Source organism: Chiloscyllium punctatum, chromosome 41 (assembly GCF_047496795.1).
Source record: "Chiloscyllium punctatum isolate Juve2018m chromosome 41, sChiPun1.3, whole genome shotgun sequence".
In the NCBI taxonomy this organism is placed as follows: domain Eukaryota; kingdom Metazoa; phylum Chordata; class Chondrichthyes; order Orectolobiformes; family Hemiscylliidae; genus Chiloscyllium; species Chiloscyllium punctatum.
This window is the reverse complement of record NC_092779.1, coordinates 24,475,010-24,703,646: the sequence shown is the minus strand read 5'-3', so window position 1 is coordinate 24,703,646 and position 228,637 is coordinate 24,475,010. Positions and strand designations below refer to the sequence as shown.

The 228,637-nt window shown below is 41.8% G+C and overlaps 1 protein-coding gene across 5 annotated transcripts; it reads left to right on the top strand.

Moving 5' to 3' along the window:
* Nucleotides 1-42,002: 42,002 nt before the first annotated feature.
* Nucleotides 42,003-220,843, top strand: plekhg4b (pleckstrin homology domain containing, family G (with RhoGef domain) member 4B). 5 transcript variants are annotated; one of them, XM_072560559.1, is made up of 24 exons: nt 42,004-42,290; nt 116,018-116,215; nt 141,855-143,193; nt 151,968-152,183; nt 156,278-156,401; nt 163,895-163,988; nt 172,801-172,887; nt 174,475-174,591; nt 182,346-182,444; nt 184,714-184,856; nt 187,356-187,494; nt 188,764-188,886; nt 190,851-191,042; nt 192,157-193,097; nt 195,015-195,264; nt 197,635-197,724; nt 199,563-199,787; nt 204,439-204,609; nt 205,215-205,392; nt 208,279-208,395; nt 211,566-211,835; nt 213,173-213,381; nt 215,870-215,941; nt 219,711-220,843. In XM_072560559.1, exons 1-23 carry the CDS (start codon nt 42,234-42,236, stop codon nt 215,912-215,914), a joined length of 5,424 nt encoding a protein of 1,807 aa, XP_072416660.1. In that variant the 5' UTR covers nt 42,004-42,233; the 3' UTR covers nt 215,915-215,941; nt 219,711-220,843. The 5 variants fall into 5 exon arrangements, with proteins under 5 accessions (XP_072416664.1, XP_072416660.1, XP_072416662.1 ...); XM_072560561.1 differs by having other exon boundaries at nt 151,965-152,183; nt 208,279-208,389; XM_072560558.1 differs by having other exon boundaries at nt 151,965-152,183.
* Nucleotides 220,844-228,637: the final 7,794 nt, after the last annotated feature.

The following is a 228,637-nucleotide window of genomic DNA, read 5'->3' as shown; positions in this document are numbered from 1 at the left end:
GTCTCGAACCCCTTCAGGGAGCAGGGTGTTTCGGAGTCAACCATATTGCTGTGGATGTGGACCAGACCAGGTAAGGATGGCTAATCTCCTTCCCAAAGGGAGGTGAACCAGATGGGTTTTTACAACAAGCAATGGAGGTTCCACAGTCACTATTACCTAGCCTAGCTTTCAATTCCCGATTCTATTAAATTAACTTAAATTCCACAAGCTGCTGCATTGGGATTTAAATCGATGTCTCAGAGCACTGGCCCGAGACTTTGTGGATCTCCCATCCAGTGACACCACTGCCAACCCCTCAATAAACCTTCACCCTCCATCATCTAAAGGTGATTATTTGGAGGTGAAACAATCTGGGCTTGTAGTTTTTAAATATATTTTCACGCTGTTTTTCCCCTCTTCGGGTGATAATGGGAAGTGAATGGAAGGATTCCCAGGATAAAGTAAAAACAGAAAATGTAGGACAAGCTCAGGAGGTCTGCCAGTATCTGTTTCTTGTTCAGAATGACTCTTCTTTAGAATCAGAGCCAATCCCAAGAAGGTGTAATACCGGACTTGAAATGTTAACTCCATTTCTCTTTCCACAGACTTGCCAAGGTTCCTCTGCCGCTTCTGATTTTTATTTCATATTTCTGGCGTCCACCGTGTTTTGCTTCTGTTTTATTATCAATCTATTGAACTACTTTATGAATGTGGCTTCGGTTGCTGACAAATCTTAGCAATTAGAGTTGAACCTGGATCTTTTGGTACCAGATGTGGAGGTGTTATCACGGTATGGCAAGGCCTGCTTCAAGGCTGTGAGTGATCTAGTTTGGGTTTGTGTGCCAATCCAGCAGCTTTTACACGTTCAGGTTTGGATACACATTTCCTACATTATTTCTTGAACTGCTGTATGAGAAGCACTGGGCTTGGCCTACACGTCGCAAATTGTGATTCTAATTGGCAGTCTAGTGGCGGCACTCCTCCCTCAGAATCAGAAGGATCAGGGCTTAATTCCTGCTCCAGGTTACACCAATGAATGGAGGTTGATGCTGTGGTTCTAGATTGAGATTTGGTGACATGGTGTCCTCTGATTGTTGATGGTGGTTAAGCCTCATCTGTTGCCTGGGTTATGCATGCCCATAAAACCTTCCTGTTTTGAGGGACTGAGCATCGGATAGGGTGGTCAGAAGATGGCTGTGGCTATGCATGAAGTGTTTATTCAATAAACCGGTCCACAAAACCTTCCATTACGTTACACTGGTCTCTAAGGGAAGATGCAAAAAGAATAGCACTGCCGCTATATCGGATTTTTATTCAGCCCATCAATTTCTTCCACTAGGGAAGAGAATGTAGAAACCAAAACAACAATCAAGCTGAAGGAGGCAAGAACAGAACCTATGTAGTCTGGATTGATTGGTAGCCAGAGTGTTGTCCCCCCCTGTATAAAGCTGGATAAGCACGGTTGGAGAAGCAACATGCTCACTGCTCCGATTCAAATACATCATCACAGGAATGTACTGGGACAGAAAAGCAGACAGACAGACCATTCTGGAAATGCCAAGTTGTTTCTGTTTTTCAAATCAGATTCTTCTACACAGACCAACATTCCCACTCTTTCTCTGTACAGCTGTGCATTTTGATAAGGGAAGTAAATCATCATATAATTCTTAATTCTCCCTAACTGGGAACAGCTAATGAGATGGATATGAATTTAAATGATAGTCTGTCTGGGACAGAGAGCTGTTATGTGCATTCTTTTGGGTTCAAGTGAAGTCTGTTTGCTCTCCTTTTCCCTTGAAGTTTCTCACTTCATTCCCTGATAAAACACGCTACAAGAGTCAGTATCTTGTCCTGATATGAGCAGTTTGATTGTAGCAGCCAACATAGGCATGGCTGCCCTATTTCAACAACAAATTGCATTTATATAGCACCTTTCATCGCAGTAAAATTTGGCTGGGGCCTTGGGCACATGGGAAGCCTGTGGGTCTGGTGGAATGGCTGACGATGAAGGCAGACATTTGAGGGCTCACTGACACAGTCAGACTGAGGCTGGAAGCTACTGGAAGAGGAGCACTCACTGTTGCTTGCCATTGGGCTGGAACCAGCTAGTGCACATTGAGAGATTAAATGGCTGCTAGCACACTCTGAGTGGGCAGGGAAGTGACCTGAGGGAGGGGGCTCCAGCACACACCATTCAGAAAGGGCTTTTAAAGGAGAATAACATTGGCCCCAGAATTGTGTGAAAGGTAGAGCACAGAGGCAAGCAGGCCAGCTACTCCCTGTCTGCATGTTGCACCTCCCTGGCCGAGCTACTATGGGGCAGCTCTTGGACAGCTATATGTTTGTGCACAGACAGAGTCAAACATGAGTGATGTTAAATGAAGAGATAGGCAAAGGCTTCACCAAGCCTCAGTGCTGTATGCCTTAGCATCCCTGCAGTTGTCCTCCCAGCTTTTCTAGCGAGGGCCAGGATTTGCCCTCCTCTAGGGGGTGAGGACGTGGTTGTCCAGCCTCACCTTTCACCCATATGAACTCTGTCTGCCCTGTTGTGAGCTATGTTCTCCAGTAATGATAAGAAAGAGGCAAAATAAATGAGATGACAGTGGGTGACTGTAGTCCTGATGTATGTAGGGGATAGGTGTAAGGTGTTCCGAGCAATTGAGGAGGCAACATTGAGGGAATGCAAGGTAAGTAGTCTGAGGGGAAAAAGAGGGTGAAGTAGTTGTTTTTCAGGCAACAGTGAGACTGGTGGGGCATGAGCCTTGGTGGAAGGTGGGTGCACTGTCAAACTGAGGGTGTGATGGCATAAAGAAGAGTGCGGTACTTATCCTGGCAGAGCACAGGAGAACATAAGAACTAGGAGCAGGAGTAGGCCATCAGGCCCTTTCAGCCTGCTCTACCATTCAATAAGATCATGGCTGGTCTTTTCGTGGACTCAACTCCACTTACCTGCCCTCTCACTGTAATCCTTCATTCCTTTATTGTTCAAAAAAGTAACTACCTTAGCTTTAAGAACTTTAGTGAAGTAGTGTTAATTACTTCTCTGGGCAGGGGATTCCATAGATTAACAACTGTCTGGGTGAAGAAGTTCCTTCTAAATTCAGTCCAAATCTGCTCCCCCTAATTTTGAGGCCTCTTGTCCTACTTTCACCTGCCATTGGAAACATCTTCTCTACATCTATCTTGACTGTTCCCTCCATAATTGTCTATGCTTCTGTAAGATTCCACCCCCCCCATTCTTCTGAGTTCCAATGAATGTAATCCCACTGACTCAGTCTCTCCTCATAAGCCAACCCACGCAACTCATCAACCTAGTGAACCTTATTGCACCCCCTCCAGTGCCAGTATATCCTTTCTCAAGTAAGGAGACCAAAACTGCACTCCAGGTGTGGCCTCATCAGCACCCTATACAGCTGCAATGTGACCTCCCTGCTTTTAAACTCAATCCCTTTAGCAATGAAGCACAAAACTCTATTTGCCTTCCTAATTCCTTGTTGTACCTCCAGACCAACATTCTGTGATTCATGCACAAGGACATCCAAGTCCCTCTGCATAGCAACATGCTGCAACATTTTTACCATTCAAGTAGTAGTTCTTTTTACTATTACTCCTACCAAAATGGATGACTTCACATTTATTAACATTGTATTCCATCTGCCAGACGTTTGCCCACTCACTCACAATATCTATGTACCTCTGCAAAGTTTCACAATCCTCTGCACACTTGGCTCCGCCACTCATCTTAGTGTCATTTGCAAACCTTGACACACTACAGTGGTCCGCAACTCCAAACTCATCTATATAAATTGTGAATAATTCTGGTCCCAACACTGATCTCTGAGGCACACCACTGGTTAATGATTGCCAACCAGAATAGCACTCATTTATCACTCATTGTGCTTCTTACAACACTGCTAGTCATTCCTGTGCACCCTGGAGATGGCACTTGCCCAGGCAGTGACCTCCAATCAGGCAGGCAGGGTCCAGTAGCATAGTCTTCTTGAATCCACCTTATGTAAGACAACCTCTCCTTTGTTCCTCTTCTCGAGAACCGCCAGGTCTCTGTCGATGAAACATGGGTGCCACCTTTCCCTTTTGTTCTAATTCTGACTGTCAATGAGCAGGGCAACTTCAGAATGCCAGTGATCATCAGTGGCATTTCAAAGGTGGCACAGGCAGAAGACATACCAGTCTTTGGGAGGATATCCGCAGAGAACTGAATTTTTCTGGGAATGCTGCTTGGTAAAATAGGTCAGAAATTGTACCAGGGACATCCTGGTCTTGACAGTACTTCCTGTCATCTCCTGCCCACTAAAGGATGCTCTTTCTTGTGTGAACAATGCTTGCCTTCCCCTGTAGCTGATCCCTGTTCTTGGTATCATGAAATGATGAAGGCTAAGCTCTGAGAAACCAATGCTGTTCAAGAGGAAAGCCTCTGTGAAGGTACGCTATGTAAGCTGACGCAGGATTGCGTACTCTGCATGATTTTCTTTGTTTTGCAATCACATTCCAAGTCTGGCAAACACTTAAAAAAAAACTTGCCATTACTGGAAAAATGAAATCTGTAAACAGCAATTAACATCACCACCTGAGATTTGTAATGCCATTTAGAGGTTTTGAAATTCTGGAAAAGAACGTGGTTTTCCGTGTGTTTATTCATATATAATGACTTTCTAAACATAGGAACTGCACTAATTGTATTTTATTCCCGCTCAGAAGGAACTACTGGGATTAACTTATTTTTGGTGGTTAGAATTTGTTGGTCACTGGTGGCAAGGTTACATGTAACCCAAATAAACTTTGTATTATCAGTTGCGACCCTGATATCAAACTAAATTCATCATGTCTGTACTTCTGAATCATCTCAAAGACACTTATAAAGTTTTGGATCGCTATTAATTGTGTTCTACTCCTCCGACTTGGTAATCACAATTGCAAGTGTAATTGTGTGGTACATTTGACAAATTTGCAACAACAACTTGCATTAAGCTAGCAGCTGTATTGTAGACAGATGGCCCAAGGCAGGCCACAAAGATGTAAGAGAATAAAATGAATGCTGAGCCGAAGGTGGCGCTGTGAGGAGGAATGTCCAAACGTTTGGCCAATGAGTTATGCTTTTAGGGAAAAGAGGGAAGTGTGAAGTTGAGTGGGTTTATGGAGGAAATCCAGAATCCGGGGGTTAAACAGAAGACGTTAGGCTGAAAATGAAGCATAAATAATAGGTGGAGGATGTGGGAGAATGCTGCAGATAATTGGAGAGTTTGGGATTGGGTTACATGGTGTAGAAAGTTGGGCTACCTTCAGGAATGGGGGTGGTCTTGTCGCTGGCTTAGTCAGCTGGAGACCACGGTTTTGTAGATCTGAATTTGAATCTCATTTGGGCAGATGGTGGAATTTGAATTCAATAAAAGGTCTGGAATGAGAAATCTGATAATCAGCGTAAAACCATTGCCAATTGTCGTAAAAATGCATCGGATTCACTAATGCCATCCAGGAAGGAAATTTGCTGTCCTTACCAGGTCAGGCCTACAGGTGGCTCCAGACCCAGTGCAATGTAATTAGTTGACTGTCAGCTCAACTGACTAGAAACTTTTAAAAAGAGATTTAAACCTGATGGATCAGCTGGCAATGATAAATGCACTCAAACTAGTAAATACAACCCTGTCGACCTGCAAAATCCCTCTTACAAATATTTGGAGATGAAAGCCAAACTTGAGAGAGCAGTCTCATGGACTAGTCAAGTCTGATATAGTCATACTAAGTGAACCAGACAACAACATCACGAAAGGTGGCAGCACCTCCTGCCAACTAGTCTGAGCCACTTGTGTATGCATGTGTAATGAGCTCAGAACCATGTGATTATGTGAGGCCCACCCACCTCTAAGCAGATGTGACACTGACCTTCATGGCCAGTGCTGAACATGGACTGATACTGGAGGATTCCATCCATTGATAGGATGGATGAGCCTGTGCAAGATAAAATATGCAAGGGAAAGAATGGTCAATTTGGGGCACGAGGGGCCAATGTAGAGCACAGGATGTTTGGCATCTGGGACTGCAGTGTGGTGTAATTGTTTATGAGCTATAGCTGCGCTGTTTGAAACCACAGAAAATGAATGCTTATTGATATTACTCTGTAGCTTTATGCCTTACTTCTTGTTAAACAGTCATGAAGTCGAGTTTCGGCTGTCTGTGATTTTGCAGCTCTTTGATTTAAGAGAATGATCTGGTTTTGGGTTGAAGTTGCACTACACAATATTAATAACAAATTGTACACTTTAAAGTGGTTAATGGTTTCACTAAAACAGCCACTAGATGAATCCTATAAACATGATAATGATTTTAGTGCATTCTTTTCAGTACTCATATAATATTCTGTGACATTGTGCATCTGTGATCAGTGTTTAAGACTCTTCGAAAGTCTGGATTTCTACACTTGTATGAAAATGTTCTACTTTTAGGCCTAAATGGCTTAGGTCTCATTTTAAGGTTTTACCACCTTGACTAGAATCAACCCACAAAAGGAAGTTGTTTGTTCACCTATAGAACACCTTCATGGACCAAGTATTGGAGGTACTGAAAAACCTCACCCCAGCAACAACACTGTTTTGGGAAATAACTGTTTGATCATTTGATTTATTTATTGTTTTATGGAATGGAATACAGTAAATATTCCAAGTGGTGGTGGAACAAATGTTTATGTTACTTAAAAGATTGTAATCATCCAGAGAATGCACCTTACACCTCGTAACTCTACCTCGTTAAACCTAAGTTCTTGAGATACTGTTCTCCTCAAAGAAGCAGGTTTTTTTCTTAAATGAACCAAAACAATACGAAATCACTGAGATGGCCAAGTTAATTTTGAGCATATAGACTGGAAGCAGGCACATTAATACTTGGTCATTGAGGACTGGAAACTCATGGACATACTGATTTCCATTTCCCATCCATTCAGAAATTTGTGGGCGGCATGGTGGCACAGTGGTTAGCACTGCTGCCTCACAGCGCCAGAGATCCGGGTTCAATTCCCGCCTCAGGCGACTAACTGGAGTTTGCACGTTCTCCCCGTGTCTGCGTGGGTTTCCTCCGGGTGCTCCGGTTTCCTCCCACAGTCCAAAGATGTGCAGGTCAGATTGAATTGGCCATGCTAAATTGTCCGTAGTGTTAGGTAAGGGATAAATGTAGGGGTATGGGTGGGGTTGCACTTCGGCGGGGCGGTGTGGACTTGTTAGGCACTTAAGTAATCTAATTCAAAAGATTTACAAGGATGTTGCCAGGGTTGGAGGGCTTGAGCTATAGGGAGAGGCTGAATGGGCTGGTGTATTTTCCCTGGAGCATTGGAGGTTGAGGGAAAGGGTGAATAGACAAGATCTTTTCCCCAGGGTAAGGGAGTCTAAAACTAGACAGCCAAGTTTAAAGGTGAGAGGGGGGAGGTTTAAAAAGGACCTAAAGAGCAACGTTTTCATGCAGAGGGTGGTGCATGTGTGGAATGAACTGCCAGAGGAAGTGGTGGAGGCTGGTACAGTTACAACATTTAGAGGCATCTGGATGGCCATATGAATAGAGAGGGTTGAGAAGGATATGGGAATAAATTAATTTAGGATATCTGGTCAGCATGGACGAGTCGGACTGAATGCTCTGTTTCCGTGACGTACACCTCTATGACTCTAAATCACTTACTTTTAGTAGTGGAGGCAGGGTCATTGAATATTTTGAAGGCTGAGTTAGATAGATTTTTGATTGACAAAGGAGTCAGTGAGTATAGGGACTATGCAGAAAGGCAGAGTTGAGGCTGCATTAGTTAAGCCATGATCTTATCAAATGGCAAAACAGTCTTTTGAATCTACAGCACAAATAGAGGCCATTCAGTCCAGCATGGCTGTATTATTTATTTCAAAGGAGTTTCCCAATTCATCCTACCATGCTGCTTTTCCCGCATAACCTAATAAATTTTGCATCAAATTTTCATTTAAAAGCCTCAGTCCAATACAACCCTGGGAATGTCTGATAGGATTGGAACAAGTGAAGCTCATCTCCTCATGCAGGATGTCTAGTGGCTTCTTAACCAGTTCAAAGCCGGAGACTCCCATGCATCTCATAGATCACTTATTTGCTAATTCAGTGAGGATGCAAGCAAGACTTCCTAAACTGAGAGAATCCACTGAGAAAGCAGCATAATAAATTACCTATGGAAACAAAAATTGTTCTTTTTAATTCATACTTTGAATCTGAGCTCCTCTCACAGTGACAGCATTTACTTTTCATCCTGTATTCCCTGAGAAATTGATGCTGGCTGATTTAATGCTTAGATACAAGTGAGTAGTCTGCTAGGGCACTTAAAAGGGCAGCTAAGAGTCAGCCAATTTGGTGTGGCAAGGGAGTCACAAAGTCCAGTTCAGACACGGATGACAGGCTTCCTTCCATAACAATGAAGCAGTTTGGTTTTTATGACAATCTGGTAGTTTTATGGACACTTATTTTTATTGATGCCATTCTTTAATATCCATGTTTATGTTCACAACTTTACTTCAGATTCTACAAGTAACCAGGTAGGAACTGAATTTACATGGGTTTTGTCTAATAATGTAAGTATTGCACTTTAATCACATGCTAAATTTTAGCTGAAATAAATAATTTTCTATTTATTTCACCCACTTCTTTCTGCTCATTCTCTGATGTTGCTGCTCCTAATGTGTTTGTTTCACTAGATACTCTCTGGTGTTACCTGGGTTGCACTCTGAAGTTATTTGAGCTTGGACACTGAGTGCTGGCCATGAGGTTATTACAGCCAAGTTTCTTCCAAAGCAATGCTGTCTGTTAGGCCTTTCAAGCCCAGAGTGCTGTTTTACTTTCTTTTTGTCTGTCTCTCTTTTTCTTTCAGTCATTTTCTTTCCTCCTCTTTCTCTCCTTGTGGTATTACTTACTTTGAAGCCCACTACTGGTCCTCTGTTGTTTTTCTTGTCATTGCATGAACCTCAAAGGCTTGTGCACAGCAGCAGCTTCCAGAAGTATAGGCAATGGCTTGGCATGTCGATTTGTGTGTGCAGCTTCCCAGTTGCACAGCCGAGAGGGAACATTGCTGGCACCTTGTGATATCTGCCACCTCTGTCAGTGTGTGGTTTGGAGTAAAGGTTAGAACATAGAACAGTACAGCACAGGAACAGGCCCTTTGATTGTGCTGAACATGAAACCAAAATAAATGAATCCCTTCAGCCTACCATTGGTCCATATCCCTACATTCCTTTTCTATTCACGTGCTTATCTACGATTCCCTTAAATGCCCATAATATATCTGCCTCCACCACTAACTCTGGCAGCGCATTCCAGACTCCTACCACTCTCTGTATGAAAAAAATCTTGCCCCTCACATCACCTTTGACCAGTGAACTTGTTTACTGCCATTAGTCCTCTGATACTTGTCCATTGATCAATGGTAGAGGATGTAGTGTCATAGAGTTTTTAACAGAACAAGTATTGTTCTTACTTCACAAGATGGTTCGTTGCACGATGGAAATAAGTAAAACCACATTACATGTCAGCATAACTACTAGGATTCTTGGGAATACAAATACTCCGTATGAGGACTTGAACTCACTATCTCCATGTACAGACTGTGTGTGACATTAACAGAGTAGGTAGAGCTCAGTGTAATATGAACAGCAGCTCTCTCTGAGCCGTAATCTTATGTAACATTGAAAAAGACACTTGGAGTGGGTTATGGTTCCAAAGCACAGAAAGTCCTGCTTTGTCTACCATATGTAGCCATTTATTCATATGTGACATCAGACAGAGAATATTGGCAGTGTGTTCAACTTTGGAGGATATGGCAACATAGCTGGTTTTCTTCTTATTCAATAACTATCCATACGAATTTTCCAGCACAAATTTCTATGAAGGAGAAGGAACAGGAGCATTGAAATTGGAGATAACAACAAGTGACTTAAGTTCTAGGGTCGTGTATGACACCAGAATGGCTGTTCAGAGGCTCCACACACTCACGCAAAATTGACCTGCAATAATCTAGTTTACTACCTGGCACAGTGAGCCTGCAAACCTGAATTTATATCAAACCTTAAATGTATCAAAGCAGGCCAAGGCATTTCCCAAATGAAACCAAAAACATTTTCAATCACTGAAGCACAGAAGGGGTAATCACGACAAGTGAACAAAATCTTAGACAAAGAGATAGGTCTCAAAAGGCATCATGAAGGAGGAGAGAGACACACAAAGGTTTATGGAAGGAATTCCAAAGCTTCGGATCTAGATAGTTGAAATTCAAGCATCAAGATGGCACGATGGCACTGCTGCCTCACAGCGCCATTGATCTGGGTTCAATTCCCGCCTCGGGAATTGCACATTCTCCCTTTGTCTGCATGGGTTTCCTCCAGGTGCTCCAGTTTCCTCCGACAGTCCAAAGATGTGCTGGTTAGGTGAATTGGCCATGCTAAATTGCCCGTGGTGTCAGGTGTAGGGGAATGGGTCTGGGTGGGTTGCTTTTCGGAGGGTCGGTGTGGACTTGTTGGGCTGAAGGGCCTGTTTACACACTGTAGGTAATCTAATCTAATTGTGCAGTAATTGTGCAAGAAGTCAGAGTTGGTGGAGTAAGAGGTCACGGAGGCTTGTAGGATTATAGAGATTAAAAAAGGTTAACGTGGCTTTATGGATATCAGGAAATCCATCGTGCTCTGTAGTCACTGCAGTATTTTTGAAATGTGGTTGCTGATATTGAATAGACAACCACAGTGGGCAATATGCACAAACCAGGATTCCACACAAAAACCAACATCCCACAAACAACAATGAGATAAACAGCGAGATAACCTGGTTTGATAATGGCAATTGAAAATTAAATGTTCGCCTGGGTCGAAAGCTGAACACTGTTGTTTTCATCAGTGTTGGGATTGCACTCACTCTGTGGGCTGGCTTTTAAGAGACCTGATCCTCTGAGCACCTAAATTGGAAGCGGACTAATATACTGGCAGGGAAATTTGTAGAACTGCTCAGGAGGATTTAATCTAGTAAGGTGGGTGGGGGGGGGGGGTGCGGGAAGGTGGGACTTAGGGACATAGTGAGGAAAGAGATCAATCTGAGACTGGTACAGTTGAGAACAGAAGCGAGTCAAACGGTCAGAGACAAGGTAGGACTAATAAATTAAATTGCATTTATTTCAATGCAAGGGGTCTAACAGGGAAGGCAGATGAACCCAGGGCATGGTTAGGAACATGGGACTGGGATATCACAGCAATTACAGAAACATGGCTCAGCAATGGGCAGGACTGGCAGCTTAATGTTCCAGGATACAAATGCTACAGGAAGGATAGAAAGGGAGGCAAGAGAGGAGGGGGAGTGGCATTTTTGATAAAGGATAGCATTACAGCTGTGCTGAGGGAGGATATTAATGGAATTACATCCAGGCAAGTTATTTGGGTGGAACTGAGAAATAAGAAAGGGATGATCATCTCACTGGGATTGTATTATAGACCCCCTAATAGTCAGAGGAAAATTGAGAAACAAACTTGTAAGGAGATCTCAGCTATCTGTAAGAAAAATAGGGTGGTTTTATGATAGGGGATTTTAACTTTCCAAACATAGACTGGGACTGCCATAGTGTTAAAGGTTTAGATAGAGAGGAATTTGTTAAGTATGTACAAGACAATTTTCTGATTCAGTATGTGGATGTACCTTCTAGAGAAGGTGCAAAACTTGATCTACTCTTAGGAAATAAGACAGGGCAGGTGACTGAGGTGTCAGTGGGGGAGCACTTTGTGGCCAGCGACCATAATTCTATTAGATTTAAAATAGTGATGGAAAAGGATAGACCAGATCTAAAAATTGAAGTTCTAAATTGGAGAAAGGCCAATTAGTATTAGGCAAGAACTTTCGAAAGCTGACTGGGGGGAGATGTTCGCAGGTAAAGGGACGATTGGAAAATGGGAAGCCTTCAGAAATTAGATATCAAGAATCCAGAGAAAGTATATTCCTGTCAGGGTGAAAGGAAAGGCTGGTAGGTATAAGGAATGCTGGATGACTAAAGAAATTGAGGGCTTGGTTAAGAAAAAGGAAGCATATGTCAGGTATAGACAGGATAGATCGAGTGAATCCTTAAAGGAAGTAGGCAAGAATCCTTAAAGGAAGTAGGAGTATACCTAAGAAGGAAATCAGGAGGGATAAAAGGGGACATGAGATAGCTTTAGCAAATAGAATCCAAAAAGTTTTTACAAATACATTAAGGACAAAAGGGTAACCAGGGAGAGACTAGGCCCCTTCAAAGATCAGCAAGGCGGCCTTTGTGTGGAGCCGCAGAAAATGGGGGAGATACTAAATGAGTATTTTGCATCAGTATTTACTGTGGAAAAAGATTTGGAAGATATAGACTGTAGGGAAATAGATGGTGACATCTTGCAAAATGTCCAAATTATAGAGGAGGAAGTGCTGGATGTCTTGAAATGCATAAAGGTGGATAAATCCCCAGGACCTAATCAGGTATACCCGAGAACTCTGTGGGAAGTTAGAGAAGTGATTTCTGGGCCTCTTGCTGAGATATTTGTATCATCGATAGTCACAGGTGAGGTTCCAGAAGACTGGAGGTTGGCAAACATGGTGCCACTGTTTAAGAAGGGTGGTAAGGACAAGCCAGGGAACTATAGACCAGTGAGCCTGACCTCGGTGATGGGCAAGTTGTTGGAAGGAATCCTGAGGGACAGGATGCACATGTATTTGGAAAGGCAAGGACTGATTAGGGATAGTCAATATGGCTTTGTGTGTGGGAAATCATGTCTCACAAACTTGATTGAGGCTTTTGAGGAAGTAACAAAGAGGATTGATGAGGGCAGAGCGGTACATGTGATCTGTATGGACTTCAGTAAGACGCTCGTCAAGGTTCCTCATGGGAGACTGACTAGCAAGGTTAGATCTCATGGGATAAAGGGAGAACTAGCCATTTGGATGCAGAACTGGCTCAAAGGGAGAAGACAGAGGGTTGTTTTGCAGACTGGAGGCCTGTGACCAGTGGAGTGCCACAGGATCGGTGCTGGGCCCTCTACTTTTTGTCATTTACATAAACGATTTGGATGCGAGCCTAAGAGGGTACAGTTAGTAAGTTTGCAGATGTCACCAAAATTGGAGGTGCAGTGGACAGCGAAGAGACCAGATGGGCCAATGGGCTGAGAAGTGGCAGATGGAGTTTAATTTCGATAAATGCGAGGTGCTGCATTTTGGGAAAGCAAATCTTAGCAGGACTTATACACTTAATGGTAAGGTCCTTGGGAGTGTTGCTGATCAAAGAGACCTTGGAGTGCAGGTTCATAGCTCCTTGAAAGTGGAGTCTCAGGTAATTAGGATAGTGAAGAAGACGTTTGGTTTGCTTTCCTTTATTGGTCAGAGTATTGAGTACAGGAGTTGGGAGGCCATGTTGTGGCTTTGCAGGACATTGATTAGGCCACTGTTGGAAAATTGCGTGCAATTCTGGTCTCCTTCCTATCAGAAAGATGTTGTGCAACTTGAAAGGGTTCAAAAAGGATTTACAAGAATGTTGCCAGGGTTGGAGGATTTGAGCTATAGGGAGAGGCTGAACAGGCTGGGGCTGTTTTCCCTGGAGTGTTGGAGGCTGAGGGGTGACCTTATAGAGGTTTACAAAATTATGAGGGGCATGGATAGGGTAAGTAGGCAAAGTCTTTCCCCTGGTGTCGGGGAGTCCAGAACTAGAGGGCATAGGTTTAGGGTGAAAGGGGAAAGATATAAAAGAGACCTATGGGGCAAATTTTTCAGACAGAGGGTGGTACGTGTATGGAATGAGCTGCCAGAGGAAGTGGTGGAGGCTGGTACAATTGCAACACTTAAGAGGCATTTGGAGGTATATGGGTCGGGTGCTGGCAGGTGGGACTAGATTGGGTTGGGATACCTGGTCTGCATGGACGCGTTGGACCGAAGGGTCTGTTTCCATGCTGTACATCTCTGTGACTCTATGGCTCCAGTAGATTCTCCTGAATCCCGATGCTAATCTCCCGCCAAATAGAAGATGGAGTTTTAACTGTGTGTGATGCCTAGTTGACAGGCATGGCTTCAGATCAGGCTAGGAATACACCAGAGGAGGCTGCAGGGATATTCCCAGTTGTGGGAAGTCGGCTGCTGGTCCTAGAGCGATTCTGATAAGGAAAATGGCTTAGAAATTGGGTTTTTTCAGTGGGATGGGCATAATTCCTTGAGAATTTACAATTTTAAGATCTCAGGATTAGGGCCCCTACTGTCAGATGAGGGATTGGAGAACTTGATAGTGGGAGTTACTTAGAGACGTGATGGGGATTGGTACAATGGGTACAGAGACCTACGAGGTGGTGAAGGCAGAATCCTGGGGGAGGCAGAAGTCCCGTGGGGAAAGTCAAAGGGGAGGACAGGAGGGTGGGATGTCTGAGGTGCTGGTAAACCTATTACACCTTTTTGAGCCATTCCATGGCCGTGTTTAGCTTGAATGCCTCTGTTTTCTGCATCTCCCTCATTGCTAGAAGAAGCATTTAATTTATTTTGGCCATTACTACCCAAATCTCCTGAGACTATAAAAACCATCTATGTGAGACTCTGTCACACCTTATAAGCATTAAGGAGATCTGTTTGATCATCAGTGCATTTAAAAATGATATTATGCACAAGAACGTTACTGGGGGAACCTACTGGGGGTGAAGCAAGATAATACAATAAGCAGGAAGGTAACAAGGTTGTCAGAAAATAATTGAGGAGCCAAATAACCAGCTTTTATTGTCAATAATAAATTGATTCTATTAATCCTGTTTTTCCTCATGTTAAAGTGAAAGTGTATCCATATTTGAATATCCACATGATGGTGACATTTCTTTTATATTTACCGAAATATAACTGCTTGTGTTTTTTTCCAGTTTCTCGGCAAGTTACCACTGAGGAAGTAGATCTTGGAAGTGGCTGGAGGGGGCAATTGCCCTGAAAACTCAACAGGTAAGGAGAGGGGTCACCTTTAACCCAAGTCAGTAGAATACTGAAATCAAGCCAGTCCGAGAGGCCTTAGAGTCAAGTGGATTAGTTCTGTTTCTTTTTCGTATGATGCAAAAGTTGTGAAATGGTTGTGCCTACAATGGTTGAGTTGTCAATCCTACCTTCTTTTGCTTGACGTAGATGATTCCTTTTGGCTTTGAGCTGCACAGGCAACTGCTACCCTGTGTGTGATTCTCCAATCCCCCAGGGTTACTGAATGGATATGGATTGAAACTGTGTGGGGTGACATTGAAACTGACCTCAATGCCAAAGATCTCGGCTGGCAAGGTTTTAAATACATTCTGGGGCTCAATTTTGTTGTCATGTAAAGCCATTCAAATGCCTGGATCTTATAGTACCTGTCCTGCACATCCAAAGGGACGTATGCATTTCAAAATTTCGACCTCCACAGATATAAGAAAAAGCAACAAGAAAGGCATGTGGTTCCTTCTCCTCATTATTGTTTGACATATAAATGCAATATAACCATCATCTTCAGAGCATAACAAGAGAGGAATGTGGATAGATGCCTTCAGAAATTAATGCAGCATTTGTATTATAGCAGAAAGAACTGGTGAAACTCAATGTCATCCATGGACAGAGAAACAAATGCATCGAGAAACAAATACTTCTTTGAAAACTCAGCAGGTCTGGCAGCATCTGTAGAGAGCAAGCAGATTTAATGTTTTAGATCCAGTGACCGTTCTTCAGAATGTAAGAAATTCTAAATTCTGTAGCACATGAAAGACTTCAGATATCCAAAAGAGTCTGTCAGCCAATGAAGCATTCTTTGTGGAGTGCAGTGAATGTTATCACGTAGGAAATTAGGCAAGGCAATGGCCTAGTGGTATTATCACTGGACTGTTCATTCAGAGACCCAGGTAATGTTCTGGGGACTTTAGTTCAAATCCTGCCACAGCAGATGCTGGAATTTGAATTCACCGTGGGTGGCACAGTGGCATAGTGTTAGCACTGCTGCCTCACAGCGCCAGAGACCCGGGTTCAATTTCCACCTCAGGCGACTGTCTGTGTGGAGTTTGCACATTTACCCATGTCTGCGTGGGTTTCCTCCAGGTGCTCCGGTTTCCTCCCACAGTCCAAAAATGTGCAGGTTAAGTGAATTGGCCATGCGAAATTGCCCGTAGTGTTAGGCGAAGGGATAAATATAGGGGAATGGGTCTGGCTGGGTTGCGCTTCGGTGGGTTGGTGTGGACTTGTTGGGCTGAAGGGCTTGTTTCCACACTGTAAGTAATCTAATCTGGAATTGAGCGTCTAATGATGACCATGAATCCAGTGTTGATTTGTCAGGTAAAACCCATCTTGTCCACGAATGTCCTTCAGAGAAGAAAACTGCCATCCTTACCTGTTCGGGCCTAAGTGTGACTCCAAACCCACAGCAATGTGGTTGACTCTTAAGTGCCCTTTGGGCAATTAGGAATGGGCAATAAATCCTGGCTTAGCTAGCGACATCCACATCCTGTGAATGAATTTTTTTAAAAAAGCAGCCTGTTTGGGTCCAACACAGCCCCCAGTTGGTGAGTGCAACATGTACCTGACCCAAGAAGTCCAGGTGGATCCAAAGTTGAATTTGTCACTGAGTTAATTGATTTCAGCCAGAGCAGGATTAAGAAGCACACTAAAGCAAATTAATGGAGCAGAGGTAAAGGAGATGAGGTCACGGTGGATTGAATGCTGTGATCTGATCCACTAGTGGGCATTTTTGTTGAGCTGAAAGTATGCTTTATTTTAGTTTCCACTCAGGTTTCCTTCAGAATGCTTTCTATTGTTACAGAAATTTGAACCTGAAGTCACTGGAGCAAAAGCGTTGGCATCGAGTCAAGTCATAATTTGCATTGCAAATTCTCATTTTGGTTTCAGTGAATGGAACTAGATGTAAATTTGATGAGCTCTGGATCTGATGACAATGAACCATTTTGAACTCATTGACTGGCATAAACCCTTCTCTATACTGACTCCCAGTCCAGCAAATTCTTAATTATCAATCTCGTTTTCAAAGCTCTCTATGGCCTCAGTACAACTATTGCTGTTAACCTTCCAATCTGTAGATCTTGCACTCTCCTAATTCTGTTATTGCTGATTACCTTTGGTCCACTACTGGTGGCTTCACAATTTGTACATTGAATCTCCTAGCCTCTCATCCTTTCAGGCCTCCTTTAGGATGCAACTTAAAACTTACAGTTGACCAAGCTCTTGGCCATCTCCCCTTATAGCTCAGTATCAAATTTGGTCAAGATGAGTGTAAAGTGCCTTTCAGGGATCTTTTGCAGTGGCCTCACCTTCATCCCCCTATGCTCCTGGATCAATGAGTTCGACACGCGGCTAGACACTGAGCATTTCTTCCGCCGCCTTCGCCTCCGCGCCTACTTCTTCAACCACCAACTCCGCCACCATGACCAACTCCGCCCCCACGACCAACTCCACCCCCACAACTAACTCCGCCCCCAAGACTAACTCCGCCCCGACTCCCAGCTCCATCCCTGCTGTATGTTCACCATCCCTCCAGATCTCCCCCTCTCTGAGGATGAACGATCAGTCCTCAGCAGAGGCCTCACCTTCATCCCCCTACACTCCCGGATCAATGAGTTTGACACACGGCTAGACATTGAGCATTTCTTCTGCTGCCTCGCCTCCGGGCCTACTTCTTCAACCACGGGATGAATGTAGATTTCTCCAGCTTCCTCATTTCCCCTCCCCCCACCTTATCTCAGTCCCAACCCCCGGATTCAGCACCGCCCTCTTGACCTGCAATCTTCTTCCTGACCTCTCCGCCCCCACCCCCTCTCCAGCCTATCACTCTCACCCTTACCTCTTTCCACCTATCGTATTCCCAGTGCCCCTCCCCCAAATTCCCTCCCCCCTACCTTTTATCTCAGCCCGCTTGGCACACCAGCCTCATTCCTAAAGAAGGCCTTATGCCCTAAACGCCGATCCTCCTGCTCCTCGGGTGCTGCCTGGCCTGCTATGTTTTTCCAGCACCACACTTTTCAACTTTCAGGGATCTTACTGACATTAAAGTTGCTATATAAATGTAACCATGACTGTACTTCAGATTTCCTCCTCTTCTTTCTTTAAACTGCTAATGCAGACTTCCCAAGTCTTTGTAAACTGACGTGGCTTGCAAGCTGCAAATGAGCATTGGAAATCCACTGGCATTTGGATAATTTTCAACCAGACCTATTTAGTCTGCAAATCCTTTGATAATCTATTGGCTCCTACAGGAGAAATGTTACCAGTGCAGCCCTGTATTGTTCCAAACTGTCCATTCTTCATTCTTGACGTACAATGGTAAGGTCAGTAGGCAGTCTGATCGTGTAAATCAGCATGGCTGAGCCAAGTTCTGTCCTTATCCAGTAAGTGTTTTTGGTGAGTGATCAGGAGGGAGAACCTCGGCTGACTTTCCAATTTGAATAAACTCATCTATTCTGTCAGAAATAGCTACCAAAGCAAAGAATGAATCTGGGGCTCATTTAGCTCATTCTGGGTCAGCAGTATGTTGAGATTTATTTGGACTCGTGGATGACCAAGGGAGTTAGATTCCACTTCTGTCTTATCTAAAGATAAAAATTTATAATAACGTTTTATTTTACCTCAATGATAGTATCTCCTAACTCTAAATCTCTTCCAGTTCAAAAAGGCTCTGAGATTTCTGCATTCCTCCAAAATCTGGCCTCTTATGCATCCCCAATTTCCTTTATTCCACCATTCGGTTACTCTGGGCCATAAAGTCTGCATATCCATCATTCACCTCGCACTCTCAATAAGACACTCCTTAAAACCAATTGCTTTAAACTGAGATTCCAGACAGTTGACGTAACATCTCTTTATGTGGCTTTTTTTTTTGTTTGATATCGTTCCTGTGAAGTACCTTGAGATGTTTGATTGCTTTAATGTGCTTTGTGAATACAAATGTTTGTTTCTGTCTTAGTTGGAATTGAAAAGGAAATGATATCAATTTCATAAACATTCACGATTAAAGTGCTATAGCTGTAATTACCCACAACCGGATGTTGTTGCTTGTTTAATGAAAGTTTGTGAACAGTGACTGGTCCAAAGGTTACCAAGGAATTTGGATCTTGTTCAGAGCTACCAGTGTCAGGAATATTTCCTTTCACAAAATATTCCAGAATGGTGGCTTAAGTTTTGCCTTTTCTTTGGTCAGATAACCGTTCATATTTCAGTTGATTCCAAGGGTAGAGCCAGTCTCTTTGGATTGCAGGTAAGTAGAGGGTCTAGTTCAGCTCATTAAACTCTGCGTAAATTGTGTCAGCACAAAGACTGATTTAGCGGCGCTGTGAAAAGTCTTTTGTATTTGTAGTACACTTCATGGAATAATTGTCTCAGACAGAAAAAAACATAAGATGCTGCGTCAATCTGTGCTTCATTACCCCGTGGGAAATATTCATTTACAATTTGTTAGCTGTACGACTCTTGTATTAACCTGCTCAGTGTAGGGTGCAATAATTGACATTGAGAAACATTTCAAAGATTGAGAAGTTGAAGTAAAAATGATTGTTTAGTAGGAAGCAAATGTCAAAATCAATTGCAGAAAACAAATAGCGTAAACCAAGTTTATCAGCAGAGGTAAATACATTATTTGTATTTTTTTAAAATAAAAATGAAAAGTTGCATATTTGTAATGAGTTTAATATAGGAAATTTGTGCTTTTGGTGAAAGTACTTCTTGGCTCATTGCTGATGCTTCATCCTGAACTGTGTTTCTTGGAACCTTTTATTCCCATTACCTTTCATTCCCAAGGACAGGTTTAGGAATAAGTCCTATGTCTACCTCAGCTGGTAGCACAACGAAACTCATGCTGTTGGATGTCATTTTGGAGCACATTTTTGCTGGTTCGGAATGCTAATGCATAATGAGAGAAAATTCTCATTAATGCATCAATGCTCAGAAGCAATAACTGTGTGGAATTATCCCTCCCAGTAAACATTAGAGAATGTTAGTCAGTGGCATTGATATATCTGAGTTTGAATATTTAAGTTTGTGTTGAATTTGGCGTGTGGAGAGATATGGGTAGGAGACCTGTGATTGGGGAGAATGTGGGTGCACGGAGTCTATGAGGATAGGGAGTTAAGACAAAAGATAAATGGGAGAAAGATAAATCAGTACACTGCTTAACATGGAGAAACTATAGGTTAGTGAGCACTGGACAATGTAGTCACTAATTTCCTAGTGTTGTGCAGAGTCTGTTTATTGGAATATGTAGTTCCTTTAAGGCTTCTACGTAACCCCACATGCTCATGTGCTAAAGCCATCATTTTTGCATGCAATCCATTTGTCTGGTGCACAGAAAGTTCTGAACTAGTGCACGGCCACACTAGATGCATTTTAGAGGGAATGGTGATAGTGGATGAATGACACAAAACTGGGAAGCATTGTAATATGTAAGGAAGGTAGTTAGATCTTCAAAAGGATAATGTCGAATGTCACAAGGACAGCACCTTGAAAACTTGACAATTGCACCACCTCAAAGGACAAAGGCAACAAATGCATGGGAGCACCAATACTCTCAGGTTTCCCTACAGCCACACACCATCCTGGCTTTGAACTATATTACCTTTGCTTATCAAAATCCAGGAACTACCTTCCTAATAGCACTGTAGTTAAACAGAGAAGGCAAGTGGGTAAAGGCAGAAGGATGTCAGTAAATGGGTGAAATGTGGCATGTATGAGTGGGTAGGTGGATGCTGGATGGGTGGGTGGGTGATGGTTAGGGGGACAGGTGGTTGAGAGTTGTCGGAAGGCCAGTGGGTAAATAAGTAGAGTGATAGGTAGATGAGGCAGTGGCCTGGTTAGTGAGTCAGGTGGATAGGGAAATAGGGTGGCAAATGTGTGAGGGAGTAGGGTAGTAAATGGATGGGCATTGATAGGCAGAGGATGAGTGAGAGAGTTAAGTTGGATCATGGGAGGGGGTTTGGATGTTTGGGAGGTGTTGGAGGTTTGGGTTCCTAGTCTAGTGGTGGAGTGTATTGTCGGTTTGCTTTAGTGAATAGTTTGGTAGTGGGCTGGGATCTTGGATCAGGTTGGGTTGGTTGAGTCAAATTAGGTCAGAGGATGTAGTCATGTGGTGAGGTGTAGTCATCAGTTCAGGGATAGTTATGTAAAGGTGCAGGAGACTAGTTATGTGTTAGGTGTTTAAGTGAGGCAAATTGGGAGGTAGTAATGTTGGGTTGATGGGAGTGACCTAGTCATGTGGGTAGTTAGTCAGGTGATGTGGAAACAGTTGTTCCAGTTTGTAGTGTAGTTGGGTAAAGTTGGCAGGCAAGTGGTAGTTGGGGTGAATTGGTGGGGGTTGGGTGGTCCCAGTTGAATAGTTATTCAGGAGTTAGAAGTGGTTTTCATCTAGGTAGCCTCCAAAGTCTACACTTCTAAGCCAGAGTTAGAATCATTCTCAAAAGAGTTCCAGACATCGGGTACTTGCTCATTAAACATTTAAACTTCCTGGGGAAGTTCTCTCACAGTCAGTGCTTTGAGACGTCCCAGGAATTCCCCATGTACATTATTCAGGATACATTCAGTCTCTGACTATCTGGACACTGGAATATCTGAAGGTGACAAGAGAGATTGACAGCATGATTAAAAAGGAGAAAGTGAGGACTGCAGATGCTGGAGACCAGAGTTAAAAAATGTGGTGCTGGAAAAACACAGCAGGCCAGGCAGCATCCGAGGAGCAGGAGAATCGACGTTTCGGGCATAAGCCCTTCTTCAGGAATGAGGCTGGTGTGCTAGGTGGGCTGAGATAAAAGGTAGGGGGGAGGGAATTTGGGGGAGGGGCGCTGGGAATACGATAGGTGGAAGGACGTGAGGGTGAGGGGGGAGGGGAAATGAGGAAGCTGGAGAAATCTATATTCATCCCGTCTGGTTGGAGGGTTCCCAGGTGGAAGATGAGGCGCTCTTCCTCCAGGCGTCGTGTGGTCAGGGTCTGGCGATGGAGAAGGCCAACGACCTGCATGTCCTTGGTGGAGTGGGAGGGGGAGTTAAAGTGTTCAGCCATGGGACGGTTGAGTTGGTTGGTGCGGGTGTCCCAGAGGTGTTCCCTGAAATGTTCCGCAAGTAGGTGACCTGTCTCCCCAATGTAGAGGAGACCACATCGGGTGCAACGGATACAGTAAATGATGTGTGTGGAGGTGCAGGTGGATTTGTGATGGATATGGAAGGATCCACTGGGGCCTTGGAGGGAGGTGAGGGGGGAGGTGTGGGCGCAAGTTTTGCACTTCTTGCGGTTGCAGGGGAAGGTGCCAGGAGTGGAGGTTGGGTTGGTGGGGGGTGTGGACCTGACGAGGGAGTCGCGGAGGGTGTGGTCTCTCCGGAACGCTGATAGGGGTGGGGATGCTGCCTGGCCTGCTTTGTTTTTCCAGCACCACATTTTTGAAGCATGATTAAAAAGGCTCACAGCATTCTGAGCTTTATAAATTGGGACCTAGGTATCAATATGTACAAAATCAAGATACAGGTATACGTAAAACAGTGTAAGAAACATTGATTCAGAGACAAATGGGATTCTCAGGGAGAAACACATGGAGAGGATAGTCTAACAGTAAGGTATAACTCACCTTAATGTGTATAGTTGTATTTATGTTAATACGCATAAACAGAGTTCTGAAGAAGCCTAAGCCTGAAAAGAATTCTTTTTCTTCCTATTTCAACAGCAAGATTAGAACCTGGTGTGGCACAGTTTATTGTGTATACGTAGTTGTATTGCTCTATAATAAACAGAGTTCTAAAGAAGCCAAATCCTGAACAGAATTCTTGGCCTTGCCTTCTCCTTGAGCATTCGGTCTCCAACCCAAACTCTTATGTCTGGACATGAAACCACATGACAAGTCACTAGGATCTGGAATGCAGTGCCTGAGAGTGTTTTGGAGGCAAATTCAATCAAGACTGAATTAGATTATTACCTGAAAGGGAAGAATGTACAGGGCTATGAGGAGGAAACAGGGAAGTGGCACAAAGGCAAATTTCTCCATCAAAGACCCAGTAATGACATCGTGGAGTAAGTGGCCTCCTTCTGTGCTGTGGCCATTATTCCATAATTCATTCAAGGAGACTTGATCCAAGTGCTGATGATACAGGCAGCAAATGTCAAGTCTCTCAGGATCTTCCTTCACCACATGGGTTCTACTAATTTTCAACTGAGTTCTCTGTATATTCTTGGAGAGAAATGCAATATTCTGTGAACATTTAAATACATCCATCTTTCTTCGAAGTTGAGAAACATTAATGTGATAATCAGCTGCCCAAATTTGTGTACAGTGAGAGTAGGGTCAATGCTTGTAACTCTGTGAGCTCCAAGTGGATTGCCATCTGTTGTGTGCTATCAGTTTCAAACGAGTGTGGTAGCATATGATAATAGAGCTGTAAACCTGTGCAGGGTTCAAGGGCTGTTTGATGCATGGAGATTTATTACCTGTGTCCTGAATGACTATGTAGATTCCAGCTGTTTAGTTACTTCACAAAACATTGCTGTTGTCATTGATACAGGCTGTCTTATTATTGGAGGCATTAAGTGTCAAGCTCCTTTATTTAGATTGTAGAATCACAAAGTGCTGAAGGAGACAGTTTGGCCCAAAGCTCCTATACTATCAGTTTTGAAACAGCTATCTACTTGTTTGCCATTAGCCCTGTAATTTTCTATCCTTCATTTGAAAATTACTTTTGAATCTGCTAATATTACCTTTGCAAGCAGAGAATTCTGCACCTCAATAACACAGTACTGGAAAAAATTGTCATTGCCTTCCCCCTTGCCTTTTTGCTAATGTTCGCTGGGTTTGATCCATACTGTAATCCAAACTATTTATTCCAGTAAAATTCTACATTATTTTGAATACCCATTAAACCTCCTCTGATGTTCTAAGGAAGATAATCCCAATTTCTTCAGTCTTTTCACATAACTGATATCCCACATTGCCAGTACCATCTGGGTAAACCTCTTCTGAAACCTTTCGAAGGTCTTGATATCATTCCCAAAAGTGGTGCTGAGAAGGCCCACAGTCCTCCAGCTGAAGTCGCACCAGTATTTTATAAATGTTTAGTTGCACTGAGAAATAGTGTTGCATTCAATGGCTGAAATTGGACTCTTTCACATCCTTGGGTTAGAGAGAAGAAAAATCAATCAGGATTTCTTCTTGATGCTATTTTGTGATGAAATGGGAAAATGTGAATCTGCTAGTGAGCTGATATCAAAATTAGATTTGTGCTCCTGGGTAAACACATGTACTGGTTTGTTAATAAGCAACTGAATTCACTTTCAGGCGTTTTGATAAATTACAATGGAAGGAAATACTTTTAACGCAAGAGGATGTAATGAAATGTAATTGCTGCAAACTGCTTACTTCCATCAGGGGCCATCTAGTGGTCAGTTGATAATATTTTCTAATCGACTTGTTCAGAGATGCTATTACACACTTAAGGAATAGGTGGGACTTGAAGCCAAGTCTTCTGGCCCATAGGTAGGGACACTGCCACTGTACCACAACAGTCTTCCAACATGAAAGTAGGCATTTTCTAATCAATCCCTTCAGAAACATTGTTACGCATCTCTGGAGTGAGTGGGACTTGAACTAGAGAATTATTAGCCCAGCAGCAGGGCCACTATTACTGCACCTCTACAGACCTTCCCCCGCTTGCCAATACTAGAGTACCATACATACCAACACTCAAATGGATGATAAGCCATGTGTGATGTACTTCAGGTCAATTGATACATTTCGAACTAACCCCAAAATGATCTCTGAATCTGCCAGTCATATAAAAAGGGAATAATCTTCTCATCCACAAAGCGCTACCATTGTTCAAATCACCATTTAAAAAGACAAGGGAACTGATTTTGTCCTGTGCAATAAAGCTGTATCCCTACCTCTTGTGAGCTAAGGTGAAGGTTTTTGTGTGTTCCCATTTACAGAGATGGGACCATGTTTCAACCATAATACCCAGCTTGCTCCTGGAAGTGAATGCATCTAATGGAGGTTGACTCTTCATTTACAGAGGGTCTGTTGAGGTTAAAGCTGTGTTCAAAAGCAATCAAAAGGTTCTATTCTTGTTGCAGGAGTCTTTATATGAAAATATGCAGTTCAGCTCACCTACTGTCCTGCTCAAAGGTATTCATCACATTATGACACAGCTCTGAAAAGGGGAGCAAGATTCACATCTTGATAAAGAATGCTTATCCTGAAATATGAACAAAATGATTAATTTCTGCAAAACAGTGAAATCCTTCCCCAACTGAGGAATGCGGCACATATGTAGTTTTACAGGAATTGGCTGCAACTGTTTCTTGAGTATTGTAAATTATATAGCATTCCAGGTCTTTGGGAGCTGGACACTTTTTAATGATGACTGGTAATTAAGTTGATACAAACTTTTGGTTTTATATTTAAAGGTGAAATGGACAAGCACAAGAACAGATGAAAACAATTACACAATTGCCCAAAATCGGTACAAATTTATTTGCCAAAGTTGGTCAGTTTTTAGCTGCAGTACATGGCTGAAAATTGGTTTTGTAATATGTTGTAATATGTTAAAGTGTTTAAAATACAAACTCCCTTCAGATTTGTGTTCTTGACCTCGCTCCTGTTAAAAAAAAGTGGAGTAGCCTGAGGCACCTGATATTTATCAGTAAATCAGTATGTTTAATTTTAACTATTGTGTTAGATTAATTTTGTATATTGTACTTTTTTGGGGGGTTATGATCTGGAATGTATTGCCTGAAAGGTGACTGCAGCAAATTCAATAGTAACTTGCAAGAGGGACTTGGGTAAATAAAATGAGACTAAAAATGCGTAATGCATCTTTGTTCTTTTGAAGCATAAAATTGTATCTAATGAGCGTTAAAGTTCCAAAAAAAAATTAAGTCGTTGGTTCTAAATTAACCACCAATTAGGAAAATTCCCAAATCCCATAAACTAATCAGTGCAAGATTACTATCGTTCAGCATGATTTCAAAACATATTTTTATCAGGTTTCTGAGCCTAACTTGATGTTTGATGCCTTCAGATTCTTGTCAGAATGACAATGCTAATCAAAAAGCAGAAGTAATAGAGTAAACTATGTGGAACTAAGGGGAGGAATTTCTGAATCTGTGCAGCTTGTCTGAATGTCTTTCCCAAAAGACTAAGTGAACAAAACGGCAGATCAAAGAGTACAATCGAAGCCTTTATTTCAGAACCAAAAGGACTTTTATGTCTCCCAGCTTTGGGCCTGCTCCAAGATTCTGTACAGAGCAGTCAGCTGACATATCGAATAGATCTGTACATTATTTACACACTAATTCACTCTACTTGTCCTTTCCTTCTCCAAAATAGAAACTTAACAAAATTGCTTCAATGATCCCAGAGGAATATTTCCCTTGCCTGTTTTTTTTTCCATAATGTTTTATTTTGCACAGACAGAAATGTAAACGTAACATTCCTTTAACTTGTTAAATACCCAAGTGGGTTGATCAGACAGATACAACTTGCTGTGAAACCTGAGTTAAACCAGATAGCAATAAATGGTCTTATAGCCCTTCTGAGTCAGAAGGCCAAAAAAGCTTCAGGTTCCACCTGCTCCAGAGGTATGTCTGAACAGGTTAGTTATAAAGATCTAAATACTGTATACAGTATAAGTCCTGACCCCACACCAATTTAACTCAGATTATTCAAAATGGTAAGTGGTTCAGAGCCGTTGTTGGTTTACAAATTTGTCCATTAATATTGGATGGAGGGATGTAAAATGGGACCTGAAGTAAGTAGTTGATTCCTAGGAGTAGGAAAAAGGAGAATTTTCAACCCGTCCCTTAAATGGCTTGCTTACCATTGTAAGGCAGTCCGTGAAAACATGAACAGTTTGCTCCAGTTAAGAGTGTGCGAATTTCTATCATTATAATTTCTTTCAAAGTGCATGATAAACAAAAACAGGGCTTTTGCTTTTTCCTTCATACATGAGATATGGACAGTGTTGCCAAGACTGGCAGTAACTCAAATTAGTCATGCATTGCCTTCTTCAACTGTTCCTTCAATAACTTTAGGTAGGAAGTTCCAGGATTTTGAACTACTGATGAAAACAGTATACACTGTATATGCCCAAACCAGGATGGTGTGTGACTGGAGGACAGCCTGGAATGATGGTTTTCCAATATATCCTACTGCTTTTCTATTTCAAGTTGGTGGAGATCACTTATTTGGAAAATGCTACTGAGGAAATCCTGGGGATATGCTCCAACACAAAGAGCCATGCAGCACAGAAACAGACCCTTCAATCCAACTCGTCCATGCCAACTAAATTTCCCAAACCAAAACTAGTCCCGTTTGCCTGTGTTTGGTCCAAGTCCCTCTGAACCTTTCCTATTCAAGTTGCCCCTCAAGTCTCTTTTAAATCTTTCTCCTCTCACAATAAAAATATGCCCTCTAGTTTTGAACTCCCCCACCCTAGGGAAAATACCTTTTCTATTCAACTTAACTCTACCCCTCATGACTTTATAAATCTCTATAAGGTCACTCCTCAATCTCCTATGCTCTAGTGAAAGAAGTCACTGCCTATCAAGCCTCCACTTACAATTCAAACCCTCCAGTCCAAGTAACATCCTAGTGAATCTTTTTTAACCCTCGCCAATTTAATAATATCTTTCCTATAATAGGATGACCAGACACAGTGCTCCAGAATTGTCCTCATCAGTGTCCTGTACAACTGCAACATGATGTCCAACTCCCAAACAAAATGGTCTGAGTGAAGATAAACATGCCAAATGCCTTTTTAACCACTCTGCCTATGATGCAACCTACAAAGAACTATGTACCTGAACCTCTTGGTCTCTCTGTTTGGCAACACTCCCCATGAGCCCCTACCATTAGCTATATAGGTTCTGCCCTGCTTTGTTTTACCAAAATGCAGTACCTTGCATTTATCCAAATTAAACTTCATCTGCGATTCCTCCTCCATCTGCGACTCCTTGCTCCATTGGACCAATGTCTCAACTGTAATCTTAGGTAACCATCTTTACTGTCCACTATATCACCAACTTTGGTATCATCCACAACTTACTAATCATGCCTCCTAAATTCTTATCCAAATTATTTCTATAAATGACAAATAACAATAGACCCAGCAATGATCCCTGTGGAACACTGCTGGTTACAGGCCTCCTGCCTGAAAAGCAATCCTCCACCACCACCGTCTGTCTCCTGCTGTCATGCCAATTTTGTAATCAATTGGCAAGCTCTCCCTGAATCCCAAGTGATCTAACTTTACTAAAGAGTCGACCATACAGAACCTTATGAAAGGCTTTACAAATGTCCAACGTCTACCGCTCTTCCCTCATCTACCTTCTTGGTCATGTCCTCAAAAAACTCAAACCAAGTTTGTGAAATACGATTTTCCACGCATTAAGCCATGTTGACTATCCCTAATCAATGCTCACATCTTCAAATGTAAATCCTATCTCTCAGAATCCCCTTCAACAAGTTACCCACCACTGATGTCAGACTCACCAGTCTATAGTTCCAAGGCTTCTGCTTGCACCCTTTCTTAAATAACATTAGCCATCCTGCAGTCCTCTGACACCTCACCCATGACTGGGGATGATACTAATATCTCTACTAGGGCCCCTGCAATTTCTTACCTAGCTTCCCACAGCATCATGTTTTATACCTGATCAGGTATTGGAGATTTATCCACTTTTATGTTTTTTAAGACCTTCAGCACTTTCTCCTCTGAAATGTGGACTGTTTTCAAGACATTAATATTTATTTCCCTGAGTTGCTTAGCCTCCATGTCTTTCTCCACAGTAAACACTGATGCAAAATATTTGTTTAGTATCTCTCCCATCTCCTATGGTTCCACGCATAGATTACCTTATAGATCTATAATGGACCCTACTCTCTCCCAAGTTACTCTTTTGCTCTTAATGTACTTAATCTTTTTGGATTATCCTTAACTCATCTGCCAAGACTATCACATATCCCCAGTTTTCCTTCCTGATTTCTCTCTTAAGAATGCCTGTATTTCCCTTATACTCTTAAAGAGATTCAATTTATCCCAGTTGTCTATACTTATGCCTCCTCCTCATTCTTGACGAGAGCTTCAGTATCTTTATTCATCCATTGCTCCCTATTCCTACCAGCCTTACCCTTCACTCTAACAGGAGTGTGCTACTTCTGAACTCTCATTGTCTCACTTTAGAAAGGGTCCCACTTTTCATTTGTCCCTTTACCTGCAATAAGTCTATACTAATCAACTTCTGAAAGTTCCTGTCTCATATCGAAATTGGTTTTTCTCCAGTTTAGAACTTTAATTTTTATATAAGGCCTACCTTATCAAAGTTTTCCTTCTTATTTGGTCGATACATCTAACTATTGATAAAGAACATTTTCTTGAACACATTTAACAAATTCCTCCCCATCCAATCCTGTAATACTATGGCATTCCCAATCTATGTTCAGAAAGTTAAAATTCCCTACTTTACAACCCTACTATTCTTATAGATGTCTCTACATATGTGCTCCTCTGTTTCCCACTGACCATTAGGGTCCCATAGTATAATCCTATTAATAATCCCATTGATCTTCCCCATATTATTTCTGAGTTCTAACCATAAAGCTTCATTGGATGATCACCCAATAATATCCTCTCTAAGTACAGCAGTAATGTTTTCCCGAACCAAAAACACCACTCCTGATCCTCTCTTGCCTCCTTTTCTATCCTTCCGATAGCATCTAAATCCTCAGCATTGAGCTGACAGTCTTAACCCTCCCTTAGCCACTTTTCTGTAATAGTTTTGATATCCAAGTCCCATGTTACCAACCATGCCCTGAGTTCACCTGCCTTATCTATAAGACACATACATTGAAATAAATGCAGTTTAATTCTTCAGGGTTACCTTGTTCTCTGACTTGGTCTTTTCTAATTAACTTGCTATCTTTAACTTCCAAATCATCCAATCTGTCTTTCTATTCTCAGTACAGCTTAGGATTCCCCCACTCACTCCCCATACAAGTTTATAGGCTCCTGAGTAGCACTAGTAATCTCCCTGGCAGGATATTGGTCCCCCACCAGTTCAGGAGAAACCTGTCTCTTTTGAACAGATCTCTTCTGCCCCTTTCCCAAAGATTCAAATTGTAAAGGTGGTATCAAATTTAGCTCAATGGTAGCATGCTCATAGACTTTTTCACTTCCAACAGTACAATGCAGAAGGAACGCTGCACATGCTGAAGGTATTGTCTTTCAGAGAAGAGTTAGTCCCACCTGCCTGTTCCTGGCCCATGACCCTCCAAACTTTTCCTATTCATGTGCTTGTCCAAGTATCTTTTCAACATTGTAAATGTGCCCTCGTACACATTACCTTCTAGAGCTTGTGGAAATCCAGATGTGACTAACGTCGACAAGAGTCACGAGGCACTGAGACCCTCCCCACCCAGTTTTGTAGGTCCCAAATGATTAGCTTACTAAACCGGTTTCAGTTGACTCCTGAATCTGTCCCCAAAAATAACTTCTCAGAGGAGAGATAAGAAATGTTCCCAGAATAAAGCACTGATTGGCAGCTCCTAGCCTTAGATTTGTCTATTCCCCAAATCCTACACTGGAAACTGGGAAGCTTCCTTGGGCTTGTTCCTCTGCTTCCCGGTGTTCTGGGTGATTCTTTCCGTGAGTTTACAGTTTCCCATTGCTTTCGTCATAGCAACATCATAGCCAATCAGAGTCTACTGGCCAACCATTCAAGACCTTTCTTTTCTCCTGTAGTATAAATTGTTGTGATTGTTTGAAATTTAGTGTACCTGTGTTTGTCTTTCTGTATGCAAGATAAAAAGTTTTAGCTAGGGCGGCACAGTGGTTAGCACTGCAGCCTCACAGCACCAGGGATCTGGGTTCAATACCAGCCTTGAGCAACTGTCTGTATGGAGTTTGCACATTCTACCTGTGTCTGCATGGGTTTCCTCCGGGTGCTCTGATTTCATCCCACAAAAGATGTGCAGGTTATGAGAATTGGCCATGCTAAATTGCCCGTGGTAGTCAGGGATGTGTAGGTTAGGTGCATTAGTCAGGGATAAATATAGAATAGTAGGGGAATGGGGCTGGGTGGGTTCTCTTTGGTGAGCAGGAACGTGTCTATTAAGTGAAAGCCTTAAGAGGAAAATCAACATCAGACTGCTCTTGGGGCAAGGAGTCTTATTGAGGAAAGCTAGCAACTCTGTCTTCTCAGAGGGGTGGCACGGTGGCTCAGTGGTTAGCACTGCTGCCTCACGGTGCCAAGGACCTGGGTTTGATTCCAGCTTCGGGTGACTGTCTGTGTAGAGTGTGCACGTTCTCCCTGTGTCTGCATGGGCTCCTCTGGGTACTTTTGTTTCCTCCCAAAGTCCAAAGATGCACAGGTTAGGTGGATTGTCCATGCTAATTTGCCCATAGTGTGCAGACATGTGCAGGCTAGCTGGATTAGCCATGGGACCTACAGGATTATAGATTAGCAGGGTGGGTCTGGGTGGTTTGCTCTTCAGAGGGTCATTGCCAACTCGGGCTGAATGGTCTGCTTCCGCACTGCAGGGATTTTATGGTCATGACTGGGAAAGTAATAAAAGTGCACATACAATTCACCTTAGTGTTGGCCTCTGATAGGTTTTCATTCACATATTGGAATTTAAAAAGAGTTACCACAGCATGTGGACATCACTTGCTAGGCCAGCATTTAATGTTTATTCCTAATTGCCTTTAATGAGGCCACGTCATAAATATTGATTTTCAACATCAGTCGTCTGATTTTAATATATGAGTCCCTTGTGCATTAAAATAGGTTTAAGTCAGAAAAATAGTGACTTAAAATGGCCACAGCAATCAGCTGACCACAGATTAACCCATCTTTGTGAAATTAATGTGAGATAACAAAGGCAATTTAAACCAAGTTTTGCTTTTACACAAATTATTTCAAGTCAGATTTCTATCTTCCATCTGATTTACACCATTATGGATAGGTTTCACATTTTGGAGGTGAGACTGTAACTTGCACATTATCTAGCTCACAAAACAATAAGCCCAGACATGGGAATACACGAATGAGCTGTTTTATTTACCAGCTGTTGCTTTGGCAGAGCAGCAGAAAGATTTGTAACTGAACAAGAGAGAGCTTGGTCTCAATCTAATTGTTTTCTCTTAGTCTCTCTGAAAGGGCACAACTCAATGATAAAGCAAATCAGAGAAACATTCTTACACCTAGGATTCAAAGATATCTACAATATTTGCTGCTGCTGGAGGATACAAGACATCAATTAAAAAACTGTGGTTCCAGGTTACAATCTAGCACTTCAAGGGCATCCTAGGAATCTTTAAATTGTAATTTTAGAAAATTTACATTTTATAGTAGGCACTCTTCCTTTTTTAAAACTTTATACCTGTGTTTGTGGACGTGTATTTGATGTTCAGTCTTTATTTTTTTTCAGGGTTAGCAAAAAACTAAATTTCAATTTCTTTCATGCAAGAAAACACTGTATTTGTATCTTTTTTTATTTCTGGTAAACTAAGAAAATGCACTTTTATTGGAGTCAGAATTTGAAATCTTTGCTGTGGCCAATTGAGGGGGTCAAAAAGAGGAAACTAGCCTGCCCCCTCCTTATCTTAACAGTGGGGGATATGTTCTTGAAACATTGTGTCATGTTGTGCAGGAACACCCATAGTGCACTAACAAACTGAGTTCCAGGAGTTTGACCCAGTGACAAAAAGGAATGGCATTATAATTTAAATCAGGATGCTGTGAGGCTTGAGGGGGAACTTAAAGGTGGTGATGTTCCATGCATCCTTTACCTTGTACCCGCAGGTGGAAGAGGCCATGCCTTTGGAAGGTTCTCATGAAGGAGCCTTGATGAATTGTTACAATGCATCTTGTACATAGTGTACACTGCTGCCACTATACACCAGTAGTGGAAGGTGTGACTGGTGAAGCTGGAGAATGAAGTTTCAATTAAGTAGGCTGCTTTGTCCGGGATAGTATTGAGCTTCTTAAGTGTTGTTCAAAGAGAATGGGACAAAAGGAGGAACAGGGTAGAATGGATGATGAGCCATGATCATATTGAAGGGTGGAGCCAGGCTTGAAGGGTTGAATAGCTGACAACTGTTCCTATTTTCGATGTTCTATGTTTCTATGTTGTGCTTATCTAGCGAAGTGGAGTATATTCCATCACAGACTGGACTTTTACCCTATAGATTGTGGACAGGCATTGGGATAGACAGGAGGTGAGGTCTCACCTTTAGAACTTCTGGTGTCTGATCTGCTCTTGTCACCACATTGTTAATTTGGCTGGTCCATTTAACATTCTGGTCAATGGTAAGCTCCTGGATGCTGATAGTGTGGAATTCAGTGATGGTAGTTCTATTGAATGTCAAGCTAAGGTAGGTTCTCTTTTGCTGGAGGTGCACAATGCCTGGCACGTGTGTGGTGTGACTGATACTTGTCAGTTATCATCCCAAACCTGAAGGTTATCCAGATTTTATTGCATCTGGAGACATACTGTCAGTGTCTGAGGAGTGGTGAGGGGTGCTGAACATTGTGCAATCACTAGCCAACATCCCCACTATTGACCTTATGATGAAGGGAAGACCATTATTGTAGCAGTTGAAAATGGTCGAGCATAGGACACTACCTTGAGGAACTGCAGCAGTGGTATACTGGGACTGAAATGATCGATCTCCAATAAGACCAACCATCCTTCCTCGTTGCTAGGTATGACTGCAACCAGTGGAGAAATTTCCCTTGATTCTGATTAACTTCAATTTGACAAGGGCTTCTTGAAGTCACACTGTCTCAATATCAAGGGCAATCATATTCACCTCATTGTTGGGTTTAGCTCTTTTGTCTGTATTTGGACTGAGGCCATAATGAAGTCAGGAGACGGCAGAAGTTGAATTGAGCACCAGTGATCAGATTATTGCTGAGGAAGTGACACTTGCTATCACTATTGATTCCATCAGAATGACCCTCACTTCATTGTAGAGCATACAGAATGCAGCACCTCAACAGTGTAGCAAAATATTGAGGCTGCCCTGTCAGAACTATGTGCTGAGATTTTTTTTGTGATTAGATTCCCTATAGTATGGAAACAGGCCCTTCGGCCCAACAAGTCCATACCGACCCTCCGAAGAGTAACCCACCCAGCCCCATTCCCCTACCCTATATTTAGGTTAGAGCGGTGCATGGAAATGCAAAGCAGTTCAGGCAGCATCCGAAGAGCAGGAAAATCATTGTTTCGGGCAAAAGCCTTTCATCAGGAATAGAGGCAGAGTGCCTGCAGGGTGGAGAGATATAAGTTAAGGTGCATGTTAGGGGAGGGATTGTTTGGGAAAGGTTGACAGATGTGTTATGCAGGGGCTGGGTCTGCAGAGTTTAACAGGTGTGTAGGGATGGGGTTGGTATGCCTGGTATGTCGATTTGGAGAGATAAATGGAAGTGCTGGAAATATTAATTGATATCTAATCTGCACTATAAAGGTCCATTCTAACACTGGCAACTTATTCCTTCGCTCCAGTCAGATGGTGCACAGTCTGAATCAATGGCCACTTGGCTATATGATTTAACCTTGACGCTGTTTTCACTGTGAATGGAATGGTGCTTTTCTTTGCACAGTGTGTGGGAAACAAGAGATTAATACGTGCAGCTTGATCTGAGAAGGGTAGAAACTGTTCACAAACAGTCTGATAAAAGATGCAGGTTTAGTGTGTGACGATTGGATCAGAGTGGAGGAGTTCACACTGCTTCATGACAGACTGTGTTCTGTTTTGTTTTGATTATAAAAGAATATTGAACATTTAGAATAAATTGCAACAAGTAAACAGTGTGCTGTGATCTGACAGAGACACAGTAAGAGCATTGTATTTTTCGTTAAAGGAATATTGTCTTCATGAAAGTGTTTTTGAAGGATCCTGTTTCTTTCTTGATGAGCTCATGATCAATAATGTTCTAATTAAATGCTTCACACTTGTTCTTCTCCAAATGAAAGGTAATCACTTTTCGTTCAATTACAGTTTTGCTATTTTGTTTAAACGGGCTTTGCTTTCTCCATTCTGCTCCTAGTGTTTCCTGTTCAGCTCATACCCGAAGGTTCTGAAGAGATAATAGTTTGGAGTTGTTTTATATTACATTACATTACATTACAGTGTGGAAACAGGCCCTTCGGCCCAATAAGTCCACACCGACCCGCCGAAGCGCAACCCACCCATACCCCTACATTTACCCCTTACCTAACACTACAGGCAATTTAGCATGGCCAATTCACCTGACCTGCACATCTTTGGACTGTGGGAGGAAACCGGAGCACCCGGAGGAAACCCACGCAGACACGGGGAGAATGTGCAAACTCCTGAGGCAGGAATTGAATCCGGGTCTCTGGCGCTGTGAGGCAGCAGTGCTAACCACTGTGCCGCCCACAAAGCCACGGCGAACCCTGACACAGTCCTGCTAACCACACAAGTGCTTCACATGGTCAGTGTGGGGATTGAACCCACGACCTTGGCGTTATTAGCTCTAATCAGCTGAGCGAACCGACCAACGCCATGTCTAGCACCAAGGGCCTTCATGAGGAAAAATAAAGGAAAACGGATTCAGAAGTTGTAGGAAGTGACTTTGAGGGCAGCTTGGAAAGATAGGCTTTGGAAAGATTGCGAAAGGAAAGATTTCTGAAGCACAAGAGAAGGTGTCCCAGGAAAGCCAAAATGTTTCTGCTATTGAAAAATGGAATGCACAAAGTTAGTGGCTGTAAAGGTTTTGAAAGTTTTGCTATGGGAGCTGTTCACCATCATCATTAGACATGCAAAAAAAAAGTGGGATTTGATGTCAAAGATTTAACTTAGATATTTTTGGGGCAGGCCAGTCAGTACAGATGGACAAAGTTTGCGTAATATTTGAGCAAGGAATCTGTGAGAAAATGTAGACAACTGAAATCTGGACAAAATGGAGTTTTTGGAGGATGGACAATGCAAGAGCATTGGATCATGGAGTTTGTAGGGGTGATAAAAGGATTTTAGTAGCTCTGAGAGAGAGGTGATGGAGATGGCAATGTTATGGAAAGAGAAACAAGCAGATTTGATCATGTGAATTAGGAATCAGAGTTTGGAGGTAAGCATAATATCACAGTGGCTATTCCACTGTGAATGGCAGAACTGTCATGCTGCTGATGTGATGCACTTGAACATGTATAAGAGTACTGGACAATGACTCACACTGGTACCTGTTGATTTATGGTCCCTACTTAGCCCCATGCCCTTGAGACTAATTCTCACAATCCTTCAAGGCCACACAGGCTGGGATCAGTTTACAGACTCCAACCAAAGAACAGCAGAAAGTTTTGGAGAATGTGCCTGATTGGGCTGTTCTATTTTTATCTCACTTTCTAAACTTCTCTGCCTCTTCAGTGCTGATTCTGATTGTTGTTGGCCTCATTGGAAGACCAAACTATGATAAGCTGTGTTAATGTGTTAGTGAGAATGAAACCTGAAGGCCACATTTCTTTACCACACAAATGGCTTCCGTGTATCAACATCATCAGCTGAGGCAATATGTTTACATTATGTGTTCAAGGCCAGTGCATATGCTAATGTATTACAATAATTTAATTTATTTTAAGAGACTTTTTTTTGCCTTTTTGTTTCAAAGCAGAAATGAGCTCATTTTCTATCAACAATTACAAATGACATGAAATAGTGTAGAGTTGTTCTAAACTGACAAGCATTTTTATTATCAAATTAGGGTTGTTCTAAACAAATGATGCCAGCACCAAAATGGGTGTCAATCAAGGTTAGATGGTTAGCAGACTTGGTTTAGTTTGGAAAGGCTATACACCCAAAGCTTACTCCAGAGGCCTAAGCACCTGACAACTCAATACATGACTGTGGGAACACTGTGCTGTCGGAATTTGCACCATTCAGATAAATGGTTAAACTGAGAAGCTGTCACCCACCAAGATGCCCATAAGATATCCTGAAAAAATCTAAAATGAGAGGTTCCCTCACTGTCCTGACTAATATTTACATTGGCTAATAGACATAAAAGTTTGTATATACGTACAAATAGATTCAAGTACAGTGTTCACTATAGAAAATGAAAATGTTGGCGAGGAAGATACCGGGATACTTGCATCTAGACTAGAAGAGATTGAGGTTCACAAGGAAGAGGTATTAGAAATATTGCAGAGTGTGAAAATAGACAAGTCCTCTGGGCTAGATGGGATCTATCCTAGGATCCTCTGGGAAGCAAGGGAAGAGACTGCCGAGCCTTTGGCATTGATCTTCAAATCATCATCATCTACAGGAATAGTGTCTGAGGACAGAAGGATAGCAAATGTGGTTCCCTTGTTCAAAAAGGGTAGTAGAGACAACCCTGGTAATTACAGACCAGTAAGTCTCACTTTAGTTATTGGTAAAGTGTTGGAAAAGGTTATAAGAGATAGGATTTATAACTATCTAGAAAAGAATAATCTGATCAGGGACAGTCAGCATGGCTTTGTGAAGGGTAGGTCGTGCCTAACGAATCTTATTGAGTTTTTTGACAAAGTGACCAAACCGGTTGATGTAGTGTATATGGATTTCAGCAAGGCATTCGATAAGGTTCCCTACAGGAGGCTATTGTACAAAATGCAGAGGAATGGGACTGTGGGAGACATAGCAGTTTGGATCAGGAATTGGCTTGCTGAAAGAAAACAGAGGGTTGTAGTTGATGGAACATGTTCATCTTGGTGTCCAGTTACTAGCGGCGTACCGCAAGGGTCGGTGTTGGGTCCACTGCTGTTCATCATTTTTATAAAAGACCTGGATGAGGGCTTAGTAAATTTGCGGACGACACTAACATTGGTGGAGTTGTGGATAGTGATGAAGGATGTAGTAGGTTGCAGAGAGACATAGATAGGATGCAGAACTGGGCTGAGAGGTGGCAAATGGAGTTTAATGTGGACAAGTGTGAGGTTATACACTTTGGCCAGAGTAATCGGAATGCAAAGTACTGGGCTAATGGTAGGATTCTTGGGAGTGCAGATGAGCAGAGAGATCTTGGTGTCCATGTACACAGGTCCTTGAAAGTTGCCACCCACATTGACAGGGTTGTTAAGAAGGCATACAGTGTTTTGGCCTTTATTAATAGAGGGATTGAGTTCCGGAACCAGGAGGTTATGCTGCAGCTGTACAAAGCTCTGGTATGGCCACACTTGGAGTATTGTGTACAGTTCTGGTCACTGCATTATAAGAAGGATGTGGAAGCTTTCGAAAGGGTGCAGAGGAGATTTACTAGGATGTTGCCTGGTATGGAAGGAATGTCTTATGAGGAAAGGCTGAGGGCCTTAAGGCTGTTCCCGTTAGAGAGAAGAAGGTTGAGAGGTTACTTAATAGAGACATACAAGATAATCAGACGGTTCGATAGGGTGGACAGGGAGAGCCTTTTTCCAAGTATGGGGACGGCAAACATGAGGGGACACAACTTTAAAGTGAGGGGAGATAGGTATAAGACAGATGTCAGAGGTAGTTTCTTTACTCAGAGAATAGTAAGGGTATGGAATGCTTTACCTGCATCGGTAGTAGATTCGCCAAGTTTAAGTGCATTTAAGTCGTCATTGGACAGGCATATGGACATACATGGAATAGTGTAGGTGGGATGGGCTTCAGATTAGTATGACAGGGCGGCGCAACATCGAGGGCCAAAGGGCCTGTACTGCACTGTAATGTTCTATGTTCTATGGTCTATGTACAGCTTCTTCCCTACTGCTGTTAGACTTCTGATTGGACCTCTCAAATTTTAAATTTAATGTTGATCTCAATCTCTGTGCACCTTCTCTCTGCAGCTGTAACATTGTATTCTTCATTCGGTTCTATTACCCTAAAGCATTTTGTATGGTATGACCTGTCTGTATTGCATGCAAAACAAAACTTTCCACTGCACCCAGGTACATGTGACAATAATAAATCAAATCAAATATTTATGTCTTACTTAACAACCCGAAAAACAGAGGGATCAACTTTTCCCTCCTTGGAGATAACGAGAAGGAAAAGTAATGAGATGAGTTAGCCCTGGGGAAAAATTAACCATTTCACTAATTAGGTTTAAGCAAGGCAATCCATTGGGTTCTCAACCCACTACCGCTTAAGCTCCTTAAGTGGTCACTTAATGACCACTTACGGGCTTCTATTTTTTACCTTCCAGAGCTCCTGCAGGTGAGAAAGTTGGTGTGTTATCATCTGTGAAAGCAGGACAACTTGCCAGCTGGACTTGGGTCACTTTCCAATTGGCCTAAGTAGGTAAAAGTATTTATCTTCTTGCTGCTGGATCAACTGAGGGACTGAAGTGAACTTCAGGACCCAGTAGCTGTAACACATTAGTTGCCACACTTAACTAAAAATAAAGTGACTACACTTTTTCAATAATTCATTTTCTACTTTGAGTTAGCTTGGAAAAGGTGCTATGTAAAGATCGATTATGTCTTTAAGTAAATCCTATTAACATATCATCATACCTCTGTAATAAACTTTTTCTTTGAGTTCTGATTCCTTTTCTATTTTCATTAAACTGAGAATTTAAGCACTGATTAAAATTAAGCTTTCAAATGCACCAATTCACTGGTATTCACTGTATACGTGGTTCTTCCTCTTAACTCATTATTCATTCTGTTTCTTAATGTCCGTCGGTCAATAGTATCTACCACTTAGGCATTAGAATCATAGAATCAGGCCATTTGGCCCATCAGGTTTACACTGACTGTCTGAAGAGTATCCCACCCAGACTCACCCCACAACCCTATTCCTATTATTCTACATTTCCCATGGCTGACCCACCTAGCCTACATATCCCTGGATATTATGGGCAATTTAGCATAGCCAATCTACCTAAAATGCACATCTTTGAACTGTGAGAGGAAACCAGAGCACCCAGAGGAAATCCATGCAGACAAGGGGAGATTGTGTGGAATTTGCACAATCTCCTGAGGATAGAATTGAACCTGGGATTCTGGCTCTGTGAGGCAGCAGTGCTAACCACTGATGTGTCACCCCTATTGGCACTAAAATCTTTGAAGACCTCCCAGGAGTAAACAGTGGTTTTCTTGGCACATGCTACAGGTTAAAAAAAAACATTAATCATAGAGATGTACAGCCTGGAAACAGACCCTTCAGTTCAACTCATCTGTGCAAACCAGATATGCCAACCCAATCTAGTCCCATTTGTCAACACTCGGCCCATATTCCTCTAAACCCTTCCTGTTCATATACCCATCCAGATGCCTTTTATATACTGCAACTGTATCAGCCTCCACTACGTCCTTTGGCAGCTTGTTCGAAAAAAGCACCACCCTCTGCATGAAAAAGTTGGCCCTTAAGTCCCTTTTATATCTTTCCCCTCTCACCCTAAACCTATGCCCTCTTGTTCTGGACTCCCCCACCCCAGCGAAAAGACATTGTCTATTTACCCTATCCATGCCCCTCATGATTCTATAAACTTCTATAAGGTCACCCCTCAGCCTCCAACGCTCTAGGAAAAACAGTCCCACGTATTTAGCCTTCCCCCATAGCTCAAATCCTCCAACCCTGGCAATATCCTTGTAAAGCTTTTCTGAGCCTTTTCAAGTTTCACAATTGTCAAAACTTTGGATGGGTGGAGTTCATGATGCCTTGCTTCATGCTTAGTTTGAGACAAACCATGCAGCTTTAGGAGATTTCCTTCATTTCATTTACAGAAACGTCTATCTCTCATTTTCAGCTTTAAGCTTTAGCCTGCTAATCTGTGCGAGTTGACTACACAATTTGGCATCTCTGACTATTCCAGCTTTGGCCCTTGCTTCCAAATTCCCACCAGAATCTTCATTTTCTTGTCACTCAACCCCTCCCTCCTTCCTTGCCGTTTTTGAAGTCAGAGCAGAACTGTTCAACCTTGGGATCCTGTTTTTTATTGAGATGTAATCCTAACCACTCAACCACCACGACAGTCTGCTTTCACCTGTTGCTGAGTCTGCCTCAACTCATCTGGCTGTTCTAATGCTCCCCATATACTTGAATTCAGCTGAAACCTTGCTGTCTAACTCAGTCCAGATCTAATCCAGCAGTCATTCCTGTGCTCGTTGACTTATTGGCTCCAGATCCAGCAACACCTGCATTTAAAATTCTCTCTATTATGTTAATATCCATCCAGGGCCACACCTCTCCCTTGTCTTTATTCCACTCCATTCCCCAGAAATCTCTATGTTCTTCCTATTCTGGCCTCTGGCAAATCTCTGATTTTAAGCGTGCTATCATTCCTGGCCAGCTTTCAGCTATCTTGGGCTTGTCTCTAAGCTTTGGAATTCCCTTGCTAGACATATAGGGATAGCATTGTGGCTCAGTGGTGCCTCACAACACCAGGGAACTGGGTTTGATTCCAGCCTCGGTCAACTGTCTGTACAAAGTTTGTATGTTCTCTCTGTGTCTGTGTGGGTTTCCTCCCACAGGCCAGAGATGTGCAGGTTAGGTGGATTAGCTATGCTAAATTGCCCATAGTGGATTAGTCATGGGCAATGCAGGGTCACAGGGATGGGGTCTGGGTGGGATGCTCTTTGGAGGGGCAGTGTGGACTCAATGGGCTGAATAGTCCACTTCCACACTATAAGGATTCTATGATCTCTATCTCTTGCCCTACTTTAACATAGTTCCTTAACCCACATGTTCTGTTTTGATTTGGCCACCTGTCTTATAAGATCAGCTTTCATTCGTAAAATTATGCTGCTGTGGACTGCTTTAGAACACCTTATGCAAATCTTTCTCCGCAGAGAACTTGTCTCCCAGTCATGTATTGCAGTAAGGATGCATTACAAATGTAAATAGCTGTTGTCATCTTTTTAAAACGTAACAGAATCCAAATCACACTGCAAGCATGGATGAAAGAAGCTGCAATCCCTTTTGTATGGCAGGGATGAGCTTTGGCTTCCTGCTGTGCAAGGTTGCATTGAAAGTTTGAAATGTTGGAGAATAAGGAGAGGAAGTTGCATCAGTATACATAATGAGAGAAGCCAGGAGTGCCGGAGCTGGTTCATCCAACTCCCTGCCTTGCAGTTTCCTCCCAATACAGTTCAATTCCAGACCTTGAGAATTATTTGCTGTTCTCTTTCCTGAGGGGGTGTTCATGTTCTTAGAGATGGAAAGTTTGACAGAAAAGGGAACAATTAGAAAAATAACAGGGGATGTACACCAGTGGAAGGATACTGGAAGAGAACAATGCATTGGATTTTGTGTTGTTTTGTGGTAATAGGTGCTGAAACCAGTTTAACATGACTCACAGATCACAAGCGCCAAAGAGCAGAACTGATCACCATTTGAGCATAAAGGTATGTGGAATAATAATACGATAAAGGGTGTAAAAGTAAACTCGAAAGTAAAACTGCAAGTCTCCAATGTTCTGAACAATAGAAGATAAATAGGTTAAGTTGTTAATTTTCTTTTGTGTGGTCTTTCTTTTGTGGTGAAAGCGAGCACAGAGCTGCTATGTAATGTTGGGTCAGCCTTTATCGAAAGGAACAATGACTATTTGAGATAATGTAGTTAGCCACATCTCCTCCTTGCTTATTTAAGTGTGGCTGGCCTCACAATTGTACCTCCTGGTTCACTGTATAAACGAAACCTCCAGTACAACCCTCGTGAGTAGAATGGCTAAGAGAAGTGTTAACTTGTTGAGTCGGTGAAGTTGTTTCAGAATAATGTCACTGCTTGAACTTTGTTTTGAAATGGAATACCTTTCAATGACTTTGATTGATGTTCTTATTGCTAATTTCCTGGCTGTACAATCGAGACATGCAATGAGACAAGGGTTAAAGGGAGCTGTGAGGTTGCTCGCGTTCAGACAGTTTAGGAGAGAGGACTGTTTCTGCTTGTTGAACGGCGAGGTGTTGATCCACAGTGGATTGCTGATCGCGGAACTGAACTGACAATTCCCGGAGTGTCCGCCAGTAACTCCTCCCCAGGTTCATCCACTCGAGGTAACTTAAAGTAAGCCAAGCCAAAGTTCAGCCATCCGGAAGAGAATCGTGCAGCAACAAAACTATGTTTAGTCGCATTTGCTATAAAGCGGGAATTGATGGAAGGACCGATTCTTAATGGGTTATTGACTTAATAATTATTGACTTGCCTTATTGATATTACATGTTTAATGCTGTCACTGCAGAATGTGAACTCTGATGTTGGCAGTCATTGAAACTATGTTTCACACATGTCTCTGAGAGACCGCTCACCCCCTCTTTTTCTAAAGCTACAACAACTTACAATTACGTAGCGCCTTCAAAGCCGCAGAACATCCCACAGAACTATTATCAGTTAATAGTCGACACAGAACTTATGTTAAAGAGATATTATGATACGTCCAGTTAGGGTTTAATGAGAGTCTTAATGGGGTATGGTGGGACAAAGAACAAGTGATGCACAAGAGACCACTGGCATAATGAGTTTAGAGAATCCTAAGTTGCAGAGAACGCAAAATGCGAGGCTCTGTCGGAACTTTAACATGGAATTTAATATGGAAACATTGCAGGACTGGGAGCCAATGTACATCAGCAAGAATTGGGTGATGAGTGAATAGAGGTGGCACAAGTTAGTAAATGAGTAACAGGAAATTACTGAAGTTCAGGCTTGTTTCTTGGCCAGTAGGCCTTTGGAAATAGGCACCTGTACAGCACAATGCATCCTCCATCATAGAGGTGGATTTTCATGGGTGTGTGAAGTTTGTCTTTGTGATAAAGGAACCGGATATTGACATACAAACAGCTGAAGTGGGCATAGGGATATTTTTTAAAATTAGTTCACGGGATGTCAATGTTATATTAGCTAAGTGAGCATTTAGAATTACCCAGAGGGCAGTCAAGAGTCAACCACATAGTTGTAGGTCAGGAGTCACGTGTAGGCCAGACCAGGTAAGGATGACCGCTTCCTTTCCTAAAGGACATTAGTGAACCAGATGGGCTTTTCTGACGGTCAACAACGGATTCATTGTTATCGTTAGACTCTTAATTCACGATGTTTATTGAATGCAAATTCTACCATGTGCCATGAATGTGAACTTCAGTCCCCAGAACCATACCTGGGTCTCTAGATTAACAATTTGGTAATAATGCCTCAAGGCCATCAACATTCCTTATGCTTGTTCACATCAATATTAGTGAAGACCATTCGGTCCCTAGAGATTATTATGTAGATAAAGGATGAGATAACATGGCCACTTGAGCCTGTATGGGTACAGGAGGAGAATGTTCATTCCCTTTTGTCTCTACCAAAGGTTCAAAATGATGCTATTCAGCTCCTTGAATCAATTAATTAGGACCAATAAAGTCACCATAGTCCTGTTCTCTCAATAGAGAGAGACAGCTGGTGGTGGTTGAACCACACCTCAGGTAAGGGGAGAGGTTGAGAAGGAGAGGTTAACACTGTTGATGTCACTGTATATCACAAGCCAGCTGTCCTGCCAACTGAGCTAAGGTCACCCAACTGCTCAAGCTTGCTGTACCATTTTATTTAGATCCTGGCTGGTCTGAGCATTAATAATGGAGAAAGTGAGGACTGCAGATGCTGGAGATCAGATTCGAGGATGCCTGATGAAGGGCACTTGTTTGAAATGTCGATTCTCCTGCTCCTCGGATGCTGCCTGACCTGTTGTGCTTTTCCAGTGCCACGCTATCAACACTGAGCATTAATAATGTTTCACCACCTTCTTAATGCCTACTAGAAATAGACACTATTTGCTAGCATTGTCAGTGCTGGAGCATGTTTCTTGTCCTTTCCATATGATTTCTTTTCACACAAGATATTATAATTTTGCAGTCTTTTTGGGGATTGTCCTTGCATCAAATCGATGAGTCGTCTTGCAACCCACACAATATGCCCATATGTTTACCAGCTGTGCTAGCTAACTCATTTGTTTTACCTATTACAAATAAAATTTGACCTGAACATGCAAACAAACATTGTTGTGGTAAACCTTTTAATTTTTCTGGCCACTGGGAGTTAATTGGACAATATTTGTGGCAGTGTGTGTTGCTATTCCCTCAGGGAGTCTGGGTTGCTGTGCCAACATGCACTCATTGTCTGCGTGTCACAGCGTGCACCTATGGATGTTGATGGATACTCTGATGTCCCATCACATGACTGGTTTCTTCCCCTGCCAATTCCATCTGTTGGAAGGATTTACCTGTTTGGCTGGCACCTTGCCTGACTGTCCAATCCTGGTGTGGGTCTCAAATCTAGTGGCAGGGACACCGCCAACTATGCCACAAGAACACGGTGGCTCATTGGCCAGCACTGCTGCCTCATGACACCAGGGACCTGGGTTTGATTCCAGCCTCTGGTAACTGTCTGCGTGGAGTTTGCATATTCTCCCTGTGTCTGTGTGCGTTTCCTCCAGGTGCTCTGGTTTCCTCCCACAGGCCAAAGATGTGCAGGTTAGGTGGATTGGCCATGCCAAACTGTGTCCAGGGATGTTCAGGTTAGTGGAGTAGACATAGAAAAAGCAGGGTTACAGGGATAGAACAGCAGGTAGGTCTGGGTGGAATGCTCTTCGGATGGTTGGTGTGCATTCAGTGGGCTGAATGGCCTGTTTCCACACTGTAAGGAATCTGTGATGACCTGCATGACAAGATCTGTAGAGGAGAGCAATGCATCATCCACTGGGCTGCAAAATGCCCTTCACATTTACTTGTTAATGCTGGGCACAAGGTATAGAATCTGTTGACTCATTTCTTTATTGATGTTAGCCATGAAGCTATGGTGAATTCAGGTTGAAACATTAAGTGTTCCTTGGTGAAACCAGCTCTTTTTACCAAAACCATGGGCTCCAATAAATCCTGAAATCTTGTGTGGAAGTTCAGATACTGCAAATTCTTCAACATTTACATGCTCAGACTTCAATTTGCATACACATTTCTCAGAATTGCTTTTCGTACAGTGTTAAATGTGTAGAATCCAATGTATTGTGACAAGCTCCAATTCATCTGAAAAGCGATAGCACACTTGATTTGATTTAAATGATTGCTTTGAAGCCTTTCTTTCCTCCTGTTCGGATTCATCAACATAGGAATGCTGCTTTGGTGTTCTGCTTTCTGCAGATCCATGGGTTGGAGTTACTCTCGGGTTATGATTCAATAAAGAATGCGTTTACACTGACACTTGCTTAGTTTGCATTGAAGAAAATTACATCGAACAAAAGAGGTTTCTGTCTACACATTGTTATATAATTCTGTCGTTGGGATCAGAGAGCTATATTAAACAATGGAAATGTGGGAAACAATCTCTTGGTGACTGAACTAAACAAACAGCAATGTAAAACTGTTTTTAGAAATTACTGATAGTAACCAGGGTACCATTGAAAAGAGAGATTAAGAGAGATGATTTTAATATGGAGCCCAGATTATAGATGTTTCAGGCAAAGCTTCCAATTACACAAACTTATGTGTAAAACTGATATGTGGCTAAGTTTGATTTGCCTATCTGAGAAGATTTTATGATAAATAGAAATAACATACAGCCTAACGGAATGGTAAATCAGGATAAGAAGACTATAGAATTTATAAAATACCCAACATTGTCAAAGTTAGAGAGAGAGGCCGAATTGGCTTCAGAAGGACAATGACAAAGTAATTACGGTTTCTGTCAGTTTTGCAATGGACTACACACACAACAAAAGACAGTACCTGTTTGAATGTGTGAATACATATGCTTTCTCACATCCTGAAGCCTTGAATTATCACTTTCTGGAGCTTTTTCCTCCTCAGTCCATTGAGTTACAAGTTTGTCACTTACTGTAATAATAATACTCACTCAACTTTAGAGTGCTTACTCTTGCTTGAGACAACAGGTAACTGACCGTCAGAGGAAATTCTTTCAGGAACCTTGAGTGGACATCTACTTGTCTGAATTAGTTTAATGGTGGACCTTTAGATAGGGGGAAACAGAATTCCTACCTCAAGACAGGCAGGAGGTATTTCAAATATAGAAGTAGGGGGTGTTGGTCCATTGTAAAATCCCAGTTGAATCTTTTAAGGAAGAACAGGTGAGTTAGGCACAGTATGAACCAATTACAATTCTAAGAGCACTGAAGTACCTCAAAAGCAATTCCTCCACACTTGTTCAAAGACAATATGAATCGGTTAATGACTGAAATGTTTAGTGTCCAAACAAGCAGACTGTAGCCTGAACAACTGCTTTTCAATTTCTTACATGATTGTAGTGAATACACTTCAAAAGGATGTAATTGGCTGTAAACTCTTTGGAATGTCCTAAGGTCCTTATGTTATAGAAATACAAACGTGTATTGTCAAACATGGTGGAAGAAAGCTAATGGCACCTTGATCAATATCATGATCACAAAAATGTAGTCACTTAGGTTATATTGAAGTGGATTTATAATTTTAAAAATGGTCTTCAAAAATGTTTTACTGACTTTAAATTCAATGGATATCAAATTAATGTAGACCAGCTCTGGCCATAATATAAATTGGGTAATTAATTATACTTGTAATCCTTTCCATGTTATTTGATCAGACAGATAGAGGCAAACTATTTTGTCTGGGGATGGGAGTTTCAGAACAAGGCAATGTGATCTTACCATTAGAGTTGCACTCTTAAGAAATGGGAGTGGGTGGGGGGCTGATGTCCTGAAAACATATCTTCCAATTAAGAGTAAATGACATCTGAAAATCCTTTGCTCAAACTGTTTCAAATGAGGCCTGGACCTTCATTTGCATGTATTATTCAGCGACTTGCTCCTAATGTAATAAAAGTACTGAACAGGTGCAATCAAGACAATTTGACACCAACCCGTTTAAGAAGACGTTAGTGTGGGTAGCCAGATTTAGAAATCTTTTAAAGAGCAACTAAGCCAGAGACAAATGAGGCAAAGAGGTTTAGGGAGGGAACTCCAACATTCTTATGTCTTAGACAGCATAGCCAGCCACCAATGTTTGGGCCTCTATGCAGGTAAATATAATATTGTTTGTTTAAGAGATGCCTTTGGTTTGATGGAATAGAGTCGAACTCAAATATTTTTGTTTACTTGATTAGCCACTGTACAGATCAAACTGCATTTGTGACAATGTATATATACAAAGATGTTTAATATGAATAAGGTATATTTGTGAAATTAAAAAAAAATGTTGGTGGAATGCAGAGTTCTCAGAAGGTTGGAAAGGAGTTTAGAGATAGGGATGGTTGAGGTCAGAATTTAAGTCATGATGCTATCACGGTATTAGTGCCAAATAGCCTCCTCTGCTCCTAATTGTTGTGTTCTTGCCAGGCACTGGACATATTTAAGCATGAGGATGAGGTACAGCTTGGTGCAAAATACATTGGTTAGGTTTGCCGTCCATGATATTTCCTTCATCACACTCCATATGCTCTCATGTATAAGACAGCCCTACAGTATCAGATGGTCTCTAAATAAAATAGGGATGAGCAATATTACATTTAAACAATATTAACTTTTGGTTCTGTCGTGTGGCTGACTTTTTCATATTTCATAACTGGATATAAATGTGTATAATTCATAAAAGATGGCAGAAAGGGTGAAGGAAGCAATTAATAAAGCATCCAATATCCTAGGCTTTATTAATATTGTAATAGAGTAGAGGAGCAAGGAGCTTGTGCTGATTTTGTGTTAGACACGGTTCTGGGCACCACATTTCAGTAAACGCTTTGGAGACAATGCAGAAGAGGTTTGTGGGAGTGGCTCCAGGGATGAGAAACTTCAGTTAAGAAGAGAGTTTAGAGAAATTGGGACCATTTTTCTTGGAGAGGGAAAAAATAAGAAGAGATTTGGTAGATGTTTTCAAAATCATGAGGGTGCTGGATAGAGCAGACAGAAGGCAACATTCCCATTTTGTAAAAAGGATTAAGAGCAAGTGGCGCAGAAATTTGGTATTTTGCAAACAAAGCAAATGTGAGGTGAGAAAAAAAGTCCCTTAATTCTTGGGATGTCTGTGTTTCTGGTAAGGCTGATGTTTTGTTTTTGCCAATCCTCAAGTATAGCCCGATTGATTGGAAGTCTGTTTTTGAACTACTACAGATGGTGTGGTGAACATTCTGCCACAATGCTGTTATAAAGGTCAATCCAGGAGTCAGTGATAAAGAAGGATCAGTGGTTTATTTAAAGTCCGGATGATGCGTGACTTGGAGGTAAAATTGTTGCCATTTACCAGTGGATCACAGATGCTAAATTGACAAACTGTAAATGCAGCCTAGTCAAGTTGTAGCTCATCCAGTGGAAAGCTGACAGTACGTCCACATTGAGCTGGTGAGAGGGGAAGTGGATGTCAAGAGGAGGTGGGTCAGCTGCTAATCTAGTTGACTGGGTGATAAGAAGCATCTTGCGTGTATTTAGAGCTGTCTTCATCCAGCTAAGTGAAGAATTTTCCACTTCATTGGTGGTGAAGAATCTTGCGTATGTCAGGAGTTGACGGTTTTTGTAATCAACACTGCTCACATTTGAGCGAGAATACATCTTTGGACCTCCATTTCCTTAAGAAGTCCCACTAGTGCCAAGAGGACAACTTGTCCAGAAACCAGCATTTGCTGAAAACACAGCTCCAGTAACAAAACATAGTTGACCAACCAGACGAGCAGAAACCAGTAGAAGACTTAATTGAGCCCCTTAGACCCCAGGTAGAACTGAAAAAGAATCTACTGAGTTTGCATACGATGGTACAAATGAAATATTTCAAAAGATTGGGAAGATATCATGATCTGCCAGCCAAGAGTGACCCAACCAAATGACAAGAGCACAAGGTTATCAATATATTGTGCTGTTGTTCACAAGATTGTTTTGAAAGGAAACCAGATCAGGTGTCCAATGAGTTGCCTTGAATTGCTTGGAGTGCCAACAGCATTTAGGACTCACCAGTGTATGACAGAATGCTATCATAGAATGGAATAGAATCCCTACAGTATGGCCCAACAAGTCCACACCAGCCCTTCATAGGGTATCGCACCCAGACCTATTCTCCTATCCAATTACTCTACATTTACTCCTTCCTAATGCATCTAGCCTACACATCCCTGAACACAATGGATAAATTTAGCATGGCCAATTTACTAATCTGCATATCTTTGGATTGTGGGAGGAAACTGGAGCACCTGGAGGAAACTCACGCAGACACAGGGAGAATGTGAAAACTCCACACAGACAGTTGCTCGAGGCTGGAATCGAACCCAGGTCCCTGGTGCTGTGAGGCAGCATTGCTAACTGAGCCACTGTAAACGTCTTTGTTATTTAATTAGGGTGCCTCCATTGATATTCAGGCTGACATGTCCTCCACTGTTCATCACTAGAAAACCTTGAAAAATAGCAAAAAGACAAAACAGTCACTAGTGCAGAGAATTTCTTTGAACAATTCTTGCCCAGTACCACAAATTGGTAGATGTTTAGAAGGTTGTGGGGAGATCTATGAGAAACTTACAAGATAATGCATGGCTTAGAAAGGATAGACGCTGGGAAATTGTTTCTGTTAGGTGGGGAAACTAGGTCCCGTAGACACCGCCTTAGAATTAGAGGGGCTCAATTTAGAACAGAAATGAGATATTTCTTCAGCCAGAGAGTGGAGGGCCTGTGGAATTCATTGCCGTGGAGCGCAGTTGAGGCCGGGACATTAAATGTCTTCAAGGCAGAGATTGATAAATTCTTGGTCTCGCAAGGAATTGAGGGCTATGGGGAGAATGCAGGTAAGTGGAGTTGAAATGCCCATCAGCCATGATTGAACAGTGCAGTAGACTCGATGGGCCAAATGGCCTTTCTTCAACTCCTGTGTCTTATGGTCTTACGGTCTTATGTGGCAAATACCACTAGATGTCAGGAGTGGTTCTCTGGGAAAATGACACAAATCTGGGACAGACTTTATTTCCAGAGGGAGCAGGGGGTAAACAGTATCTCCACCCTCCCCCACCCCTTCTACTGTCACCCACACCACTTGCTTCTCCCACAAGATCCAGTTTCTTGGAGGTCCTCCTCACACAAACAGGGTACCCTTCCTACCTCTTCAACAAAGTTTTAATACAAACGACGTTTTCACTCTCTGTCACTGCCTACTGTTTTGTAGTAGTGGAGGTGGAATGGGGGCCTTTAGAGGACAATGATTGCCCATTTCAAGTGTTTCATTGGCTTAAGGGCATATGGGTTTGCTGGTGCCTCACCCACTGCCCATAGTATAGGGAATAGGTAGCTGGTGGGCTGGCCTTCCAATATTTCTTCTCTGTACTCACTCAAAAAAACTGGCTGGTGGGATAGATATAAAGTCATTTTCTTTATCCAATTGTGGCTGTCAGTGAAGCTTCTCTTTCTGTATCACATGGTGTCAATTTATTTTTTTAAATCACTTTGTTCAGGCATATCTCTGGACTACCACTTGAGACCCACTTAATATTCTGGGGAACAGTGTTTGTATCCTTGTTTTGGTATATGGTATAATTTGCTTTCAATGTCAAAACAAAATTGGAATTAAGAGTCTAATGATGACCATGAAATCATTGTCTATTGCCAGGAAAAACACATCTGGTTCATTAGGGAAGGGAATCTGTCATCCTTACCAGGTCCGGCTGACATGGGACTCCAAATCCTCAGCAATATGGTTGACTCATAGCTACCATCTGAGCAATTAGGAATGGGCAATAAAAGTTGGCTTTGTCTGTGATGCCTATATCCCATGAATGAATAAAAAAAAGTGACCCATCTCCAGAGCAATTGGGATTTAAACACAGATCTTCTGTTCCAAAGGTAATGACACTGCTAAGGCACAAAGTCTTTTGCAAGAGTTTGTATAATCCCAGGCTCTGTACATTTTTGCTGGCCAGGAGATCAGCTTAATACAAATACTTTCAATGAACCTGTCATCAAGTCCCAGTAATTTTTAATTTTGCACAGTTTCAGTTGAACATAGTTAGTGGAATATGACCTCTCTCAGTCAGATGTTATTGTTTTGTTTTGTCTTTTAAGGAGGATCCTGTACATTCAGCTATTGATACCAGACTGTGTTCTGAAAGAAAACTGTCATTAACTGTCAGAATTTAATCTGGAAACAAGCCATTTCAGTTTTGCCTGTAGGATATTAGGGTCTCTCAGCCAGAGATAAGAACAACGCATCACCCAGTGAAGTTTTCCAATGGGTTTTGAATTACTTAAGCGTTTTGATAGATTGCTTGTTTACTGTTGAAGCTGTACAGCACCTTAATAACTCTAAAGATGCGATGTGAGCCACAAGTGTGTTCTAAGGCTAGCTAGTTCACCTTCCTGTGTATAACAACTACTTGCATTTACCTTTTTAATGTCATTCAATATCCTAAGGTGCATTCAATTGGTGCCAGAAGACAGCATTTGTTATTGAGCCACATAAGGAGATATTAGGAGAGATGATTAAAATCTTGAGGTTCTAATACGTGTGTTAACAGAACAGTGGAAATCAGGTATGTGCAAGAGGTCAGAATTGGAGGAGTGCAGAAGTCTGGAAAGCTTGTAGTTTTTGGTCTGTCGACACGCAGCTTTCAAACTTCTCCCTGACACAGACACTACTTTCTCGAGAGTCTATTGGTGAAATATTGTTTGCCTCACATTCCCAGCTCTGTGGAACCTGCTCCCTGTACATATTTCAGAGAGAGCAGCCCTGCTCAGTGCAGTTGGTGCGAGTCACTCTTTCAGCTGTTGTTCATTTGTCCAGTGACCGGTGAAAGACCAGGCTTCAGCAGTCGGCACGGGAGCACCGAAGGGCCCAAATCACCTCTGGCTAAGAAATAGTCAAGTGCCCTCCGTAGTCACCTCCGGAGACAGCAATTTCAAATGATTTGCTGCAGTGCGTCTCTGCCAAGGTAGGGAAGATGGGAAGTAAATGTTTTCAAACACTGGTGGCTTTGCACACTTGTAAATTTATTAAAAGCCATTGTTGTCGTAACTCTATCATGTGTTCTATATTGTAACAGTTAATAGTAGTTGAACTGCAGCAATAAAAGGGCTGAGTATCAGATATACTTACCTGACCTTACCTAATCTGCTGTTAATAGAACTTGTCCAGACGCATATTATCAAAGAGGAAAGACAGAATAGCCTCTTGTAGGGACTCACATAGCCACAAATACAACTAATGGAGTAATGTTGAAAGGCCTAGTCTAACGTTGGAAAACTGGCAGCAAATTTCCACAAATAGCAACAAAAAAATGACCAGATAAGCTGTTTTAATAATGTTTTTGAAGGATAAATATTGGCCAGGACACCAGAGAAAGCTTCTCTGCTCCTTGAATAGTGGGATGTTTTACATTCAGCTGAGAGGTAGTCATCTCATGAGGTTAACATCTCATTTGAAAGACAGCTCCTTTGACAGTGCAACATTTGTTCGGTATTGCACTGGAGTATCAGCCTAGATTTTGCACTCAAATGTATGGAGCAAATCTTGACCCCTGTGACCTCTGACTCTGAGGAGAGAGTGCTACAATTCAGCCATGGCTAATCAAAAACAGGCTCAACTACCCTTAAGCAAATGTAGTTATGTGTTCAATGACATTTGCAGACCTGGTTCAGAAGTGGGTTCTTATGAAAGGCCATCAACTTAAAACCTTGACCCTATTTTCCTCTCATCGCAAATGCAACCTGACCTGCTGTTGTTTCCAGCGTGTTGCTGTTTCTGTTTTAGATTTCTAGCTTTGCATTGTGTTCAAACAGAACCTGCAGTGAGAATCTCTTCAAAATCTGTGCCTGTAGAAAAAATGCTTCATTTACTAGCTAATAGTCAAACTTTTTTTTCCATTGTATTGGTGAATTGGAGATAGGATTAGACAGTGGGCATTGGAACCCTGACAACATTTGTATTTGTCAGTCGTGCAGTTGGCTCAGTAATTTAACTGGCGCTGACCTCTGGGCTCACCCAACCTATTAAGGACAGTGGGCAGGCTTCTGAAACTGCTTGCCCATTCTGAACGCTAAAAACCAGAGGCCATTGCTATTCCTACCAAGAGTGGTGGGCACTGTTCAACCAGCTGAGGGATTGAGGTGGTCTTTGGCCATGCCAGCTCATTACACAGGAGGTGCTTCTGCTCATGAAGACATTTGCTACCACCAAACTCTTCAAGTGCAGGATCCTTGCAGAGACTGCTCTATTCAGTGTGCCAGTGGAACACTTCCTGGTCTAACTAGAAGAGTCTCTCGTCATTAACAAGGTATAGGTTGTTGCATATTAGCAACCATTTACATTAATAAGATAGATTTTTTTACAGAAGTTCTGAGGAGCATTGGATGTTAGGTCTCACTCCTTTGTGATGCTAAGCTATCCTGCACACCAGCTCATGTGAAATAGCGTGTAGCACTCCTCAGTATTAGTCCTTTAAATATCCTTTCAGATCCATAAATGACAAGAGGGTACAAAGAAAAAAAATAAAAAAGGAAAGCTATTCAGGGGATAATTAGGCAGATCCCTCTGACTTGCCACTTGGACCAGAGGGCTGGCCTCCATTACCTAGGGCCCACTCTTTGAGTGATGAGCCTGCGGTTCAATTGGCTCCCCAGATGGACCATCCTGAAACAGTGACATTGGCTGTTCAACAAACAGCTGCTCCCTATACAGTTGTACCCAGCAGCACAATGGCAATGGGAACCATTCCAGTCTTACTCTCTGCCATTTTTCCATTGCCTTCCTCTTCCTTTCTTCCCATCTATCATCTTGGCATTGGGAAAATCCGACCTGGAGGAGTCTCATTGTGAAACAGTTGCCCAACAAACCAGGCATTCCGAAAACCGAATGGACAGGTTGAAAAACCAGAAAAGTCAGCAGGTAGAGAGCAGCATTTAGGTTCAGTGAAGCTAGAATGATTGTAAGCCCTTCATGAATCTTAGTAGCAACTGTGTGTTGAAATGTGACTGTCTTCATGCAGTCTCTTCACCTGAGAAATCTATCAGTTTACACGTAATCTTGAAACCACACACTCGGGGGATTGCTATCCTGTTTATGTCTGAGTGAAGAGAAAATTCCACACTCTATAAATCACTGTATAAAACATTTAAAACTGAAAAAAAAGGTTTAAAATGCCTTCATAAGTTAACAGCTCGAGAACTTTGAAGAATAAGACTGTGCTATTTTAAACTTTTTGGTGATACACTAGCCACTCAAATTAAAGCCAAACATTGAGGTCTTGAGGTGCAGTTATAGTGTTTTTATCTCTGAGTCAGAAGGCCTTGGTTCAAGACACAGAGGAGTGTGATAACATCTTTGAACAGGTTGTTTGGGAAATACCTGCAGTGGTAATAGCTGCACAATCTGGGTTCAAGTCCCACCTACACTGGAGATGTGTCATAACATGACAGAACTGGTTGATTAAACTAGAAGTGGTTTGTGAATCTCACAAGCTTCCTTTTTTCATTATTAGTAGGAAAACAAAAAAAAAATTGGAGAAACTCAGCAGATCTAACAGCCTTTATGGAGAGAGAAACAGAGTTAACAGTTGGATTTTAAATATGACTCTTGCAGTTCTGAAGGGAAATTCTGTTGAACTTGAAACATTAACTCATGTTGCCAGACCTGCTAAGTTTCTGCAGCATTTTCTGCTTTTATTTCCAACATCAGCAATATTTAACTTTCATTTGGGTCTTTCATTATTGTTCAAAGTCCACCAGAGTAGTTTGTCCTCTCTCTGCAAGTCAGGCCTTGAGGTGAAAATTGTGCCCAGTTTAATGCAGTTGGCACCTGCTGTCATCTTTCCTGAGTGGTTGACTGGAAATGAAAAGTGCCAAATTCTGTCAGGTGTTGAAACTTGTGACTGTAAGAAAAGACAGTGCTGCATCTATGACAGGTGAACTCCAAGGATGAAATGTAAGCAGATCATTAATTCTAATCACTCCACCATTGGTGGCTGTGCCCAATTGCCTCTAGACAGGACATAGAGGTAAGTTGATATGCAAATGAAGAAAAGATAAATAACACTTTCATACAGTGAGTAGTCCCAAGTATGGGATGCATTGCTGGAAATGTGCTGAATGCTGGTTCAATTGGGGCATTTGTTATTGACAGACCAAACACCCTTGAAATATTTTAAGAAGATAACCTAGACCCTAACTTATCTTTTTTTTAAAAAGGCAAATGTAAGGCATTGAATTCCAGATGCAATTTGATTGGTCAGATTACCATGCCTGAAGCAAAACACACTTTATTCTTACCCTGTCATTAAAATGCAAACAAAAGAAACAACAATTGGAATAACAAGTCTATTGGAAAACTTAACAGAATAATAGATTATTTATCTACTAAACAGCAACTGTTCCTGCATAGTAACATTCCTTGAAAATACACTTCGCAAAATCAACTTCAGTAAAATTGATTGTCCCACGTGATTCTAGCAGCAGGAAGTGAACCCAAACTTTGAGCTATAACCGAGGAATAACAGCTTCCACATCCAGCTACAGTCCCCAGCAACTAGTGAAAGCTAAACTAAAATCCTGGTTCTGTGGGAGCTTGACCCACCCATTCATGCTACTTCTATTCCAAGATCTTTTTTAAAAAAAGCAAGGCCTCACAGGCTGTTTAATTTATTGGCTTGGAACAGACCATTCGATACTTCTGTCTCAGCCTCTCTTGGCAAAAAGAAAAACCAGGACAAAATACATCTCTTAAAGCCATAGTATCATCACACGTTCAACTGGTCATTGGATAGTGATTTGGATAGAAATGATGTGCAGGGTTACAGGGAAAAGGCAGGAGATTGGCACTAGGGAATAAAAGTGTTTCAGGTATGATGGGGTGGATGGGTTCCTCTTCGGCATTAAGGATTCTGTGATCGAGCCAAAGCTTTAGAACAATCTTCCTTATTTCCTCCTTTTCAGGCACTCCTTAAAACCTGCTTCCTTGACCAAACTCTTTGTGATTTGGCTGATAGTCCGTAGGGCGGCTCATTTTAGTATTTGTAATAAGATGGGCTTCACATGCTTATGAATGAATATGACAGGCTTTATTGAGCAGAATTATTTGCAAGGAATGCACATCTTTCTGGAACCCTCTAGGCTTGGGATCCAAATCTGTGTGAGTTGACGTCACATCAACATAACTCCTTTGCAAATGCTCTATAGCTATTCATAGCAACAGTGTAATTAACCCACGATTGGCAGTTAGAACTTCAGCACATGAGGCCCTGCTTTTTTGGAGTTCCGCTTCACATTGAATGAAGTTAAATTCTTGAATCTTTGCTGTTCATGACTGAAGATGATGTAGCTCAGTGTGCACACATGCTGAGGGTGACTGCTGCCTCCTTAATTAGTTGTGGTACTTTGAGGTAAGTTGAAGGATTGCTTGCCTCAGTATGTGCTTTTCCGCTCTGCTTACACTTTGCTTAAATGCCTTCAACATTACATGGTTCACTCAGCGAGCATTCTCCTAGTGCTGATAGAGATGTTGGAGAGCTGCAGGGTCAGGTATATGATAGCTGCTGTTGTTTTATGGTGTCTGGCACCATTTGCTCAAGCTGATAACAGTTCTTTTGAGAAACTGCACTCGTTATGCGATGCAGGTAACAGGAAATAATTTGTGTGTGCTGTATAGACTGGGCACCCAAACCTTGTACTGGAGTCACAAGCGTTTAAAATGCTCAGCTAGCAAAGCAAACTAATTTTGGCATTAAGAGCAGCATTTTGTGCACAGGTTGCATATTGGCCTCCTTCAATTCAATTTCAAAATAGTGCGGTGCTGGAAAAGCACAGCCGATCAGGCAGCATCCAAGGAGCAGGAGAGTTGGAGCTTCAAGCATGAGCTCTTCATCAGGAATGTTGCTGTTGGTGGTAGTTGACCTGATCAGGTCCAACTTGTGATTAGTCTAAATGCAGTCTGGAGTCAGGTCACGCCCGAAACGTTGGCTTTCCTGCTCGTCGGATGCTGCCTGACCGGCTGTGCTTTTCCAGCACCACACTTTTTGACTCTGATCTCCAGCATCTGCAGTTGAATGCCTAATATCTGCACCACTTTCACTATCGTGGCAGACAACAGCGTTGTTTCCTTGACAAAGACCATTCATTTGTGGCTATTCTCTCCCTGCTGGATGGAATGAGGAGATGTGAAGTAAAGATATAAGCTATCTCCTTTCAAAGTGCGAGAACTAAATGTACAGGGATTCTGACATCGCATCCTCAATTGTTGCTATGGTAAACTGTGCTTCCCATAATTTTAACAGATCAAATAAAGTCAATGGCTTAAATCGCTTAGTAACTTGAGATCAACTTTATTCTTGTTAATAATCAAACATTTTACAGTGTGCCAAAGTCCATTAATCAGAGGACGAAACAATAGTGCACATTCTCTTAAAAAAAAATCCCAGAACTCAGGCTGGCACATGCTGTTCTCAGAAGCATTTGATTTCAACTCATAAGTCAGTGGCACTACGTTGGAAAATGTGAGATTCTGAATTAGTGGTGCTGGAAGAGCACAGCAGTTCAGGCAGCATCCAGTGAGCAGCGAAATTGACGTTTCGGGCAAAAGCCCTTCATCGGGAATAAAGGCAGTGAGCCTGAAGCGTGGAGAGATAAGCTAGAGGAGGGTGGGGGTGGGGAGAGAGTAGCATAGAGTACAATAGGTGAGCGGGGGAGGGGATGAAGGTGATAGGTCAAGGAGGAGAGGGTGGAGTGGATAGGTGGAAAAGGAGATAGGCAGGTAGGACAAGTCCGGACAAGTCATGGGGACAGTGCTGAGCTGGAAGTTTAGAACTAGGGTGAGGTGGGGGAAGGGGAAATGAGGAAACTGTTGAAGTCCACATTGATGCCCTGGGGTTGAAATGTTCCGAGGCGGAAGATGAGGCGTTCTTCCTCCAGGCGTCTGGTGGTGAGGGAGCGGCGGTGAAGGAGGCCCAGGACATCCATGTCCTCGGCAGAGTGGGAGGGGGAGTTGAAATGTTGGGCCACTGGGCGGTGTGGTTGATTGGTGCGGGTGTCCTGGAGATGTTCCCTAAAGCGCTCTGCTAGGAGGCGCTCAGACTCCCCAATGTAGAGGAGACCGCATCGGGAGCAACGGATACAATAAATGATATTAGTGGATGTGCAGGTAAAACTTTGGATGTGGAAGGCTCCTTTAGGGCCTTGGATAGACGTGAGGGAGGAGGTGTGGGCATAGGTTTTACAGTTCCTGTGGTGGCAGGGGAAGGTGCCAGGATGGGAGGGTGGGTTGTAGGGGGGCGCAGACCTGACCAGGTAGTCACGGAGGGAACGGTTTTTGCGGAAGGCGGAAAGGGGTGGGGAGGGAAATATATCCCTGGTGGTGGGGTCTTTTTGGAGATGGCGGAAATGTCGGCGGATGATTTGGTTTATGCGAAGGTTGGTAGGGTGGAAGGTGAGCACCAGGGGTGTTCTGTCCTTGTTACGGTTGGAGGGGTGGGGTCTGAGGGCGGAGGTGCGGGACGTGGACGAGATGCATTGGAGGACATCTTTAACCAAGTGGGAAAGGAAATTGCGGTCTCTAAAGAAGGAGGCCATCTAGTGTGTTCTGTGGTGGGACTGGTCCTCTTGGGAGCAGATACGGCGGAGGCGGAGGAATTGGGAATACAGGGTGGCATTTTTGCAAGAGGTAGGGTGGGAAGAGGTGTAATCCAGGTAGCTGTGGGAATCGGTGAGTTTGTAAAAAATGTCAGTGTCAAGTCGGTCGTCATTAATGGAGATGGAGAGGTCCAGGAAGGGGAGGGAGGTGTCAGAGATGGTCCAGGTAAATTTAAGGTCAGGGTGGAATGTGTTGGTGAAGTTGATGAATTGCTCAACCTCCTCGCGGGAGAGCACGAGGTGGTGCCAATGCAGTCATCAGTGTAGCGGAGGAAAAGGTGGGGAGTGGTGCTGGTATAATTATGGAAGATCGACTGTTCTATGTAGTCAACAAGGAGACAGGCATAGCTGGGGCCCATACGTGTGCCCATGGCTACCCCTTTGGTCTGGAGGAAGTAGAAGGATTCGAAGGAGAAATTGTTAAGGTTGAGGACCAGTTCGGCCAAACAAATGAGAATGTTGGTGGAAGGGTACGGGGTGGGGAGGGAAATATGTCCCTGGTGGTGGGGTCTTTTTGGAGGTGACGGAAATGTCAGCGGATGATTTGGTTTATGTGAAGGTTGGTAGGGTGGAAGGTGAGCACCAGGGGCGTTCTGTCCTTATTACCGTTGGAAGAGTGGGGTCTGAGGGCGGAGGTGCAGGATGTGGACCTCACGTCTATCCAAGGCCCTAAAGGAGCCTTCCACATCCATCAAAGTTTTACCTGCACATCCACGAATATCATTTATTGTATCCGTTGCTCCCGATGCGGTCTCCTCAATTTTGGGAGACTGGGCGCCTCCTCGCAGAGCGCTTTAGGGAACATCTCTGGGACACCCGCACCAACCAACCACACTGCCCCGTGGCCCAACATTTCAACTCCCCCTCCCACTCTGCAGAGGACATGGATGTCCTGGACCTCCTTCACTGCCACTCCCTCACCACCAGACGCCTGGAGGAAGAACGCCTCATCTTCCACCTCGGAACATTTCAACCCCAGGGCATCAATGTGGACTTCAACAGTTTCCTCATTTCCCCTTCCCCCACCTCACCCTAGTTTCAAACTTCCAGCTCAGCACTGTCCCCATGACTTGTCCGGACTTGTCCTATCTGCCTATCTCCTTTTCCACCTATCCACTCCACCCTCTCCTCCCTGACCTATCACCTTCATCCCCTCCCCCACTCACCCTATTGTACTCTATGCTACTTTCTCCCCACCCCTAACCTCCTCTCGCTTATCTGTCCACGCTTCAAGCTCTCTGCCTTTATTCCTGATGAAGGGCTTTTACCCGAAATGTCGATTTCGCTGCTCCTTGGATGCTGCCTGAACTGTTGTGCTCTTCCACCACCACTGACCCTAAATCTGGTTTCCAGCATCTGCAGTCATTGTTTTTAACTGGATAATGTGAGAGATTGGGGCTGAGATAGGACAGTCTTAACACATGCTTCACCAGCTGGAAATGTTTGTGCAGTTGGTGTATCCCAGTCTCTTCTAATCTTCCTCATTGAGGGTAATGTGAAAAATGGTTTACAACAGTATACGTTTCAATTTAAATCAGCAAAGGGAATCAGATCATTGAAAGAACCTGAGAGGCGATAAGGAGAAATGTTTCTGTACATTGTGGTGTTCTGATCAGGAATGTACATTGGAAGATTGATGGAATCCAAATCAATAGTAACTTGTAAGTTGAAACTGGATATAGACTTGAACAAGAAATACTTGCAGGGCTAAGGGGAATGAGAATGGAAAGCTATTGTCGAAAGCTGGCGATGGGTCAGATGGTCTTCAGAGGTATTTTGAATTCATGTAAGCCTCCAGCTGTGTGTTCTCTGATTATCAGTTAGAACTGTTTTTAGAGTGCACACGGGTGAACCGGCCACAGGGGAAGAAACTGAGAACCAAACTCAATTCAGTGTCCTAATTGGGCCATTTGAAGTCAAGTGGTAAAGATTCAAAGCCTCAGATTGAGTCAGGTCACCCTCCCATTACGGTTTACAAAACAGCTGAACTATTTACATACAGTTGGTGAATAGTACAGCTTTTATTAAAGTGTGTCTTTATTTTGTTGCAGAGTTGTGCAACTTAAGTTTCAAACAGGTGACATTCTGTGGCAATTCATTTAATCTCTTGCCACGCTGGAGCCAAGTATGGAATGCAAGACCAAGCGATGACACTTAATTGAAGTAATGCCAATATACAGGTAGTCCTTCTTTAACTCATTGGTTGCATTTGTGTGCAACCTCGCATGAGAGAAAAATTGTGCTTTAGAAACAGAGCTTAGTGTTGGTGGTGTAATTGCATTTCAGCCAACACGCATTTTAAAAGCTTGCGCTTTAGAAACAATGTCCCGAATTTGTCAATCGCGTTACAGCAAATTCATGTTAACAAAGCACACACAATAGCAGAACGACCTGTAATTTTATTTAATGATGCTGGTTAAGGGATAAATGTTGACCAAGACTCCGGGAAAGAACTTCCTTGCTGATACCATGATCTGTGTGCAATCTCTAGAGTGGAGCTTCAGGTCATAACTTTTTGACTCCGGGAATGTTACATATTGAGCCAAACCCATCAATGTTCTATTGTACTCATTTTTTTTTATCATGAGAAGTAAGTTCTTTTAAGGTTAGTTTTGCTGACTTCATAATTGATAGCAAAGAGTCTATGGACTTGGGCTGTCAGCCATGTAGAAAGTTGCACAAACAGAACTGGCACAGTGATACTGTTTGCCCCAATGTAACATGGCTCAAACTTCAGAATAAGTAATGTCTGACATGGTGGCACCAGTTCAAAGCAAAAGTCATGAACCTGAAACGTCAACTCTGTTTCTGTCTTCACAGATGCTGCCAGAGCTTCTAGCAGTTTCTGTTTATATTTTAGCTTTGTGGATTTGATGTCTGCCCAACTCAAAGGAGCCATATTCATCTGAATTATCCATTTCTGCGAAAAAGTGATCTGACAACTATGTCTGCAGACGATTTTTCAGTGTATAATATTTTGTAGCGTATTTACCATGCTGTCAGTATAGATGTTACAAACGAAATTATGGTTCCCAGTGTTTCGTTGCAAAAAATGAAACTGAGAGAACAGCATTTAAGAAACATCAATTGATAATCATGCAGGTATCAGCCTCTTAAGTAGGTTATTAGAACAGTCTCATCTTTTTCTGGCTTCCCACAATGAGTTTTGTACAATAGTCCCATTATATAAAATAGGAATTATTCCAAAAGATTGGATTACAAAGATTATGAGAATAGGTGAAACTGCTTAAATTCCTGTAAAAGTCCATTGTTTTGGTGCAGTACAACAATATAGCCTCTTCACAATGACACATATGGGATATTATCCTATATAATATATAGATAATAGGTGCAGACATAGGCCATTCGGTCATTCGAGCCAGCATCACCATTCATTATGATTATGACTTATCATCCATAATCCTGTTCCTGCCTTATCCCCATAACCCTTGATTCCACTATCTTTAAGAGCTCTATCCATCTCTTTCTTGAAAGTATCCAGAGACATGGCCTCCACTGCCTCCTGGGGCAGAGCATTCCATATATCCACCACTCTCTGGGTGAAGAAGTTTCTCCTCAATTCTGTTCTAAATGGCCTACCCCTTATTTTTAAACTATGTCCTCTGATTCTGGACTCACCCATCAGCGGAAACATGCTTCCTGCCTCCAGGGTGTCCAATCCTTTAATAATCTTATACGTCTCAATCTGATCCCCTCTCATCCTTCTAAATGTAGGTGTATACAAGCCCAGTCGCTCCAATCTTTCAACATATGATAGTCCCATCACTCCGGGAATTGACCTCGTGAACCTATGTTGCACTCCCACAATAGCCAGAATGTCCTTCCTCAAATTTGGAGACCACACCTGCACACAATACTCCTGGTGCAGTCTCATCAGGGCCCTGTACAGCTGCAGAAGGACCTCTTTGCTCCTATACTCAATTCCTCTTATTATGAAGGCCAGCATGCTATTAGCTTTCTTCACTGCCTGCTGTACATGCATGCTTGCTTTCATTGACTGATGTACAAGAACACCTAGATCCCCTTTACCTAACTTGATTCCATTTAGATAGTAATCTGCCTTCCCTGTTCCTGCCACCAGAGTGGATAACCACACATTTATCCACATTAAACTGCATCTACCATGCATCCGTCCACTCACCTAGCCTGTCCATGTCACCCGATATTCTCATAACATCCTCCTCACATTTCACCCTGACACCCAGCTTTGTGTCATAAGCAAATTTGCTAATATTACTTTTAATACCTTCATCTATATAATTGTATATTGTAAACAGCTGCGGTCCCAGCACCGAACCTTGTGGTACCCCACTGGTCACTGCCTGCCATTCCGAAAGGAACCCGTTTATTACTAGTCTTTGCTTCCTGTCAGCCAGCCAATTTTCAATCCAAGTCAGTATTTTGCCCCTAATACCATGTTCCCTAATTTTGCTCACTAATCTCCTATGTGGGACTTTATCAAAGGCTTTCTGAAATTCCAGGTACACTACATCTACTGGCTCTCTCTTGTCCATCTTCCTAGTTACATCCTCCACACACACGCGCACACACACGCACACACATGCACACACACACATATATATATTAGCATATGCTAAATGACATGCTGTGTAATAGTCACAATGCTATGCACTGATAAATCATTAGTGTAATTAAATAGACGATCTGTTGTAGTCACCAACCACAAGACGTGTTCATGTCAGTGATAGATAGTTTGCAATAGTTTTGCTGAGTGTTGTTGCAGATATTATTACTTTAAACATACAACAGTTCCCTTTTTTGTTTTATGACTATCTATCCAATTGATTTTGTGAATGACCTGATGAAATATTGCAACAGAACCACAAAATCCACTAACCTTAGTTTAAGGTTTAGTTGATGCCACAATCCAAAATCTCCCTGGCTGCATACAGATGCAATGATTCTCTCTTGTATTGTTACCATGGAAGGTTTATTGCATAAAGTCATGAGTGATGCGTGATAAAATGAACATGACAGCAGACCTTTCTCCAAAAGATCACTATCAAGTTTATCATCATTTATCATCTGTTCACTATCCAAACAGCTTCAATGCATTTTAAAAAAAAACAAAACTCCCAAAATTAATTGGCAGAGGGCAGAAGCACAAAAAATCATGGACACTCAGATGTCTACGAACATGATTACTTCATTGTAAAAAGCAAATGGTAGAAGATTATACATCCAAAAACTTCTGACATATGACTGGCAGAAATGAAAAAGCTACTTATGTGTGCAGGAATATTTGTGTGTCGTGTATGTGGATATATGAGCACCTACTTAATTCGATTGATTTATTAGCTGAATTTCTGGTCAAAGAATGGCGGACTGAAACTCTCAAGCCTGTTCCTCAACTTATGATCTAAACTACTACTGTACACGGTACAAATTCTTGTTGGGAGCGTGAGATTAGAATATTACTTCTGATGTGTCAGAATCTAGTTTCAGGGCAGAGCAGTACAGAATTTTGCCAATTATTTGGAGTCCTTCATTCTAGCACTAGTCTGAAAATAATATCAAGCAATTACCTAAGGTGAATTTTCATGTTTGCTTCTCTGACATCCTATATTATATGAGCAGGAATTTCCACCATTGGGTGATTGGCACCCTGTCAATCACCTTCAATATTCATTCCCTCACTACCCATGCACAATGGCAAAGTGTGTACCATCTACAAGATGCAATGCACTAGCACACCAAGGCTACTCTGACAGCACCTTGCAAATCCACGAACACTACCACCTAGAAGAACAAGGGCAGCAGATGCACAGGAACACCACCTGCAAGTTCGCGTGTGAGCCACTCACCATCCTGACTTGGAAATATGCCACTATTCCTTTTAGTGTCACAAACCCCCTTCTTAATAGCACTGTGGATGTGTCTATACCCAAGAAGTGAAGTGGTCCAAGAAGGCAGCTCACCAATACCACCATCTCCAGGGCAACTAAGTATGGGCAATAAAATAATGCAATTCCCACATCCCATAAACACCTTTTTAAAAAGTAAATTAAAAACATTCTCTCCTGCCCTTCAGAAATTATCAGGGGGTGGGGATTGATATAATAAGGTGCAAATGCACTGGGGGTGAGGGTGGTGTGAGTCCATCATCATCATCTTAGAACAGAGAACATTACAGCACGATACAGGCTCTTTGACCCTTGCTGTTGTGCTGACCTGTGGAACCAATTTGAAGCCTATCTATCCTACACTATTCCATTTTCATCTGTATGTTTATCCAATGACCGTTTAAGTGCCCTTAACGTTGGCGAGTTTACGACTGTTGCGGGCAGTGCGTTCCATGCCCCTACTACTCTGAGTAAAGAAACTACCTCTGACATCTGACAACATTTGCCATATCCTCCAGTCTTCCGGCACTATGCCTGTAGGCAATGACAACATAAAGATCAAAGCCAAAGGCTCTGAAATCTGCTCCCTGGCTTCCCAGAGATTCCTAGGATAAATCCCATCCAGCCCAGGAGATTTATCTATTTTCACACTTTCCAGAATTGCTAACAACTCCTCTTTGTGAACCACAATCCCATCTAGTCTAGTAGCCTGTATGTGAAGAAGGTAAAAACAATGACTGCAGATGCTGGAAACCAGATTCTGGATTAGTGGTGCTGGAAGAGCACAGCAGTTCAGGCAGCATCCAAGTAGCTTCAAAATCGACGTTTCGAGCAAAAGCCCTTCATCGGCCCTGTATCTGAAGAACGGCTTATGCCCAAAATGTCAATTTTCCTGCTCCTTGGATGCTGCCTGACCTGCTGTGCTTTTCCAGCAACACATTTTTTAGCCTGTATCTCAGTATTCTCCTTGACCATGTTGTCTTTTTCCAGTGTGAATACGGGAATCTTGATATTATTAGTGACTAAACCTCAAAAAATAGTTCACTGGGTATAAAGCTTTTTGGGACAACCTGAAGACATGAATACTGCTACCTCAAGCACATTTTTAAAAAATTGATCCGAGTCACTGTACTTGAAATGGTTTGCTTCGTAATCTTTCATCTACAAGGGTTCCAATAGAATACACTGGGGCATCAATCAATAAATGCCCTTTCTGACTATCTACGAATAGTAATACTATAAACCTAAATTTTCTCAGAATCCAGAATCATTTCCATAAATGAGATTTTGGAATCCCAGAAGAAATATTAGAGAATGAATATGTCTCCCTGTCTAGCCACAATAACTCGGCAAAGAGCTGTAGGCAGAATCCACAAGGTTAAAAAATGTACAAAGGTTTTGAAGACCTTGGGTGAATTCATTTTGGTGTATTCCTTTCTGTATAATAATTATGTATTAATTCACTCAGAATTCTATCAATATAAAATATAGAATTGACACAGTCCACCCGTTGTCTGTTTGATAGCTCCAACATGTCTGATTCATCTGTTCTTTTGAAGTGTGCGTTTTCCTGTCAAATTTTTATCTAATTCCCTATTAAAAGAATATTCTATCACTGTCTTTTAGTTCCCTCCAGATAACTGCAAGTTGCAACATGGAAAGAATTTTCTTTATTTCTTTGTTTGGCAATTACCTTTTTAAATTTGCATCCATCTGTCACTGGAAACAGTTTCTCCTTATTTATTTTTGAACACATCTCCCTTAAACTGAGTACTTTGTAATAAGGAAAGGGAAGTTTGTGTCCAAGTAGCATATTGGGACCGTGTTTTTAAGATTCTCTTAAAATCGTGATTCCTGTCCACTTGCAATGACTCATTAGCAGAAACGTTTGTGATTAACCCTTTTACTGCAGTAGCAGTAAAACAGTGAAGTTGATGACTATTGTAGGTACCTTGTAAATCTTTGGTTTAATGATTAAAGGGATGTCAGTGTTTGACCACATTGAGAAGCAAAGGACTTCTAGTGAACTAACCAGTTGACCAAGTTTTTGAAGGGGGTCTGTCAGACTTTGCAGCACATCAAGAAGCCATTGTGCCTATAACATCTGTCTTAGCTCCCTGAGAAAAGTAGCCTCTTCATTCCATTTCACTGTTCTTTCTATTTAACTCTGTCTTTTAAAGTTGCTTCCGGAATCTCTTTCATCCACATTTCAGTACGAAAGGTACTCAGTAGCATCAAGGTCAGAACTCTGGTCAGTCCATAGGTTAATTTATTTCCTAACATATGCTAGGATTATCCTCCTCTGGCACCACAAGGATAGGATATGACACAAACAGGACAAGAACGGGAAATGGGTGTGGAATTCTTTGTTCTGTAATTGTACACTGTAAGGTAATGTTACAGAAAGTTGAATCAGATAATGATTAAAGCTTCTTGTTCTGAAACAGTGGCTAGCTGGTTAGTTTCATACATCCTAATGTAGTAACTCATAATGGGGTATGGTTACATTAATTATTCTCTTTTTTACAATGCAATCATCAATATTATGGTCTGAAACTGGAAGTGTTTTAAACTTGTCCTTGGGGTGTCGATAAGGCATTATTTATTGTACATCCTAAGGACATTAAGAGTCAAAAACTAAAGTTCCTTTTAAATTGTACAGCTGCACAGTAATGTGGAATGTACCACACAACAGACAGGCTGTGCACAGCCTATGTTGCACTTCAGGTATGCATGTGTGTGGTCGTGATCCAATAGACTAGGCCACTCTCCAATGAGGCAGGGTTGGAGGTGAAAACATGAGAAAAATTTGAAGTTAGCGCATCGGATCTGTCAAAGCATAGGAAGATTCCATCCTTGCCCTGATTTTAATGCAAAAATGAATATCTTATGCCAAGAGTTTTAAAGGACCCGTAAGTGATTCTTTATGATACACCATATGAGCACTGGAGCTTGCCAAGTATTTGGGAAAGCTCGAAAGAGAAAGAGGGATGAAAGAATTTTCAGTTAACCTGCAAAATCGAGAATCTCAATCAACCACTTAACTATCAATGTTGTAATATCTACTGTTTATGAATGACCTAGAGACTGATCTGTAAATCTTTTAACTTCTAACCTATTTTGGACTCCCTTCTCATCTCTAGTCTGTGTGCATGTACATTAGTAACTAATGTGTAGCAACTAATAAACTCATTGTTTAATTAACTTTAACAATACCTGGTCAAATCAACTCCTTTCAAAATAAAAATTAATTTGGTTTTTGTGAAAGGTATGTACAAAGGCGGGATCCTCTTTAAATAACCTTTTATTATAACCAACTGAGAGGGCAGGTACCTAAAGAAAGGGATTCAGTCCATTTGTCCTCACCCAGATGCTTGACGATTTGCAGTATCTTGTCTGAACAAATTGTAATGAATTGGGGACCCTCACCTTGGTGACTGGTCCTAACAATTTTCTCTATAGTTCAACAGTGCTGTAAATATACTGTGTCTGATACCGTCCTTCTTCCTCTAAGAGTTGCAATGATGGTGAGTTAGTCCTTGCTTTGTACAGGTACCTCTGTTGAAATGTCAGAAGATTGTCATCCATGTTGGGATGTTGTGAGGGAAAGTTTGTGTGTGTAACAAAGGGAGTGATACGTTGCACTTATTGCCAGTTCTGGGTTGTTTATGGACTTGTCATGTGTAGGTTTCTTTTATTTGTGTCAGGCTAGAGAGCGACATACCAGGATCGGAAGATAAGGGTAGCTTTGCACAAGTTCAGGTAAAATTCTTGAAGTCCTATGTACACTTCCTACAAGAGCCTCTGCAAGGCCCAGTCTATCAGTAAAAGCACCAATAGGGTGAATAGTCAAAGTCTTTTCCCCAGGGTAGGGGAGTGCAAAACTAGAGGCCATAGGTTTAAGGTGAGCGATTTAAAAGGGTACTAAGGGGCAACCTTTTCACGCAGAGGGTGGTGCATGTATGGAGTGAGCTGCCAGAGGAAGTGGTGGAGGCTGGTACAATTACAGCATTTAAAAGGCATGAGAATGGGTATATGAATAGGAAAGGTTTGGAGGGATATGTGCCTAATGCTGGCAAACGGGACTAGATTAATGTAGAATATCCGGTTGGCATGTACAAGTTGGACCGAAGAGTCTCTTTTTCCTTACTGTACAATTCTATTTGAATTGCTCCAAGCATTTCTCTCAACTAATTTTCCAAAGTGATTTCATAAACTGTCTTTATGTCAGTTGCTTGAGTTGCTGGCTTTTTGGATGATCTACTTACAGTGGAGCATAGTTGACTTTAATAGATTATGAGATCAAATTCAGTTCTGATCAATGCCATTAAATTGAATTACATCTGTGCTGTACTTTTGGGATATGTTTAAGTTCATGATTCCAACAACTTGAGAGACATTTTGAGAACATATGCGTCAAGCTTCGTACCAGTGAGAGCACTGAGTGGTCACAAGATTACTTTACAGACGTGTGTTGTCAGCAAGGAAGGGCAGAGAGTTTGTGTGGCATAATTACACCCTTTGGTATGTTTGAAATTAAAACTGCTCTAGTTTTGGTTCATTGAGCAGATTCTTGCTGATATGAATGAAACTTTTGTCTTACTCATTACTTGATCAAAAATATGAAATCTTTTTCATCAACCTGTTCCAGGCAATTTCTAAGTTATTCATGCGCCCAGCTAGGCTTATGCCAGTTTGCTAAAGAGACAGTACTGCTTTGTCTTTCTACAGACTGGGTTTTGGAGAATAAGGTCATACCATCAGAGAGCCTGTTGTCTCACATTAATTTCAGCAGTGGCATCCTGCTGAAAAGACTCTCTTCTGAAGAGTATAGCTGAGAACACCTCAAATCTTAGAGAGGCACTTGCTTATTCAGAAGACATGATCATACTGTATTTGAACCTCCGACACGATGCAGAATTTTGGCATTTTTCACATGCCTGCAGGAACCTGTGAAACAGCATTGATTATATGTGTTGTTGATGTTATCTCAGTTTTCCCAAATACAGTTTTGTTTCAAAAATCCTGTGATGTGGTAATTTTTTATTCTTTGTCAAGACCATCAGTGTAACAGGACTCTTATAACTGCCTGGTACCCTCAAACGTCTCCCATTTTGGAGCAAGTCTATTTCAGCCAATGTACCATGAGAGTCAATATTGTGATGACATCGAGGACTGCTTACTAGCTCATTTTCAATGTGGGTGCACCTAAGGATAAGACAGAATCAGGTTCAATGTGATGCCTATGTGCTGCCAGTGAAATTCTCAACAATTACCTCTCAGTTACTCAACAGAAAAACAGATCACAGAATATGGTTCTCAGCCCAAAAGGACTGAGGTCAAATATAAATTGGAAGTGCTGGTGTTGGACTGGGGTAGACAAGGTCAGAAGTCACACGACACCAGGTTATAGTTCAACAGGTTTATTTGAAATTGCAAGCTTTCAAAGCACTGCTCCTTAGTCAGGTGAAGTCCGACTGATGAAGGAGCAGTGCTCTGAAAGCTTGCATTTCAAATAAACCTGTTGGACTATAACCTGGTGCTGTGTGACGTCTCACCATAAGTCGGCTAATTGAGCTCAGTTCAGATACAGAGCATAAAAATGTTTTTTTACTTAGCAACATGAAGTTTTACCCTGTCTGTCCAGTCATAGTTTTGATAGAAGGTTTCTGATTTGTGACCAACTGTTCGTGGGCAGACTGCTGTGTGCCATCTCTGGTTAAGTTTGAATTCCTAAAAATTCAATGAATTGTAAATTTGAGACAATTCCATAGAATATTTAGTCTCCTGGACTGCTTTTCCATGGGTTATGACCTGTCAGCTGTTGAATCCTTTGTTTCCTCTGGATGTATTTATTATAATGCATTTATTAAAATTATTCATTCTTGGAATTCAGGCGTCATTAGCTAGGCCAGCATTTGTTGTTTGATTCTGATTGCTCAGAGGGAAGTTCAGAGTCAAAGAGGCTTTAACTGTGGCCAAGCTGTCTTTCTATGGACCTTTATCTGAACCCAATGCATGAGGAGAATTGCTGCAAGGTTCAATAAAGGAGATTACTTTAGAAATAGTTTCTTCACCTTCCCCAGATATAATCCATTCAATGGGTTCAGTGCTCAGCTGTGATAGTGTTAAGTGTTTAGTCCAAACAACTGTGGACATTTATTTTCATGTGACAGATTAAACACTTTTTCGTTGGCACATGGCATGAAGTTCAACAGCAAAGAATTAGCAGATATTTTATAATCATTAATCATTGCTTCAGATCCTGATATTACTGTGCGTTTAGAGTCACATGTAGTTCAGACTGTGTGTGAGGAGGCAGATTCCATTCTGAAATATTGAACAATTATTAGGCTTTTATGACAATTACTGATTTGCCTGTGGAATAAACTTCCTGAGGAGGATATGGGCACAATTGCAACATCTAAAAGACATTTGGATGAGTACATGAAAAGGAAAGGTTTGAATGGATTAGAGAGTGTTGAGAAGATTTGTAGCTCAAGTTGAGGTTTTGGATGTAGGTTTGCTTGCTGAACTGGAAGGTTCATTTCCAGACGTTTCATTACCCTACTAGGTAACATCTTCAGTGGGCCTCAGGCGAAGCAATGCTAAAAATTCCTGCTTTCTATTTATATGTGTGTGTTTCTTTGGGTTGGTGATGTCATTTACTGTGGTGATGTTATTTCCTGTGGTGAAATCACTTCCTGTTCCTTTTCTCAGGGGGTGGTAGATGGGGCCTAACTCGATGTGTTCATTGATAGAGTTCCAGTTGGAAGGCCATGCACCCAAACATATAAATAGAAAGCAGGAGTTTTCAGCATTGCTTCACCTGAGGCCCATTGAAGATGTTACCCAGTAGGGTAACAAAACATTTGGAAATGAACCTTCCAGCTCAGCGAGCAAACCTACATCCAGGTTTGAAGGGATATGGGTCAGGAGAAGGCAAGTGGGACTGGTTTAGTTTGGAATTATGTTAGGCTTAGACTGTTTGGACTAAAGGGTCTGTTTCTATGCCGAATTACTCTATGACAATGATTTTGTGGTCATCATTAGGCTAATCTTTTATTTCCAGAATTTTATTGAACTCAAATTTGACATCTGCCATGACGGGATTTGAATCCATGTCCCCAGAACATTAGCTCAGGATTCTGCCTTAGTAGTCTAAATTTCTTATCTTTCACCCTCTATAAAACTAGACTCAACCAAAACTCTCCTGCTCAATTGCTCAGTACCAATCCTAACTAAATCCCAGACATGAATTGCCTGTATACCCTGTAATTGTATTTTGTATGGTTGAATTACACTTGTTGTGCTTGGCCATTCCCACCCTGTAGTTTAAAGGGACTGTTTTTGTACATGACTCTTGCAGGGTGTTTCATTTTGTTGTGTGACTGTGCAGTTTTGAGAAAACGTTGCCAGTTACCCCTGTGCTGGCTGATCTACATTCGCTCCTGATCAAGCAATGTTCATTTGAAAATCTGCCGCCTTATTTTCAAACTCCTTTTACAATTTCATTTCCATCTATTTCAGTAACCTCCTGCAGCCTTACAACCTTGGAGATACCTGTGTTCCTCAAATTATGTTTAATATTGCGCATCTTCGATTTCCGTCGCTCTGTTTGTAACCGTACATTCACCTGCCCAGGCCCTCTAAATTGTCTCTCTGTTTTGATATTGTTACATTAAGGCACTATATAAATGTAAGTTATAATTACAAAAAATGATTGTTGGACTGTTCCTCTTAATTTTTATTTATCACCTCTGCTATTAGGACTGTCAAAGTTGGATCTTCAGAAGGGTGAAAACATCAGGGACAGGTTTCGTTGTTCTGTGATATAAAATTTGTTGGACCAAATGTAAGCTTGGATCTGTTAGTTATCCAGTAACATTCTATAGAGCAGAGAATAATTGGAAGCCCTTGACAGACCAATCAGATCTTTTGAAATTGCATTCTGTCTGTCTGTCTGATTTTCCAATAAGTCACGTATAACAGCCAATTTTACTCTGGCAAAATGTGGCTGCACTTAAACTCTGCAGTTATGAAGGCCAGTAAATAAAACTATCTATATAAAAACCAGGTGGCAGTTCTTGTGGCTAGCTCCTGTCAGAACAGGTGTGAACACAGACAGGAATCTGGGCAGACAGCGAGGAGCAGGGGTGGATGAACGTTTAACCAGACACACAATAGTCAATCTGATTTATCTTTTGAAATGGAGTGAGCCATCTTCTCTAGAATGTCAGGATTTTGTTTTGGCTGGGTTTAAAAGTGAAGCTGATGGTTGATGTGTGTTGCTATCTTAAATTTCAATAGCTTGGAGCTGAGTCTGAATTTACAGTCCAATTCCATCTGTTGTGCACCTTTTCAGGTGCTTCCTGAGATGGCACATTAACAAGACTCAAAGACAAGCTATTGATGTGTTTCTCACGATAAACATCTCTGTTTTTAAACCATGCTTTGGACATTTAAAGATGTCAGAGGGGTATTATTTAAGTGTGCGTGTCTGACAGTATACAACAATACATATTAAATATTAATATAAACATAGGAAGTGGTTGACTCTCTGTATGCCTGGCTTGAGGTGGTGATGGGGGAGGGGAAAGAGAACATATTTCTGGGGATAGGAAGACTCTGTCCACACCAGCTGAAGGGTCAGTTTCCTCCTTCTGTCTTTCCCTCTTTTACTCTCTTCCCTCCCTCCCTCCCTCAGCAGTACCTGGGGTTGAGTAGAATGAAATATATTAGTCAATCTAAACTCAATGGGATTGCAAAAACAAATGGCTTTAACTGCGGCAGAGCCATCTTTCTCAGGACCCCCCCGCATGAGGCGAATTGCTGCAAATTCAATAAAGGAGATTACTTTAAGAAGAGTTTCTTCACCTCCACATATGTAATCCATTCAGTGGGTTCAGTGCTCAGCTGTGATAGTGTTGTGTTTAGTCCAAACAACTGTGGACATTTCTTTTCATGTGACAGATTAAACACTTGTTCATTGGCACATGGCATAAAGTTCAACAGCAAAGAAATAGCAGGTATTTTATTATCATTAATTATTTTTGGAACTACAGTCGGAGACTGTTTAATATTTATTCATGGGATATTGGCATTGCTGACGACACCAACATTTGTCACCCCTTTGGAATGATGCCGCCTTGTACTGCTGATGTCTCTGTGGTGTAGCTACTGATGGCTGAGGCATAGGGGGAATGTAGTCAAGCTACTGGACCAGTAATCCAGAAATCCAGAGGCCTGATAGAATGAGAGTGGCACCCCTAGCCACCCCAGTTTCAGACCCTGTCTTTACATTTTAAAACATCAGGAATTAAGAAGTGGTGTTAGTGAAAAGGGCCAAGAGGCTGACAGATTGTCACAAAAAACTCAACTGATTCACCTTTTGAGTAAGAGGTTTTGCCATCCCTATTCAATCCAGATGGTATGCAACTCCTATCCCATACCAACCTTGCTGCCTCTTAACTCTCCCCTAACATGGCCTAGCACTCTCCTCAGTTGTCTGAAATCACAATAAGAATATTGGTTCAAAAAGGCAGTGCACTAATAGATGAGCAATAGATGCAGCCTTTCCAAATGGCAGTCACATCCCGAGGAACGATAAAATCTTGACTGCAGATAGCCTCACCTGCTGCCCTTGGAATTTTCAGGTTTTACTGCCATACACTATTTTTTATCCTACCTTTTAATATTATTTTTCATTATCCTTTACCCTTTACTTGCTTATACCTCCCGATTTTATCTCTCAGCACCCCCACCCCCGGCCCACGGGCATCATTCCTGATGAAGGGCTTATACCCTAAACGTCGCTGCTCCTGCTCCTTGGATGCTGCCTGACCTGCTGTGCTTTTCCCGACCACACTCTCAACTCTAATCTCCAGCATCTGCAGTCCTCCCTTTCTCCTGGTTGATTTATACCTCCTCATCCCCATGAAACTCCAACTTCCCCCATTTGTGATCTGGCAGGCAGCCCTTTCACTGGTCCAAGACTGAGAAATCTTATGCACAGGCAGAGCACTACCCTGTCCATATCTCTGCAAAAAAAACAACTGGTCCCAGTCTGGCATCTCTCCATGCCAACACAATTTCAGACTCCAGGTATGCAGTGTGGGGAATCGTGTTCCCCTTTTCATCGGTCTACCTTTCTCCTTGGGGTAAGTGCATTTTGTGTTTTTACACTTTGCACAATCTCATTTCATACCAAATATTGATGTTGCTTTGCAGAGGGTTTTGGAAAAATTATGTGAGTGGATCCCCATCGGTGCTATCTGGAATCCTTCACAATCGCTGTGACCCATAGTTTCTACTTTCATCCTTGACTGATTTCAATTATTGTACAAAATGTGCCTCTGATTGAAAGGAAATGTTTCTTTGCTTGGAGTTGCACTGGAGGGATGTGTTTCACCATACATTGCCGCCTAAATGACCCTAAATATGTGCTGAAATTAGGCATTTCATTAAATTCCAGACAAGAAGAAATCCACCTCCGTGGAGTCTTTAATAACTATTTTCCTGCTGCTGTCCTGACAGCTGACTGACTCAATACCTCTCCCTAGTGCCTGTTGTTCAAGTGAAGAATCTGGTAAGGTAGCCCCCACTTTGCAAACCTTCGCTTTACGCAATTTCGCTTTTATGCTATATTACTACCTGTTTTTGCGAAACCAAAGAGGATTTTCGTTTTTATGAAAAATGGTGATACTTTCTCCCCATATAAATCGTGCGCCTTTGTTTTATGCCATTACCACCTTACGAAAGGTTTCCTGGGAACATTCTAGTTTCAGATAGTGGGATCTACCTGTACCAGATTTGAACTTGATCCTCTGTTCATCCAAATTTTAATTTATGATGCACTTCCTTGCAGCACTGTTTAATAAAAAAAAACCTTGCATTTATATCATACTATTGTCCATCCGTGGGACGTTCTGAAGTGTTCCTGGAGGTCTGGTGCAGGATGTGGCTGTGGGCCTGGGCCTAATTCCTGAAGAAGGGCTTATGCCCGAAACGTCGATTGTCCTGTTCCTTGGATGCTGCCTGACCTGCTGTGCTTTTCCAGCAACACATTTTTCAGCCCTAATGTAATCAGAACAAGCCTGAAGTGTCAGTCCCCTGGTACTATGGTGTTGAGGTCAGGAAGCACAAAGTTTCCGAGAATGTGGGTCAAAGTGGAGGAGACTGAGCCCTTGCAGTGAGTGTACTTATGAAAGTCTTTTGAACTTTTACCTTTTTATTCCTTACTTTTCCATTTCGTAAAAGGAAGGACTGTAATGTTAACTTTCAACTTTATTCCTTTTCTGCTTATGCTAAGAACAAAGTTAAAAATCACAGACCACGAGATTATTGTGGAACAGGTTTATTTGGAAGTACAGGTACACCTTTATCCGGCACCAGCTGGTTTTCGGAATTCGGAATTTTTTGAATTTCGGAATAAGTGACAGTTTGATGGTGAAATTTTAAAAAAATCTGACTGAACAGCAGACTCACTGAGTACTATGAGCCCTGAGACAGAATTGAAGCCTGCCAGTGCTGGGCCACGCCCCCACCACGTCACATCTGAGTGACACGTATCGAATGGGTGTGGAGTTGGATTAACTGTTTGCACGTTAAACTACCTTGTTTTTGAGAAAAAAACTTCATGAAAAAATCTTTGGATTTTGGAGCCATTTGGATTTCAGGATTTTGGATAAAGGGTTGTCTACCTGCACTAGCTTTCAGAGCACGGCTCCTTCATCAGATAGCTGTGGAGCAGGATCATAAGAGAGAGAATTTATAGCAACTGATGCAACATATTGAACAAATTTAGATTGCTGTTAAGTCTTTCATCTTTTAGAATGGGTTGCAGATTTCGGTTCATTAATATGTCAATCCTAGAAATTCTTTCGAGTCACATTCTCAAGATAACTTAATTTGGAGATACTGGTATTGGACTGGGGTGTACAAAGTTAAAAATCATACTGCTCTTTCATCAGCGCTCCGAAAGCTAGTGCTTCCAAATAAACCTATTGGACTATAACCTGGTGTTGCAAGATAACTTAAGGTTTTATTTAAAAAAAAAGTGACATCTCAGCTCAGACAACACATTAAAAGTGTGAGGTTAGAGTCTGCCGATATCCCAGTCTTGATGATGTTGTGTAATTTTTTAACTTTGTCCACCCCAGTCCAACATCAGCACCTCCACATTATGCTAAGAATAACAGCAATGCTTTACTTTTAACTTTGTTTCTCTATATTACTACTTGTACATACGTTTTGCACCTAGGTACTTTCTGCCTAATATGGTGCCATATGTGGTGACATTGTACACGTTTCACTGTACTCCTGTATTTCTTTTTGACTCTAATCTCCAGTATCTGCAGTCCTGACTTTCTCCTGTATTTCTGTACCTGAGTACATGTGACAACGAAGCTTAAACCAATAAATAAATGAAAAAAGTGTTTGTGTTACTGTCCCAGCTGATGGTAATTATGGGCAAGTCAAATCGCAGAGTGAAACTTGTCTTGATTGTATCTAAGTTCAATTTTTTTTGCAGTTTGGTTACTGTAATGGTTAGTCACTGAACATGTTCCCATAAGGCGAACAATACTCTCAATAGAATTCAAATATTTTCTTTTAGATTTGCTGCACGTTCACCAGACGTGACTTTTTCTCTTACGTTTTCTCCCTGAGACACAAAACAATAGACTAGCTCGCTGACTCTTCCACTGAGTTTGAAGAAAAACTCTCAGGTTCTTTTTCAATCCTTTTTCCTTGGACTGTTGAAGTAACTAAAAGCTTCTTTGCAAACGGAATACTCCCTCCTGCTGAAACAAAACTTCTTCTGAAGTAAAACTTGATTCTGGCCTCCGACCGTTTGCTTCTATGTAAGTCATAAAACTCCGCATTGTAACATTCTGCAATGACCGTTCCCAGGTATTTGATCAAGGCATCTGACTTAAATGACATGTTTTCTTGGAATCAATGTCTTTAGTTCACTGTTCCAATTGACTTGCTGAAAAAAAATGTAAGTCATCTTTTATGGAACTGAAACCAAAATCTATTTTACCTCTATGTTGAAATCCAAATTTTCAAATGACAATAATTCTTTGGCAAACTTTTATCATAACAGCCAAGGAAGTGCTTTTGAAGTGTACTCATTTCATTGTCTCATTGTCAATGTAGGAAGTGCATAATGAATTAAGACAGCCAACTTGCATGCAGCAAGATCTCCTGAACAGTGATGTGATAAATGATGTAAGCGGCTATTTTAGCAATTTTGTTTAAAGATAACATTTGGTCAGGATACAGACAGAATTTCCCTTTTCCTCTCAAATTGTACCATGGGTTCTACCCAAGAGGGCAGCTAGGACCTTAGTTAGCATCTTATCTGAAAGACATGATGTGGCGGTGCTGGTGTTGGACTGAGGTGGGCAAAGTTAAAAATCACACAACACCAGGTTATAGTCCAACAGGTTTATTTGAAAGCACTAGCTTTTGGAGCGCTGCTCCTTCATCAGGTGGTTGTCAATTGGGCACCATGCAAGGAATTCCTGCCCCCTCACAACCCCTGTGCCCGCTTTTTTGCCTCAGTTCAGAAAGAGCATGGATAAAAGTATTGAGTGATGTTCAGCATTATCTTAGGTGATGAAGTTGTCTAGTTACGGAACTGTGAATTCTCGAAATAACTTATAATATCTGCAATCGCCTAGCCCCTCTATTTCTTCTATAACTATAAAATAGGAATCATTATTGTGAGCTAAAAGAAAGGAATAATATGGAGAAGTGGTAATTCTCCCGGATTTTAGAAGGAAAAAGTCTGTTGGGTTCTTTCCTGCGAGCATAATGGAAAGAATTCCTATCTCCATTAAATCATATAAATGTGTCTAAATGTAAGAGCAACCTGAAGAAATATCATTCACTTCTGAGGTGGTTCAGATAGTTATAACAGATAGTCAGACCCTAATAACAAGTGCCAAGGGCTGCAGAGCACAGGATCCTCTCATGAGGCATACACAGGGGCCCTCCTTTTGCATTTTCCTTTCCCACCCGATTTGTAATGAGATGGCTTTCAGTGGGCGAGCAGAAAGCTGTCTGTTTACTCTCACACACAGAACAGCTGCATTTCCTATTCCACTCATTTCACCCAGTGTCATTTTCAAATGGAGTAAATTGCTCCATCATTACTTCAGCTGCAGTTGTGGGACTTCATACAGATTAACACCGGGATGTTTGAACAGCTGTGACTCTGGTTGAAGGACTTCATTAATGTTCTGGCCATCCTCATTTGAAGTATTTTCTGTAAATATTTTCTTTGCTCTAAGTGGACATTGGCACCACATTGGAGAGGAGGCCATGCTTGTGGGAACAAACTTGAGTGAACACATCAGCTGATTTATAGTCAGAACCTCTGGTTTGTGTGACTTTTCAAATGTTTTGTTCACTCATTTTCACTCATCTTGGGTTTTAGCAGTAGACAAGGGTGAAAATGAAATGAATTCAGGCATCTCCATGATTGCATGAATAAACATTGCCAATTTCTGATCTCAAACCTGTGCCTACCTTCTTTGACCTTCATCTCTGGTCTGTGGGATTATGTCCACCGCAAGAATTGCAGCAGTTAGGGAAGATGACCTGTTCAAGACACAAGGATGAGCAAGAAATGTTGATCTTGCCAGTAATCCAAGAAAGAATTTTTTTAAAAATGGCATATGGAAACAATTCAGGACCAAGCTAGCTACAGTTCTTAGCTCTGTTGAAGTTGTGCTATTTAACTTATAAAGGTTTATTCAAGCCCTGATTACAGACAGAATCATTAATAAATAAGAACAGCAATTAAAGAGATTACCTTCACCAAAAATGTTAAAAACAAATTGTACGTAAGTATATTTTCCACAGTCTGAGGATATCACAAAGTGGTGTACAGTGAGAAAGGTCCTTCTACAGTGCATCCCCTTTATAGGAAACAAGGCAGCCCAGTTGCACTCAGCAGAGTCCCAGATTGTTTGTTTTCGGCTGAGGGATAAATATTGGTCACTATGGAGAACACACCTTGCTCTTTTCCCAAGGGATCTTACATCTTTGTGAGTGGGAAGGCAGACCTTGCATTTAAAAGTTTAGTTGAAAGTTGGCATCTCTGATAGTGCAGCACTCCCTCTGAACTGCAGTGGGATTGTCAGTCTACAGTATGTGCTTGAATCTCTGATGGGGAGTTTGAGGCTGCAATTGTCAAGACTCTGATGGAAGAGTGCTACCACTGTGCCAGACTTAACACCTTGGAACATCATTGCAAGCCAGTAGGATCACAAACCCTTGGAACCCAGAATACAGTGGGTTTCACCCAACCATCGCAGTTGCTTGTTTGAAGTGGTGCCATAATCACATCTGTGCTGCCTCAATTCCTTTTCTGCCTCATTCCAGGCAGCTGGAGATGAGGACTTTGGCTCGTGTTTCTATTCTCGATCACTATTGACTTACCCATGCTCAAATAGATGGATACCTGTCGAGTTTTGACTAAATATGGAGTTGCATAGCGCAAGCAGCGTTATGTAAGTTCGTACTCAAACACTGGATACTTGAGGGAAGTGCTGAAAGTGTTGGGACCTTCAAAACAATGACTTGCATTTGTGTAGGGACTTTTGACTTGGTAAAATATGGCACTTCAAGGGAGTTCTAGCAATCATAAGCTGATATGAAATCACATAAAATATATAGGGGGAACTGGATAAAAGCATGGACAAAGACAGGGGTTGGAAGAAGCATCATAAAGAAGGAAAAAGCACTGGAGAAATTTAGTGGGAAGTGCAAAATTCAGGGCATAGACAGACAGCTGACATCTTGACCGTTGATGATAGAGGCCTAAAAATCGGGGATGTGTATGGAGACTAAATTAATGCAGCCCAGAGATCATAGAGGTTACAGGAAACTGTATAATTGTTGAAGTGAGAAGGGATGGAAATTAGAGGAAAAATTATTAAATAAGGCAGTGCTTCCATCATCTCACACCTTCTCTGACTCCTTGGTCATACATTGTACAATAATCTAGGCTTTTCATTGTGCAGTATAATGCAGCCAGTAACAGTCTCACATTGTACATAAACAATTCTCCTCAAACTTTAACAGAATTACTGCATTCCATTGTAAAATTGCAAGAAGAAATCAATTGAAATTAGCTTTTTCTTTAATTCAGTGGCAATAAATAAATGACAATGGCAGATCAAGCAATGATAGATTAGCACCTATTTTCTTGCTAGTCTAAACTTTGCGATTTGAGTTCATGTTCCAACTGTGTTTTAAGAGTATGGAATATTGCAGCTGAAAATTGGTTAACATTGTACACTAAAAGCAACACAGGAGACAGTATAAGGAAACAGATGTCTGTTTGTGTCGGTTATCGAGTGATTTTTTATTATGTTTGCTTGGCAAACAAGTGGCTGGAAAAAATAACATTTTGATTTTTCAGATAGCCTTAAAAGTTTAAGGCTCTTGGAAATGATGATTGTTGCATAAAACAAAAGGTTGACCTGTTTTTTTTTCCCCCTTTACCCTCCGAAATGTTACTCCTCCTCTCATTGGAACTTAGGAAAGGAACTGAGCCATTTAGCCCTTGTGTTTGCTCCTAACTATTCAGCATTTTTAAATACTAATTCCTAGCAAAGAAAATGTGTTTAAAAAACTATTAAGAACTGTGGATGCTGGAAATCAGAAATAAAAACAGAAGTTGCTGGGAAAAGCTCAGGAGGTCTGGCAGCATCTGCGGAGAGAAATCTGAGTTAAATTTTCAGGTCCGGTGACCCTTCCTCAGAATTGAGAAACTGGTCCCGAAACGTTTACTCTGATTTCTTTCCACAGATGCTGTCAGACCGGTGAGCTTTTTCCAGTAACTTAAGTATTTGTTAAAGAAAATGTGTTAATTTTCTTCTTCTCTTGCTGACATTCTCTCATTTAAGAACGTTGGGTGTATTTTTTTTCCCCCTCCTGTTGGACGTGAAACTCCAATCTTGGCCACCTACCTCACCAGAATCGATTCGATAAAATAGCAATCTCTCTCACTTTTTTCCTTCTTCACTCGTCACATTTCACACACAACAGCTAAACCAAAACCTCACAGTTCCCTTCACTTGTCTTTACAAAGTTGTATTCCTGATGTAACATTGACTTCGTGGTCTTTGGTCTTCATGCTGAAAGGTTAGCTGCACTATTTCTCAGCCCCTATCTCCTGGCATTAGATTAATGTTAGTTTTCTGCTCCCACAGATCAGTTATGAGAGTTGGCCAACCTATCAACCATGGTTGGAATTTGGTGTAGGTAATGAAAATTCAGGTCACCAATCAGAAACACAAGTCACCTCACAGTTGATAGGTTGGCCAACTCTCATAACTGATCTGTGGGAGCAGAAAACTAACATTAATCTAATGCCAGAAGCATTCAAGTGCAGTCAGGCACTGAAATGTGCACTTTGGGTCTCCCACAGAACGAAACCCCCAATGTAATGGAACTCCGCTCATGAGAGCTGTTGGTCAAACAGAGACAGACAATGGGCAGCACGGTGGCTCAGTGGTTAGCAGTGCTGCCTCACAGTGCCAGGGGCCCAGGTTCAATTCCAGCCTTGGGCACATTCTCCTCATGTCTGCGTGGGTTCCCTCTGGGTGCTCCGGCTTCCTCCCATAGTCCAAAGCTGTGTAGTGAGATGGATTGGACGTGCTAAGTTGCTTGTCTGTGGATGCACAGGCTTGGTGTGTTAGCTATGGGAAAGGCAAGCTTACAAGGATAGGGTGAGTCTGGATGTGATGCTTTTCGGAGGGTAGTGTGGACTCAATTGGCCTAGTGGCCTGCTTTCACACTTGTAGGGATTCTAATTCTAGGAGGCCCAGCTTCAAGTCGAGCTGCTCCAGAGTTGTCTAAAAAAGGTCCATGAACAGGTTGATTAAAAAATATCTGCATTACAGACAGCATTGCTCAGAGTAGTGGCTGCTGCTGGTAAGACAGCAAGTCCTTCAGGATCATTGCTGGATTCCTAGAAACAGGGGAATCTGGTCTGACTGGTGTCTACAAGGAGAGGGGTCTTTCAGATGTAAGGATAAGGGGATGGTACCAAATTGGACACCTTGCTTCCCTTTTGTCTTTTGGACATTAAATGGCACTGAATGAGAAACCCTCTTGGGAAGCCATTAGCAAACCCAACAGTGTTATGTGGCAGTCTTTGAGAGAATCCCTGAGCCACCATTGAATCCCATTAGCAGTGGATGAGTTCCCTGTGCTGCCCATTCCTACTGCTGAATAGATAATTTCCCTGCTGACAGCTCTTGACTGTTGTCCTTGCTGTCTTTCCATAATAAATAATTGAGGCAGTGGCTCATTGGACTCATACTGAGTAAGTAGCTTATGGACCAAGTCTCTACTCCAGTAACCTGAACAAAAAACGTAGGCTGGCCCTTCAATGCACCTCTCCCTCAGTCTTAAACTAAGGCCCAAGCTGTCCATCTCTGCTGAACTCTGTTGGTCTTCCAGAACAAGGAGTTGACCCTGACTGAGTGTTGCAGATCGGGACATTCCAAGAGCCACCAAGGCATGGTGGGGGAAAGAGCACCATCTGAGGCCTTTCTGCAAAAGGTAAATGGGAGTCCATTGGACCAAATGGGAGTCCTTGGACCCTCCCACTGCCTTAAACATAAGTATTAGTATTATATGTGTAAGGGAGGTTTTTGGGATAGTCAAAGTTCAACGTTTTGTTTGCTTGATATGTAATTGTGCAGAACCGAACTGCTTTTGTCTCTCTCTCTCTCTCTCTCTCTCTCCCCCCACCCCCCCCCCCTCTCTCTCTCTCTCTCTTATATATATTATATATAAGATTTTAATGAATAAAGTATACTTTTGAAACATAAAAAACAGATGTAAAAGGACTTGTAACATTATCTTTGAAAAAGAGCAGGGGAGTGACGCCACTGGACTCCACTCTAACTTTTTGTTTTATCAGCACAGATACTATCAGATCTGCTGAGTTCCTCCAGCACTTTCTGTTTCTATTTGAGTTCTCACTGGAGTCTGGGACCAACATTAATCTCTCAATCAATTTTACTAAAACACATTTTCTGGACGTCATGGCATTGAAGCTAGTGGGAACTTGGTTGTTCGCAAAGTGGCTGTTGCATTTCCAACTTTGCAAAGTGCCTGCAGTTCAAAATGGTTAATTGGCTGTAAAGTGTTTTGAGACGTTGTAAAAGGCGCCATAAAAATGCAAGATTTATTCTTCCCCTTTACAGCGTATGTCAAAATATGTGTCCAATATTTTTCATTGTTTTTTGATGTAGAACACAGTCTCTGTTTATTGCAAACTTCCTACAGCTTTTCAGCAGCCCTGCGGGGATTCGGGGCTACTGGAGAAAGCTGTCTACAGCTGTTGTTTGGGGTCAGGTTACCACCGTGTTATCCAGCTGTGGTACTCTGAGTGGGAGAGAAGAATTCAGATGAGGTAGCAGAAGGTGCTGTGGGAACTCTGCTCCAGTACGATCTCTCACCATCAAGAGAGCAAGCATAAGGACTGGGAACAGGCGGCATATAAAACTTTCAAAATACTGTGATAACTGATCCAGAAAGTTTGATGCTTCCACTCGATCTGCTAAACTTGTGCCTAATTTTTTTAAAAAACAGAACCGTTTAGTGAATGAATCGTGTGCTGGTTTCAAATGCGGACTGTTAAATTTGGTTGGAGACTGGGGAGTAGTTAAGATTCACAGATCTAGGCAGCCATTTCAATTTAAATGGAATATTAAACAGAACATAGATTTGCTTACAATCATCACAACCTTGGTTTCAGTCTGATCTCAGGGGAAAAGCATGTAAACAGCTCCACCCTCCTGCATTAGAGACAAGAAAAGCTCAGCTCTAAATTGCTGTCTCCCTGGTCATAAGGCGCTTTTGTGAGAGAGAGGTAGCAGAATCATGTTGTTCCCTGATGCATTTGCAATGTCTAGTTCAACAACTGCTGTCAATGCTCTAACAGCAATATTGGCAGTTGGTCTGTGGAATCTGGTTGGGTTAATATTTCAAAGCTTTCAGGGCGGAATGGATGCAAATTTGAAAGGAAAAATGAACATTTCCACACAGTTGTTTAGATACATATTTTCTTGGCTGCACCCCGATCCAATTTTCTCGCTTCCTGAAGGCTCTGCCCCATTCTGATGCACAGGCTATTGGCTCTTCCCCCACCTAACCATTCCTCACAGCCGTTGCTAAAAAATGAGTTGCCGGCAGATTATTTAGTCAAGAGTTATGAAGCCAGCCAATATTGCACAGTACTTCTCATCTAATATTTCGTGTAAAAAGAATGCAGTTAGAGCCCATTAATTTGCTTCCAAATTCTACACATAGATTTTCACCAGGCTTATTCAGGGCATACCGAGCATAATGTAATAAGTGATAATTCCCTGCATAATAGAAGGGGTTTCATTAATCCAACCTCAATGTCTTTGTCTTTGCAAAACAGTTTGCTTGCATGACAAGTTTCAATTATCTCTGTATCAACTGGAGCACAGTGAACAAACCCAAAATTAGGTATGTTGTAGCCTATCCCTTGAAGGAACCTGTCTGACTTCCCTCATTCCTGTACTAAATAAACTAAAATCTGAGTTTGGACCTAACCAGATATAAGCTGGAAATCCACATAATCTGGAGATGAAAGCCTCCTTATGTTTCACTCTGGACTCATATTGGGTTTTGACAGCAGTACACAATGCATGAGCTTAAAGTAGTTGTAAACCACCTGTACTAGTGCTATACTTCAATATGAACACAGTAATGGTCAGTTCAGTATGATGCAAAGATTTATTGCTCCTGATTCTATGAGGCTGATATGATTTCAAATAGGAAGAAACAATTTAATTGCTTTGATTTGATTTGTTATTGTCACATGTATCAAGACACAGTGAAAAGTATTGTTTTGCATGCTATACACACAAATCATGCCTTACCTAAATACATCAGAGTATTAGAACAGAATGCAGAATATAGTGTGACAGTTACAGAGAAAGTGCAGAGAAAGACCAAGTCTAATATATGATAGGTCCATTCATAAGTCTGATAACAGCAGGAAAAAGCTGCTCTTGAATAAGGCAAGAGCACATTGAAAAGCTGCCTCTGCAGGGCAGGTCTGATATTCGTTGATTTCCTGAGTGGAGGGTATCTCTTGTTCAGTGAAGGTGGAGCAAGGAAGGCTGTGGAGATGGTGATGAGGGGAAGAGATTCACAATGAAAATTGATGTCTTTCCATTTCCTGATCCCCATTGTAATCCTCTTGAAGTTGCATTTCCATTAGCTGAATGGCTGCAGTTGGATTTATTGGCATTAACATTGTCCATTTGCTTCATCCCACCATTGGTGGTTATAGCTTCAGCTACTAGGCTCTACGCTCTAGAATTCCCTCTGCTGATCTGGTCGCGGCTTCAACTCCACTTTCCCCTCTATCCAGTTGTAAAAGTCTTTGCTACTTTTATATTCCATTCTCCTTGCAATAAATATCAACATTTCATTTGCTTTCTAATCATTTCCCTTATCAATGAGAAATCTATTCAACTCAGCCTTGAATAAATTCAACAGTCTTGATTGTTTACTGGGAAAGAGAATTCCACAGACTAATGACCAGCTGAGGGGAAAAAAACTCCTCGTCACTGTCTTAAAAAGGAGACGTCTATATTCTTAAACTACATCAACTAGTTCAATTCTGCCGCACAAGAGGAAACATGTTCCTAGTATCCATCCTGTCAAGTCCCCTTCTTTGAGAACTTCTACACTTAAATAAGACCAAATCTCATTTTTCTAATCTCCAATGGATACAACCCAACCTTTCTTAATAAAATAAGCACCCCTCCTCAGGAATGGATGGCATAATGGCACAGTGGTTAGCACTACTGCCTCACAGCATCAGGAACCCTGGTTCAGTTCTAGCGTCTGGTGACTAACCATGTGGAATTTGCGTGTTTTTGCTGTGTCTGCGTGGGTTTCTGCGAGGTGGTCTGGTTTCCTTCCACAGTCGAAAGAGGTGCGGATTAGGTGGGTTCGCCATGCTGACTTGTCCTGTAGTGTCCAGGGTTGTGTAGGGTAGGTGGATTAGCAGGGTTACAGGGATAGGTGGGGGGAGTGGGTCTTGGGGTATGTTCTTCAATTATGAGTTGCCTGAACATTTGCTGAACAGCTTCTAGCAAGTAATATTTTTATTCAAATAAGGAGACTAAAACAGTGCACAGAACCCTAGGTGTGGTCTCACTATGGCCCTGTACAGCTCTATGACAACTTTGCTACTTTTATATTCCATCCTCCTTGCAATAAAAATCAACATTTCATTTGCCTTCCTAATCATTTACTGTGCCTTTGTACTAACATTTTGTATCAGCGCACACAGATTCCTCTCTACCATTGAGTTCTGCAAACTATCTCCATTTAAATTGTGTACTGCTTTTCTGTTCTTTCTGCTATAATAAAGTTCACATTTTATGACATTATACTCCATTTTTACTCACCCACTCAACCTATCTTTATTCCTTTGCAAACTCCTGGGATACAAAATTGGCTTGAAGGTAGAAGACAGAGGATAGTGGTAGAGGATTGTTTTTCAGACTGGAGGCCTGTGACCAGCAGTGTGCTACAATCACCGGGTGCTGGGTCCACTGCTTTTTATCATTTATGTAAATTATTTGGATGTGAATATATAGGAGGTATGGTTCGTAAATTTGCAGATGACACCAAAATTGATGCTGTAGTGAAGGAGATTATCTCAGTACAATGGGACCTTGGGCAAATAGACTGAGGAGTGGCAGATGGAGTTTAAGTTAGACAAATGTGACATGTTGCATTTTGCTAAGGCAAATCAGGGGAGGACTTATACACTTAATTGTAGGGTTCTGGGGAGTGTTGCCAAACAAAGAGACCTTGTAGCGCAGGTTCATAGTTCCTTGAAAGTGGAGTCGCAGGTAGACAGGGTGGTGAAGAAGGCATTCGGCATGCTTGCCTTCATTGGTCAGTGCGTTGAGCTTAGGAGTTGGGATGTCATCTTGTGGCCACTTTTAGAATATTGTGTCCAATTCTGATTTGGAGGAGCTGGTATTGGACTGGGGTGAAAAAAAGTTAAAAATCACACAACACTAGGTTGTAGTCCAACGGGTTTATTTGGAAACGCTAGCTTTCAGAGTGCTGCTCCTCCAGGTAGTTGTCAGGAGGTTGACCTGGGCATTCAATCCTGATCACCTTGCTGTAGGAAAGATCGTTCAGAAAAGATTTGCAAAGATGTTCTGAGACTGGAGGGTTTAAGCTATAAGGAGAGGTTGAATAGGCTGGGGCATTTTTGTCTTGAGCATCGGAGGCTGAAGGGTGACCTTATAGAGATTTATAAAATTGTGAGGGGCATGGATATGCTGAATAGCCAAGGTCTTTTTCCCAAGGTAGGGGAGTTAAAAATGAAAGGCATAAGTTTTTAAGGTGAGAGGGGAGAAACATAAAAGGACCTGAGGACCAACTTTTTTCAGAGGGTGGTGCATGTAAGGAACGAGCTGCCGGAGGAAGTAGTGGAAGTGGGTACAATTACAACATTCAAAAGACATCTGCTTATGTACATGAATAGGAAGGGTTTAATGCTAGCCAATGGGATTAGACTAATTTAGGATATCTGGTCGCCATGGACAAATTGGGAGAAAGGGTCTTGTTTCCATGTTGTATAACTTTGACTCTAACTCACTTTTCTGCCTGTCTTGATGACATGACAAATTTTGCTATCATATAGAACATAGAAAAGTACAGCACAGAACAGGCCCTTTGGCCCACGATGTTGTGCCAAGATTTACTTCTAATGTAAAATATAGTAACTTAATCTACGCACCCCTCAACAATCACTGTATGTGTACCAGGGGTTAGGTGGATTGGCCATGCTAAATTACCCTGTAGTGTCCAGAGATGTGTAGGCTAGGTGGGTTAGCCATAGGGGTTACAGGGAGAATGTGGATCTGGATGGGATGCTCTTTGGAGGGTTTGTGTGGTCATGATGGGCCAAATGACCTGTTTCTGCACTAGGGATTCTATTCTATGATGCTATAATATTCGGTCCTCTTATCTTTGCTTGAGGTGAGTTTGGCCTTGACTTTGCAGCTAGTGTATTGGTCTATCACATTAGTGCAAAATTCAGCCCAGGATTGTCCTGATATTGCTAAGAATTCAATATGCATCTGAATCTCACAAGTTTCAACAGCCTAGGTGGAACAAAAATCATGAGGACATTAAAAAAAAGCTGCTTCTGTTTTTATTTAAATATTTTTATTGATTCCACTACCCCATACTTTCTCCATAGCACTGCAAATAATTTTTAATTTATCTAGTTCTCTTTTGAATACTGTAACTTAGTCTGCATCCATTATACACTCCCTCTAGCTGTGAATTACAGATATAGGATTTCAGAATCTTGGCTGTGCAAAAATTCTTTATATCAGCTTTGCTTCTTTTGGCATTTGCCCCTCATTATTGACCCTTCCACCACTAGGTACAGTTGTTTTCCTACTGCCCCTGTCCACACCCCTCTAGACATTGAATCGCTCCATCAAATCTCATCTTAATCTTCTCTTCTGCGAGTCAAACTATTCTAGATTCTCCAAATTATCCAACTGATGGAAGTTCTTCATTCTTCACAGCATTCTTGTGCATTGTCTCTAACACCTTCACATCCTTGATCAGCATTCTGCAAACTTGCTTGAATTATCTTGAGCGAATTGGCAATTAATGTTTATGAAACCTTCCTTCAAAAGATTAAATGAGTTTCATGGAGTTCTTGGCCAAGCAACTTGATTTTCAAACTGGCTTATTTAGCTTGATACATTTAAGATGAGAGAGAGAGAGAGAGAGAATATTTAGGTGAGTAAGTTTTCTTTAAATGTTGCAGACCTGGCCTTAACGTTGACTGGCATTCAATGCGTACATTTGCTTATAATTTCTTAATGAGAAGCAGATAAAAGGGAGACCTGTCTTTAATAAAGCTTTTGAAAAAAAAATGAAAGTTGTGAGGCAACTGAAGAGAGGTTAGATCAACTTATGTATTTTTTTAAAAACTGGCACATTAATAGCTGCATTACTTGGAAATTGAGTAGATATCTACATTTGGAATTTAGTTCTGCAATTAAGCCCTCAGTCTGTCCAAGTACTGTTCATCCAATCAGTGCAATTCCCAGGCAAGCAGGGCCCACTAGGATTGCTATCCCTTCAGGATTTGCCCCAAAGAATAAAAGTCTTATTTCCAGAGTATTATAGTGTGAATAAGAGGGGCAAATGAAAAAAAAATTAAGAAAGAACATTTAAACACTGCTACTTAATTGTTACAAAAATCCTGGGCTTGCTGAAGGGGAAAGCAGCTGACTGATAATGAAGAATCCATTTCGATGATGAAGAGACACTTCTGATTAGCTTAAGAAAGTGGTGCCTCAGGAGAATATTTTTGTGAGGTGACCAATGGCAGCTGTGTGGGTAAGAGACAGAGATCATGTGATGAAAAACCTTGGAATACATCAAATTCGATTACACTATGGACTCCATCCATGGTGGAAGTGATGGAATGAAAATGGATATCTGCAAAGGCACTGCTGCCTCCCCACTTGCTAATTTTATTATCCATTCAGAAGATGCACTCAGGCAGAGTCTTCTCCCTTCAGGAGAATTTAAAATTATACTTTGTAGATTTGCAGCTCCAAGCTTCTTTCTTATCTATCTGAGTTGGCCCCTAAGTAAGCCCAGGAGTTACAAAAGTCCAGTCCATGCATCACACATATCCTGGGTTAGACCTGGACATTGCTATATTGCATGTTTTTGAGTTAATTTTGATATTAAAAACGACACAGCTCCTTTTTTGTTTTTTTTTCAAAGTCTTTTTTTTGGGTTAAATGATGGAGTAGACTAAAAGGGCTGAATTGCCCACCTCTGCTCCTTGTTTTTATGCAGATCTAATCTACTACCTGAACTATCGTAGTAAATGTTCACGTTTTGGTCTGAAAGGGTACACCAGACGATATAACTACAGAGTAAACATACCTCGGATGAAACTAGAAAGTGAAAGAGATTATACACAAGAGTTTCGAATTTGAGTCATCTGGGTGGATCCCAGTCACCTGTGATGACTCTCAGTTCCTTCTCTTGCTCATTACAAGATATTTGAATAGGTGGAGTAGAATCCATGAAGGATAGTTTGCACATGACCTGCAAGAGCTGTGGATGGATTGAATAGCCAATTGATTGCTCATTTCAATCTATTCCATAAGCACTTTTCTTTGAAGGCATGTCTCCTTTAATGTTGATTCAATTGTGCTTTTTGGAGTGGTGCATGAATTCAGCAGTGTTTTATAAATGTCATCATCATCAGCCAAAGCATGTTGAATGCACATTTTCAGCATATGGGAACAATACAGAGTAGGTGTACACAAATCATTAGGAAAAATATTAAGTATTTATAAGGAGCCAGAATTTCATCCATCCATAAGATCGGCTCAGTGTAAACATCATACACAGATACAAAAGGCAAAGCTTTTGACAGATACAAGCCAAAAAAAAACACAGTAATTTTCTTCCAACCAGGTGCATTTGGTAGCAGAACAAGGCACAAACCTGTCCAACAAAAATAAACTGCACAACAGCTCTTCAGCAACGAAGGAGGAATTGGTGGAAATTCTCTCAGATGTAGACACATTGGTTATTTACTTTAATTAGTAAGATAATCTTGCAGTATACATTTCATTTCCAAAAAAAATCAGGAGATGACTGGTACTTGACAATACAATTCTTAATAAAGCAAAATGTAATTGTGAAGGATTTATTGAGCAGTAGGAATTTCTGACTTGGCAATTTGTAAAGATAAAAAGTCACAGCCTTTCATTTTGTGAAAAAAGTTTGTTTTGATTTAAATACACCAAGAGCTATGTTTTTTCAGGATGAGAATCCCAGACACTCAACCCTCTGGGGGGAAATATTTCACCTAATCTCTGTTTTAAATGGGTGACCTATGATGCCTCATTCTAGATCCTATTCTGTCGAGATGTCTCAGAATTTTATATTTCTATCAATTCGCCTCTGACTTTTCTACACTCCAATGGATACAAGCCCAGACTATCCAACCTTTCCTCATAAAACAATCCACTCATCCCAGGAGTTCATGTTCTATATACTATCACATGCATTTCTAGACTGGCCATTCAACTAATTTTGTACCGTGTTGTATAAGGACGCAATGTTTTGTAGAGGTTAATGCTGAGGAGTGCATGAAGCACTGCCTAATATGATGATATCATATATTTGTAGGCCAGAAAACAGCTTTGGCCCTCAAATTGGTAAGTCCAGGCTTTCAGGTCTCCCTCCTATCTTAGTAACAATGACACAGGTATTTTTATTACCACTAGTACGGATTCACTTGATGATTATCTTCTTTAAAATTACCCCTTTACCATTGACAATTAGTACACCCAAGGTGCTGAGTTTCCTCTGTTCCAAATTGGAGATTGCACATTGGATTTCTCCCTGGTTGTCCCCCAGTCAGCTCGGGTGTGATGTTCAAGACATACCTGCCTTTTTCTTACAGCACTGACTGCAATATTTCATTAAAGCCCCAAAGCCATTTTGACAGTGACTAAGATAAGCATGTCATGTGAGTTAGGAGTTAGGATGTTCGGTGTGGGTGGAGTGCCAGGTGAGTGAGGGAGGCTGGTGCCAGGCTGTTGAGGTATGTAAAGTGCCAGATAAGTGGGTGAGTACTTAGAATATTTTAATAGGGTTATGGTCAGGTCATGTTGGGAGTGGGGCTGGTGTCATTTCCAATGCCAGTGCTTCATTGAGGTAAGGGTACCAGGACACAAACTACTAGATGTAAAACTATTCACTACCTGACAGTTGTCACATCAGCTAAACCTGGATTCTCTGGTAGGTTTCACAATAGACCCTCACCACAGTTCAACTTGAATTAAGATCCAGCTGGTATCACCATCTTACCACCATTCTCTTTCCCAGTAAAGAACAATCAGGCTCTATATGTGCAGTGGAAGAAATTACTTGCTGGGATAACAAGAAGATCGAGATAAACTTACACTGAAATAATAGACAGTGGCCCAGATATTCTGGCGGCCTGGAGGCACCGGAGCAATATAGATTGAAATTAGACCATGTAGAGTCTCCAAAACTGCTGACTCCATGGGAACTGTCTGGAAGATTGAATTTTCCGATGAGAAATTCTCTTGCATCAGGAATTCTCCAAAACAGTCCATTAAGTTTGGGGGATTTCAACTTCGTTAACTAAATAGAAACCCAAGAAAAGTTAGAGGATTCAAAACCTATCCTAACTCCTGGATTATTGTTAAGTTGAAATCCCGACTCACCAGTGAACCCTTCTAATCACTGACACACTGACCTGACAATCCCTGCTGGAACCAATTAGCCCTTTTCCTCCCCCCCCACCTCTCAGACCCCCAAGCTGGCCATGCCTGAACCATGACCTGCAGCAACTGACTCAGCACATCTGCTGGAACCAACACACACCTGACCCAATTCTTCTGCAGCTGACCACCACCCCCCCGCCCACCTGCAAGCCCAGCCCAGCCTCAACCTGACCTTTATCTGACATTGACTGACCCAAAACTCCCATCACCACCCAATCCAATTCATCAGAGATCCTTCGACAGCACTTTCCAAATCCATGACGCTTCCATCTAGAAGGACAAGAGCAGCACAAAAATGGGAACACCACTACCAGCAAGTTCCCCTCCAAGCCATTCACCATCATGATTTGGAAATATACCACTGTTGCTGGATCAAACTCCGGGCGTTATGGGCCCACCATGTGGACTGCAGGTGCTGAAGAAGGCAGCTAACCACCACCTTATGGGCAACAAGGGACTGGTAATAAATGCTGGCCAGTCAATGACACCCATATCCTGTGAGTGAATAAAAAGAAACCATTGGAAACTTTAGATTTAAAAGCTACTCTGGCAATGAGACACTGACTCGCTGGTTGTTGGCTGCAGTTGGTAAAATGATTTTTTTGATTTATTTGGAGGGACAGTCAGGATTCTTGATCTTATAGGTCTCAAGCACCACTGCAGTCAATGGCATTACTACTCAGAAGTCTTTAGTTTAAGAGATGGTAAAACACTAAATCAGTGAAACCACAGTCAAGTTACTAGAGTTGATATGCCTTTAATGCCTTTTTGGTAAAGGGGAAGGTATTGAGCTGTTGTTCCCAATTGAAAGAAGACTGTGAGTCATCCAAAACCCCCTAAGCCAGCTGGTTGTGACTTCCCCCAGATTCCCTTGTAACAGATGTGTTGGTCAGTTTATTGGGCTTCCTTGCAGTCATAAAAAAGGACTATCTGGGGAAAGGGGTTCTGATTATGGATTGAGGAGAGTGGAGCAATGTGCAGCTGTGCTCAGGCCAGCCCACCCAGATTCAAAGATACTGATGTTGGATTGGTTGGAGTGTGGCTTCAATTAGGAATCAAAACTTCAGTTAGGTTTTCCCTTTTCGATGTTGCCTACTTCAGCACTTCTACTGTGACTTTGTGGGTGAATGTGATGTGAATATCAGCAGCACAGATTAGGATGGCTCCACGGTTTAGATGCTAGTAAACTGACACGAGTAGTTATTGTGTGACTGGACCCAAGCCAATCTTCTGTAGGTTAAAGATTAGGAAGAAAGAAATGGCCAGGATGTAAATTGACCCTTGACCTGTGCTAACACGGTGAATATTGAGTGAAGATATTGTCTGTCTCTATTGTTTAAGGTCCAAATGGATGATTGATTCTGATTGTGAGGAATTGAATAACATGACACATGCTGTGGATCAAAAATTAAAACAGGAAATATTTAAAGTATTCTCACAGGTCTCAGCATCTGTGAGAAAGAAGCAAAATCAATGTTATATGTTGTTGACATTTCATTAAAACTGTAAAGAAGTAATAAAGTAAACAGATTTTAAGGAACTGGGGAGAGGATTTTTAAATTCATTCAGAGAATATAGCTGTTGCTGGCTGGACCAGGACTTATTGCCCACCCCCAGTCACTCTTCAGAAGGTGGTGGTGAGCTGCCTTCTTGAACATCTGTAGTCTATTAGACTTAGGTGGATCCACAATGCTGTTGGGGAAGGTGTTCCAGGACATTGACTCAATGACAATGAAGGAGCAATGATATATTTTCAAGTCAGGATGATGACTGGCTTGGAGGGGGACTTGCAGCTAGTAGTTCCCCAGACATCTGCTTCCCTTGTCATGGGTTTAGGTAGTGCTGAGGAACTTGGTGAATTTGTGCAGTGCAACTTGGAGATGATGCTACCATGCATTTGTGATGGTGGGACTGAATGTTTGTGGATGTGGTGTCAACTTGTCCTGAAGCCAAGCGTCTTGAACGTTGTTGGGACTGCTCTCCTCTAGGCAAACAGGGAATATCCCATCACATTCCTGACTTACATCTCTGTCATTTTTCTTGCTGTTATGAGGACTTCCACGGATCTAGAAATGGAAACGATTCATCTCATGCTGATTGACGTGCAGGAACTTTCAGGAGGTGGGAGCATTGCTCCTGACTTATGCATTGTAAAGGGTAGACAATTCGTTGGGAGGTGAGTTTTTTTTTGCAGGATTCCTAGCTTTTGACCTACTCTTGCAGCCACAGTATTTATGTGGCTAGTCCAGTTCAGTTTCTGGTCAATGTTAACCTCTAGATTGTTGATAAGAGCGAAGATGATCAATTGAAATGAATTTGATAGGGCAGAAGGAGGTAAGATAAAATGACAAAAGAATTCAGTTCAGGACTTTACAATCTTCTGGACTCAACATTTATTTCAAAAATAGCTGCCACCATTTTGTTCCTTTTTCTTTGCTGCTTCTGGTTTTTCTCTCCTTTTTTTGTGTTTTTGGACACCAGCTCTTCAGAAATCTATCATTCACACCTTCTCAAAACACACTACTTCTTACCAGTGTCTTTGCTTTGAACAATCAATTAGATTAGATTAGATTAGATTACTTACAGTGTGGAAACAGGCCCTTCGGCCCAACAAGTCCACACTGCCCTGCCGAAGCGCAACCCACCCATACCCCTACATCTACCCCTTACCTAACACTACGGGCAATTTAGCATGGCCAATTCACCTGACCTGCACATCTTTGGACTGTGGGAGGAAACCGGAGCACCCGGAGGAAATCCCCGTGTCTGCGTGGGTTTCCTCCGGGTGCTCCGGTTTCCTCCCACAGTCCAAAGATGTGCAGGTCAGGTGAATTGGCCATGCTAAATTGCCCGTAGTGTTAGGTAAGGGGTAGATGTAGGGGTATGGGTGGGTTGCGCTTCGGCAGGGCAGTGTGGACTTGTTGGGCCGAAGGGCCTGTTTCCACACTGTAAGTAATCTAATCTAATCTAATCTAATTGATTGTTCAAAGCAAAGACACTGGTAAGAAGTAGTGTGTTTTGAGAAGGTGTGAATGATAGATTTCTGAAGAGCTGGTGTCCAAAAACACAAAAAAAGGAGAGAAAAACCAGAAGCAGCAAAGAAAAAGGAACAAAATGGTGGCAGCTATTTTTGAAATAAATGTTGAGTCCAGAAGATTGTAAAGTCCTGAACTGAAAGACGGGAGGTCAGAATAGGAGTAAGGTGGAGAATTAGATGTCAGGTGACTAGACATGGAAGGTCATACATGCGGACTGGAAGCAGCTATTCTGCAATTCACACAGTCTACATTTGCTCTCCCTGATGTACAGCAGACTGTGTCACAAACGTCAGACACAGGCAGACAGAATTGTCAGAACTACATGTAATTTATCATTTCAGCTGAGCGGATTGTTTGGTGCCTTAGACAATGCAGAGAAAGTAAAAGGGCAATTATTACATCTCCTCCTACATGGAAAAGTGATGTGGCAAATGGAGAGGGTGCTGAGGCCATTTAAAGAATGAGCAAGCCCTTCAACTGCTGAAGGGGGAGGTGAGGAGGGGAAGATGGCATCACAGTGGAAATGAGAAATGTTGCTGACCACATGATCTGCTCAGAATGATGGGGTAAAAGTGAGGACAGACTGCTGCCCATTATGGTTCTAGAAGGGGGCGGGTCAAGGGATGAAAGCAAATGTGCAAATATGGAAAAGACACTGCCTTGGGCTCTGTCAATTATGGGTGTGGAGGTAAGATGGGATCTGCAGTTGAGAATATAGAAAGTATGAGTACTAAATGAAGGAACAAAAATGTTGTCTGAACAGGGTAAATACGGAAAAGATGTCACTTTTTGTGTAAGAATTGAGAAACATGAGTCACTGTTTCAACATAATGGGTCACCCATCCAAGTAGACATGAGACATTGTGACTCTGTTTCTCAAAAGGTGGTGGATATAGAGTCCTTGAATATTTTTAAGATAGGTTTCCTGTTTAAACTGATAAAATAACAACAATTTAGTTCACTCTTACACTGGTAAGCTCCTCATTTTAAGGACACATTGAGGTGGGCAGTAAATGCTGGCCTTGCCAGGGTCACCTACATCCCTGAAAAAAAGACAAAATGAAGCACTGCCCTTGACAGCTGTTTTATGACCATGTTGCTATTGATTTGGTGCTTAGCATGAGAGAAATTAGACTGAGTGAGAGTAGGAGAGCAGTTCATGTGGGCCAGGACCTCAATGAAGAGATCAAGAGAAGAAAGTAAACTGGCAGAGGGAGGGGTCCAGGTGGAAGGAAGAGTTCTGAAACTCGTATAAATCTTTTCGGTGCAGGGTGGAGATGAAAGTGATGGAAAGACAACTGTAAAGGTTTTGCCCATCTGTCTGTACTTAAGTTAGAGAAAACTGGAGGATTTATGGGTGTTACAGTCTCAACAATACTGTTATTGGCAGCAATCATAGAATCAATTTGAACAATCTCTGGAAATGAGATTCTGCCCTATTGATTATGTTATGTATGTCATTCTGTAATTCACCAGTGACAATTTGAGCAGAGAATCTGTCTAAGCTGATTGGTTGGATAACCTGCTGTCATTCGTAAGCCACTTGCTCAGGATCTGAATTATTGTTTGGTTCGAGGTCTGGAAATGTGTTGCCTGATGCAGAGTTTTGCTGGAAATGTTTTGGAGTCACAACAATTTCACATGCCAAGACCATCTGAAGAGAGTAAGAAGGAATTTAATATTACTTAATAGAATGTAGAGAAAGTATTGGCTGTTAAATTAATTTTTACATCTGAAGTACATTAAGATGTGCCGGATTGAGTGTGTGTGTTCGTTCGGCTTTGGATATTTGTGTGTCCTCCTTGTGTTTTGTAGTTTGTTGCTAATCATTGCGATTTACCCCAGTGGCATGTACTTTGAGCAGTAGAAGATTTTCATCAATGCTTTAGAGACACTCTAAACAGCTGGGAAAATAACAACAGAAGCTGTATAACCTCTTTTAATCTCGTAAAGCATCCCAAGTTGTTTCACAAAGACAGACAGTAACAATTAAACTGAACCACAGAAGTCAATATTAGAAAAGATAACCAAAGGTTTGGTTGAAAAAAGGTTGGCTTTCAGGAGGAAAGCAAGGTGGGAGGGCAGAAATATTTGTGATGTGAATTCCAGACCTTAGGGAACAGACCTCTGAATACACATTGAGAAGGGTTGGAGGGATTTGTAATTGGGGGGATTGCATGTGCACAGATGTCTCATCGGGTTATGCGTTTGGGTGAGTTTGCAGAGATGGGGAGAAGTTAGGCCATGGAGGAATTTGAAAATACGAATGAGAGTTCCTGTGTTGATTACACTTCCTGGATTTTCAATGAAATAAGTGAAGAAGCCAAGTTGGTGCATGGACTGCAGAGAGTCACAAAGCTCTGAACAGGCAACCAGAAATGGAAAACTAATACAACCTCCCCAGCATCATCCACATCCCAAAAACAATTCCTTTTTATTTAAAAAGTGAACATTTTAATGTGACATTACCTGACATGAAGCTACATAAGGGGTCAGAGAAGAATTTTTAAAACATAGAATCCCTACAGTGTGGAAACAGGTCCTTCGGCCCAATAAGTGCACAGCGACCCTCTGAAGAGTAACCCACACAGACCTATTCCCCTACTCTAATATCCTATATTTACCCCTGACCAATGCACTTAACATGAACACTGTGGGCAATTTGGCTTGACCAATTCACCTAATCTGTATATCTTTGGATTGTGGGAAGAAACTGGAGGACCCAGAGGAAACTTATGCAGACACTGGGAGAATGTGCAACTCCACACAGATAGTTGCCTGAGTTTGGAATCGAACCCAGGTTTCTGGTGCTGTGAGGTAACAGTGCTAACCACTGAACCACCGTGCTACTGAGTGAAAGTATCTGAAGGCAGGACGTGTCCAATCAAAATCCATGAATGTGAACTCATTTCACTGTCCATTAGCCCTGGAAAATAAAGGAATAAAATGCCTTTTATCCAATGTGGGTTGCAATTCATTAATCTCCATATTTTTAAGTGAATCCTACTTTGAGGCTATAAGCAGTTAACAGAAGGAGATAATGGTGGAAGGGCTGAGAAGATAATTCTTGATTTCAAAACTGTACGGGTTGAATAATGCTCAACTAAATACAGAATAGAGGGTGTTCTGTCCAGAAAACAAATTGATGAAGAATAAACTGGATGGATTGGTGCCAATCTTAAGACATTTTGCTTCTCATTACAGGTGCTGCTACAACCATGTACAGAGATCTCCTAACCCAACGATCATGACTTTACTCTGTGTCTGTTTAAGGGAGGAGCACATCAATGCCCACATCGTGCAAACAATTAAACACTAATATTAATATAAAATTAGCAAGTTTTAAACAAAACTGAGAGATCCACAGCTGTGCACTGCCCACTGGGCTGGGGTTGTTGCCCTGAGTGGCTTGATGTACAGGAAATTTCAATCTGTCTAAATTACCAGAGAATTATGAGTATCATTCTTCACCTCATACCTATCAGACCTTTCGTTGAATCATGTATATTGAGCCGGGCTACTTGTTTTAGTTGATATGTTTAGTTTGTGCGAGCTTTTACAAAGATTTCTTGGCTGGATAGCCATTCATTCATATACAGTAAGAGAACATAGAAAGGTACAGCACAGAACAAGCCCTTTGGCTCATGAAGTTGTGCCAAGGTTTAATCCTAATATAAAATATAAAAACAACCTATGCATCCCTCAACTCACTACTATCCATGTGCAACATTCCGACAAACCTAACCAAACAGAGATTTGGGTTCAATTGAGGCTGTTGTTTAATTGGGGCTGTTGCTGGCAAGGTTATGTTTCATTTTTATTGTAGTTTATACAAGGTGTTTTCACAGGGTGACAGTCCATTTTTAACAGTGCTCAGGATGAATGCACCTTTGCTAAAACTGGGTAATGGATTGCTGATTTTCTTTCCTTTTAAATGTGTTTTGTTTACACTGTGTGAGTTCAGTATGTAACAGACTGCAGATCCAACAAATGAAAGAATGTTTAAAATCCACCCCTGTAGATTGACTTGCCCGAAGCATTTATACTTAACAATCCATCCAGTCTGTGGAGTTCAGATCAAAGTAGGTTTTAGCTGAATGTGCCATTGTCACGTTTGGACAGATTCAGGTAACCGCTAACATCCAATGATCAATTAGAAATCTTTTTGCACAGTGTATTTACAAAGGCAGAAGGTGTGTTTGCTCCCAACCACACCTGGTGGACGCTTGTTAACCACAGACAGGTATTTCAATTGAACGTGGACTGTTTTGACTAACCGTTCTGACAAATATAAATAAGATGTGAAGATAAGTTTCTTGTTTTCAGTTACAAAACCAGCTGTTTATCTCTTACAAGTTGTCACACTGAATAATGAAGGTTACATGCACCAAACTGAATTTTACAGCTATCCTGTATACTTCTTGTTTGAGCTATTTTATTCACATTTGTTCAAGAAAATAGCAAAGTGTTGTGTGATAGGGCACATTCTATCTAGTTTGCCTTCTACCATTCTGAGAGTGATGTGATTCAATAATAATGATATTGACTACTCATGGCTATCAATCTCTATCAATTAGTTACAACAGACACCGAGTTGAGGTAGGAAAATTCCAGTGTGAAGGACATTGTGAACATTAGATCCAAAGGCAGCTGCACCTCCCAAGCAAACCACACATCAAACTCCAATCATTAGTCAGATCACAAAGTACTCACCGAGGTTATCCAAAAGAAATTATTTTCTGAAATAAATTTATTTGTATTTGAATGAGGATAGAGGAGATGAATGCATGGCTGAGGGACTGGTGTATGGGGGAAGGATTCACATTTTTGGATCATTGGAATCTCTTTTGGGGTAGAAGTGACTTGTACAAGAAGGATGGATGGCACCTAAATTGGAAGGGGACTAATACACTGGCAGGGAGATTTGCTAGAGCTGCTTGGGAGGATTTAAACTAGTAAGGTAGGGGGGTGGGACCCAGGGAGATGGTGAGGAAAGAAATCAATCTGAGACTGGTACAGTTGAGAACAGAAGCGAGTCAAACAGTCAGGGACAAGGTAGGACTAATAAATTAAACTGCATTTATTTCAATGCAAGGAGCCTAATGGGGAAGGCAGATGAACTCAGGGCATGGTTAGGAACATGGGACTGGGATATCATAGCAATTACAAAAAAACATGGCTCAGGGATGGACAGATACAAATGCTACAGGAAGGATAGAAAGGGAGGCAAGAGAGTAGAGGGAGTGGCATTTTTGATAAGGGATAGCATTACAGCTGTACTTAGGGAGGATATTCCTGGAAATACATCCAGGGAAGTTATTTGGGTGGAACTGAGAAATAAGAAACGAATGATTATCTTATTGAGATTGTATTATAGACCCCCTAAGAGTCAGACGGAAATTGAGAAACAAACTTGTCAGGAGATCTCAGCTATCTGTAAGAATAATAGTGTGGTTATGGTAGGGGATTTTAACTTTCCAAACATAGACTGGAACTGCCATAGTGTTAAGAGTTTAGATGGAGATTAATTTCTTAAGTGTGTACAAGAAAATTTTCTGATTCAGTATGTGGATTTACCTACTAGAAAAGGTGCAAAAGGTGCAAACCTACTCTTGGGAAATAAGGCGGGGCAGGTGACTGAGGGATCAGTGGGGGAGCACTTTGTGGCTAGCGACCATAATTCTATTAGATTTAAAATAGTGATGGAAAAGGATAGACCAGATCTAAAAGTTGAAGTTCTAAATTGGAGAAAGGCTAATTTTGATGGTATTAGGCAAGAACTTTCGAAAGCTGACTGGGCGGAGATGTTCACAGGTAAAGGGGCGTCTGGAAAATGGGAAGGCTTCAGAAATGAGATCACGTGAATCCAGAGAAAGTGTATTCCTGTCTAGGTGAAAGGAAAGGCTGGTCGGTATAGGGAATGCTGGATGACTAAAGAAATTGAGGGTTTGGTTCAGAAAAATAAGGAAGCATATGTCAGGTATAGACAGGATAGATCGAGTGAATCCTTAGAGTATAAATTCAGTAAGAGTATCCTTAAGAGAGAAATCGGGAGGGCAAAAAGGGGACATAGCTTTGGCAAATAGAATTAAAGAGAATCAAAAGGGTTTTTACAAATACATTAAGGACAAAAGGGTATCAAGGGAGAGAATAGGGCCCCTCAAAGATCAGCAAGGCAGCCTTTGTGTGGAGCCACAGAAAATGGCGGAGATACTAAATGAGTATTTTGCATCAGTATTTACTGTGGAAAACGACATGAAAGATATAGACTGTAGGGAAATAGATGGTGATACTTTGCAAAATGTCCAAATTACAGAGGAGGAAGTGCTGGATGTCTTGAAATGGCTAAAGGTGGATAAATCCCCAGGACCTGATCAGGTGTATCCTAGAACTCTGTAGGAAGCTAGAGAAGTGATTGCTGGGCCTCTTGCTGAGGTGCTGGAAGACTGGAGGTTGGTTAACGTGGTGCCACTGTTTAAGAAGAGTGGTAAGGACAAGCCAGGGAACTATAGACCTGTGAGCCTGATGTTGGTGGTGGGCAAGTTGTTGGAGGGAATCCTGAGAGACAGGATGTACGTGTATTTGGAAAGGCAAGGACTGATTAAGGATAGTCAACATGGCTTTGTACATGGGAAATCATGTCTCACAAATTTGATTGAGTTTTTTGAAGAAGTAACAAAGAGGATTGATGAGGGCAGAGTGGTAGGTGTGACATATATGGACTTCAGTAAGGTGTTCAACAAGGTTCCCCATGGGAGACTGATTAGCAAGGTTAGACCTCACTGAATACAGGGAGTACTAGCCGTTTGGACACAGAACTGGCTCAAAGGTAGAAGACAGAGGATGGTGGTGGAGGGTTGTTTTTCAGACTGGAGGCCTGTGACCATTGGAGTGCCACAAGGATCGGTGCTGGGTCCTCTACTTTTTGTCATTTATACAAATGATTTGGATGCGAGCAAAGGAGGTACAGTTAGTAAGTTTGCAGATGACACCAAAATTGGAGGTGTAGTGGACAGCGAAGAGGGTTACCTCAGGTTACAACAGGGTCTGGACCAGATGGGCCAATGGGCTGAGAAGTGGCAGATGGAGTTTAATTCAGATAAATATGAGGTGCTGCACTTTGGGAAAGCAAATCTTAGCAGGACTTATACACTCAATAGTAAGGTCCTGTGTTGCTGAACAAAGAGACCTTGGAGTACAGGTTCATAGCTCCTTGAAAGTGGAGTCGCAGGTAGATAGGATAGTGAAGAAGGCGTTTGGTATGCATTCCTTTATTGGTCACAGTATTGAGTACAGGAGTTGGGAGGCCATGTTGCGGCTGTACAGGACATTGGTTAGGCCACTGTTGGAATATTGTGTGCAATTTTGGTCTCCCTTTTATTGGAAAGATGTTGTGAAACTTGAAAGGGCTCAAAAAAGATTTACAGGGATGTTGTTAGGGTTGGAGGATTTGAGCTATAGGGAGAGGCTGAACAGGCTGGAACTTTGGAGGCTGAGGGGTGACCTTATAGAGGTTTACAAAATAATGAGGGGCACGGAAAGGGTAAATAGGCAAAGTCTTTTCCCTGGAGTGGGAAGTCCAGAACTAGAGGGCATAGGTTTAGGGTGAAAGAGGAAAGATATAAAAGACACCTAAGAGGCGTCTTTTTCCACACAGAGGGTGGTACGTGTATGGAATGAGCTGCCAGAGGATGTGGTGGAGGCTGGTACAGTTGCAATACTTAAAAGACATTTGGATGGGTATATGAATAGGAAGGGTTTGGAAGGATATGGGTCGGGTGCTGGCAGGTGGGACTAGATTGGGTTGGGATATCTGGTCGGCATGGATGGGTTGGACCAAAGGGTCAGTTTCCATGCTGTACATCTCTATGACTCTATGAGTCAACACCTGCTTCCTTCTGAGTCTGCACAGTTTCAAATTCATACACCACTGGGGATTAAGGAGCTAAATGATTATTGTCCGGTAAAGGAAATTAGTATAAATACATCATTCAGCAAAACGTTTGAAGGTGTAATTTAAAAAAATAAGATGCTTCACATCCTGTAGATGAAGCAGAGTTCTAATTTTCACTTTCTGCTTTGAACTTGAATTTGGAAAGCTACCACAATTATTTTTAATTAATGGGTGGTGATTCTGCGACATGAATACCAAGAGCAAGGAGACTGGCATAAAAATAAAATCAAAATCACTAATGTTGATCTTTATCACAAGTAGGCTGAATTACAAAGGAATGGAACTGATGCTTCAGTTGCATAAATACTTGTTCAATACCCACCCCCAACCTCATTCTGTCTGGAGTTTTGCATTCAGTGCATAGGCCTTGGAGATGGTGGAGCGCAAATTAGCAGAATATACTGGGAGTTAAAAGAATTCAAATATGAGAATGGGAGTATACATTTTGCCATGTATTCCCTTGTTTAGCGAAGGGGGTGGACTGGCCAAATCCAGATATTTAAAACATTTGAAGGTTTCAAAGTGGTAGATAGAGAGAAGTGGACTCACTTGTCCTGCCCCCATGGAGACAGGATTAAAGGCAAGGTTGGTGGACTGGAGGGGTTTGGAAAGTAAAGAGCAACCTCATTGTGATTTCTCTCTCATGCGAAGTTGCTTCTGAGGGGACCTTCTCAGGGGTCAGGCTGGTGAAAAGATTGGGCACCCATTCCACGGAGGCGAGTAGCAAATTACTGATCTAGGTCTCAGTCTGGCACCTATTTGTAAAATGCCTGAACTGCCCTGTTGCTGAATGTGGGGGCCACTAGCTCACTGGGAGTGGTGAACCCTGAAGACGTCTGAGAGCAGGATTGTCACTGGGTTGGAGGGTCCGTGTCATATTATCAGGGCTGCTTGTCTGCCAAGTTGGAATCACAACCAGGTCCGATGCTAAAGCGAGTCTTATTTATAGCTCTGTGAACATTGTAATTCCTTGGTTCCAATATCAGTACAGCTCAGTCAGGACACCTCTATGTTTCCATGTTGACAATAGCGTTATGGTTCCAGTCTGCCTCAGTGGTGCTCACCTTTCCTGATGGCTACATCGACCCCAGAGCTGTGGTCTCTCTGTTTGGGGCACCCGTATCAGGAGCCCATCTGCCATCCTGACTGGAATGGTGAGCATGGCAGAGACCAGTTTAGAGAACATGCCCCAGAAGAATGCGATGCCAGTTATGCTGCGGAATGTTTGGGTTCAGAACTTCCTATCGGCTCAGTGACAGGATTCCGACTCCAAAGACAGATTCCTGCTTCTTATTTCCTCTGAATAAAGGAACACAGGAACGTAATGTTAAAATGAGAGCTGGGCTGTTCAGAGGTGAGACGTGGAAGCATTCCTTCACTCCAAAGGAGGTGGGAATTGTTTTGCCTCTTAAAAAGCTGTGGATGATGGATGGTAGCTTATAAGACTGAGATGGCTGGACTGTGCTGAGTTACAGGTGCTAAGGGGTCTGGAGCAATGGTGGGTCAATGCTTTAAAAGGTGCCCATCAGTCACTTCAACTGAATAACCTCCTCCTGCTCCTTTCTTCATTTTCTAATTATTTAAGCAAAATAAATAAATGATTAATGTTCAATTTTTAATATTATGAAGATGTATAGTGCATAACTATTCTCAGAAATGCCCCACAGTACTTCCTAATAAGCCACTAATGAAGCATAGTGAAGCAGATTGTCATTACTATATTGTCTGTGGAGAGGCCCGTGAACAATGAGGTGATGACCTAGTTTCTTTTGGAACTGATGGGTAAAGTAAGAATGCAGATCTGGGCACCAAAACAGCTCCCCCATCTTCTCAAAATAGAATGTGAGACTCTTCGTACCTTCTCAGTCTATACATAAAAAACAGGCAGAGCTTTTATTTAACAATATGGTATTTCAAAAGATGCTGAACAGTTGCTTTACCTTTTTATAAGCAAGATTAGGGAGTAATCTCTATCCCCATAAGACAAGCACAAAGCAGCATTGTTATTTTAGCTATGTAACCAACTTTAATTTAGAACGAGAAAGAGTTAGTGTTGGGATTATTGCAAAGAGCACATTTGACTTGTTTACAAATGTTCAGGAACATTGTGTTGAATTATCAGAAATAGCATGTCACTATAATTAATTATAGCGATTAAAAGTAATTTGTATGTGTAAAGTTAGTTTATGAGAACAAATATGCTCTGCTGCCTGGTCTCTGGAAATAGCACCTGCATATTGCAGTTAGTCAGGGCTGAATAATGTCTGTTGTACAGTTAGATAGATGTCCTGGAGTTTTGATAGATTGTCATGTGGAGTGGGGAATTCTTGTTTGTCTCTTGGATGAATATGAAATTTATTACCACGTAGAGCAATTGAGGCAAACAGCACAAATGCATTTAAGGGGAAGATAAACATCAGATGTAAATAAACAATGAAAAGTAGGAATGATAGGGTGAGATGAAGTGGATTGGAAGAGAGCTCATGTTGAACATAAGCATTGTCATTGATCCTTGGGCCAAATGGTCTGTTTCTGTCCTCCATATTCTACGCAGTTTTATAGAAAGTGTAATGGATGCAATCAAAGGGAAAAGGAACAGGGAGCTTTATGGTTTCCTGTTTATTATCCCATTGTAAATCCTGTTTCTGTTTCAAATTCAAAGCAAGCAGACTGAATGACTGCAGACAGTTTGCTGACTGGACAGTCCCATACTGTCTTGGCAAGAATGAACAGTTTACTGATGTCATAATGTCTTCTGGGAATGTACACCTGAAGACAGGATATTCCATGGTTAAAAAGTGTCATATCCTTGGAATCTTTCAATTTACAGTGTACTTGCTTGCATTAAGCCTATATTGTACATGCAAGGACAAGACTTGACTGGGCCAAATACCTATGACTTCATGGATATCCCCTCAACATCCTCCCTATCCTTTGCAATCTCCTGGATGCAAAAATACAAATGAGGTTACAGTTTCTTGGGGGACAAGATATTTGCCAAATCTCATTCAACAGATTCTGTTTCAGTTGTGAGTCCAGATATTTTGCCAACTTGATTTTGAACTCCCCAGTGTCCAACTTCCAATGGGATCATCTCTAGCATGGGAATACAGAGACCAGTTAAAGCAGACACCAGCATTTACCCAACTGAGATCTCAGCACAGAGCAGAATTGAAACTGTCACTATATACTTCAGCATTCAACCAATTTATGGAACCACTCATCGAACCATCAGGACTGACTGTTCCATTTTTTTTCTTATGTTTTACTTGTGTTCACCTCTGCAAGTTTACCACATTTTTAATATCTCTAGACTAAAACTGGCTTCAAGGCCAATCCTGCTAGATGCCTCATCCTCCACTTTCCATAAACTTGAAGCCATTCAAACTTCTGTTGCCCATATTCTAACTTACATCAGTCACATTAACCCATAAGTGGAGAGTATGGTGCTGGAAAAGCACAGCCAGTCAGGCAGCATCCAAGGAGCAGGAGAATCAAAGTTTCAAGCATAAGCTCTTCTTCAGTGGTCACTTTCTCCCACATTAACCCATAACGCTATGCTTGCTGGCCAACAGTATCTCTTGGAATGGCACTACGCTGATAGTAAAAAGTTTATTCCCTTGTTCACGCTCTGTGACATCACTCTTTTCTATGTTTGTCATTCTTCCAATCCAGGGCATTGGTGAAACTGCATCTCAAATACTTTGTACAGGTTTTTAGTTCTTACTTAGAGAAAGATGTAAATGCACTGGAGTTGGTTCAGAAGAAATTTAATAGACTGTTACCTGAGTAATCCTAAGAAGATCGTTGGACAGGCTGGGCTTGTTTCCACTGGAGTTTAGAAGTATAAGGGGTGACTTGATTGAGTGGTTAAAATGTTAAGAGGCCATGACAAGGTGGAGTTGAAAGGGAGGTTTCCTCTTATGGTTGAGTGCAGAACTAATTTCGACTTTAAGGGTTTCCCTTTTCAGAGATGTATTTTCTCTGAGTTGTGCAAATGTTGAACTCTCTGTCTCAGAAGGTGCTGAAGGCAAAGTAATTAAATGTTTTTCAGACAGAGGTAGATTAGACAAAGGAAGTAATGAGGATCTAGTGTTATGTGGTGGGATTGTGTGCAGGCCTTTATTGAATGGCAGGCTTGAGGGACTGAGTTGTCTGTTTTTGCTCCTGTTTTGTATGTTTGTTTGTTCAACAACTCTTTGATAAGTTGGAGCTCCTCTAACTCTTACACATCTCTTCTAGTCATGCTTTCGGCTGTACAGTCATAGAGTCATACAGCACAGAAACAGACGTTTTAGTCCAACTTGTCAATGCCAACCGAGTTTTCCAAACTAAACTAGTCTCACTTGTCTGTATTTGGCCCAAATTCCTCTAAACCTTTCCCATTCCCATTCATCTATCTAAATATCTTTTAAATGTTGTAACTGTACCTGTATCTACCACTTCCGCTGGCAGTTCATTCTACAAATGAACCATTCTCTGTGTGAAAACATTGTCCCTCAGGTCCTTTTTAAATCTTTCTCCTCTCACTTACATCTTCTGATTTTGAACTCCCCCACCCCATGGAAAAGAGCTTTGCTATTCACCTTATCCATGCCCCTCATGATGTTATAAAACTCTATAAGGTCACCCTTCAAACTCCTATGCACCTTTTGAATAAACTCTCAGTTTATTCTTCTGATTAATACCCTGTGGTCTTGGCAACATTCTGGTAAATCTTTTCTGAACTCTCTCCAATTTTCAGCTCTAGAATTTCGTCCATAAACCTCTCTGCCTGCCTTTCCTCTTTTATGACTCATCTTAAAACTTAGCTCTTCTTTCTACATTAGGAGGGCAAGTTGTTGTTGACCACCTTTTTAAATGAAGATTTTTGCATGTGATATTATATGGCAGGAACTGAGAATTAGGAGAAAGTGAGGAGATGCTGGGGATCAGAGTCGAGAGTGTGGAGCTGGAAAAGCACAGCAGGTCAGGCAGCATCTGAGGAGCAGGAGAGTCAACGTTTCGGGCATAAGCATCAGGAATCAGGACTTATACCTGAAACATTGATTCTGCTGCTTCTTGGATGTTGCCTGACTTGCTGTGCTTTTCTAGGAATTGAGATTTGTAGAGTGTCCTTCTTGATCAGGCAGTGCTCCGAAAGCTAGTGCTTCCAAATAAACCTGTTGGACTATAACCTGGTGTTGTGTGATTTTTTTTTTAACTTGTCCACCCCAGTCCAACACCGGCACCTCCACATTTTTGTTCATGACATTCCAAAGTGGATTAGAGCGTGTGAAGTCCTACTGAAACATAATGGCTGTTGGCATGTTGAAAAAGCACTGGCCTATTTTTGATGGTCACTGAAGCTTAGATATTTTTTCGGAGACCAGGGATAATTCCCCTCCTTGTCTTCAAAGTAGTGCAGTATAGGATCATGTTTGCCTACCTGACAGGGCCTTGGGTTAGCATCTCAACACTAAAAGGCACAGTCCATGACAAATGTGGAACTCTGTCAGTGCTGTGTAGGATTGACAGCCCAAACTTTGTTCAAGTCTCTAGGGCGGGGCTTGAACTTCCACCTTTCAGGGGAGTTAATGTAAAAATACAAAATGCTAGGGGAGAAAAGCACTGGTCTTTAAAATATAATTACGTGAGAGTATAAAGTTCCTGGGAGTGATGATCACCAACCATCATTTTGATTCACCCACGTTGACACTGCGATCAAGAAAGGGCATTGAAGAAAGACCTGTCCTAGGTGGCCCCCAGCGATGCCATAAAAATGGTTATTTGGCGGGACTTTTTCAAATGTGGATCTCATCCACTTTACACTCACTGGAGGTCGCCTTTGTCCTTTTACAACCCATTTACTTCCTGTCATATTGGAGAGTACAGAGACAACATTCAAGGAAAAGGTCATGAGGCAACAACATTTATTGAGAGTGAGGCACTTTATTCTAGAAAAGGAAGGCTAAATACGATCTTTAAAATTGTGAAGGGATTCAAAAGGGCAGACAAAGGCAAAATATTTTGATTTGCAGGATAGGCCAAAACCAAGAACTCTAAATGTAAAATAGCCATTAATGAGTCCAATAAGAAAGCTTTAATAAACATTTTTAAAAACACAGTATGTCAAGAAAGTGGACCCACTACTACAAGTGGTAATTGAGACAAGTCATAAAGGGGCGCTTTAGGAAGAACGAAGGAAGAATATATGGATATAAGAAGATAAAATAGATGCATAAATACCAGTATATACTAAATAAAAATCAAATTAACTGCAGATGCTGTAAATCAGAAATAAAAACAGAAGTTGCTGGAAAAGCTCGGCAGGTCTGGCAGCATCTGTGCAGAGAAATCAGAGTTAACGTTTCAGTTCTGGTGATCCTTCAGGTCAAACAGCCTGCTTCAGTGCAGCAGATACAATGCAGTTTTGGATAATTCAGCAAATAGTAAACAAAAGAAGTACAACAAATAAAGCAGCCTTTCAGGGAAAGCACTAAGTACTATCGTTATGGCAACTAACTGTGAATTCACAAAGCTTTTTTTTAAAGTGAAAAGAAAATTATTCAGAAAGAAGCAACTCTGGAGTATAATAGCAAATTAAACAAATAGCAGAAACCAATTCAAGTAATTTCCTTAGCACTTGCAGCAGAAATTGATCAGGAGCAATCATACCTCATTAAAATACAACATCATTAACAACCCATACCTCTTACATAAAGAGATTCTGCACTACAAGGTTATAAATGATGGATTTTAATGTTGAAGACAATTGCGTGTAACAAGCAACGTATTTACATATCAGGTATCTGACTTAATAGCTCTCTTGCTGTTCTCTGTTATATGAGTGAATGTAAATTTAGTGTTTACTTATGAAGTTCCAAAGCTTACAAAATTGCATTAAAATATTACCAGAAAAAGAGAAAGAATAACCTTAATGTAATGCCTATCATGACCACATCAGGCTTCAAAGTAGTGTACTTTCAAGCAAATTAAGCACTTTAACATATGCGTACTGCTGTAATATAGGAAATGTGGTGACCAATTGGAACACATATCGCTCCCACAATACAATGTAATAACAGATGGATAGTCTTTAGATAGATATTGATTGAGGGATAAATATTGGCCAGGACAGAAGTTCTTCAAAAATGTGCCAAATGATCTGCAAGCCACCTGACGGGGTTGGCAGATTTTTGGTTTAATGCATCATTGAAAGGAGACGAGAGAAGGAGAAAAGAAAAGTCAGATTTCTATGCAGTTTCTGAAAGTGGTTGAAACAGGATGGGCACAGAGTTAGAACGATATGCTTGTGTGGTGGATAATGACCAACAAGAGCTGGTTGAACAGACTGGTCCATCTCTAGATTGCAATTTTGATGCTGTTCTCTGTAGCATACAGGTGAGCCTCTTTGGCAGAGGTGCTAATTTGATTAGAACATTAAACTGGGAAGCTGAAGATCCTACAGTGGCATTGGGAAAGAAACAGAGAAGACTGTTTCAGGTAACAAGGTTGGACAACTGGGAAGTGAGCAGTCATTCAGACAGGATGAGTTTGAGTGGTGAATGGAGGAGATTGAAGCTAGATCTTCAAAAAAGAAGAGCTCACATCATTTGTGAGGAAGGTAAAGGTACTTCTGTAATTGGTGGTATTCTGAGTGAATTGCTGAGAAATTTGAGGTGTATCTTGGTCACATCTCCCATATGATGTGTATTGTGATTCAGTTGACCACAGTTTTCATGTTGATGCATGTTTATCTAATGTTTACCTCAATCTGGATGACAGTGTTCAAAGCAAATATTGTAGACTGTTAACTGGAGTAAGGAAAATTTCCATTTGTTTGCTTAAAATCATAGAATGCTGTGATTTTATTCTCTTAGAAGGTAACTGAAATTTCAAACTTCATCCACTTTGAACAAAAAGTTAGCAATGGTTAGCTGATTGTCACCAAACTTAGGGGTTCTGTTCTGGGATGGTCACAAGTCAAACATACCAGTAAATCATAAAATGCACACAGCAAATATGCTGGAAAGAATAGACAGATGCATGGTCCTTTTATTTTGTATGAATTTCTCATTTACAAACTTCAAGTGACTGTGACGGCCACTTCAGGTCTTTGAGAGTTTTGATCAATGAGACGATTATACCTCAAACACAGATTGAGCAATAGGTTTTACCACATGATTTGAACATTTGTTGCAGTGTGAATTACCTCAATTTTAAATAGAATAATGGCTTCTACCTGCAAGCTATTCCTCATGGACACAGGATATGAATGTGTTGAACTTTAGACCCATAAACCCTTGGCATGGCAAATGTGAGCCTGTGCCAACACAGTGCCACTCTGAAAAATAATCCTGCAGCCTGCCTTCTGTTCTTCCTGATAAAAACTGGTGGGAGAGGTACATCACTCATAGCAGGAAAGGAATTGAGTTAATTCATATTATGAACAGATAATATAAAAGGTGTTTTCATTCCATTTCCTTCTAGGAGCATTTTCAGTTGCCATCAGTAAATCATCCAGTTATCGACAGATTAGTGCTCATGAACCTATCCTTTATTTCAAAAGTTCTGTCGTGCAATTCAGAGAAGTATCATACAGTAATATATTCTACACGGTACATAGGTTACTAAAATGGTATTATGTTTTGCTGTGTTTTAGTTGAATTTAATTTGATTTATTATTGTCACATGTACTGGGGTACAGTGAAAAGCATTGCCTTAGCATTTTAGTGAATCCCCACTGCACCCCCTCCAGTGCCATTACATCCTTCCTGTAGGCTGTTTGGGTTTGAGTAAATAGACTTGAGAGAGAAAAACTAATAGATTCAGATCAATGCATAATGCACTGGAGCCTGGGTTCAAGGCCCACCATAGCAGATGGGGAAATTTGAATTCAATAAAAATCTCCAATAAACAACTGCCCTAATGGTGTCCACTGAGAGATATCTTAAATAAAAAGAGGCTTTTTTTTTACACAGAGGGTGGTTCGCATGTGGAGTGAACAACCTGAGGAAGTGGTGGATGTGGGCACAATTACACATTTAAAAGACATTTGGATGGATGCATTAAACAGGAAAGGATTTGGAGCGATATGGGTCCAGAGCAGGCAGATGGGACTAATTAGTTTGGGATTATGTTCAGCATAGACTGGTTGGACCAAAGGGTCTGCTTCAGTGTTGTATGACTCGATGACTATAACATGCTTTACAGACAAATCATAATGGACAAGTATGTCACGGTAACAGTACAGCGTGCAGAATACAATGTTACAGCTGCCGAAGATGCAGTGAAAGATCAACATTAACATTAAAGAGGTCCAATCAAAAGTCTGATAAAGGCAGGGAAGAAGCTGTTCAATAAATCTCTTGGTAGAAACTTTCATAGCTTTTGCCTGACAGAAGAGGGTGGAATAGAGTGTAACCAATGTGGGAACGGTCTTTGATTAAGTTGATTGCTTTCCTGAGTCAATGGGAAGTATAGATGAAGTCAGTGGATGGGATGTTGGTTTGCACGATGGACTGGGCTGTGTTCACATCTCTGTCGTTTCTTACAGTCTTGGGTAGAGCAGTTGCCCTCCCACACTGCTGTCTCCAGAAAGGGTGCTTTCTATGGTTCATCTATAAAAACTTGCAAAAGTCATTGTGGACATGCCAAATTTCCATAGCCTCTTGAGGACTTAAGGGCATTGCGATCAGTTGGCAGCTGAGTGCATGGAGAAGCAGGTCACAGCATCCTTGGCAAACATTGAGAGTATTAGCAAACTGATTTCTTAAAAGCATGAAAAAGGACAATATAAATTATATTTATAGATGAAGTGACCTTAACAGCAATTTGTAACAAATGCCCTGTCCAATTATTGAGCAATCCTGACTCATATGGTCAGGTGCAGGGAGTGCAGACTTTGGGCAAGAATTGAGAAACTGGCCATCCTGGACTCTTGGGAAGCTTTGTACCTTCCAGTTGGATGCATTATTGTTAAAATTCTAGACTACTGCTTTACAATGAAGCTACCAGAACAGTCAATTGATGTTGCCACAGGACAGTGCCAACCATGGCTCAGTGGGCATCACTCTTGCCTCCTGAGTAGGGAGTACACTGGTTTGAAGCTCATTCCTGTGGCTTAAATGCATAATCAAGGTGGATGCTCCGGCTACCAACCCTGAGGAGTGTGTAATGTTTGAGCATGTTGTCATTTGGGTGCAATATTAAATTGGTGCCACGTCTGTTCTCTCAAGCGTATATAGAATCATACAGCACAGAAACAGACCCTTTGGTCCAACCAGTTCATGCTGATCATAATCCCAAGTTAAACTAGTCCCACCTGCCTGCTCCTGACCCGTATCCTCCAAATCTTTCCTATTCATGTACTTAGCCAAGTGTTTTTTAAACGTTGTAACTGTGCCCACATCTTCCACTTTTTCAGAAAGTTCATTCCACATTTACCCTAGTGTCTTTTTTTAAACTCTCTCCTCTCACCTTAAAAATATGTTCCCTAGTCTTGAAGTCCTCCATCCTATGGAAAAGACACCTACAGTTCACCCTATCTAGCCTATTCACCCTCCTGATTTGATAAATCGCTGTAAGGTCCCCTCTCAACTTCCTTTGCTCCAGTGAAAAAGGTCCCGGTCTATCTCTCCTTTTCTTAATAACTCAAACCTACTGTACCCTGTAACATCCTGATAAATCTCTTCTGAACCCTTGCCAGTTGAATAATATCCTTCCTATAATGGGGCGACCAAAACTGGACACAGTACTTCAGAAGAGGCCTCACCAATGTCCAGTACAACCTCAACATGACTTCCCATCTTTTATACTCTGAGCAAGGAAGGCAAGCATACTGTATGCTTTTTTAACTATCTTGTCTACATGAGATGCAAACTTCAAAGAACCCCTACATCCTTCAGTTCTACAACATGTGAGATTTCCATGGTTTTGTAGAAAAGTAGTGGATTGCTCCCTGATATTATGGCCAATATTTAGCCCTCCACCATCACAACTAAAACAGATGATCTTGTGATTAACACACTGATGTTGCTGGGAGCTTGCTGTTCAGAAATCCGTTGGCGCATTGCTTTAACAACAATGTTCTTTATGTGCTTTTGGATGTCCTGAGCTTGTTAAATGTCCTATTTAAATGCAAATCTTTCTTTCTATTGATTTACCTTCAAATTAGAACATTTTTGAAACGGTCTCCACACTTTTTCAGCTCAGAACATGCTCTGAAACTATTGACAGATGATTCACTCCTGTTTGTGTTTCCCTTGTAGGACTCGGAGTCCCTTGACACCTACATTCAGAACACTCTTTCGGCTCTCTACCCACCATTCGAAGCTACTGCGGCCACTGTCCTGTGGCAGCTGTTCCACTTGGTGGAGAGGTCATATCGAGGGGACGGGCTCCGCTGTCTGATTGATTTCCTCGTTCCCGCCAAGAGAATCCTGCAGTGCATTCAACAGGAAACATGTGTAAGTAAAGGGTCACCCCACGAAACAAGACCTTTCATTGTTGATGGCTTAGGGAACACAATAATACAACAGGAATCTTGAATACAGCAATTTTAGTCTGGCTAGAATAAAGTGGATTTAGTTAGTAGAGTCCTGTTAAATCCTGAACCAGTCATGCATGATAGTGAGAAGTAATGTTTAAGCAGGTCTCCGATTTCATGGAGTTACTTTCAGAGTTCAGGTCTCCAGGCAAATTGCATTCTTCCTAATGGAGAAACTTGAGGATTAAATATTTTTGAGAGATTTACTGAACAGAGTAATGATTCTGTTGCGGTGCAGGCTGGAATTTAGAGGCAAAAGGTAGAACGGATTTTCTTCCTTATTTTGCCCCATATTCATCCTTGAGGAGTCACCAAGGTTGGAGACCCACGCCAGAGCATAAAATCTTGGTTGAGAATTCTTTGCAGTGCAGAGGGAATGCTAAATTGTTCAAGGTGCTGTCTTTTAAGTGTGACATTAAACTGTCGCTCCAAATACTCTAAAGCCTCCTCAGTATTCTGGCTAATGTTTAGCCCAAAGCTAGCGTCACTAATTGGCTGAGTGGGTGATACTCGAGAGGTGTTTTTGTATCGAGTCCCCTGCTGTTTATAGGATATATAATTAATCTAGATTTGAACGTGAGAGGGTTGATCAGTAAATTTGTGGATGGTTGGAAAATTGATAAGGTGTTAAATAATGAGACAGCTAGCTTTAGACTAAATTAGACAATATGGAAACAGGCCCTTCAGCCCAACAAGTCCACACGCAACCTCTCAAGAGTAACCCACCCAGAACCATTCCCCTACCCTACATTTATGAATTCAACTAACATTATGGGCAATTTAGCATGGCCAATTCACCTGATCTGCACATCTTTGGACTCTGGGAGGAAACTGGAGCACCCGGAGGAAACCCACATAGACACAGGGAGAATGTGCAAACTCCACACAGATAGGGAGGGATCCCCAAGGCAGGGATCAAACCCAGGTCCCTGGCGCTGTGAGGCTGTAGTGCTAACCACTGAGCCACCATGCCACCCTGATTACATGGGGATATAGATGGATTGGTCAGATGACCAAATAAAATTCACTCTGGATTAATGTGAGGTGATGAAACTGGCCAGGGGAAACAAAACAAGGGAATACGTGATGAATGGTAGGGCCCTGGGAGGCACTGAGGATCAGGGGGAACCTTGGTGTGCCGATGCAACACTTTCTTAAAGTAGCAGGACAGATAGATAGTGGTAAATGCGTCATATGATAGTGTTGTCCTTATTGGCCGAGACATAGAATTTAACAGCGTGGAGGTTGTGTTGGAGCTGTGTAAAGTGTTAGTTAGGCCACAGATGGAGTATTGTTTTCAATTCTGGAATTTCACATGAGGAGCGATATGATGCACTGGAGAGGATGCAGGGTAGATATATCAAAATGTTGCCTGGGCAGGAGAGTTTCAGTTATAAAGAGAGATTAGACAGATTGGGGTTGTTTTGCATGGAGCAGAGTTGAGACTATTTGAAACGTATAAAATTATGAGGGGCATGGATGGGGTGGACAGGAAGAAACATTTCACTGTGGTGGAAGGATCAATGACCAGGGGATATAGATTTAAGGTAATGGGCAGAAGGTTTAGAGGGGATGTGAGGAAACTGTCTTCACCCAGAGGGTGGTGGGAATCTGGAACTCATTGCCTGTAAAGATGGCAGAGGCAAAAACCCTCATAAAATTTAAGAAGTGCACATTTAGATGTGCACTTGCAGTATCTAGGCATACAAGGCTATGGGTTATGTGCTGCAAAATGGCATTTGAATATTTAGGTGCTTGATTTTGACTGTCTTGGACTTGATGGACTGAAGAATCTTGTTCTATGCTGCAGATCTCTATGTCTATATGACTTGACAATTAATGTAGTTTATCTGGTCATTATCACCTTGCAAATTTGTGAGAGTTTGTTGTATAGAAATTGGTTTCTGCATTCTCTATAGTACAACAGTGACTATACACCCAATTTATTTCTTTGACTGTAAAGCTGTTCAGGATATTCTGTTCTATAAAGTTGCTCTATAACGTGGAATTCAGTTCTCTTCCTAGTTGACTGCTTGCTATACTGTTCACTAATAAAAAAGAAAAAGAAATTAAAATGTGGGTAAGGAGTGGTGGCAAGTGGTAGTGAGGTCGGCGTGGAATACTAATATCTGACTAATTTACTTCTACCATTTTCCAAAAGAATTGGCAGCAGTCCTGAGCATGTAGGAGTGGGATTGTCTGAACTGAAAGCTGAGAATCACACTGGAAACAAAAAGCTTTTTAAAAGGTGCTTTCTAAGATAAGACATAGAAAAATGAGAAGTCAGTACGGGAAGTTCTCAAATGCTGCTCAATGAATAGCAGTCGGTGAGAGAGTCTGATGTGTTTGACATAAAAACAAATACGGCTAGAAACATTCAAGGCTTTAGGCAGCATCTATTGGGAGAGAAATATAAAGATAACATTTCGCATCTTTAGCTGAGCAAGATCTACATACTCTACTGAAAACAACAAATGCTGGAGATCAGAGCGGGTCAGATAGCATCCATGGAGAGAGAGCAAGCTAATGTTCTGAGCCTAGATGACTGCTTTAGCTCTGATGTTCAAAGTGTGGAGGGCTTAGCCTTTCTGCTATAGATTGGGCTTTCAAAGATTGTGAGTTGGGAAATAACAACATAAGGGTCCAAATCAAAGAACATACATGGATCAAACTCAACAGAATAATTAATAATCAGGCGATTTATCATCATGGTCTGGAAAGTCCATTTGTAGTGTGAGTTATTAAACACAGCTTGCTTGGCAGGAGTGCGGAACAGACAGCAATTTGAAAAAAAAAGATTGTACATGCCTTTCACATTACAAGAAGTTCAAAGGCAGTAAAGCACCTTTGAAGTGTAGGCACTGTTTCTAATCTCCGATACAGCAGCCAATTGGCACTCAGGAAGATCCCAAAAAACAGCAATATGATAGTGGCCATAATAACAGCAAATGATCCATTGTTAGTGATTGGGAAGTTTGGATGGGACATCAGAAGGAATTACTCTGCTGTTCTTTGAATAGTGTTCTGGGGTTCTTTGACGGGCCTTATTTTGTTTGTTTGTGGGTTGAGAGTCTCGCTGCCTAGGCCAGCGTTTATTGCCCATCCCAGGGGCAGTTAAGAGTCAACCACATAGCTGTGGGTCTGGAATTACATGTAAAGGACATCAGTGAACCAGATGTTTTTTCCAACAATAGATTAATGGTCATCATTGGACTCTTAATTTCTAGATTTTAAAAAATTGAATTTAAATTCCACCATCTGCTAGAACAGGATTTGAACCCAGGTCTCTAGAACATTACCTGGGTCTCTGGGTTAGCAGTCCAGTGATATTACTACCAGGTCATCAACTTCCCAGTGATTGGATGCCCTGGAGATTAGGGCCATCCATCACTACAGGCCTTTCTGTTCCCATTGGGTAAACTGACTGTGTGGGGTGTGAAAGCTGCTCAGTGTTTGATTAACTCTCCCTGTAAATCTCAAGGTGGTCCAGTTACTGAAGGCAGCATGTAACCTGACTTGCAGAGTCGAGACATGACCCAGGATGAATCTGTCCTGTGCCATTTGATTCATCTTGATTGGGAGTACAGGTGCCTTTGGGTGGAGAGAAGAGAAAAATCAGTCAGGGTTGCTTGCTGCTGGCCATTATCTATTGCCCCCTGCTGGAAACAATATGCATGTCAGGGTGTAACAAGGGTAGGTTCTTATTGTGGAATAACTCTCCACCACTTACTGCCGGCACTCACACAAGTAACAGTTACACAGCTAAGAGACGGGGAGCCATCTGATATCCAGGGAGTTGTAGCCCAGCAGCATATTTGACCAAGAAGAAGCAGCAAAACATTTTACCAGAAACTACATTTTTCCTGAATAACAGATGATCTTCAAAAGGCTATCAGAAATCTTTAACCATTCCCACCTGTTGAATGGTATTTCCTGACAGTTCCCAGTGGATTCACTTCTGAAGAGCTGTACTGCTTTTGGGGAAAATGAATTTATTGCGCATTTTAGTGAGGACTGAAAATCCAAAGGCTGTTTCATGGGCCCCCACCTGTAGCACAGGAGATGGTGTATACTCTGCTAGGACTTAGATGGAGTTTAGTTTAGATAAATGTGACATGTTGCATTTTGGTAAGGCAAGCCAGGGCTGAACTCATACAGTTAATAGTAGTGTCCTGGGGAGTGTTGTTCAAGAGAGAGACCTTGGAGAGCAGATGCATAGTTCCATGAAAGTAGCGTCACAGGTAGATAGTGTGGTGAAGAAAGCATTTGGCATGCTTAACTTCATTGGAGAGTGCAATGAATATAGGTATTGGGAAGTCATGATGTGCTTGTAGAGAACATTGGTAAGGTCACTTTCAAAATATAGCCAGCACATCTGGTAGCCCTTCTATTGGAAATATGTTGTTAAACTTATGAAGGTGCAGAAATAATTTACAAGGAGGGACTGGAGGGTTTGTGTTATTGGGAGAAGCTGAATAGACTTTTTTTCCCCCTGGAGCATCGGAGGCTGAGGAGTGACCTTTATAGAGTTTTATAAAGTCATGAGAGGCATGGATAGGGTGAATAGCCAAGCTCTTTATCTTAGGTTGAGGGAGTCAAAACTATCGGGCGTAGAGTTAAGGTGAGATGGAAAAGATTTAAAAAGGACCTGGGGGTAACCTTTTTACACAGGGTGGTGCGAGTATGGAACGAGCTGCCAGAGGTAGTGGAGGAGGCTGATAAAATTGCATCTGGATGGGTATAGAGGGATGTGGGCCAAATGCTGGCAAATGGGACTAGGTCAGATTAGGATGTCTGGTCGGCACACAATGAGTTGGATCAAAGGGTCTGTTCCATACTGAATGACTGTATGAGTTCTGAGTGAGTTTTCAGAGTTTTCTCTGAAGAGAATCTGTGGAACAAGTCCTTTATTCTTTTAAGGGTTCCTGCATATACCAGTTTCAAAATTAAACACACTGTGATTAGCTTTCCAATGAATGATTTTACTTGATAAAATCAAGTGAGCTAGTAAAATGGGATCATTGTGTAATTCTGATTATCTCACAGATTGGTGAACCCTTTGAAATGCAGACTGAAGCCTTTCTTCTCAGGAGTTAATAGGTGAAGACAATTATCTAAGTTGATGGGTAAATGAATAGTGCATTCTAACTGAAAGGCCTTATAGTCTTTGATTTTCTTTTGCTCTCACCAATTTTCTCCCTCCTCCACCCAAGGCTTTGACTCCTCAGTGGGGTAGTGTTTCTGTGAGTGCCAGTTCCCACTGATACTTTGATTTAAAGGATCATGATTCATGTATGAGCCTTGATTAACTTGCAGCCTATTTATGTATGTAGTCTTTAACATCATTTGTTCAATCATTCCCTCAATTAGTGCCTGGGCACTTGCATGTGCTTTTGGATCAGGATTGATAATCTTTACCAGCATCAGCTTGTGTACTTGCTTTCGGGCTGTCACCTTGAGGAACATTTAATATGTTGTGAAGGTGAATATAAGAGCAAAGAGGTTATGGTATAGCTGTAGAGAATGTTACCCATTGTACTCTATGCTACTCTCTCCCCACCCCCACCCTCCTCTAGCTTATCTCTCCATGCTTCAGGCTCACTACCTTTATTCCTGATGAAGGGCTTTTGCCCGAAACGTCGATTTCGCTGCTCGTTGGATGCTGCCTGAACTGCTGTGCTCTTCCAGCACCACTAATCCAGTATTTGGTTTTCAGCATCTGCAGTCATTGTTTTTACCTCGTAGAGAATGTTAGTTAAGTCACAGCTAGAGTGCTGTATGCAGTTCTGGTCGCCACACTACAGGAAGGATTGCGCTGGAGAAGGTGCGGAGGAGATTTGCTGAGATGTTGCCTGGGCTGGAATGATTTCACTGTGAAGAGAAACTCAATATGCTGGGGTTGTTTACCTTAGAGCAGAGGAGTAGGGGGCAGATTGGAGATGGAGATAAGATGGAGGCGAGTTGACCTGGAGGAAGGAAGTGAATGTACTGTAGCCAAGTTTGCAAGTGGCACAAAATAGGTAGAAAGTTGTGGGAGGGATACAATCAGTTCATCGAGAGATATTGATATGTCAAGTAAATGGGAAAGAAAATGACAATTTAATATTGGAAAATGCAAAGTTGTTCATTTTAGAAGCAAGAACAGAATTTTTAAACAGAGAAGAACTGCAGAAATCGACAACACAGAGGGACTTGTGGGTACTTGTGCCTGAGGCACAGAAGGCTAGCACACAGATGCTGCAGTAGTCAGGAAGGCTAGCGGAATGTTGGCCCTCATTTCAAGGGGGTTGGAATATAAGGGGTTTGACAGATTAAATACCGGAAGCATGTCCACCAATAGAGGGTGTAGTCTCAGAATTAAGGGGTGCCAATTTAAGACTGAGATGTGGAGGAATTTCTTCTGTCAGAGGGTCTAGAGTCTTTGGGACTCCTTGCCACAGAGCTGTGGAGCAGAGTCCTTGTGCAGTTTTATGGCTGAGATAGATTCTTGAACAGGAGCGGAATCCAGAATTATGGGGAAAGGGGAGAAAGGTGGATGTGAGGAATGTTGGATAGCCATGATTGTATTGAATAGTGGAGCAGGGCCAAATGGCCTACTCCCATTCCTTTTTGTTATAGTCTTAGGTACAAATGTTTGAGGGAAATAAACTGGTAGAAAGAGAAAACCTTTTCTCATCACTAGGGGGTCAATAACCAGGGGCACAGTTTGAAGGTGAGGAGATTTTAGGAAAAAATATCTTTACACAGAGGGCTGGAAGGTTTGGTAGAGGCAGGAACACTCAAGACATTTAAAAACCATTTAGATGACTATTTGACATGCCATTACATACAAGGCTGGAAAATAGGATTAGAGTAGATAGATGTTTGATGATCAACATGGACATAACAGGTTGAGGGGCTGCATTCTGTGCTATTTTTAAAAAAAATCTATCACCCTATAAAGGTTTTGTACATATAAAAATGGGTTACGTTTGACTTGCATGACGAATAACCCAAATTGCTTTACACTGAGTGGACTGCTTTTGCATTGTAATCACAGTGGAAAGGTTAGCAACATGACAGCTACTTTGCAGCAGACCTACAAGGACCAGACAAACAAAATTTTTGTCATGTTGATTTAGGAATAAATATTGGCCAGGATGCCATGGATGATTTCACTGCTTTTTTGAAATAATGCAGTAGGATCTGTTACATCTTCCTGAGAGACATTACCTTTGGGAAGAGCCATGCTCCTTCAATACTGCACTGGCGAATCAGTCTGATTATGTGCACATGTCTCTGAATTGAAATTTCATCATGACCTGTTGACTCAAATATGTTAACATAGATGTATACAGATAGGCATAGGTGCAGGTGAGCAGATGTTACTAGAAGATAAACAACCCAAACCAGTTGGTATAGTAAAGCTGGAAGATCAAAGATTTAAAATTCTGTCCTTGATATTTCATGCACTCACCTCCGTAAGCTCAAACTGCTAATCAAACTTGTACAAGCTTCATCCTGTGGCGATAGGGTGTTGTATGGTGTCCTTAATATGACTTTTAATAGATTTATCAAGTCATATCTAAATAAGCTGACTTAAGGAGGTATCGAATGCAGTGGATAAGTAAGTATCTGTCACAGAACACCTTTGATACAATAAGAAATTCTTCACAATACGGAAAGCGTATAGATTTGGGTCCTAATAGCGCGAGTAGAGAATTGGTTAGGTTTAAGGAGATAGGCAGTATGGATCTAGGGATTGTTAACACACTACTATTATAGCACAGGAGACCATTCTGCCCATCATGTCTGCACCAACTGTCTGAATGAGCATTTCAATTAATGTCGTTCTCTTGTATTCTCCCTGTATTCGTTCACACCATTAAATAGGCTGTGTTTATTGTCAATACCATTGCTGGGTGGCACAGAGAACCTGCATGTGCACAAGTGCAACTTTGTATGGTCACAGCGTGGCAACTGCCAGGAACAAAGATGGTGTCATCCATACAATCACACTACAGAGTGGGGTCAAACTTCAGATAGTGACTTTGGACAGGTTTTGAAATCAGTGATGTATCAATCTGTACTCGGAGTAAAATCTAATCAATTTTGTTTCTTTTACAAATTACTTTAAATCCTATTCTCAATCCTTGCACAATTGGGAAGAATGTTTTATCCACTATGTCCAACCCATCATGATTTTGAATACTTCTATCAAATCTCCTCTTGGCTATCTCTTCTCTGAGGAATGATTTGGAGCTGCTGGTATTGGACTGGGGTGTACAAAGTTAAAAATCGCACAACACCAGGTTATAGTCCAACAGGTTTAATTGGAAGCACCAGCTTTTGAAGTGCTGCTCCTTCATCAGGTGGTTGTGTGAGGGAGCAGCACTCCAAACGCTGGTGCTTCCAATTAAACATGTTGGACCAAAACCTGGTGTTGTGATTTTTAACTTTCTCTGAGGAAAATAGTCCTACCTTCTATTTTCACAACTGTAATTGAGATCATGAATGGAACCACTCTCATAAATCTTGGCTGTACCTCTGCACATGTTTTTACGTCATCTTAAATGTAGCATCTAGAACTGGACAGAATACTAAATCTGAGACTAAATCAATGACTTTTACAAGTTCAGCATAAGCTCTTTGCTCTTGTACTCTTTGTGCTTGTTAGGGAAGTCTAAGGTACTAGTGTTCATACATTCCCATGTTGTTCTGTACCTGTAGTCCCTTTAGAAATGTGCCTTTTATTTTATCTTGTCTTTCCCATCAAAATGAATCACCTCACATATCTCCACAATGAACTTCATCTGCCACCTCCCTGCACTTTCCACCAAATTATCTGTCTTTTTGAAGATCTACTGTATCCTCCTGAAAGTTTCCAGTACTTACAAATTTTGATCCATCTACAAATAGACTTCACCTTCACAACTTAATATAAAGTGTTATATGTTCCTAAAGCTATTCTGAACTTTAAAACATTCTAACTGCACTGCATTCTAACTGTTTGTTCTTCTAGCAATCATGCAGAGTTTCTGCCCTACCATCAATAATTTGCAAAGCCATCAAAACAATTACTCACTCTTCCTTTTTAAATATCAGTATAAGCAGTAGGGGCCACTTAAGCTGGTCCAGTTATTAAGATCCTGGCAACATAGAACATAGAACATAGAAAAATACAGCGCAGTACAGGCCCTTTGTCCCTCGATGTTGCGCCGATCCAAGCCCACCTAACCTACACTAGCCCACTATCCTCCATATGCCTATCCAATGCCCGTTTAAATGCCCATAAAGAGGGAGAGTCCACCACTGCTACTGGCAGGGCATTCCATGAACTCACGACTCGCTGAGTAAAGAATCTACCCCTAACATCTGTCCTATACCTACCACCCCTTAATTTAAAGCTATGCCCCCTCATAATAGTTGACTCCATATGTGGAAAAAGGTTCTCATGGTCAACCCTATCTAAACCCCTAATCATCTTGTACACGTCTATCAAGTCACCCCTAAACCTTCTTTTCTCCAATGAAAACAGCCCCAAGTGCCTCAGCCTTTCCTCATATGAACTTCAACTCTATATATCTCTTTTTGCTCAATAACACTTAATATTTTTTGTATAATACAACATGTTAATTTTATACATATGAACGTTTGTCCAATTAGCGGTATGTCTACTGGTATCATATTGTCATCTGTTAGGCCTCAGTTTTTTTTTCCCCATATTTACGAATGACTAGAATGCAGCCACAAGATAACTGTTTCTAAATTTGTTATCTAATATGGAGTTTTCTATGTGTTCCCCAATATAACACAGACCACAGAGAGTTGGACACTTATTGAGGCAGATATTTGGAAGTTTATGAACAACTAATTATGCATATTAACATGACATCTCATACCTACATATATAATCTGGGTTATAAACTTGTGTAGGTTGATATATTACAAACATTGTTGACTTGCAGAATTGTCGTCCAATGGAGTGCTGACTGAGTATATGGCTATTCATAGAATAAGGTGGAGAGCTTTTATTTTGTAAGAGTATGTCATGTCATGTTGAGGTGTCTTAAATGTATTTTGTGTTTCTGAATATCTGTGCAATTACACGAAAATGACAACACTGTAAATTGTTTCGATGGTACCAGAGGTTGAAAATGATTAAGTTACTAGACAAAACTGTGACAGACACACTACAATGTGGGGAGTTATGAGGTTATCACATTTGGACATCAGAAAAATAGAGCAAGGAACTTTTTATATGATGTAAAATGTTGAACTGTGGAAGATCACAGAGATTTAAGGATCCAAATGTGGAAAATATGTTAAATTAGCAGAAAAGCAAAATGAAAATTGACAAGGTGCATGGATTGTTGGTGTTTATCTCTCAGAAGCTGTAATACAAAAGGATGAATGTTGTGTCACAACCATATGAGTCTCTAGTTTAACCTCTGGTTTAACCAATATAACACTTTTTATATTAAGTTGTGAAGGTGAAGTCTATTTGTAGATGGATCAAAACTTGTAAGTACTGGAAACTTTCAGGAGAATAGAGTGGACTTTCCAACAGATAATTTTTGAAAACAGAGCATCCAGTTCTGGCCAATATCTCACAAGAAAAATATTTTGGTTTTGGAAGAGGTGCAACTTTGATTCATTGGAATGATATCAGTACGAGAACTGTTCATTTACAAGAAAAGATTGCATTAACTAGGTTGATATTCCCTTAAACGTAGGCAATCAAGAAGTGATCTAATTCAGCTGTCTTGTTAAGGGGCTTGAGGGGGTAGAGAGAAAGCATCTATTTTGCTTGTTGGGAGAGTCCAGAACAAGGAGCAAAATTAGAGTTTGTGAATTCAGGGAGCAATTCTCTGCACAAAGATTAGTGGAAAAAGCTGCCAAGTCTAATATTAATCGAAAATTTCAAAGTAGAGTTTGATATGTTGTTTTTCAGACTTAAGGCTTATGGAACCAAAGCTGTTAGCTGAAGATAAGATGCAAATAGAGTCTGAATGAATGGTGGATCAAATTTGATGGGCTTAATGCCCTATCCCAGTTCTGATCAGTAGAAAAGCTTAAGTGTTGCGTCTTTGAATTTCGTGTTTCAGAAAGTTGATTTGCCTAGAATTAACATGATGTGATAATCAAATGTGAGATTGGAAGCTTTGGCTCTCTGGTATTTCTACAATGTGCCATTTCCCATGAGGAGGCGCGCGCACACACACACACACACACACACACACACACACACACACACACACACACACATCCAACAGACGTTTATGCTCTGAACAAGGTTTCTCCTGCTCGACCTTCTCTAAAACATCAATTCATCTTCTTGCCTTCTCCTCATTTTAGTTCTCCTCACCTATTTACACAGCTTTCACTAAACTCATTTATACTATTTGCCTCAACCTATTTATGTGGCAAATTCAGTTCCACTTTCTCACCATTCTATGAGGAAAGACATTTCTCTTGAATTCCTTATAGGATTCATTAGTGATTACCTTATGTTTATGGCCCATCGTTCTGGTCTTCCTGAACAATGTCCCTGTCAAAGCACGTCATATTTCTAAAGACCTCTGTTAGGTCACCCACCCTTTTAGCCTTCACTTTGTCTAGAGAAAGCAGCCCAGCCTGTTAATTCTTTCTTGATATTTCTAACCTTTCAATTCTATGATCACTCTTGAAATATTCTCCAATGCCTCTATACTCTTTGTGTAATATAGAGACTAAACTGTCACAGTAGTCCAGTTGCTGTTTCAACAAAGTTCTATATAACTTAGACATAATTTCTGTGTCTTTCAATTCTATTCCTCATTAATGAAATTCCAATTTTTAACGGGGTCTACCGCCAAGTGTCTGCCTCAGTCAATATGCCCCTTTTGAGATTTAAACCCAAAAGCCCAGGACCTCTCGATTGTCAAATTGGCTGAAAATATATTGTCATAAACCTATGGTAAGGGCATACACTGCATATTGATATAGTAGAAAGCCTTCACATTAACGTAGAACGCAGGAGTAAGTTCATTCTGCACCTTGACCCTACCCCACGATTCTCTAAGATCATGGCTGATCTGATTGTGTAGCATTAACTCAATTCTCCTGCCTCTATCAACATCCACCCCCTGCCCCACCCTTCTACTGGCCCCCTCCATAGTCCTTAATTTCCCCTGTTCAGATGAGAGAAGTCAAACTGCACTTTTATAGGGCTTGGAGATATGTGGTCAAGTGAATTTGGACGGCCAATAGGACCTATGTAAGGCAGGCAGATAGTTACACAGACTCCTGATTGTTGTTATAATGAAAATCATAATGCGCCTATAAACCTGTGAGCATTCCACTATCTGCTTGATGACCCATAGCCTGTGTCTTAACTTCAGGAGTAGTAATCTCTCCCAGGATGCAGTGTCCTGCTTTAGCAGTGCTTGCAGTCACAGTTTCCAAGTGATACAGGGCTGACTTGCAAATCAAACACATTCCTGGTCTTGATGGAGAATGTGACTGAGAGTGAATGACATGTCTGGGCCATTGTCTTGAAATTTGTACAGTAATGCCACTGGAGTAAGACACATCCACAGAATATGCAGAACCGGGGGCAGAATCTCCATGAGCATAGATTCAAGATTAGAGTGGTGCTATAAAAGCACAGCAGGTCAGGCAGCATTCAAGGAGCAGGAAAATCAACGTTTCAGGCAAAAGCCCTTCATCAGGAATCCTGCTCCTCGGATACTGCGTGACCTGCTGTGCTTTTCCATCACCACTCTAATCTTGACTCTGATCTCCAGCATCTGCAGTCCTCACTTTCGCCATAGAGTCATAGAGCATGGAAACAGACCCTTCGGTCCAACTTCTCCATACTGACCAAAATTCCCAAAGTAAATCCATTTGCCTGTGTCTGATCCATATCCCTCTAAATGTTTCCCATTCATATACCTGTCCAAACATCTTTTAAATGTTATAACTGTACCTGCATCTACCACTTCCCCTGACAGTTCATTCCACATATGAGCCACCCTCTGTGTGAAAACAGTTGCCCTTAATGTGATTAAAGCTTGAAGTTTTACATGGAGCTACTGGCCAGTTGTCAACTGATGGTGATTGGAGAAGCTCCTTAACTGCCTGCCTATGTCTGAAACGATTGGAGTTTTGATCTCTGAGGAAGAAGTTTGTGAGTGATGTGCTTGTCAATTATGGTGTACTTAAGCAATTTTCTCAAAATGCGGTTTGCAGTGATCTCTGATCAACCCATTCAGTCTCCATCCAAAGCCAAAACTCAGCCACAGTCTGACTTCTTGCTCTGTTGAGCAAGCGCTGGTTTATGTGAAATGTCACACAAGTTCAACATACACAGATCACAGGTCAAGTTGCAGACTTTCCCCATCATCCTAAATCTGAACAACCCCCCCCCCCCCCCCCACCCCCCCGCCCCCACAACAAAGAAATGCGGTTGCTGGAAATCAGAAACAAAGTTGGAAACTGCTGGATTCCTGGGAATGCTGGGATCCTGTTCTGAAGAAGGATCACTGGACTTGAAACATTGACTCTGCTTTCTCTCCACAGATGCTGCCAGATCTGCTGAATTTACCCTGCAGTTTCTGTCTTTGATCCTAAATCCCCATCCTGTTTGCTCCCCATTTCACCACCAGACACCTCCAGAACTGAGCTGCTAAAGGCAAAATTCAGTTTTTGTTTCTACACTGCACACAATTCTGCGGTGTGACACACCCTTTAGGGGGAGTTGAGGTTCTTCTCTTCATGGTTAGCTACCATTCTGTTTGGTTTGTTGTTAGAGTTTAATGAGGCAGATTGTAAGTCTGAGGTGGTATCTTTGCTGAAGGGCAAACACTTTTATCAGCAAAGATCCTCATGAACTCTCTGTGCTTTCAAGCATCTGCTTAGGAAACATCATTCTTGTGCAAAACCAGGTTGCCTTCTGTGGCTAAAATAGAATAGCTCAAAATCTGAATTCTAGATTTGTTCGTGAGTGCAGAAGAATTGACACTTAATGTCCTGCAAATGGAACAGGAAAGGCCAGTTCTCAATACAGAGAGGAATTCCTGGTACCAAAAGGATCATGGTTAACTTTTCTTCCTGCAGTATACACATGCTCTGTTTTAAACTATGGCCACTCCAAAAGGCAGGCTGTCTTCAGTTGCTATGATTGATATTATCACTTTTTGGAGGGCAGAACCAAAATTTTCTAGAAGGAAGTAGCATTCAGAGTCAGGGAATCTTGAGGTTTGCTGACTGAAGTGTCAAAATCATGGGTCTTTCATCTTTCGGAGACCTCTTTTAAATTCAAACTCGCGTTGGGATTGAACATTTCATTAAAGGCTTGTTATTAGTGATGTGACTGGCAGAGTTTGCATTCAGGAGATTCAGTTGTTTTAAAGTGGATAGACCTGAAGCGATGAACTGGTCAGAATCCACAGATGGCTTTGGAAAGTGACGGTGAAATGTTGAATTCTTCAGAAGTCTAGCCAATCACTGTCTAATTAACATGGACTAAGGATCATTAAATTGCGGCAATAACCTTTTTTGGAATGTAGTCACTGATTTTGGGCAGGGGAAAGACAATCAGGATCCAATTTGTGCACAGAAAGATCCCAGAGTGTGTAAATTCGATCTCAGATGAAACATGACTGCTGGTAGGACTCTGGTCCTCTTTGATAAGACTGACTGATTCTTCTAATCCACCTCCAACAAACCGAACAGAAAGTTGTCTTTATTTGTAGCCTAAATTTACTCCAGTTGCTCCACAGAAGCATCATAAACCATCAAGACACGCATGGGAATATTTGACCAGATCACCAAATGTTTAGTCAGAGGTAGTTTTTAAGGAGTGCCTTAAAGGAGGATAATGAGGTAGAGAGAGACAGAGAGTAATCGATGCACTTTCAAAGCTAAGGAACCAAGCATTTGGGGATAAAGCCCCTGTGGGGCATTTAAAGTTGGGTACCTCAGTGAGGGAGTGGTGGGGCTGGACAAGATTACAAATATAAAAAGGGAATGAGACCATGAAGGATGTTACAGATAAGGATAAGAATTTTCAAATCAAGGTATTGTTAAACTGGGAGGCAATGGAGATCAGCAAGCACAGGGGGAGTGGCTGGATGGGATTTAGTGCAAGTTAGGAGACAGGCTGGAGTTTAAGTTGAAGAGGGACAAGGGAAGCCCACCAGGAATGTGTTAGCATACATAGGTCTGTAACTAACAAAGACACAGGTAAGTGTGTCTTATCAGCTGCAGAAAGTAACCATGTACAATGGTATGAAGCAGAGGCAGGAGAATGGCACTAAGTCATAATGCTCATTTGGAGAGCCAGTGCAAACATGATGGGCTGCATGTCCTCCTCCAGTACCATAACACATCGTTCCAGAGACAGGTGTTAATTGGTTGATCTGGATGATCTTGGTGACATTGGCAGCTCAACATTGGATCAAATATGGCAGCATGGCTGTGAATAGATTGGCTCAGCTTGAGACAGGTGACAGGGAGAAGGAGGGGGTCGTGACGAGAGGATAGAGCTTTTGGCAATGTGCATGGCCAATAGCTTTGGTTTCCCTTTATTTAGTTTGGAGGATGTTTCTACTTGGAGAAAGTGAGGACTGCAGATGCTGGAGATCAGAGCTGAAAATGTGTTGCTGGAAAAGCGCAGCAGGTCAGGCAGCATCCAAGGAGCAGGAGAATCGACGTTTCGGGCATGAGCCCTTATTCAGGAAGAAGGGCTCATGCCCGAAATGTCGATTCTCCTGCTCCTTGGATGCTGCCTGACCTGCTGCGCTTTTCCAGCAACACATTTTCAGCTCGGCTGTTTCTACTTATCTTGTTTTGAATGATGGGTAAGCAGCTTAACATTTGGACAGAGTGGAGGAATTGATAAAGGAAATGATGATTAATGGGTGTCCTAAATATATATGAACATTTCTGGGTGATATCAGCAAGAGGGAACATGTTGATGAGAAATAACTTGACTGTACTTTATCATCCTTCATCCTGTAAACTTAACAACTCAAATGGTACAACGTAATCTCATGATTCATTCTTTGATAATGCAGTACTGCACCATGCCTTGATTCTATGCACAAGTCTCTCGAGTGGGATTTAGACCGAAACCTTCTGACTGAGGCTACCACTGGTGAAGGACTAACACTCGCTTAAATTATTCTACATTTTGCAGCACCATAACAGGCTGTTAAGCTCAACAAGTCTATACCAGTGTCTACGCTTCGCATGATTTTCCTCCCTCCTTTATCTCAGCCTGTCGACAAAAACCAGCCTGTGAGCATATGAGCATTGCTGTTAATTAGGGTAGTCGTCTTTACACATCATCCAACAGCGACTAGGGTGAGGAATTACAGGACAAAACTTTCATTGATGTGGCACATTTTATTGTGTTAAAGCTTTCAATGCTGGCATGGAAAGGCGAAGAGATGTGTTTGAATTAAGCTGTTAAAAGGTTGGAAAAGGTGCAGCCAGAGGAAGAAGGTTAGAAAACCAACTGTGGGCAAAAGGCTGAAGATTGTAGAGCAGGGTGAAGAAGTGTAATAAGAATGAGCATGGATTTGGTGAAAATGTTTGCTTATTTTACAGCACTACTTCTGCCTGTAGAATTCCCTGGGTGAATTAAACAGAACACAGCAGAAAGTTTTTAGTTTTGGTGGAATTGTATGGTAGGCTGTGTTTTTAATGAAGACTCCTTGTGTCAGTCAGCGGTGGCTGAATGGATTTGTGTCCCTTGCAAGCTTCGGGTGCTTTCCATGTCTTGATCTTTAAATCACATTACAACTGCTGGAGATGGTACGTAGATCAATTTCTTTGAAATAATGGTACACCAGCAAACCAGTCCACATAGACAATATCTCTGGAATACATCCCACTGTCTCGTCTGGGTCGACCGGATGTGAAACTAAAATCCAGCCATGCTGTTGAAAGTTTGATGATTTTAATGAGACAATAGGCCATGACCTTATTCCTTCTTTCATGCGCGGTAAAAAATTCCACATCTCTACCTCAGAGAAGAGCCCCGCTTGGTATCCTTTAACATATTGATCTCTTGACTAACATTACTATAAAAGAGTGAATCCAGTCAGTATCCCATTGCTGTTTGTGAGACCTTGCTGAAAGCAATTTGCCTGTTGGGTTTCTCTACAATACAATGGTGACTGCACTTCCAAAAAATATTTTGGCAGTGAAGGGCTTGACTCCGACAAGGTGCTGCATGAGTATGCACTTTTCTTTCTGAGGCACTGTTAGGTGCAGAGATGATCTATTTGTTCTGTCCTGGCTGACTGATCACTTCGAGCTATCACCCTGCACACAGTGACCTATCTCGCCTCTTGGGCCAGCCAAGTCTGGTTGTTAAAAATTGTATCCTTGTTTTCAAAAGCCTTGCTTGAAAAGAAAATCCTTAATCTCTGGCCTTGCCTCTCCCTGTTCCTGCAATCACCATCAGCACTCCTCCATTTATGCCCCCTTGTTCATTCTTAATTTAATTTGTTCCCCTTTGCTGGCTACATCTTGGCTGTTTATGACCTTAAGCTCTGGAATGCTCTCTTTCAACCCCCACCCCCCATTTCCTATGTCTCTCACCACTTTAAGGTGCTCGCTAACTGGCTGTCAGTCTAAATATCTGCTAATATAATTTTGGTCTGGTAATGCTCCCAGTAAGTTGAAGGTGTGACCTAAGTACAACTACTTGTCTGACAGTTGATGCATACACCCTGAATAATTCACTTTTCTGGCATGCTGCCAGTGAGATTTTATTTTGACACTTAACATTCATTCTAAGCATCCTAGCATTAACACACAGATGTAGTATTAACATGCAGATGTAATAAACTCTGAGCCACATGTATAATAATTAGAATCCATTCAGGGAGAATATTCTACCTAAAAGCCTTTTTATATTAATTGACTGCCTGGCAGCAGCCAGTGTGTCAAGTGAGTTAGGCAGCAAGAAACAGTGGAAAGCAATCCCAGAGCAGAATCATGGCTTTGGTGAAAATTGTACACTTAGTGTCTCAGTAAAACTGAAAATTTTGTTTGGTGCCGAGAGGTTCACTTGGATCTACTTCACGAGTCAGAAAGCCGAGACGACCAACCCCACAATGAAAGCTGTCAGCATGTGATTAAGAACTCTGACAATGCGTTTTGCATTCCCTCCTCTCTTCAGGCTGTAGTCATTGGGCTGAAACAATTCATTGTTCCTCGCCTGGCTTTGATGAGCTTAAAAGTTTGTTGGAATTCCTAGAGTTTGACAGTTGTTTTAACCTAGCTGTGGTTGGCTTCATTTTACGCGAACCCTTACTCACTTCAGACAGTCTCTGAGGAACTTGTCCATTTACTAAACATTTCCCACAGATGGGGGGAAGAAAAGACCTTTTTGAACCTTCTGTTTCCATGACTGAAATTGCTGGTGAAAAGAAAATCAGGATAGCCCCTGTTAGGTTTGTTGTTTGAAAAAACAAGAAAACATGTTATCAAAAGGAAGACAGGCTCTTTATGCAGTTCAGAGTTGTTGGATGAAATGTAGAAGCTTGCAAATGCCATAACTTTTCAGTCAAGTTTCCGACCATCCCATATCCTCCTCAATATTTCAGTGACAGCAAATAATTCAAAGTGGAGTTAACTCCTGTGTTGTTTTAGGGAGTTCAACTTGCTGATAACTTCTGAATATTTGCTGTCAGGAGTTCTGAACTCTGCACATCCAGGAGCCTGGTTCAGTGAAACATTTAAACTCATTGGTCAGCTCACTCAAGCTTCTAAGAGAGAAGACTGTGGCTTCGGGTCCAGTTGCAGAGGATGAAATGGAGCAATGAGGGAGTACTGAGTTGTTTTGGACGAGAACTTAACCAAGGCCCCATCTGCTTTCTCAGGTGAATGTGAAAATCCCAAGGCAATATTGGAAGAAGATCAAGTGAATTCTCCTCACCAGTATTATTCCATTGCTCATTACCAGTAGAACAAGTTATCTGGTTCTGCTCACCCCACTATTTTTGGATCCTTGCTTTGGTAAAATTGGCTGCTGTCATTTCTCAACTCCCATATTTCAAGAGTACTTCATTTGGCTGTAAACTAATCTGGGACACCCTGGCAATGTGTGCAAACTGAGATGTAATTATGCAGCAGAATTAAATATCTGAGCGCACATAGAATACATATCAGTGCACGGCTGGTTAACTGTGAAGTGAATGAACAATGTGTGAGATGAATTGTGCATGGGGCTAGTGGTGTAGTTGGTACAATGTGGGTATGCTGCTGGAAAAGCATAGCAGGGTCAGGCAGCTTCAGAGGAGCAGGAGAGTTCCTCAGGAATGTGGGTTGGGTGGCCCAAGGAGGCTAAGAGATAGATGGAAGGGGGTAGGGCTGGGTGGAAGGTTCCTAAGAAGGCGATAGGTAGGTGAAGGTGGTGGGGTGGTGGGGGGGAGGGGGGGGGGGGGGGGTTGGCGGAGATAGGCCGGAATGGTTGTTTTAGTAGCCAACCTATCACCATCATCCCCACCTTCACCTACCTATCGCCTTCCTAGGAATCTTCCCACCCAGCTCCACCCACCTCCTATTTATCTCTCAGCCCCCTTGGCACGCCACCCCACCACATTCCTGATGAAGGGCTTATGCTTGAAACGTTGCCTCTCTTGCTCCTCGGATGCTGCCTGACCAGCTGTGCTTTTCCAGCGCCACACTTTTTGACTCTGACCTCCAGCACCTGCAGTCCTCACTTTCTCCTAGTTGGTAGAATGTGGCATTTGAAAATGCTTTCATTGACCTTGACAACTCCTGTGAGAGTATTGAACTTTTGCAACATTGCATCTAGACCTTTGGTGTTTGAAGCTTGGCATTGAGTGCTTTGACTAACAACTCTCAGTGCCTTCTGACTGTGTGTGAAGACCATCCTGCAGATACAGAACATCTCTCCTCTACATAGTTAACACTATTTGGACCTTAAAATCATTGGAATGAGCATGCAGCATTGAGTTCAAAGACATAATGTCTGCATTTAATCAATGGATGCAGATTCATTGCACATCGTGATCCTCATGCTCATCCTTGTGATTGACCAAACTTAGTCTGCATTCTATATTGCTGAGTTAGTGCCAAATGGCCTGGTCAGTCATTCCCAGAACAAACTTTGCCTGTGTGTCTTTCTAGTCTCTAGCCTAATTAAATTCTGCTAGCTGCATGATATCCTAATACTGGCCATCAGCAGCACTTTAACAGCATGGAGATAACTTTAATGATGTTACTCTTACATATATGAACAGAACCCTTATCTAGAGGTTATCTCACAGGCAAATGTTTCAGTATCTTTGCCCATAACTTTACAAGTTGATTCAGACTTTACATAGAGCTAGATAGAACACAAATATATCAGGTTGCTGTGTTCTGAGCTAGTGAATTAGCCTCAACTTGACTGCAGGGATTGGGAAATGGTACAATCTCTGGTGCTCATTATCATACCTTAAACTTGACTATTTCTGCTGCAATTTTGGCATGAGGATGGAAATGGAATTTGACTTCAATGTGATTTTTTTCCAGGGAATCCCACTGATTCTGACAGAGCCTGCACTTGAAAAATAGTTATTCAGGTGAAGAATTTGTGGTTATTGGGGTGTAGGGGAGCTAGGTTACCATGCCAGTGAAAATGCAGAGAATTAAGGCCAACTATTCAGTTGAGGAGCAGGTCATTGAAATTGATGGCAAGTACAGAAAAATGTGTTTACACCGTGTCAAGTTTCCTTGAGAAGGTAATTTTATAGATTGACAGAGTGATATGCTGTTTTGTTTTTGTTCAGTGCTTTTCAACTAAAGCTTTTGATTACCAATCAATTTGCATCTTTATTTTTGAGATTAGTCTTCAACTCCTTTCTGCTTTCCCCTTTGCTGGTCATCTGGCAGCATGAGAAGAGTCTTCTTTCCAGAATTTTTAACTGATGGTCTTAAAGGGGTCTTCAGGGTGACTTAGAGTTCAGCCTCTCTGTGGGGATGACGCAAACTTCCTCTTCTTGCTCCGACAATGCACTCTGGACAATTAACAGACAGCAAGTGTGCAGCAAGGTTTAACTTCCTCTTTGAGCTAAAACGTTAAAGGCCCAATCTGCCCTTTCAGGTGAACATTAGAAGACCCTGTTGTTTTGTTCAAAGGATACAAGATTTCCATCAATCAACCATACCAAGCAAAAGACAAAACTTTATTAAAGTGCTTTGTTCTATGCACAGGGTTACCTGCCATAATTCCTACGTTACAGCAAAGACCATGCTTTAACAAGTACTTCAGTGGTTGTAAAGTCGGGACAGCCTGAAGACACGAAAGACACATGTCTTCTGCCTTTCTATCATTCCCTGTCGTTCCCCTCTTTCAGCCTCTCTTCTTCTCTTAAAACAAACTCCACCTGCTCCTTATTAATGATTGGAAAGGAGCCTTATTTGAACATCTCATCTGAAAAGCAGTCCCTGGCAGAGCAGTATTCCTCACCAATGCACTTAGATTAAATTCATGTCATGAAAAAAGATTTCAGCTGAAAGCTATGACTTAGCCTAATTTGTAATATTCTTCTCTAAGTTGAAATTCAATCTTTTCTAAACTTATTTTGAATTGCTTTATTAGAATTGAGTTTGCTTTCAATTATCCAGCCTTTACAATTACAGCCAAACAAGAGTAAAACAATTTTTTTTTCCTTTGCTTTCTCATGCCCTTGATTTTATTTGGGTTGAGTTGACCTATTGTTGATCATCATTTTGATATTTACACCATTCTCTGAATTAAATGTGGGCAGGTAGTTTCAGCTGATTTTAGAGTATGATGAAATTTTATTCTAAAGATACATTGCACTCGTCCTTTGCTGTCATTATAGAGACAGAGAGAGAGAGAGTGTGGTGAGTTTATCCTGAAGGTCACCACACCTTAGGTGAAATCTTCACTGTGAACTCAGCAAGGGGCAGGAATTGAACCGATGCTATTAGTGTCACACTGCATCACAAACCAGCCATCCAAGCTAACCAACACCCTCGTAAGTCATGATGATTATTATAACTCTGGTATGAGTAAGACAGATGATGCCAGTGTGCAATGAGTATGTGAAGAGAGAGGCCGTAGGCACTACACTGGAGAGCTGTATTAAATAACCTGCTCTGTGAGATGTAAGGAAAGAACTTTGGCAGTATGTAAGGAGCTGAAGACCTTTACATTGTGATAAGGAGCGAGCAGTCTCAGGGACCATATATGTGCAGCCCGAGACACTCCAGACTGGTATCTCAGTGTGCAGATGGCAGTATTGGCTTGAAACCTATGAGAAAGGTATCTCTTCTTGTTCCAACGCTTTGTGCAGCGAAGAACACTGAGTGACCATCATGACTGGGAATTCTGATTGACATCCCCTTTTGAACTCAACTATGCATCAGTCTACACTTAAGTGTCAGCCTAGATTATGTGCTCAGGTCACTGGAGTGGGAATTAAAGCAACAACCTTCTAACCCAGTGATGATAGTATTACCAGTGAGCAGTGGTTAATAATTGGGAGTCAAATCCTATCTGATTTTCCCTAGCTGACAGAAGAATGTTAGGGTCAATTATAGCATTCTGCTACATAATCGAGATTGAGTGCTGAGCTCATACCAGAGACTGAATGTGGCATTTTCATTCTACTTTAATAAATCACCCACTCCACTGAGCCAATGGAGTTTACATAATGCTGCAATCTTTGCACCAAGTGCCTACATGTGTTGGTGTGGTTATGAGAAATCATGCAGTTTATTAAGAAGATAATCAGTACATTGGCAAATGTGACTCAGTGGTAGTGTCCCAATCTCTGGGCTAGAAAATATGATTTCAAGTCTCACCATCGATGGAGGGGTCTTGTAACATGCCTGAGAAGATTGATTGAAAATATGGGTCTTGTGGCGCTGTTGTAGTGTCCCTTCCTCTGGGCCAGAAGATCAAGTTTTATCTCCCACCTGCTACAGAAGTGTGTCATGACATGTCTGAACAAACTGATTTCAAAATGAACAACAAGAGAAAAGGGTCTTTGTGGTGCAGTGGTAGTGTGCATACCTCTGACCCAGAAGTTCTATGTTCAAGTCCTACTGGCTGCAGATCATATGATCACAAGATATAGAGGCTGAATTAAGCCATTTAGATGGATTGAGTCTGCTCCACCATTCGATCATAGCTGATATGTTTCTCAACCCTGTTCTCCTGCCTTCTCCTTGTATCCTTTAATTTCCCCTTACAAATCAAGAAACAAACCCTTCATTCCTGGAAACATTTTTGTGAACCTCCTCTGGACACCCTCCAACTCCTACACATTCGTCCTTAGACACAGAGCATACAGCTGCTCACAACATTCCAAATGTGGTCTGACTGGAGCTTCAGCAGTATATCCTTCTCTTATATTCCAGCCCTCTTGAAATAAATGTCAACATTGCATTTGCCTTCCTAACTGCCAACTGATCCTGCACATTAACAACAGAATCCTGAATTTGGTTTCATTAAGTCTGTCAGTGCTTCAGACTTGCAATGCATTTCCCCATTAAATAAATAGCCTGTGTCTCCATTCTTTTTAGCAAAGTGCATAATCTCACACTTTGTATTGCATCTATCACTCCTTTGCTCATCTCCAAGTCTGTCCAAGTCCTTCTGCAGCCTCCCCATTTCTCAGCACTATCTTTGTGCTCTCTGCAAATTTAGCAATAATACCCTCAACACTGACCCCTGTGGAACTCCACTAGTCACGCTCTGCCATCCTGAAAAAGACCCATTATCCCCATACTCTGCCTTCTCCAAATCAGCCAGTCCTCTATCCATGCTGGTAATTTCCCCTGAGATAAGGGCTCTTATCTTACTTTTAGCCTCCTGTGCAACACCTTGTCAAAGGCCTTCTGGAAATCCAAATACATCATGTCTACAGGTTCTCCTTTAGCTAACTGGCTCATTACCTCCTCAAAGTATTCCCATGGATTTGTCAGGCATGACCCCACCTTGACGTAGCTGTGTTGACTCATCCTTATTTTACCATGCACTTCCAAATACTCCGCAATCTCATCCTCAATAATGGACTGTAAAATCTTAACAATGACCAAGGTCAGGCTAACCGACCTGTGGTTTCCTGTGTTCCTCCTCCCTCCTTTCTTAAGCAGGGACATTACATTAGGCAATCCTCTGGGAACCTCCTTGACTCCAGTGTTTCCTGAAAGATTATCACCAATGCCTCTGCAATCTTCTTAATTATCTCCTTCAGAATTTTGGAGTGTAGTCCATCCAAGTCCCGGTGATTTATTTACCTTCAAACCTTTTAGCTTCCCCAGCAGCTTCTCCTTAGTGCTGACCACGACACTCACCTCTGCCCCCGAAGTTCTGTTCTACTACTGATTTCTTCCACTGTGAAGACTGATAGAAAGTCCTTATTCAGTTCCTCCGCCATTTCTTTGCTCACTATGACCATTTCTCCAGCCTCATTTTCCAGCAGTTCAGTGTCCACCTTTTATATCTAAAAACAGTCTTGCAATCTTCTTTTATATTACTAGCTAGCTTACTCTGCTATTTCATCATCTCCCCTTATTAATTTTTTAGCTGACCTTGCCCGGTTTTTGAAGGCTTCCCACTAATCTTTTCCTATGATTTTATGCTGTCCCTGACTTCCCTTGTCAATCATGGTTGCCTTGCCCTCACCTTAATATGTTACTTCTTTCTTGGGATGAATTTTGTCTGTGTCTCAGAGATTCCTTCCATTGCTGCTCTGTTATCTTCCTTGCTAGGCTCTTCCAGTAAACTCTGGCCAGCTCCTCCCTCATGTCTTTATACCTAATTGTAAAACTGTTACATCTGATTCCAGCTTCACCCTCTCAAACCGCAGAGTCAGTTCTATCATACTGTGCTCACTGCTGTCTTGGGATTCCTTCACCTTAAACTTCCTTATCAACTCGGCTTAATTTCACATCACCAAGTCCAGAATTGCTAGCTCCCTCATGGTCTCAACCATAAGCAGCTCCAAAGAAATTCTTGTGGACATTTCATAAATTATTTTTTATGGCATTCACTAGCAACCTAATTTTTCTAGTCCATCTGCGTACTGAAATCCCCAGAGATGTAATAGGTTTAAACAGGTTGATGCTCTTTCTAAAAAAAAAACTAATAATAAAATTATAAAAGACCAAATTAAGTTAACCACTCTATATCACTTTTAATTCATTGTTTTTTTTCCCTACTTCTTGGCTAATCAGAGTGTTTTAATAAGTGATGAACATTAACCCTACTCAGCGCTGACGCTGAGCTTGGGGAGACAGCAGGAGAAACAATTAGTATTTGCTTTGCACTGCAAGTAGACAAGCAACCCTGGGTGCTATGTAAATCCAAGATGCTGAAGGACATTGAAACCAAAACTAGAAACATTGGGACTTAAACCCTACTATATTGAAGAAGGTCCATGGAGAATTTCAAAGGAAGACAGAAAGGTAGAGATGTTTTGGGAAGGAACTCTGCAGTTTAGAACTACACAATGAAAGCAAAGCTGTGAAAAGCTAACCCTTTGTCTTGCTCTTTGAGGGGAATAATGCTAATATTGCCTTTCTTTTCTTTGCAGGCCAAGTACGCAGGGCTCATCTTCCGTCATGAAGGCTGGCCTCTCTGTGTCCATGAGAAGGTGGTGGTGCAGTTAGCATCGTTGCACAGGGTTCCTCTCAAGTCTGGAGATTTTTACATCCAGGTTGTACCTCAGGGGAATCAATCTGCAAGATTAGTGCTAAAATGTCTTTCCGGAAATGGACACTCCTTAGAAGAAATTCTTGTCCCGGAGTGTGTCTACTCAAACATCTTCACCATGGAGTTCCTAGAAAGTGTGAACCATGAGAGGAATTGCTCCCTGCATAGTTGTCTTCTAACAAGTGGCACGACTGTTTTGAGAGTACATTGGAAGAACATAATTAACCCTGCATTTGTTACCAAGCCAAAAACCATACTCACCCATTCCTACTACAGTTCAGTTCACCATGACCATTTGATAGATACCAGCGTCACCAGAGAAACAATGCCTCAAAAAACAGAAGACAGCAAATCTCCAGACCATTACCCAACTGGCGATACAATGCTTTCATCTGAGACACCAGCAATTTTGCAAGATAAAACTAACAGTGGGACTCCTTTATCAGGGAGCATGCAGTCTTTGAAAAGCAATGTCACACAGGGTTCTTCCAAAGGGTTTAACGAAGGAGATTGTGTATTGTTTCCACAAAATCCTGATGACACCGAAGTATCTCCTTTACCCGATTTAGTTCGACCTCTGTCTGCAGACACCCCGACAGCTAATGAAGAAGTTCTGGTGGTTCCTGTGACTGAGAGCAGGATTAGTACAAAAGTTCTAACCTTTGCCACAGACTTAAGCAGTCCATGCCAACGGAAGAAGCAACACCGGGATTCAGTGTATATCGAAACAAGGCGCCTTTTCAGGAAATCATACATGGAAGCTCTGCAGAACCCCATGCAACTGGGCTTCAGTTCTGAGGAGTCTATTGTTGAGGAAGTCATGGATCATAAGACTGAAGTGATCAATAATGGAAGGCCAAGATTACGTACGAACAGAGCCGGTGAGAATCAGAACTGTAAGCATGACCTACGTGGCGATCAGTTGAAAACTAAAGGAGGGAATGAGGAAACTAGAAGCAGCCAGCAAAGTCAAGACCGAAATGGGCCTGTGACACTAGCAGAGCGTTGTTCTGTCACTGACAGTAAAACCTGCCGCAGGAGATCCAAGTCCTTGGATTTGACCTCCAAGAACTTACAGAGCAAAGCACTAAGGACGAGATTCTCCTCCGGGGATTCCTCAAAAAGTCCAAAGAAAGTAATAAATGGAAACTCAGGGGAGCTAGGGAAACTGGAGTCGGATGGGTGTTTGGCCAATACTGGGAGTGGGTCAGCCTTTCCAGGTAAGCACCGAATTTTAAATTGGCTGTCTAATTTTGACAATTTAAGTAACCATCAAATCTTAAAATGTCATCATAAAGGCAGTACACCCATCAATGATAGTGGAACCTGTTGGTAGCAGCAAGTTGATTTGAGCAATTGCTGCTCCAGAGAACTTGAGAGATGATTTGTGCATTGAATTTTGACTCAGTAATTCATGGATGTGTAGAGTGCTTCTCCCTTCATAACTATACAATAATTGTGCAAATCTTTCTTTTATATAACTCCATTGTCTATTGAATGAACGAAAGCTCCTCTGAACTGTTGTTCATACTGCAGAATTAAATGATTCTCAGTGTCAGAGTCATATTTGGGGAGGAGGGGGGTTTGTGAAACCAGGCAGATGTAAAATTGGTTTCGTCAGGCTGGTTTTTCCCAGTTGCATCACAATCCCAATGTCAGCCTCATTTCTGGGGCTGGATCTCAGACTTTGTTGTGGTGGAATGAGAGACACGACCTTCCTGGGAAAAACTTCCAATTCAGAAGTTGGTCTTAGAGAGCTGAGTCCTAATAAGAACAGTATTTGGACGAGGGAAAGGCCTAATAAGGGATCTGAGATGTGGGTATAGCTGAGACAGGTGGGAGAGTGGAAGAGGAGAAAGTGAGGACTGCAGATGCTGGAGATCAGAGCTGAAAATGTGTTGCTGGAAAAGCGCAGCAGGTCAGGCAGCATCCAAGGAACAGGAGAATCGACGTTTCGGGCATAAGCCCTTCTGGAAGAGCCAATCAAGTTCGAGTGAATAAAGTGTGGCACTGGAGAAAGCACAGCAGGTTAGGCAGAATCTGAGGAGCAAGAGAGTCGACGTTTTGGGCTTAACTCTTCTTCAGGACAATCAAGATGCAAATGTATCAATTAAACCCTCAGCAGGTAGGGCTGTTTGTGTTGAGGGGATGCCCCTTTAAAGGACTTGCACTGATTGTGGGAATTTATATTGGAGAATGTATTTAGTGGGGCATGCAACTCCATTGCATCCCTCTCTCCCCCCCCCCCCCACCCCCAACCACCTCCCCTCCCCCCACCCCCAGCCAATCACTAGCAGACTGTCTCTGGAGCCAAGCTGCCTCTGCATGTATTGGTAGGATCTATCCGATTGCAGGGAGATGCAACCTCCACTGGGAAAAGGCTCTAAAGTGATGTACTGCCTTGATGGAGCTGACTGCTAACTGCTTTGTCTACCCAGCCCTGAACAAATGTCAATCATTCTTGTTAAGAATAACAAAGAAATCATGGCTCTGTTATTTTGACCTTTGTCATAATTCCATCAAAAACACTAAGTCGAGTCAGTTGGACAGTGTCAAAGGTTAAAGTTGACCAACCATTGTTCTTTATCATAAAATTGTTTTCTCGGGTTTTAAGAATAAAAGGTCAGGACCCTTTTACACTCATTAGCTGCACATCTGCAGATCTTTGCAATTTAAGGACTTTCCTGCATCAGAGTGACAGCAGACTAAAGGGATTCTGACAGGTGAAATCTCTCATGCTAAGCTTATTCAAGAGATGCAACAGATAATATATGTGTCAGCACAATTTAAATGCCTGTGTGACAATGCATTGTTCTGTCTTTTTTTATATGTACTGGCAATTCTATTCCCTTCCTCATTTGAAATGGGTGACTCTGCTTTAGATACACTTGCACACACACTCAGCACTCTCAGATACCCGGCCTAAGTAGCCATTACTATGTTGAGAGATTGTACAATGTTGCTGATTTGTCAAGCTAGTATGCTCCAAGTCAACCCAATGACCCTCAATCTTACATAACTCAGCTTGGTCCAAAGCACCTCCTTCTGCCCATGCAGTGTGTTTGGAGTTGATGTTGTTCTCATGTCATTCAGATTCTCTTGTGTATATTGTAATTTCCTATGTTATTTACTTTGGATGAATGTGACAAGAAAAAAGCTTGGTCAGCCTAAGAACTTTCCTCAATCTTTAGTTATTCTCTATGATGTATTATTCTTCATAGAGTCATAGAGCAGACCTTTGGTCCATCCAGTCCATGCCAAACATAATCCCAACCTAAACTAGTCTTGCCTGCCTATTATTGGCCCATATCCCTCATCCATTGAAAAGGGGTCTCTGTCTCTGTTGTAGATCAGCAACTCAACTGACAAAATGAGGTATCAATCATTCTATTCATTGTTTTTGTTATTTGACAAAGAAAGGATGTCAAACACTTGCATTTTTGAACAAATTAAGCTGCTATTATCATATTTGATAATAGCAGCTTAATTGTATTAACATAGACAGTTTTTTAGATTAGATTACTTTACAGTGTGGAAACAGGCCCTTCGGCCCAACAAGTCCACACCGCACCCGCCGAAGCGCAACCCACCCATACCCCTACATCTACCCCTTACCTAACACTACGGGCAGTTTAGCATGGCCAATTCACCTAACCTGCACATCTTTGGAGTGTGGGAGGAAACCAGAGCACCCGGAGGAAACCCACACAGACACGGGGAGAACGTGCAAACTCCACACAGAGAGTCGCCTGAGGCGAGAATTGAACCCGGATCTCTGGTGCTGTGAGGCAGCAGTGCTAATCACTGTGCCACCGTGCCACCCACCGTGCAGTTGTCAAGCGATATTTAAAGAGTACTTACCACAATGGAAATTTGGGTGACTGCAGCTTTAGGTAAAATATAGACCTATGTAACCATACATTCTGTAAATCAGCCTTTTGTTTTCATTCACTCATGGGACTTGCGTGTCAGTGGCTGGCCAGCATTTATTGTCCATCCCTAGGTGCCCTTGAGAAGGTGGTGGTGAGCTGCTTTCTTGATTTTATCAAGAAAATGATTTGTGTACGGCTTTATGTTTTATGAATTAAGTTGGAATCACACCAACAATCTTAAACAGGAATTCTGGTCCCAGTCTCCCATCATAAAAACATTGAATGCAGAGGTACATCATTGGAAAGGTGAGGTGGAGTGGGTTAAAGGGGGAGAGATTGGATAAAAGGGGTGTGCTAATTCACCTCACGGTTGCTTTTCTGCCTCTGTGGCATATGCTCAAAACATTGATCCTCCTTCTTGGATGCTGCCTGGTTGGCTGTACTTTTTCAGCACCACACTCTTGACTCTATACCCTGTATGCTCCCTGTATGCTCAAAGAACAGTCTCAAATAGGAATAAGACTTTGAGCCCACCAAGACTGTATTGACATATGACTCCTTTCTAAACTAAAAGCCTTCTGCCTCTTCACAGGTCATATCCCTCTATTCCCTGCCTATCCAGGTATCTGTCAACACTCCCCTTTAATAGGGTATTGCTATTGTATTCACCTTCACCACCTCATCTGCCAGTGCATTCCAGGCTTTCTCCACCTTTGAGTTGAAAAAAACATTGCCTCTCACATCTCTTTTAAACTTATCCACTTTTACTTTAACCCATGACCTCCAGTAATTGAAATTTCTACCTGGGGGACAAAACTCTGACCACCATTCTATCTGTGCCTCTCATAATTTTGTAAACTTCTATCAGGCGACCCCTCATCCTTTGATGTTCAAGTGAAAACAAACTAAGTTTGTCCAATCTCTCCTCACAGCTAATAACACTCCTAACCAGGCGCCGTCCTGGTAAACCATTTCTGTACCTTCTTCAAAGCCTCCACATCCTGCTGGTAGTGTGACAACTAGAACTGTACACAATACTCCAAATGTAGCCTAACTAAACTTCAGTACCACTGCAACATGGCTTAGAGTCATAGGGATGTACAGTACAGAAACAGACCCTTCGGTCCAACTCAGCCATGCCGACCAGACATCCTAACCTAATCTAGTCCCATTTGCCAGCACTTGGTCCTTATCCCTCAAAACTCTTCCTATTCATATACATCCAGATGTATTTTAAATGCTGTAATTGTATCAGCCTCCACCATTTCCTCTGGCAGCTCATTCCATACATGCACCACCCTCTGCATGAAAAAGTTGCCTCCTAGGTCCCCTTTATATCATTCCCCTCTCCTCCTAAACCTATGCTCTCTAGTTTTGGATTCCTCCACCCCAGGGAAAATACCTTGTCTATTTATCCTATCCATGCCCCTCACGATTTTGTAAACCTCTGTAAGGTCACCCCTCAGCCTCCGATGCTCCAGGGAAAACAGCCCCAGCCTATTCAGCCTCTCCCTGTACCTCAAATCCTCCAACCCTGGCAATATCCTTGTAAATCTTTTCTGAATCCTTTCAAGTTTCACAACATCCTTCCATTAGGAAGGAGACCAGAATTGCACGCAATATTCTTAAAGTGGCCTAACCAATGTCCTGTACAGCTGCAACATGACCTCCCAACTCCTGTACTCAATGCAATGACCAATAAAGGAAAGCATACCAAATGCTGCCTTCACTATCCTATCTACCTGTGATTCCACTTTCAAGGAAATATGAACCTGCACTCCAAGGTCTCTTTGTTCAGCAACAGTTCCCAGGACCTTACCATTAAGTGTATAAGTCCTGCCCTGATTTGCCTTTCCAAAAGGCAGCACCTCGCATTTATCTAAATTAATCTCCATCTGCCACTCCTCAGCCCATTGGCCCACCTGATCAAGATCCCGTTGTACTCTGAGGTAACCTTCTTCGCTGTCCACTACACCTCCAATTTTGGTGTCATCTGCAAATTTACTAACTATACCTCCTATGTTCACATCCAAAGCATTTATATAAATGTTGAAAAGTAGTGGACTTGCCAATTCCCTGCTGCAGCTGATGAAGTCAAGTGTGTTAAATGCCTTCTTGACCACTTTATACACTTGTGTTGCCACTTTTGAGGAACTGAGTCATTTGCACCTAAATCCCTCTGTTTGTTGTTGCTACTAAGGGTTCTGTATATTTCTCTCCTACATTAGGTCTCCCAAAATGCATTGACTCACATTTGCCATTTCTATGGCCAAGTCATGTGCCATGGTGGCATTCTAATCCGAGACCCCAATACATTAGCCAAGGTTCTGGATTAATAGTCTAGTGTGAATACCACTTGGCCATCCCCACCCCAAATGTGACAAGCAAGTGAGTATTCAGTGCAGAGGGCATGCCAGGCTAATGGTGTTGGGGTTTGAGGTGGATGATAAGGGAGGAAAGATGCTGGCAGGCAGTATTGAGGGATGTAGGGCATGAACATTTGGGAGGTGAATTCAGTAGCAAAGATAAAGCGAGTGTGATGTATCAGAGAGAAGGTGAAGTGGAGAAGGTCGTTGATATTCTTGTTACACCTGCATTCCTCCAGGTGGTTGACTCTTTATTAATGGAAATGACAACCAGGCTGCCAAGTTCTGAAGTCATGGCTTCCATTGCTTTTTTCCGCAAAGAGGAACTTTTGGATCTGCTGTCTATTGTCCAGCAGGAGCACTGGGTCTCTGGCCATAAATCAGTACATTGCTTCATCACTGTCTGCTGTGTCCAGGGCAAATGTCAGGAACAGTCCACCACACTGCATACTGACAATAGCTGTCCAAAAGGCTTTTAAAGATGGCTCAGGTGCAAAGCACACAGTTGAATTCTGGGATATTGGCTGAGTGGCAAGTTGTCATGGGAACAGGAATCATCTTGAGGGGCACTATAGGAGGGCAAGGTAATTAATTAGGTGAGTTTGGTAAGATAATAGCAAGAAAACCTGCTAGACTTTGAAGCATGCCTTCCCAGACAATTAATTTCTTTTTTAGAATCCCAACAGTGTGGAAACAGGCCCTTTGGCCCAGCAAGTCCACACTGAACCTCCAAAGAGTAACCCACCCAGATCCATTCCCCTATTGCTCTACATTTACCCCTGATTAATGAACCTAACCTATACACTCTGGGCAAATTAGCATGGCCAATTCACCTAACCTGCACCCAGAGGAAACCCATGCAGACAATGGGAGAATGTGCAAACGTCACACAGACAGTCACCCGAGACTGGAATCGAACCCAGATACCTGGCGCTGAGAGTCAACTGTGCTCACCACTGAGCTACCATGCTGCCCCTGTGTGTTTGATGAACAGGGGGGACATAAGGTACTCCCTTGTTCATATTTGGCTCTCAACTAATCATACCAGGAAACAAGTCATCTGACCATTTACCTCATTTTTATGTTGTAGTTATATTTTCCAACACAGCTGCAGTGACTGCATTTCAAAGTTTTCTGTAGTGATGCAGGCTTCCTTTTCCTCACATTAACTGGACTTGATCTTGTCCCAGCCAATCTTGTCCTACTTCCCAACAGAAGCCACTGTGTAATATTTAGGACATATTGTATTCTCAAGCTCATTTGGATTCAAACCGATTGTAGCACTGCACTACTGCATGGGGCAAGATCAGCTAATTGAATACAACCTGATAATTAGCCTTTCTGAGATTTTGCCATAACCTGCAACAAAATTTCCAATCAGTGGCAAGCATGGATTCCAAATTGTTGGCAGAGAGGGGATGGTGGCACTAGACCTTGCACATTACAGTAGATTATTGACTTCTTTCTACAGTGCTGGCCGTTCCACTTTACCTGGAGAATAACACTAACCTCAGCTGCAGTGTGTGTCCACATGGACTTAGTATAGGAGTGTGGTCATTTGGAGAGGAAATGGGCTAGTGGTATAATTGCTGGATAGTTAATCCAAAGACCCAGGTCATGTTCTGGGGACCTGGATTCGAATCCTGCCACTGCAGATGGTAGAATTTGAATTCAACAAAAAAAAGTGGAATTTAGAGTCTAATGATGACCATGAGTCTTCAAGGCAGAGATTGATAAATTCTTGATCTCGCAAGGAATTGAGAGCTATGGGGAGAGTGTGGATTAAGTGGATTTGAAATGCCCATCAGCCATGATTAAATGGCAGAGTGGATTTGATGGGCCAAATGGCCTTTCTTCCACTCCTATGTCTTATGAGTCACTTGTCAGGAAAACCCATCTGGTTCAGTAATGCCCTTTGGGGAAGGAAACTGCCAACCTTACCTGGTCTGGCCTACATGTAACTCCAGACCCTCAGCAATGTGGTTGACTCTTACCTGCCCTTTGGGCAATTATGTATGGGCAATAAATGCTGGCCTAACCAGTGACGTCCCCATCACATGAATGAGTAAAAATGGCCTCCTGTGGTGGCCAGCTGGAAAAAGGACTACTCCCTTCATCACCACCCTGTCCAACAAGACATCCAAGTCCCCATTTGCGCAATAGGGAGTAAGCTTTCCTTCCCTCTGGGCCATGTTCTGAATGTAGATTCTTGAACACCACAGTGTGAAGCGTGGTTCCTGTTTTGTATTGCCTAAAGTGTGACCCAAATGCTGTCAAATGGGGCCAGATTTACTTGGGATATCTGGTCGGCATGGACGAGTTGGACTGAAGGGTCAGTTTCCATTCTGTCCAGCTCTATAACTGTGTAAGTGATGTGTAGCTGGGCTTTAACTATGGTCACGGCAGCCTGAAAGGGGGACCGTCCCAGGACTTCTGCCTTTCTGGCTGCGCCTTTCCCTGAGGAAGTGTGTGGCTGCATCGTCGTCAGTGAGGTGAGGAGCAGACAACCGTGTGAGAGCTGATGCTCTGAGCCCATGGTGGACCGAGTGACATGACGCTCACTGGACGAGACACCTTTAAAAATGAGAAAAATTCTGCCCAATGTTTATGTCCATCATTTGGATCTACTTCAAAAGCCGGCATTGACATGGCAGGGAAGTATCAATTCAGATAAAGTTTCAATTCATCCTGAAATTTGTCTCACTTCCAATCATTGATTAAAACAAGACTGTACCTTTCTATTTAATATGTCAAACACTATGCAATGCTAACCTTCTCAGCTTCAGTCCATCCAGGAGCCGTTGTATAACTTTGCGCATTAATATTGTCTTCAAGTACAGCACCAACAACAATTTGCATTTTTATAGTGCCTTTAACATAATAAACTATCCCAAAGCACTTCACAGGAGCATGGTTGGACAAGAATTTTCACTGAGCCACACTCTAGACTTGGTCAAAGTGTAGGTTTTAGGGAGCTCCTTAAAGAAGGAATAATAGAAACGTTAAAAGAATTAAGTCCAGACCTGAGGGCCGTTGAAGGTACGGTCACCAATGCTGGAGCAATTAAAATTCAAGGCAAGAATTGCAGAAGTATAAGATTCCAGGAGATTATATCGGTAGTGAAGCATTGAGGCTGTGGAGAAATTAAAAGCAAGGGTGAGAATTTTTAAATTGGGACTTTGTTGGACTGGGAGCCAATTTAGTTATGCACAGGAGTGATGAGTGACTTGGGCTGAGTGCAGGCAGCAGAGTTTTGGATGAACTCAAGACTAGAATAGATGCTTCTAGAATGATTGAAGAAACAGAAGCATCACTGATCCTAATCACATCTGGGCTTTGCATTTCTGAAACAAAATGCCACATGTTTTAACAGCAAAGGCCAACCAATTGTCGCCTTTTGCTGTGCGTGACGCTATTTGGAACTGCGTTTCATTTCACATGAATCCTACAAAGCAGCAACATGTTTTTTTCCAATCTCTCATCGCCTTTTCAGACATGTTGTGTTGCCAAGGGTCACGAGCGTGGGCAGAGAAAGCAGAGAACCCATGTAGAGAATGAGAACCTTCATGTTGTGGGCATTTTGCCCAGTGGCTTATCTGCTTTCATGTCTTAGGATTTCAGTTTCACACCGAATACCAGGAAAAACTGCTCTGCGAATTTCTGATGCTTTACTTTGGTTGAGTTGCAAGTCTTTCATTGGTGGAGTCTCTGAGTGTTGTGATGTTATTTTAATGGGACTGATTTTGTTTTTAGCAGGTTCCTCCCAGAGTTGTATGGTTGAAATGCAGAGGAGGAGCAGCTGCCAAGCAGTTTTAAACAATACGTGGGAAGCCGCAGAGATTCCTCCTCCAGCACCTTGCCCTCCAGCCTCAGTGCAGGCCCAGGGCTCCACCCAAGCCTGCAACAGCCTTCCAACAAAGGCCACGGAGGTCAATGTGAACTTACTGCAATCGGGAGTCGTCCAGTTACCAGGTTGGTGTGCTTTCCAGAAGAAAACAGATTTGGACAAAACAGAAAGAACAAGCAGCATGGAGGGGTGGTGGGTGAATTGAGAAGAGCAAGATGAACCGCTCTGGCGGTTTTAGCTAAATTATCAGTAGGTTCGATTCTCGGCCAACACATCAGTATGAAACCTTGGACTATAAAATAATGAGCATTCAGGATGAATAAAACGAGTCACTGTGTAACTCCGAAATATGTTCCAAACTCCCTGGATTGCTAAGGTCAAACATCAGTGAGGGGCGGATACTCGTAATTATCAGGAAAGTCTCTAACGTAATCCCCTGGCCTAGAAGCAGAAGAGTTGACATTAGTTCACATCCGCAATGAAAATTTAGGCATTTAAAATTATAAAGCTGAATCTTAACTCCTCCAAAAAGGGCACGTTTAATGCAGCCATGTCAGAGGTTAAACTACAAAGAATCTGGAGAAGGAACTCATCCCACCTTGACCCTACACAGCTTTGGTTAAAATGGCGATGAAATGAGGGTAGAGTGATGCCCACTTGAGGGAAGTGATTGGCCATTTAGATATCAATGTCAATGAAGCTTCCAGGAGGTTTAATCCCAGTTATAGGGACACTGCAGTTTAATTCCACAGAATACCTTTCCCTACTTAACAACAGCCCTCCACCTGCACAGAGCACCATGCCTCTGTCCTAACATCTATTCTGTACAGTACAGCAGGAGGCCATTTAGCTGATCCTGCCTGTGCTGGCTCTTTGAAAGAACAATCCGATTGTTCTCATTCACTTCTCTCTAACCTTTGGATCACAGCTTTTTCCTTTTGAAATATTTAACCAATTGATTTTCAAATTATATTGTTAACTATGCTTTCATAACTCTATCAGGCTTTCCAAACCGTAACCCAGTTGTGTAAACACAGCAAAAATGCTTCCTTAGAATCCCTACAGTGTGGGAGCAGGTTATTCAGCCCATCAAGTCCATACTGACCCTCTGAAGAACATCCCACCCAGACCTACCCCCTACCTTATTCCAGTAACCCTGCATTTCTCATGGCCAATTCACCTAACCTGCACAACCTTTGGAATGTGGGTGGAAACTGGAGCACCCAGAGGAAACCCATGCAAACATGGAGAAAACGTGCAAACTCTACGCAGGCCGTCACTTGAGGCTAGAATTGAACCCAGTACCCTGGTGCTGTGAGGCAAAAGTGCTAACCACTGAGCCACCGTGCTACCCATCATCAAGCCAGCAAATGTGTGGACTCTGGAAGAAGGATTGTGTTTACCATGATGCACACTTGAATAACCTGCTATTGGCTCTGGTATATGGACTACTCTGGTGAGGTACTGGAGGAATGCTGTCACTAGTAGTGTATGAGAACAGAAGACATAGGTGTAAGATTGGGCTATATAGACTCCCTTGTTTGATACGAGCTGAAAATGTGTTACTGGAAAAGCGCAGCAGGTCAGGCAGCATCCAAGGAGCAGGAGAATCGACGTTTCGGGCATGAGCCCTTCTTCAGGAATGATTCCTGAAGAAGGGCTCATCCCCGAAATGTCGATTCTCCTGCTCCTTGGATGCTGCCTAACCTGCTGCGCTTTTCCAGCAGCACATTTTCAGTTCTGATCTCCAGCATCTGCAGTCCTCACTTCCCCCTCCCTTGTTTGATAGACCATTCAAAATGAGCAAGTCTCCACATCACTTTCCTTCCAGCTCAATGTGTTTCTTAATTTCCTGGGAGAGCAAAGAACTGTTTATTTCAGCCTTAAGTATCTTCAGTGATGGTGCATTAATGAGATCCCAGAGATTCAAAGTTATTTAGAGAATCATTGAGTTATACAGCATGGAAAACAGACCCTTCGGTCCAACTCACCCATGCTGACCAGTCATCCCAATCTGACCTATTCCCATTTGACAGCATTTTGGCCCATATCCCTCTAAATCCCTTCTTATTCTACACCCATCTAAATGCCTTTTAAATGTTGTAATTGTAATCATCTCAACCACTTCCTCTGGTAGATCATTCCATACATGCACCACCTCCTGTATGAGAAAGTTACCCTTTTTAAATCTTGCTCCTCTCACCTTAAACCTGTGCCCTCCAGTTTTACACTCATCTACCTTAGAATATCACCATATCCATGCCACTAATGATTTTATAAACCTCTATATGGTCACCTCTCCGTCTCTACTCCAGGGAATAAAGTCCCAACCTATTCAGCCTCTTCCAAAAACTCAAACCCTCCAGTCCCAGCAACATCCTTGTAAATCTTATTTGCACCCTCTAATATTTTAACAGCATCCTTCCTATAAGGGTACCTAGAATTGTATGCAGTAGTCCAAAAGTGGCCTCACCAATGTCTTGTACAGCCGCAATATGATGTCCCAATTCCTTTACGCAATGTTCTGATCATTGAAGCCAAGTATGAAGAAATTTCTCCTCTTCAAAGTCCTAAATAATTGACGCTCTTTAGACCTGTGGCCCCAGTTCTAGATTCTTCAGCCAGTGGTGGCAATTTCTCAGTGTTTACCCTGTTAGTCTCCTAGATTATTGAGGATAGATAAGAATGCAGAATTCAGGACACAAAATAGATAAACCAAAAAGAAGCCCTGATCTTATTGAATAGAGGAGCAGGTTTGAAGGGATGAATGGCCTACTCTGCGTCTAATTTGTATATTCACATATTGATTGTACTGCTTATGGTACAAATATATTCTCCCTTCAGTATGGTGACCAGAATTCCATACAGTACATTTGATGTGGTCTCACCAAAGTGCTTTATAATTATTATCATGAATACTTCCTTAATGTTGTACTCCAGGTCATTTTCAACAAAGGTCAACATGCCATATACCTTCTTAATTGCTATCTCTATCAGCATGATAACTTTATGTTCCTTGTACAATTGCACTCAAATCTCACTGAACATTATCGAAAAGATTTATTTTTGTTTAAAAATTGCTTTACTATTCATATTAAATAAATTGAATAACCATACCCTACCTCATGTTATGAACATTATGTAAATTGCTTTTCTATTCCTATTAAATAAGTTGAATAACCATACCCTATCCCACATTACATTGTGTTCTGGCAAACTTGCATCCATTTCTTTTATCCTGTATTTTATTCCACATTGCTTGTATCATCAAATATTAATGCATCGTTCTTGGATTCCTTGTCTAAATCATTAAAATACACTGTGAATAGCTCACGTCCCAGTGATAGTCTATATTCCAACTTGAGAATGCCTTGTTAGTCCTATTTGCTGCTTATAGTTTGTCAATGAATCCTCTCTTCAGGCTAATGGATTGCTCCTAAATTTGTGAGCCATTATTTTATGTATTAACTTTTTCTGTGCAGCCTTATCCAGTACATTTTCAAAATCAGTGTCTATTACATTTGGCACACTTTTATCAACTCTAATAATTACACCTTCTTAACAAAGAACTGCAGCTGTTGGAAACCTGAAACAAAAACAGAAATTGTTGGCGAACCCATGCAGGTCCTTGCCACAGAATGAACTCCTTGATAATTGTCCCCTTTACTTTGAGGGAGTACTAGAAAATAATAAAATCTTCCATTCTTCAACTGGGGAATTTGTTATATCTTCTCCCTCTCCTCTCTGTTATTGCTGTCAGTGCCTTCAGTTGCCAGAATCCACTCTCTAGAAGTTTCTCCCTTAACCTCATTGCCTCCCCTTTTTTCTGTCCACCATTAAAAGTCTTCTCAAGTTCTACAGTTTCAATTAATTGTTAGTCCATTTTCCACCTCTCTCCTTGCACAGTTCAATATTACTTTCCTTTTCTTCATCAATGTCTTTTGCTGACCTCTCTGGACTACACTTTGGAGCATTTCCTGTCTGTAGGCGGGTTAGCCATGGTTAAAAGCCCCATGGTGGTTGGTGGGGGAAATGGGTCTGGTTGGGATGTTCTTCGGAAGGTTGGTGAAGACTCAATGGGCCAAATAGCCTCTTTCTGCACTACAGGGATTCTGATTCTATGACATTTGAATATTTTGGTCAGAAATGAATATATTTTGCTAAAGATATGTGGAGAAGGATTATTTCACAATTTAGTTACTTGTAATTTGCCCTCCAGGGAACAGAGACAAAGCTAATCGAGCTGTGATCCAGATCTGTGTACACAATGTAATATGGATGAGCCAAAACTGGCCCAGCACAGAGCTGACCCATATACTGCTGTACTACTACACCATTCCAAGGTATGGAAACTATAGATTTGTTGAAATGTCTGGTTTATTTGATATTTTGGTAAGATTTTGCCCTGTCTCTGGTTAATTCTACATTCTTTATTGAAAGTTTGTATCCTGTCTATTCAAACCACTGACATTTCATCAAACATTTTGGTGATCATTTTCACTCAGCTAATGGACATTAGCTTTTTATTCTCAGGCACTCCGTGTCAGCTTCAATATTCCAGCTCATGTTTTTTTAAAGCTAATTCAGAGCAAAGCTTCTTTCAATATGCTATACTAATGTATCATTTTAAAAGGTTATAATTTCCTCAGTTAAGTGTGCTTCTAGAAGTGAATTATTGCATCGGCCTATCGCGTTTGTAATAATGTGTCCCACCATAAACCTTGCTATTGTTAATCAACTGTACAACCCAGTTTTGAGAATACTTAATTTACATGTTTTCTGATATTACTCTTCGGCAAGTATTTCATGGAGTTCAATTATGGTCAGACATTGTCATACTCAAATGATCATTTATCATATTGTGTACCAAGGCAACATTTAATGATGTTTATTCAACTGAGAAGGTCATCACTTATCGCTGCCATTACAAATTGTCCACTTTTAAGCATTTTCCAACAGATACCATTAGATAATGATCTGTCGTGTGAATCCAGGCAGCTTGCACCCTCCATAGACACTGTGACAAATTGCATTGCTTTTACCACCTTGTAGGATGGGATCGCCTAATGGAGCATTGGTTGGAAATTGCCTTTGGACCTTCTGGTCTTTATGATTCAACGGCTTGTTACTACTGACAAAGCTAGTGGCACAAGCTGTAATCAACCCTCAAAGACGACGAGCCTCCCCCAGAATGTTATGCTTGTTAAATGATGGTCATTATATTTGTAAGGACTAACAAGGCAATTCCATTGTCAGAAGCTCCTAACAAGAACTACCACTCTCAGGGAGCCTGTGGAATGAATGATGTACAGACTCAGTCGATTTGTGCTGGCTTTGTGATGTTACAGGTTTCAGCTTAAGACTGTCTTGACAGAGAGCGAAGAGGAACTGAGGACTGCAAATGTTGAAGAATTAGAGTGGAAAGGTGTGGTGCTGGAAAGCACAGCTGGTCGACGTTTCGGGTATGAGCCCTTCATTAGGGAGCTAGCTGAGTAAGAGTTCTTGGCAGTCAGCTCAACTAGGCTAAGGATGGTCTCTGGTGTATTTTGATATTTCTTCTTGATTCCATTTGCTCCTCTCTTTGTATGGAAGAGTGCTGTAGAACATTTAGGACAGTGATGAAAGACTTCTTCAACAGTCTCCCTGTATCACCTCTGCACAGGATTATTTGGAGACTGCTCTTGTGACATTGTGGCAGTGTCCTTACCTCTTAGCTAGGAGGACTAGGTACAAGTCCTATCTGCTCCAGCACTGTGTAATAACATCTCTGAACAGGTTGAGTAGAAAATATGTAGAGTTACATAGATGAAGCTGAATCAGTGAAGAGTCTCTGTACTCTAGAAATTATCTGTTATGTTACTCCAAACATCAGTGACAAAATTGCAAGATTGAATCAGACTAAGTCCCTAACAACCGCGGAACACAACAATAATAGGATGTTCCAGTCACCAGAGCAGAAGAAATACAGGTGCATTGGCTCATTCAACCAATGATGTTATTTGGCTTGTTCCACAGTGGGTCATGTAGGAAACATCTGTGACTTAGATTTATTGGACAGCTTCAGAAAACAATCAAAACAAGGACAAAATGTGTGAAGACCAAGAGGGAGAGAAATTACTAGTCTACTGGACAATAAAGCTTTTGGTGGGCCATCTTGATTTTTGGGAAGCATCAAAGTAAATATTCTCCAAATTATTTGAATCTTTTTGAAATTTCCATGCTGCAATTCACACCTCCTGAGAACATTTGTCCTATATTCAATTACCACTGTTTTTGGCTCTTGTGTAATGAAACCTTTTCCCCTTGACCCCGAAACTTATCACAGGTCTTCTCTTCTACTCTTCCTCCCGGTTGACATGGTGGTTTAGTGGTTAGCACTGCTCGCTCACAGCACTAGGGACCCAGGTTTGATTCCACCCCAGGGCAACTGTGTGGAGGGATAATCGGTATTCAGAAAATCTAACTCTTCCTTTCACAATTGCAGAAATAAGTTAGTTCACTTGAGGGCCTATAATGTGTACTTCAGAGTACAGCTCATTTGTACAGAAGAAGCTCTCATGATCTCTGTGTTAATGACGATTGAGGAATATTGGCCAGACCTGTTTCCACTGCTTCTCTTTAAAATAATGGCTCAATTCAGTACTTTGTACTCCATTGCCTGGAAATTCAGGGCACATAAGAACACTATCACCTCCAAATTTCCCTCTAATCTACAAACTATTCCATTTATGGTCAATTATTCATTGTTGTTAGATCCAAATTTCAAAACTTGCCTTCTGACAACCGTAGCGGAAGCACTACTGCCACACAACACTGCAGGGAGAAGATCCATTGCTACTTTTTCAAAGACAATTAAGGATATGCAATAAGTACTGGCCCTATAGCAGAATCTCTACAGCTGGAAGCAGGCCATTCAGCCCGTCAAGTGCACACCGACCATCCGAAGAGCATCCCACCCAGACCCTTCCCCTACCCGATCCCTGAAACCCGGCATTTCCCATGGCTAACCCACCTACCCTGCACACTGTGTGCAATTTAGTATGGCTAATCCACCTAATCATCTTATCTTTGTGGGAGGAAACCAGAGTACCTGGAGGAAGCCCATGCAGACACTGGGAGAATGTGCAAACTCCCCACAGACAGTCTCCTGAGGCTGAATTCGAATTCCATGATGCACACATTCTAGAAAATGTATTAAGTAGTCACGAGTATTGTAAATCTGAAAATAAAACATACTGCAGATTTAATCTGCAGCTATTCTTTACAGCTAGTATTTCATCCATTGAGAGATTTCTTTGCCTGGGAAATAACTTCAGCAAAGTGCAGAGGGGCAGAGGTATTTCTGTGCTCATACAGAACAAAGGTCAACCTGAGAACAGCAACGAAGAAGAAAGAACCAGTACACGTCCATTAACCACACAGAGATGGATATCATTGATTCAGTTCTTTTAGCAAAAACTCTCAAACAAAAACATATCTGTGTGGATTTTTTTATAGCCTTTGCAAACATGCTCTGAGATAGAATAAGATTTTCCTACAAAACTTGGCACAGTCTTTTCAGGATGTGTGCAGTTAGTCAGATATTTTTGTGCAGACTGAGGGAAAGTACATGGAACACAAAGAGCTCTTTTCATTTCTTTATTTCTTTTCAGTCAGAATGACTTAAGCGCAGATTACGTGCGCTACAAGTGCTGTTCTGAAGAGTGCAATCAGGTGTGTTGCCTTTTGAATGAAACATCAAGTGAGACCACATTTGATCTCTAAAAGGTGATTGATAAAGATTCCAGGTCACTATTCTTGTGGTGCAAGGCACTACTGATGCTAGAGCTCTGAAATAGAGGCAAATAAAGCTGGAAAGTTCACACACATCTGTGTAGTGAAAGCAATGTTAATGCTTTAAGTCGATGTCTTTCCTCAGAGCTAAAAGGAAGTGTAAGAGTTTTTGAGCAAGAGAATGGGCAAAGGGATATGGAATCCATATGGCCTAATAAGCCCAGACAAATCCCTCTGAAGAGTATCCCACCCAATCCCTCCATTTCCCTAGCCTGCACATAATGGACAATTTAGCATGGCCAATCCAGGTGTAGGAGATCAGAAAGTTTATGGCCAGTGGTCAGACAGACTTGGACAAGAGGAGATAAAAATCAAGTTGAGATAGGAAGAAATAAGCTCCTGAGAGGCAGCAACAGGCTGAAACAGTTGAGTGAGCAGAGAAATATTGTCTCTGGAGTTCCAGAAGTAGGTAAAAATAATGTATTTGGGGTTGGCGAACCATGGGTTTGAAGACAGTAAAGGGAAGATTTCCAAAAAGTATAAAGTTAGTAATAGAATGGACACAATGGTTCAATGTTCAGTTTAACTTGCTGTGCAAATTGGCTGCTGTCTCTCTTACATTACACCGGTGACTACAGTTCAAAAAATGTGAAATACTTTCGGATTTCCTGAAATTGCCAAAAAAGGAAAAAGAAGGAAATCTTAGAGATCCTGAAGATGTGGCCCTTCCTGAGAGTGGGGAATGAAGCATTATTTCTTTCTTTAGAGAAAACTTAATTACTAACTGAATTGACCAACATTATTTTGTCAAAGAAATTGTCTGTAATAGCTATTATTCCTTGAGCCCAGAGGTCTGTTAGACTGTTTGCAAATTTGCATTGAAGTAAATGAATTCAGTGTTGATTCATAAAATGAAGCAAGTGGTTAGTTCTGAAGGATCCAAAACCAGATTGGTAGGGAATTAAATTACCCACCAGCACACTGCACCATTTCTGCTGTGTTCAGCTATTTTCAAGAAGTAGAGCTAAAGGGAACAAAAGGTATGGAGAGAAAGTGGGAACAGCATGTTGAGTTGGATGATCACATGATCATGTAGAATGGTGGAGCAGGTTCAAAGGGCCGAATGGCCTACTCTTCTTATTTTCTATATTTCTATCTTAACCTTCTATCCTAAGCAGCTAGCAAGGATGTCTGCCTCAAGACAATGAGATCCTTCTTGTAATGTTCAGGTCTGAGTGAGGAGACCATGGTGACCTCCTGCCCAGTGAAGATATTGGAGTTGATGCAAGAACTAAATTTAAAGCCATTTTTAGGTGAAGGAGGAGGATTATGATCCACTCCTAGTAACCCTTTCCTGTAACTAGCTTGAATGGCTGGGGTATCATTCTGCCTGCTAAACTTCCTCTTGCACAACTAACTACTGACACTCACATGATGTCCAGGCCTCTCACTCATACATTGAAAGATGGCTTTTTAATTGCATTTGTCCCTCCTCTCTCCCTTGTTCTCCATTAACGTCAGTGCTGCGATATGCTGGGACCAATGAAGGATGGCTAAGAATTTCAGTGTTGGCATCAGTGTTGTGTCCTGAGAACAACACTAAAAATCAATCCATTCATCGTATTTCAGAAAAATAAAACTTGACACCTTCAGTTATCATATTCTAAAACCTCTTAATAAACAGATATAACTATAAAAAAAGACCCAAAATGTAATGAAAATGACATTTGATTTTTCAGCTTTTGAGAGATTAATGGGTAATGTTGCTGGGCTGGCGGGTATTAATATATTGTAAGCTGATATCATGATTCCATGAATCTGTTTTATGGCCTCCTTAACAACTACAGATCATGACCCTGGATCATTGTGAGAAATACCCTGTGTATCAAAGTGGAGTAGAACTTGGTTGCAAGTATGCAGCAAGTTCTGCAGTGACTTTTATTTGGTTTCTGTGTGTTGTCATCACAGTTCTTACCTTTAGTAGAAGCAGTGAATAAACAATCAGCTTTTCTGTTTTCAAATGTTTTGTCTTAGACATTAGTTATATTAGTCAACTTTCCTTGCTCTGAAATTTGCCATTAGCCTAACTCACTTATGTAGATACAGGCATTTTGTTGGAAGCTGTCTTTTCCCATTGCTCTCTTCCACTCTTGGAGCTGCTCCGCTATTGTGGTTTGATTGAAATGTTGGCACATCAGCAAACCAGGTACAAAATACTCTCCCAGTTCCTGCTCCCTTTCACAATAACCAATGTGAATCAGATTTTTGGCCCCCATTGTATTTTGCATTTACAGTGCATTGCGCCCCAGGTTCTGACACGCTGAGTTATTTAGAAACAGATAGAGCATGAATTCCAAAAGAAAATTGACAATGTAAGTCTTGCACAGTAGTTGATAGCTCTAGGGAGACAGGCACACTTGGTTAAATGGCCTCTTTCTGTAGATGATTCAGTGTACTTTGAGTGACTGTGACTAAGCTAACAAAACATTTACACGATTCCCCTCTTCTCCATACACCTAGTGGCATATACTGCCCCGTTTCCATGATTCAATGACACTTGCACCAATTACATTACCCAGGAAACACTTGCTTGATTTTATGCAGATGGTTTGACCACCACGCCTTCAGCTAATCTTCTTATGTGCATCTTCTCCAGCAAATACCAAACTGGCTCCCCAGTTTCAGATCGGTTGATGGGAGACTATAGTTAGTCTTTCACAACAGGATTAAAGGCAATTGATAGCACTCTGCCTAGAAATGCAGGGGATAATTCTATCTTTTACCACTTGGTGGAAATCAACTGCCCACTTTACACTTCACACCATTTGAAGTCAATGGAAAATAGATCCACTGAGGTGCCAAATATGCTTTTAAAATACTCATCACCTCTTCTCTGTGGTTGATAATGACAATTACTACAGAATCAGGGCTGCTGTGGCACAGTGGCGGAATCCCAACCTCTGGACCAGGAGACCAATGTTAAAATGCCACCTGCTCCAGGAGTGTCATAATATCTCTGACAGGGTTGATTTGGAAAATATCTACAATTAATCCACATTAATGTGTGCACAATGTGTAAACCTACTCTGCTTTGAACCTTCTTCATCAACATACAGAAAGGTTTGGGGTCTGTGTTCACAGTGCCATGAAAGTGGCAACACACGTGGATAAGGTGGTCAAGAAGGCCTAAGGAATCATTTGTCTGGGCAGAGAGGAAAAAAATTGGTAAGTTATGTTGCAGCTGCACAGAACTTCATTTAGGCCACATTTGGACTATTGGGTACAGTTCTAGTCACCACACTACCTGAGGATGTGGAGGCTGTGGAGAGAGTACCGAAACAGGATATTGCCTGGTTTGAAGGGTATCTGCTATGAGGAGATATTGGACAAATTTGGTTTGTTTTCATTTGAACGTCAGAGGCCAAGAGGCGACCTGATAGAAGTTTGCAAAATTGCATGGATAGAATGGATAGTCGGGGTTTTCTCCCACAGTAGGCATGCCAATAACTAGGGGACATAGGTTTAAGGTTAAAGTAGGTAATTTTATAGGAGGTGTTAGAGGCAGATTTTTTCAACAGAGGGTGGTAAGTACATGGAATGTACTGCCAGAAGACATGGTGGAGGCAGATATAATAGTAATATTTAAGAGGGAAGTTGATAGATAGCTGAATAGGCAGGGAATAGAGGGATACAGACTGTGCAGAGGCAAAAGGTTTTAGTTTACAATGGTGTTGTGTGTCAGCACAGTCTTGATGTGTTTCTGTTCTATACTGTTCTTTGTTCATTGTTCTTAATTTGGGACAAGCCTACTCTTTGAAGAGGATAGTTATTAATTGTATCTCAGTGTTAAAGGCGGATGTACAGTGCTAAATCTTGATGGTTCCAGATCACCATGTGTGGGACTCAAAACGGCAGCCATCACAAATGGTCATAACAGTTGAATATGAATACTCCAAAAGAAGGCTTATGATAAAGTAAATAAGATCACACAGACTGGAGTCTAAAATTGACTGCATTTAAACTGAGTTTAACTTCCTCTAATTGTGTAGTCTGTTTATTGCAGGAAGGAAGTGCGTGAGCTTGGACTGACGATATTAGTGGATGCTCGCAGATGCTCTCCCACTCTTACCCTCTTCAGAGCATTTACTGCACTGCAGGTGAGACATCAGTAAAAACCTGAATGTGGAAATTACCATTCATTCCTTGCTAACAACTTTTAAGTTGTAACTGATTCCTCTATGTTGAATTGCCAGTACTATCTGATTTTTCCAGCTGAATTTCCTTTGGTTTTTAATTTTTAAATAATTCTGTTTACACAATAACCTATTCACCAGCAAGTTACAATCATTTTCAATTTCTCACCTCCTCTTTGATAGAATTAATTATGTGAAACTTAGAGAATCTCTACAGTTTGGCCCAACAAGTCCACACCGACCTCTGAAAAGTGGCCCACCCAGACCCATTCTCCTATATTTACCCCTGATGCACCTACCCTACACATCTCTGAACACTCTGGGCAATTTAGCACAGCCAACTCACCCAACTTGCACATCTTTGGATTGTGGGAGGAAACTGGAGCACCCAGAGGAAATCCACACAGACACTGGGAGAATGTACAAATTCCACACAGACAGTTGCCCGAGGTTGGAACCAAACCCAGGTCCCTGGTGCTGTGAGGCAGCAGTGCTAACCACTGAGCCACCGTGCCACCCAGAAAAATTAATTCAGTAAAAGTTCACCTGGTTTGACTTTGACCGTCTTGCTCATCAGAGAATTCAATAATAATAGAATTGTTGACTAATCATGGTGATAAATCTGTTCAAGTTAATTAAAAACAGGCCAAGATAGGAGGTGAGACAAATTCCAGTGGTGGGAAGCATTTGGGCACCATTTGACTCAAAGTAACCTGTTACCCCGAAACAGATAACATGTAACATCTCTCAAGTTATTCATTACTGAATCACAAAATATTAATTTCTTACAGAAATCCCAATAATGAATCAACGCTATCTGCTTTCATCACCTGCCAAGGAGTCTATTGATTGGTCACTTACTCACTAAATGTTTCTGCAGATTAGTTTTTGTCAAGTGAAGGCTGTCACTCTGGTTCTTCTCTTCTGGACAATGTGAAACAACTCATGACTATTTAGTCCTATAGATTTTTAAAAAAATGCTTTAATGGAATGTGGACATTGCTGTCAATGCTAGCATTTTCTGCACATCCCAATCTCACTTATACTGAGTGGTTAGCTCTTTCAGAGGATAGTTTAGAGTCAACCATATTGCTGTGGATATGGATTCACATGTAGACCAACCACATAGAAATGGAAGATTTCTTTAAACATATTAATGAATCCAGTGGGTTCTCAAAGTAGTTGATGATACTTGTCAGGTTACCATCACTGTGACTACCTTTAATTCTAGATTTATGATTGAATTTCCACCAGTTGCTGGGATCAGATTTGAACTTGCATTAACTGAGGCCTTTGGGTTACTAGTGGCACCACCATCAACCAATACCATTGGGTTATTGGCCTATCAAGGATGGACCTGTAGAATCATCCAGAAACCTGTCGGAGTGCCTTTCCACACTCTAGAGTGCAATAGTTAATGTTACTGGGCTACTAAACCATGGGCTTGGATTAGTAATCAAGAGAAAATTTATTCTGGTATAACGACAGCAGAAATGGATGACACCAATATGTTCATGATGTGGAGGAGCCAGTGTTGGACTGGGATGGACAAGTTAGAAATTACACAACACTAGGCTACAGTCAAACCGGTTTATTTGGAAGCACCAGCTTTAGGATCGCTGCTCCTTCTTGGAGCAGTTGTGGAGCAGGACCATAAGAGCACTGCTCTGAGAGCTAGAACTTCCAAATAAACGTGTTGGAATATAACCTGGTGTTGTGTGATGTTTAACTTTGTCGAGTATGTTCAAAATAAGAACACATATCGAAAACAGTTCCTTGCACATCTCAATCAAAATACCTGAAAATACTGCTCTTCTCATTGTAAACTTGGGTTTTCCACATGGCTGCTTTTCACATGTGCATCTACATAATATCGAGTAACTTTACAGCAAAACAACCAATCAAGGCTGTCAGTAATTATTTTTAGTACTTGGTGTTTGAATCTGGTTGTACGAAGGAAAGAGGAGAGAGCCCAATGTTGTTACCAAAATTAATTTCTGTAACTCTGTTCTTTGTCTGGTTTTATTTTCCTTTTGTTCATTTATTGCTGTTTTACTTTTTACGCCCAGGCTCACACTTGTTTATCTTGTGATGTGTTCTTCTGCAGCTGACCCATTATTGCTCTTTACCTCATTTTTCTCTTGACTAATTTTTCTCCAGATTAATTTGTTTGTGCATTGGAAACTGGGGTCTGGGGCTGCCTCTGCTGGCAGAGTGAGTAAACGTGTGTTGCACTTGAAAGGTTCCAGCTTTGTTTCCTGTGCCTGGCATTTTTAAATGAATTTGATTATCCAGATTGAACAGGGATGGGCCACAATTTAGTGCCATCATCTTCCAGCAGCCACAATACTGACTCTTGGCCATTTTGAATTAGGGTGGCTGGGGATGGAATTGGCTGGCCACTGTTTGAGGCCAATTAAGTTTAATTACTGACTTAATTAGAGCCTCATTCCCTCACTGATTGGAGTTGCATTCACATAGGGAAGGCAATGGCCGAATGTGTATTCATTCTGGGGACCCAAGTTCAAATTCCACCACTGCAGATGGTTGAATTTGAATTTAATACATATCTGGAATTAAGAGTCTATGATGACCAGGAACCCATTGTTGATTGTTGGAAAAATGCATCTGGTTCATTAATGTCTTTTAGGGAAGGAAACTGCTGTCCTTCCCTGGTCTGGCCTACGTGTGACTCCAGATTCACAGCAATGTGGTTGACCGTTAACAGCCCTCTGGGCAATTAGGGATGGGCAATAAATGCTGACCTAACCAGTGATGCCCTCATCCCGTGAATAAATTCTTTAAAAAACCATAAACTACGGTGCTAGGCTCAAGGCAACGGGAATGTCTAATGGATTCCCTCACAAGGGGTTCATAATATCTGCCAGGCCACTACTGTAGCCACTTGCCATGAACTGGAGAGGTTGCCATTCCAGGGTTGTGGCCTGTCAACTGTGGGTGTTTTGAAAAGTAAAGATAGACTTGCCTCAGCTTGTTCCTCACCATTTCCATTTTTGTATCAACAGTTCCATCATAGTGATCGATGGTGTTACCAATCACTATATGATAGAGGGCCTCCCATTATTCTCCATTTGTTGGGAGTCCACTTGCTGCCCTTGAGGAGCTGAAAGTGCTCATGCACATGTTTTCTGTGAACCGTGTGGGGAATTGGCTCCCATTTCTGTTCCCAGCCCCACAGTTAGGAGGTCCAGCTGCTGGACTGTGCCAGCTCCCCCCTTGTCAAATAGGGACAGTATACGGGGGGGGATGGTGATGGGTGGGCAGCAGGAAGGCTGATGCCACCGGTGTTAGTTCACCCTGCCTGATCACACCTCGGTGACCGCAACTGGGAAATGTGGGGGTGATTGTGGCAGTTGGAGGGAAAGTAGGAATCCGGGTTGTAGACCCTGCTTAATTTTGCATTTCATGGGCTTCACCATCCAAGGGGCATCTCCTTGCCCCAGCAACCCATCCTGCTTTGTGCTGGCCTCAGGGATTGGGGGCTCAACAGTGTGATACTCATCACTGTGAGGATTATGTGTGTTGGCTGGGTATTGGAGAAAAACTCCTGGATTGGAAACAAAGAATGGACAAACGCATACGTATCACCAGCCAGTCTGCCCCCGGATAATATGTAGATCCACAGAAATGTAATGGCACAGTAAGAGGCCACTCAGCCAATTGTGCCTCACTGCTTCTATTCCTTAGAGCCAGTGTCATATCTTTCCCACCACGCCCTGCACTCCAAATAATCATCCAATGCCCTCTTGAATGCCTCAATTGAATATGGAATGTTGATCCAAACTATTGATTCAACTAAATATTCAAAACTGACTGAATACACACTGGAAATCCAGCAACCAGTAAACACTTCACCTCACACTGAGGTTCACACATTGCATCAGGCAACTCCACAGGATTGCTGTAGCCAGGAGCTGTAAACAGTGACACTGAAGACTCCAGTTTTCCATCACGTGGCTAACAAGAAATTTCTCCCATTCTTTCTGACTGACCACTGTCACATTTTGGAAGATTTGCTTGTGGATACTCATAGAGAAAATACAGCACAGAGACAGACCCTTCGGTCCAACCAGTCCATGTCAAACACAATCCCAAACTAAACTAGACCCACCTGCCTGCTCTTGGCTCACATCCCTCAACATCTTTCCCACTGATTCCAATCTCTTTTAATGTTGTGACCGTATCTGCACCCACCAGTTCCTCGGGAGGTTCATTTCGAACCATCCTCTGTGTAAAAAAAAAATTGCCTGTCCTGTCTTTTCTAAATTACTCTCTCGTCTCACCTTAAAAATTTGACCCCTACTCGACCTGTTTGGTTGCATTGCCACTGTACCGTCAAGTTCTAAAATGGAACTTGAATCCAGGGCTGCTAGTGAGAGGTAAGAACATTACCCAACATCTTTCGATGTATAATTATGAGAAAAGGACAGCATTAAAATTGAAATCATGTTGAGTTAGGTTTCAGATTATCTCTATGTATTATATAAAGGTGCAATAACCCGATTATTTGCTGTGGTATAGTAGAGAACTCAATGTATTCCAAAAAAAACCTCAAAATATTCCCTTGAAACTCTCCGTACCTTCGGGAGCTCACGTAGACACGGAATGATGTGGAAATCCCAGATATTTCTGGCAGTTTTTCCACATTGCTCCATCAGGTTCACTGTTGAAATTCCTGTAGACTGCATTTCTCCATTGAACCATGACTTGAAGAAAATTTCCACTTCTACACTGCTAATCTTACTGTAAAAACATTTAAAATAAACATTGCACATTATTGAATGAGTTGAAACTATGGACGGAATTTTGTGGAGCTGACAGGTTTCCCCACCTCCTCCCCCACCAAGATAAACATTTGATAAGGACACTACCCATGGGACAAGAAACTATACTGGCATCATTTGATGGCCAGTTGGCCATTATTGGCGAGAGAAAGGTTCTCTGTCCCTCAGGGACAGGCAATAGACAATAGGTGCAGGAGTAGGCTATTCTGCCCTTCGAGTCTGCACCACTATTCATTATGATCATGGCTGATCATCCTCAATCAGTATCCTGTTCCTGCCTTATCTCCATAACCCTTGATTCCACTATCCTTGAGAGCTCTATCCAACTCTCTCTTAAACAAATCCAGAGACTGGGCCTCCACTACCTTCTGGGGCAGAGCATTCCACACAACCCCCACTCTCTGGGTGAAGACGTTTCTCCTCATCTCTGTCCTAAATGGCCTACCCCTTATTTTTAAGCTGTGTCCTCTGGTTCGGGACTCACCCATCAGCGGAAACATGTTTCCTGCCTCCAGAGTGTCCAATCCAGCAGACTCCAGTGTGTGTGGAGGCAAGTTTGAGATAGGGTGGGTTTGGAAGGGTACAGAGAGACATTGTAGATCGTGCCTCCGATGGGCGCAGGGGATTTGTAAGTGTTGTCTCCCCTACCCCTTGCCGACATGAGCTTGCACTTCCTCACTTGCCACTTGGCCTGGAACCCCCCTTGAGGTTGTGGGTAAGGTCAATAGGACCAAGTCTCCACTAGCCCCATAAAATTGCAGATTGGTTGGGGTGAGCAGATGGGTAGGTGGCTGGAAGGTGAAAAAAAAATCATTTTTACAAGCATCTCTAATGTGTGTGTTTCTCTCCTTCTCTTTCACTCACTCACTCACTCACTCACTCACACTTTTTCTCTCTCATAGTCTCTCTCTCTCCCTCTCTCTGACACACACACTCTCACTCTCTCACTCTCACTCACACGCACCTCCCCCATCCCACCCCACCTCATACTGGCAGAGGGAGAGTGGGTTGTGTAAAATCCAACCCTGTGTTTTGAAGACAATATTTATATCAAAATTAATACTTAGCACATATTCTGGCACTGAAACCTATGTTTACATTTTTGGAATGTCAAATTTCTCTACAATCAAGAAACCCATGTATTCTTAATTCATTTTAATGGGTATCTTAAATGAAGCAGCTATTTATTTTCTGATCTGGAATTTTTAATTAGGAACAAAGGCGGTCAGTGGTTTTAACTTTCTGGCTTGCTGTCTGTGAGAATGCTTCAAAGTGATTGGCTTCATAATTTGTGTGCAGCCAAGATTGTCACATTCCAGTCATTTAGCATGAGCTTTAAGCTGTCATTGGCCAAGGAAGAAACACAGCCACAGACAGAGCTTTTAGCGCACATTGAAAAATCCAAACCATTTCACCATTCTACAGTGTTTTTATTTTAAAGCAAGGTTTACATCTCCCAGTGGAACACCTACTCTCTATTGTATTCTTTAACTATCTCATGATTTTTGGTGACCAGTGACTGGAATTTTTTATTATTATGTAATTAATATGTTGTTGGTCACATCAAAGGTTCCTCCTTGAGAAAATAGGCTTTTTAATCACATTGCACTGTGTTTATCAATTGCACAACTGACAGGCTTGTTCAATATGATTAAAAAGTCTTGCTTCACCATCCTGCTGCATCAATTGTTTAAATTAATTAATGGGCCAAAAAGGCTTCACAAATCATTGAAAGAGCTCCATAATACTACTGGATTAGAGGTAGAGGGATCAAGATTAAAAATAAATTGGATGGAACATCTTGGACGCAGGGAGGGTTGGTTTCTCCACACCCAACCCCTCACCCCAACTCAAGCCCTCTGATCAGTGCAGTATCTCTGTGATTGTGAGTGGCATTGGTTATCTTGATTTGCCCTTGTTCTGTCTCTGCTCCAGCAAAGCCTTTTATTGGAACCCTAGTGGAATTGAGAGAGCTCTGGTGGCCTGCGTGTCCACCTTCTGGTGCATTCCTCCATTGTCACTATTTTTCGGAATGTCCTTATTGACACCAATGTGGGGCAAGATGGCATTCTTTCCCTCTCATAGCCCCTCAATCTCACTAACAGCCACACTTGCACTGAATACTATAAGAGGCTTGGAAAGAATAATTGATGTCAACTGCAGAAATAAGGACATAGAATCCCATTTCATATTCTTTTAGCGAGAAATTATGTTAAGCCAAATGCTTTTCCTCAGCTACAATTTTCTGCAGGGGAGAGAGTGAGCTCATCATAGGGATAGCTCCCCATTTACGATGGTAACTTAGTAAGACAAGTAGGAATTTCTGCTCAAAGCAGGTGTTGAATCTGTGGAATTCTTTACTGTCGAGGTCTGTTGAGGATGGATCATTAGGAATATTCAAGGCTAAGATAGACAGAGTTTTTAATCTGTAAGAGAATGAAGGGTTATAGATATCAGGCAGGGAAGTGGAGTTGAGAATTATCAAATCAGTCACAATTTTGTTGAATAACAGAGCAGATTCGATGAGCCAAGTGGCTTACTACTGCTCCTTATGATTTTATAAAACAGTGGGATCGTTTCCATCCTCCGGAGGGTCACAGTTTAGCATCTCATCTGATAGTGATACACTACTACACTGGTGTGATTTTTCTTTCGTTCTCATGTCCTAGAGTAGGAATTGAACCCACAACATTTTAATTCAGGTGAGAGTAATAAGGATTCGCCATCTGAACCCCATCCCTTGCCTGAGATGTGATGACTTTCAGGTTAAACCACCACCAGTCACCTCTCTGTAATGAGAGAGCAGGTCTATTGTCCTATTGGAATCTGGCAACATTCCCTTTCACTGTTGGTGAAAACCACTGAAATGCCAGTACTGACCTCCAGCCACAGCAATCAGGATATTCAGCTCTGTGATGTTTAGTTTGGGCAATTCAATAATGTGCTATCAACTCACTGCTCATAATGTGGTCTCCTCTACATTGGGGAAACAAAGTGTGGACTGGGTGACTGCTTCACAAAACTCCTACATTCTGTCTGCCAAAAAGAGACCCTGAGCTTCCATTTGCCTGTCATTTCCACACACCACCCTGTTCCCTGGCCACTTTCTCTGTCTCAGGCTTGCTGGAGTGTCCTAGCAAAGCACCTCATTTTCCACTTGGGCACTCTACTGCCTTCTGGACTCAATATCAAGTTCATCAATTTTAAGGCTTGAGGCACCTCTTCCCAACTCCCACACACCAGGCCTTGATATCACATGGTCTGCTGTCAAATACAACCCATTGTCAGCCACCAATTATCCCATTAATAGATTAGTTTCCCTACAGTGTGGAAACAGGCCCTTTGGCCCAACAAGTCCATACCGGCCCTCCGAAGAGTAACCTACCCAGACCCATTTCCCTCTGATTAATGCACCTGGCTCTATGGGCAATTAGCATGGCCAATTCACCTGACCGTCACATCTTTGGACTGTGAGAGGAAACCAGAGCCCCCAGAGGAAACTCATGCAGATACTGGGAGAATGTGCAAACTCCACGCAGACCGAGGTTGGAATTGAACCTGGGTCCCTGGCTCTGTGAGGCAGCAGTGCTAACCACTGAGCCACCGCACCATCCCCTATTCCTTCTCCTGGGCTAATCATTACTGCTGCCTTTCTAACCTCACTCTCTTTGGGTTCTAACCCCACTTATTGTTTAGTCCTTACCCCCTCCCTCCACCCTATCTTCTGCATATAAAAAAAAATTTCTAGCTACCATCAGTTCTGAGGATGGGTCACTGGACCTGAAACGTTAACTCTGATTTCTCTCCACGATGTGCCAGACCTGCTGAGCTTTTCCAGCAACTTCTGCTTTTGTTTCTGATTTCCAGCATCCATAGTTTGTTTGGTTTTTGTGGGATGTCACCTGCCTCTTGTATTTAGATGAGCATTCACTCTTAGCTGTACTGCTATAATTGCTTCTAACTGTTTACAGGTTGCCATTCCAAATGCCATTAATTCGGTGCTGATTTTGGTAGAAAAGGATTCGACATTCAGACCTGAAAGGGATCCGCTTGTTCAGGTAAATCCGATTTCCAGTGATGTGAGAGTAAGGAGTTGCAACACTCGTTATGATACTACAGTTACGCGGATTGGGATATTTCTACGAGGTTATGAGGAAGCAATAAACCTGCCTGACCAACTCATCCGAAGCTCATATTTTAACAGGCACCAAGTCCTGTTCAGTACCCTCCCTGTGTTCCCCGGCCTACATTGCCTTCCAGTTCAACAAGGTCTTGAATTCAAAATTCTCATCCTTCTGTTTAACCCCTCCATGGTCTCGCTCCCTCATTGGCATTGTAATATCATCCAACTCCATAACACAGGGGATTTCCACACTTCTCCAAACTTCATCCCACTCTTGCTAGCTATGCCTTCAATTGTTCAATGTTGACTTTTGATGCTCCTACAGGCTGAATGGATGTTTTATCACTTGAGAGATGCTATCTAAATGGAAACTGCTTTTGTTGGTGGATTTTTTATTAGTTTGAATCTGTGTCATCTTGTCTTTCTCCCAATGTTCCATTTTAATTATAATTATAACTGTCAATAATCAGTCAATAATTATAATTATAACCAGTCAATTACATTGATTGTGATTTGGACTGGAAACAACAAAAGGGTCTGTGTTGGATATAATACTGGAAAGGAAAATGAATTTGGAGTAAAGTATTTGTGTTGAAATCATATTAAATCCTATCTTCTTGCCAGCCATTAAATTCAACATTTAGATTTGGGTTAGACTGCAAAATATAAGTACTTTAAATATGGTCATAATGTGAAAAATTTATAAGAATGACACAGCATCGTTTTCAAAAATTCTTTTATGTTAATCTGTTTGTTGTAAACATGGTTTGGTCAAAAGAATGCAGATGTCTTATGGCTTGGTGTGAATTTTAGCACCATCACATCAGTCAACAAGATGGGAGGAGGACTGAACAAACAAAGTCTCCCAGACTCATGACCAAAATTACAGCAATTTCCAGAATACAACAGGAATCCTTCTGGAAAATGTAGTGAATGAAGAGTATCATCCTCCAACAGACTCTGGCACAGAGCGTGGGAGCATGCAAGATTGCCTGTCCACATTGACTCAATGTGGAACATAAGCTGAAGCTAAAGCCTCAGGCAGGCATTTCTGTGATGCCTTTGGTACCCTATGGATCCTTTCACAGGGCATATGAAAGTGAATTAGCCAGGCTAACTTGGCAACTGTGGCCAGGGATGTGTAGGTTAGATGGATTAGCCAGGGGAAACGTGGAGTTACAGGGAGTCATGTCTGGGATGCTGTTCAGAGAATTGGTGAGGACCTGTTGGGCTGAATAGCCTGCTTCCACACTCCTTTCCTATGGCAATGAATGGTATATCAGCGGTTTCAATAATGCTTGGGCCACCTGATCTCTCTCGATCCAAAGTTCAAAGGTATCAAACATATACAATCCTTCTAACAATGAACGTATTTCATTCCAGCAATTAAATATTTACCAAATAATTGTTCTTATGTCAGCTCTCACACGATAGCGTCATTGTGTATTAGAGGAAACATGAACTTGCAAGTAGTCTCTGGTTAACATTAATTCTTCTGTTTTTGCCCAATCCTTCAATCTAGTATGAAATATTGTCGTCGCTAAAGGCTCTTCACAAGCACATTGATGGCAGCCAATTGACGCAGGAATTTTCTGGAATGTTTCCTTATGATCACAATGACTGGATTCGCTTCCATATGGTTTGTATATTCCATCTAAGGCAACACAGTATTTCTATATTAACTACTGGTAAAACGATCACTGTCACTGGTACACTTTGTGAAATGCTTGCACACTCACAGCTGGGAATGTTGATGTGACAAGTTCTCTCTGATATTGAGCGACCCGCTCCCATGAATGAGACGTTCCCTAGAAATGTAGCATTTGCTGAATTTCAAGAGTCAAAGGATTTAATGCTTGGTACGTGTAGATTAATTGTAACTTAATGAATATTCACATGCAATCTCATTGAAACATGCAGGATTCTTAAGGTGGTTGGCAGGATAAGTGCCGAGAGGATGTTTCCCCTCATGGGAGAATCTCGGACCTGAGGGCATAGTCTCAGGATAAAGGGGGCACCAATTTATGTCTGATATGAGGAGGAATTTCTTCTCCGAGCATGTGAGTATTTGGAACTCCTTGCCACAGAGAGCTGTGGGGCAGAGTCTCTATATATATTTAAGGCTGAGATCGATCCCTTCCTCAGTAGGGGAATCAAAGATTATGAGGAAAGTGCTAAGTGTGGATATGAGGAATATTAGATCAGGCTTGACTGACTGAATGGCCTACTCCTGTTGCTATTTCTTGCCATCTTATGGTCTTGTGTTCACCTTCAACTGCATTGAAAGTCATTGGGATCTGCTCAATGTGAAAAGCTTAATATGAAAGTAAAGTTCTGCAGATGCTTAAAATCTGAAGTAATGACAAAAACTGTGGAAATACACAACAGGTGAGGCTGTGTCTGTGGATAGAAACAGAGTTAACAAACAGAAATGCTAGTTCTGTTTCTGTGAACGGTTGCTGCCTGGCCTGCTAAGCATTTTCTAGCAGAGTTTGTTTTCATCTTTTGAAAATAACAATTTGATGTGACTCTTATTTTGTACTCAAACTGAGGTAGAGTCATTAACTGCAGGATTACGGGAAAGTGCGTAGGTGGGTTGAATGAGCTGAAATGGTCTTGCTGAGAGCTGGCAGTGATTGACACACAAAGCAGTTGAGATAAAAACACTGAACGCTTTCAAGAAGGAGATAGGTATGATTCTTATGACTAAAGGGATCATTAGGTATGGTGTCTCAGGGTGCTGTGTGGGATGATCAGCCAAGATCATATTAAATGGCAGAGCAGGCTTGAATGGCCGAATGGCCTACTCCTCTTCCTTTTTCTCTCTTTCTAAATAGTTTTCTCTGTTCCGTAACCTTTCTACGGTTCTGTAAATCTTAACAGTGGAAAGTCTTTCTCCAATCTTCTGCGCCAGTTATGGCAAAGAGACCTGTAACCCTTGATTCTTGACCAGTGTGTTCTAATGGAACCCAGCTCTGGCACCAATGGAAGATTCTAGGCTGTGAACAGAATCCGATTTCATCTGTTACTTCCCCTGTTGAACACCTGATTGAAGACTCACACCTAAAGAATGACTGGTTGGCTGGGTGTCAGCAGCCCCCATAGAAACAGCACTTGAAGAGAAGTCAGCACTTCTGGGGTGAATTGCTTTTGTATTCTTGTCAGTAAAAGTTTGCATTCTACAAGTAGTTCTCCTGTAACGAAGTAGTTGTGTTCCAGTGAAACCTTACTTAAAAGAAAATTACTTAATGTAAATAATGGGGCCTATGGGAAAAGTGGGGTTCGGGGCAGACCAGCAAAACATATCACTCACAATCGTTCAAAAATCACCCAAAAGTCTTGCACAAAGTATGGCACAGCCTGAATAGAGGTTTAAACCATATTTATCAATGAAACAAATGTAGATTTTCCACAGTAGATTTAAAATAATCTTGTTAATGCAGGGACACAGGGTCAACATGGTGAGTAAGGTAGACCCCTCATTCCTATGAAGCGAGCTATATCACATATTCTCTCCTTACACTCAGAAATATATTACAATGTCTAGCTTCTCTTCCAGTGTTATAGCTTTTCTTTTGTGTTCACCACCTGCAATTTTATCACCAGGACTCTTCTTGCTATCTTTCTTGTCACTCTGCCCCTCCATTTTCTCAAAAAAAGGGATAATGTAGGAATAGTGTACCTTTCACAGGAAGCTGCTCAATGTCTTTCACAGAGAAAGCTGCTCTGTTGGCAGCAGCATCTGCAGAACATACCATGTGAAACAATCACTGCTGGAATTGCACTACTGTGAATCGAGGTAAGCATTCTCGAAACTCCCATTCCTTAACTCCTCCGCAACATTAGTAGCAAATCGCACTGCCAGAACATGCATTATCCAAGATGTACCTGTGTGTGCTAATGGCATTGCACAGAATTTGGAGCCCAGAAGCTGGTCAGTTGGCTCAACCTGCCTGTGTCTCTGTTTGTCTCATATGAGCCTCCTCTCGCTGTATTGATTGCTTTCCACTTTGCACTCAAATTGTTTCGTTTCCTTCTCCCTTATAAATGGCAATTAAATTTGCTCTTGGGTAAATCAATACTATCATCATCAATCATTCGGTATCCAGGTACATAGATCCTTGAAAGTTGCCACCCGGGTTGATAGGGTTGTTAAGAAGGCATACGGTGTGTTGGCTTTTATTGGTGGAGGGGTTGAGTTTCAGAACCATGAGGTCATGCTGCAACTTTACATAACTCTGGTGCAGTCACACTTGGAGTATTGTGAATTGTTCTGGTCACCGCATTATAGGAAGAATGTGGAAGCTTTGGAAAGGATTCAGAGGAAATTTCCAGGGATGTTACCTGGTATGGAGGGAAGGTCTTACGAGGAAAGGCTGAGGGACTTCAGGCTGTTTTCAGAAGAGAGAAGAAGGTTGAGAGGTGACTCAATTGAGATGTTTAAGATAATCAAAGGGTTAGATAGGTTGGACAGTGAGAGCCTTTTCCTTGTATGCCGATGACAAGCATGAGGGGACATAGCTTTAAACTGAGGGGTGATAGGTATAAGACAGATGTCAGATTCTTTACTTAGAGTAGCAGGGGCATGGAACACACTGCCTGCAACAGTAGTAGACTCACCAAATTTAAGGCATTTAAAAGGTCATTGGATAGACATATGGGTGAGATTGGAATAGTGTAGGTTAGATCGGCTTCAGATTGATGTCACAGGTCAGCGCAATATCGAGGGCCGAAGGGCCTGTACTGCGCTGTAATGTTTTATGTTCTATATTCTATGTTCAAATGACATCATCAGAACACTATCTAAAGGAATTCCTGTTTGATCATTTGGTGCCTATTTAATATACCTGCATCTATTATTCTGAAATCATCTGCATATGGAAGCACTTTCACCATTTGCATTCTATCAAAATCCTTCTTCATTTTAAGTGCCTTTTTTGTTTGGACATTTTTCCACCTTTTCCTTTCCCAGAACCAGCCCCCACCTGTTCAATCATCTTTTAATCGTGATAGTTTCATCCACCAAAACATTGCAGCGCAGAAGGATCTTTGTGATCTTGTGCATGAAACACAAAAAGTTAGCTTGCAGGAGCAGCAAGTAATTAAGGAGGTATTTTGGTCTTTATTCATAGAAGTTTCTTGCTGAGACCACACCTGGAGCACTGTGTTTGGTTTTGTGCCAAAGGACACACTGACTTCGGAAATAGTTCAATAGAGATTCACTCGGCTGACTCCTGGATAAAGGGGGATGACTGTCAAGAATGACTGTCCAGATTAGACCTTAGAGTTTAGAAAAAACTGCGTGGACAGCTTTTTGAAAATACAAGACTGTGAGGGGTTTTGACAGGGTAGGTGTTGAGAGGGTGTTTCCATTAGTTGAGGAATCTTCAACTGGGGGATATTACAGAATAAGGGGAAATTTATTTCAAGTTGAGACATGAATCCGGAGGGTAGCGAATGTCTGGAATTCTCTATCCCAGACAGATGCAGAGGGTCAATCACTGAAATTATTTAAAAAAAGGTTTGTGCTAACCCCAACAAAGGCAATGGGGAATCACTCATTAATATCCCTAAGGGCTGAGTGAGTAAGAGTTTCCTTGGCAACAGGCAGCGGCCTGCCCGACTGAAGCTCATCCCCTGAGCCCTTTTGTAAAGCAAGTTTGTGTTGCTGTTAACAGACTTTGCATTGGATTGGCGACATGAGAGTTTTTACTGGGGTGGTTTATTAGTTTAAAATCAAAATGTAAAAGAAAAAAAAACATGGTGATTTTGGTGGTGGGAAGGTTGTTCAGCTGTATATAACATTTCTGAGTAGAAAAGAAACAAAAGGCAGGCCCAAAGGGCTCCTGTGGTAGCACCCTTACTTTTAGAATCCCTACTCTACAGAAACAGGCTCTTCTGCCCAACAAATCCACATCAATCCTCCGCAGTGTATCCCAGCCAGACCTATTCCCCTACATTTATCCCTGACTCATGCACCTAACCTATACCTCCCTGAACACGATGACCAATTTAGCATGGCTAATTCACCTCACCTGCACATCCTTGGATTGTGGGAGGAAACCAGAGCACACCCACATAGACACAGGGAGAATGCACAAATTCCACACAGACAGTTGCCTGAGGCTGGAATCAAACCTGGGTCTAATGTGCTGTGAGGCAGCAGTGCTAACCACTGAGCCACTGTGCCACTCCCTGAGCCAGGTGGCCTGGGGTTCAGATCCTACCTGTTCCAGAAGGATGTAATAACATCCCTGAACAGGTTGAATAGAAAAGAGGATAAAGTAGACCCAAGCTCCTCCCCTATCTCTCCCTCACATTCAAAAAGAATAAGGCACCCAGGGGTCCTTGGAGATGGCACGCGTGGCGTGAATCAGTGCTTTTGATGTCTTTAGAGAGAGATGGGGACCTCGGGGGATAGAGTGCTTAATTTCTCCCTTTAACTCCATTCTGTTTTAGCCTGTTCAGTCTCTCCCAATCTCCCCCTCATTTTTGATGATTTAAAATTGGTCTTTGCTTGTAGATATTGGATTGTCTGCACAGGTGATTACTGATGGCGGTTATTAGTTTACAAAAAAGAAAAGTCACAGTGACTTTGGTTGTGGGAATGTCACTCGATTGAATGTGATAATGCTTCTGGGTATAAAGAACAGAAAAAGGATAAAGCAGACCCAGCCACTCCAACTCCATTCTGATTTAGCCAATTCCACTTCCCCCTCACTGTTGATGGTCTGCCTTGCCCATAATAGGCTTTCCTTGTAGATATTTAATTGGATGATTATAGCATCGTAGATTCATAAAGCATGATCCTTTGGTCCAATTTGTGTACATTAATCAGACATCCCAATTTGACCTAATCCCAATTGCCAGCATTTGGCTCATATCCTTCAATATCATTCCTATTCATAAAACCACTCCAGATGCCTTTTAAATGTTGTAATTGTACCACCCTCCACCACTTTCTCTGGCAGCTCATTCCATACACGCACCACCCTCTGTGTGAAAAGGTTACCCCTGAGATCCTTTTTAAATCTTTCCCTCTCATCTTAAACCTATGCCCTCTAGTTTTGGTAAAAGACGTTTGCTATTTATCCTATCCATGCCCCTCATGATTTTGTAAACTTCTATAAAGTCACCCCTCAGCCTCCACTGCTCCACGGAAGAAAAGCACCAACCTATTCAGCCTTTCCGTATAGCTCAAACCCCACAGTCCTGGCAACAATCTTGTAAATCTTTTCTGCACCATCTCCAATTTAACACCATCCTTCCTATAGAAGGGCAACCAGAATTGTACGCAGTATTCCAAAAGTGGCCTCACCAATGTCGTGTGTAGCTGCAACATAATGTTCGGAATCCTGTAGAGGCTGTTCTGCCATAATATGCATTTCATCAGCACGAGTTCACTGTAACCCAATTGATGAATTAGAGATGCTGATTCTAACACATGCACTTTTAAAACGTGCAACGTGATTAAGTGCTGTTTCTAAAGCATGATTTTTCTATAACACTGGGTTAAAAAAGAACACAAACATAGTGTCATAAGAGAACTGACTATATTCAATGTTCTGACCAATCAAGGCAAGCATGCCAAACACCTTCACCACCCTGTCTACCTCTGACTTCATTTTCAAGGAACTACTTTTGATGGTTAGTAGTTTAAGAGAAAAGAAATAAGGTATTGTCCCAACCTCTGAACCAGGTAGCCTGGGTTCAAGAGATACTCTAGAGATGTATACTGGTAACTCTGAACAGGTTGGTTAGAAAATAGAGATGGGTCTGCAGAACAGTCTGTTCTGAACTGGGGCTAACCTATGGGTGTCAAAAGTAGTGGCTGTATTTTAGTGTTCAACAATTGACTATGTTCCTTTCCATTCAGGCTTCCTGATTTATTAAAGAGGTAGATTTATTTTCAAAATATCAAGGAACTAAAGGCTATGAGGAGCTGGCACAAAAGAGGAGTTGAGTCCGGGGTCATATTGGTCATGATCTTATTGAGTTTCAGGCCAATTTTAAGAGGCCAAGTGGCTGACTTCTGTTTCCGTTTCTTAGTTCTGTTGGTATCCTTGTAAATTGTTTTTACATTGAAGTAAACTAATACACAGCCATTGCTTTTCAATTTAATACAATGAATCATACAGTAAAAGACCATGTTTTTTGAAGCCTAAATTGTCAAATTAAACAGTAACATGCATTTACATAACATCTTCAACTCTCAGCAGTGCCTCAAAGCACTTCACTGGAATGATATTAAACAATATTTGACATTAAACTGCAAAGGAGACATGTGAAAAGATGGCCCAAAGCTTTGTCAAAGAAATGGATTGAAAAAAAAATCTTGGAGGGAGCGTGGAATACATTGCTCGAGGTTTGGGAAGTGCAGACAGCTGGAGAGGCTGCCAATGGTGGACTGATTAAGATTAGAGATGTGTAAAAGGCCAATATTAGAGGAACACCACAATCTGAATTAATTGTAGGGATAAAGCAGGTTGTAATAATAGAGAGGGGTGAGGTCTTGGAGGGCTTTGGAAAGAAGGATGTAATTTGTTTTTTTCAAATAAGCGCAGTCAACGTGAGTCAGTGAGCACAAGGCTGCTTGGGTACATCTGGTTCAGCGGATGTCAGGGCAACTCAAGTTGCTGCAAGATGGAAGTTTGGAGGTGAGCAAGGAAAGGATTTGTATAGTTATATTTTCATCTGAAAAGCTGAAAATGAAGAGGATCCCTGTGTATATAAACAAAATGCTTTTGAATGCAATTGTTACTGACTGTGAAGGAATAAGTAGTAGAGAGAGCCAAAACAGAGGTCTAATCCTTCAATCCTTTGAGTATAGGAGTTGAGGTTGTATAGGATATTGGTGAGGCCTCTTCTGGAGTAATGTGTCCAGTTCTAGGCTACTGAGGGTTCAGAAAAGATTTACCAGGCTGTTGCCAGGTATGGAAGGTTTGAGTTATATTGAAAGGCTGGCTCGGCTGGGACATTTTTCAATGGAGCGGAGGAGGTTGAGAGGTGACTTAAAGGTTTATAAAATCATAACAGGTTTAGATAAAGTTAATGGTAGGTTTTTGTTTTCCTAGGATGAGAGATTTCAAGACTAGGGGTCATATTTTTAAGGTGAGAGGAGAGAGATTTTAAAAAGACATGAGGGGCAAATGTTTTACATAGAGGGTGGTTCGTGTGTGGAATGAACTTCCTGAGGAAATGGTGGATGCAGGTACAATTATAACATTTACAAACTCTTAGATAAGTACATAAGTAGGAAAGATTTGGAGGGATATGGGCCAGGAGCAGGCAGGTGGGACTAGTTTAGTTGGGATTATGTTCAGCATGGACTGGTTGGACTGAAGGGTCTGTTTCTGTGCTGTATAACTCTATGACTCTTATTTGTTGTTTCAGAAGTTGGAGCCATTTATGATGAACTGTCGAGGGGCTCTGATATACCTGAAGAATTCCATCAACAGTCTGAATGTCAACAGAATGCCGAGCACAGAACAGGTACACTCAAAGCATGGTATGCTTGCAGGAGAACTCCTCCAGCTCTACCCATAGAGAAATCTGGAACAGGCTTCTGAGATATCATTTAGCTCCCAGTTTAGAATTCAAATGCTCAGTACACATTTTCACAATTATGATTCTTATTTTCTATCAATGAAATTGTCCATGTAAATCCATCATGTTGCCATTACACCTTTTGGCCAGTAGTGGCACTGGAGCAACATTGCAGGCTTGATATACAGGAGTGCATTGGCTGGAAAATCATGAAGCAATAAATTTGGTGAGTTTCATGGAGGTTTTCTCATCCAACTTGCCTTCCTTCATTACCTATTTACCCCACCCCAATGTTACCCCCTACACATCTCATTTTACCCAGTTGACACAAGGAGGGGTATGGTCACTCCCAAAACCTATAGCCTGCAGCTGTCATACACGTTTCCAGTCAATGTCCCCAGACAAAGGGAAATTGGCAGCACATTGTGCTGATGGGAACCTGAGAGTCCTGGTGGATTCAGGGGTGTTGGATATGGGATGGTGAGTTCATGCAGTCATTACCCAATCAGTGTATCCTTTGATACCAGTGCCTTGTGTCCTAGCAAGGAGGAGCAAGCGGTGAGCTGGAGTGGCCATGGTACTGCTCTGGTTTTCATGTTGGGAATTATCACTATCTAGTTTCTGTCTGGCAGTTGGGAGAATAGGAAACTGTATATGTATGAGATGAGATGTTGCAACATTGAGGATTTGAATGCATGTAAAAAGGCCTCTTGCAACTCACTAATGAAAACCCAGTCTTAACTGTACAAGAATTGTTCGGAAAATGGGACCTTTTGTTCTCCCATCAGGAATCTCCTTACTGCAAGTCTCACATGATCCACCCAACTCTCTCACCAATGGCCATGTTGTATGGTGCCCACATTGACAGTGTGATGAGTTTAAATTCTAAGTGGGGGCAACAAATGAATTGGGTGCAGTCTAAGGTTTGTAATTAATGTTAGGAATCACCGAGAGTTTTAGACGTCCTGTTATCCGCCTCTGCTGCTTTCATGTTTCCATTTATCTCTATAGCTCTTCCTCTCCTTCTGTCTCTCTTTCTCTTTACTTCTTTTGATTCTGACTCTGATTGTTTCCATTTCTTCTTCTTTTGCTTCCCTTACCTCTTTTTGCTTCTGCCCCTGTCTTTTGTTCCTTCATTTCCCATGGGCTAGGTCATAATTCAGAGACGGGAGGCACCAAGGTCTAAAATTGGACTGCAGATTTTAAGTCAAGTGTGCGTGGCTTTGTTCTGATTCCCTCCCTCTCCCCTCTGAGTGACAGCGGTAGGAGTGAATGTGGAGGTAGGCATGAGTGGGTCGTCAAATGGGAAAGGTAGGCAAAGAGAGGACATGGCAGGAAAGTTACTTGAGGTAAAGAAGGAATGAATATAAGAACATAAGGAACCACTGAAGTCCATCTTCTCTAACAATCAATGAACAGAGGGCAGGGAATTAACTTGGCTTAAAATTAAACCTGGAGGAAGCCACATTTTTACCCCATTCCTCTTTCTTCAGATGTTCTTTGGTTCATGATATATCAGGCCCAGTGAAATATCTGAGATTGGTTCCTACCCATAATTCTTGACAGGCAATATTTAGTCACTCAATAGAGCTTCTGTAAATTGCATGTCTGTTGATTGTATTAATGGAGGCAATGTGAACCCTTGCTTTTTATGCCTACCCTTTCAGTGGTAACATAAATGGCTGCACATTGGTGTCTGAGTAATCGACAATCGAGCAGAGAGGATTTGATCCCTCTGCCCTGTAAATTTCTGTCACAGTCACTTGGCTAGAAGGTTTAATGTCACAGTTTAAATTAAGTAAAAACAAAATGATGCAGATGCAGGAAATCTGAAACAAACAGAAAATGCAAGAGAAACTTGGCAGGACTGACAACATCTGTGGGAAAAGAAAAGCAGAGTTAAGGTTTTGTCATATTATTAGTACTGAAAGGATTGACAGTAGCAGAGGAGGGGCAAAGGAATGATGTGGAACCCCAGTGCAAAAGATAAAGGGATTGTCAACTGAGAAGAAAGGGGAATAGAAATGTAAAATAGGTATAAATTAAAATGTGCAAGGGTGAAAATTGGTCCTCTCAGCTAAGAACAAAGTAACCAAGACAAGCTCATAACTGTCATTGTGTGGTGATGGTTGTGGTGTTGACATCAGAAAGATGGAGGACAAATGTCATGAGACTAAGGTCAATTTAAATTAAACTTGGAACCTTAATTCTATAGGAAGTCACTGAGCTCATCAACCAACATACAAGGATAATGAAATCTGTGCTGGAAGATTCTCGGCTGGTGGGCTTGCGTCTGGAAGGTGGGACTATCCTTGCTAGGATTAGAAAAGATGAATTCTCAGACACTGATGACTACAGGTAGGACATTAAATGACTTCAGGTTAATTTGGAAGAATTCTTCAAGATATTGGAATTTCTTGAACCAGAGATCATTTTGCTTGTGTGAGGAACAAAATCACCTTTGTTAAGCTTTTATTCTGTGAAATCTAACAATGCCATCATTCTCTTACTCATCAGAGCATGAATTCAGTTGATTACGTTCAGTAGTCCAAAGCTAGGAGATGTTAGGTTGTATTAAGTTGTTCACTTGGTTTCACTCTGTTCTTCAAGTCAAATGATTGTAGGTTCAAATCCCACTCCAAGGAATTGAACATCAAATCTAAACTGAAGCCGATGTGTACTATTGGGGAAGTACTGCACCACGTCCCAGGTGTTGCCTTTTGGATGGGATATTAAACTGAGGTCCTCTCTGCCTTCTCACATTGATATAAGACATCCCATTGTACTCATTTAGAGAAGATCAGTAGAGTTCCCTCAAATGTCTTTACCTTCAATCTCAAGCTTGAACAATAAACAGTTTGTCTGGTCATTATCTGCTGCTAATAAATTAACAGTTGTGTTTCCTATATTACAACACTGACAACACTTCACTGCCTTTTCAAAATAATAATAGAATCACAGTTGCCTTACTTTTTAAAGTAAAAATTTCTTCTCCCCATCTTAGAATCTTGTCTTTAATTCCTGCTGTCCTGATGGTAATGGCTTTGTCTGGAATAGAATTTCTGTCTCTCATCACCTCAATCAACCTTGTGAATGGAACCATTGAGATCAGCGGAACAACTCTGGAAACACAAAAAGATACATGTTCAGGAATTGCTGGAAAAGCTCAGCAGGTCTGGCAGCATCTAAGGAGAGAATCAGTTAACGTTTTGGGTCAAGTGACCCTTCCTCAGTTCTGAGGAAGAGTCACTTGACCCGAAATGTTAACGCTGATTCTTTCCATGAATGCTGCCAGACACGATGAGGTTTTCCAGAAATTTCTATTTTTGTCTCTGATTTTCAGCATCTGCAGTGCTTTCAGTGTTTATATATTCAGGAACACTGTGGATACAATATTCAGAATACATTGTAAAAAGTAACGTAAAATCCATCATTGGTGCAGTATAGGGGTGTACGACTCATAGTTGCAAATTGGTTGCCAGTTATTCACCAAGACCAAAAAACAGCAAACACTGGAGATCTCAGTGGGTCAGTCAACATCTATGGAAAGTGAGCAAGCTAATATTTCGAGCTGTAATGAAGAGTCACCTAGACTTAAAATGTTAGCTTGCACTCTCTCCATAAATGCTGTCTGATCTGCTGAGATCTCCAGCATTTGTTGTTTTCAGTACAGATTCCAGCATCTGCAGTAACTTGTTCCTCCATTTACCATGACCAATTTTGTTAGGTTATTTTTGGCTGCTCCACTAGCATCTGTTCTCCCCATAAATTGAACCTTTCCCTCAGTGTTGGTAGATCACTCTAACTCAAAGCAGTAACCTATTTTAATTGGTCTGACGCTGATAGATTTTTGTGTACTTGGATTACTTTCTGTTTTCATGTCATTAGTCAGTTGCTGGGAACAATGTTTTCATACTCCTAACTAATTCCCACTACCCATCACCAAGTGCCCCTTTGTGAATGAGGTAACTAAGTTTATATAGATGAGGAATCAAGCAAGGAGCTTCATGGTTTGTGTGATCCATGCAGTCTACTTGGTCTGTGACTCATAACGAGAAACTCTTCAATCAATTGTGTTGGAGGTTAATGCTGCCTGTCTTCAGTTCATGCTGGAAGAATGTTTCCACATTTAGTTCTTCATTTTAGGGGAGGCAATGGTCTAGTGGTATTATCACTGGACTATTAATGCAGAGATCCAAGATGCAGAATGCAGATTCTGGGGACCTGAGTTTGAATTCCACCACGACAGATGGTGGAATTTGAATTCAATAAATATCTGGAAGGAAGAGTCTAGTGATGACCATAAATCACTGTCAATTGTCAGAAAAACTCATGTAGTTTGCTAATGTCCTTTAGGGAAGGAAACTGCCATCCTTACTGGTCTAACCTACATGTGACTCTGGACCCATAACAATGTATTTGGCCCTTAACTTAGGGATGGGCAATAAATGCTGGCCTAGCCAGTGATGTCCTCACCCCATGAATGAATGAAAAACAAAAAAAAATCCTGCTGACCCTGCTATTTCTGCTCTCAAGGGCCAGTGCTCTGAATGATCTCATCAAAAGCATAGCCCACAAAAATTGGAGTCAAATAATCAAAGCTAGGAATGTGGGTCCTTATCGCCTTGGGTAAAATTGATCACAATTTTAAGTCTCTCTAACACCAGTCTTCTCTGCCAGGAGCTTTGTTAAGAGCTTATGAATCTCAATGATTATTGTGTTATAATCATTATATGGCTCATTTGTAATCAACAAGCTCGAAAGGCTTGGCATGCAGCTCGACATTTAGCATTCTTCTTTGTGAAACTATTTTCCTCACATGCAACCAGCCAAACTTATGTTCTAAATGTTTTGCAGGGATGCCATGGACACTATCACAATGCTGTATAATCAGGTAGATGAAGAGGTCCATAGGTTAGTCATACTGTCCAACAAGTGCCTGCAGCAGCTGGAGATCCTTCTGCAGCTCCGAAGATTCGAGGAGGGAAGTAGCAAGGTAAGCAAAGACTTTGCCATCTCATTTTTACAGTGAGTCAGCAAAACCAGTGGAGGTAGTACTACTATGTGTGTTGCTTGGAAGAAGACTTCAAAGCATGTAAGAGAGAAATATATCTCACAATTCATGAATTTTATTATTGGATTTCTTTTCCATATTTAAACCCCCTCAGCCCAGTTTGCATCTGAATGGAACCAGTTAAAATAAAATGATAGAACTACCTTAATCCAGACAAGATACAGAAGGATTGAGAGATCTTTTGAACTCCTTGAGCCTCTTCTGCTATTCTGTTTCATGATGGTTGCTATGTATCTTGTTATGTTCCCAAGCAGACCAAATTTGAGTTACAGTCTGGCTGGGTATTAGTGACATTTTATTTAATGTTGATGAAGTGTTGAGATTCCAGTATTTATTAAGAGACTAAAGTGGCAACTTTCCACAGTTTTGAACAAACAAAAAAAAAAGTTTGACAATAAAAGTAATGCAATCAACTATATATCTAATTTTCTTACATCCAGAATTAACTAGAAATGCATAAGGGTAATAGAAACACTACATTTAAACTCCCTACATTGCATTAAAAAGGGAATGTGGTAAAGATAGATCCCATGCAGTTCTCAGCAACTCTTTGGACATTTGTGCCACAATGGATCCTCAAATCTCATTAAATTTTGACAGGGATTCCAATTCTTCTCTTTTGAACATCAGCTTCTGAACTGTAGCCTGCCAAATGGCATTCTGTCACAGACCACCTTGATCATTCCTGGGTCTGCTGCACTCAGGATTTTGAAAGCTGCAATACATCACTTAATCACAGGCACAACTCCAGATTTTCCACAGACAGCTAGGTTCAGCAAGCCAGCACTGCTACTATTTTCTTTTCCTGAAAGCTAATCTTGCTAATAAGCTCCAAGCAAATGCTGTTTCTGGGCTTTTCAAACCATACTCTCAGATGCAATAAAGTATTAATTGCTGATTCTTAGCATCGCACAGCTTCTATGAGTTTCTAATTCCGACACTTAATGCTTTAAATGCTAGCTGTCTCCTAAACTGTGCCTTCACAATTTCCAACTTAACTGTGTTGTCATCCCCATAATAATAAGAAATTCTAAGTTCAGGGACAGGACTGGTGACATTTGGGGTTATTGGCTGTCTTTGCTACAACAGAGCAAAAATCAGGCCTTTGTGTTTCTGGACAGATTGAGATACCTAAATCAGGTCATTATTGTGTTTTCTAAAGAAAATTACTGTGCTTTTATTACCTTTAAGATCAGACACTGGGCTGACTGCGAGGGAGAGAAATACCTTGTGCAGGTGGACTGTTTGCCACATTCCCTGGAATCACTCAGACAAATGCAAGAAAAGTATAACGTCTTCTACAGCCAGGCTGTGGTAAGTCTCTCATAACACTCATGCTGTAGAATTGTGGGAAATAAACATGTAGTGTGCATTTGCTATTGATGAAATAAAACTTAGGGCTCTGCTCCCCCAGTGGAAAAGTAGTAGATAAATTCAACTGTACCTTTTTTGTTCATTGTTAAGCCTTCAAGTTATCTGATACCGACAAGAATGATTACCTGGAGCTTGCTTTACTTTTGGGAAACCACTTGTAGAACAGCAGTGGGATTATGAAGACACAACAGATAAAGCTGATCTGATTACCTGCAGTGAAATAACAAAGAACAAGGGATTAGGAGGGTTCACAGCACCGCTAAACAAAACGGCATGTCAAGAATTTATCAGGATAAACGTGCCACTTTATTCTTTATCAATAGATTCTTCGGACTGTTATTGTGACACTGAGACACTAAACATAAGACGCAACCATCCTCAAAACTACCATTTTAAACATTTTTTTAACTGTTCAAAATATTTGAGCATTTTTCAGCATTACTCAATAAAGTGAGACATAACATGTTTAATTTGCACTGAGAATGTGTTTTATTGAAAGCTCAGAGGAAACAGGTACTTGTTTGTATTCGTTCGTGGGATGTGGGCATCACGAGCTGGTCGAGTATTTACTTTCCATCCTGACTTGTGAAGGTAGTGCAGAGCTACTTTCTTGAATCTAAAACATACCTTATGATGCAAGTTAGGAAGTGCTGTTAGGAAAGGAATTCCATTGTTGCATTATGTAGTGTAACACTGAATGATATCATTTGGAGGTTCCAGGTTCTCAGGACCTGGTAGAATATTTACCAACCACTCTGGCTCAGTATTAAATTCTGGCAATGTAAACCTGTCAAACTACTTTCCACAGTTCTTTGGCTAACCATGTACATCAGTATTGTAATTGAGCAGAACCGATTGCATGACTTGGGGGACCCTATTAATGCGCTATGCTAGTAAACTGCAAAGTTATAACTAGTCCAACTGTAGTAGAACGCTTAACACGGGACTTCCCAAAGTGTTGGAGTCATGGCCTACAGTGAGGTCATGAGATGTGTTTCTTGTTGTTGCAGAACTTTAAGAGATTTCTTGACAGCTGTGAGGCGCTTTTAAATACTTGCTGGATTTATTGGTGGTGTGATTTAATAGATTACTGTTTGAGGTTCATTGAAGCTGCAAAAACAGGCCTGTGGATAGCTAGGTGTTTGTCTTTTTTTTTTGGAAAAACCTGTTGCCTTTACATCAACTCACTCAACAACTTTCATTGTTGCCATTTTCACAGAACTACATTGATCTCTGGTTTGGCTACAGTTTGATTTTAAAATTCCCACCGTTGTTTCAAATCCCTGCGTGATCTGCAGCCTCCTACGGACCCATGACCCTCCAAAATCAGTGCCCTCCTCCAATTTTGGCCTCTTGCTCATTCACAACTTTCTTGTTTCACCAAATGGTGGAATTACTTTAACTGTCTAGGGAAATGCAAACTGCAGAAAAGTGCTCCCTGGACCTCTTTGCGATCTCACTCGCCTTCTTTGAAATGCTCCTTAGAACATTTCTCTTTGACTAAACATTTGGTCATTAATTCTAATATTTCTCTACGTCACTTTGTGCCAAATTTTGATGGATAATTATCCTCCTGTAGATCCTTGGAGTGTTTCACAATGTTAAAGATCTTGTACAAATGCAAATTGTACATCTGTATGTCCAGGCAAATAGTGCCAGCTGTATTGAGAGCGTCAATGTTTCAAAGGGTAACTGTTGACATCTCTTATGAATAAAAAGGTCAAATGCACAAACAATGAAACAAAATGGCCAAATATATATGTGCATGTCATGACAATAAATTTAAGAATGAAATTAATTTTTTTTGTAAAAGATCAGCGATGTATTATGGTGTTATTTGAACTATGAGACAGACAAGGTGGATCACAGTCTGGTGCATAGTTTAATGGTAATTTTCTTTACAGCAACAGTACAAAAGGGGCATGCAGTTGGTTAAAGATGTTGGCCATCTGAACGGTCAAACGCACAAAGAGCTACGATACCTGGGTGAAAAAGTCGAGGGTTTCAAGCAGTTTCTGAGTAGCTTCATCAACAGAGTGGAAAAGTGGAGAACAGATTTGGACAACATAATTAATTTGCATGAATTTTATGAGAGTGTAAGTGGCTTATTGTGCAGCTTTTATCTTTCACCACTGACTTGCTTTCTGGTTTGATGGCTGCGTCGCTCTTTACGTTGTTGGGACTTTTTCTGCCATTAATTGTTTATATGTAAGACCTTTGTTAAACAAACCAGAAAAAAAAAATTATCATTATAAAATCTGATTTTGAATATTGGAAATTTTGAGTTGCGTAGTGTGGTTGGATTTTTTTGTCTGTTTATACAAGGGTTAACTTGCAGTCCTGGTTTTGAGCACTCAACACCAACGTAGGTCCCATTGTTGACATTGTGTGAAAGCCCTGCTTACAATCCCTCAGTTGGAATCAGCCCTGAAAAGTAAATCCTTTTCTATTGTAGATGTACCAGTTACAGTCCACTTAAATCCCAAAAATAATTTGTTATCTTGGTGTATTTCGCAAACCTTTTTCTTCTTTTAAAAAGTTCATTCATCATGAATGTGCTTTGTTGAAATGTCTACCAATTGGGTGGTATGGTGGGTGGCTCAGTGGTTAGTACTGCTGCCTCACAGTGCTAGGGGTCTGGGTTCAATCCCAGACTAGGGCGACTGTCTCTGTGGAGTTTGCACATTCTCCCCTTCTCTGCATGGCTTTCCTCCCACTGCTCTGCTTTCCCCCCACAGTTCAAAGATGTGCAGGTTAGGTCAATTGGCCATGCTAAATTGTCGATAGTTTTCAGGAATCTGCAGGTTAGAGGGATTAGCCATGGGAAATGCTGAGTTACAGGAATAGGGTAAGGGGATGGCTCTGGAATGGATTTCAGAGAGTCAGTGTGGACTTGATGGCCTAGGGATTCTCTGAATCCATTTGCTCTCTTGGTTTCTAATTGCCTGCAGAAGCCTATATGTGTCTATTAAAGTCTATACATTTTCTATCACACATTTGCCATGAGGTGAAATAATGTTTTGAAGTGCTTTCCTACATATCTGTTTTTGAATTTATTTTTAGTGACTATTTTAAAAGCCACATGATCTCGTTCAAGAAATAAATTAATGTGGATTGATCGATGCTGAAACGTAAAAATGGCTGTTTTAACTACAATGGAAACAGAGTTTCATTTCTTTTTTATTGTGATGTTTTCTGCTTTCATGTCAGGCTGACCAGTGGGTTTTGCACTGCAACGATTACTTAAGGCGGCTGAAAGTGGACGAGCAAAGCACCTTAGAATATATGACAGCCGCGGTTCAGAGGTTGGAAGGATACCACCAGGAGGCCGTCAAATTCAATGCAGAAAACTTCCAGGAGATGAACGAGATGGTTCTTGGCCTTGGCAGTGCTAGGGAATTGAAACAGTGGAATATCCAGTGGGTGAAGTGCCAACAGACGAGGCACCTCTTGGAAGATGTCTTGGCCGCAGCAATCAGAATCCACGAGGATCACAGCAACGACTTGGCCACTAAGATAAACTCTGAGGACGATGGTCCCCGGACGAGCGGTGAGTTTGACACTGAAGGATCTGATGAGCTTGGAGACTCTTTCTCTCAAAAGGAGGCAGAGAGTATGGAGAATGGTGCGTGGCCCGATGACCCAGTGCATCAGCAGGAACATGATCAGGTCTTTGTGGTGTCAGAAAGCCCCACGGCGTTACTTTATGAAGAGTCCTGTCAAAGTGTCGAGACGTCACCTAAATTCAGCACCACCTCGCTATCTTCGATTCCGGCTGGTGGTAGGTTATGCGGCGGCAGCATCTTCTACAGAGATCTCGACAACTGCACCATGAGCTCCTCCGCTGCATCCTGCCACTCGGAGCCTGCCTGCTCACTGGCACCTCGGCACAAGAAGCAGCCGTTGAAAAAGATCATGAGGAAGGCCCAGAGCTTTGAGTTGTGGCAACGGGAGAGTAGCCACAGTGAGGCCGGCAGGCACGGCAACACCGGAGTTTACATCAAAGGTTTGGAGGTGGTCAGCAGCGTGGTGGCTGATAACAGGATTTCCAGATCAGAGCTAAAAAGCCCAGTGTTGACCAGGACTCGTAGCTTACCGATATCTTCCAGGATGCACCATCCACACGCAGAAGAAGCTAAGCGAACTGGGAGGTAATGATATCATTTGTTATCAGAACATTGACACAATAATTGGAAATATTCAGCTATATTTCCAGGTTTAACTCTGAGAAGACTCTGCGGTATTAATCTGGACCAGCGATCAATCATTCGATACCTCCAGCCTGTTGTGCTTTTTATTTGATCATTGCTGTTGCCTTCCTCAGTTAGATTAAACTGTGTCTCCTCCTTGATGCATTTATCAGCTATAAATCTATTTATTGTGGCCGCCTTCATGTTGCGGCTGGACAGGATGTTGGTCAGGCCACTTTTGGAATATTGCATTCAGTTCTGGTCTCCCTGACACAGGAAAGACGTTGTTAAAATTGAGAAGGTGCAGAAAAGATTTTATAAGGATGTTGCCTGGGTTGGATGGCTTGAGCTACAGGGAAAGGCTGAAAAGTATTTTTTTCCCCTGGAGCATTGGAAGCTGAGGGGTGACCTTTATAGAGGTTTATAAAATCATTGGGGGCATGGATAAGGTAAATACCTGTTTTTCCTAGAGGTTGTGGTTGGGGGTGGGTGGGGGGGGGGCGGTGGGTGGGAAGAGTGTAAAACCAGCAGGCATATACTTAAGGTGAGAGAGGAATTACATAAAGGGGACCTAAGGAGTAACTTTTTCACGCAGAGAGTGGTGTGTGCATGGAATGAGCTGCCAGATGTAGTGGTGGATGCTGGTACAATTACAACATTTAAAAGGCATCTGGATGGGTATATGAATATGAAGGGTTTAGAGGAATATTGGCAAATGTTGGCAAATGGAACTAGATTAATTAAAGATACCTGGTCAGCATGGACGAGTTGGACCGAATGGTCTGTTTCCGTGCTGTACATCTCTATGTCTTTATGACTCTATGACCTCAACACCCACGACCTTCTGGGGAAAATGGATAATAGGTTTCCATATGGCAGGGACAAAATCTTCATTTTGCACTGATGTGTCTCCGCCAATCACCTGATGAAATTCAGTCTGAATCTTTGACTATTGGGAGCAACTGACTAGGTCATTGATCCAATTAGTATGGTTGCAAGGATGTATTTTAATAATTCAAGTTTATGCATTACAGTACTTCAGATACCAGGGTTGTATAATTTACTCTAGAAGTTGCAATCTTATTTCAGATATTGATTTTTCAGACTGGTGACATTAATTTTTCAACACATGGTGGAAATCTTATTTCATAATCTCTCAGTTGAAAGGGTTTAAAGATTGGGGCTGCATGTTTTTAGACAGAATGTAGGATTTCATCTTTCTGTTTGAGATCCTGCATTAGCAATAAAGCATTCATGCCAGTATGAAATTTGATTGATTTGACAAAATTATACTTGGCTTGAAAGTAATCAAGATCCATGTGAGCTGAACTATGATTTTGTTTTTATGCTGATTTACCCAGTTAAAGAACCTTAGAAGTCAAAGCTTAATTAGTTATCATGATGGTATTTCATGGATGGGATTCAAATATAGCCAGTTTCCTTACCAAGGGAGTGATTGCACCATGCAATTTGTTACTATCAGGAAGGAAAGTAGCAAAGACGCATGTAAAGAGAAACTAGCTAAGTATTTATGAGAGAACGAAATGGGTGATTATGCTAACAGGGCTAAAAGAAAAAGAGTACAAAGAGAGAATGTGGAATATAAATAGCTTATGGACCTGTTTGGTTCAATGACCTGTGTCTGTGCTATATATTCCATGTAATTGAAAAAGAACTGAAACTGTCTCATAAATGATACAGTCTATGTTTCAAAAGTCAATTCATAGGATCTGTGACTCCAGTCAACTTTCAAAATTTAACCGTTATTACTTACCAAGTTATAAGATGAAATATAATGGCTGAGTCCGGGATCATTTTTCTTGTATTCCCACTGCTCAATGATATTCAGACTGGCTGTCCTCCTTTGTTTCCCCGCAGTAAGCTGCAGCATATAATGGATGAAATGATCAGCACAGAGAGGGAGTATGTCAAATCCCTTGGATACATCATAGACCATTACTTTCCAGAGATGGAGAGACTGGACTTGCCCCAGGATCTGCGTGGAAAGCGCACTATCATATTTGGGAATCTGGAGAAACTCTATGATTTTCACTGCCAGTACTTTCTGAAGGAACTCGAGAACTGCACCAACGGTCCACTTCAAGTCAGTCACTGCTTCCTCAAACATGTAAGTCCCCGTGCCATTCCTACTGGGCAATGTACTTGTTTGGAGTTCATTCAAAATATGAAACACGCAAAGGGGACCAATTGCCCAGTGTTACTGAGTACAATATCAAGTGCATTGAGGGTGTGTTAACGTAATTTTATCTTGCAATATATGTGAACAAAACATGGAGTAAGCTCTTTTTTCAATCTCCATCACAAAGTCCAGTGCACTAAAAGCAAAGTTATGAAGCCTCCATATATGATAGAACAAAGAATCCCTACAGTGTGGAAACAGGCCCTTCAGCCCAACAAGTCCACACTGACCCTGCGAAGAGTATCCCACCCAGCCCCATTCCCCTATTACTCTACATTTGCACCTAACTTACACATCCCTGAACATTATGGGCAATTCACTTAACCCGCAAATCTTTGAACTGTGGGAGGAAACTGGAGCACCCGGAGGAATCCCACGCAGACACAGGGAGAAGGTGCAAACTCCACCCAGACAGTTGCCCGAGGCTGGAATTGAACCTGCCTCCCTGGCGCTGTGAGGCAGCAGTGCTAACCACTGAGCCACCAAAGTGACCCAAATGAATTATCAAAAAACACAATGTCCAAGTTTAGCCCAGCCCATCTATTGGAAGCCATATACATTTATATATTATTAACAATATATAAACAAGGGTATTAAAATGGCATCCGGGCATAAACTGCTGGACTGATGAAGCATTCCTCCACCAAAATGCCATCTCACCAGTTTATCTGTTTGGCTTCTGGCAGCCAGGAAACTGTCTTCCAGAGGCAGGTAAGACGTTGAGAACATATGAAACTTGCAGCCTGATTGCTGCGACCCAGTTTTAGCTTTTGGTTGCAGGAGTCTCAGTGAGCACCATTGCTGCCAGAACATAACCTGGTGTGAGGCAGCAAGCAAGGCCAAGGTAAATGAAATTCATTGTTTTCAGGCAGGATGTCAAGGGAACCAGGAAGTCTGAATGTGGACTTTGAAATGAGGTGGTGTGAAGATGGCAATTTGTGGGGTTTTGAGAAACATCATTGTAACCACCTGAAGTTGTAAAGCTAGTGGGAAGAGCAGCTTGTAGTCATCACTCTGCCCAGTTCAAAGGCATGATAAGATACTGCGAAACTTTGCATTGAGAGTTGGAGCTTTTAGATTTATCACCAATATAGCATTATGTCTTGATGTCTGTTTAAGATGCCCACAAAGGATGCCTTATTATTTACGTCAACATGGTATCAGTGATATTTCAAACATACCATTTGTATTGTGTGACAAAGACTCATAAAATTCTTTCAGCCCCATGTCACAGCCCCCCAAACTAAAAGAGATAATAAGACCCATCACTTCACCTGTCTTATATCCTTCAGCATGCTTCACACACTCTGATTCAGTGGCACTCAATACCCGTACAGCTCATCCTGTTTCCTGCCTTGTGTTTTCAGGCCCTTCCTGGCAGCAGAGTCAGCAATAGACATAGGACACCCCCGTTGGGAGTTCCCATGAGTGAACTGCCAGCCCAGAAATGGGAAGAAGCATTGCAGAAAAAGCAGCAAGATGTAAATATGGCATGTGCTACCTCATGCATGCCAAGGCTGCTACATCCTCTGTGTGTTTATAGTGCTGTTACAGTCTGGCTGATTGACTGAACAAGTGTACTGTGTTGCCTGGGAGTTTGGAATTTGCCCAGTTGTAGAGTGCGGTCAATTCAGACTCCTGCAGGGACAGGAGCGAGAACTGGGCTAGCTGCCTTCTTCCACTTGAGTCTCCTGCCTAAAAGCAACAGAAGCATGTTGCTTTGACTTTATCAATATTACTGCTGAGGTCTTTGGTAACTCAGCTGCAAACCCTTTGAATTGTTTGCTAGCTTTGCAATGCATTCCCCACTCCCCTCCCCCCAGCCTGTCTGAAAACCTTCTTTGTTCAGGGTGGAGGTTAAAAAACAAGGTGTCGTTTCTGGATTTGGAAAATTCGTAAAACTAGCCCTGCGCATTTGAAGTCAGCCCAGTGACTCCAGCACCTCCTCGACTGTTAAGAATCGTAAACTGTTGAGTGTTAAATGAATATGTCTGTGCGACCATTAACTCTGCCCTTAGTTAAAATAGAGAAAATTAAAGAGCTGCTGTTAAATCAAAGTACTCTCTTCCTCATTTAATGAGAATATCCAGTGAGTTTGCACTACCTTAAAGCAGCATTTACTATAGTTTAGGAGTTTTATTGAGATGAGCAAATTCCATTCAAGACAATTTTAATGAGCAGGTTCTGAGTCTGAGAATGTGGTTTAACTAAGTGTTTGTTTAATACATTTGGAGCCAAGCAGCATTATCAGTTTATCCTAATGTTTGCAATTTTAATTTGTTTACTTTGTTCATCTAGGAAGAGCAGTTTGGAATGTATGCTCTGTACAGCAAGAACAAACCCCAGTCTGACGCTCTCCTTACTAGTCATGGAAACACTTTCTTTAAAGTAGGTGGTATGTAAGTTTTGGAAAAAAAAAATTCAATTTAAATCAGTGTGGAGAAAAAGGTGCTTGTAGGCCCGGAAGAGCTGTAACTTTGGATTGGAATGTGTGGCTATTAAACATTGAGAAAAATGTTTCCATTGTTGCTCAGTGGCTGCACTTTCTGGTTTGGAATTCAAAAGGTTGTGTGCTTTGAGTCTCTTTCCAGGGATGTGATCTTGTATTCCAAGAATTAAAAATCATGCAACACCAGGTTATAGTCCAGCAAGTTTATTTGAAAGTACTAGCTTTCGGAGTGCTGCTCCTTCATCAGGTACCTCTGAAAGCTAGTACTTCCAAAGAAACCTGTTAGACATAACCTGGTGTCGTGTGATATTAACTTTGTCCACCTCAGTCCAACACCGGCACCTCCACATCTTGTATTCCAGACTGACGCTCTAATGCAGTGTAGCAGCTGCACTGTTGCAGTTGCAGCTTTCATATGAGACATTAAATTCTGAACCCTCATTGCATGTAGAAGATCCCATGCATATTTTGAAGAAAAATTGAAAGACTGACATTTATATGGCAACTTGCATGATGACTGAATGTTGAAAGCATTTTGCAGCCAACTAAGTACCTACTGAGGTGTAATCACTGCCATATAATAGTTGAAATGCAGCAGCAATATGGGTACAACACACTTGCACAAAACAGCAATGTATTGAAGACCAGATAATTAATGCATATTGTGATATTGATTTAGGAATAATTATTGGCCAGTACATGAGGAATAACTCCACTACCAAAAGTCCTGTCAAGGAATCTTTCATATCCACCCACTGCGGCTTCAATTTAATCTCTCAGTCGTAGGCAGCACTTCCAACAGTATAATGCTTCCGCAGTTTTTGCATTTGAGTGTCACCCTTGATCTTTATAGTAAAGCACTGGAGTGAGACTTGAATCGAGACCATTATGATTCAAAGGTGAATGGACCATGGTGGACTCAAGTCAAACAAAATGGGATTTTTTTCAGTGTACTGGTCAGTATCTGTACCTCAGTGTTTGAAACATTCCAAATTGGTTGCTGTATGTCAGGAAAGACTTTACAATAGAACTCCATTGGCTATAAATTGCATTGAATGTTCTGAGACATGAAATGCATTGTTTCTTAGTGTAACTTCTGCTTTTATGTCGTTTTATTTTGTGTTTTAACAATGTGAATAGGGAAGGTCAATTTGCCCAAATTGTTTGGCAGGAAGGCTGATTTGTTTTAAAGGATTGGCATCCTTCATATCGAGCCCGAACCCTGTCCTTGGAGATGCCCATTAGGGATGCATGGCATGTCAGCTAGCCCCAGAGGGCCACCTGTCAAAAACAAGGAGCAATCCATGGCTGCTTTTTCTCCGATAAACATATTAAGGAACATGTAGATTGTGGGGAATCCCAAACCAGGAGTCACCAACCAGGAGTCCATCAGTCATAAGTCCCATAAAACTTTAAGTGAAGTTTCTTCACCCAGAAAGTGCATAGAATGTAAAACTTTGCTACTCTCTGGTAATCATTTGGGTTTATTTAAAGGGAAGCTTTACGAGAGAAAGAAATACTCAAACAAGGTTACATGAAGAATCTCAATAGGTGGATTATGTGGATGGTAAAGATCAACATAGACCAGTTGGGCCAAAAGGTTTGTTTGCATGCTCTCAGTTCAATGTAACTCTAAGTAGGTAACTGGATTGAGGTACAAATCAGAGCTAATCAAATTGATTTGTAGAGCAGGCTTGACAGCTCAAATGGAATGCAGCTATTTTCACTGACTCTATCCATTTCTGAATAACTGTCTGACTCTCTAATATTTCTGCAGAATAAGCAGATGACCCTGGGTGATAAGATGGACCTGGCCTCCTACTTACTGAAACCCATCCAGCGGATGAGCAAGTATGCACTGCTGCTGAAGGATATGATCAAACAGTGCTCCAAAACCCAAGAACAGGAACTCTCTGATCTCCAAGCGGCTGAGGAAATGGTTAAATTTCAGCTACGTCATGGAAACGACTTGCTAGCAATGGATGCCATTCGTGGATGTGATGTAAGGAAACTCTTTAACAAAATGGTTGGAAATCACAGTTTGTCATTTCAAAGCTGGTTTAAGAATCTGGCTGGTGCTTGAGAAGAAAACCATACTCCCCTACTCCTTTTTCTTTCAGTCCTCTGCATCTTTGTTGATGGAAACAGTATGTGGGTATCTTTCTGTTCAGCTTTCATCTATTTCATTCTATAAACAGGCATCAGACAGGTTAGGACAGCACAAAACATGTCTCCACCACATATTCATTTCTCCTTTCACCCTGAGTGTGTGGGATCTTGCTTTTTACAAGTTGGCTGTTATACTTTCATACGTTACAACAGCAAGTAGACATCAAAAAGATGCAAAATCTGCAATGAAGTTGCAAGTTCTCTTTTTATTGCTGTTGTTATGGATCCTATCAACATGAATGTAGCTTAAAAGTCCAAGTACAATCTAGTAAGTGCAGTGTCTTTTGATTTACACTGATTGCTGGCTTGGACTCTATTCATCTACCTCGTGGAATCCAATTACCAGCCTGACACATGCCCTGAATGTTTGTAGCAGAAAAGAACAGCGGTTTACGTTAGCTATTTTATACAGGCTAAGCATAAGCTTGCAGGTCAAGTCAATTCTAATTCCTTGATTATATTGCTCCTTTGGAACAAGCTATGGATTTCAAATAAATTAAATCCAACTCCTGGTTTACAGCAGAGAGCTACTGCAATCTACTAAAATAATGTAGATTTTGCTTCTTTTTCCTCTTTGTACAGTATCTGTGATGCAGTTTCCATACAGAATTGCAATTTGAGAGAAATGTTACCATGACGCGGCTGGCCACATTAATTTCAAATAATTATCTGCTAAAATATTCAAAACTGCCCTCCCTCCCGAACTTTGCTGTTCATTGATAGAATGAGCTTGTGATTGTGACCTAGATTCTGGTGCTAAAATCGGGCAGTAGTCAAAATGAAACTTTTGGCTAAAGTCTAAGACAAGTAATTTTGTGAAACCCTTAAGCTATGCTATGTAAATTATGATTCAGTTGCAAATCTGTATGAGTTTTTTTGTTAGAAAGTGTTGATTGGGTTGTGACAGAGTATGGCATGTTAGGCTCATGTGAAAGACTAGAGCATCTGGAGTCAGCTGACTAGGTAGCAAGTTGGCTTATAAGGCATTGATTATGGAGAAAGAGAGTACAAAGTAGATCATAGAGGGATCCCTACAGTGTGGAAACAGGTCCTTCGGCCCAACAAGTCCACACCAACCCTCTGAAGAGTATCCCACCTAAACCCATTCCCCTACCCTATTACTCCACATTTACCCCTAACTAACACATCCCTGAACACAATGGACAGTTTGGCATGTCCAATTCACCTAACCTGCATATCTTTGGACTGTGGGAGGAAACCTGAGCACCCAGTGGAAACCCACGCAGAATGTGTGGAGAATTTGCAAACTCCACACAGTTGCCTGAGGCTGGAATCAAACGCAGGTCCTTGGCGCTGTGAGGCAGCAGTGCTAACCACAATGTCACTGTGCCACCCCAGTAGTTAACCAGATCATCAAAGGCTAGAAGTCAGTGTTTCACAAGGGTGAGTACTGAAATCACTGTTGTAGGAGCAGGACTTAGGCATCATTCCTGGAAAACCTAGTTGTCATTCAATGAGATTGTTGGAGAAATTTTCATATATCTATCTTTAATTCTGTATCCCTTAATACCTATAATTAATGAAAATCTATTGATCTTAAATCAAAAAACTCTAAATTTGTCTAACTTCAATTGCTGTTTGTGGAGAAGAGTTTTAAATGCTACCATTCCTTGTGTCTAAAGTATTTCCTAATTACATTCCTAAAAGGCTACTTTTCTGGCAATAACTCCTCATTCCACACATCAATCTGCAGGAATAATTTATCTCTATCTATCCCATCTGTTTCACTTAATATCTTGAAAACTTTGAATAAATTGTCCCATAATCTTCTAATTTCCAGGCAATTCAATCTTAGCTTGTGTAATCTTCCCTCGATTTAACTCGTGAAGTCTAGGTAACGTACTTAAAAACCGAACCTGCGTTCCTTCAGAGGACAATTTATTGTTTCTAAGATGTGGTGTCTATAACTGCTCACGGTACATACAGAGATTTTGAATATTTTTGAATATTTCTGAAAAGATACACATTTTGTCAAACCTTTTTCTCTTGCACTAAAGTGGAGAATGGTAAACAGGCAGGAGGCTGCAAGAACACAGCAAGCCAGGCAGCATCAGCAGGTGGAGAAGTCAATGTTTTGGGTGTAACCCTTTTTCAGGACTGAGAGGAACTGCAGATCAAGGGGTAGGGGGGTTGGTGTGGTAGGGATAGGTAGACTGTATGACCTGGTTGGTCGATTGATCTGGACAATTAGCAAGAAATACTGACTTAAGGAGAAAAAAGAAATTTGGCCCAACAAGTCCACACCAACCCTCTGAAGAGTAACCCACCCAGACCAATTCCCTGCATTTACCCCTGACTAATGCACCGAACACTATGGGCAATTTAGCATGGCCAATTCACCTGATATGCACATCTTTGGACTGTGGAAGGAAACCCAGGCAGACAAAGGAGAATGTGCAAACTCCACACAGACAGTCGCCCGAGGCAGGAATCGAACATGGGTCCCTAGCACTGTGAGGCCCTAACCACTGAGCCACCGTGCTAGTCCATTTTGTGTTTCATTTCTCAGGGCACTGTTTCAACCAAACAGAATCAACTTGCCTGGTTTGATATTAAACAATGCTTAGCAGTTAAGTGTCATTGTTAATTGGCGCAGTTTCCATAGAAATGCCTCTAACAATCAGAGATCACTTGCCAACCAATCAGTACTCTGCTCTCTACAGTATAAATGTTGTTTTCCCTTTATTTTGGCATTCCCTGCAAAAATGCCTTGAAGATGAAAAGCTTAGTTTTCTCACAAAGCACCCAACTTGTTGCAGTACCCTTTTCTCGCTTACTTGAATTGTTTTGTGCTCCTCCCTCTCTCTTTTAATTCTTGTTTTACAATTTCTAGGATGTCATTTATATCCTCTACAGTGAAACTAGATCAAATATCTGTTCGATTTATTTACCATTTCCTTATTTTTCATTATTAGGGCCCCAAGCACCCACTGTAGAGGACCAATCACTTTACTTACTCTTTTCCTTTTTAGCCACATGTAGGAACCTTTGTTCGTACGAGTGCATAGATCCCAGAAAAACAGAGGAACTTTAAGACAGTCAGATGCCATAATGTCAAATAATATTATAGTATAAAGGTCCTCACTTCACCATTAGTAGTAACGGTGCAATGGAGTCTGTAATAAGTCAGCCAGCCATTTGTAGTGTTACAGGACGAAAAGTGAGTACTGCAGATGCTGGAGATCAGAGTCAAATGGGAGTGATGCTGGAAAAGCACAGCAGATCAGGCAGCATCTGAGGAGCAGGAAAATCAACACTTCGGGCAAAAGCCCTTTTGCAGTGTTACAGTCATGTACTGTAGCCATAACATCTGTACACATAGAACCTAGTTCATGGATCTTCTAACTAAGCTCTTAACAGTATAAATAGTTGCAGCTGTAACTAAATATCGAGGTATGTGTCTTAACAGGAAGCCAGTCTTTGTGGTGTATGTAGATGGGCTAATATATAGGGAAACATTCAGAGCATGGCAGTAGAGTTTCACCCAAAAAGCCACATCAAGTCTAAACTATTGTTTTGATACTTCTCACTCATGCTTTTTTCTTACTGTAATTTCTCTCCTTATTTTAGTCATTCTTTGTCATATTTTTGTATTTTGTCCAATCTTCTAGCCTGCCACTAATCATTGTGAATGGTACACTTTTTCTTTTAATTTGAAAGCTACAGATGATGTATTCTTCCCCTAGCTCCCCTTTGTTTTACACCATAATTATCACCACAAGGAATAGATAGGTGAACAACACAGAGACATTTAATGGCAAACTAGATAAAGTCATGAGGGATATGGAAATAGGAGTGAATGCTGACAGAATTAAATGATTAAGAGTCATATAGATCACAAACACTGGCATAGACCTAAATGTGTTATTTCTGTTTTGTTTATCCCATGAAAATATTTTGTAACATGAAACTTCTAAATTAACTTTTTGTAGTATGCTCCTTGCTCAAGTCTTTCAGCTCAGGAATCATTTCTTCCTTGCTATTTGCTCTCCTCTTGTGAATGCGATTACGAATGCTGGAGGTATACTGCTGTAATCATTAATTTATTAATATTTATAGAACCGTACATGTTGAGACATTTCAAGATGCTTCATACCATGAATAGCTTTTTGGAAGTGCAATTATTTATTATCTGAAAGAAAGGAAAGCTCCCATCCAGTCCCAACGCATTTAATAGCTCCTAAAGCAGTTTTGAAACATAATCACTGATAATCATTTATGAAATACGACAACCAATTTATGCACAGCACTATTCTGCAATTCTTGAGATAATGATTGTAACATCTGCCTTGATGATATTGGTTGAGGGATAAATATTAAGAAAACCATCAGGAGAACTCCCTGTTCTAATTATACTACCGAACTATTTAAAGCCACTCAAGAGGGCTGGGGACCGTCGGTTTAACCTCTCATCTGAAAGACAGGTATCATGTAAACTTCATCTTAGATTACTTCCTCTCCAGGTGAATCTCAAAGAACAAGGGCAACTTATGTGTCAAGAGGAATTTATTGTTTGGTGTGGACGCAAGAAGTACCTGAGGCACATTTTCCTGTTTGAGGACCTTATTCTCTTCAGCAAAACAAAAAAGATTGAAGGAGGATACGATATCTATGTTTACAAGCAATCATTTAAGGTAATGGAAAAGCTGCTTTATTTTTGAAATGCTGTGGTCTTGGATGGCCGTGGAAACAACTTGAATTTAGATGGCCTGCTTGATGCTGTAAAATGTCCCAAAGCACTTCATAGAACCATTATCAATCAGAAATTGACACTGAGTCACCAAAGGAGATTTTAATACAGGTGAGCGGCAACTTGGTTAAGCAGGTACATTTCAAAAAATGTCTTAGAGGTGAAGAGAGAGGCTGGGGAGAGTTAGTGAAAGAACTTTTGATTTTGGCATCTAGGTGGTTGAAGGCACTCTTGCCAGATGAGACAAGTTGGAAATCAACAATATGCAAAAATTGCAGGAAATGTTGAAGGTTCGGAGGGCTGAATGAGATTAGAGCACTGGGATGGAGAGAGCCATGGACAGATTTGAATGCAAGAATAAGAGTTTAATATCAACGTCCTGTTGGACTTGGAGACAATGCAGCTCAGCAAGTACAGAATGATGTGATGAAAAGCAAAATAGATTTTCATTTGAGTCCACTAGTTTAATTTTCCTTTTGCAAAATCAACATTGCTCAACTAATACATGGAGACGTGGAGTAAGAGATTTCCTCGCTTCGTTGATTTCAGACTGCAGAAATTGGAATGACTGAGAACGTTGGGGATAGTGGACTGCGCTTTGAGATCTGGTTCAGGAGGAGGAAATCTCAAGACACATATATCTTTCAAGCCAGCTCTTCTGAGGTCAAATTAACCTGGACCAGTGTCATAGGAAAAATCCTGTGGCGTCAAGCTCTGAGAAACCGAGGTATGGCAGTTTGTTTGTTGTGAAAGTTGAAAAGAGATTTTTTTGTTAATGGTATTACATGAGGTTTCCTGTGGGATGTTGTAAAACGTATTCTACAATTGGATTACATCTCTTCCTAGCCCCCCTCCTGTAAAAACACTATCACTTACTCCCAATTCTTCCGCCTCTGCTATATGTGTTCCCATGAGGAGCAATTCCACTCCAGGATGTCCAAGATGGCCTCCTATTTCAAGGGCTGTAATTTCCCCTTTCACGTGGTCAACAATGCTCTCCAGCACATCTCCTTCACTTCCTGTACCTCTGCCCTTGAGCTCCATCCTTCCAGCCACAACAAGGATAGAACACCCCAGTCTTCACCCTTGACCGCACTAATCTCTGGATACAGCGCATTATCCTCTGCCATTTCCGCCACCTACAATCATGCCCCACCACTGGAGATATATTTCCCTCCCCACCCCTATCAGCATTCCGCAGAGACCATTCCCTCCATGACACCCTTTTGTTAGAACCACGCACCCCTGCCACTCCTCCTAGCCCCCACTCCTGGCATCTTCCCTTGCTGTCACAACCTACACCTTCCCCATCACCTCCATCCAAGGCCCAAAAGGATCCTTCCACATTGGCAAAGGTTTTCCTGCATGTCCAAACACCTTAGCTATAGTGTCTGTTGCTCTTCATATGGTGAGACAGGATGCCAAGTTAGGGAGTGTTTCAGAGAACATCTCTGAGGCACACGCACCAAACAACCCCGCCACCCTATGGCCGACCACTTCAACATGCAAATTTTGGGCCACCTCCACCACCAAATCCAAGCCACCTGACGACTAGAGGAAGAACACCTCATCTTCCACCTTAGGACCCTCCAACCACACGGCATCAACATCGATTTCACCAGTTTCCATATCTCCCATGTCCCCACGTCATCCCAGATCGAACCCTCCAACCCAGCACCAACCTCCTGAACTGTGCCACTTATCCATCTTCCTTCCCACCATTACGCCCTCCACACTGACCAATCACCATCATCCCCCCCACCTGCATCTACCTATTGCCTTCCCAACTACCTTTCCCCCACCAGCCCCAGCCCCAGCTCCACCTTCCTATTTATCTCTCAGCCCTCTTCCTTCTCCCACATTCCTGATGAAGGGCTTATACCCAAAACTATGATTCTCCTACTCCTTGAATGCTGCCTGACCTGCTGTGCTTTTCCAGCGCCACATTTTTTGACTCCAGCATCTGCAGTCCTCACTTTCTCTCATGTAAATATACAAGTCAACTTTCCAAGGGAGGTACTACAAGTAGTTAGTACTGCTGCATTCAAATGCAAATTAGATAGATATCTTTCAGAACATTTTGGAATACAGCATATGAGTAATTTGCAACATAACGAGTATAACGTGCTGGCAAAGAACAGGGGACTGAAACTATAGTTTCCAAATCTTTCCATTGCTGAAGTTTCTGTCATTCTATATCTGAGTTTGTGAACACTAATTTCTAGAGATTGATTCTATGAGTTGGCATCTTTAATATTGTTCTGTCATGTGACAATCAGGTTGGCAGATGGCAAGTTGGATGGACATTTGCCTTTTCCTACCTGCCACATTCTGTGTTCCTTGCGTCCAATTGGTTTCTGCTGAAAAACTGAGTCACTTAAGTCCCTACATGTCCACAACAGTCTGAAGTTATTTTGACTACTGCTTTAATGATCATGATCATTTTCATTATCATGCCATAGATCCAGTTTCGTTTTAATGTGGACAGAAAATAGATGCCAGCCTTGCCAAAATGGGACAATGCATGGGTTCACAATCTGTCCAATGTGTGTGTACCTGAGGGCACAATGCATTTGGAAAGATCTCTCAGCAAATAGAGCACTGTAGGTGTGTGAGGGGTTGGAACGGTTTCTTGTGGAGCCCCTGGGAGCACTTCCCTACAATGGGGAGAGTGGGATCGATAATTTTTTCATGACATCCCAATCCTCTTAGAATCCACTTCAACCCGACAGAAATAGGATAGTTAGTGATTTTCCCTTCATTCCTGATGAGGGGCTTTTGCCCAAAACATCAATTTTCCTGCTCCTCAAATGCTACCTGACCTGCTGTGCTTTTCCATCACCACTCCAATCTTAACAGTGACTTTCCCAGTCAGGCTTGCTTTAAAATGCCGATATGACCCGATTGATGCCATTCGACTCCAATTTTCCTATTAGTTTCAACAAAACAAATAACACATTATCTGAAAAAAACCTGATCTTAGACAGCATCCAGAATATTCATTGAAATAATTGAGCCCACACATGTGGTACTGAGCTATACATCCCAAGAGGTTTCCAGATTCAATCTCTGATCTGGAGTCATCTGATCACAGCAGTCAGGGTACTGCCTAGCTAACAACTGTTAGTCCCTGACCTATGGAAAAGCAGTTTAACCGTGCTTTTACTACTACCCTGAATCCCTGACCTCTCTTCCAGCATTCCCCTTACCCTGATGAAAAGTGAGACTTCTTATGTTTGTAGACTTGCTGAAGCTAGCAACGGGTTTGTCTGTGAAGCCACTATAGTGGAACAGCCTGCTCACTATCCATCCCAGTCTGACACATGAGGAATGCCAATTTGGGTGATATATTTGAGAAACACTAAAACATTTGGAATAGAAGTAGGATGAGAAGGTTTATCACTAATGTTTTCTTTCACTAATGCTTCCTCACTGTGAGCATGTATTGAAATGCCAGTATGATCAGTTCAGTGGAAATAAATAGGGAGAGATTAGTCTTTTGCATTTTAGTTAATGACTAAGATGGCAACAACATGTACTTCTCTCAAGAATAAAAATTCAAAGGGTGAATAATCTCCTTCCTGGATTTTGATCAGTAAACACTTTGTTGCAGAGCTGAGAATGCAGGAGATGGTGTCCATGGGAATAGGGAATAAGCCATTTATGGACATCAAGCCGAGTGAAGCTGCCATTAGTGACCGGGCGATTGACTACATCATGAAGGGTAAGGGTAAGTAAGATTAATTAACTAGGATGATGCTTGATTTCCAACTTGAGACTTCTGCAATATGGATGCCTTTAAGATACAATAAACTGAGAGGATGGTGTTAAAATATACTTGGAGTCCTGACTGCTCAGAATAGATAGAGCCTCTCAATTCCCCAATTGATATACCTCTGAGGATCCATTAACCCATTAGTTTTCAGGCAGCATTTTTGATATTTGGTTCCCGTAGCTGGGCACAACTATTTGTCTTTATAATGAGTTTAAATGGAAGCCCCTTTTCTGACTGGGGCAGCATAGATTCTGTAGACCAAGAGTCTTGATCTGGTCCTAATGAAGCCTGATATAAAATGTTTGTTCTTTCTCCAGTCCCCTTTGCTTAGTATCTTTCAGTTCAATGAGCACAAACACATATGGTGAGCCACTGGATATCCAATCCCTCTACACCTCCATTCGCCATGACCAGGGCCTCCAAGCCCTCCGTTTTTTCCTCTCCAGACGTCCCCAACAGTACCCTTCCACTGACACTCTCATTCGTTTGGCCGAATTGGTCCTCACCCTTAACAATTTCTCCTTTGAATCCTCCCACTTCCTCCAGACCAAAGACGTAGCCATGGGCACATGTATGGGCCCCAGCTATGCCTGTCTCTTTGTTGGCTATGTAGAACAGTTGATCTTCCGTAATTACACCGGCACCACTCCCCACCTCTTCCTCCGCTACATTGATGACTGCATTGGTGCCACCTCATGCTCCCGCGAGGAGGTTGAGCAATTCATCAACTTCACCAACACATTCCACCCTGACCTTAAATTTACCTGGACTATCTCTGACACCTCACTCCCCTTCCTGGACCTCTCCATCTCCATTAGTGACGACCGACTTGACACTGACATTTTTTACAAACCCACCGACTCCCATAGCTACCTGGATTACACTTCTTCCCACCCTATCTCTTGCAAAAATGCCATCCCGTATTCCCAATTTCTCCGCCTCCGCCGTATCTACTCCCAGGAGGACCAGTCCCACCATAGAACACACCAGATGGCCTCCTTCTTTAGAGACCGCAATTTCCCTTCCCACGTGGTTAAAAATGCCCTCCAACGCTTCTCATCCACATTCCGCACCTCCGCCCTCAGACCCCACCCCTCCAACCGTAACAAGGACAGAATGCCCCTGGTGCTCACCTTCCACCCTACAAACCTTCGCATCAACCAAATCATCCACCGACATTTCCGCCACCTCCAAAAAGACCCCACCACCAGGGATATATTTCCCTCCCCACCCCTTTCCGCCTTCCGCAAAGACCGTTCCCTCCGTTACTACCTGGTCAGGTCCACACCCCCCTACGACTCACCCTCCCATTCTGGCACTTGCCCCTGCCACCGCAGGAACTGTAAAACCTGTGCCCACACCTCCTCCCTCACCTCCATCCAAGGCCCTAAAGGAGCCTTCCACATCCATCAAAGTTTCACCTGCACATCCACTAATATCATTTATTGTATCCGTTGCTCCCGATGTGGTCTCCTCTACATTGGGGAGACTGGGCGCCTCCTAGCAGAGCGCTTTAGGGAACATCTCCGAGACACCCGCACTAATCAACCACACCGCCCCGTGGCCCAACATTTCAACTCCCCCTCCCACTCTGCCGAGGACATGGAGGTCCTGGGCCTCCTTCACTGCCGCTCCCTCACCACCAGACGCCTGAAGGAAGAACGCCTCATCTTCCACCTCGGAACACTTCAACCCCAGGGTATCAATGTGGACTTCAACAGCTTCCTCATTTCCCCTTCCCCCACCTCATCCTAGTTTCAAACTTCCAGCTCAGTAACTGTCTCCTTGACTTGTCCGACCTGCCTATCTTCTTTTCCACCTATCCACTCCACCCTCTCCTCCTTGACCTATCACCTTCATCTCCTCCCCCACTCACCCATTGTACTCTATGCTACTTTCTCCCCACCCCCACCCTCCTCTAGCTTATCTCTCCACGCTTCAGGCTCACTGCCTTATTCCTGATGAAGGGCTTTTGCCCGAAACGTCGATTTTGCTGCTCGTTGGATGCTGCCTGAACTGCTGTGCTCTTCCAGCACCACTAATCCAGTATTTGGTTTTCAGCATCTGCAGTCATTGTTTTTACCTTATATTAAAAATAACCCTAATGTCTTGAATTTATTATTCAATTATGTTGCCATGGAAAGGGGTCTCTCAGATGGAAGGATGATAACCTTCATGCAATACAGTCCTCTCCTTCATAGCCATTGGCAGAGATAGACAGACTTGCGAGTCAGTTTACTGCCCCCTGTTGATGGGTGAAGTGTAATTCATAAGCAACAAGTCAGCAGTGCCCACATGCTGTGAATGAATTCCCTTTAAAACGTGAACAGAGTGAGCTGCTACAAAGTGGAAATATCAGTTTGTTGTCACTGTGATCTCATGATGAGCAGGGTAACTTGGTTACCAAGTTACGAGAAATAAAAGAAAGGTCATTTTCATTAACCAGAAGATATCTTCAGCATGAAAAGAGGCAATTCAGCAATTCACGTCTGTGCTGACTGTTGGAGCAACACAGTCACCTTGTAGCCCAGTGTCTTCCATTGCTTCAAATTGTCCTCCATTTCTCCTTTAAAATCTGCAATGATTTCAGCTTCAGGCTCTGCCTTTGACAAAGTGTTCCACTTTCCCACCAAATCACGATTGAAGGAGATGTGTCCTCACATCTCTCTCCAGTGATCAATTCTAAACGAATGACGCCTTGTTGTGGATTTCTAAACCCGAGAAGATGGTGTTCACACCAGAAAAGCTCTCCATCATTTTGATATTACTTCTCACCGTCCTGGCTAGGCTGGGTGTGAGCTTATACAGTAAATATGATGCTGTTGGCAATTTGAATTCATCGGCGGTGGGATTTAGTATTTTTGTTCATTCAATGCGAAACTTGCTTGGGTCCAAAAATAACAATCAAGCTTTCTGCTTTTTAGTTTGGACAGTTTCTACCATCTCTCTGTGTTCAATCATTCATCATCACTAAGATGATTATGTTTATGTCTATATACAATGGAATTTCTGTGGTATGATCTTCATTATGCTGCAGTAAGGTTATCTAATTCCATGGTCTCCACTACGCTTAAGCTAAGGACTGTATTCTTTTTTTAAATACTTTTCAATTCATGTCGTATTAGAATCCAGAACACGAGCATCCATCGCCGTGTCTTCATTTGACCACTCCACGTCCTTCAAGAGGCCTCATTCGACCATCTCCAACAGCAGCACCTCCTCTTCCAGCAGTCAGTCATCATCTTCCATACTGGGAACTCTTAACCTTCACATGTACTCAAGTCCAACACATTCCAATCCTCATTGGACACCTTTCAACCAATGGTCATATGACATTGGAACCTGCATCGAAGAAGACGAAGTGGAGCAAGAGATTGGAAGTCAACCATCAATGAGTAAGTCTTTCCAAGTGTTGAATCGTCTGCTTGGTTGAACCTCTGATGTCTCATGAAATCCCATCCATGTTTAATTTGACATATATCGATTTTAGACATCAAGTCTAATTTGTAATGGAATTGCATTGCATTGTTCGATATTTGACATGTTTCTGCAAAATAGCAAGAATCTCCATTGTCACAGTTTGTAGTGAGCTGGGGAAGAAATTAGACAATTGTATGATTGTGAACAGCAGGTCATAAAACTGGCTTGAAAAAGAAAGGGCTGTCAATGTTGTCGACTGGAGTTTGAGTCAGAAGGATGCTGGGATCTGGAGAGTGGTGAGAGCTGGGGTGAGAGTGGGAGCTGGTTTGTAGAGAAGATTGAAGGCCTGAAAGATCAGTGGTAGGCAGTGAACAGAGGGGGTAGAGGCTTGGGAAGATGAGCTTTTGGAAGTCAGGGAGATTGGAGACAGGGGTGATGGAGTGATGTGTGTGCAGGAGGTTGAGGGCTTCATAGGGAAGTTTGGGGTGGGCAGAGAGCTCAGAGAATTTGGGGGTCAGTATTAGATTGTTGAGGAGGGGATTGTTAGCTGATGAGGCTGACATGTGGAATCCAGCAGCTAAGTGGTAAAGCTCTTAGACCCAGTAGCCATCAGCAACCCGGGAAGCTAGGTCAGTCACAGTGCAGTTTGAAATTGTGGATCAAGGTAATTCTGCCTGTGTCATTATAATAATTAAACTGCAAAATGCCTCTCAGGAGCACATTGTTACCCCTCAAGCCCTTGATCCCCCAACCCCATTAATCACAGTAGGCTGTTTCTGGTCAAGACTCAGTCGTAATAACTGTTTAACCTTCAATTTGACTGAAACCAGCCCTATATTGGGATTAGCCTTCCTCCCGTATGTCAAACAAAGCAATTATCTAAATCTTGCTCAGTGTGGTTACAATTAATGAATGCTGTGAATTCTGGATGACTTATGGCAGATGTATGGTTAAGATAAAAATAATAAGAAAAGAACAGCTTTGATCATTCATGACCTCAGAACGTTTGAATCTCAGGATATAGGCTTGCAGTAAAGTCACTGTTGCGATGTGGAAAATTCATCTTGTATTTAGTATAAAATCCCATTATTGATTTGTGGAGTAGAACAATTGCTTTTTGAATTGGTGATACAAAACTTTAAGAAACCGAAGAAAATGGGTTTAAAAACTTCTGACAGTTGCAAAAGAAATTATATTCATATCATGTTCCCATCTCGAAACCCCTCCACATCCTGCACTGTTTGTTATTGACAATTGTCTTGAGCGCATGGTATCAAACCCAATGGGATTCCAAATTTTTTTTTTGTCCCAGTCACAGAGAGTTCGGAGACCTCTTCACAATGTACTTCAGCAGAGAGCGTCAGTGGCTCAACTCTCAACTGTGTGTCCCAGCTTTCCTCAGAGACATTTCCTGACGACACTTCACATCCTGATTCTAAGACATCATGTCATTATGTTTCCCTAAATCCTTCCCCACGGCTGCAAAGGGCTAAGCCAGTAAAGAACCAGTACATCACAGCAGTAAGTATGTGTGCTTTGACTTATGTAGGGTACATGTGGAAGAATTGCAACAACCACAATTCATGCACTAGTCCTGCGATACAAGCAATGCTTTTAAACACTCATAATTTAAATTTAGCTTTCCGCACTCTACCATTCTACTGTCTACAATGAATGGGGTTCTCTGGTGAATCAGGAATATTTGGCAATGTTAGAAGTGATGGATACATAGACATTGGAAAGGAATTCTAAGTAAAGGTTAACTAAAACAAAGGAAGCATTCCTTCCTTACAAACTCCAGCTGAATTATATCAGGATCATTGCCAATTTGCTTCGGGCAGAACAGTGCAGTTCTTGACTGGACTTTTGGAAAATAACTGCTTCCTTTCTCCACCTCATGATCAGGATAAATTCCAATCTGTAATTAATTCTAATTACCTGCAAAACAAATTTCAGAACTCAAGCTCAGATCCCAGCTCCTGGATGTTTATTAGACTTGGCAAAACGGGACAGGTTTGAACTAAGTGGAAAGTGATATCATTGTTTGAAAACAAAAGTTGCCAATTTTAGTTTTAAGCTGCTCACCATCCTGTCTTGGAAATATATTGTGGTCCTTCCCTGTCACAAGGTCACAATCCTTGAACTCCTTCCTACAGCATTTTGGGTGTACTAGCGTCATATGGGCTTTAAGATTCAAGAATGAAGCTCATTACCACCTTTTCAAGGGCAATTATTTATGAACAATAAATGCTATCCCAGCCAGTGAATCTCACATCTGCTGAATGATGGATGATAAACATCAAGGACAGAAACTTGTTCTCTGATGCATCTATAATGTGGCCTTCATGCCACCCTCCCTCAAACCCCCTTCCAACCTGTCCAAAATGTTGTTGGGGGAAAAGCAAGGCCTCAGGAAATCCACTGAGCTTTGTCCCAGTGAGATCACTAATGTGGCAAGTTTTGAGGCTGATCCAAGGCATTCAAGAGCAGTGGGGGAGCCCAGTGGGTCACCTTGCTTATGCCTTGGTCAGGGAAATGAGGGCACTTAACTCAAGGGGCTCATTCAACATGTTACCATCATGTTACACCTCTCATAGGTGCTCCCTCCCTCCCCAGATTCTCCATCAAGATGCTCAAACTTTGTCTCCATCCTCCTGGGCCTCACCTCTCCTCCATACTGTCGGATGCCACGCACTCCTTATCACACTTAGCTGAGCTTGCACTCCAGAGCTTAGAAACTTGGTGCTGCTTATAATCCCAGTCTTGGCCACTGCTGCCACTGGACACCTAAGTGTGAAAAATGTGAGGAGAAACATTAAGATATTTAGTAAGAGGTACCCAGAATCTGAACAGCATGTGCTGTTAAAACAATGGATTCCTTTAGTTTCTTCTAGAATCCATCTATGGGTGTATTGTCATCTTAAGTAAACAAGCTCTGCAGTACAATTTCCAATGTACAACAGTGATTGAAGGACAGAAGGCTTATCTTGAGCCAATTAATGTTCCTTGAAGCATCAAATGGCTGTCCTGGTCAGAGGTGATCGATTCTCTACCAACTCTTCAGGCAGTGATGGACGGGAGACACCACCATTCAAAAGCCTTGCTCTAAAGAGCATTTTCCTCTTTCTTATTTTCCTCCTCATTTTTCTTCCTCTTTGTCTCGTTCTCTAAGTCTCTTTCCTTTTTAACCTTGTTTGCCTGTTCCTCCTTTTTTCTTGTTTTCTCTTCTTCTTGGACTTCATCGCTTGCTTTTCTCCTTCTTCCTTGGTATTTCAATCTGTTTCTATTCTTTGTTTTCCTTCTCTTTCAGTTTATCCATTGACTAAATGCTCTGCCTCATTCTTTTTCCCTTCATCTACCTTTTCGAATTCCCCTTTTTTTAAAACCTTTTTTTGACTTTTGATGTGTCATTGGACATGGTAAAATGTTTAGTCAAGCAAAAATTTGAAAGGTACTCTTTCCCATTTGATCCTATTATCCCAAATCCTGGGGGCCTGCCTGTTCTCGCTCCTGGAATCTCTGTAGTGCAGAAAGAGGCCATTGAGCCCATCGAGTCTGCATTAACACTCTGTAGAGCATCCTGCCTAGACCCATTTCATCTCTATGATCCCACACTTACCAAGGCTGCATATTCTTGGACACTACAAGGAAATTTATCCACCTAACATGTACATCTTTGAACAGAGTGAGGAAACTGGAGCACCTGGCAGAAACCCATTCAGACATGGGGAGAACATGCGCACTGCGTGCAGTCGGGCAAACAAGGCTGGAATCAAACCTCGGTTCCTGGTGCAATGAGGCATCAGTGCTAATTACTGAGCCACTGTGCTGTCCGTGGTCTACAATACTATGAGCTGGTTGAAATGTGTTAACGTTTAAGAACACACGCACTGTTTGATATTGCTCTGTGTGTTGTTCAGCTCTATCCCATCAATGGGGCAAGTGTTTGCTCTGAGCATCTACTCGGTAGTGATTTTAATTTGGTTCCTTTCCTTCACTGTCTTGGCAGAGTAACCCCTCACATGTAACAATTGGCCTCTCAACACTGGTTTGAACTGCAAGTATTTGCAGAGATAGTTCAGTAAGTAACTAGTCTTTATAAATTAAAACCTCGTGAAGGATTAATCAGACTAATAATTTAAACAGGGATTAGTGGTGATTTAACTAAACAAGTCATTAACAGGAACAATAACAGGTGATTAGCATGTTTTGAATGGTGCTATTAATCACGGTGCTTTATTGTGGCTGGTAGCTATTAACTATTAACAGTATTTTGTCTATATAGGTGATTGGGGTCACTGGTATAATCTGAAATTATCTTTCTTTTGGTATAGCTATCTTTATCTGGCAGCATCAAATGTTTAATTTTGTTGATATAAATACCTTTAGTAATTTAGATTTAAGAATAAGATCATTCCTGAAATTTTAAGATTCACTTGATAAATAAAAAAGAAGCAAAGAAATTATTCGAAAGCTTTATCATTGATTGTGGTAATAACGTAAGTGAGTTTCAGTCAAAAACTTCTGTTCAATAGTGAGTGACACACGTTGGAAATCACATGAGGACGTTGAACTGGAGGTTGACTACAAATATAGGAAGGATGAGGAAAACCAAAGGAATTGCAGATACTGGAAATCAGAAACAAAAACAGAAATTGCTGGTCAAGTTCAGGTCTGGCAGCATCTGTGGAGTGTAGTCAGAGTTAACGTTTCAGGTCCAGTGACCCTTCCTCAACTGATGCTATGGCAGTTCTGAGGAAGGGTCACTCAACTCGAAACATTAACTCCCGATTTCTCTCCACAGATGCTGCAACATGTGCTGAGCTTTTCCAGCAATTTCAGTTTTGGTTTTGAGAAAGAATGAGGAGTTTGAGTTTTCTGTGGAGTCCAGAGAAGCTGAAATTCTGATCCTTAGAGTAAAGAGGATAATGAGAAAATTTAATGGAAGTGTTCACTTACATTAGGAGTTTAGATGCATTGATGAGCAGAAATAGTTTTCAGAGGCAGGGAAATGATTAACCAGAGCATGTGCCACATTCAAAATAATTGACAAAAAGGTGAAACAAGGATTTTTTTTTAATGCAATGTGTTATTGAGAACTGGAATGCAACAAGTGAAATCTTCCAAAGAGAATTGAGTTATACCTGATAAAATATTATAGGACTATGGAGAGGGGTGAATTATATAATTACTTCAAATAACTGAATGAGTTGTAATGGATCATAGAATCCCTACAGTGTGGAACCAGGTCCTTCGGCCCAACAAGTCCACACCGACACGCTGAAGAAGAACCCACCCAGACCCATTTTCTGCCCCTATCATCCTATATTTACCGCTGACCAATGCACCTAACCTACACATCCCTGAACACTATGGGCAATTTAGCATGGCCAATTCACCTAACCTGCATTGTGGAAGGAAATCGGAGCATCCGGACTTTAGATGTCTCCCACGCAGACATGGGGAGAATGTGCAAACTCCACACAGAGAGTCGCCCAAGGCTGGAATCGAACCCAGGTCCCTGGTGCTATGAAACCTCTGAGCAGCTAAGAGTCATATCAGACTTGAAGTGTTAATCCTGTTTCCTGTCTTCACAAATGCTGCCAGACCTGCTGAGTTTCTCCAACATCTTCTGTGTTCATCAAAGAAGCATAGTGCAACTTTACTAGACACAAAATATTTTCATAAATTAGTTACTTTAAACTATGCTTCCAATAAAATCATCCAACTCATGTTTTCCTCCTTTTTGGCACTTTCATATGATGTTTGTTGTCTTTTAATTGTCAACCCTTTGGTTGTTTTTGGTCAAATTTATTCAATCCATTTTTATTGTCACAAATTCCAACTGCTGCAATTTTTATTTCTCAGTGAGAGACAAGTGTAATGTAAAATATGTCAGAATTATCTATCTCTACAATTGTTTGGTAGGAAATTTGTTTCTGTGATAAATTGCTCTTTATCTGATGATGTGCGTGCACAATCAGATTCTGATTAATCCCTTGTGTACATTTATTATGGATAACTAGCACTTATTGTTTTTGTTGCTTTTACATTAGATTTTCCTTCCCATTGTCCATACCTAACTATGAACAACAGCAATCAAAGCTCTGGTATTTATTTCTGGAAGAATTAATTTTAAGAACAGAAAATTGGTTTAAATGGTATAGAACCTTAGTTAGACCGCACTGGAGTAATGTGGACAATGATCTCCATTTTATCAGAACCTTTTAGGAGGAGGGTGCAACAAAGATTTACAAGAATGATGATAAAATTGAGAGATTGTAACTATCAGGAAAGTTTAGTGTTCTCTTCTCTAGAAAAGAGAAGTTTGAGGGATTATGAAGCAGTTTGCTAAGATCGATGCAGAGAATATCTTTCTCCTTCTGGGCAATGTAAAACCAAAGATCATAAATAGAAAATAGTTATTAATAAACCTGAAAGAAAATCAGGGAAACCACCTTTTTGATGTATGTGACCTACAAGAAGTAATAGTTGAGGCCTGGAATGAATGATGCTAGGGTGCTGGATGTTAACACTAGATAAGCAAAAGCTAGGTAAACACATTAAGAAGAAAAAAATAGAAAGGTAGGTATATTGATGGGTTGGGTGAAATAACATTGGCAGAATCACATGTGGAGCATAAACATTGATATATTTGGGTTGAATGGCCTGTTTCCTTGATATAAATTTGATTATCGAGCAAACATTTTACATTAAAATATGTTCTAACTGACAAGTTATTCGGCAAATGGAGAAGAAGAGAGGATAAAGAGCTTACACTCCCAATAGAGGCATCTTAAAGGAAATGATTAAACTTAATGCAAGGATTTTTTTCTCTGTTTGTTCCTCTTCCCAAAGACTTTAGTCCCAGATCCTCCTTCATGTTGGAATGAGAGTCATATCCAAGGGGTCATATCCAAGGGTGTTGTATGGACTTGATTTGCATATATAAGGATCCTGCTGGCCTCTGATGGGAATGATTCCCTTCAGTGGATGGCACAAATGACGAGGTTTCTTCTTCCATTTTAACCCAGAATGCTAGCTTTCTGAGAATTATAATTCCCTCCTCTTAACTACAAATGGTTGCTAAACTAAGAAGCTTGCAAGATTACAAAGAAAGGTTGAAATTACAATTCAACTTATGATTTATTCAGGACTTTTCTGTAACATCTATATCACAACACAGTCCCACTCAAAGGGACATAATGTAAAATTCAGGCTAGGCCATTCAGGAATGCTGCCAGGAGACATTTCCTCATTTCCAGGGTGCTGGAAATCTGGAATACTCTCTTCCCAGAGTGCAATGGTTGCTTGATATCATTTGGAAATTTCATGGCTGTGATTAAGAGATATTAGTGAGGCAAATGAACTATACGGTATGGATCCAAAGTGGGTTACATGGGGTTGACATTTTAATAAGCCATGACCAAAATTGATTGGCAGACATACATGAGGGACTGAATAACCTTCTCCGGTTTAAAAAAAACCAAAGAACTGCAGAAGCTGGAAATCAGAAATTGAGAAATACCTCAGCAGGTCTGTCAGCATCAGTAGGGAGAAAGCAGAGTCAATATTTTAGTACCAGTGACCCTCCTTCAGAACTGGGAGTTCTTCAAGGGGAAATGGGAGAACTTCTGAAGAAAGATCACTGAACCTGAAATGTTGACTCTGATTTCTCTCCACAGATACTGCCAGGCCTGCTGAGCTTTCTCATTAGCGTCTGATCTTTTTAAAAAAACCTTCTCCTGTTCCGTGGCTGCATTGCAATATTTTTGAAGCAGGAAGTGCTCCAGTTGAATTGTTTGTACATTTCTTCGTTTCTGTTAAGTCATTATATCTTGTTTTATCAGCTCTGAACAAAGTGTGCCATGGACCTTCTTACCGACCCAGTGAAGAAGTCAGATTCAACTCCAAGGTATTGGTGCCCTTGAACTGCTCTCTCTTGTTTTGATGGGGGTCATTCAGCCACCATATGCCACGAACAGAAATTGTCACTTGGAAATCCAAAATAGGATGGATAAAGGAGGGCAGAAGCACTCACCTGACTGACAAGGAGACTGCATTTGCGTGACATTCCACCTGATATTGAAAGTGGACATTAGTGACAAACTAAATGAGAAGTAATGATAGTGTATGTACATACATTTAATAATGGTTAGTGTTTATTTTTACAGCTCACATTTAATTTTTTGTACTGCATTCTGTAAATAACAAGGTGCCTTCTCTGCATGACATATTTTCTTGTGGAATGCGTGGGGTTGTAGCTTTGAAACTGCAAAACTGTAAATGTAGATTAAGTCTTCACTGCAGCTAGTGTACAAATCAAATTGTGTAGCAGCATCTATATGTGTAAATATTTATTTTTATTGCTAGTTTTTTTTTCCTCCCAAAATTATGTCTATTATATCTATATCCTTCTTGGGTATCAAGAATAATGTGATCAAGAGAGATGATTTAAAATTTCACTCTTTTATATGTTGTGTTTGTCTCAGTAGGAGATTGATGTTGCATTGTTGAATTGAGCCAATTATATTTTGTACACATTTGACTGGAGATGGCTGCAATGAAGTTTCTTTCAATAGCAGTTACCTCCATTATAATCAAATCTGACCATCTTAAGAGATCAGATACCAACATTTATTCAATGAGCCAGGACGCAAGCTACAAATATTTTGTGAATGTTATAAATATCCTATTTGCTTCTTTTCCATTCTCTAATGACTTACCATAAATGTCTTTGCGTGTTTATGTGCCAAGTCTCCAATGCCATTAAAAACCTTGAACCACTTGCTTTCATTATATTCTGACAAAAGATCTACCCATTTATATATATTTAATCATATACAACTGATAGAAATAAAAAAAGTGAGCAAATTCAATCAAGTGACCCTTTTGTGACCAGGCAAATACTGTCTTCTGCAATCTCAACATCAATTTTATGCCTTCATGTTTTTACCAAATAAAATTAATTTCTGCCTTTCAATTACGTTTCTTGACTATATTGTTTACGTACCGTCTTGGCTCACAGTATTTCTGCCTTGCCATGCTGCTTAGCACAGACCAAAGTCTGAAGTCCTGTCATGGTCATCACTAGTCATCAATCAAGAGGGTAGACCTGTTGCTGTATGGAATTTAAGTTTTATTCATCTGCCAACAGCCATATGTCAGCAGCCCATGTGGTATACAGCATGTGTGTTAACTAAATGGCTTTGTTTCAAAGATGAAGGGGAATGGTCCTCAATCATGTCTCTGTCAGCATCTGATATCGGTTCATGGTCAGTCATCCGCTTGAGGTTGTCAGGGTCAGGGGTCTGTTTCAGTACAGTACTCAGTACAGAATGGCCACTGTCAGTCCAGTCCAGTCAGTCCAGGCAGAGTTGTCTGCTCATGTCGATTAGTGACGTGGGCCACAGTCAGCCGCTGGGGTAAGCAGAATGGAAGATAAAGGATGTTATCAGGCCACTGATGTGGTACAGAATTTGGCAAGTTCAAAGATGATGATGCAAGTTACCAACCTGTGATGCATGGGGGAAGGATGGGCAAGTTAGAAATTTGACAACTGAGGGAGGTGAGAGTGTATGAGAGGATATGGCTTACTGTGGGAGGTGGGATTATCGGTGGTCACCACCACTGTGGTCTTGATGGGAAGACTATGTTTCCCAATAGTGGACAGGATAAAACTGGATGGGGATGGTCTTGTGAGAGTAAGGCTGAGAGCTGAAATTATAGGTGGTGTGTGGGAACGTGTGGGTGGATCAGGTTGTGATAAGCTGAACAAGGAGTACTGGAAAGAAAGGAACGTGAAAGTTCCAAGGAGTCCCCTGGTTACCAGACTGAGCCTGTGGTGATTCACGGTGCCTACTGCTACATGTGTCTCCCATCATATTCACAATCCAACATGTGAAAGGCACATAGAAAATGGCTACAATCACACTTAGAGCAAATGGAGTCTTTTTTCTTTCTGTTCCAAAACACAAGCTTTACTTGTGTACAATGGGAGACCCTCCAAGGGGTAATAGCATCTATCATAGAATCCCTGCAATGGAGGGAGAGGCCATTTGCTCCATTAAGTCTGCACCGATCCTCCAAAGAGCACCCTACCCTATTCCCATAACCCAACATTTACCATCGTTAACCCATCTAGCCTGCATGCAACAGGGCAATTTAGCATTACCAATATAACTTGCACAACTTTGGAATGTGGGAGGAAGCCAGAACATGAGGAGGAAACCCATGCAGACACAGGTAGAATGTAGAAACTCCATACAGACTATAGCCAAAGGCTGAAATTGAACCGGATCTCTGCTACTGTGAGGAAGCAGTGCTAACTACTGAGCCGCCATGCGTAAATCTCATAGAATAGAATCCCTACAGTGTGGAAACAGGCCCTTTGGCCCAACAAGCCCACACCAACCCTCCGAACAGTATCCCACCCAGACCCATTCCCCTACCCTATTACTCTACATTTACCCCTCACTAATGAACCTAACCGACACATCCCGGAACACTTTGGGCAATTTATCGTGGCCAATTCACCGAGCCTGCGCGTGTTTGGATTGTGGGAGGAAACCAGAGCTAACCCGGGGAAAATGAGCAAACTCCATACGGACAATTGCTCGAGGCTGGAATTGAACCCAGGTTCCTGGCGCTGTGAGGCAGCAATGCTAACCACTGAGCCACCATTTGCAAAGCCCACGTTTAAATCTGTATTCAGAATACTGTGCAAGTGAGAGTGGGGTGCAAATGCTGGTCACAAGCAATTTTAACCATATTGGTTGTTGCAGATTTCTGCGAAGCAGTAATACTCCCAGGGACCACAACAGTGATACTTTAGGGCCACAAAGCACAACAATATTGCAAGATCTCGCAAGCTGTACGGAACTGATTCCCTCTCACCTTGAACTGTAGGTGTTCTGCAACATGCTGTTACATGCAATGATGCCTTTCTTGGGTTTTGTGGGTCTTAGAGCACAAGATCATAGCAATCATGCAACACTTATAGTCTCCTACTGTCTCTTTGCAACATGAATAGGAAGGATTTGGAGGGAAACGGGCCAAGTGCTGGCAAATGGGACTAGATTAGGTTGGGATATCTGGCTGGCATGGACGATTTGGACTGAAGGGTCTGTTTCCATTCTGTACATCTTTATGACTCTATGACTAGTGCTGCATTCAGTGGAATAAGATGTGATGTCAGAGTGCATTATGCAGGCATTCTGATTCCCTTGTTGCTGAACTCCTCCATGTGCCAGTGCATGGAGGATTGTGTTAAGCCATAGTTTGTTAGTTTGTGGGTGATGCAAATATTGCCAACTATTATTGCAAAGGACCTGTTCTGTTTCTGCTCTGAGCACAGCTTCATTATGTGTGACTGGTGGATCCAGCCACATTCGGGGCTTAATGTCACTATTGCTGTGATGGTGAAGGGGCGGAGAAAGAGAACAGGAACATATGTCCCAGCAAGTCCAAGACCTGCAGCAACCTCCAGTGGATCCAGAACACCTTCCCCATGAAGTGGCCCCCAAATTTGGGGCCAAAATGAGCTTTCAAGGGTGTGTGAGATAAAAGGAGGCATGAATGCTCTGAGTGGGGGTGTGAGGGGGAATACCTGACAACTAGTTGAGGCCTGGTCCCTATTGCATCCTCTGCAAGTTGCATTCCCCACCATCATCTGCTGTTCCCTAGATGTGCAATGCAAACGAAAAAATGCTAGGTGGAGTCAGTGTCACTTTGATGCCATTTTCTCTGGATGAGTGATGTACAGTGTTGGTGCAGGTTGAGGATGGCTGGATGCATGATGCATTGAGAGGGCCATATCATAGTGTGGTCGTTTGAAATATAAAAGGGTTCAATTGTATGTGCTTGGCATAGTGCTTAAATAGTGATAAATGTAAGAATGTGCAGTTGTGTGCATAATGAATAATCAGCCATTCCATCTACTTGCCCTGCGAAGCACTGGTTTTGTGGTGTCCCACTATGGGAATGGTTAAAGGGCACCACCGGACTGCCACTTCATGGATGGTGCAGGGCTGGGTTCCCACAATGGTCCTGGTATCAGGAATCCCAGCAGTGGTGAGAACCTCTGCTTATGGTGATTGGGAGAATTGTATGAACCACAGGGGCATGGGGCATGGTTAATGAGGTGACACTCAAATGATACCATAAGAAAACTCACTAAGTTTCACAGAGAAATTTTCCCAAAATAAAAAGACCTTCCATGAAAGTCTCCAAAACTGACCCTGAAGTTAATTCCTGGTAAATTTAGTCCTCCGGACAGAATCTGGTGGAAGTGACAGCTGGATTCAACTAATGGCTAGACACTCGTGACTCCCTGTGTCGTCTCTTTTCAAGAGGCCTCACCTTGTCTTGTGCCATTCAGGCAGTCGACAGTCCAATGTTGAGCCTGTCCCCAGGATCAAGGCTCTGAGACATCATTAGAGACCAGCAACTTCCTCAGCATTGCTCAGCAGCACGAGCAACGTGGCAGTGGATGCTGCTGGTATCACACCTACCTCAGGCCTTCGTTTTGAGGAATAGTCAGACATTGGTGAGTGATGACAGAAGGGGTGATGAGGTGGGTCTGCAGAGAGCTTGAGGATAGGCCTCAATAACAAGGGCAGAGGCAACATTAAGAGCACTCCATTTCCCTTGTCTCTTAACCCCCCTACCTTCCAATTTGGAGTCAGAATGAAACATGACAGGGTCCTTATCTGGAGTGATCTTTGTCTAACACATTGTTTTGTTTACAATTATATTTGTGGCCAACATCATCGCGAAATGGAGTACATCTGCTCATGCACAAAATCATACTAATGAAAACTTCAAATCAGTCTGGGTATTGATATTGCCATCTCCGACGTCAGCCTTCAATTTGACTTCTAACAATTTTCTGTCTCTAACCAATGTGCACCCAGAAATGTTTTATGAACAGCCAGGTGTACTGCTTCCATGCGCATCAACACCAAATGGCATCTCAGTCATGATCCATGGGAGCCAGCTATGTACACACCTCATCCACGGACATTGGCATTCAGCATGTGCCAATTCCTCATGGCATTTCTGTGATCCACCTATGGGCCAGTTAGGTAGCGCAGACTTACATTGCAGACATTGAAAGGTTATTGTAGGGACAGGTATCCAAGCTCACAGATTAAACCAGAACACCCTAATCTTCTCTCATCACTTACTTAGTGCATGCCTGAATGCTTGTAGCATCTTTGCCCTGTCTTGTATTGCCATGTCAAAATTGTTGGCTCATTGGCATTTCAGCCAGGGCAAAAGGCTATCAGTAACGCTATATTGTGCAGATGCACAGGTTGCTTGTCATCATTGTCAGTAGGAATCTCTCTGGGATGGCGAGGACCCAGGCATCAAACACGTGTTTGTACTGGAGAGGGGACAGAGGCGACTTATCAGGATGTTACCTGAGTTGGAGAGTTTTTGTTATGAAGAAAGATTGGACAGACTGGAGTTGTTTTCCATGGAGCAGAGAAGACTAAGAGGGGACATGATTGAGATGCATGAAATCATGAGTAGCACGGATAGGGTAGACAGGAAGAAATGTTTCCCCAATAACAAAGGGTTAGATTTAAGGAAAGGTGCAGAAGGTTTAGAGGCAATGTGAGGGGAATCAGAAGGTATAGTATGCTATGGGAGAGGGCATTATTGGGAGTGACCATGACCATGTACTGCAGGGGGGAACATATAGAGGAGCAGGGTAGGCATAGTTAAGGTGTGATTTCTGGGTTGGGGGCAGAAAGGACAGTTGGAGCCAAAGTTTAATGTGGTAGGTTTCCAGCTGGGGCTGTGATTAAAATGGGCTTTCAAGGGTGTGTGAGATAAAAGGAGGCATGAATGCTCTGAGTGGGGGTGTGAGGGGGAATACCTGACAACTAGTTGAGGCCTGGTTCCTATTGCATCCTCTGCAAGTTGCATTCCCCACCATCATCTGTTGTTCTCTAGATGTGCAATGCAAACGAAAAAATGCTAGGTGGAGTCAGTGTCACTTTGATGGACGAAAGCACAGAGTCCATGTCTCTGAAAGTTAGGACACTGAAGGGCCAAATATGCAATGCATGAGAAGTGAATGCTCTTGTGTACTAAATGTTGGTCAAAGGAGGATTGCACCATTGCTGAACTGACATTGCCATCTCCATGATGCAGCTGTTAAACAACAGTAACTTCAAAAGGAGGTAAATGCCGCCCAACAGCACCCCATCACTTGTGGAACTTCCAATGGTGAAGTGGGCCAAGGGGAACATTGTTCTATCATGAACCATGGAGGTATACCAATGCCATACAATGGACAACGGAAGTATGGCAGTGGACTCGAGTGAATGTAATGAAAGGTAGAATGGTCGAGGTGGGTCTGGGATGAGAAGGTGGTCAGAATAAGCAGACACTCCCTTTTGGATCTAATGTGCTGTTCACTCAGCTGGTGTGGACCATTCCATAAGTTGCTGTGATCAAGGCCATGGTAGAGTAGACTATCAGCTGGGGAAAGTATAGTTCCACAGTTTGGAGTGACCCTTCAATATATTTCAGACGGTATGTACCTCACCATCCTGGCTTGCAGCACTCTGCACAATTGGACCAAGCAAAATATTGATGTGATAAATGCCAAGGGGAATAGGAACAATAACCTAAGAAAGAGGACAAATTGAGTGGGACAAATCTTTGACAGAGACTACTTCAGTGGGGGTTACAGGGCAGACAGGACCTAATTAACTCCCAATTCTGGTAGATGAGAGCTGGGTGCTGAAGACCATCACAGATTGTTTAGGTCAGGATGCATTGTGGGTGCAAACTTCGGCTTGTACTTATTTCACTTGTATTCCCTTTTTGCTGGTGGGTGACAAAAGCTCAAGTTTGGACTTGCTGGAATGTTTGCCTGATTGTGATGTTCCCCGACAGGACAATGATAAGGTACAAGTGACCACTGGGCACTCAGAGAGGGTCTTTAGACGGGATGTATCTCGGGTCAGGTAAAGTGTGTGGCCTGGTGGTAAAACAGTGACTAGCCTGAGACAATGGGGTTCCATGTGTGAGGAAGGGTCAGCCGTATGCTGTGGACACCACGGTTTTATGGCTGCTGTGCCGTTAAGCTGCTGGTGTGGTGCAATGCTGGATTGGCAACATTTGTCGGCCCCACAGCCATCTTTTAAAGATGACACAGATGCAAGGGATGCTGGTCTTTTGGCTAACGAGTGGCAAATTGTTCTGGGAATGGTGTTTGTTCAGATGGGGATAGACGTGGACATGAGGGATGCTATAGGTGTGTGGTAGTGAAGAGAGTTTGATAATAGGGCAAAAAATGTCACTAGACAACAAGGCAAGAATCCCTATAAGTAACTCAATGTACACTCAGCCAATAAAAATGTACGATTCAGCCCTTCATGCATTATTCAAAATGGAGCTGAACAAGACCATAAATTAGTTGTTGAATTCCATTGCTAAGCTGTAATGAGTCCTACCAATTAGCAGTCTAAGACCTGACCTCAGTTGGAGACTAGAGTGAAAGAAATATAAAGATGATTGCTTCTCTGAGGGACTGGCTGTTGACTTTGTATTTGGAATGTAGTAAGTATGGATTTCAAATAAGGACATGTTTCACTGTGATATAGACAATGCGCACATGACTGTGATTCCAAGGTTTCAAGTGTTTCAGAAACAGGAAGGGAGAAAACTAATAAGAAGCTTCAGTGTAATTAACTGCCACCCATAGCACTCTTGACTCTGAATTCAAGGCCCAGTCCGGAGGTTCAAGCCCATAACCTAGGCTGGAGGGCTCTTGTGATGCAGTGATAGTCAACCACGCCACCTGTGTTCAAGTCTGACTTGTTCCAGAGATGTGTCTGAGCAGGTTGATTAAATTATATACAACACAGTATGAAGGGAGTGCTGCCTTTCACATCAAGTGTCAAACTGAGGATTTGTCTGGTGTCTCAGGAAGATATAAACAATCCTGTGGCACTAAGATGGATGACACCTGAATAACAGCAAGGGAGGTCGCCTGGTGTTCCTCAACCAATATCTACAGCCTACATGAATGCAAAATTGACTGCTGCAGTTCCTGCATTATAACAGCAACTGTACATTTAAAGAACTGACTGTAAAGAACTTGGGTTTGTGAAAGTCAACATACCAATAGATGCCTGGGTGCTCAGTGACATTTTCCCCACTGTGCCAGCAGGTCAAAGATTAAGTTCCACCAATCACAGACGTGCATCACAATGTGTCTGAAAAATGTGATTAAAAATGAATATAAATGTATGTCCAACTGAACACATTAAAGTAGTTGAAGGAGTAATAGAAGGGATAGAGCAAACATGGTTGATACAATCTACTACCAGGTCCTGCATTGTCAGGACGCAATGCACAAATGCAGTCACCACGATGCAGGAAGCAATGTTTGAGAAGGTGGGTCATCAAATTGTCTCCTTCAAAACCTTTTCCAACAGAGGACAGGCTCCCAAGGTTGGAAACCCACAGGCACTTGAGCTTGGGATAACTGCTGCCAGACTCTCCTGCTGTCTCAAATGCATATAAATATAGTCTGGTTCAAGTGTATATATTTTTATGAATAAAGTATACTTTGGAATTAAAATAGTAATTGCTGGAAAAGTTCAGCAGGTCTGGCAGCTCAGGAAGGGTCACTTGACCAGAAATGTTAACTCCAATTTATTTCCACTAATGCTGCCAAATTTCTATTTTTTTGGTTCAAATTTACAGCATCCTCAGTTCTTTGTTTTTTTTAAGGGGGCGGCGGTGATGGATC

What these genes read in the sequence shown, in the direction of transcription:
- plekhg4b (XM_072560558.1), top strand. Translation starts at nt 42,234, where the DNA reads ATGACTCACAGATCACAAGCGCCAAAGAGCAGAACTGATCACCATTTG. An exon ending in GAAGCTAAGCGAACTGGGAG is followed by an intron (nt 193,098 to 195,014) that starts GTAATGATATCA and finishes GTTTCCCCGCAG; the next exon opens with TAAGCTGCAGCATATAATGG. An exon ending in TGGAAGTCAACCATCAATGA is followed by an intron (nt 211,836 to 213,172) that starts GTAAGTCTTTCC and finishes TTTTTGTCCCAG; the next exon opens with TCACAGAGAGTTCGGAGACC.